This window comes from Myotis yumanensis, unplaced genomic scaffold (assembly GCF_028538775.1).
Source record: "Myotis yumanensis isolate MYYU_CA2020_CCGP unplaced genomic scaffold, mMyoYum1.0.hap1 SCAF_16, whole genome shotgun sequence".
Classification (NCBI taxonomy): Eukaryota; Metazoa; Chordata; class Mammalia; order Chiroptera; family Vespertilionidae; genus Myotis; species Myotis yumanensis.
In genome coordinates, this window is record NW_027223767.1 from 40994281 (window position 1) to 41221819 (window position 227539).

General features: G+C 46.7%; 6 protein-coding genes, 1 long non-coding RNA gene, 1 other non-coding gene and 1 pseudogene across 17 annotated transcripts; 2 read left to right on the forward strand and 7 right to left on the reverse strand.

Annotated features, from left to right (window-relative positions):
• Window positions 1–84638: 84638 nt before the first annotated feature.
• Window positions 84639–119398, reverse strand: LOC138994429 (uncharacterized). Its single transcript, XR_011468431.1, has 3 exons — window positions 119315–119398; window positions 108353–108520; window positions 84639–85505 (listed from the first exon to the last, which is right to left on the reverse strand). It is a non-coding gene; the product is annotated as an uncharacterized lncRNA (long non-coding RNA).
• CCL1 (C-C motif chemokine ligand 1) lies at window positions 110311–113835 on the forward strand. Its single transcript, XM_070394308.1, has 3 exons — window positions 110311–110729; window positions 111994–112108; window positions 113198–113835. The coding sequence occupies exons 1-3, from the start codon at window positions 110525–110527 to the stop codon at window positions 113298–113300; spliced, it is 423 nt and encodes a 140-aa protein (XP_070250409.1). The 5' UTR covers window positions 110311–110524; the 3' UTR covers window positions 113301–113835.
• A 2055-nt stretch (window positions 119399–121453) lies between the features above and the next one.
• UTP18 (UTP18 small subunit processome component) lies at window positions 121454–146030 on the reverse strand. 2 transcript variants are annotated; one of them, XM_070393409.1, is made up of 14 exons: window positions 145599–146026; window positions 143873–143985; window positions 141680–141778; window positions 139119–139186; window positions 136943–137031; window positions 135111–135236; window positions 134832–135006; window positions 133089–133189; window positions 132715–132805; window positions 130194–130317; window positions 128998–129172; window positions 124041–124183; window positions 122694–122732; window positions 121454–121690 (listed from the first exon to the last, which is right to left on the reverse strand). In XM_070393409.1, the coding sequence occupies exons 1-13, from the start codon at window positions 145935–145937 to the stop codon at window positions 122708–122710; spliced, it is 1668 nt and encodes a 555-aa protein (XP_070249510.1). In that variant the 5' UTR covers window positions 145938–146026; the 3' UTR covers window positions 121454–121690; window positions 122694–122707. The 2 variants fall into 2 exon arrangements, with proteins under 2 accessions (XP_070249510.1, XP_070249511.1); XM_070393410.1 differs by lacking the exons at window positions 121454–121690; window positions 122694–122732 and adding an exon at window positions 128650–128737 and having other exon boundaries at window positions 124097–124183; window positions 145599–146030.
• On the reverse strand, window positions 138915–139021 carry LOC138995299 (U6 spliceosomal RNA). The gene has a single exon (XR_011468608.1). It is a non-coding gene; the product is annotated as a U6 spliceosomal RNA (small nuclear RNA).
• MBTD1 (mbt domain containing 1) lies at window positions 145611–193675 on the forward strand. 9 transcript variants are annotated; one of them, XM_070393400.1, is made up of 19 exons: window positions 145611–146406; window positions 147347–147408; window positions 151275–151372; window positions 159242–159443; window positions 161666–161805; window positions 163092–163206; window positions 163954–164036; window positions 172556–172673; window positions 175329–175463; window positions 175727–175815; window positions 176019–176253; window positions 176854–176909; window positions 177252–177356; window positions 178175–178322; window positions 179184–179266; window positions 179726–179960; window positions 180461–180538; window positions 185077–185268; window positions 190240–193675. In XM_070393400.1, the coding sequence occupies exons 4-19, from the start codon at window positions 159290–159292 to the stop codon at window positions 190356–190358; spliced, it is 2085 nt and encodes a 694-aa protein (XP_070249501.1). In that variant the 5' UTR covers window positions 145611–146406; window positions 147347–147408; window positions 151275–151372; window positions 159242–159289; the 3' UTR covers window positions 190359–193675. The 9 variants fall into 9 exon arrangements, with proteins under 9 accessions (XP_070249501.1, XP_070249506.1, XP_070249509.1 ...); XM_070393399.1 differs by lacking the exon at window positions 145611–146406 and adding an exon at window positions 146476–146692; XM_070393402.1 differs by lacking the exon at window positions 145611–146406 and adding an exon at window positions 146476–146692 and having other exon boundaries at window positions 161666–161799.
• A 93-nt stretch (window positions 193676–193768) lies between these two features.
• On the reverse strand, window positions 193769–196548 carry LOC138995022 (large ribosomal subunit protein eL38 pseudogene; annotated as a pseudogene).
• A 207-nt stretch (window positions 196549–196755) lies between these two features.
• LOC138993920 (nucleoside diphosphate kinase B) lies at window positions 196756–199812 on the reverse strand. The gene is made up of 5 exons (XM_070393411.1): window positions 199711–199812; window positions 199216–199345; window positions 198235–198336; window positions 197507–197619; window positions 196756–197007 (listed from the first exon to the last, which is right to left on the reverse strand). Exons 2-5 carry the CDS (start codon window positions 199339–199341, stop codon window positions 196890–196892), a joined length of 459 nt encoding a protein of 152 aa, XP_070249512.1. The 5' UTR covers window positions 199342–199345; window positions 199711–199812; the 3' UTR covers window positions 196756–196889.
• Window positions 199813–202325: 2513 nt separating this feature from the next.
• NME1 (NME/NM23 nucleoside diphosphate kinase 1) lies at window positions 202326–207207 on the reverse strand. Its single transcript, XM_070393412.1, has 5 exons — window positions 207105–207207; window positions 205592–205721; window positions 204039–204140; window positions 203071–203183; window positions 202326–202628 (listed from the first exon to the last, which is right to left on the reverse strand). The coding sequence occupies exons 2-5, from the start codon at window positions 205715–205717 to the stop codon at window positions 202511–202513; spliced, it is 459 nt and encodes a 152-aa protein (XP_070249513.1). The 5' UTR covers window positions 205718–205721; window positions 207105–207207; the 3' UTR covers window positions 202326–202510.
• A 12023-nt stretch (window positions 207208–219230) lies between these two features.
• On the reverse strand, window positions 219231–219569 carry LOC138995023 (large ribosomal subunit protein eL29-like). The gene has a single exon (XM_070395389.1). The coding sequence runs from the start codon at window positions 219567–219569 to the stop codon at window positions 219231–219233; it is 339 nt and encodes a 112-aa protein (XP_070251490.1).
• Between the last annotated feature and the right edge of the window lie 7970 nt (window positions 219570–227539).

Below are 227539 nucleotides of genomic sequence, written 5' to 3' on the forward strand. Positions count from 1 at the left end.
ATTAGCTGACAGGGGCAGGGGCGGGGGTGGGGGCCTGGGCAGAGAGAGCGGAGGTCCCAGGGAGGCCTCAGCAGTGGAGGCCTCGGCAGTGGAGGTGGGACTGGGAGCCAGGGGGGACCCCAGTGAGGCCTCAGCCGTGTCCCTGGCCCAGCTGAGACTCCCCAGGCTGCTGCGAGCCGGAGGCACAGCCGGCTTCACCGACAGAATGAGTAGGAGGGGGAATGAGACTCCTTCCCAGCACCTGCCTGGGGACGTGTTTTCTCACTGCCACTGTCCCGTTCTAAATCTCCACGGAGGCGATCGATTTTCTCCTCAGCAGGACGGTGGAAAGCCGTCATTTACCCCAGAACACAGGCTTTGGTGAAACATATGAGGTCACCCTGGTGACATCCTCCCCTGACAGCCCGGGAAGGCTCCAGGCCTCAGAAGACTTCCGAAATGAGGAGGTTTTCCAAATTCAGCTCTCCTCTGCTCCCTTCACTCTGCGAGTCAGGGTGTTTCTCAGCGTTTTTCTACCTGGAAGGCAGGAGGCTGGTTTAGAGCCAGCTGTGGCACATTATGGAGAAGCAGCAAGCGCCAGTGGACAGAGCCGTGGGCTCAGGAGTCACGGAGACCTGAGTCAGTGTCCGGTCTTGCCGATTCCCAGTGTGTGTCTCTGGGCAGCAATTTAACCTCCCCCGAGCCTCAGTTTCCCCAAGAGTCCCTATAGGGAAGAATCGTTATCAGGATACAAGCCCATATACTTAAAGGATGAGGCATATAGATGGTGAGCATGACAAGGAACCAATTACCACTTTAGCACCTCAGTTTATCCTCTCTGTATAATGGGCTGAATAGTATTTGTTTCACAATAAATTAAAGACAGAGAAGGAGAAGGAGAAGGATGGGCTATCATGGCTCAGAAAAATAACAAGAAATGGTGGTATTGCGGGGGAGGGAGATTGGGGGAGGGGACCCTTCCATGGTCAAATGCTAGCAATCAGAAATAAACTCAACAGATAGGAGCAAGGTCTACAGGAAATGTGAAAGGCAAGTCTCATTGCCTCAGAAGGGTCCAGGCCTAGACTATTGGCTCTGAATTAGGACATATTACATGTTTACGGTGCCTCCTAGTATTACAGGCTGGGCATCCAAAACTCAGAGCGAGGCAGCGGGGTGCCGAGGTCAGCAGGCAGCGGGGCTTCCGGTCCCCGTCCCCAGCCTTTTCTCCCCTTTTCTCCGTCAGTGGGTGCCTGCTTCCACCTGCCTTTTTTTTTTTTTTTGTAATTGGCCTGAGTCCGAGAGGGGAGATGAAAGCCGAAGGGTGTTGATGAGGGAGGAGGAGGGAGCAGGGAGGAAGGAGGTATTTTTACCTTGAATTATTTTTATTAAATGTCACAACGGCTACACAGCTCTTGGGATCCGAGTAGACAAATCAATGAAAATAATTACAGCGAACATCCTGCCTTCCCACTTCCCTCCTCCTTCCACTCCCACTGCTCCGTGCACTACGAGCGGGGCTGGCAACTCAGCTCTGCACTCCAGCCTCGGGGGCGGGGGGGGGGTGGAGGGGGCAAGGGCAGCGCCCCTCTGCCCTCTGCCCTCTGCCCTCTGCCCTCTGAGCTTCGCTTCATTTGTAGGCAGCTGAGCCTGGCTCAAGGCTCAGCTCTTGAAGAGAAGGAGCAGCTCCGGCAGCAGCAGGGAAAATGAGCCAGAGGCCAGAGAGAAACAGCAGCTCCTGCAGGGACTGAGACTAGGAAGCAGGCTTTTATTCTCAGAACCCACTCGCGGCTCAGAAATAACCCTTCTAGCAAGCCTTCCGTTTCTAGTCAGGTGACGAGATTGGTTAAAGCCACATGAAGAAAGGCTGCAGGAGTTACCTATCCATCCATCCACCCATCCATCCTCCCACCTCATTCATCCAACCAACCATCCATCAACCCACCCATACATCTACCCACCCACCCACCCACCCACCCATCTCTCCTTACATCCATTCCATGAACAATGACTGAGGGTCCACAGAAAGTGCCATGGCAATAGGAAGGTGGCATCGCTCTGATTCCAGTTCGTGCTCTGCCAGCTCAGAGTCGGCTGTGTGTGCTGGGCATCGTTCCTTCGCCCCCCAGACCCGCTCTCCCTGCCTGTGCCCAGGGAGGGCAGCCCCCATGGACCGCATCAGCGGCTCCTAGCCCCCTGCTTTCCGCGGGTTCATGGCATGGAGAGCACCCGCAGAAGCTGAGAGGGAGGGAAGAGTAGGGTTGGAGTGCTTAACTTTTCATTTTCCTCCCCATGGGGTTCCTCAACGAAAGGTTCTGAAAGGGCCTTCTCCACACAGTCCTTCCCATCCTTGGGGTCTGGGACTCCCCCCTTCAGGTGAAGGCACCTGTAGGTACCTGCCCCGAGGTACTTCCACATCCCTGGCCGCTTTCCTATGTCCTGCCCATGCATTTTCAAACAACCCTTGTATTCAACTTTCCTGGGCTTATTTCGGTCAGCCATCAGCTTCCTGCTGGGACCCGGCCCGATAGGATGTCTGACCCTGAGAAAGTTATGTTATTTTACCTCTTTGAGTCTCCATTTGTTCTTGGGTGAAATGGGAGCGGAAGAGCTGCTTTGCGGGATTGGTGTGAGGCTCTGGGAAGATGAGGGACGTGCCCTTCTCCCAAGGTGGCACAGCTGGCTAAGAGGTGGAGCTGGGAGGTGAAGCAAGTGCTATCTCGGCCCAAGGCCAACCTCCTCGCTGTCTCCTAGGATCTGGGACCCTCGGGTGGTGGCCCTGCGCATTCTCGAGTCAGTGGCCATGGCGGCTCATGGCTGTGGGCTCAGTGCCCCTCTCCAGCCTCATGGGACCCTCCCGGCCAGGCTGGCCTTGGGCCCTGGCGGCCATCACTCAGTGGCTTGAGGCCCGGAGTAGGGGAGGCAGTGAGCGTCCTCCTCCCACTGTTGTTAGAGAGGCTGAGCTGTCGATTCCATTCAATCACAGCCTTTGAGGGAAGGATGCCTGGCCGTTGGCTGATGAGGTCAAGGAAGTATTGTCAGATTTCTTTCTTGACTGAGCCGACGGTAAAGAGAAGGGGAGCTGATATTTGATGAGAGACTCCTACGTGACAGGCATGTTACAAATGAATTCTCTCACCTACTCTCCCAGCAATATATGAGGCAGGACTTCTCATCCCCCTATTTCAGGTGAGGAGACGGAGACAGAGAAAGGCGAGACAGCCCACGTAGCATCCAGACAGGAAGGGGTGGGGTGGGTGAGGGACAACGCAAACCCAGCCTGTCTGCCCGCACGGCCTTTGTCCCTTCTACAATATCGGGATAAACCGAGGGAGACAATATCCTCTCTTATTGGCTCAGCAATGTGTTTTCCTTCCTGCTTCTTTGGGGACTCTGGGCCATCGATGATCCCTCCCCTCTCTCCTGCATCTTCAACCTGCTCTCTTCCTTGGCTCCTTCCCCTCACTCCCCTGTGTTCTCGAACATGTGCCTGCCCACCTCTACTTCCCCTCCCAGTCCCACTCTGTTCCGCCCTCCCCCACTTCCTCCCCTACAGCCAGGCTCTAGTCCCCATCAAATCCTGTCCAGCAAAGGTCACCATCACCTCCTGGTTCCCAGTTTTAACAGGAACTATCCAGTGTCATCTTCTTCTGCTTTATTCATTCATTCATTCATTCATTCATTCAACAATACTGTTGAGTCCCTACTATGTGCCAGGCATGATTCTAGGTAAAGCAATGAACAAAGCAGGAGGAAAAAAAAAAAGGCAAAGATAAAGCAATGAACAAAAAAGAAGAAAAAAATCCCTGCCATCATGGAGCTTACATTCTAGGGGATGGGGTGACAGACCATCAACAGGCACACAAATAGTGTGGCAGTGGCAGTGAGTGCCATGGAGGAGAGATAGAGCAGGACGAGGGAGACAGAGCGGTGGGGGGAGGTGTGCCTCTTAGGTGGTCAGGGAAGACGTCTCTGAAAAGGCGGGATTTGAGCTGAGAATTACAACAGGGAGGAGGGAGGGAGACATGTGGAGGCCGGCTGGAGGGCTGCAGGCAGGGGGAGCACGGTGTGCCCAGGCCTGTGGTGGAGCAGGCCTGATGTGTTCATGAGCAGCAGGGGGACCAGTGTGTCTGGAGGGAAGGGAGTCGGGGAGCAGTAGTTGGAAATGGGGTCGGAGTTCACGGGGGCCTGGTCATGTAGAGTCTTGCCGGCTGGATAAGGACTTTGGTTGTTACTTCGAGTGAGAAGGGAAGGAATTGAAGGGCTAGAGCGGAGAAATGAGTGGTCTCACTTATGGTTGAAAGCATCCTAGTGTCTGTTTGCTGTGCAGAGAATGGACAGGAGGGGACACGGGTGGAAGGGGTGACCGGGTCTCCTTTGCAACATTTGCCATTTGGGGCCACCTCTTTCTTGCAGTTCTGTCCCTCTCCCCTGATTGCGTGTCTCCCCGACCAATTCTTCCTCATCTTAAGCGGGACTCTCCCTCCCCTTCCCCATCTATGGAGCTAATCAGCCCCTTCCGCTCTGTCCATGGTCCTGATGTCCCTCGATCACTCCGAACCCACGTGGCTCTTGAGTCCTACTCCCAGCTCTGTGCTCCACATGTGTTCATCCAGCTGCCTTCTGGACCCCTCCACATGGGTGCCTCACCTCAAGCACCCTTGACCATGATAGATTCATAACTGAATATTCTCTTTCACCCCTACCCCCGATTCTGCTCCTTTCCCTGTATTTCCAGGCTCGGCTGGTCCCCTGATGTTCCCAGGCATGCATGCGGGACTCCTGCTCTTCGTCTCAGATATCTTCCTGCGTCCCCTCTTCCTAAGATCCAATATCCCCCAAGCCGGTTCCTCCCTTTCCATCCCCATCACCACTACCTTATTTTCTCACATAGTGGATCACCACGGCCACTGCTTTGTCTGCAATCTGCCTACTAGTATATACTCATCGCTGCTTCAGCCAGCTGCTCGGGGCTTGGTCTAGGATACGCATGTAGTTAGGAGAGTTGCCTGTCAACAGCCTCCAGTTCCTTTCCAGAAACCAACCCATATTCCCAGCTTCAGCCCCAGCTCCTCCCCAAACACCCTGGCACCCGGCAGTTCCAAACTGCTCACTGTCTCCCCAGCCCGCCGTGTTCCCATGACCCAGTGGCTTAGTTTCGGTGGCTTCTTTGCACCGGGGCCCCTCCTCTGTCTCTGCCTGGACAAGGTCTTCTTTTCCTCTCGGATCTCACACGAAGACCTCACGCACCTTTAACCAGCCTCCCTCAGGCTCCCGGGTGCCAGTATGAGCTCCCTCGTCCACAGTTCTAGAACCCCCTGTTTCTACCTTTCTCCACTAACCGAACCTCAATTTGTGTCAATCACTGTGCTGTGATACGTTTTGTAATTTCAGCCCTCCAACTGCTCTGGGGGTACCTCATCCTCTCCCCATTTCAGGTGAGACAACTGAGGCTGGGAGAGGGTAAGCAGTTTGCCCCTAGGGGGAGGAGGCAAAGTTGGCACCCAGGTGTTCAGGATCCAGAGCCTCTCTGCCAGGTAGCTTTCCCATGATCCTCCTCTTTTGCTCGTGTGTTTCTTCCCCCACTATATTCCTCAAGGACACCGGCCACTCCTTTCTCTCCTTTCTGTTCTCTCTCCCACTGCCTAGCGCCGTGCTTGGAGAGTCGCAGGAATCCACTCGGGTCCGCTGAGGGAATGCGTGCACAGATAAACTAAGGCATACAAAAGCCTTCTCCACAATCTCATGGAATCACAGCAACCTTATCAATGCCCTGAGCATCTTTCCTTCACAGCCCGGGAATGGGAGGCTTCGCCGCGTGAAAGCGTCCTGCGGGGAATGAGGGGGAAGCCAGGGCTGCTGCTGTCCCATCTCTGCGTTGAGAATCCCACACCTACGGCTTCAGGGTGGCCTGGGACGGTTCCAGGAGCCACGTGCCAAGAAACAAGTCCTCTGCGTGGGTGAAGTCATGTTTCCAGGGTGAGTAAAGCGAGGTTCTCACCGCATTCTCCTGGGGAGAGAACACAGCTGCAGTCCTCATTGCTCCCGGCGACTCTGGAGCCCAAGGCCAGTCCAGCCAGAGGGCGCACTTGCCCCCACAGACACCCACCGAGGCGCACAGCGCTGTTCCAGGCCCGGCGAGCGGCTGAATCAATGCCCCCGGCTGTTGGGAACACCATGGGAAATGAACTCTTCAGAAAGCAAGCAAAACACGGTGCCACGAGTAGGGGGAAAGGGATCAGGTGGATGCATGTGAAGTATATCTGCCACTCTGTATAATATATCTGCAATGCCAGGAAACGTGTTAGCTTCCTAATACACGTATTCTGGGATGTTTGCAGCATGTTACAGTGCTTGGCAAACAGCTCCGCAGGCATGCGGGACAGCCTGCTTCCACTTGGAGCTGATGTCACTGTGGCTTTTAAACTCTCTCCTGCCCCTGGGAACCCAGACCGGGTTGGTGGTCCCGAGAGCAGCTCATCTCACTGTCACCCTTCGTCACCCTTCCTATAGCCGAGAGGCCAAAAGTCCATGGATCCGTGGAGGGTGCAGCGCCCCCTTCAGGCTGCCCTGAAGTCCTGGTGTCAGCTAAGGAGACCTTTCTCCAGCAGGGAAAGTTGAGGCCTGGACAGAAGAGGCACTGGCCTAGAGTCATTGGTGCCGGGTGCCAGGGGACGGCAGAGGTAGGGCCAGATCCCGGCCACCCACAGCATTTCTGGACACTGAGCTCGGTGGGCAGAGCTCAGGGGAGAGGCTCCATCCGTCCCCAGAACCTTTACATTTGGGGCCGAGGCCAGAATCCGAAATCAAGGAACAGGAGGAAACAGCATCTCTCTCCCAGGCCTCTGGGCAGAACCAAAGGCCCGGTCCTTGTCCCCAGCCCCCTCCTGACACTTGCCTTCTGGAGCAAGAGGTGCAGGCGCCCCGCCGCTGACCACAGGGCCTGCTGGGTGAGAGTTGCTGCTCGGGGCGGGGGCTGGTACTGCCCTTGGCTCCCCTTCTCCGGCTGACTTGCTGTCCTTCTGCCTGAGGAACACGGGCTGGGAACTCAAGGAGCAAAGGAAATCCCCACTCGACTTGGTTTTCGTAATCTGCCTGCAGATCTTGCCTGGTTAACCCGGTGGGTCATTTTAATTTTCCAGAAGCTTTTTGACTTCCCTTGGATCCTTAATCAGATAAGGGGTCTGTATATGTGTTTGTGTGAGTGTGTGTGTGTGTGTGTGTGTGTGTGTGTGTGCCTGGGCCCTCTGCTCTCCCCTCTCTGCTTTCTCCCTCTGTCTTTCCCTCCCACAATCTCTCTCTCTCTCCCCACAATCACGTCCCATCTCCTGCAGGATGCTTCGTGGAGTCTGGAGATGAGAGGAGGCCGATTCCATCTCAAGGCAGAAGCCAGGCCTCACCCCTCCCTTCCCTGTGCCCGTCTCTCGTCCTGTCGTTCCTGAAGGGGGATTCACATTGAGAGCGAGTGGTTCTTGCAGGAGGGAGAGGGCCTCTCTCCCTGCCCCTCCCCCCTCGGGGAGCTGTGCTTGCTGCCCCTGCTCTGTTTTGCTGGGGTCCCTCCTAACGGCCGAACCCAGCGCTGCCTCTGTCACAAGCCAGTCCAGGCCGAGGGGACCACAGGGGGAACAGAATACGTGAAGTTGCATAATTGACGAGGAGGAAGCCGGGGGCTGGCCCGCACCACAGCAGTGCCCAGGGAGAGGGGGCCCAATGGGAGGCCTCTGATAGCTTATCTCCTAATACTTGTTGCTGGGAAGCTGTTGTCTTCCCTTGGAGCCTGCCTGCCAGCAAAGCACAGCACGGCTGGTGTCAGCAGCCTCCTCCTGCAGAGAGAACGCTCAGCTCCCTCTGCCACGGGGGCTCAGCACCCCTCCTGGTAGTGGCTGGGCATTCCTCCTGGGCCTAGAGGCCCTGCCCTCCCAGGGCTGGGGGGCCAGCTCAGCAGAGGAAAACAAAGAAAGCAAAAACAAACAATGCTTTCCTTGCAAACCCTGTGCCCCATTTGTCTTTGTCCCCCTGTGGCTGACGTGGTGCTTGGCACACAGTAGGCACTTGACGAAGGTGTGTGGTTCTGAACTGACTTATCTGTTGATGGCACCGGGCTGGGCCAGATCACTTGAGGTCTGCCCTGCCCTAAGGCTGCCGTTGCTGTGTCTTCCAGAGGCAGCGGATACTGACAGACTAAGGACACTGACTCCGCCTTGCCTGACCCCAGTATTCACAGTTACGTCCCAGAGGCTCTCTGATGATGGGCTCGGGGCCTCACATCCATCTGAAACAGCGAGGAGGCAAACTCAGGGAGGATGACTCCCAGGACAGCGCTCTCTCCATAATAGCAGGCTGCCAGCGGTGAAGGCCTGGACACGAGAACGGTAATTGTGGTACAAAGCTGACTCGCACACCGATGGATACCCGGGCCTGGTGAGGGAGTGCTCGAAGGATCCAAAAAAAGAAGGCACGGCCCAGCATGTGTACCTTTAATCTGCAATGGTCTGTCTGCTCCTTGGTCGTTCCTTGGTTCATTCATTCATTGGTTCAATGAATATTCCACCAGCACCTCTCTAGGCCAAGCACAGGAAGTGGACTAGACTGAGTCCTTGCCAAAGAGGAGCTTACAGTCTGGTTCTGATCCCAGGTCGGCCACCGTGGCTCCCCACCGTGGTTCTGCCTCCCTGGCCTTGCTCCTTGGGGATCCTGTCAGCCTCTGGGTCACGTTGTGCCTCTCTCAGCAAGTGGGAGACATACTACTGAGCCGACATCTCCTCCCCGGCCTGTCCTGCTTCACAGATGGAGCCCAGGCCCTTGCCCAGCTGCACTGTCAGAACGTGCACCCCCCTCCCCACAGCCAGGGAAGCCAGGGGTGTGGCCCTGGCTTGGTTGTCTGCCTGTCCCTGGATCATCTGGACCCCATAGAGTACTTTCTGTGGCCTCAGCCAGGATGAACTCTCTCTGCAGGGAGTGAGAAATGTGGGGGGAACTCAGCCACACTCCTGGTTAGGCTCTGACCTTTGACCCTGCCCCTTGCCAACTCTGTGATAAGGGACCTGCCTGCTGTCTCCGTTTGGGAAGCCACTTCTGGGACACAGGGTCTTCTCGGAAGGTTCCACGCTGTCTCCCCATTGCCCTATCCTCACCTCCCAGAACTCCTCGTTTGGCTGCTCCTGCTGGTTGACTTGGACCTCCTCCCATCAAGGCTTTGCTCCTGCTCTCTCTCTCTCTGATTGCAGCCAGCCATGGGCAGGCCTGCAAGTCTGACCCAGAGCCAGGGAGGCAAAGCCAGATCCCCAGGGATCTTCACGCATGTCTGCAATTCTAAGTCCCAGGCGAACAGGCAGGAAGACACGCACGGATGCTTAGGAGCTCAGGAATACTTTCCTGTCCCCTGACCTGGGACCGAGTCCCTGGTCACAATGGCCGATAGTTTGATCTCTCCCTGGGAGGGGGAGGGGGAACTGACAGAGCGTCCCAGGGTCTGGATTTGGCCTGGAGTCTCCGGGCTGCCTGTTTTGGGGCCACGAGCAAGGATGCCTGGAGGGTAATAGCACTCTTGGTCCTATTAACCTTGCCTCTTCCCCCCTTTATGCCCCGTGTTCACTCACTTCTGTCATCATCGGGTGAAGTGGAAAATCGCCTGGCTCTTAGGGGCATGCACGTCTCGGCTCCTTTCTCTGGCCGCTAATGCAACCAGCAGCTGACCCCAGCCATGCGCGGCTGCCCTGAGCCTCTGAGCTTGGGGGTGGAGACCGTCCAGGGGAAAGGACTTTGCTCAATTCTGTTTCCCACAGGGCACAGAGCTGACCTCATGCCGGGAGCGCTGGGAAACAGAGCGATTGATCTGGAGGTGGAGACATGAGCATAATGACCGCAGCTTCCATTTACGGAGCACCTCCTGTGACTCAGGCGAAATGCAAGTTGTTCTAGTCCACTATCTCACTTAAGCCTCTCCCCAACCCCGGGAGGTAGGGATAGCTATCATCTTCCTTTGTGGGGACTGAGGCTCAGAGAGGTTCAGTGACTTGCCAATAGACACACAGCTAGAACGCGGCAGAGCTGGGATCTCAACCAGGACTGCCTGACTCCACAGTCCTTTCCTGGTGCAGCAGGAGGGTTCAGAGAGGGCCCGATAGCACAGGGCCTCCTACCTGGTTCTGCCTTGGAAAACAAGCAGGAGGACTGCCCCCCTAGGGGGAGGGGTGGTCCTTGTTCCGGGGGGAGGGGTTTCCTGAGGCAGCCAGAGACTGCAGAGCCTGAGGGACATTGGACTCCTGGTTGAGGGGCAATGGTCCTGGGGCAGGGATGGGAAAGGGGAACTGGGCGGGGTGGCCGGCCGTGCTGCACCTTTGAGGTGCTGCAGGACCTGCAAGGCTGGGAGAGTTGCCTGTTTTCTTGTCCTGAGAGATGGACAGTCAGGACCGGATGACCGTTAAGGTCTGTTTCTACAGCAACATTCTTGGGTGCTCTGGCCCGATGACCCAAGTTTCCTGACACGCTCAATGTCCTCGCGTCCCCCCTCACCCCACGCCTCGCCACCCCCAGGGGCCTCAGCCTTGCAATTCAGTATCCCCTGCACACTCCGATACCGACCGCCCTGCGGTGAGCACACCAGACCAAGCCTGCAGATGTGTGGGTGGAGACACAGGGGCCAGGGCCTGCCGATCAGGACTGGCCGTACTGCACAGTGGGAGGGGCTCCCGACACAGCGCTGAGTCTGGCCCAACTCGCACTTTCGTTCCCTGGATGACTCAGGAGGAGCCACTGCCCCTCTCTGGGTCTCAGTTTCCTCATCTATGAAATGGGAGAGGAGGGCTATGACTCCTGATGGACTTCCAGCTCTATCTGTCTCTGAGATGTCTCAGAGGCCCCGGGCTACGGCCATGGTAGGGATGCCCAGGTTCCCCACTGCCTGCCTACCCCCTCCTCCCGGACCCCAGACCCTTCTCTGCCGAAGAGGAGCAGTGCCCTTTGCCCTCCCTCCCTGTCCTCTCCTCTCCCCACTTCCTCCCTTCCCGTTCTCTCATTTTTGAGAGCGCTTCACTGTGGAGGACTCTAGGAGTGTGGCGCTGAGTTAGACCCTGGGAGTGTGAGCTGTGGGTGTGAAGGGGGACACAGTTCTCCCCCAGGGGCACCCATTCTGGTTAAGGCAGATTAGCAACCACAGCCCAACTGGGGGGTGGGGTGTGTGCTGGAGATTGGAGGCCACGGAGGGAGGGGGAAGTTGGAGGGAGGATGAGGAGGCTGCAGCCGATCTGGAACTTGAAGGATGAGCAAGAAAACTCCCCATTAGCAAGGAAGAGAGAGGGCGCTGGCGTGCACCAGGCACAGAAGCCAAGGACATGAGGCGCGTTCAGGGAAGGAGGGTTAGGTGGTTGGTTGGAGGTTGTGTGCAGGTGGGGAAGTGTGGGAAGCTGGGCTACCACTGAGCAGAAAGGAGGATCTGGGCCAGATAAGGAGGACTTTCAACTTTATCTGTTCATTATAAACCGTGTCTATTAATAATGATATGCTAATAATAGCAAACACAGTGCCCTCTATTTCAGAGGCTGTGCTAAGCATTCGGTACATGTTCCATTCTATCCTCCCTCAGCCCCTACAGGGTATAGCCTATCAGCATCCCCATTTTCCAGATGAGGAAACCGAGGCATGGAGAAGTTAAATTGTCTGCCTAAGGGCTTGCAGCTGAAAGTGACCCGGATTCAAATCCAGGCAGTCTGCCTCCAGAGCCTGTGCTCCCAGCCACCAAGTGGGGGGTGGGGGGGACGCACCCCTGGGGGGTGCCAGCTGCCCAGGGCCGAGGTTTCCTCTCGAGGCTGGGTCCTCCTCCCTGCCGAGCCGCTGTGACTCAGGCGCTCTTCCAAGCAGAAAGGTGCGGGGCAGCCAGGAGCCGGGGTTTTGGGGGAGCATCTGTGCCCAGCTCTGAACAGCTGCCTCCATTTTGATCTGATTACTCCCATCCTCTCTCCACGGGCAGGAGGCAGCACCTGCTTTTCATGGTCTCAATTAAGCCCCATTTTGGTTTTTATTCACTTAGCACCAGGTTGGGAAGAATCGTCTCCAGAGCACAGATGAGGAGGTGGGGAGGTGAGGAGGTGGCTCTCTGTTTCCATTCTGTTACCATGAGTAGAAAGACTTGCCCAGGGCCCTGGGCTGAGAAACAGCTGAGCAGGGTGGCTGCACACCTAGATTCCAGGGCCCAGGCTGTCCGGGCTCGAATCCCAGCTCAGTATCCATGTGACCTTGACAAAGTTACCTACCTGACCTTTCTGTGCCTCCGTTTTCCACCTGTGACAGGGAGAATCTGGTAATTGATGCCTAACCCACAGTGTGGTTGTGAGGGTTCAATGAGATAATGCGTGTACAACAGCACAAACAATGCCTGGCACTTAGTAAGAGCACAGTAAGTACTGGTTGGGACAATATCTCAGGACTAGAGGCTCGGTGCACAAAATTAGTGCACAGGTAGGGTCCCTAGGCCTGGCCAGCAATCAGGGCCCATCAGGTTCCCTGCCTCCCCACCTCCCCGCCTCCTCCTTCCCTCACTCCTCAGTGCCCCACCACTGCCACTGGTTGCCTGCCATGTTCCACACTGCCCCCTGGTGGTCATCGCACATCATAGCAAGCAATCAAACTCCCCGTCTCCCAGTTGAACTCCCAAGGGGACAATTTGCATATTAGCCTTTTATTATATAGGATTGTTAGGGGATTACTTGAGAATGTGGAAGTAGCTTGTAAATTTCCAAGCTCTGGACCAACACAGGGAATCCATTCTCCTCTTCTGACTAGGACTTCTGCCATTTGTGCCTGGCCTCACCCCTCTGAAGAGGGTCAAGCCCATGATCTGTGTCACTGCGTTCAGTAGGCATGAATCAGGTGCCTTGGCAGGCAGCCCTGCGTCAGTTTCTCTGAGAGCCACAGTATGAGCCACACTGGGAGCTGAAGCGAGCAGATGACTTCCTGGCCGGGGCCCAGCCTGCTGCTTGGGGCTTTCTGGACAGGCCCATCCAGTCCCTGGGGCGCCTGCAGTGCACCACCCTGACCCAGGGTTCCCTGCAGGGCAGTGTCTGCTTGGAGGGGGCAGAGGAAGACCTCCCAAGCCCCCTCCTGCTCTGACTTGACAAGAATCCAGCTCTTCTGGGGGCCAGAGGCCTCCTGCACCCTGCCCCTCGGGCCTGGGGGCTCGGTGGGGGGACACCTCAGCAGGAGCCGGCGCTTTGCTGGAGAGGCAGGTGCAGGAGAGAATTTTTTCCCTTCTGCAGTTTGCATTTACTTTTCCAACAGGTCAGTGAGCGCAGAGCCAATTCAGAGAATTGCCGAGGCAGCAGCAGCAGCTGTGTGCTCAGCCCAGCCTATCAGTCAGCCATCAGGGCGCTAACCAGGAGAGGCAGCGCCGCCCAAAATCGCAGAGGCCTCGGGGTGTGGCGCCTCTCAGTGAAGCTGCTGCTGCCACTGCCGCTGCCCGGCACCTGGCCCAGCCTCCAGCTCCTGGAGGTGTCCAAGCCTCTGAGCACCCCAGCGAGCAGTGCAGGAGGTAACTGGGCTCACACAACACCTGCACACACGAGTTCAAATTCCAGCTCACATCCACCAGCTGGGAGACCTGGGGCAAGTTCCTTAACCCCTCTGAGCCTCAACTTTCTTATCTGTAAAATGGGCGCAGTAACAGTACTACTTACAAGGCTCCTGGAAAAACTTAGTAAGATTCACATGGAAAGCATCATGGTAGTCAGTATGTGGGCCAGAGCAAGTACTCCCTACGCCTGTAATTATGATCAAGAGATTATAGACATGAGTCTCTGATCCAAAGTGGTCCGCATTGGATGGTTCAGATTCCGTGGGACTTCGTTTTTCCATCTGGGTAGAGAACACAGAGACAACGGCAGGAATATTCTCACTTTGTTTTCACAAAGGTTTTTGAGCACCTATTGTGTGCCAGGCTGAGGGCTGGTTCTGAAACCAGGGTGAGACAACTTGAACAGGACACAGCCCCTTCCTCAAGGAGCTCACAGGTCCGGCTGGTGTGCAGATATGGAACCCCCAGGATTAACCGAGAAACTACAGGAGAAGGGGCATGGAAGCCTAGAGGAAGAGGAAGAGACTGGCTCTGCTGGGGACCTTGGCCACTTCTGAGGGGTGACCTGTGCGGGCACTGGATAGGGCCGGAGGATGCCCAGAGCAGATGGGGAGGGTAGAGGGAGTGGTCTGCAGTTTTCCTGGTGCCAGACCACGGAGGGCCTTCAATGTCAAACCTAAGACCCACATGTTATTTCCCCAGCAGTAGGTCCAGGGTATCCGCCGCCCCAGCCTCACACCGGGGGTAGGGTGCTGGCTCAAGGTAGGGTACAGCACTGTGTGGAGAGAATGTCCTGTTTGCAGAACCAGAGAGTCCCCAGCTGCCCCAGAGCTGCTGGGTGAGGGTGGGGTTCTCGCGCTCTGAGAGGGTTCTCCGTGTCACAAAAGGCTAGAACACAATTTCTTTACATAACAAGTCTCCTTGGTGTCTTTTTCTTTTTTTTTTAAAGGAAATATACTTGGTATGCAAGACGTGTCAGACCTCTGCATTCGGCTCCTGGCCATCGTTTCTTTCTTTCTTTAAAAATCTTCCAATTGTGGTACATACACATAACATAAAATTTAACCTCTTGGCCATTTTTAAGTGTATAAGTGCTCTTGTGTAACCAGTCTCCAGCACGTCTTCATCTTGCAAAACTGAAATGTTATGTCCATTCAAAAATAACCCCACGGTTCTCGCTTCTCCCAGCGCCTGGCAGCCCCCTTCTACTTCCTGTCTGTGTGACGGACTCCAGGTGGCTCACATTAGTGGAATCATGCGGTCTTAGTCTTTTCGTGATTGGCTTATTTCACTGAGCATGATGTTTTCCAGGTTCATCCACGTTGTCACACGTGTCAGCATTTCCTTTTCTAAGGTTGAATAATATTCCATTTCGTGGACATACCACAGCTTGTCACCGCTCATCTCTCGGCTGTTGTGCACGCTGCTATGAGCGTGAGTGTGCAAGGATCTGTTTGCCCTTGTGCCTCGCCTTTGGGGGTGTACACTCAGATGTGGGACTGCTGGAGCCTCTGGCAACTCTACGTTTAATTTTTTAAAGACCCACCTACGATTTCTGGCCTTGGCCTCTTAGCCACGGGAGGAACTTCAGAGACCACACCACTCCTCTTTTTCTGCTGCCATGTGAGTTAGTGGCACCTGGAATTTGGGGCGCTCAGTGCGGGACACCCCACTGCAGCGGGGCCATCCTCCCTTGTCGGTAGATGGGGCACAGGAGCCCAGAGGCAGAGGCCACCGAAGCCGCACGATGGCCAGGCGGGCGGGTAGGCGGCTCCCAGTGCGTTCCAGCCCCCAGGGCGCTGGGACCTTCCTCTTTCCACTTCAGGAGGCAGAGGAGGCAGAGGCCCCCTCTCCAAGCCCTGGGAGGCCCAGCAGGACGACGAGGGTGGGGCGGGCTGCTGTGAAAAGGGCGCCGCATGGGGCCCCGACCTCGCTGTGTGGCCCCAGGTGAGTCATTCTCTCCTTGTGGGCCTCAGTTTCCCCTCCTGTGCAGAGGGAAGGGACAGGTGTTCTCTCTCTGGGCCCTTGCACTTTGCTCTTCCCGGTCAGAGGAAGCCTCCGTTTCTGGGGTGTTTACCAGCTCCCCCTAGTGGACACACCAGTGGTCCTTGGTTTGGACCAAGGCTTCCCAAGCTCCAGGATGCTCTCTGTTTTGCAGGTGGGGAAACTGAGGCTGTGGGAACAAAAAGACTGAAAAGAGGGTGGATGAGAACCCAGGCATCCAGGCTCCCCAGACAAGGGCATCCAGCCCTCTCTTCCTCGCCAGGATGGAAGGGACGGTGCCCCAGCCCCTGCAGGCCCTCTGCTGTCTGCCTCCCAGGAGCCCCCCAGGGGTGACCATTGCTGGGGACCAAAGGGAACAGCTGTCCTAATGCCTTCACCCTCCAGCTCCGAGGAGGCTCAGTGCCCTCAGGGCCAGCCTGTCACCGGAGCTCATGAAGGATGCATGAGGTTCGATATGTGAGTGAGACCAAGAGGCAGCGGAGGCTGTGACACACTTCCCCTCCCGCCCTGGCGGCCGGCGCTGTGGAAGCATTAGGTGGTGGCCAATATCACTTATTTATTACCGAGCACTTAGCCAGCCGCACTGGGCTCCTGCTCAGAGCACCCTCCACCCTCCTGCCACCTACCAGGCCCCTCTCCTTACCCAGGCCTCCTCCTTTCTGCTTCAGCCAGTTCTGTCCTGAACTGCCCAGGCCACGCGGCGAGGGGGGGGGGGCACACACAGAGGGCAGCCAATCAGAGCCACACAGTGACATCTGGGGCGGGGTTAACATTGCAGGTGTAGACCCTCTCGGAGAGGGTAGGAGACTCACTCAAGGGCACACAGACTCACTCGACAGACCCCCGTCAAGTTCATGGGCTGTCCTGCTGAGCCCTCCAGCCTGGGTGGAGCGGCACGGGGTGTGGGCAGGAGGAATCTGGTCCCAGCAGCGTCAGTGACCGCACGGTGGCTCTGCTTCAGATCCCAGCCTCACTCCTGATGACAGACGGACGGAGGCTGCGGGGCTGGTCTGGGGTCCCAGCATGGGCTCTGCTCCTTCCTGGCTGGTGTGCCTGTGCCACACACCAGCTTCCCCGGGCGGCTGCTGCTGTTCTCATGGCGGGAGTCACACCCAGGGAACCGTCCTGCCTGGCCAGGCTGTGAGCCCGTGCGATGATGGCGTGGGTCTGAGGAGCTGGCTGCTCTGATACCCTGTGGTCAGAGCATGGTGCTCCCTGGGGAAGACGGAAGCTGGAATCTCCTGCAGGAAGACCTGACCCCCCCACCCCTCTGGATTCCAGAAAAGTTCAGCTCTGACCACCTCCAACCCCAGGAGGCCCAGCCAGGGGGGACAGCCAGCCAGGCCCTCTCTCCCCCTTCCATCTTGTTGTCATTGAGGTCAGAGCCACAGGGGTCTGAGGGGCCTTCTTTTCTAGACACTGAGGCCCAAAAAGGGAAAGGGGCTGGCCCTAGGTCACACAGCAATCAGCGGAGGAGTGTGGCCAGTTCCATGCCCCTGGCCCTGTGCTGCTTGCAGCGGGGGCGCCGGAGGAGGGGGGCGCCCTGGCTCAGCAGCAAACGTGAAGAATCTCAACCTTCTCCCTGAGGGAACGCTCACAGCAGGGGCCATGGGCAGAGCTCCCTCTCCCAGGATTCCCCTGGAAGTGAGGCGGGAAGACAGCGGGGAGCGAAAGAAAAGGCTTCTGAAGGCCCAGACCTCTGGCCTCGCTGGCCTGAGGGAAGAGGGAAGAGTCCTGCCGGTCACCGTGTGCCCAGGATTGGGTTTAGGGCTGGACCAGGAGTGCTGGATTCCGGTCACAGGGGAGCAGTCATCCTGGCCTCCTGGTAGCATTTGGGCCTCACCCTAACCACGCTCGTAGTGTCCACTTTCCAGCTGAGAAACTGAGACTCGGCCGGTTCATGGTTTCCCAGGCTGCACTGCTCTGATTCTGCTGTGACCAAGCCCAGCTGTCCCAGCCTTCAGCGTCCACCCTGTTACCTTCCTGTGCACCTTCGGGCACGTCCAGGACCGGGACGCAGGCTCTGTCTCTTTCGGGCCCTGCCCCCTCCTGGGAGGGGCTGTGCTGGGCCTTCTGCCTGCTTCCCCTTGTCCTCTGGGCTCTCAGGTCAGAGCCTGGCCACGGTGGGCACACAGGCTGCCCTGGTGCGTGGTGACTTCGGATTTAGCACACTCTCATGCCATCGCCACCCGCAGGCTGCATCAGCAGCTGCCTGGTGAATAATTCATCGAGCCTTGTTTATTCTTCCCTTCCTGGCTGTGAGTGGCACTCAAAACTCCACCACAGCCCTCTTCCTTCCCCCCCATCCCGTCCACCCCCTCTCCAGCCTTCCAGGTCCAGCTGCCCTGGCCCTTCCCCCTTCTCCAGCTTGGCCACCAGAAACCTGCTCCAGGATCGGGCCATGGGCATTGGCCATGAATTATTCAGGCCTCCTTTGGCTGCAGCCAGGATGACTATTGGGCTGGAGGAGAGGCTGGGCCATTCGGTCTATCCCACTTGGGGCACGTGGAAGGAGCGTGGGGGAGGCAGAGATGGAGACATCTCGGGGCTGCAGCTTCCATCGGTCAGCAAGGCGGGGACACGTCCATCAGAGGGGCCAAGACAGCCCCTCTGGAGTCAGGCAGCCCCGGTGTCAATCCTGGCCCTTCTACTTTGCCGTTGAGTAGCCTTGGGCCAGGCCCTTAGCCTCCCTGTGCTCAGTTTTTCCATCTGTAAAATGGGGACGGCCGTGGTTCCCACCTGGCAGGACTGTCGTGCAGAGTAGATGCGAGCGTACCCGTCCTGTTCCACCCACACACGGCGCTGTATTGCCGTTTCTGGGTTGTTTCCCTCTCCCATCGTCCTGCGAGCTTTCTGTAAGAAGGTATCGGGCTGTATTTCTCTTGGCATCTCCACTAACTGGTCCTGAGATGGCTCCTTGTAGTTGCTTGGTAAATGCTTGCTGAATGAGTGAATAAATGAATGAGTGAGAAATTGCTCCCCAGAGATGCAGGGGGCTGATTTATGAGGCAGCGAGAAAGCTCCTGATTGCTGGGAGTGCTCCACTGGGTCGTGATTCGTGGAGAGAGGAAGGTTGCCCTGTGAGAAAGAGGCTCTTCAAGGCCCCGCCCCCCTCGTTAAGCAGCTGTGGTTCTAGGTTTCAAGGAGGGCATGTGGGGGGTAGGAACAGGAGCTGGTGGCAGAGGATGGTGATGATGGTGATGATGATGATGATGATGGTATGATAATAAAGGGACACATCCTATGGCTTGAGGTGGGGTAAAAAGACAGAAGAAACAGCTGATCCACTGGTCCAGCCTATCAGATATTGTGCTCTTCATGGGCCAGGACGGTGGCTTCGCCTCTGTATTCTTGGTGCCCGGCACACAGGAGGCACGCGACAGCAGTTCGCTGAATGAATGAGCGCCCTTAGTCCTTAGATGATCCGGGAGCCGCAGGACATACCCGCTCCCAACCCAGTGTACGAACTCCTCAATCTGCCCTGAGCCAGCTTCCATGCTCTTTCCTCTTGTCCTTTGCCTCAGTTTCCCCAGCCCAAAAAAATGGGTCATGTGAGTTGCTTCCCTTCCCTTGCTAACCTCATCCGAACTGGCTGCTTCTGAACCCCTGACCATCAGGCTTCTAGCAACCACAGCCTTGGGGGGGGCGGGGGGAGGGTACTAGGCCCACACTGCGGAGCACTGATAAACTATTTTGATATTTCTGTTACTTTCAGAAAGACAGCTTTCAAGATTCAAGACCAGGTGGTGTTGGTCTTTTTTTGGAGGTGCTAATTAATAATTTAACTCCATGTAATGATAATTTTATCTTGTTGCCGTTTGTGGATTTGTGATTATCTCATCCATCCGGTGTCTGGTGCTCAGCACAGAGCAGCCCTCCCGCTGTTTCCCGGGACGTGCTGCTGGGAGAACCTCCCGCTGGAGAGGAGCCGGGAGAGGCACCTGCACGGAGGTCTTCCAACCAAAAGGCTTCCTGGAATCTCTCAGGGCTGATGCATCTGGGAACAGAGGATGGAGCCTGGACCACGGCTTCCATCATCTCCGCTTCTGTGGAAATGGACATCAAGAAGAAGCCAGTCTCAGCCCCTCATCGGCCTGGGAGAATGTGACAGCTGGCCCCACCCTGTCCTCTGCCGACAGGGGCACTGAGGCTAGACCCTGGGAGGGTAGTGTAGCAGCCAGTCACAGAGCCTGTCCTGGAGCCGGGGTCCCGCCTCCTAGCGAGGTCATTCTGCCCTCCAATGTACCCCTCCTCCATGCTAGCTGGGCATCCTTCATGCCCCTTTCCCTGAACTGAGCCCAGGAGCTGGGAGGGAGTGGTCCAGGAGCATTTGAATGGAGCTGAGGAATGAACTCAGCCCACTCCTCCCGTGAGGCCTGGGGCCAGGCCCCGGCTGCCCCTCCTCTCTTGGCTGGCAGCAAAGAGAGGAGGAGAAGCCCAAAGGAGATTGGCAGGCAGGGCTGGGAGCCTGAGCGTAGGCGAAACCCTTTGCTGGCCTGGCTTCGTGTTCTCCATCGCAGCGGTGATCCTGGCATCCCCTTGTCTAGAAGTGGATGGTTTAGTTCCCACTTTTGCTGAATCTAAACATGTGTGGCTTAGATTCAATTGACCAGGCAGAGATGGCTGTGGAACAGGGGCTGGGAATGTTCTGGGCTTAAACGCTGGGGCAGTAGAGACGAGCAATGCAGCTGGAGCAGGAGGCAGGGGCCAGGCTCTGAAGGGCTATGGTCAAGGCTGTTTTCAGCCTCTGAAGGATTGGAAGCCAGGAGGGACCTTTGCTTCCAGGGGTCTCGGGTATCTTTCCTGCGACAGGAGGGAGAGAGCTCAAGGGAGATGTTGGAGGCAGCGTCGGCGCCCCGGCTGGGCCCAAGTCCTGCTGCGTCTCCTGATAGCTGGATGGGACTGCGGAGTGGGTGACGCTGCCCGGCCCTCCTCACTGTCCATCGGGGTTCTCGGTTTCCTCTCCGCCCAAAGCTGGGCTAGAGACCAGGCCCCGGTCTGGCCTCCGCCCAAGCTAATGAGATGCTAATGTTGTCGACCAGATTGGCTGCGGCATCAAAGTGTTTGGGGACCCCCCTGACAGCCCGCCAGCCCTCTGGGCAGCTCCAGCTCCAAGCCAGGATGTTCTCCCAGCCACTGTACCTGTCACTTCTCGTTACAGCTGATGCCTGTGGTGCCTGCCGGGGGCCACAGGGCACACATGGCCACCTCCCCTGCCAGAGCTCCCGGGTCTGGTGGGTCCCTGGGGACCCGGAGGCTTCGGCGGTGCCTGGACCGGGTCTCGCTCATTCCAGATCTCACAAGGACCTCTCCTGCCCAGGTCAATACGGGACGTTTCTTTGTTTTGCCTTCTCCTACCCAGCGCTTGCCACAGTGTGTGTGCAGACAAATCTCCATTGTGACACAAGCTTTCTCCCCTGGATGCTTAGAACTCAAAAACCTGAGAAGGTCAGACCGAACCCTCATTAATGACCAGTGAATAGAGGTGTTTTTGGTTGGGGTTTTTTTTAAGCATTAGTTTTTGATCTGCTCTAAAAACTGTCCAAATAAGATATATGCAAATTGAAAAACATGTAAAATACCAAAAGGCTTATAATACAAAACCCATTCTTTCCCCGCCCCTCCTACCTCCACTCTTGCTCTCCTGGGGACGGCACATTTTAAATTCTTTCAGCTGCATCTTCTGCTGCCTGCTGTCTTATCTATGTATATAAAAGCCTAAGCAACCTTCCAACCATTTGACCATCCGACCGGTAGCTATGATGTGCTCTGACCACTAGGGGGTAGATGCTCAACACAGGAGCTGCCAAGCTGTGGTGACTTTGCAGCTGCAGTTCTTGGGTGACGCCCCAGAACCAGTGAGGAGGGAGACCGATTCCAGGATGTGTCGCCCGAGAACTGCCCTCTTGCAACCGGAACCCCTCAAGGGATGTTGGAGGGACCCCACTGGTGCACGAATCTGTGCACAGGCCTCTAATTTCTAAATAACATGCCGATGCCACTGTTTCTTGCTTTCTCCCTTTTAGACATCCTCTGTTGCCTCCCTATTCTGTGGACAAGGATTTCACTCTGATACCCTTAGATAGTCATATTGTTCTTTTTTGCCAAATCTAGAACATCATTATGGCCATGTAAACATGGCTCACTTCAGAATCAAGCAATGGACTATCATCGTTTCTTTCTCATGTATTTTTTTTTTTCCTGGTGTGGCAAAAACCGGACCCACCTCTTCCCCTACGTTTCTCAACTTTCCCTCCCTTTGGGTCGGGATGGGTGACTAGATTGTTCCTTTGGACTCAGAGCCTGCGTGCCTCTCCATCTCCTCTTCCCTCGCGAGGAGACTGTGTGGGCCATGGCTTCAATGTCCGCAAATACAAAAAGAGGGGCTGCCCGCTCCGTATGAAATGTGATGTGAGTGAGAAATAAACTGTCATCGTTTGTCCTGATACCCAGTATTATCTGGATAAATATCCCCAAAGGTAATGACCACCTCACATTGTCAATTGCATCATTTAAAAAAATGTTTCCAAATAGTGCACCAGATCTGCTACACCATTATTATTCACATTTGTTCACAAGTGATGTTTTACCTCAGCTCAGCTATCGCTCCCCGCTCTCTCCCTGGATTCTTTCCCCCGGGGCCCTGACCTCCTTGCTTTAACCGGACCTACCTGCTGCAAAGTTGTCCGTCCTGGGCACTTCCTCTGCCAGGCTCCCATGCTGAGTCTCCTGCTTCCTGGATTCTATGTTTTGGTTTCGTTCCCTCTTTTGCTGGAGCATATCCTCTGGTAGCTCTCTCAGAGAAAGCGTGTGCAAAGGGAATTTCCCGAATCCTTCCGTATCTAAAAGCCATTTATATTCTCAACTGATATTTATTGGCGTGTCCAGGTGTAGAATTCGATATGGAAAACAATTTCCCTGGAGCATTTAAACCATGTCACTGTTATCTAGTATCCGGTGTTGCTTTTGAGAAGTCTTACGGCTGTCCTGACTCCTGCTCCTTTGTAGGAAACCTTGCTGACGCATTCGGGGTCATCTCTTTGTATGTTCTGACTTTTTACAATAACATGCCTCAAGGGTGGATCTATCTATTGTCCGTAGGCCCTTTAGGCCCTGGCATCTGGAGGTTCATCTCTTTTAATGCTGGGAAATTCACTTGAACTATTTTTTTGATAATCCTCTTCCTTCTATTTTTCACTATTAATTGGGTACCAGTTCCTGGGTTGATCCTTGCATTAGCCATGGTTACAAAGAGCTACAAACCAACCCGAGACCTGGTGGCTTGCAACATGATTACTTACTCTCAGGAATCTGTGGCTGAGAGTCACTGACTTAGGCTGGACTCGGTCAAGTGGCTAATGGTGACTGGCCTTACGCGCCTCTCAGAGTTTGCTAGGGGGATGGTTGATCTAGGATGGGATTGTTGGAGCAGTTTAGCTCTGCTCCAAATGTTTCTCACCCTTATTGTGGAACCAGTGGGCTGGGAATGGTCTCAAGGGGATAGCTGAGAGGCAAGAGCCCGATGACATAAGAGTTTTGAAGCCTTTGATCAACCTCTCCCCGTTCCCCCCCCCCCCCCCAATATCAGACTGCAAGAGGCCTCTTTGGGGGGGGGGGGAGGACTGTAACATCATGTGGCAAAAGATTTGGTATTAGGATGAGTAAAGATCAGGGCAATCAACGCAATCTACCACAATCCTTTAAATGGTATATTTTTCTTTTTCCCCCTAGGTTTGTCACATTGATCTAATTTCAAGATTTCATTGACAGCCTTTTACAACCTGTGTTGTGTATTTTATTTCACATTTCGAAATGCTAGAGGTCTTTCTTATTCTCAAGTTTTTCTTTTTCATAACCTCCTATTTTTATTTTATGAATGCAATATATCTTCTCCCTCTTTTTTAATATTTGCTAGGGGTTTTCCATAAGGTCTTTTTTGCTTGTTTGTTCGCTTTTTAAAATTCTTTACATGATCTCTTGTCCCCCTGGCTTGTCCACCTCACTTCGCTCTGCCTGATCTCCTGGTGGGATAGCACAGGGCATGTGGGCTAGAGTGTGGCTGTGGAGGCTGACGGCCGAGGCCATAGCGCAAGTCTGTGGCTCACAAACTAGGTGACTGTACGTGGGCGTGGCCTCTTTCTTCCTCAGAGTCCTCGTCTGTTAAATGGGAACAGAAATAGTAGCCTACCCCACGGACCTGCTGGGAGCCTCGGAAAAGTCACAGGCGGAAAGCACCCGGAAGCATCTAGAACACAGCGAGAAGCCTTAGTTATTTGCTTTGCATGTTGGAACCAAAAGCTGATGGGCAGCTTCCTATCTAGTGGCAAAGCTCATGGAAAGTGCACTTTCATATAGCGTATGGGGCGGGAGCCTACACTTGTAATTGGACATCATATTGTATTTTAAGTTGTTTTTTCCCTACTCAGAGCAGTTCCCCGCAGTGAAGATGGCAGTGAGGAGCTCTGTGATGGGCGGGGATGAGGAGCCCAGGGCTCCCAGTGGCGTCTGTTTAGACTTCCACTCGATCCCAGTGTCCAGCTCCAGCCCCGCTCTCACCTTCACAGCGCTGGTGCCTGAGCCCCTCAGGCTTTGCCATCATTCTGGGGGGGTTCTAGGAGAGAAAGGCGACATAGAGGCCAAAGCTGTGCTTTCAGGGTGTGAGCTGCAGGAACCTCTTGTTCAAACGAACGTTCCATGGCAGCCAAAGTGTGGAGCAGAGGAACCCAGAACCGCCCTGGTGGGGCCTGGAAGCCCCACTTCCTCTTCCCCTACCTCCTCTCCCCCCACCAGCCTCCTCTGAGACTGGTTCTTTCTGTGTCTGAAAACCCTGAGACACAAACATCCCTGCCCTCATTTTACACGAGGCCAAGCCCAGCTGAGCGAGGAAAGGGTCTGGAACTTGACCTCTGACCTCCCACACTCCACTGCTTCTGAACAGAGGGGATGGTAGGCTGATTTCCATTGCACTGTTTTTTTTTTTTAAAGTTTATCTCAACTCCCTCCCTGCAAACTCCTTCTGGGTCTGGTTTCTCTGATTCTGTCTTGACATTCTATTTTCATCCCTGCCACCTCCGTGGATAATGACAAGGGCCTCATAATTGCTTGCTACTTGCTGGGTAAAGTAGCTCTACCTTTTATTTGTCCCAAAATGTTGTCATCCCATAATTTGGTTCCCACCAGCCTCTGTGGTCTGTGCTCCCACTCGTTCCGGTCCATGGAGTCTCTGCTCCCCTCACCTGCACCCCACACACGTTTTAAAGGCCTCCCAGGCCTTGGATTCTAGCAGGCAGCCAGGGTGGAGCCCACCCCAACCCATGGGTTTCTCTGTCTCTCCAGGGAAAGATTCTATCTTCTTTTAAGATTCAGCACAAATGCCACCTTTTGGGAGAATCTTGCCTTGAGTACATTATTTGATCTCTTGAGCTTAGTTTGTTCATCTGTAAAATGGGTGGTGTGGGGCCTGCCTTCCTGGGCTTTAGGGAAGATTAAATATGCTAACATGAGACTTGGCACAGTGCTGGTCACACACACAAAAAGAGGTTTGCTGAATCTTAGCTATTATTACTCTGTGTGAAAAGTGTCCCTTTCCATCTCCTGGGTGTCTGTCTAATTTCTCCAGGAGAGGAGTGGGTCTCAGCTCTGACTACACTTTAGAATCACCTGGGGAGCTTCTTAAAAACCTGGTTGCCTGGGCCCCATTTCAGATCAATTGACTGGCCCTCTGGAGCCCAGGTGCTAGTATTTTTTAAAATATATTTTTATTGATTTCAGAGAGAAAGAGAGAGGAAGCAAGAGATAGAAACATCAATGATGAGAGAGAATCGCTGATCGGCTGCCTCTTGCATGCCCCACACAGGGGATTGAGCCTGCAACCCGGGAATCAAACTGTGACCTCCTGGTTCATAGATCAACACTCAATCACCAAGCCACGCCGGCTGGGCCAGGCCCTGGTATTTTATTTTATTTTATTTTATATATTTTATTGATTTTTTACAGAGAGGAATGGAGAGGGATAGAGAGTTAGAAACATCGATGAGAGAGAAATATCGATCAGCTGTCTCCTACACACTCCCCACTGGGGATGTGCCCGCAACCAAAGTACATGCCCTTGACCGGAATCGAACCTGGGACCCTTGAGTCCGCAGGCCGATGCGCTATCCACTGAGCCAAACTGGTTAGGGCTAGACCCTGGTATTTTAAAAGCCTTCCAGGCCATGGATTCTGACAGATGACCAGCTGGTCTGTGAACTACCTGAGAGCCAACACCAGGTACTGCCAATTTTTATATCCTACATAGCACCTCGCAACCAGGATCCCGTTACTGTTGAACGGATGAATAGATGAACACGTGTTCAACAAAGTCAAGGTTGGCATGAGAGGGTCTTTGTAGACGTGGGCTTTTCATTGAGGTTAATCAAGCTCAGGCCTGGCTGGCTGATCGAGGGCCCAGCACAGGGCCCTAGGAAGTACGTGTGCCTGAGGGCGGGGCTCTGCACCCCAGCCGGGCAGTCACCTGTGACTCACAACGTGCTTTCCTTAGACCTCATTGCAATCCCACGAGTAGGTGTCTATTTTATGCTTATTCTTCCTGGTGACCCCATTGGATAGATGAGGACAGCATGGCCCCGGGACATCACGACCTGTGCATGGTCTCCTGGTCAGCGAGCTGCAGAGCGGCCGCGGACCTCTGTTTTCTGACCTGGTCAGTCTCTTTGGAGTGAGGCTCAGAGCCACTCACCCCATCTTCTGAAAGTGAGTCATGCAGAGGGAGGAAGAGGAGTGGGGAGGGGGCCTTCAAGAAGTTGGGTCCAGGGCTGTGGTTCCTCTTGGGGACACATACGAGGAGGCCTGGGGAAGCTTCATTGGTGGAACTCGTGTGTGTGTGTGTGTGTGTGTGTGTACTACTGAGTGACGCTACATGTATGACTGCTTGTATATTTCTTGCTGTGCTGTGTGGTGTGTGTGTCTGATTGTGTGTCCTGGTTGTGGCGCTGTGTGTCATGTGTGTTGATGTGTTGAGTATGTGCTGTGACTTCAGGAGCCCCTGGAGCTCCGTAGAGCCTGCTCCTGTGGCCACCAGAAGACCCCGTACCCATCTGGTGGCTTCTGGGAGTTCCGGGACTCAAGTGGCTGCCCCTGCCCAGCAGGGAACGTCCTCTCTCCCAGTCTGGGGTCCCATGCCCTTGTGGGGACCCCTCTCTGCCTAGCACCCACACTTCCCCACCCCACCCCCAGCCTTGCTTCCTTCCAGAGAAGAAAAAGCAGTCATGTGCAAAGGAGGAGGCTGCCTGTGGCTTTTCCTGTCCTGCCCGCTCACCACCCACCACCTTGCGCCTGCTGAGCCTTCCCTTCTGCCAGGCTCAGCTTCTGTGGGAAATCTCCCTGGGCACCTTTACTCCCGACTGTGTGTTAATTGCTTCATCTCCAGGCTCCCCATCCACCTCAGAACTCATGGCAGGGTCACCTTGACACATAACTTTACCCCCGTTCCAATAGGAGGGGGGAGGGACAGCCAGGGGCCAGGTGTGCAGGTTGAGGGGTGCCTACGCCAAGACTGTGGCCACCACAAGGAGGATGCTAGGTATGCGGAACCATATGCCCAAATCGGGCTCTTACCACCCCTTCCTTCCTCCGCTCCTGTACCGAAATGCAGAGGACCATCTCAGGGTTGAAGGTCCTTGCAAAGAGATGCCGCCCGACTGCCCGGGACCTGTAGGGAATGCGCCTTTTGAGCCTGTTTCAGGTCAGGGGAGGGGTCTTTTCCAGGGAACAGCAAGAAGTGGAGGGATGGGGGTCCGGAGTGTCATGGACTCATCTGCTTGGAGGCACAGGGATGGCTTCGTGGGCCACAGTCTGCGGCATGCTGCCTCTCGCTAGTGACAGCGAGGCATTCTATCCCCACTCTCAAATGAGACATCCCTCTTTCTGCAAATCCCCCTCCCAACCTCACACTCATCCTCCGCTCCCAACCCCAGCTGCTCACATCTTCAGTTCTTTTGTCCCTGGAGGAAAAGGGTTTCTTTCACCATCCTTGGCCGATGTCTTATTGAGCCAAGGGTGAACTGGTACCCAAGGCAGGAATTCTTTTTCCAAGGGCACATGGTCTTAATTCTGGTCTGACCCTGTGACCACCCCGCTGTGTGATGCTGGGCACAATCACTGCTCCCCTCTGTGTCCAGTTTCTTTACCAATAAAAAATCAAGGACTGTGCAGCCACCCCATGCTCCATCCTGGTGCATCACAGTGGGGTTCCAGGGTTCTCCTGTGCAGGGACCCAGCCCCTTGGACCATCCAACCTAACAGTAAAGGAACTTCTTCCAAGGGAGGCTCAGGGCCTCTCAGAGGCCCTGGTGGTGAGAGGAGGCCATGGGTGGGGGATAGGGGGGCAGCTTCCTGACCTCAATCTCCATCTCCAAGGACACCCCAGATGGTGGTGGTGGAAGCATCAGAGTAACTGAGACAGAACTTACCAGCAGTGGAGAGACTGCCCAGACCAGGGGAGGGCCCAACAGACTGTGAGCCCCTGAGGGCATCTCTGGTTCATCTGTCTTTTTAGTTCTTCACATTCTGTCTCCTTAAAGCTGATGCCCTGTGAGTATGTATTAAAGAACTGAATAACTAAACAGAGAAGAGATAATAGAGTTGGTTAGATAGTTGACCGAAGAAGAGGGGGATCTTGGGTTGCTGGGCCAAGTGGAACAAAGCAGGGGGGAAATGACAAGTTAGGATAGGTTAACTTATGCTATGGTAACAAACAAACCCCAAATCTCAGTGGCTGAGCAATAAAGATTTATTTCTCATTCACACCACATGTCTGCGTGGGTGGGCAGCTCCCATGTAGACACTTGTCATTGCAGCCACCCAAGCACCTAGGATAACGGAGCATTCCCCATCTTGGACATGTCCAATCACAGTGTTAGAAGAGAACGTTCAGGTCCTGCATTAGTAATTAACTAGACAGTATAAAAGTGACACTTGCACTCATACCCCATTGGCCAGAACTAGTCACATGGTATCTTTTGCTCATACCCAATTGGCCAGAACTAGTCACATGATACCACCAACAGCAGAGGACCAGGAAATACAATCCTAACATATGCCTGGAAGACAGAAATATCTGGTGAATAGTGATAAGGAGAGCAATTTAAGAATTAGCCATGGAGAGTTGGAAGGGGAGAGGTACAGCTGACATTTCAGATCTTCACTAACCCACATCCCAGAGCGCCAAGTCTGTGACCATGCTCCTTTAGAACCATGAAGCCATAAAACAAGTCCCTGGAAGAGGAAGGGAGAAGGCAGGCTACTGGTGAGTTGAACTGAGTGCCAGCTGTGTGCCAAGCTATGCTGAGTACTGGGAATATAAGATGGATACAGCTCCTACCCTGATAGATCCAACAATTATATTAGAAACAGTAAAGTATAAAATGCATGAAGATTTTATATCCTAGACCCAAGGTGGAAACTGACCAGTAGAGGAAAGAGGAGGCAGTATGGTCTGTCGCTGCACTTAGTGGTTGCTGTACTTTCTCCTGTTGCCTCAAGGTTGGGGTTGCCCAACAAAGTCACAGGCCAGTGCAATGACATGGTTTCTGATTCCTGCCTCTACCCTTACCAATGCCCCTCAAGGTTAGGAACCATTCCTGGGGGAGAACCAAAGACTCACCCCAAAGTCTTAAAAGTGCATTAATGTTGTCTCAGTAAGTTATATGTTCTTATTAAGGGAATCTTTCGTTTCTATTACATTTTTACGGACATTTTCCTGGTGACATTGTGCTATCCTTGTTCTGAGCTCTTCAATACAATCAGTACAAAGACCAAAATGAGAGAAAGAGCAAAAGAGAGGGAGAGAGAGGGAGTAAAAGAGAGAGAAAGAGGGAAAGAGAGAGAGTAGAAAAGGAGAGGAAGATCAGGAAGACTGGACCCCTTTGTTTAGGCAGGAAGTGTTTACTTTTCCAAAATCTGGAGGGTAATCCCTCCTTCACCAAATTTGACTTTGTGTAATTTGGCTTGAATTGGGAAAACCAAAGGGCTTGGAGTTAATACTAAATGTACAGTATCAGCAGAAGGAAGATGGAGGGGGGGGGGGGATGGCACATATATGTTCTCTGATGAGTGGCAGCTTCACTGAAGAATCATAGCTGCCAACAGTCTAATCCTTTTATGGTCCCCAGTGCCTCCAGAACAAAGTCGAAGGTCCTTAGCTCGACTGAAAGACCCTTCACGATATGTCTTCACCCTGTCTTTCCCTCGAGCTTTCTCTGCCCTCTGACACCCACCTGCACCCACACTCCAGTTCTAGGCTGCCTTTCCTACACTCACCCAAACATGGCTCTGCCTCAGTGCCTTTGCATGTCACTTGTTCCCTCTGCCTGGGTTGCCTTGCAGTCACCTTCTTGGGAAATTCCTCCTCCTCCTTGGGGCCCTGACTCAAGGGCCTCCTACTCCAACAGCATCTGTCTCCTTTATGCCACTTCTGTCTCTTGGACAAATGTCCACTACAGTCCTTGTTGTCCATGCTCGTCTCTGCAAATAGGCTGTGGAATCCTTGAGGGTGGTGATATTCCTTTTTCTATCTGTTGTATTGAATATAAGGCCTAGCACATAGCAGGGGCTCAGTATACATTTACATAATATACTGAGTGAATGAATGAGTAAATGAATGAATGAATTGGAGAACATATAAAGGGGCACCTAGTGTAAGCTCCCACTCAAAACCAGAATTCCTTCTACAGCAGGGGTCAACAAACTACAGTCTCTGGGCTGAATTCTATCAGGCGCTTGTTTTTGTGAGTAAAGTTTTATTGGAACCCAGCAGCATGCATTTGTTGGCATATTGCTCATGGCCACTTTGGTACTACAGCAAGAGTTGAGTAGTTGGAATCACATGGTCCTCCAAGTATCTCCTACCTGGCTCTGGACAGAAAAGTGTGCCTATCCCTGTTCTATAGCATTGGCTCCTAATCTGTTTTGGACTAGAGACACCTTTGAGAATGTGATAAAAAAAAAAAACTTTGAAATCAAATGCATGCACATACACAGAACATTTTGCGTTTAACTCCAGGAGGATCCATGACCCCTTGAATCCTGCCCATCAACCCCCTAGGGATCCACCTAGGATACCAGGCTAAAAATTCTCTGACTCAAGCTAGGAAGACTAGAGCTGAGAGAGTGATGGAGAGCGTATTACAAAGTGGCTGGGGCAGCAGACAAGGGTAAAAGTCATGCCTTCGAAAAATCAAAGCTTAAAAAAGTGACTGCATTGCCTTAGCAGTGGTTCTCAACCTTCTGGCCCTTTAAATAGAGTTCCTCATGTTGTGACCCAACCATAAAATTATTTTCGTTGCTACTTCATCACTGTAATGTTGCTACTGTTATGAATCATAATGTAAATATCTGATATGCAGGATGGTCTTAGGCGACCCCTGTGAAAGGGTCGTTTAACTCACAAAGGGGTCGCGACTCACAGGTTGACAACCGCTGCCTTAAGGCATCTCTGACATATAGCTGGTACCTCTGTTCCCAGGAAACTCACTACTGTGCAGCATGCTGTGCTGGTGCAAGACCCACAGCTTGTGAGGAAAGCCCATCATCTCAGCCGAGCTCTGTAATGGAGCCCACTGGTCCTTCGGGATGTGGAGGTCCTGGGCCCATGGGCCTGGGCTGGCTTTGTGAGCTGATGAAGAGGGACGAGGAGAAACCAAAGGCAGGGGAGAGGCCGCCCACTCTGGTCTTCCCGAGGCACAGAGGGAGGGGGAGGGACGAGGAGCCAGGGCCATTATCATTGCTCCAATGCAGCCCCCCTTTCTTAAACACAAGGGGTGGGGATAGAATGTGTGTGCCTGAAAGCTAATGAAGTTGTGAGCAATAAGAGGCGTGAGGCCTCCGGGAAGCAAATTGTGGGCCAAATGAGCTCGTTTTTTAGCAGAATTATTAAATTAGCAGATGAAGGAAACACATTAGACATTATGAGCCTTGCTTTTAGCAGAGCCCTTGATGGAGGGTTGCGCAGATGCTTGCTAAATTCATTGCACACAGGGTTGGAGAAAAGCTGGCGTCACTGGGATCCCCAGTAGGAGGGACTGGGGCCGGGAAGGGCGATGTTTAATGAACATCGGGGCCAGGCACTGGCGTGGGGGCCTTGGGTCCACCAGTCATTCAATCCCCACAGCCCCTGGCAGGGTAGGGGTGACTGTCCTCATTTCAGAAGGGAAGACGGGCTCGGAGGGGTGCAGTGCCTGGCCTCTGCTCCCTCAGAGTCTGTGGCTGAGGTCCTGGTTGAATCCTGGCCACCCTCAGTGCTCCTGACCCAGGGATCAGACATACTTCCCTGCCGGGAGCTCTTGGACATGGAGCAAAGGGACTTGAGAGACTAGTGAAGGGAGAGGGTGGAATAAGAGCTGGAGTCAGGCAGGGAGGACTGAAGCCTCAGGTGGGGTTGAGTCAGGATCAGGAGGGGAGGCTGGCCCCAGCTGCAGGGCTGATTCTGATCGCTGCCTTTAAGAAGGTGTGCTGAGCCCTAGCTGGTTTGGCTCAGTGGATAGAGTGGCAGCCTGCAGACTGAAGGATCCCAGGCTCGATTCGGTAAAGGACATGTACCTCGGTTGCAGGCTCCTCCCCAGCCCGAGCCCTGGTTGAGGCTCGTAGAAGAGGAAACCAATCGATGTGTTTCTCTCACATCGATATTTCTCCCTGTCTTTCCCTCTCTCTTCCACTTTCTCTAAAAATCAATGGAAAAATATCCTCAGGTGAGGATTAACCAAAAAAAAAAAGAAAAGAAGGTGTTCTGAAAGGACAGGTGTTCAGAGAAGGTCAAGCACGTGGAATCCACCTCACGTGGGGATGGCTGAGTGAGTAAATAGGATTGTGTCACTTGCTTGAAATCTTCAGGGGCCGGTCCTGCAGGATGCTGGACACTGCCGTGGCCTCCGAGGGTCAAACTGGGTCAGCGATGTCTCCCACAGAGGCCCAGCGAGCGACACCCCCTTGTCCAGGTGAAGCTGTCCCTGCAGGAGGATCTAGATCAGAATCACGTGGCTCCTGTGTGGGAGCTGCTGGGAGTGCATGAGACTGAAGGCTAGGAGGCCAGGAGGCCAGGAGGTCAAGAGGGCGTCAGTACAGAATCCGGGGATGTCGGCAGCCTCAGATGGGTTGTGCAGAGGAACTGGTTAAGGGGCAAAAGGTTCTCTGTGCACGTGCATGTGTGAGCACGCCTTCAAGTGGATGTTGATTTCTCTGCGCGTGCACATCCAAGGTGGATGTGTCTGTCTGTTTACCAGTGTGCCTGAGGGCGCCTGATGGTTGTCTTGCTGCGGAGGGATGTGCATACCTGCCCCTGGAAGCATCGGGCTTTGACGGGACACTGGTGGATGTGTGTGTGATTGTGTGCGCACACGTACACGCATGCGCAGACTACAGAGGGAGGCAATACAGATAAATCCTATTCTCAGGCTGCAGGAACAGGTCAGGCAGACAAATCTTGCCACAGCCCCCCGACCAGGCTCTCAGCCACCAGAATTCCCTCTCTGGCCGCCACCCCTTATAATGGCATGGACACTCCATAGGGGGCGCCGTGGGGTGGGCTGCGTCCATCTCATGCGGGCCTCTCTATCTCCACGCTGCATCCATTACCATCTCCACTCCTGCCTTTGGGCTCCTAGATTACACAGTAACTGCTTAGTGCAAATCCCTCCTAATTGTTTCCTAACAGAGGGGGAGGCGGGTGCTGTGGTGAAGCCCCTAATACTGGTTGCAGGACAGAAGAGGAGCCCTTCCCACCTTACCAGGCCCACCCTATGCCGTTCCAGCCAGATCTCCTGGGTGTTCTCACATGGGTCAGAGCTGCAGTGACCTTGCCATTCCTGAGACCTCATCCAAGAGACATGCCCCACTTGCTCTGTAGGCAGCCTGGAGAGGGCATGAGAGGCCTCTCTCAACCACAGAGCCCCGATCCTGGCCCTGTTCCTGACCCACTAGATGACCTTGGGTTGAACCCTCTTTAGCCTCAGTTTTTCCCTGTACGAAATGGGGCCAGGCTGTCTTATCTGGATCCCAGTCATGGAGTTGGGGTGAATACAGTAGGGCTGTTATCTACTATGATGAAGGGCAGAGTCCTGTGACCCATCTTGTTTGGGCAAGTCCTTTATCCAGAGGTATGCTGGTAAGTGTTTAACAACTGGCTCCCTGTGAGAAGAAAGCCCATATTTGCAGTGTTTGCCAATTTCTCTGGTGTAAATGCTCCTACCATGACTGATTTCAATCCGCTGGCATGAAACCATTGAACAAGGAGGTAGAAGGAGATGTGCACAGCGGCTCCTGTGAGCTGGTGGGAGCCGGTCCAGCCCATCACTGCCTTTCTCCTAAACAACCAATAACAGCCCAGCCAGAGGAAGAAGCTAAGTCAAGGTCAGGCAGGAAGCAAAAAGGTCCAGCCGGAGTGCCGAGCATTGGGTCTGAGTTAGAGGTGAGGCTACAGAATAGAGCGGAAAGACTCAGGAATGCAGACACTGGGAGGACGAGGAACAGGTGGGAAGTGTGATGTGCAAGGAGGCCCAGGGTGAGTGGTTCAGGATGGAAACCACGTTTTGCTAGGCGATGCTCAGACGACCCAATGCGGCTGGAATACAATATTGCCTCCTGCTGTTCCCAGGCCTGGGAGAGGGAGGAGGCTGTACGTGAGGATGAGGAGCTGGGCAAAGAGACAGGTGTTCCCTGAGCACAGGGATGACGTCTGAGCAGGCCATGCCAGGAAAGGGCAAATCCAATTCTGTAATTGTTGCTGCATCAATTCTGGTGACAGTCCCACAAGGGTGATGCCAAGGGCCCGGGGAGGGGGGATGCCCTGACTGACATCATCTGCTATTTCTGGGCTAATTCGCAGCCTCTTGCAGTGGGAACTTCCTTTAAGGCATAAATTACCCGAGCCTTCTTGTGATTGCCTCATTCTCCTGAGAACACGAGGGGAATCCACGCACGTGGGCGTCCTCAGGAGATGCACTGGGAATGGAGAGAAGAGTGTATCCTGAACTCACGGGGACCTGGGTTCAAATCTCTCCTCTGCCCCTTATTAGCTGAAGGGCTTTGGGGAGTCATTCCTCTGACACACCATCCCCTCCAATGGGCTGACAATACCTGTGGGGGGTCCGGTGTGATGAAGGGGTGAGGTAAGTGTGACGGGTCGGGCACAGGGCCTGCTCATTGCAGGGAACATCCAGTCTCTCCCATTTCCTTTCTTCGTTGTCCTCTCGAGGAGAGTAGACTCACTGTGGACAATCTGTGGAAGCTTCCAGAAGGAGATGCAGACTCCCTTTCTGACCCCTTCCCTGGCTTTGGGGTGAGGGGTTCCCAGGGTGAGGGTAGAGAGCTGCCTCTAAAAGGTTGGAGAGGGTGGGAGGAGGGGGAAGGGAACTGAGGTTGTTCACCTGGATGGGGAACTGGCCCTGTTGAAATGTGGGAACTTCTTGGCCAAGCAGGAGACAGCCTGGGCCCTCACCATGCTCCCAAGCAGAGGTGCCTACCTTTCGGGCCCCTGTCCACATGTCTGCTTAGCGCCTTTCCTGCAGATGCCCGGCTCTCTGTCCTCCTGCCCCCTCTGCCCACCAGTCCGAAGGGAAAGACTGTTAGACTTGTTTCTGCCTGCTGCACGGATTTCCCCAGAAGCCGGCCCGACTTCTGGTCTGTCTGTCAGTCTGCCTGTGATCTGCCCCTGATTGCAGCTGACTCTCTTGCACCGAAGCTCCCCTGTCTGATGCCTGAGTGACAGGGAGTGATACGTGAGAGAGAGTGACAGACAGGCGCACACGTATGGCGGAGGGAACACGTGCCCACGCGGTGAATTGATAGTTGGGTTGTCCTCTTTGAGACAAGGCCACTCAAAGTGTCCCCAGCCCCAAAGGGCTGCCCAGAGCACCATCTATCCCACCTCCAAGCACCATCCGTCTGCCCCCCTGACCACAGTCAGAGGTGCCCCCAATGGAGGCTGCAGGAGAAGGAGGGACAGTACCCATGGCAACAGATGGAGAGGCACGGTTCAGCTGAAGAGCCTTTGTAACCACGGCGCTGTCCAAACCACCAAATGGGCTGTTTGCAAGGTAGATCTCCCTGGCAGTGACGTTGTTCACGTGTGGGCTGGGCACCACCTCCCAGGCTGCTTTGGTGTGGACTCCTGGATGAGGAATGGGGGAGGGAAGACTGGGTGGTCGAAATGGGCTGCCTTCAAAATAACGACTTGTGTCAGTAATCCATGTCAAGCACTTTTCTCAGTTCCTGGCAGGCGGTGGGTGCTCAAAAACAGAACGATTATCAGGAGGGAGGCTGGACGGAGTGACCTTAAGGCCAATCCTCCGCCTCTGGGCTGGAGAGAGATGAAAGGCCGATCCATGGCAACAGGTTATGAATAAACAGGAGCTGGGAACGTGGGATGGAAAGGGCTTCCCAGAACAGGAGTGTCTCCATCTCCCTCGCCCTGATCTGCATGGCTCCTGCAGGCCTCCCTCCCCTCTCCGAACTCCATTTCAATTTCAATTTCAATGTCAATAACTTTGCTGGCACGACAAGCAGACAGGTTGCCAAAGTGAATGGGAACATTGAGTCTCAGAGTCTGGGACCGGCTCATGCAGCCAGCGCCATCCCTCTCAGACCTTCCAGGCCCTCCCTGTGCCCAGGCCTCCTCCTCGGTGCCTTTGGGGACACTTATTTTCACTCTCCCCAGCTGTCTGTGAGGCGATTTGAAAAAAGATACACTCTCTTGTGTGATCAAGAGCTTCAAACAACAGCATCACAGGGGACGCAGGGCCCCTGTCTGCGCTCAGCAGGCACAGTGCTGGGCATGTGAGGACGAAGGCTTAGCCTCTCTCTCCTGAGACCCCGGCCTGGTGGGGGAGACAGAGGAGAATCAACAATCAGGTAACGTGGCAACTGCTTTGATGGAGGGGACGGAGGGCTCTGGGAGCACAGAGAGGGTTCTCTGAGCCCGGGTGGGGCAGAGGGAGGGGCAGGGGCAGGGGCAGGGGCAAGGGCAGCCTCCTGGAGGAAGCAGGATGGGAGGACTTCTGGGGGCACTTGGATGGCAGGCCAAGGCCGCTGAGTTCTTTCCCTCCTGGGTCAGTGACAGCGGGAATGTCACCATCACAGACCCCTTTCATTGAAGCCAGAACTGGCTGTGCACAGTGGGACAGTGGCCATGTCCTCTGGAGAGGAGGGTTTGATGTGGAGGAGTGAGAAGTGGATAAAAGGCACCCGGGAGGATAATGCCTGAGGGAGACGGGGCCTGAGGTCCTGGAGGTGGGAATGGGGGTGCCTGGGCAGCCCGCGGCCCTGGCTGTGCTCGCTCTTCCCCCCCACCCCCCTCCACAGTGGTGTGGGTGTGACGCCGTCCTGGAGGCAGCAGAGAGAGGGTGTGGGGAGGCCGGCAGGTGCAGGGGCACCGCCTGATAATGCCTGGGCTCAGAGACGGGAACAGAGGGGCCCTGGCAGGAGGAGCCCTGCATGCGGAGATGACCCGGTGATGGGGCAACACTGGCTTTGCCGGCCTGACGTCCCGGCCAGCACCCACGTGGGGTCACCTGTGGCTGCCCCCGTGGGGGCCACAGTTCAGGGAGTCAGACAGACAGGTGCCGGGGCAGCTTTGCCATGAGCAGGACCTTAACCAGCCTCCTCCTCTGCCCAACCAGAATGCCAAGAGCGCTGCCGGAAACAGACAGCCCCTCCACACCACCCCGGACCAGGGCTGCCAGGGCAAAATATTCCCACAATGGGGAGAGCACGCAGGCGCGGGCTTCCGCTGTCTATGGCAGAGAGGAGCCCAGAGATAGACCGCCCTGGGCAAGACGGACCCTTGCTCAGAGGCCCAAGGGCATCTGCTTACGAGCCGCTGGGTCCATGGGGCTAGGCTGAACCACTGGAAGCAAACGCCCCTCCAGCGGTGCCCCGACCTCTTGGCTCCTGGGGTGCCTCAGCCCTGGGTCCTGAGCATTTGCAGAGGCTACTTGGGCAGTAGCCCCGCCATCCCCTTGGGCCCTCTGGTCCTCCTCTTTGCACATCTCCAGGGTCTGGTGAGGCTGGGGGCTGAGAGGCCTTGGGAGCTAGACAGACCGGGGTTCCAATCCCGTCCCAGGGAACCTCTCTTAGCCACCCCTGTACCTGGCATCGAGGTTAACTGACCTCTCTGCTTCCCGTAAAACCTGCCAGTGGTGGCCGGGGCTGCTTGGCCATGAGACAACTCCTGTCTCGTTTGCCCGTGTTCTGTGTGTTCCCAAGCCCGTTTATGTCAGTTGTACCTGTCATTGTAAATAGATGCGGTAATTTAATCAAGAGCAACACAAGCCAATTAGATGTGAGTGCAGGAAAGAGTTGTGTTTCTATGGTAATTAATTTAATGCTTTGGGAAGGCTGCTAAAAAATTGCGGCCGAATTCGGTGTGGGCAAGACTCAGAAAGATCTGAGGGAAAGTAAACCCCATACAAGGAGGTGTGTGTGCACTGATGGCCTTGCCAGGACTCAGAACCTGAAGTCTCTTAGCTGGTGCTCATGGTCTCCAGTACGTGTCATCTCGGAAAACCAGTTCACCTTTCTGGATTTTCTTTTTCTTGGCTCTAACGGGAGTGAAAGACCTTCCACCTTGCAGAGTTGTCATGAGGACAGATGACGCCGCGTGCAGCCCTGTTCCTGTTCGTGTTGGTCTCTCTATGGTTGTAATTCCTCTCTCTCCTCCCTGCCCGGCGGCCTTCCCCCATCAGTGTTTCCAGAGCCTCCCCAGTTTGCGGTTCAGCTACTCTGCTGGTGACTAGGGATTAGGCAAGGACATTCCCTGAGAATGGCTTCGGCCGCGAGGAAAGCCTTTGCGAGGAGTGTGACTCCTGGTAGTGGGTCAGAGTAGCGGGGGTCAGTGTGGGCTGGAGCGTCTCTGTGGCAGTCCTCCAATCCCAAGTCCGACGGCTGGTCCAGGTGAGGGTGTGGTTTTCCCTGATGTGTGGCCTGGCTATCCCTATATGCTCGCTGTGACATGCCATCTTCCCTGGCCGGTCTACCTAGGGGTCAACTCAGCCTCAAACTGCGGAGCAACCTTATCCCAAGCCTGGGGCCCCTGAGGAAGATGAAGCTAGACAGAGGAGCTCAGCCTTGCCCAGCTCCAGCCTCTGGAGCCCCGTGCCTCAGAGATAAGAGAGGGGTGGCTGTCACACCGGCACCCCTGGCGGACTCTGCCTGTCTTCCCAGGGATGGAAATCCGGCCCTTGGCTGGGTCAGGCTGCTTGCTGCCTGTCAAATCTCTCCCAGGCCTGTCACTTGACACCTCAAGCTCCCAAATCCACAGGGATCAGTGTGTGTACCCATCCCCACCCCGAGGGCCCGGCCCTGCCTTCGCTGCTGCCACAGCTGGCTTCCCGGCGCTCCGGCCATGGGCCTCGAGGCTCCAGCAATGGGTTCGCCCTCCCATCTCAGCAGGATGGGCCCCAGTGGAGCCCTCAGCCCCGCGTGTGGCCCCGGAAGCCTGGAGCCCAATAGAGGCATCCATGACGCCTGTGTGTGGGTGGGCGGGCAGGGGTGGAGGGAGCAAAGGAGGGGACGAGAGGGTAGACAGCCGACTTCTCTCTGGTGCTGGTTTCTGTGTGTGGATAGAGGCAGGCAGACGGGGGTCATCACTGACAGGTGTGAACACCTGGGGCATCCTCTGAGCCCCTGAGCCTTTGTTCCTCCATCTGTGAAGTGGAGGTGATGATGGGGCCTCAACTGTTTCTTGAGAATATTGTCCCTGAGATACTGTCAATAAATACAAAAACAAACCAAAAAAGCAGAAAGACAAAGATAATGTCTGTACAGACACCACACACACACACACACACACACACACACGTGACCTGTTCTCATCAAGGAAGCAGGAGAAACCCCAGGAAAACACACGCTCTGCCGTAGCTGACGGGTCTAAGGACGGACCACAGGGCTGAGCACCAGGCTGTCCGTCCGACAGGCACTGAACTCCCCGTCCGCCCTGGGCAGCCAAGCTGGAGGTCGGCCTCCTTGGCTTCCGGCTTGTTGATCTGGACAGATTTTTGAGGGTTGGAGCAGAGAACCCGTTTTCCACTTGGCAAGACTGACGCCCAGAGAGCAAATGACTTACTCCAGGCCGCACGGCAGGCCAGGGTCAGAGTCAGAGGCCCTGAGTGCCGATTCCCCTGTGAAGGGCTGGGCGGCACGCACGCTGCTCCCAGCCCTCCGGCCCGCTGTGGGCTGACACTGGGCACGGGGACAGGTGGTGGTGAAGCCGCTAGGGCTCCGTGGGGCAGCCTGACAGTGGTGCTGGTGGGTCGTCCCGGCTTTTCTCTCGAGCTGTGCCAAGGGCGGGCTGCCTGCCTGAGCCCTGGCTGCACGGCCGGGCTGACTACCTCGTTCTGCTGACTCCCGGAGCAGCACCTCGGGGCTTTTCTCAGGGAAATAACCCTCCCACCCCCTCATGGAAGGGAAGCGAGGCAGAGGGAGGCAGGGCAGACAGAGGCAGCCCCAGACTCACTCACTCATTCATCCACTCAGGTCTGATGTTGGGCCAGGATGCATGTCTTCTGTTAAAAGGCTGAAATCCCTTCAGAGCTCCGTGAGCATCTCCTACAGCCAAGGACCCTCCTTCAGGTTCTCTTGGGTCCCCATCAGGTAAAAAATAAAAGGTTGATGCCCGGCCCACAGAGACCTCAGGGCACCTGCTCCAGGGCTGGTTGTTAAACATTTTGACTATCACCCCTGGTCACAGATGCCAGCAAACACTTTAATTGGAACTGTTGGATGCAATCGGAAGTACTCATCTGTAAAGTGCCATTATCCATCCACCATCCATCCATCCATCCATCCAGCAAATGTTTACTGAGCACCTAGTAACTGCCAAGAAAGGGCAGGGGATGGGGCTGTGGAGCTGAGTAACGGGAGGTCCCAGCTCACGCTCTTGCTGTGGAATGGCAGGGGGAGGGGACTGTGCAGCTGTGAACAGTGGCCGAGAGGGAGAGGATGTGGCGGGAGGAAATGACACGGGCTGGCACCTTGGCTTGGAGAAACGGGATGGAGGCTGTTAGGCCCATGGGGCGGGGTCTTGGAGTCCAGCTTGAAGCTGTCAAGGTTCTTCAGTTCTGTCCAATTATCCACTAATGACTCACAATGAATAGATTAGGAAGGGGACTGAGGACAAGGATGCTTAATTATCAAGCAGATGAGTGAGGAACACCGAGCGTCTCCTGACAGTTCCGAGGGAAGGAGGAGGAGGAGGGGGGAGGGAGGAGGGCAGGAGGGGAGGAGGCGCAGCACTTCCTCTCCTGACAGCTCCATGGCCATTGTTGGGGCTGAGCCAGGCTACTGAGCCTGGGACCTCCCAGGACCACAAGTGGAGCTCAGTGTGTGTGGGGGGGGGGGGGGGGAGGGGAGGGGGGTGAAGGTGGAAGTGGGGGGTATATGGGGACGGGCAGATGGCTGATGCAGGAGGTCTCTGCATGCCATTTCCTCTCGCCCCTGTCAGCGTGGGTGCCCCGGAGCAGGGAATCGGGGCTGTGGACTTGGTCTGCTGAAACCTTGGCTCTGGCTGTGACTTGAGGCTGCTTTGTCCCAGTCTGGGAAGGACACTGGCCCTGTTGCCCCTCCAGCCACACCTGCTCCTCGGTATCTGGGTCCCCGCCTTCCTCTGGTCTCCTGTGGGAGGAGGAATTCCACGCAGTCTCTTTTACGACAACCATAACCAGCATCTTCGCCCCGCACACAAAGGCTCACGGTCTCGTTGTGGCTCCCAGCATCCTCTCCCGTGAGACTCCCAGGATTGTCCCACTCGAGCCTCCCAGCAGCCCTGGGAGCCAGGGGATCAGCATTCATTCCCGGCCCAGGAGGAAAGTGGGGCTCAGAGAGGTGACTTGGTTGGCCAGGCATCTCACAGTGATGTGTGGAGGTAGGGCTTGAACCCACGTCTGTCTGGAGACGCTCTCCATGCCTGATGCTGACTTGTCCCGCAGACCTGAGCTGCAGATGAGGAGAGCTGAGCTGTGGCTCTTGGCAAGCAAGATCTGCTCGGCCTGAGGTCATGTCCACCCCGGGTTCTCCTCCAGCCTCATTACACTCCACCTGTGAGGCACCTCCTAGCCCCCGGCTGGTTCTGGGCTCCCATGAGGCCATGGGTGATGTTCTCCAGCCCTCAGGGAACTCTCTCCTCTAATACCCGAGCATTCCCTGCCTCTCACACACCTGCTACCCAGCGGAGGCACAGGGATCCGGGCAGCTCCATGTGCTCGAGTCTCTGCCCACAGAGACTTTCAGTTCCTTGAGTCCAGTCTGTCCGACAGCTGTCTCCTCGACATCCCCACATTCGGTCTTACTCACATCTTGGGGTCACTAAGCATGTGCTGATTGGTCAGACAACCAGGGGACATGAGCGAGGGGTGCGAGCGGTGGGAGTAGGGGAGTTCGTGTTTGCTGAATCCTGGGTTGAGTTTGATTCCTGCTCGGGCTGTGCTTTCTCAAGGAGACTATATGTTTCTAACTGTTGTCCTGGGGAATGAATGAACATGTCTGTTGCGTGCCAGATGCTTTGAGGACAGTCTCTCGTTTATATTCTCTCAAAGATCTCAGAAGTGGGTCTCTCAAGTTTGCAAATGAGAAAACTAAAACTTGGGAAGGTCAACTGACTTTTCCAAACCAAGGTCAACTAGATAGCATGACAGCTGGGATTCTAACAGAGGGTTCTAGGCTCCAAAGTCCATGTTCTTTCCTCCATTGACCAAAGGTCATGGGAAATAACCTGGGAATCCAGGGACCAGGGCGAGGCTGCCTTGAGCCAAATGCACCATTGGGCCCATCGGTAGATGTAGAAACTGAGTACAGAGTAACTTCTTGTTAGGGACCAAACATGTGTGTCCCCCACAAACTCATATGTGGAAGCCCTGTTGTGACCCCCAATGAGATGGTATTAGGAGGTGGGGCTTTTAGGAGGAAATTGGGCCGTGAGGGTGGAGCCCTCATGATGGGATTAGTGCCCTTATAAGAAGACACACATGAGCATCCTCCTGGTACTCTGCTCCCCGCCATGGGAGGGTACGAGGAGAAAAGAGCCAACGTAGACCAGAAAGAAGGTCCTCACCGGGCCTTCTTGTGGGCATCTTGATCTTGAACTTCCCAGCCCTCAGAACCGTGAGAAATAAATGTTTGTAGTGTAAGCCACCCAGGTCCATGTTATTTTGTTGCATCAGCTCAGGCTGACTGGGACACTTGCCCAAGGTCACTGAGTAACAAGCTGGAGTTTGCACGTCAGCCTGACTACTTCCAGCAGGAGGAGCGAAGGGAGAGGAGGGAGCCGAGAAGGGATGTGCTTTGCAAGGCCTTGCTGGGCCAGGCCCAGGGATTAGCTCACTTCAGGATGGAACTGAAACCTGTTTCCATCTGAAGAAAAGGTGGGGGAGGGACTTTGGGTGGAGGCCCGAGCGGGTTTGATTTGTGGCTGAAATCCCAGCTTCCACTCTGGGGCCTCGGGCTCCCTCAGCCTGGCCAGGGTTTGCTCTGTGTTTTTTTTGGTGGTGCCCTCTTCTCTTCCGAGTAGGAAATCTATCCCTCCTCTGGGGCGTTCCTGCGGCCCACACCACGGGCCACATTTCCTGGGCTCAGCACAGTCTGGACGCCTTCCCGTCCCTGCAGGCATCGGCCCGGGGCAGGGCCTGAGTTTGCCAAGCTTCCCTTCTTCCCTGCATCTCTTGCCTTGTCCAGAGGGGCTAGAAGCTGCTCATCCACAGACTGTGGAACCCGGAGGACAGTCTAATCCAACCCCTTCATGTTTCAGACAAGGCGCTGAGGTCCAGAGGTAAGAACAACTTTCCCAAGGTCACAGGTGACATGGCAGGTCGTGGACAGCACGGGCACAGAAGCACAGCCTGCTACTTCCATTGCACCAGGCAGCCTGCTCCGAGCTCTGTAGGGAAATGCCCCCACAGGTGATCATTTTTATTATCAGCTATTATTTGTGGAATATTTACCATCTGTCTGACATCGTGCAAAGCACTTAGAATATATAATCACATTTAAGCTTCATACTAACCTTATTCTTTATTTACTATCCCTACCATTATCATCATCATCATCTTTCAGATAAGGAAACGGAGGTTCAGAGAAGCGAATTAACTTGCCCCAAGGTACACAGCTAAGGACCTGGAGGGGCAAGGATTTTAGACCAGGATTGTGGCTAAGCTTCCTCTTGAGTGGGTTCACCTCAAACACTTGGACCTAAATCAGCATGTGGAAGTGAGGGAGGAGTCCTATGTCCCCGGGCACTGGATCTGTGGGCACCTTGATCTTGAACTTCCCAGTCCTCAGAGCGGCTGGGGATTGAAGGGTCATGTTCAGACCCATCAGGGCATGATCCCCACAGTCTGCAGAACTTTCACATCTGGGGTGTGGCTAGGCTCAGGAAGACATATCCCATATACCCCCCATCCGTCCCCCCCGCAGGATTCCTCTGTAAACAAGGGACTGGGGTGAGGTGGAGATAAAGCCTTGCCCCAACCAGTCCACGTTGCATGCTGTTTGCTCATCCTCACAGCCAACAGGTGTCGGCGGAGGGAGACATAGCAACTATGGGGACTGGTCCAGCCTTTGCCACTGATTAACGAGGTGGCTGAGGGGTAGTCCCATAATTCCTCCTCTGAGCCTTCGTTTTCTCACTCATCAAGAGGGGGAGTAATATCCACCCTGAAGTTCCCTTGGAGAGTTTGTGAAGGTAGAAAAACACACTGTGGATGAAGGGCTTCAAGAAGAACAAAGCTCTGTGTATTTGTGGAATGAGGATCCCAGGCGTGCAGATTGAGGCTTGGGGATTGCACGGTGGGGAGGCAACATTTACTGAGCATCTACTTTGAGGACTTTATAGCCATTATCTCATACAGCCCTCAACTCAGCTCTTCAGAGCGGCATTAAAGGATTTGCCGCTTCTGCCCCTGGCTAAGTGGTTCTTAAAAACAGACCAACCACCCACAGATAACGACTGTACACTATGAGCAAAATATTTTTAAAAAATAGTTATCAGAAGGAGAGCCATTCAAAAGAAGGCAGATTCCAGAATCGGGGAGTGGAAGAGGCTATGGACACGTGGAAGCAAACAAAGAGCCTTGTTTTTACAAGTTGAGCCCGAGGGCACACCCCAGTCCTCTCATGCTGAATGGCTAACACCTGGATAGAGACCTGCGGTCAGACGGCTCTGAAGGATGAGAAGAGGTTTCAAGGCCACCATGGCAGCTGGAAAGTGAAGGAGGAAACTCAGAAAAGAGTAAACCAGAGAGGGGAGCTCCAGATTCTGGGTATAAACTCTGCCCAAATATCTGGTCAACCCCTGAAACAATGCATGTGTAGGACAGATGCCAAGTTGCCCAGTTAAGCCTAAAGGAACTGGATGGAAATTTCAGTTGCAATTCACTGAAGGAGTGACAGATTTGCAGTGAGACCATCAGTCAAGTTATCTACTAAATTAAATTAAAAATGAGCAAACAAACAAACCCAGTACTCTTCATAGCAACATAAAGGGTCCAACATCTCTACAATTTATCATGCAAAGTATTCAGGATGCAATCCAAAATTATTGACACAGACAGACACAGGAAAAGGTGACCCATAGCAGATAATCAATGGAGACTACCTATAAGATAGCTCAGAGTGCAACTAGCAAAGATTTTTTAAAGGAAGTATGCTCACAATGAATGTAAAGATAGAACCAATCTCAGCAAAAAAAAAAAGCTACAAAGGAGAACCAAATGCAAATTTTAAACCTGAAAAACATATCTGAAACAAGCAAAAAAGTAGTATAATCACCATTTATAGGTAAAAGAAATTCGGGTTCAGAGAGATTAAGTAATTTTCCCCAAATTACACTAACAAGTAATAGAGTTGGAATTTGAATCCCAGGTCTATCTAGCTCTAAAGACTTTATTTTTCAACCTCACTAGACAGGATTTAAAGATTAGTGGGAGTCTGTGGGGGAGTGGATGTGGACTGTGAACTCTTCTGCAACTCCAGTGAGGCCAGGGAGCCTTGCTGTAAATTAGCTGTATTTCCCTGACAGCAGCCAATGGGTTGTCTATCCATGGTGCTGAAATTTGCCCACTCTCCAAAACTTCTCGACCAAACCATTTCTGATTATTCCCACTAACGAGTGGAAAGAGTAGGGAAGGTAAACCATAGCAACTCATGCTCTAGAATCTATTTATTGCCCCACCCACTGCTGTCCATGGGTTTTGGTCATGTGCTGCGTAAGTTTTTCCTATGTTTTGCAAAAATCCTATCCTCAGGGGTGTGAGCAGAGAGTGAGCAACTTCAAGGATTTGTACTATAGCTGAGATCTAGTTAAATTGAATTCCTCTTTAGTAAGTTTAGTGATGTGCCTAATGCTAACATCATATTGTAAAAGGCAGAGAAACTTGAGACCCAGGGCCTGCCCTCAGGGACACCCCCTTGAAAATGAGCCCAGAGAAGGAGCCAGAGCAAGGCCAGCTGTGTGGGCTCCATGTCTCCCGTGTGTCCTTGGAAGACCTGCCTCCTGACTTCAGAGCAGGGTGGTGTCCCTGTGAGTTGGGAGCAATCGCAAAAGGCTTTCTGTAAGAGGTGGGATGCCAGCTGGTCTGTAAAGGAAGAGGAAAGATCATTCTAGGACACAGTAGGTGCTTAGTAGATATTTATTAAATAATGGAATGAGTGCACAGTTTTCTTCCTGGTTATTTTTAAGTATCTGTTTTCTGAAATGATTTTTTTAAATATTAAAAAGAGGCTTTTAGCACTATATTTAATAGCTCTAAACTGGAAACTGCCCAAATGCCATCCACAGTGGAACGGAAAAATAAATTATGATGTCTTCCCACCATGACACACTGCATAACAATGAGAAGGAGCGCTCTGTAATGACATGCAACATTGTGGGTGAATCTCAGAAGCACACTGTTGTAAAAAGGAAGGCAGCACCGAAGAGGACATATTGGAGGATCCCACTTACATACAGTATGAAGAGGAGCAGAGCTAGTCTATGGCGTTTGAAGTCAGCCTGGTGGACTTGGGCAGCAGCGAGCGGAGGAGCAGAGGGGGAGCTTTTCAGGGACCAGGAAGGGTCTGCTTTTTGATCTGGATATTAGTTACACAGATGGTTCCGTTTTTGAACATTTCACCGGGCTGCACATTTATGATAACGGCATTTTCCTGTAGGTATGTTGTGTTTCAACAAAAACTTAACAAAGACAGGCTATGTTCCCCAGCCTGACTTCCCAGACCCGGTGCTCTCTGGTCTTTACTCACTGATATCCGATGGCATGACCTTCTGAAGGTGGTTCTCAGAGAATGGCAGGTGTCACCTCTCCTAAGACCAGAGGACTTTTTCCTCTATTTTAATCACTGGGAAACTGAGGCCTGTAGATGGGAAGAAGTTTGTCCTTGTGTCACATAGTGAGTGAGGGTAAGAAAGAACTTTGGTCTTTTTAAAAATATATATTTTTATTGAGTTCAGAGAGGAAGGGGAGGGAGAGAGATGGAAACGTCAATGATGAGAGGGAACCATTGAGCAGCTGCCCGCTGCACACCTCACACCAGGGATCGAGTTTGCAATCTGGGCATGTGCCCTGACTGGGAATCGAACCAAGACCTCCTGGTTCATAGGTCAATGCTCAAGCACTGAGCGACTCCAGCTGGGCAGAACTTTGGTCTCCTGAGAACCTACTTCCTGTGGCCCAGGTAATAGACACCTGCTCATCCACACCGGCCTGGAGAGACAAAGAATGTCATCGGAAGTCAGAGTGATGGATGGGAATGCCTGGAGGCGTTCGGAGGGCTTCGGGGCGCCCACCCACGCACACGCCAGGTCCATAGAAAGCAGCATCTGGAGGGCCCTGGGCTGCCGCCTGCTTTTGTGAGATTTGAGTGAGCCAGCTCCTCCCCCTGGACCTGTGACCTCAACTGTAAAATGGGAGATTGGACTTGATGACAATAAGGCATAAATTTTCTTCCAGTTCCAACATTTCAAGGTCAAAATCTGAACCAGGGTCATCCAAGCTTGATTAGGCACAGTCTCTACTATTGCCTACCCTCGGGGGGCTGTGCTGGGTCAGGGATAAAGAAGGAAGTTTTTAGGACATTTTAAAGCATTCATTCATTGATTCATTAATTTGTTCAGCATTCATTTCAGAACCCTTTACTGAGTATCTGCTCTATGCTAGGTACTGTGCTTGAGGGACACAGATGAAAGGCAAGGCCGCTGTCCTTAAGGAACATACATTCTGGGGGGAGAGATTCAGTGAATATTTGTAAAAACTGTTAAGTGTTGCACATACAGATTAGCATTGAATGCGGTGGGTGGACAGAAGAAGACTTGATTCTTCCTTTTTAAAATATATTTGTATTGATTTCAGAGAGGAAGGGAGGGAGAGAGGTAGAAACATCAATGATGAGAGCGAATCAGTGATTGGCTGCCTCCTGCACGCCCCCTAATGGGGATGGAGCCCGAAACCTGGGCAAGTGCCCTGACCGGGAATCAAACGGTGACCTCCTGGTTCACAGGTCACTGCTCAACACCTGAGCCACACTGGTGAGCAGAAAACTTGACTCTTGCTTTGGGGGTGAGGTTAGGCCAGAGAAGGCTTCTAAGGAGAAGTGAATATTTGAAAGAAGGAGTAAATCAGAGAGGGAAATCGGTGTAGGGAACGACATCCTTGACAGAGAGGACACCATTTCCAGAGCCAAAGGAGAGGGGGATAAAAGACATTTCTGTGTGGCTGGATCCTGGAGAGGGATTAAGAAACAAAGGTGAGGCTGAAGGTGTGAACGCCATGACAGCCGGCTTGGAGTGGGGTGGGGTGGGTGGAGATACCTATCCAGAATGAGTGTGAGATGGGGAGAGGTGGCGGGGGCCTGGGAGGGGCCCCTCTCCCCACATTTTTCTTCCTTCCCTCCGTCCCACATTGGATGAGACTCGGGGTTTCTGCCGCACGTCCCAGCCCCCTGAGGCTCTCCAGTCAATAAGCTCTTTAAGGAGCCAGAGAGAGGCAAGATCAATACAGTTGCCATCGATTCCGCCTCCATGGCCGATTAGTACCAGGGACTCTGCTGGCCCAGAGAGCCTCTCACTAATGCACCATGGACGTCAGATTAAACTGGGAGCACCGGTGGCCCGGGAAGAGCTTCTGCCCCGCGTGCAGGAGTTCCTGAACTCCCTGCCGGGAGCTCTATGACCCCCAGAGGAGCCCCATGCATTCCCTAGGCAGGCAGCAGCCCCGGTCATGGCATTCCCTTGCTCAAAACCTTCTGATGTACCCCATGGCCTTCGGGGGTGAGCAGACCCTTGGGGATCTGGCCTCCCGGCTGCCTCTTCCAGCCTGATCTCAGGGACTTCCCGCACCCTCTGACCTCGGTCCCGAAGAGCTGCCTTCGGTTCTCCCAACCTGACTTCCTGTGGCCTGCGGTCATCCGCCATTTCTTCCCAAGAGTCTTCCCTCACCCTCCCCTTGCCACCAGCACCACCAGCCCCTGACCTAGGCACCCCTCCCAGGTTCTGCCTGAGCTTCCCATGCAGAGCGAGGATGGAGTGCACTGTAATTGCTTCTTTTCTTGTCTCATCCTGGCTGCATATTAGAATCACCTGGGAGCTTTAAAAACTACAGATTCGGATTCAATTGGTCTGGAATGAGGCCTGGGAGGTGATGTTTTTACCTCCTCCCTCAATCCAGGGGATTCTGAAGCATCTATGGCGGCAAATCCTGGGTCAGAGTCTACACTTCCACTAGGCAGGGGCCACACTGATCACATTAACACCCCCATCACCGGCACCCGGCACAGTGCCGGGCACGTGGGGGTCCTCGGGGCATATTCATGGAAGCACCTGGCCTGGACACTCCCACCAGCTGGGACCTCCCTCTCTTCCCGGCATCCCTTCCTCCGATGGGTAGCCATCCTTGGAGTTGAATAGCGCCAGTCATTTAACGTCATAGGGCAATTTTTTTAAATTGAAAATTAATTTCTTTTTCTTGTGATGTTCAGGACACTAAGGTAGCCAGGCTGGGTCCTGCTTTAAGAAGAGAAAATTTCTGCCCTAGCCAGTTTGGCTCAGTGGATACAGCATTGGCCCGTGGACTGATGGGTCCCGGGTTCGATTCCGAGTCAAGGGCAGGTACACTGGTTGCAGGCTCGATGCCAGACCCTGGTTGGGGCACGTGCAGGAGGCAACCAATCGATGTGTCTCTCTCACATCGATGTTTCATCTATGTTTCTCCCTCTCCCTTCCACTCTCCCTGAAATTCAATGGAAAAATATCCTCCGGTGAGAACTAACAACAACAAAAAAAGAAGAAGAAGGAGAAGAAGATAAAATTTCTGTATGACTTGGGCCTCAAGACTCTGCTTGGAAAGACAGGTAGGCTCAGGGCCCAGGTGCCCAGGAAGCCAGGTGGTGTGTCCAGTCTTAGAATGTATGTTTTCCTGTGATATTTTCCCCAATGTGTTGAAGTTCAGAAATACATAATTTGAATAATTATAGTCTTTGTTACACTCTCCTCATTGATCATGCTTGTTCCTATTTGTCATTCATTCATGTTAAAAATATAACAGGTTCCCTCAAACCCACCACCTACCATAACAGTGCAGACCTTGCCAAGGATTGCTGCGTGATTGTGTGACCTCCTCCTGCCCATCCCACCTCCCTGTCTCCCTCCACCCACGGCAGTCATCCTTCATCTGTCATTTATCTGCTTTATTTTTCACATCCTTCTCTTTCTCTAAATGTTTTTCAGTTCCCTTGCATTTGGGCTGGTTTCCCTCCCCCTTTTGGTGTGCTGGTGGATACAGAACAGAGGAAGTGGGATGTGCGTTGCTCCATTATTTTTAGCTACAATAACAATCTGAGTAAAACCACCTTGGCCTCCAGTGTTCTCAGAAGGGGGGGAGCGGGGGAGGGGAGCGGAGGTGGAGGGAAATTCCTCATCCGGAGAGGCCGCTGTTTAAGGGAACGACATGAAAGGTGTGCCCTGTTGGGCAGAGTTTAAAAGAGTGGGCTTGCCCTAGCCAGTTTGCTCAGTGGATAGAGCATCAGCCTGGGGATTGAAGGGTCCCAGGTTTGATTCCAGTCAGGGGCACATGCCCAGGTTGTGGGCTCGATCCCCAGTAAGGGGCGTGCAGGAGACAGCTGATCAATGATTCTCTCTCATCATTGATGTTTCTCTCTCTCTCTCTCCCTCTCCCTTCCTCTCTGAAATCAATAAAAAAAAATACATTTTAAAAGAGTGGGCTTTCTGAAGCCTCCCCTACTCCATCCTTGTCCACAGCCCGGAGCCTTGTAAAACTAACATACCCTCCACAAATGGCCAGCCATGGCAGAGCTGGTCCCAGATGCCTCGGGTCTGCGTGGGCCAACCTTACTCTCGGGGATTCCCTCTGGAGGGCACAGCAGGTGCCAACCTGAGACTGGACTCTGCCTGAGATGTAACTATTGGGATGGGAGGGTAACCCCAATGTCACACCCTGGACTGGCCCCAGTCCCCAGCCCACACCCAGACCATCTTGCTGCCAGTGTTCAGACCTTGGACCCTCTATGATCCCCCCCCTTATCTCCTCAGGCTGAGGACCAATTATATCCCTGAGCGAGTCTGCGTAATCCCTGCCCACGGCTTGGGGATGCTTCCATGGGGATGGGAGGAAGCTGCCTGGGCTGAGCCACACCTGGGCACAGAGAGAACCTGTGAGGGACGAGTCTGGCCTCCCTTCCCGTTGGAAGATGTGCAGGCACATCCCTGGCTGACCCGTCCATGCCCCCCATCTCCAGCGGGAGGACTCAGAGACATCCGTGAAACCAAGGAGCCAGTCAGGATCCCTTCGCCATCACATTTCTGCTCTGAGTGGGTGTGGGGTGGGGCTCTGGTGGGGAGTATCCTCCTGTGCGCTCTTCTCCCCCTTAAGTCTGAGTGTTGGGGGAGGGAGGGGGAGGGCACTCTGCCCAGATCTTGAACTGCAGCATCCGTGGGCCCAGGAAGCTGAAGACACCACACACACACACACACACACACACACACACACACACACACCTGCTCTGAGCCAGAAGGGTTTTGAGAGAGAGCCCCACCCTAGATTTACTGATGGGGAAACTAAGGCCCGCAGAGGAAAGTCACTCAGTCACTCAAAGCTGATCTGGCAGGACAATGCCTACCCCTTGCTCCTGTCTGCCATCGTCCAAGCTGCTGCCCCCCCCCCCCCCCATGCTGAACCCTGGAGCCCTTGCACCTATGCCCTCGGAGGAGAAAGTACCCTCCCCAGCAGACTGTTATCCTAGAGGACCCGCTACCTACTGGCTAAACCAGGGTTGGCATCGATGGTTTGGGGTTCAAGGCCTACCTCTGCCTCCTATTTATTTCGTGACCTCAAGCGCATGATGCAGCCTCTCCAAGTCTCTTTCTTTACCTAGAAAACAATAGGGGTGATAACAAGGAAGTTTCTCTTTCCTGCTGGTTGTGAAGTTTGAATGAGATACTACAACAGCCCGGCACAGTGCCTGGTACATAGTAAACAGTCAAGACATCCTGTGATGATTGTCATTGAGCGGGTGGCTCCTGTGAATCCCTCACTACCCTGCTCAGGCGTCACCTCCTCTGTGAGGCCCTCCCTGATACGCGCTCCCTCCCCGCTGCAGCTTCACCTTCTGTCTGGTGTCTGTTATGGCTGGTTTACCATCTGTGTGGGAATGTGTTCCTAGGGAAGAGGTGTGTCTCGTTCTCCCGGTGTCTCCTCTGGGCTGTGATGGACCAGAGCTGGCCCGATGCAGTCTCAGTGGTAGGCAGGGTGCGGGGTTCTCTTGTCTTGCTGATGCCCAGCCTTTCCAAGCCGGCTCCTCTCCTGTCCTTTACGTCCCACCCTTGAGGCCATGCTTCAGGTCTGCATTTGGTGGCTTTCGCTGCCCTCTCCTGACCACAGAGGGCAGGACAGGGCCCGAGGAGGGGGTAAGGGGGGCCGAGTGAGAGCTGTTTCTCACTGCACAGCCTTTACACGTCCCTCTGTGTCGTGGCCTTGACCTCTCTGCGCCCACAGGAAAGCCAGACAAAGACTGTGTGCCAGGCGGGCAGGGCTTCGGAAGAGCCAGTCTCTCGCGGGAAGCCAGCCCTGCAGGGCACCCAGGGGACCAGTCCCAAAGCTGGTGCCTGCCTGCTCACCCCCGAGCCCACCTTCCCTGCGCAGCCTCTGAGAGAGCCCCCGGGTCACCCCGTATCACACACAGGTACCAGCACTTGCTCACTCGCTCACAGTCGTCTTCAGCCACCCTCAGGGAGTGTGACAGATTGAAAAAAGATGGTTCCAGCTAAGAGAGTCCCATAATTATCAACTGTGGATTATTTTAATTAAAATTCTTTGCATCCGCAGCTCTTAATTTCTAAAATGATTATAAATGTTATTATTAAAGAAAAATCCTTGAAGTGAGATCCATAAATCTCAGCCTGGGCTGTGCTGACAGGGCGAGCTGGTGCGGAGGAGGAGGCCCTGCTGGGGCCGAGACTCCCGGGGGGGAAAAGGAGAAGGGAGGTGAGACGGGGTGGGGGAGGGGGGGCGGGAGAGAAGAATGTAGGAAGGCTGGATTGCGCGTGCACCCCTCCGGCTTCACCGACTGAGTCACTAAGCCACTGGGACTGAGAAATCAGGGCAGGTCTGGTTGGGCACCTGCCTCTGCTGTTTGCTGTGTGACTTTGGGCAAGTCAGGTCACCTCTCTGAGCTTCCAGTTTCTCATAAAGATGTTTTCCTCTTTCAAGGTTCTCATACACAGAATGAGAATAACTGCCGTCTGGGAGGGCTATTTGGAGGCACGCTGATAATGTGGGTGCGTGAAGCATGTGTCCCAGAGTAGCCACAGTGCGGCCATTTTAGTTACTATAGATAGCCCGTCCCCAGGGGGGCTCCTGGGACCGCTCTGTTGCTGCCTGGCTCCATCCCCTGCCCTCACAGGCTCACCACAGGTGGCCGTCCCTCCCCCTCCAGACCACTGAGGAGAGGGTCTTAGGGCACCAAGCTGGGCCCTGCAGCAGTCTCCGTCTCCAAGGGCAGGAGGCCAAGAGGTCAGCCCCTCACGGGGCCCACAGGCAATGGACGCCCAGAGAGGAAATGTCTCGCCAAAGGTCCCTCAGCCAGTTGCTGGCAGGTCGTTTTACCTATTTTAGCAGGTGGCTAAAGCCTGCTTTTAAAAATGTATTTTTAAGCCTGTGTTTCGAATGGCTGAGAACTGCCCACCTGAAGCGGGAGGAGATGATGCTGACAATGACATTACCAGGCAGCCGAAGGGGCTGGCAGCAGCGGGGTGGGGAGGGTGCACGCCGGGGTCAGGACACCTGGCCTCTGTGCCCATCTCTCTCCAGGCTGCCTGCCCTGCGCAGCCTCGGGCAGATCCCTCCTCTCGCAGCCCTTCGTCTCTCCTCAGTAGGACGGGCATGGTCATCGCTGTCCTGTCCGGCCGACCTCCGGGCTGGTGGTGAGGATCGGAGGAGGTGATGGATCTGAAAGTGCTCTGTAAGCAGGAAAGCGTGGAACAAATGCAGGAGATTATTAACATGAATATTAATGAACTTGTTCAGTGTTGGCGACCGGCCACAGACAAGACGGAATGCCGGGCGTCTGGGGAAGATGAACTTCTCCAAGCCACTGACGGGTTTCCCGAGAGGCCGGGCACGCAGCTCTCTGCTGGGCCATTTCCCAAAGTCCTGCAGATGCACGTACTTGAGGGAGGGAAACCTGGGGGGCCTTCAGCCAAGGAAGCTGGTAGTGGGTGCAGGCGGCACTGGGAGGGTACAGGGGACCCCTCTTCCCTGGCAGGTGCAGCGACAGAGAAGACTGATTCTCATCTCTTCTTGGGACCCAGGAGGCACGCAGGGCTGAGGGCTGGGTCTCCTGCTATGGACCCCCACACCCAGCCTGAAGGCAGGAGGCTGCCTTCCCTATTCGACTCCCCTTTACCATCCGGAAGACTCCCCCTCCCTCCTTGGGAAACTGCCAGGTTCAAGAGCTGAGGTGGAGTCAGGCCCCCACACCCCTTCTCCAGCGCATTCCTCCTCCTTCCTCTCCCCAGACACTCACATGTGGCGGGCCTTGCTTCTTGCTGTAAGTGTGCAGAGTCCCTCTGTGTCCATTCATTCATTCACCCATTCACTGATTCATTCTCCCATTCCTTCATTCATTCACTCACCCATTCATTCATTCATTCACCCATTCATTCATTCATTCACCCGTTCCTTCATTCATTCACTCATTCATTCATTCATTCATTCATTCACTCATATGCTCAGGAAAGGTTTGGTAAATGTCTAAGGTAAATATCCAGGTACTGTGCCAGGCTCTGGGATGCAGAGGTGAAGGAGACCCTGTCCCTGTCTTCAAGGTTCAAAGGTTGCTGCAGGAGACAGATGACAGAAGTGCAAACAGGCCCTTGTGCCACCTGCCAAGGTTTGGAGCGATGGGAACATACCGGAGCCTGGGAGTGGGGGGAGGCTTCCAGAGGTTTCCTGGAGGAGGTTGTCCTGAACTGAGCCTTGAGGGAGAACGGGTGATGTTCATAACCTCCACTACTTAACCCACATGGAACCTTCCAGTGTCTTGTCTCACTGAAGAGGGAGGCCCAGACCCCCAGGCTTGGAGGAGCTCAGCTTCCAGCCATGACCCCACCAGCCGCAGTTCCGGAAGACCAGAGCCTCCCACAGCTCCTGCCTCAGACCGTGCCTGCTGGCCCCACACCTGGAGGACGGGACCAGGTTGTGAGGGCTCCATGAGACAGGGATTGTGAATCGCGCTCTGGAAAGGGAAGCGCCCGTTGTCATCGCATATTATTTTATTATTCAGTTGCTGGAAGTGTTTTGATCTGCCCAGCATGACGGCGGCTGGGAGAGCACAGCTGAAATTTCATTTCAATATTTGTTGAATAATTTGTACCACTCATAGGGCTTAAGAATGTGAAGATTTATGTGTGCAGTGTGTGTGAAGGGAGAGAGAGAGAGAGGAAGAGAGAGAGAGAGAGAGAGAGAGAGAGAGAGAGAGAGAGAGAGAGAGGCGGGGCAGGGGGTCTGTGTCGTGCTGGCTTTGGCACAGGAAGCCCTGTGCATTGAGGACTGTGACTGGTACACGTGCACACGCCTTCGTCCCCTCGGCACCATCACAGGATGGACAGCTCACACCAAGCATCCATCCCATGAGTGCCCTGGAGGCGGCGCTCACTGTGTTCCCGGGTATCTCTCTCTTGGCAGCTCAGGCAGAGCTCCCGTCCTGGTCCATGTGCAAACCTAAGGGCAGACTTAGAAAGTTACCCACTGGTGCAAATGACCCCATTATAAGCAGGCTCTGCTGAGCGCTAGGACAGAGTCCAAATTCTGCACAGTGGGAAGGAGAGAAGGTTCTGGCTGGTGGGATGCTGGAAGAAGAAAGCATTCCAGCTGACACTGCAGGACCACGGGCCTTCCAGGTGGAAGGGGGGGCGTGAGCAGCATCAAAGGGGCCGGCTAGGGTAGGCAGGGTGTTGGGAATGGCAGCGTTGCTGAATGAGGGGAGGAGGGAGTGAGGGGTGTTACCTTTGTCCGTGGAGGGCCAGCTTTGTACCAGGTGCTATGCTGGTCATTGCTGGCGTGAGAGCCCAGATGTGCAGCTTGACCCTGAGTCACCGGGAAGATGCTCCTGGGGGTGGGGGAGAGAGGACAGACAGCTTGGTGGGCTGGGGGACAAGGCAGGCTTGGTGTTCGAACACCTGAGCCCACTCCACTCTCCTCTTTGCCTGTAGAGAGAGGAGAATGGATGACATGCACCATTCAAGGAGTTCCTACTGTGTGCTGCACAAGTGGCCTGCCAGGTGGCTGTTGTCTACCCATTCCACAGGTGAAACAATCGAGGCTTAAGAATGTGTGTGAGTGGCTGGAATCATAGGAAGAGAACGAAGATCTGACGGCACAACCAATGCTGGTCTTAAGCCGCCTCCCTTCCTCTAGTCTGCAGCTGGCAGTGACCACCCTCCCCTCCCACCAGTTCAATGCCCAGCCTGGGCCCCTGTGAGCCCAGGAGGAGGCGAGTGCCCCTTCCTGGCCTCCCCCCCTCAAAGGGCCTGTGCTCTCCTGTACTTGCCACTGATCCCTGCAGCCTTGGATCTGCAGGAGGGATTGGTGGCAGGGCCTTCTCTGGCCACCAGCAGAATGAGAGGTCTGGCTTCAGGTGCAGAAAAGCTCATTCCTCTCTCTCCTCTCCTTTTTCCTTTCCTGCCTTCTCTTCTGGCTTTTCTGTAGCTTAATTTTAACAAGGGATTTGAAACTTCGATGTGGGAAAGCTCTGGGATAATGGAAGATGGAGGGTGGATGCTGATTGGCTGGAGAGGGGAGTGGCCTGGGAGCCATGGCAGTGCGGTTGCGCTACTTAGCGAGTATTGAACACGTATCAGCACGTCAGTGCAGGCCTTGGGCTGGGTGCTAACAGTTCTCCATCCCCCCCTGCCCTGAGGAGGGAGGTCCATTCGTTTTCCTGGAGCGGGACAAGGGTGGAGAGAGGTGCCAAAGCTCACTCCAGGTCGCACAGCTGGTGGGAGGTGGAGTCGCCTGCATCCACACCCTGGGCTGGTGGGCCCGAGACGGGGGTCCTTCCAGACCCTGTCCCACGGTGAGATCACAAGTGAAGGGGCTCAGATCTGTCTCTGCCCTCCCATGACCAGCCTAGGCCCACCATGACCAGCCTAGGCCCACCCCGAGTCCCTGTTGACAAATCATTGACTTTCACCTCCTTGCATCCTCAGTTTCTTCATTTGTAAAATGGGTAGAGCAACATCTACTTCCTAAGATTGCTGGGAGGGCAACACGAAGGTGTCCATTCATGGTAAGTACTCCCTCAACACCAGCCACAGTTCCTATTCATATCCATTCTTGGGTCCAACTGGGCATGGCTGGCACACACGCATAGCTTGGCATGAGGAAGCTGAGGCTCTGGGAGGGGATCAGAGACTAGCTTGTAGGCAGCTGGCGGTCGGGGGCCTGGGGCTCCTGCCTGCTCTGGCCACTGGGGATGGGCCTCGCCTAAATGTTTCTAACGTGGCTGCCAGGACGAGCGCTGGAAGTCCTCAGAGGAGCAAGATGCTTCCCACGGGACACAGAGAACCAAGTACCAGCCCAGCAGGCCCCATAATTGGCCACTCAGGCCCCATGTTTTCCCTCCAGCTCACCCACCCCAGGTGCCCTTCAGCCTCCTTCCCTCCCTGACTGAGGACATTTGCATGAGTGCAGCGTCTCCGCGTCTCCAGCGCCTGCTTCCTCGCCACCTGCTCCTGCGGCTCTCTCCCCACCTGAAGCCATCAATACATATGCAAAGGCCAGTATATTAATTTGTGTTTGAGCAGAAGCCGGGGACACGGCCGAGAAAGGGGATTAGGCGGTGGCAGTGGGTGGGAGATAACAGATGGCTTGATTGCTTTACCTGTTGCTTATTTGTTAGACGACAATTCCTGTCTGTGTTTCATTGTCCCCAGGTCCCAGGGTGGCGAGGCATCGGGCCCTGGAGGGCTGTCTGGGGGGGGGGGGGGGGGGGGGGGGGGGTCGGGGGCTGGCCTAGGAATTAAATGCCAGAATCTGGAAATGAATAACTCTCCCAGGGTGTCTCTTGATCAGACTCCGGTCCCTCCCCTGGCTGGACACTCAGGGCCCAACAAGCATACAAAGCCAGGAGGGGGCTGAGTCAGGGACAGCAGGCCTGGCCCTTCTATGAAAAGGCTGTGCAGCCCGGGGTGGCTCACTTAGCATCTCTGGGTCCCCATTGCACCATCGCACCCGCCCCGTCTCCCGTGTGGGGTTGCTGCGGGTGTGAACGGAGGTCGTGGGTGTGAGAGCACTTCGACATGCGTGATGCTCGGGAATGGGAGGCGTTCGTTGCCAGCAGAGCGGTTAAGAGCTGGGATTCAGGAGGCAGCCAGGCCTGGCCTGAGTTCTGACTCTGCCTTATCACTGCGAGGCCTTGGGTAAGAATTCACAGATTTCTGTGCCTCCGTTTCCTCGCTGTGCGGTGCGGTGGGGGGGGCAGCAGGGCATTAATGCAGCGCAGGCTCAGCTCAGCCTCCCAGGAGCACAGGCACACCCCACGGGCTGCTGGCGGGTTGTGTGCCTTCCCTGCAGCCTCAGGAAGCCCACTGCACTGTGCCCCCGACCCTGCTGTCATCAATAGCCCCCATCAATAACCTGGGGCCTGTGATCCTATCACCGAAGGACAACCCCTGAGCAAGCACGGCCACCTGAGAGCAACTTCTGGAGCTGGACAAGAGGCTCCCAGCCCCCGAACACAGAGGGAGCCATGCACCCAGGAGCAGGGCCCACAACAGTGGGGCCCTGCTGCCCCTCCGTCCACACCTGCCCTCCAAGCGCCTGGCCCGCCCACATCCTCGCCGACCCTCCAGGTCTCCGGCTTCCTGCTGGTCCTCTGCGCCCCAGATGCGTTTCCAGGGAAGTTCCTTTTGCTTAAGTGAGATAGACTTATGTTTCCGTTGCTTACATTTCAAGAATCTGGCTGACACACCCTTATGCCTCATGTACACAGCTCAATGACACAGAAAGTGTAGGAACTCCCTTTTACTAAGCTTTCTCTACGTTGGTCTCCATCACTTGCTTGTTTTGTGACTGTGGGCAAAGGCCTTCCACTCTCTGAGCCTCAGTTTCTTTTTCTGTAAAGTGACGGGGAGGGCGTGGGACTCCCCTGATTATTGTGAGGATTAAATGCCGTCCTGTAGGTAAGCGCCTTGCTCAGGATCGAGCGCTCGATGGCGCTCAGTGTGACTGATTGGTTAATTCCCTATCAGTGACATTGCTTCCATTCAAAAGAAATCACGGAGAAAACAAGGCCTGCAGGTTTGTCAAGAAAGCATCCTCCAGAAAGTTGCTTAGGGGCTTATTGATTGAGAAGTCATCTTATCTCTCAGGGAAACGTGCAATTGTTAGAAGACAGAAGAGGACAGAAGGAATGGAAGGAGGCAGAAGACTCCTGGGCCAAGCTGCTAGGAGGAGGAGCCAGGGTCATGGTTGGGGGAGGCTGGGTTCCTTGATGCTCCTGAGGGAGAGAGGGGAGGGGGGAAGCAGAGCAGGTAGGGAGAGAGGGAGGAGGGGGAGAGAGGGGCAGGGGGAGGCTGGTGAAAGGAAGCCCTGGGGGTGCAGGAGAGGGAGGGGTGGTGATAAAGATCCAACTGTCCTTTGCACCCCTCATCTCCATTTTGTATCTACAGAGCACTCTCCCCAAATAGTGCTGTGCCCCCTATGGGAGGGGAGCACGCATCACATGGTCAGGATTTCCTCTGCTTGAGCTGCAGCCTTGGGGAGAGGGCTCCCCCCTGATTTCTCTCTGGCAGTTTTCCCTTCCCTGGGCAAGGGCGACTCCAGCGTGCACAGAACAAGGGCAAACCTGGTTGGAATGTGGAGTCTCTTGGCACCATCTGGCGTCTTTTGGCACATGACCAACCCCTCCGCTCCTCTCGCTACGCACCGTGCAGACGATACCAGATGCTAACACCTGCCCCCGGAGCAGCGCCCAGCCGGAGGGACGGACTCAGGCGCTGTGTGAGGATGACTGCAGGCCCCCCCCGGCCCGACCAGGTGCAGGCCCTTGGTGTAGGGACCTCAATGCATCACGAAGCATCACCCCGTTGAGGCAGGTTTGCAAAACCAACTCAGGGCTGGGTTGTTTGTGGTATTAACCGAATCTGTCCCTTGTTGACCTAGATCCTTCCCTTGACCTTTTGACGCGTCTATCTTCTCCAGGTCTGCCTGCCTGGGTACTTTCCCTACAATCAAGGAAACAGGGAAGGGCAGGAGGCTACTCTGGGCCAGGCACTGTATTAGAGGCTCCGAGTACTTTATTTCCTCTAACCCTCCCCACAGCTCACTGAAGCTGGTAGGATTGTGGGGTTTTTTAATGTTTAATTTTTCAATTACAGTTGATGTACAATATTATATTAGTTTCAGGTATACAATCGAGTGATGAGACATTTATATGACTTGCAAAGTGTTCCCCTGCTGTCTCCAGTACACACCTGGCACCGTACAGAATTATTACGGTATTATTGACCGTATTCCCTAAGCTGCACTGTATAACCCCCTGACTGCTGTGTAACTGCCAATTTGTACTTCCTAATCCCTTCACCTTTCCACCCAGTGCTCCTACCCCCCTCCTCCCCTCTGGCAAACATCGGTCTCTTCTCCGTATCTACGAGTCTGTTCCAATTTTGTTTGTTCGTTTATTTTGTTCATGAGATTCCACATATAAGTGAAATCGCGTGGCATTTGTCTTGCTCTGTCTGACTTATTGCACTCAGCACAATAGCCTCCAGGGCCACCCATGTTGGTGCAGATGGCAACATTTCACTCTTTTTTATGGCTGAGTACACCATTGTGTTACATGCACTACTTCTCCTTGACTCATCCATGTATTGATGGGCACTTACGTTGCTTCCAAATCTTGGCTATTATAAATGATGCTGAAATGCACATATGGATGCATATGTTTTTTCAAATTAGTGTTTTGGGTTTCTTCGGGTAAACACCCAGAAGTGAAATGGGGATCCTTCTTTGTCTCTGTTGCAGCCTTTTTTTTTAGGGTCTTTAAACATTTTTATTGAATTTATTGTGGTGACATTGGTTAATAGGATTATATAGGTTTCAAGTGTACACTTCTATAACACATCATCTGCATATTGCATTGTGTGTTCACACCCCAAGTCAAGTCTCCTTCCATCCCCATTTGTCTCCTCTTTACCCTCTCCTATCTTCTCCCACCCCCTTTCTCTCTGGTAACCACGATACTGTTGTCTGTGTCTATGAGGGGTTTTCTTTGCTTGATCCTTTCACTTTTTTCACCCAGCCCCCAACACCCCACCCCTCTGGCAGCTGTCAGTTTGTTCTCTGTGTCTATGAATCTGTTTCTATTTTGTTTGTTAGTTTATTTTGTTCACTAGATTCCACATATATATAAAATCATATGCTATTTGTCTTTCTCTGACCGGCTTATTTCCCTTAGCCTAACACTCTACAGATCCAACCATGCTGTTACAAAAGGTAAGATTTCCTTCTTTTTTTCTGGCCGAGTCGTATTCCATTGTGTAAATGTACCACAGCTTTTTTATCCACTCATCTACTGATGGGCACTTGGGCTGCTTCCAAATCTTGGCTATTTTAAATCATGCTGCATTGAACATAGAGGTGCACAAATTCTTTTGAATTAGTGTTTTGGGTTTCTTTAGATATATTCCCAGAAGTGGAATTGCTGGGTGATAAGGCAGTTGCATTTTTAATTTTTGAGGTAACTCCGTACTGCCTTCCAGAGTGGCTACACCAGTCTGCATTCCCACCAATCGTGCATGAGGGTTCCCTTTTCTCCACATCCTCACCAACACTTCTTGTTTGCTGATTTATTGATGATAACCATTCTGACAGGTGTAAGGTGATATCTCACTGTGGTTTTAATTTGCATCTCTCTGATGATTACTGATGTTGAACATCTTTTCATATGTCTATTGGCCATCTGTATATCCTCTTTGTAGAAGTGTCTATTCAGACCCTTTGCCCATTTTTCAATTAGATTATTTGTTTTCTGGGTGTTGAGTTTTATAAGTTCTTTATAAATTTTGGATATTAACCCCTTACCAGATGTATCATTGGCAAATATGTTCTCCCATTCACTGGGTCATCATTTTATTTTGCTGGCTACCTTTGCTGTGCAAAACCTTTTTAGTTTGATATAGTCGCATTTGATTATTTTTTCTTTTGTTTCCCTTGCCTAAGGAGATATATCAGAAAGCATATTGCTATGAGAAATGTCTGAGATTGTATTGCCTAGGTTTTCTTCTAGGATTTTAATGGTTTTGAGTCTTAACATTTAAGTCTTTAGTCCATTTTGAGTTTATTCTTATATATGGTGTGGTCTAGTTTCATTTTTATTTGCATGTATCTGTCTGTTTTTCCAACATCATTTATTGGATAGACTTTTTACCCCATGGTATGTTCTTGCCTCATATGTCAAATATAATTGACCAGAAAGGCATGGGTTTACTTCTGGGCTCTCTATTCTGTTCCACTGATCTATCTGTCTGATTTTATGCCAGCACCATGCTGTTTTGATTACTATGGCCTTGTAGTATAGTCTGATATCAGGTAGCCCGATTCCTCCAACGTTGTTCTTCTTTCTCAAGACTGCTGTGGCTATTTGGGGGTCTTTTGTAGTTCTGTATAAATTTTTGGAATAATTGTCCTAGTTCTGTGAAATATGCTATTGGTATCTTTTTTATATAAATATATTTTTATTGATTTCAGAGAGGAAGGAAGAGGGAGAAGGAGAGAGAGATAAAAACATCAATGATGAGAGAGAATCATTGATCGGCTGCCTCCCGCACACCCCACACTGGGGATCCAGCCTGCAACCTGGGCATATGTCCTGACCAGGAATCAAACTGTGACCTCCTGGTTCATAGGTTGACCCCCAACCACTGAACCACACCAGCTGGACCGCCATTGGTATCTTGACAGGAATTGCGTTGAATCTATAGGTTGCTTTGGCTCCGCTCTCCGTCTCTCAGCTCGTGTGCTTTTTCACTGCCCCGGCAGTAGCTCTAGATTTTCCCATGTTTTCCTGAGTCAGATACCATAGAATTCTATGACATCTGGACTTGTGCAGACTCTAAAGCAACTTTCTTCCTCGTGCCATCTACTCCCACTATGACTCATGTTCCTGGGAGGTACCCTGACCACATATATTAACAGTCACCTGGATAGTGGTGAAAGAACCGACCAGACCAATAAGAAACATTGCAGGAACGGAGAGGTTTGGGTGTGGCTCTTCCTGTGCATGACCAGGGATGGCTGCAGAACCAGCAGGGAGCAGCCTTACCCTTGATCCCAAGCTCAGCGGATGTCTACTGAGAAACTGCAGTTCTTGGAAACCCACCAATCAGTTTCTGAGTATGAAGGATTGGATTTTATCGGAAACCTGGGGGAAACGCTGGTGATGGGAAAACAAAGATGAGAAGCTTGGGAAGGCCACGAATGACAATGAACTACTTGAAGTCAGCAGACTAAAGGGAGCTGCTCTCCAAGGAAGGAAGACCCCGGGGCAAGACAGGACTGCTCTCCTCCACCCCCCTCGGTTCAGGGCCTCTCTCATTTGCATGTAGATTAGAAAAGGCCACGTCTGGGTGAGGGTGAAGCAATTTTGGGACTGCGCATGTTCTGTGGGAATGAATAAGTGTTTAATTTAGGCATTCCAGCGCTCCATGCCAACGTTTGCATCAGCTTATGAAGAGGTGAAAAAAACACGAGTGAGTTTTTCATAGAACTAAATGTATTCATTCTCAATAGCATTGTCCTTTTTGGGGGGATTATATCTTTCCTACACTCTTGGTGTTAAAACATCCTTTCATCTATGAAACGACATGTGATGGCCGACTACAGTTGATTTCTTGAGTTGCCGTACTTGGCAGGATATAAAGCTGGCAACTCCACGTTAAATCCTCCAATGTTCTCGTTAACATTTTTGCTGAACGACAAAATTCTAAAGCCTGAGGACCACTGGGTTGTACTTTGTCAGTTATCATTATATCAACTCTCTTCTCAATCTTGGGATATTTTTTTTATGCTTAACATAGACAGTCTTTGAAATTCAAATACCTCAACCCTGGTGCTTAAATTTAATCGCCTTCTTTTGGTCTGCAGGGGAACAGTTATTATACTCCCCATACTCCATAATTTAGGGAAGGAGATAGTTCTTTTACAAGATTGTGTTTCTTTGCTTTTCTATACCTGTTACTAGGACTTGGTTTGAAGAGTGTTCGGTCTAATAAAAAGCCCCCACTGGCTGGAATGAGGTGGTGGGGGTGAAGGGAAGGAGCAGAAGGGTGGAAGGAACAGATGATAAGTCCTCAAGGTATCTTGAACCCATTTAGATAGAGCAAAAGCTCAAATCATAGGTAAGAGGCTGCTACGTTCCTAGGCCTGCGAAGCTTGGTGCCTAGAATCAAGTTCAAGGGGCCAGGTCAGGAGAACACGTTAGGGAGATCAGGAGTGTCACATGCTCAGAGAATCTACTAGCGAATGTGGTAGAGAATGAGGAGCCCAAGGAGTTCTCAACCTTGATGACCAAGTGAGAGCTGGAGCTCCGTGCATTTCTTGGCGGATGGGGCGAGGTGAAGAGCCCGGAGAGACTGTGCAAGTCCCTGGAGCAGGGGGTAGGGCCTGTGTGTTAGTCACGCTGCTGCGGTAGAGAAAGCAGGAGGTGCCCTGCAACTGGTGACCCCCGCGTTGTCATAATCACTGCCAGCTGTGTCGAGTAAAGGGCTTGCCCCCTTCTTCCTGTTGAGAGAGTTTTGCTGGGGAGCCACTGCAGCCTCTCTGCTCATGCTCCACTTCTTCTTCCCACCCTGCTGATGCCCCAACAAGGGAAGAGGAGATGGGATGTGATGGCTCAAGCTCTGGACTCTCGTGGAAACATTAGAAAGTGGGCAGGACCCTGCACCCTGGGGCACCATCCCCTCTGGTGCTCCCTGCGTCCTCGTGGGCATCCCAGGCCGGCCCCCTTTCTGCGTCTCCTATGGAGATGGTAAGCAGACAAGGCAGGTCCCAAGTATCAGGCCTTGTCTTCTGGACCCCACGTTGGGTGGATAGGTTAGACCTGCTTTCAGATTCAGGGGAAGGAAATAAGAAGCCACGTTAGAACTCTAGGCCTCAGCCCTGTTCTCCAACTCAGAAATACCTACCTTGAGGCTCTCAAGTAGTTTAATCCTCACCTGAGGATATTTGTTCCATTGATCTTTGAAAGAGAGAGGGAGAGGGAGAGAGGGAGAGAGAGAAACATTGATGTGAGAGAGACACATCGATTGGTTGCCTCCTGCACGTGCCCCAACTGGGGCTGGGGATTGAACCTGCAACTGAGGTATATGCCCTTGACTGGGAATCGAACCTGGGACTCCTCCGTCTGAGAGCCGACACTCTAACCACGGAGCAAAATCGGCCAGGGCTGGCTTATATGTTAATAAAATAGCCCTTTGGTTTCCATTCTGCTCATGTCCCGTGGCTTTAAACACCAGCTGTTTGCTGATGACTCCGAACCCCTCTCTGAGCTCTGCATCGACAGTCCACTCGGCATCTCTTGTCTAGAGGGCATGTCACGCGTTGCATGGCCCCAACTGAGCTGCTGATCTTTTTTTGCAGTAGGTCCTGTCTCAGTTCACGGAAGGTCCATCCTTCCTGTTTCCCAGGCTGAAAACCTTAGTGTCGTTCATGCCTTTCCTCTTTTTCTCTCAGCCTCCATGAAACCAGCTGGCGAATTCTGCTCCCTCTGCCTCTAAAATGTATCCAGAGTCCAGCCACTTCTTTCCATCCCTCCTCCCTGACCCTCGCCTGGACCATCAGCTCATGTCCTGGCTCATTGAGGAGCTGTGGGCCTTACGACGGAGACAGCATCAGAGGCCAGGCCTGGCCCACAGGCGGGAGGGGGCGTGAAGGCCATAGGAGGCCTGGGGGGGGGGGGGGGGAGGGGACAGGAAGGGGGCCCAAGGAGGAAGACCTGGAATCAGCAAAGGCTTCAGAGAAACAGGGGCAAGAAATAAAAGGGAAGAAATAAAAGCTGCAGAGAGTCTTGGGACTGCCAAAGGGAATAAGAAGGGCGTTTTACAAATCTATCAGGGAAAAGAGATCTGTGAGAGCTGCCTGGCCCATTAATAAATGAGAAGGGAAATAAAATTAATGATGATGATAAAAATGGCTGAGCCACTGAAGTGCTTTGTAAAATTGGTCTTTAACAAGGAAAGAGGGGGGGGGATCCAAGGGATGGGCAATTAGAAGGGGACAAAAGGCTTGTCAGGGGAGTTGATGAAAGGTAGCAAAGAGGATACTTAGGAGAATTGGATCATGCCTTCCCGGTCCAAATCCCCACGTCTGGACGCAGGCCTCCGGGTCGGAAGGGAATTAGCTGAAGAAATTATTAAACCCTTGGCAGGTATTTTAATAATAATAATTTATATCTGTATATATTTGAAGAGGATGGCCGAATCGATGAAGATTTGAGAGCTTGGGATAAAGGAGGGAAGACAGTACCACCTGTTGAGCTCTTCAATAGCCAGGCACCATGCATCTCAAATGTTCTGTCACTGAATCCCCCAGCAGCGGGGTGGTTCTGTGATCACCCATTTTACAGGCAAGCAAACTGAGGCCCAGGGAGTTCAGGTGACTCTCCGAGGTTACTCAGCCAGCAAGCAGGGGTGGCCCAACTGGAACCCACCTTGTTCTGATTCCAAAGAGGATTCCTTTCCAGGTTCCCAGCCGCTCATTCTAACTCTCAATGGATGAGTCTGCGTGTTGGAGACGATGACGCCCACCTGCCAGGGACCCGCTGCAGTGACCTTCCTCTGCCCTGCAGCCTTGGGACTCTGACCACATCGGCAGAGGGCTGTCGGGTTTGAGCTGTTCGGAGAGGATTTTAGACTTTGTGGTAAGGAGAAGGAAGTGGGGCCGAGGTGGAGGCACGTGGACCCAGGGGCACAGGACGTCAGAGTCACCAGGGTTGTGTGGGTTCCTAGTGTCCAATGTCGTGGGAAACAGGCCTGAGGAGGGCGGGGGGAGAGGGGGAGCAGGACTAGCCCAGGACCCAGAAGTTGAAGCCATAGCCAGGCTGGCCAGCTGGAGGTCCAAGGCCATGTTTTCTGTACTACTTGGCCTTTGCCTGTTATTCACACTTGTCCCTGCTTGTGTCCTTTGGCATCCAGAGACTGGCCTTGACTTTGATTCTTGGCTTTGCATCTGTCCCCTTCTCCCTGCTTTTGTGCTGTCACCTGTGGCATCTCACATCTCCTCTCTGTTGCTGTTTTGTTAACTGTGATGGCCGAGGTGGGGGGAGGGCAAAAGGTGAGGATGAAAGAGGGAGGGGCCCTGAGACTCATCGGGCTCCTGTCCCCCTGGGAGCCTGTCATTCCTGGGTCCTGTGCACAGTGAGATGGGAACCCACCTGTGACTGATTAAAATACTGGCCCCAATTCTTTTTTTTAATATATTATTATTGATTTTAGAGATGGAAGGAGAGGGAGAGAGAGACAGAAACATCAATGATGAAAGAGAATCATTGATCGGCTGCCTTCTTCACTCCCCCTACTGGGGATCAAGCCCACAACCCAGGCATGTGCCCTTGACCAGAATCGAACCCAGGACCCTTCAGTCTGCAGGCTGATGCTCTATCCATTGAGCCAAACCAGCTAGGACAGGCCCCAATTCTTTACTCCCCTCCACCAACTTGTTCCATAGCTTCATCTCATGTAGCATTTACTTTCCGTTTTCTTGACTCTGGGCTTTACCATGTGACTTGCTTTGGTCAACGAGATGGTGGCAATGTGCCAAAAGCCAGGATGTGGCATGTACGTGTGTGGTTGGGCACTTCCTCTTGCACCTCTGCCACTGTTGTGAGATGAGCATATCCCAGCTAGCCCACTCGTCCAGTGTGGATGAGGGACACCTGGAGGGGGGCCATTCCAGCCAGCCCTACTCTTGCTGTGGCTTGAAGCAAATTCCCAACTGGACTTAGACCAGCCGAATTTCAGCTGCCCTAACTACCCCTGAGAACAAATGCTAATTATTGGTTACCACGGAGAGTTGGTGGTAGTTTGTTATGCAGCAATGACTAACTGATACACAGCCATCTACATAACGTGCTTTGAGAGACCCAAATTTCTATCGAAAATCTCTGTTTAACCTCAATTTATTAAAAGTAAAAACAAATCACTAAGCACCCACTGTGTGCCCATTCCCAAGTTAGGCATGATGTGTTCAGAAGTTTTGTTTACTGTCTTTCAGGAGCTCAGCCTAGGGAAGTCGGGAAGGTAAACAGATGATGTCAATGAAAGCTTCCTGGAGGAGAAAGACCCCTGAGCTGAGTCTTGGAGAGAAAGAGAGGGGAGGATGCTCAAGGCAGGAAGTACAGCACAGCCACGGGCACGAGGGTCTGAGCACGCCGGCACATCCGTGGAACCCAGGCCCCTCTCTGTGCTGGACCAGCTGGGCCCTGGCCTGACGGACACTCTGCAAGTCTCTGACCAAATGGTATAAAACATGATATCTACAACGGCAACTTACTCCCAGATGGGGAGGTCCGGGGACGCTCCATTAAATGAAAAAGTGCCACACGATGCGGTAAAACTCGAAGAAACTCAAAGGGCATAGAAGACTCCGGGTCCTGTTGCGGATGCAGTAAACAAACAGCAGAATGCAGGCCCGCCAAAGGCGCAGAGGTAATCACACACAGACACCTGCTCCCGGAAGTCGGCTGGGTCCCCGCGGCCCAGCCCAGGGCTGCTGACGGGAAGAATGCCCAGCAGTGCCCTCACCCACTGGCACCCAGATCCCTCCCGAGAGGCAGACCCTTCCCCTTGGCTCCTGGGGGGGGCGGGGTCTGAGGGTAGAGGGAGGGGACAGTGAGCAGCCTCCTGCTCCTTCTAACACTCCCCCTCTGCTTCCAGGGTGGGAGCCCAGCCCAAGTGTGTGATTTCAGAGTTAATCTGTCTGCACTAATTAAATATTGACAGCTGTTAAATATGCGCGGGGCGTTTCAGCCGGCAGGCTTGATGTCCCAGGCTCCACTGGCTTGGGCTCTGCTGATGGGCTGCTTTGTACTCCTGGCTGCCTCTCCCTCATCCAGATGCTCCCAGCTGCTGCGGTGGCCTCACAGACAGGACTCGCAGCCCCTGGGTCTTAGGTGACCTCTGCCCAGGCCTGGGACGTCCCCTGAGCTTGCTGTGTGGGATTGGGGGGGCCTGCAGCTTGGGGTCTGGGGGCTTGGTGGGGAAGAGCTTCCAAAGTAAACACGGTCCACGGAGGGGATCTGGCCTCAGGGGTGGGAAAGAGAGGCTGAGCCGGGGGTGGCCGAGGGCCAGGCTTGGTGACCTCCGGTGGGGACTCCTGGAGCCTCCTTCCTTCCGTCTTCTGCAGGAGGGGCCCAGTCTGTGTGGGGAAACAGCCTGCAAAGGCAGTCATGACCCTCAGGCTTCGCAGAACGTGGCTTCAGGCCGAATCCTGAGAGACAGGCAGGAACGGGGCAGGCGGTACAGGAGGGTTTGTGGGAAGGCCTCCTGTCGGGAAGGGCATGAGTGAAGGCTGCGATTAGAGCGAGAGGATGGCTCAGAGTGAATGGCAGGCTTCGGAGGCTGAAGGGCAGAGGAGGACAGGGCTGGTGGGGGGAAGGGGAGCAGTCAGTGGCCTGAGGTGTACGGGGTCCTCCACACTCTGCACCTTCCCTCCAGGCCATGGGGCTCTCGGCTGGCCTCAGGCACCTCTACGGACTTTCCCACCAGTTCAGGGCCGGGGTGTCTGAGAGGGCACCCTCCCTCCTGCGGTCAGTTCTGGTGTGGGGTCCATGTGGTCCAGGGAGGCTTGACATGAGTGACAATGTGTATCAGCTCTCCCTGTGAGATACCTGAGTCTCAACATTCCTACCTGCAAAATGGGCGAATAATAGCACTGACCGAACAGTGTTGTCACAGCATCAAGTGAGATACGTGACGCACACACACCAGCAGGAGCTACCTCTTATGTGGCCGTTCGTACGTGTCAATCGCTGTTCTGTGTACTTGACATACATTTACTCGTTTAATCCCCACAACAGCCCGACGGGCTGGCATTACTACCGGCCCGTTTCCAGCCGTAGACCTGAGGCACAGGGACACTAATCCTCTTGCTTGGGTCCCACGGGCAGTAAGTGGTGAAGCTGAGCCCACCCCGTTGGCTCCAGAGTTTGTCCCCTTCGCCCATCAGTGGGGTCCAATAAGTGGTCTCCTCCCAGCCTCCGTTTTCCCCAAACATCGGGACAGTCTGTGTTCTGTTTGGATGAAGGCACTTCTCCCATGGACACTCCTGCCCTCAGAAAAGCCCACCGGGAGACTAGCTTCTCCCGGGTCCACACTCAGGGCTCGTTCCCTCCCTCACTCACCTCCTTCATCCACTCACCATCCCACAACTATTTACTGAGCACATACACGTGTCTGTGCTGGGGACACAACAGCAACTGTAGCTGTGACCGACGTGAGACCACAACTGGGGAGCAAAGATCAGCCATAAACAAAAATCTAGGCAAACTATGCAGGGCCTCAGTGTATGGGAGCTGCATTGGGGAAGAATAAAGCCGAGCAGGAGGATGGGTAGCGGGGCGGGGGGCGGGGGCGGGGGGAGTCAGGGCAGGTGCATTTGAACGATCAACCGAGGGGGTGAGGGGTGAGCCACTGCATGTGAGGGGACAGTGAGCCAGGCAGACGGAGCACCAGGGACAAAGCCAGGAAACAGGAGGAGGCCGGGGAGACCGGTGTGACTGGGGGTGGAGGTGGGGGCTCGGGGTCGGGGGAGATGAAGTCAGAGAGAGAATGGTGGAGGGAGCCGGTTGTGGAGGGCTCCTTCGGCCAGTGCAAGGCCTTTGACTTGTGTCTGGGAGACAGGGGGGCCCTCAGTGGACAAGAGCCGACTCTTTGTGGTTTAACGGGCTGCCCCGGCCGTTGAGAGAGAAAACTGCAGGGCCTGGTGGGTGCAGGGGCCCGAGCGGGAGGTCGGGGGGCCAGGTGATGGCCTGTGCCCAGGTCTTAGGGTCAAGCGGGTAAGGAGTGCTTGGATGCTGACAGGCGGTGTTTTGAAGGTGGAACCAACAGCGTTTATTGACACATTGGATGAAGGATGGGGAGAGAGTGAGTCGAGGGAACCGGGAGGCCAGGGCACCACTTACTGAGATGGAGGGAGTGGGGTTTGGTGTGGAGCCGGGGGACCCTCAGGGCCTTGGGTTTGGCTATATTAAGCCCAGATGCCTGTTAACGAGATCCCCAAGTGCAGGTTCAGGTAGGCGATTGGAATACAATTCTGAATGTGAGGAGATGCCGGACTGGAGATATAAACTTGGGTGCTATCAGTGTGCGGATGGCATTTAGAACTCTGACACTGGATGGGGTTGCCCAGGGAGGAGGAGAATCGATAGGAACGAGCAGAGGTCTGAGGACCAAGCAGGAATATGCATAGGGCAGGAGCCTGCCGCCTTGTGGCCACAAGCCCAAAGCTGGATGTGGAGCCCCAGCTCCGCGCTTTTGGCGGGCCTTTTCTGCCCTCTAGTGGTTAGGCTTGGGAATGACCCAACATAGCATGAGTACCAGATAACCTTTCTGGGTTTCTTCTGAGTCGCTTCATTCATTTATTCCGCAGTTTCCCAACAGCAGTTAGTAGAAAGTCTGGCAATTTCTACCAAGCATCTGCTTACGGGCGGGGCACTGACCAGTGCAGCAGATGAAATGCGCTCTGGAGAGCCACTGCATCGTGGAAGAGAAGACACACAAACACAACAGGACACAGTGGTGCTCAGCTCAGGGCGGTTTGGTCACTGGAGACAGTTTTTTTTCTGTTGTCACAACGGGGTGGAGGTGGGTGGGTTGCTCCTGGCACCTAGTGCGCAGGGGCCAGAGATGCTGCAAAAGGTTCTGTAGCACACAGGACATCCTCCTGCAACCAAGAATGATCCGGCCCCCAATGGCAGTGAGTGCCCAGCGGGGGAAGACCTGCGTCAAGGGCTGTAAGTGGGTGTTCCCCCAGCCGTTTGGCTGCGAGGAGAAACTAAGCTGCCTCCGGGGGAGGCGTAAGGAAGGCTTCCCTTCACAGAGAACGTGTGTCTTAACTTGTCTTGAAAGATGCGTAGAGCTTTGCCAAGTAGATAGGGGAGAGATTAGAAAACAGATGATGGGAATGTGTTCAAATCATGTCACAAAAAATACCTGGCTTAGCGAGGGTGACCACGGGCCCAGGTGTGTCTGAGGCGGCCCCGGCTCTGCTGTTGGCAGGCCCTTCCTCACTCCCGGTGCCCAGGCAGGGGTGCTAATTGGGTGAGCGCAGGAGCAGGGGGTAAGGAGAGTTGGGACTTATCCTCAGCTCTGCTGCTGACAAGCCGTGAGGCCTGGGGCGGGTCACGGCTCCTTCCGCCTTTGGTTTCCCCATCTGTGCCAGGAGCAGGCGGACCAGCTCATCTTTGAGGAATTTTCTGGTTCTCACCTCCTCTGTTCTGGCACATTCTCCTGCTGACACCCTCTGAGATCTGCAGCCTCGCCTTCTGATCAGCCGGCGGGGACCACGTCCCCTTTACAGGACTCGGGTCTTTAAAGAAACAGGAGCAATTCTACCCACTTGGAAAAGGCAGCCTTTTGGGATGTGTATCAGCCGGCGCTCTTCTGCGAGACGCTATGGCTGTGAACCCTTCTGGGGCCTGAGTCCAGTGGAGTTTGAGGCGTGTTTCTGGAGAGAGGATAAGCACGCTTTGCTAGGGGAAACTAAATAAGGGCACAGCCTGGAGAGCCATCGGAGAGATGCTGTGCTGCTATTTACAGGTGGCTTAGCTCGAGTGGGCAGAGATGACGGCAGATGGGGCCAAGGCAGGACCGAGCGGGAGAGGGCTTTCTAAGAAGACAGCCTCCCACATGCACAGCCAGGCACAGCCAGGCACAGCCCACGGGCAGGCCGAGTGGGTGGACCGTCCCCATCAATGGAACTGAGGTTGGGAGGGGAGCTCATTCAGCAAGTGTACGGCTCAGCCTGTGGGTGGAGAGCGACCACCTGACTCCTGCTTCATGCTGCTTCCGGGACATCTATTCTGAGGCCTTTTCTCTTTCTTTCCTTCTTTTTGTCTTCCTTCTTCTTTTTTTAATACATTTTTATTGATTTCAGAGAAGACTGGAGAAGGAGAGAGAGATAGAAACATCAATGATGAGAGAGAACCATTGATTGGCCACCTCCTGCCTGTCCCCTGCCGAGAACTGAGCCCATCACCGGAGCAGGTGGCCTTGACCAGAATTGAACCTGGGACCCTTCAGACCACAAATCGATGCTGTATCCACTGAGCCAAACCGACTAGGGCCTGAGGCCTTTTCTTTGGTGGAGGAGGATGCTGGGGTCAGAGAGGAAAATGGAGTTGCCACAGTCATCCAGCTGCCAAGTAAAGCATCTGGGACCAGATGTCCGCCTCCTCGGGGTCTCCCACCTGTAGCTGGGAAAGGGGTAGTGATGTCCCTCATCTTGCCTTTATTTCAGACACTGTGTGTCTCTGTGTGTCCCTCTCTCCGTGTACAACATCACATGAAACTGTCTTCCATTATAAAAACACAAAGAGAATTTAGAAGAGAAAGCCAGGCTGAAAGAATGACCCTCCTACCCAAGCATGAACTTGGAGGTACATTTACTTCTGTTTTTCCTGTACGTAATTTTTTTTCCCCTTTTCACATAGTGGAGTTCCTATTGACCGTATAATTCCGTGCCCCGATTTCACTCTCACTATCATAAATATTTTCCATGTTATTACACACACTCCGCAGATGGCATTTTGAAGGCAGCGGGCTCACTGGACCAAGCCCTGATGGTTGGACATTTAGACTGCTTGCCATTCTTAACTGTTACCATAATGCTTCAGAGAGCAGCTTCCTGTAGGGTGCCTTTGAGTCCTCAGGGTGATTTTTCTTGGGCTGCACTTTCAGGGAGAATGCTAACAGGCACGCCAGGCGCCGCGTGGGTGGCCCAGCCTTGGGCGTCCCAGGCAGAAGCTGACAGGCCCCTCTCCTCTTTCTGCAGCCTTCCCTGGAGATGACGTTGAGTTCTTGTTCTCATTATTCCCTCGGGACCTAGAAGTTCTTCCCAAGACCCCGCCATTGAAACCCATCACCTTAGCTAGGACACGCTTTCTGTTGTAAGTGAAGAAAAAATTGGGATGTGCTGAGAGATGTGCTAATATACGCATTGAATTTTGAAGACTCGGTCCAAAAAAACTGTGAAATAGCTGATTAATAATTTTATATTGATTACCTGTTGACATAATAATTTTTTTTTACTATATTGAGTTAAATAAAAATTGCTGTCACAGCCTTCCTGGGCCTTTCCCTCTCTCAGCTAAACGGCCCCTGGACCTGTTGGCTATGACTCGGTTTCCTGTCTCTTTGCCATTGGCTGGCTTCCCTGGGTGTGTTCCTGTTGGTTTGTAAAAGTCAAGAACCGCCCGTGAGGCTGGGTCTGAGGCAAGTCCATGAATCCCTGGGTTTTGGAGAAGTCTCTAGTCACTACCCAAGCGTCCCCTCTACTACGCTGCCCAGCTGTGGAGAGAGTTGGTTCCAGTCCAGGTATCCGAGTCACCCCTTCCCTGGTGGCTCCTATGAATCGCTCTTTTAGCCAACTTCAGGGCCTGAAAGCCAGAGGAACAAGCCCAACTGTGTGTTACTGAAAAGGAGATTAATTACATTTAACCGAAGGGATCGTTTGGAAAGACGAGAGCTCTGTGCGCCAGCAACCACAGGCAAATGGCACCTGCTTTTGGGTGGCTGCCCTGCTTCCCCCGGAGCTCCCTTCTCTGCCATTGCCGCCCTGAGGCTCAGAGCGGGCCTCTGCCCACAGGGCACACCCGGCACGTCACAGGCCCGGCAGGTCATGGCCCAGGTAGCACATGCATGGGTCATCCTGGCTTGTGACTCCACAAAACTTTGTGTGACTCTGGTCTTTTGGGTTTGTTTGTTTGTTGTTGTTTTTTAATATATTTTTATTGATTTCAGAGAGGGAGAGAGAGATAGAAACATCAATAATGAGAGAATCATTGATTGGCTGCCTCCTACACGCCTCCTATTGGGGATCAAGCCCGCAACCCCGGCATGTGCCCAGACCCAGAATCGAACCCTGACCTCCTGGTTCATAGGTCGATACTCAACCACTAAGTCATGCCGGCTGGGCATGTGTGACTCTGTTTTCCTTTCTGTAAACCTAGGGCCGTGGTCGGCAAACTGCAGCTCACGAGCCACATGCGGATCTTGGCCCTTTGAGTGTGGCTCTTCCACAAAATACCGACTTCTGCGCATGGGCCACGAAGTTTCAATCGCACTGTATGTGCGTGCCCGCACATGGTATTTTGTGGTATTTTGTGAAAGAGCCACACTCAAGGGGTCAAAGAGCCGCGTGTGGCTCGAGAGTCGCAGTTTGCCGACCATGGACCTAGGTAACTGCCATTCAAGACAGCCACCAGCCCTCCCTTTTTGGCCAGCCTTGAGCTGATGGCAGCATTCCTCCAATTGTCAAATGAAAGGAAGGGGTCAGTGAAATCATCCATTGGCAGCTATGGTTTTCACTCTGTTGGCCATCTGAGTGGGTTAGGATAATGCTTGCTGCTCTAACAAATAAACCCCACATTGTAGCATGGCCCGGAAGTGACAGCAGCTACTTCTTCCCTTGGTTCCAGGACTGGTGCGTGGTCAGGGGAGCAGGAGGCTGTCCTTCCTGTGGTCTCTGGGGCCCAGACTGCTGGATGCTCTGCCGCCTTTAACCAAGGGCTCCCAAGGGGATCCAAGGCTGGCCACCATTTCAGCCAACCAGAGAGGAGGAACAGCAAGAGGAGGTGATGGGAATTGTGTCTGGAACAGTCCCAGGAGTGGCACATGTTTCTGCTCATCACCCATTGGCCAGAGCAGACGTGGGCATAAGGCCACACATGACTGCAAGAGGGACTGGGAAATACAGTCCAGTTATGAACGAAAAGGAGAATATAGATTTTGGTGAGCAGAGAGCAGTCTTTGGCACACAATCCCTGTCCAAATTGCAAGCGTGGACCCTTTGAAGAGGAAGCCAAGGAAATGGGTGGAGAGCGTGGAGGAAGGGCGTGGCTGCAGGGTGGTCCACCAGTCATCTCCACCGAGACTCCCCTCGGCCATCCCTCAAGCTGGTTCCACCTGGTGCCCTTGACTAGTTACCATGACCGTTTCCAGGGCAAAGGCAGAGGTCCTGCATTCCAAGGGCCCACACACACACTGTGCATGCTTTAAACACACCCTGATAGAATCATCTGGGCAGATTGTGAAATTTAACTACATTGCCCAGGATAGCTGGAGACTTGTGGGACAAGTGAGACTGTGATTTGTAGCTCTGAGACACACCGGAACTTGGGAATGGGTTTCGGTTAACAAAGGGTGATTGATGGACAGTGTCTCGGGACTTCTGTTGACAAGACTTCAGTGGCCATTGCTCCATTGTGTCGGCTCCGTTCACGTTACCATTCCTTGGCAGAGGATCACCGCAGACTCCAGTAACTTTCAGACTCTCCGGCTGCCCAATGGGCTGTGATTATCACGTGATGCTCAAGTTGAAGCCCTACTGTTTGCTGTAGGACAGCTTCCATGAGAGGGTCCCTCCTCTCAGGCAGGCCCCTGCTCACCCCACCATGGCCCAGAATGCCCCCCACTCAACGTCATTGCTCTCCAACTGCTAGAGGCTCCTGCCCCAGCTTTCCTCCCTACATCTATCCCTGGAAAGGCCGCTTCTTCAGGGAGCCCCAGTCTCCTGAGAATGACAGCAGGGAAGAATTGCATTCTGGGCTGTGACTGCATCGATGCCACTTTGCAAGCTTCCTGGTTACATGCAAGGCACTGCCACCAGCAGTTCAGGCCTCTTTGCAGAGAGAGGACATTTTTTCAAAATCACGAGTTCATGCTGATGTGATGGTGATCATATTCCACGAAGCCTCCTCTTTTGTTTTTAATCCTCACCTGAGGATGTGTTTTTATTGATTTATTTGAGAGAGAGAGAGAGAGAAACATTGATGTGAGTAACATTGATCAGTTGCCTCCCATATGCTCACCGACTGGACTTTGAACCTGAAATCTACGTATATGTGTCCTGATCAGGAATCGAACCTGTGACCTTTTGATGTACAGGACAATGTTCTAACCAACAGAGCCGCTCGCCAGGGCCAAAGCCCCTCCTTTTATTATTCTCCTATAAGAACATCTTGATTTATGTCCTTGTTTCCTTTTCACAGCTCCCAGCTTTTCCTCTCACACACAACACTAGTTTCTAAATGCCATGCTGTGCGTTGTTAAACCAGACTGCGTGTTGCATGAGAATAATGCCCACAGCTCTCAAAACAGCAACATCCAAATGCCACCTTGTGGCTCCTTGCGCTCAGGATTTCTCCTGTATGACATTCTACACACCACGCGTAATTTTTAGTTATTAGAAATCTGTTACTATTTCTCTGAGCCAGGGGGCTTGCCTTCCTGATTTATTGTCCCCACTTACTCCATTTATTAACAATGGTTCACGTGTCCAACTCCTTCAGGAATCTGGTAACTGGCTAAGTTCACCTGCGGTCTCCCTTTAAGGAAGAACACAGTGAGTATGATGTGACCTAGATAAAATAAGTATCCTTTCCTATTTACACTGGCCATCGGGGTACAGGTACACCCCTGTGCCATTCACCACCCACACCTATTGGCACAGCACGAAACACAATAAAAGCATCTTTCCCAGGCAAATCTCCTTGGATGATCTCAGGGTGTGGTGGAGATGAAACGGGGCAGGGGGAGCTTCAGGGCTGTACGTAGTGACTGGAGATGACAGAGTTGAGTTGGCCCTGGGACAGCAATCCTGGGTCCCAAGAAAGGCTCTTCAGGCCTTGAAGATCTATTGGGATAGAGAACACACACACACACACACACACACACACACACGCACACACACGCACACACGCACACACACACACACACACACACCTGTAGGGCCACTGTCTGTGCAATGCTGTTCCTTCTGCCCAGAACACTGTCTTCTCCCCCATCTGCCCCACCTGTGAGTTATCCTAATCCCGTGTGTGAAGATCCCTGAGGCCATCCCCACCCCTCCCACTCTGGTACCATTTGCCACACTTGATTGTAGTGTGTGTGTGTGTGTGTGTGTGTGTGTGTGTGCGCGCACACGCTTGTGGGTCTGTCTGCCTGTCTTCTCTTCTGACCCTAGGCTCTTGGGGCTCGGAAGCACTTCTTCCTCATCTTCATATCCTCAGGTTCAACAATAAATGTTGAATGACTAAAGTTAGCATCCAACGCACCATAAAACCTTAATGAACCTTAAACTCGAAATGAATCCCATCCCATGCAGAGCCTCTTCCTTGTCAATATGCAGGAGACATTGATATGCATGCTAATGACGACCATGCGTATTTCATGGGAACGTTTCCAGAAGCTACGGGCCCCGTGCCGTCATTTGCGATGGCATTGCGCTGTTCTACTGTGTTAACACGCTTCACTTTGCTGGGTCAGCCCCGTTTCTTCGGCCTTTGGGTCGTTGACAGTTTTTAGTTATTATGGGTAAGGCCGCAATAAACATGTTTTTCTTTCTTTGGGGCTAATGCCACGGGGTTTGTTATGGACGAGGAAATTACTGGGTCAGAGAGTCGAAACATCGGCGCCTCTCTCAATCATGATGCTGATTGCTTATGCAAATTGGTCCAGTCTCTCCAGAAAGGGATGCTGAAGGGCACGCATGCACTGGCTGCCAATCTTGGATTGTATCATATTTATTTCTGTGGCTTTAATGGGCATGTAATGGGACCTGAAAGTTGCTTGCATCTAAATTTGATGTTATAGCTGGCAAGATGGCACAGGTGTCCACGCTGTGACTTACCATCTCCAGTTCCTGGTGTGCTTCTGTTTAATCTCCTGGGACCTCTTATCAGGGGACTCACACTGCAGTCCATCTATTATCTATTTGGGGCAGAAATCAGGCCTGGGGAGGAGCATGTGACCGACGTAATGAATGCCTCCGCCTTCCTTTTGACATTTATTTATATTACATTGTGGTGCAAAAATCTTCAGTCTTATACAGCTGAACCCATACATCAGAGCTCCGATGGCATCTGTTTCTTCAACAGCAGGGAATTTATCTTATCGGCAGGTTGGCGATGCTGGTCTCTTGTCTCCCGGTCTGTCACAGATGAACCGACCGATAGGGCTGAACTTGACCGGCATGCGTTGTGAATTTAAATGAACTCTCCCCTGGCCCATTAGCCAATGGTCCTGGAGATGTTTATTAAATAACAATCTCTTTACCCAATCTGCCCCTGGGCGGGCCTACCGTGAGTTTTATCAGAGTTCAAATTCATCTCGGGAATCTCTCTTCTAGTGACCTTTGCTGCTTGTAATTCATCAAAGGGTAATTTCAGCAATCAACACTTCACGTCTTAATCGCTCAGGAGGGATGGGCTCTCGGTGCCATTAAAAGACAAATCCTTGGATGCTCTTCACCTGGAAGGGTAAGCGTCCTGCGCCCAGAGCCGTCAGATTCTATTAGGGGACTTAAGGGATTCACACCGGCATCGCATTAACTCCATCTATTGACTTTGGGATGTAGAACATGTACTTAGGGATTACAATTAGACCAGAGCCGGAAAGCCTCCCAAAGACCTCAGAGCTTTAGACAAAGGAGAGGCTCATGTTTCCTTCACATGGGCCTGGCCTGGGGAGTGTCCCACTGGGTCCGGCTGTCCCGAGGCTAATTGTTTCAAGAATGTAATGTGTCTGTGGCCTCTCCTCGCCCCGCCCCAGGAGAGTGACCTGAAATCCCGGTGAGAAGATGGAGAATCGTGACTATAATACCCCGTGAGTCCTGCAGCAAAGGCGCTGGTGGGTGGGGGGTGGTTTGGGGAGGGGATGGCAATAGAGGATTCACAGCCCCTCCAATCAGTCCAGAGTCCACAGAATATGACTCCCACCCCTTCAATGCCAATATTTCCAATCCCTCTGCCCCACTGCCTTCCAGTTGCACTCTCCAACTTGACTTCGTTTAGCTGGACACCTTCTCCTCAGTCCGCCCTGGGCTGGTGAGAACTCCTGAAGCAAGAACACACCCCGTGCACCTAGGTGCTGGGAAAGTTCACGTCTCCGAGCTCACCGATGCTCGCGGTCCTCCTCTGCTTCCGTGGTCTGCTTCCCCTCCAGCCTGTCTTTCCCTCCTGCATCCTGCTTCCCTGGGAGCAGTGTCCTTGTCATGCAGGGACCGACTCCTCCAGACCCCGCCCGTTTGCCTTATCCTGGGCCTCCTTGTCACACCCTCTGCACCCTCAAACTCGCCTTCTCCACTGGCTGCTTCCCTTCCACACCCACAGATTCCCTACTGTCTTCATTGTTGAAAAGCTCTTCTTCAGATGTTTCAGGACTTGCATGTTCTTCACATACTGAACACAGAACAGTGACAATGGATAAGCCGTTGGGGAGGGTGCTCCTCAGCAAAGCCCTGCATTCCCTCTGGCCGAGGCCCGCCTGCATCCCCCTGCATCCTCCCTCTATCCCCTCTGCATCCCGCCTGCATCCCCCTGCATACTCCCTCTATCCCCCCTGCATCCCCCTGCATCCTCCCTCTATCCCCCCTGCATCCCCCTGCATCCTCCCTCTATCCCCCCTGCATCCCCCCTCTATCCCCCCTGCATCCTCCCTCTATCCCCCCTGCATCCTCCCTCTATCCCCCCTGCATCCCGCCTGCATACCCCCTTCTATCCCCCCTGCATCCCACCTGCATCCCCCCTCTATCCCCCCTGCATCCCACCTGCATCCCCCCTCTATCCCCCCTGCATCCTCCCTCTATCCCCCCTGCATCCCGCCTGCATCCCCCCTCTGTCCCCCCTGCATCCCCCTGCATCCTCCCTCTATCCCCCCTGCATCCCCCTGCAATAACACATTCAAAAGCTTGTCCGCTCTTGCTGTCACATCCCTTCCATTGCAGCTAACCTCTCAACTCACTATCCTAAGGACTTTGGCCTACCCCTCCACAGAAACTGCTTTTACCAATGTCACGTATGGTTTCCTCCTTTCTAAGCCCCACAGGCACTTCTGAGTTCTCATCTTCTTGACTTCCCAGCAGCGTGTGACAATGCTATTCCCTCCTAGTCTCTCCTTGAAACACTTTTTCCTCTGACTTGGGGATGGCCTCCTCTCTTGCCCCCCTCCCACCTCCCTCCCTCCTTTCTCAATCTCATTTTTTTTTTTTTTGGCTTCCCTTCCTCTGCCCAGTCCCCCATGGTGGTGTTCCTCAGGGTGCTGTTGGTGGCCCCTGGGTCTCCCCACTGGACACTGTTACTGGGCAGTTACTTCCATTCTCATGGCTTCAATGTCTCTCTATGTGTGCATGACTTTCCAGTTACATCTCCAGGCCGAGGGCGTCTCTCTCCTGAGTTTTAGAGCCTTGCGATGATCTCTGGAACCCAATTTCTGCATTTGAACTTGCCCCTGCCTCTGAGTAGCTATGTGACCTTGGGTAAGTTACTTGACATCTCTGCGCCTCAGTTTCCTTCCTCCAAAAGCTATACTGAGAGCTGAATTGGGTTATTGCCATCATTATTACAAGCAGCCAACTGCCTGTTGAACCTCATCTCCTTCAGGTGACCCAGCGACATATTGAATGTGACCTGCCCCAAAGTAACTCACTGTCTTCTCCATCTGTCCTCCAAAGCCTTCATCTCCCATGTGTTCCTTTCCTTTTGGTGGGTGACACCACTGAAGTCCCCAAACATCCTGGGCATGACCTTCTACCCTCACCCCTGTGGCCTATCAATCACCAAGTCCATGCATCTAGCTGCTAAACTTCTCCCTTCACCCCCTCTTCCCCGCCTCCCCTGTCCAAACCCTCACTCAGGTCACCATCATCTCTCCCTTAGGTTTGCTGCACACGCTCTGTAGTGGGTCCCTCTTACTTTAAAGTTCAAATCCCTTAGCAAGGTTCACAAGTTCCTGTCTGGTCTGGGGCTGCTCATTTCTCTCGTCACTCCTTCCCCACCCTCGGACATCCAGCCGCTCTAAACAGGACTCCTCTTCTCACACTCACTGTGTCCTCCGGCGTTTGCCTCTGCTTCCCCTTTGCCTTGAGCAGTCTTTCCCCCGTTTCCTTTCTCTGCATCACTAACTCCTAATCTTTGGAGCCTCGTGATAAAAGCCATATCCAGGCAGCTTCTCTGACCTCTTATTGCATGCTCTCATAGCACCATGAGCTTCACCCATGCTTGGACCCCCTGCACATCAGCCTGTTTAGAAGTCCATATCCCCCAGCAGAGAGAGGAGTCATGACACTCGTGTTCATTGCAGTTTGTCGGGTGCTTGGCGCATAGTAAGTGCTCCATAAATATCTGCTGAATGAATATTCCATTCCACCGCCGTGGGACAATATGCATGCTCTTCAATACATTATTCTACTCAACACCTACTACTGGTTATCAGCTATCCTTCCCCCACTTGTCACTCTCTTCTAAGTAATTCCCAGACCTTGCCATTGAGAAGCTCCAAGTGTAGGGGTGGAGAGGCACAAGGAAGCAGGCAGTGACAGTGGGATAACACGAGGTGAGCTGTGTGTACCAGAATCAATGGTGTGAGGATGGGGGCAGAGGGTGGATGGGCAAGGCTGCCTGGAGGATTTAACTCTGAACCAAGTTTTAAAAAATAAGGAAGAACTGGATAGGGGACAAAGGAGAGGAAAAATGCTCATGTAGTTGCCCTGACCAGTTTGGCTCAGTGAATAGAGTGCTGGCATGCGGACTGAAGGGTCCCGGGTTCGAGTCTGGTCAAGGGCATGTACCTTGGCTGTGGGCACATCCCCAGTGGGGGGGGTGCAGGAGGCAGCTGATTGATGTTTCTCTCTCATCGATGTTTCTAACTCTCTATCCCTCTCCCTTCCTCTCTGTAAAAAAATCAATAAAATATATTTTTTAAAATGCTCGTGTATTAATGTTCCTGTTCTTCTATGTGCCAAATAGCAGCCACGTAGCGACAACCCTGTGTCTACCTCCACCTCCCATCAGCTCCATTTCATTAAAAGACTGTGCTGCACACTTGGGGTGCTAGGCACTGCATCCCCTTCTCAAAACTCCTCCCATGTCTTTGCTCACCTAAACAAGCCCGGCTGGTCCTGCATGGCAATCCCTGATGCTGCTAGTGTTCAGTGCACACCTGTCTTCATTCATTATTTCTCCAGCCGAGGGCATTGAACTCAGAGGAGGCGAGTCATTTGCCCAGCGTTGCACAAGGATAATTGGAAGCTCAGTGAGGAGGCAACTCCAAGGACCTGCTCTTTTCCCCACAACCTGGTGCCAGCTGCATACTTCACCTGCCTGTGCTGAAGGGTGACGTGAAGGCTGGCTGTTTGGTGGGGATGAGGTATGGTGTAGCAACCCCCAAATTTTGAACTTGAACATGAAGAATCTTGGGGAGACTCTTCATGGAATGTATCGTTTACCAGGAGACAAAGACACTTACTCAATAGGAACAAACAGAAACAGTTTGCCTTCCATACCCTGAGGCTGTGGTTCAATGAAATGAGAAATAAATCACACAAAAAAGGAGTTACCCAGTCGCAGAGTTAGCATTCCTGAATGAAGTCACGGAGAGGGAAGCGGTTCAGAGCGGAGTACTTAAAGAACAGAGATAGAAATACGGCATATCAAGTGGCTGTAGGAGATGCTGCCATGCTGGTACTGACAGGGGAAAATATGGCTCTTTCTGCGAGACAGCAAGAGTGACAGACCAGACTTGCACTTCCAGTGAGGTCCCTGCCGCTCTGCCAGGAAGGGGTCAGGACGTGAAGCAGGGAGCCTCAGCAAGAGGATCTTGTCTTACGTCAGGTGGGAGGTGGCCTGCTTGCCCACTTCACTCTCCTAGTGATCCTCCTAGGTGGGTACTATGATTCCCTCCATTTTACAGGTGAGAAAACTGAGGCTCCAGAGGCTGAGGTTGCCCAAAGGGCACCAAGCTGGCATGTGCTGGCAGCCCAGCCTATGATCTCGTCATCATGCTGCCTCCTAACCAAGACGGTGGCCTCCAGGGGCAGGAAGAGACAGGGATTTCATGGTACTTGAGAGAGAGAATTGCCAGGATTTGGTGACTGGTGAGATGGTGCTGGTGAGGAAGGAGCTAAGGGTGACAGCTAGGTTCTGGTTGGGTAACCAGTGGACCAAGCCTCCTTAGCCTATGAGACAGAATATAGTCAGGATGGGGAGATGATTTGAGGAGAAAGGGGAGGTGATGAATTTGGTTTAGGTCAGTGATGGCGAATCTATGACACGCGTGTCAGAGGTGACACGCGAACTCATTTTTTTGGTTGATTTTTCTTTGTTAAATGGCATTTAAGTATATAAAATAAATATCAAAAATATAAATCTTTGTTTTACTATGGTTGTAAATATCAAAAAATTTCTGTATGTGACACGGCACCAGAGGTAAGTTAGGGTTTTTCAAAATGCTGACACGCCGAGCTCAAAAGGTTCACCATCACTGGTTTAGGCCATATTCATTCTGATACGCTGGTAGGATTACAGGAAATAACCATAATTCATCCATCCCCTTCGCAAATATTTATTCATTGCTTAATTTGAAAATGTTGTGTGCCCAGCACAATTTCCAGGCTAAAGCCCACTCCTGAGGAAGAGACCCTATTTGCCATGTTTACTTTCGATATCTTCTCTGGTATGACCTCATTCCTCCCTTCAACTTGTTTGCTCACATCGATCATCAGTTCTCAATCACAAATGACAGAGTCTGTGGCTAAAATGGCATTTCCACCACCCAAAGCCACAGATGTGTGATTGCCTGGTGTGGCAGGGTCCTTGCGTGCTAACTCAGATTCTCCACGTCACAGGAGAGCGGTCAAGAAAGATGTGGAAATTCTTGTCTTTTTGCTCATCTCTTCCTAAGTGCCTCCTCCCCAGCAGAAAAGCTCCAGGCAGGGAAAGTCAGGGAGCCACACCTTTCACACGGGAGGAGCTGTGGCTGACGGAGAAACCTGCAAACCCACTCACCTGGTTTCCACTTGTGCCAGCCGCTCAGGGCTATCACTTTGTGGTGAACCGCAGGTCAGCAAGCCGTGCATCTCACTTTACCTCTCTGAGCCTCAGTCTCCGATCTGTGAATGGGACTATGGTACCTGCTTTGCAGGGACAGTGTGGGAATTCCATAGGAAACTGTTGCAAAGTACTCGGCACATAGCTGGTCCTTCTGTCAATCATGTAGGGGTCTTGATTAGCAACCGCTTCCCATTTCAGAGATGCTTATAAATCCACTTGACCGTCTGTAAGTTCCTCTGGGTGTGCCCATAAGTGACTTTTTGTATTTTACATGGTATGATAAATCTCTATGACTATGGGTCAGGTTAATTTCCTGCAAAAGAGAGATGAATTAGATTCACATGGGTGTGATTTTTAATATAAATGTACAACATAGCTTGATTCCTCAATATTTTACATTCTATTGAAAGGACTATAAACTTCAATGAAAGTTTCTAAATATTACCCATATTTGCTAGACATGAACACACCTCATTGTATCTTCCTGTCATTGTCTGCCCACCGTTTTTGTTGTGTGCTTTTTGCACTGAATAATTTCACAGATGCCTGTGTGTGTGTGTGTGTGTGTGTGTGTGTGTGTGTGTGGTGTGTCTTTTAATGTCTTTGTATCAGGAAGTTCTGAGGGTTTCGTAATATTCCATTGCATTGATATTCATTTGTTAAAAAAGAACTCTTCAATGCTTAATATGTCAGTCTTTGCCTGTGATCTTTTCGGGATAAAGTAAGACCCTTTCTGTGATCATGTCTGTGTCCTGGACACTGGGTGGATCTCTTTTCCTAAGTGAGGGCTACGCTCTCATTTAGATTCTCCTGCTAAAGAATTAGAGTTTGGTTTTAGAACTCAGTCTGTTTTATCCCTTCTAGACCGTGTGGGTAGCCTTGTCCCATTTAAGAGGCAAAGGTAGGTCTTCCTTGTGTTCGGTCTTTCCTTTCTCATTCCTTCTGGTTCCTTTGGAGATGGTCTCGGGTGGAATTAGCAGCTGTGCTTGTTCTGAATCTTGATTGAAACCGAGACCTGAAAAGAAACCTCTATTTCCCATCCAGTTTTGCTTTGACATCTCATATAACCAGTGCCCCCCGGGACACCCCTCCGGCATTGTCGGGGTGTGGGAGAGGGATGGCTGGAGGCACTGGCACACCCAGGCTTTGCCATTACTCTGCCATGATTCCTGATTTTCCCAGGCTCTGATGTCCATCCAGGTTCATCTCTGATGCTATGAGATGCCCAGTGTCCTTCTGATACACTCTCTACTTTCTTATGATACTGATTCCTTCATTTAACACATCTGTATGGAGCACCAACTATTTGCCAAGCACTGTGCTAAGTGAAAAGTTGAATTGACTTCTCTTTCTGTCACAACCAAATGTCTTAACTAAGACACCCAGGTATTACTGTGCTTATTTTACAGGTATGAGTGAGGGGGACAAGGGGACACAGGTGAGCCTAAACTGAGGGCCCTTCGCCAGTAAGGGAAGAGCTAGGAAATATACCCTTGTCTGAGCTCTTCCCACTGCAAATCATTGCATCTCTGTGAATGGTCAGCAAGTTAGAACTCTCTGGTCTAGGTGTCCTCAGGAGTGAAATCAGGCCACCTCAGGAGTCCTGCACTCAGTGGAGGTGAAAGCAGACTGAGTGCCCTTTGTCTCCTGCTCTGTCTGAACCTCCAGGGCTGGGAAGTTACAATGGAAGGAGTGGTCCCTCTGCCTGGACCCCAAAGCAGCAGGAACTCCATCTAGGGGAACTACAAAGGGAATTTTCAAAATCTCATGTTTCCTGTAGAACTTAACAATTTAATACCTGGTACAATAAACATAATTATATATTACTTAGTACTCTCTCTTCCAGTATCTGGGGGAGATAGAAAGAGAGACAACAACAAACACAGAGACAGAAGCAGAGAGAGCGAACTTTCAAATATCATTTGATGCCTAAATGTCACAGGCTTAAAAAATTCATCAGAATTCTCATGCATTCTTTCCCATAGGGGACTACCCTTTAAACAATGACCTTTAAAAAAAAAAAAAAAAAAAACAACCAAGCAAACAACAGCCCTGATACTGAGACATGTTTTTTTTTTTTTTTCTTTCTAATTCTTCTTTTTTAAAAAAAAAAAAATCAGCCTGCACATCCTACTACTGACAGGATAGATTTTGTCAGCCCAAAGTGTCACTATTTGGGGCAGTCTATCTTGGAATCTAACAGATTCTTTTGGACCACATCTATCTGGTGTGATTCAGTCCCTGGCTTTTCCAAGAGGAGATGGTTTAAGTAATGATGATTTCCTGTGGTTGTAAAAATTCCATTTCACCTTCTAGCTGCCATGATTTATCTGAAGACTCAGGGCAGGAAGGTGGGGAGCACAGAGTAATCTGTAGGAAAGTATATCAATTACACTGCAGGTGCTACTTCCCTAAGATCTCAAAGAATGGTTCAAAGCCAGTGCTTCATAGTGGAAAGGGCATGGGTACTTGAAGTCGGTAGGAGTTCATGTCTTGGTGTTTTTACAAGCTCCCAGTGGGAGCTATAGGGCCAGACACAGCAGTCTTTCCAGATAACAGCAGGTGTTTTTGCAAGTCTTGATAAATACAAGACTTGGTAGTGTTGAACTACCAAGACTGCCAAGTCTTGAACGGCCTAGTTCTTACTAGGTAGTAAGAACTCTGCTTAAAATTGGAACTTTGCACAGGTAATCTGCTAGATTATCTCTCTGCCTGTCTGTCATACACCATCTTTGTAATTAATATGAAGCATGTTGATACATAGAAGTGACCTTCCCAGCTCAGACTGGTATGTAATCAGACAAGCCTGGGCTTAGTGTCAGCAGATCTGGGTGACAGAGAAGAAGGATCCAGGTGAGTTTTACACATAGACATGATTGTCTTAGTAAGGGATTCACTAATTGCCAGTGAGAAGGAATTAGAAGTTAATTATCGGAATTTTGCTCTGTGTAGTTTTATTACAAATATTCTATTCTCAGCTTTTTGCCTCTCGTCAAAAACTCAAATATAGCAGCCCTTTCTGGTATTAAGGAAAAAGTAAACTCTGTAAGTAGTTGTCCATACTTGCTGTCTCCAATTCCTTCCTTCCATTCTCTCTGGAATCCATTCTCTCTGGAATCCATTCTAATAACTCTTGTCAAGGTCCCCAATGGTAAAGCCTCCATTCTCATTCACCTTGAACTCTCAAAAGCATTTGGCTTAGTTACTCCTTCCTTCCAGAAACACGTTGTCTCCTTGGCTTCCGGGACACTATATTCTCCTGGTCTCTCGTGGACCTGCTCCCACCCACCATTTCTGCTTGGTGTTCTTTCTTGGTGTCTCCTCATCTTCTTGGTACTAAACAGTGGAGGATGCCAGGGCTGTCAAAGGACCTTGTTTCTTCTAGGCCTACATCCAGTCTTTGGTGATCTGATCCAATGCTATGGCTTTAACAATCATCTCTAGGCTACACCATAAAAAAATCACCATTTTGTAGATCAAAATAGTTGAATATTGGCATTTTCACATGACTTGGACGTAATGAGTGTTCAGTAAGTATTTGTCGAATAGATGACCTGTGGGTGTAGACATGTTATGACTCAAGACAGAATAGAATCTGAAGCCTAGAGAAAGGTCTGTGTGCGGTTCTGCTTACCCTGGTCTGGCTGGTCTGACATTACTGGCCTGATATACTGTTGGGTGCAGCACCTTCAACTCTATCCTCTTTGAGTTCACTCCTTTACCATAATCTTGCACTTCAGCACAACAGCAGACTGAAGAAGCAGAGTTTAAGGCAACTTGGGTTCAAGATCATAGACATGAATGAAGTTCATTCTGGGTCATCTACTTCCTCCTGCTAGATTATCTCTCTGGGTATCTGTCACTGGTGTGGGAGAGTGGGGCCAGATTGAGGCACCACTAGCCAGCAGCAGGTGTGGTCAAGAGTAAATAGATCGCCCTAACCAGTTTGGCTCAGTGGATAGAGCATCAGCCTGTGGACTGAAGGATCCCAGGTTCGATTCCGGTCAAGGGCATGTACCTTGGTTGCGGGCACATCCCCAGTAGGGGGTGTGCAGGAGGCAGCTGATTGATGTTTTTAATTCTCTATCCCTCCCCCTTCCTCTCTGTAAAAAACCAATAAAGTATATTTTTTTTTAAAAAAATAGTAAATAGATCACAGTCCTAGATTTCTTCATTGGCCACCAAGGCCAAGGAGTAAACCCAGCAGTGGCAGTGGGGTAGCCACTGGGGATGGAGTAGGAACCAAGGGAGGGATTTTGGAGGGGAGAATGAATCACTATGTCTCAGGCTCTAAAGCATGAATAGAGCCCCATAGATCAGGGGTCTCACACCCAGCTTGTTATTTACCAGCTGTGTGACTTGGGCAAGTCCCTTAACCTCTCTAAGCTGTTTCCTTCTCTGTAAATGGAGCTGGAAGCATGACAGGGCTGTGGTGAAGATTAATGAGATAGCATACACTTTGATATATACCCGTAGGTATTAATCTTATAGTTGTATTTTCTCCTCCCAACTACTCAGTGACGTAGGTATCATCATCCCATTTCAGAGACAAGAAAATAGAGACTCAGGAAGGTTAAGTCTTGCCTATAGCCACACAGCTGGAAAGATACACTGTTGGAATATTATCCCAGATCTTTCATCCCCCTACCACCCCCAGCTCATGCTGGCTCCACTTGGACCTGGTGGGAGCTGGGAGAGAGGAGGGGGCCGAGGAGCAGCCATCCACACCCACCTTTTTCTGCAGCAGCTCAGCTCCCTCTGTGCTGTTAGGTGGAAAGGCAGAGCAGTGCCCACAAAGGGTTTCCCTGCCCGACCTTGTTGCTAATTTTGGTTTCTGTGGCTTGGTCCTCCTTCTCAGTCACACCTACCTTGTGAAGCCCTCCTACCCCAACCACAAGCCAGGGAGACACCATTGAATGCCCCACTGGGTGGTTCTTTGCTGAGGTTTTCTATCTCTTTCCTTTCCAGTAGTTAATATCGCCTTTTCATCCCTCCCACCCGGGGCTTGGTGAACTTCGCTTTCTCTTAATGTGGACACGAGAAAGAGAAGAAACAGAGTGGGTGGGTGACTTCCACCCGGGTTACACAGCAAAAAGTTCTCTGTGGGCAGTCAACTCCTTGGTGGCCACCTTGAGCAAAAGATGACAGAAAGACCTGGTAAAGGTCTGATAAAGACCCCAACCCCATAATGTTCCATTCATCTTTGCTCCATGCATGTCAGAATCTCTCTCCGTGGCTGGGGAAAGGCCCACCTTTGGTTTCACAATAGAAGTTTGGATCTTTCTGGGTATCAGAACTGTCCTCCACATCCCTTCTCCTCTCCCTCACACTGCCCACAGCTGATGAGAACCCTCCACCACAGGGGAATTCCAGCCCCTGCCTCCTCTGCTCTGCTCACTCTGAACCATGGTGGGTGCTGTCATAAACTGATGTCCCACCTGCACCCTCACAGTCAGTATTATTCTCATTCTAGAGGTGAGAACACTAAGGCTCAGAGAGGTCTAGTGAGTTGTCTAAGGTCACAACCCTGGTAACTCTAAGGGCCCCAACCCCTTCTCTCTGGAATCCATTCTAATAACTCATGTCAAGATCCCCAGTGATAAAACCAACTGCAGCCTGCATCAGGGTGGGGCATCCATGCTTTCTCCCACTCTCCAGAGGAGTGGCTCCACAGCTGACATAAACCAAGTGCCGACACTGGGTCAGGTCATGGAAGTATGAACTTGAGCCTGGTCCTGACAGCCCCAGTGCCTATGGACAGCGCTACCTGCCTAGAAAGAAAGCATGGGTGCGAGAGTGCAGAAGGTCTGGGTTTGAATCCCTGCTCTGCCACTGTCTAGCCGGTGAGGTCTCTCTCTCTCTCTCCACGGGGTCCTCAGCCATGCAATGCGGGGGTTACCTTCTTCATGGTTGGGTTGTGTTGAGACCCGAGAAGCATCCAGAGATAAAGCTTAATATAGTCTGGCCCTGGGCACGGAGTAGGGGCTCAATCGACGGGAGTTCCTTTCTTTTCTAGGCTTCAGCAAAGTCTTGTTTTCCTGGCTATAAACCAAGAGAGTAGCAGAACCTATTGCATCTCGTGTCGTGAGGATTGAAGGAGCTCGTGCCAAGCCTGGCACAGGGTCAACACCCTTGATTTAGGTCAGCTGCGAAGCCACTTTCTTGGGAGAGTGGAAGAAGAGATGGCTGTCCCCACTCATGCAGACCATGGAAGGCCCTGGGGTTAGAGCTCAGAGCACATTTTGCTGCAGTTGAGCCAGGTCCTTTCTGGGTCCCAGACAGCTTGCTCTTTCCAGCCTTCTTGTTTTTTCACCTTTAAAAATGTGTAAGTTACAGTTGACATACAATAGTATTTTAGTTTCAGGTGTACAACCCCATGATCAGACATTTATGTAGCTTATGAAGTGATCACCCCGATAAATCTAGTACCCCTCTGACACCTTACACAGTTACTACAATATTATTGACTGTATTCCCTAAGCTGTACTTTACATCCCCACGGTTATCCTGTAACTACCAATTTGTACTTCTCAATCCCTTCACCTTTTCACCCATCCCCCCAACCCCTCTCCTATCCAGCAACCCTGTGAAAATGTTCTCTGTAGCTCTGAGTCTGTTTCTGTTCTGCTTGTTCGTTTCTTTTGTTTTTTAGATTCCACATATAAGTGAAATCAACTGACATTTGTCTTTGTCTGTCTGACTTATGTCACTTAGCCATAATACCCTCTAGGTCAGTGATGGCGAACCTATGACACGCGTGTCAGAGGTGACACGCGAACTGATTTTTTTGGTTGATTTTTCTTTGTTAAATGGCATTTAAATATATAAAATAAATATCAAAAATATAAGTCTTTGTTTTACTATGGTTGCAAATATCAAAAATTTTTTATATGTGACACGGCACCAGAGTTAAGTTAGGGTTTTTCAAAATGCTGACATGCCGAGCTCAAAAGGTTCGCCATCACTGCTCTAGGTCCATCCATGTTGTTGCAGATGGCAAGATTTTATTCTTTTTCTGTGGCTCAGTCACAATCCATTATATATATGCACCACTTCTTTATCCATTTATCTATTGATGGACACTTAGGCTGCTTCCATAAGTAATGGCTATTTTAAGTAATGCTGCAATGAACATATGGATGCATGTATCTTTTTTATTTAGTATTTTGGGTTTCTTTGGATAAATAACTAGAAGTGGAATTGAATTTCTGGATCCTTCTTTATCTCTTGTCATAGCCTTTGTATTAAAGTCTATTTTGTCTGGTATAAGTATTGCGTTTTTAAAAAAAAAAATCTTGTTCACTGGGGCTTTGGGAGATACTGGGTCCTATGGTTCCATCTCTGTTTTCCAGCCTTAATTTTTTTTAAATATATCTCTTTATTTATTTCAGAGAGGAAGGGGGAAGGAGAGAGAGATAGAAACATGAGTGATAAGAGAGAATCATTGATTGGCTGCCTCCTGCACTTCCCCTACTGGGGATTGAGCCCGCAACCCAGGCATGTGCCCTTGGCTGAAATCGAACCGGGGACCCTTCAGTCCACAGACCGATGCTCTATCCACTGAGCCAAGCCGGCCAGGGCCAGCCTTAATTTTAATCTTCTTCTTCCCTACCCGCCCTGGCTTCCCCCACCCCACCCACCTTCTCCCTAGCACACTGTCCATGGGTTTCCACTATGGGAAGGTCCTTCTGCCTAAACTCCTATCTGCTTCCTGTGGTTAATATTTGCCAGATCTTTTGAGGGGGCTCATCTGTCTGAGTCACTGTCCCCTCCCCAGCTTCCACTGACACAGCATTGGGCTTCTCTTGGTCTCCTTCCTGCCCCCATCCCCCACCTAGGTGATCTGATTCTTGCTCCATTCTAATCGCCTGACAACTGCCCCCCACCACCACCCCCTCAGAGCCTCAGAGAGAGGGCAGGGTTCCATTTCAAGCCCCCTCTTTCTCTTTCTCTGAGCACCTACACTGAGCCAAGACCCTGCCCTAAGCACTTTCCATGCATTATCTTACTGGACTCTTACAACATCACTGTGTGGTCATGGTTAGTTAGCAACTGTTTCCTTTCAGCGGCTCAGGGAGGTTGAGAAATTTGTTCCCAGTCAGATAACCTATGTCTGACTGACTCCAGTTCCCAGGCTTTTAAACACAGTCTTCCGTGTGTTATTTGGTCGGGAAGCAGAGGGAAGGACAGACAAGAGTCCTTACAGCTGTGAGAATTTGAATGCTCACTCATTCAACTTTTGGGGGAACATTTGGTTTGTGAGCACCCACTTTGAGCACAAAAGGTGCCCTGGGATTTCCCAGAGACCAAGAGGGCCACTGCATGTGGGAGGGAGGAAGTGTGACTCTGCAGGGCCTAAGGGGTTCTCAGAACCCAGGGCTCAGTGCCTGGAGTCGGGTGGCTTGGGGAGGGCTTCCCAGTGTTAGGGGGAAAAATAGAATAATGGGGACTGGCTATGGTTATGGGAAATATTAATCATGCTGTTAACCATGATTGCCTTGTGTTGGTTAAAGAAAGGACCTTCTAACCTGGCCGGGGTTTGCACGTCCCCGGGACCTGGGAGTCTAGTTGGACCTGGTAGTCCAACTTGTAGTGTGGTCCAGTCTTATTCAAGAATTGTCTAATATCATGGGAAGATTAACAACCTCATCGCCCAAACAATGGAGTCCCACCCCAGCCTGCATTGCCTACTTCCCCATGCCTGTAATCCCTACTTCCCCTTGAAATCTTTGTCCTGGCAGCTGGCTTATGGGGTCTACAGAGCAGATGTTTGTGGATGACCTGCTGCTCTCCCATACTGCCGGCAGTATTGGAATAAATGCTCATATGTGATTCAACCCTGTCCCTGCTTAATTGGCTCAAGTAGTGACAGGCAGCCTGGACCCATTGGTTGTCCGGTTTCACCAGCTCCCCCCGAGGTCTGGGCTGGACCCTTTGACAACAGCACATGGGTTCAGAGAGGGCCCCCCGAAAGGGGACGAGGGGCCCATCAAGGGTGAGGAGCACCAGAATCACCCAGGTAAAGGCTTAAGGGACCATAATCATCTGGGTATGGGTTGGGTTGTTAATGAATGCAGAGATTACTAAAACTCAGTTGGTCAGGGTGGGGCCCAAGCTCCCAGGTATGTGCTGGCCTAATAACCAGGATGGGGACATTGAAGCGTTTAATGTGCCAGTGAAGTACTTTTCTTACTCCCACTGTCTAAGGCAGCCGTGGGCAAACTACGGCCCGTTTGAAATGAATAAAACTAAAAAAAAAAAAAAAAAAGACCGTACCCTTTTATCTAATGATGTTTACTTTGAATTTATATTAGTTCACACAAACACTCCATCCATGCTTTTGTTCCGGCCCTCCGGTCCAGTTTAAGAACCCATTGTGGCCCTCGAGTCAAAAAGTTTGCCCACCCCTGGTCTAAGAGATGGAGAACTTGAGTGACTTGGCAACTCATTTAACCCTTTGCTGCACTGACTCTAAGAGAGAGTAGTCAGATTGCCTTCTCTTTCAAGGACTAAGAATAGAATGGGTAAAAAGTGTCAATCCACAGACTAGTCAAGTTTGCTCAGATGTGGTTAGCAGCACACACACACTTCTCTATGGTTGAGACCAAATGCCTGAATTCTCTAAATATGAACCATCTCCAGGTGTCGGGCTCGCTTATTTTTGTTTTTTGGAGTTGTTGTTGTTTTGGGGTTTGTTTTCAGTGAGAATGAGCTGGCTCAGATATAGCCTGCCTGCATGGTTCTTGCTGTCACCAGGAATCCTCAGCAAAGTGACAGCATGCACTTGCTGGTGACTCTGCAAAAGAGCCAGGCTGTGTGGCCTCAGGCTTGTCATCCATCCCCTGCCCGGCCTGGGTGAGCTGGGTGCTGAGAGCATGCAGGAGAATGAGAGGAAACGCCAGGTGTTTGATGAGGCCTTTGCAACACTTATGGTTGAAAAACAAGCAATAAACAACAAGCAAAAACACAGAGAAGGGGGACTTACTTGACCAGATACCATGACTTGTTCGGAGTTCTGCATGAGACAATAGAAAAGGTGACCAATGGAAAAGGTGACCAATGGAAAGAAACAAGAAAGTCCAGGAACAGAACCACATATGGATGAAGCCGGGGTATGTAATTATCTGTCATGTCAATGGGGAGATGAGACTTCAAAAATTAGGCCTGTGAAAATGGCAATCCATAGGGCAGAAAAGATTTCATTGGATCCTTACATTACACCATATAACTCCAGATGGTGGTGAAAGATTAAAAATAAGTTTTAAAAAATTTAATAGAAAATCTTAATAGAAATATTTAATAAGACACAAAAACATTGCCTATAAAAGACTGATAAAAAATTTTTCTATATTAAATTTATGAGTTTGCTTTCTTAAAAAAACAACTTGAAAATAAGCTATGAATTGGAGAATATATTACATACACATACTAACAAAGGATTAGTATAAGAATGTGTCAAGAGCTTCTTCTGTGGGAGACTATAGTCTTTTTCTTAAAATATTTTTATATTGATTTCAGAGAGAAAGAGAAGAGAGTGATAGAAACATCAATGATGAGAGAGAATCATCGATCGGCTGCCTCCTGCACACCCCCTACTGGGGATCGAGCCTGCAACCCGCAGGCATATGCCCTGACTGGGAATTGAACTGGTGACCTCTTGGTTCCTGGGTCGATGCTCAACCACTGAGCCACACCGGCCAGGCCTATAGTCTTATTTAAAATGATTCAGAATACATTTCTCTAAATCATTGGCTTTGGGCATGGCCATATAACTTTCTTGAGCCAATAGAATGTGAGCAGATATGACATGTGCCCGGCAGAAGTTTTAAAAGCACTGCCAATCCTCTTACTCCTGGACCCTCGGCCTGAAGAATGACATGTCTCCTAAGTGAGAGCCATTCTGTTAGTCTGGGCCCGGGAGGGGAAGACATGGAGCCAGGACTTGACCCACAGCTTGAGGCAGAAATGCAGTTGACCTGCAGACTTGAGAGCAAAAAAGAAATGTTTCTTTCATGCGCCACTGATATTTTGGATTTGCTTGTTATTGCAGCAAGAGCTGACCAATATGGAAACTAGGACCTTGAAGTGGGGTGCTGTGCTAACCAACGAATAAAATGTGTGGTTTGGCTTTGGAGCTAAGTGGCAGACAGCAAGGAAGCTATCACAGGGGCTGGGAAAAATGGCAGCCTGTGCTACACAGTCATGAAACAATTGGTAAACAGTCATGTGATCATTGAGAAGGCAGAAAATATACCTACTGAACTTATGGCTTTGGGAGAAGTAGTTTTGAAACAGAATATTGTTAGTGTAAGTTAGTTGTTACTATTTCATAAGAGACAAAAAAGTGATGACAGGTAAAAACTGGTTCCTTTGCAAGCATAGAAACTGGAAGGGAACATAGAAAGTCTAGAAATCCTGGGGTTTACTGTATTGAAAGGAACAATCATCTCTCATTTTCAACCTCTATGGGCTCTAAAATAGTCTTAAAATAGGGCATAGCTTTAGGGGCAAAGCTCAAAACAAGGCATGGCTATGAACACTCAGCCTTAAGGTCAAGACAAAATCAAGGGCATGGCCATCACTCCCTTTGTTAAGATCTCCAAGGAGATTAAGACAGTCCCGGGAATCCTGTTCATTGAACAAAATGACTCATGGGAAGGAAACTGGATGTCATAAAGCCTAGCAGTGCGCAAGTACTTGAAATTATGTGGAGAGAGAGGAGGGCAGGAGCCATGTCTCAAAGCCAACTGTGAGTTTAGCTACTGACACTTCAAAAAAGTTTTTGAGAGAGTGTATTGCCCAAAGTGCTCCAGTCTAGATTAAATAAGGCTGACTTTTCAGAACATAAAATGATCTTGAGCCTCAACAGCTACAGGCAGGAAGCAGGCTGATGATGTTGATAAAAAAACAAAAATACACAGAAGAAAAATGGCAAAAAACAGGAACAGATATTTCAGAGAAGAGGAGGCCCCTGTGGCTGGTAGACCAGTGAAGAAATACTTAGCCTCATTACTGGTCAGGGAAAGCCAAATCCAGATGAGGAAGATATCTTAATTCAAAATGATTTGGTTAGAAAAAAAGGAAACTTGGACAATACCAAGTGTTGGAGGGACTGTGGTCGACAGGTCTTGTAGGCATTGCTGGTATTTTTATGTAGCTACTTTGGAAAATAAATGGAACTATCTCGTAACAGTGAATTTCTTAAACCAGCAATTTCACAGGTTTCTATACACCTAATAGAAGTCTTGCTTATACAGAAGTGGTCATAGCTGCACTGTTTATGATGACAGGAATCTGGAGAAAAACTCAAATGCCACCAAGAGGGAGCGGATAAATAAACTAGTAGTATACTAACCCGATGGAATATCACACAGCCGTTAAAACAATGAATTGCAGTGACACTCAGTCATATGGATGTTCGTTAACAAAATACTATTGGGTAAAACAACAAGTCACTACAGTTATAAACAGCATGATCCCCTTTTAATAAAGTAAAAATATATACATTTTAGAAATACATGAATTCAGGGTGTTGGTTACATTGGGTTGGAGGAGTCGGAGAATGGTGTGGAGGGAAACTACATTAGAAGTAGTTATGGGAGAAAGCAAGATGGCGGCATAGGTAAACACCGGAGATTGCTGCCTCACACAACCACTTCAAAAATACAACTAAAAGACAGAACGGACACCATCCAGAACCACAGGAAGGCTGCCTGAGTGGAAATTCTACAACTAGAAGGAAAGAGAAAAGCATACCGAGACTCCGAGGAGGTGCGGTGCGGAAGTAAAATACAAAGGTGCGGAGGTACATGCGGAGCGGGCTGGCAGCTGAGGACACGATTGTCTTTTTTAATTGGGAGGGAGTCTCAAGCTCTGAGCTCCAGTTCTGGGCGAGTCTCTGGGGACCCAGACACATACGGGAGAAACGGGACTGTCTGGCATCAGTCGGAACTCGAGGGCAGCTTTCTCTCGGAGGTGCTCGCAGCATTGCTTGGACACTGAGAAGCGGGGCTTTTGAGGGCAAGACTGAGAGCAGCCATAACTGCTTGCTCCGCCCTGTTGATCCCCTGGGACCCCGCCCCACCCAAGCCGTGCAGGGATGCTTTTGCATATGAAAGGCCCAGCCCTTTGCAATCTGAAAATTACTTAACAAACTGCAGCTGGCCCAAGGCCCCACGGCAACTTGCATTCCTTCACAGCTGGCTTCTGCTGGGTAGCCTCAGGCAGAGGTTAGATTAGCACCTCCTTAGAGATCCATTCTCCCACTGCAGAAACAGCTGATTCTCACAGCCAATTGGCCTGGAGGTCAACCCCTCCCAGTGTTACCTACAACAATGAAGGCTTAACTACAACAAGACTGTGCACAAAGCCCACAAGGGGGTGCACCAAGAGTGTCCACCTCAGGTAATTGGGGAGGCTGAGCCACTGGGCCCTATAGGACACCTAGCACAGAAAGCCACTCTATTGACACAGGGAAGCATAAAAAATGCGGAGACAAAGAAACAGGACACAAATGACAGAAATGGAGGAAAGCCAACTACTGGATATAGAGTTCAAAACCACACTTTTAAGGTTTTTCAAGAATTTTCTAGAAACTGCCGATAAACTTAATGAGACCCTCAAAAAGTCTGGTGAGACTGCCGATAAATGTAGTGAGACCCTCAAGAAATCTAGTGAGACCCTCGAGGTTATGATAAAGGACCAACTAGAAATTAAGCATACACTGACTGAAATAAAGAATATTATACAGACTCCCAACAGCAGACCAGAGGATCGCAAGAATCAAGTCAAAGATTTGAAATACTTATAAACTTTTGAACAATAATAGATACAGAGGCAGAGCTGCCTCAAACAGATTGTCAAACTGCAGCGGGAAGGCCAGGGAGGGTTGGGGGGCAGGAGGGAGGGGGATAAGAGATCAACCGAAGGACTTGTATGCATGCATATAAGCATAACCAATGGACATAAGACACTGGGGGGTAGGGGAGGCCAGGAAATTGTCAAGGGCGGGGGAAAAAAAAGGACACATATGTAATACCCTTTGTAATACTTTAAGCAATAAAAAAATTTAAAAAAAAAAGATTTGAAATACGAAGAAGCAAAAAACACCCAACTGGAAAAGCAAAATGAAAAAAAAAATCCAAAAATACGAAGATAGTGTAAGGAGCCTCTGGGACAGCTTCAAGGGTACTAACATCCGAATTATAGGGGTGCCAGAAGAAGAGAGAGAGCAAGATATTGAAAACCGATTTGAAGAAATAATGACAGAAAACTTCCCCTACCTGGTGAAAGAAATAGACTTACAAGTCCAGGAAGCGCAGAGAACCCCAAACAAAAGGAATCCAAAGAGGACCACACCAAGACACATAATTAAAATGCCAAGAGCAAAAGACAAAGAGAGAATCTTAAAAGCAGCAAGAGAAAGACAGTCAATTACCTACAAGGGAGTACCCATACGACTGTCAGCTGATTTCTCAACAGAAACTTTGCAGGCCAGAAGGGAGTGGCAAGAAATATTCAAAGTGATGAATGCCAAGAACCTACAACCAAGATTACTTTATCCAGCAAAGCTATCATTCAGAATTGAAGGTCAGAGAAAGAGCTTCACAGATAAGGAAAAGCTAAAGGAGTTCATCACCACCAAATCAGTATTATATGAAATGCTGAAAGGTATCCTTTAAGAAGAGGAAGAAGAAGAAAAAGGTAAAGATACAAATTATGAACAACAAATACACATCTATCAACAAGTGAATAAATAATCTGATGAACAGAATAAACTGGTGAATATAATAGAATCAGGGGCATAGAAAGGGAGTGGACTGACTATTCTTGGAGGGGAAAGGGGTGTGGAAGATGCGGGAAGAGACTGGACAAAAATCAGGAACAGATATTTCAGAGAAGAGGAGGCCCTTGTGGCTGGTAGACCAGTGAAGAAATACTTAGCCTCATTACTGGTCAGGGAAACCTAACGGGTAAGGGCAGAGGGCGTGGGGGTAAAGGCGGAGGGTGGGAGGGGAACCGGGTGGAGGGGAGCTATGGGGGGAAAAAAGAGGAACAACTGTAATAATCTGAACAATAAAGATTTAATTTTAAAGAAAAAAAAAAGAAGTAGTTATTGTCCAGGTGCTAGCTTTTGTTTTGAGTGATTGGTTCACATGCGTTTATGGCATTATTAAAAAGAACTGGAACTTTTAAAAACAGATTGTTTTGATTGCTTTTTTAAAATATTTTTTATTTTGTTTTATTGCTTAACGTATTACAAAGAGTATTACATATGTATTTTTTTAATATTTTTTTAATTTTGTGATTGCTTTTTTTTTAAAAAAGTCATAGACTATGAGAGCTATGGATTCTTAGAAGTTGGTTAGTTCTATTCCCTGTTTCCCCAAATAGAGAAAACTGAGGCCCAGATCAGACCCAAGTTACACAGTTCTTGAGTGGCTCAATCCAGCTGCTCTTGTCTCAGTGCAACATAGGCCAACCACGGCGTCACACTTCCTCTTCTCTCCCCCACACCTAACCCATGTCAGTCCTGTGGCAACACACCAGTGTCTGTCCCTTTTGCACACCCCGTGCCAGTGGAAACCACCCTCTTTCCCGCCTGCCCTTCTGCTACGGACGCCTCCATTCTCTGTTGCTCTGTTTCTCAGCTGTCTTCCCAACGCCCTTAGATTAAAATGTAAGCTCATCATGGCCTGCCAGGCTTCACGTGAGCTGGTCCCTGCCTTCCTCACAGACGTCCTGTCCTACACGCATGCCCCACAGGCTTCATATGCCATTCTCACGGACTCCTTCTGGAATGTAGCAGATGCTGCCAGTGCCCAGCTCACGTCCCTCAGCCAGGCCTTCCACCAACTGGCTTCAGCCATGGCAGACGCCCTGCCCATGAGCAGTGGGCAGAGGTGCCAGGGAGAGCCCTCACCAAGGACTGACGGGCTTTGGAGTATAAAGACCCCCTATTCCTGCGCTTCTCAGTGGGATAACTCAGGGGTGGGCTCTGCACTGTCTCCCAGTGTCACTGGGAGATGCCGTTGCAGTCACCTACAATGGAGCTGACTCGATTATTTTTTAAATCCTTCCCCATCTTGCTTTTGCTCCCCCACTGCTCCTTTCCTGCACCTCCCAAGTAAACCATTTTCACTGAAATCTTGGCCTTGCGTCTTGTTCAGGGGGCGGTATAGACTGAATTAGCTTTTGCACTCACCATCCTCTCTGCCGGGCGTATTCCATCCTGTCATTCAGGTCTCAGCTCAGGTGCCATCTCTTGAATCCCACCCCAACCCCAACTAATCAGACCCTTTGTTATCTCTCTTCATTGACTTATCCTATTTGAAATGATATTGTTTATATAATTAGCTTGAAAATGGTGTCTCTCCCCGGGGGTGTTAGCTCTACAGGGTAAGTGCCTTGTGTATTGTGGCTCCCAACACATTGGAATGTGCCTGGCCCATAGTAGGCATCCTTTAAACATCTATTTACTTCGTGAACGAGAGGTTTTTTGCTGGGAGGGATGTCTGATACTGCATCAGGACTAAGATTTACAGCAGCTGCTTGAGTCCACGCGTTTGTAATTGGCACAGCAATTGCTGGCGTGTGCATGGAGACTGCTATTGTGTTTTGGAGCAGTTGATTCTCTTCCATGGGTTTAATCTGCTTCGAGTGACTTTGAAATGATCGCAATTGCTCTGCTAATTACAATCCCGATAAACTCCATGAAAGCCTATCTTGGAAGTGCTTCCAGCCCAATAACACTGTTAGAAAGAATTACCTACAGCTGAAAGTAAGAAAACCACGTTTATTTAATAACAGTCTTCAATTCAACTTGCCTTTCCATTGATGTACCTGAATTAGTAAAGCCAGACTGCATTTAGTGTATGTGCTGCCGAAGCGAGCACAGCCAGACTGCATTTAGCTGTGTACTTACTGTACTTACAGGGGTGAGACGTTGACAAGGCTTGCCCTCGGGCATGCAGATGTGGAGGCCAGAAAGAAAGGCTCCGTGTGCAGTCCTTTGGCAAAAGCTCTTTTCTTAGGTGGCCTGGTCCATCCCCTGTTCACCTGGCATGGACCTGCTTCAGCAAGGGACTAGCGGTCTTTTAGACTCAGGGTCCTGCAGACCAGAAAGATGGCCCCAGGGGCTGGGACTGCCTAGGGCAGTGGTCGGCAGACTCATTAGTCAACAGAGCCAAATATCAACAGTACAACAATTGAAATTTCTTTTGAGAGCCAAATTTTTTAAACTTAAACTATATAGGTAGGTACATTGTTATTAACTTAATTAGGGTACTCCTAAGGCTTAGGAGGAGCCACACTCAAGGGGCCAAAGAGTCAGCTAATCTGAGTTCTTGGACACATTCTCTGCGCTTCAGTTTCCTCATTTATAAAGTGGGACTGTAAGAGATCAGACAGGCCAGCACATGTGAAGGGCTGTGAGCCATGCCTAGCGCACAGGAATGTCAGCTATTAGCTACTGTTACTCCAGCAGGATTAAGGGATGCATGGAGGACAAGGAGCCTCTAACCAAATCGCAGAAGTAGCGGACATACAGGTTGAAAGCGAACCAGGAGGGGCACCGGTTATAGAAGTCACAGCAAGAGGATGTTTCCAGGGGCGTCAACAGGGTCAGTGGTGCTGAGCGGTCAAGCAAGACCGTAGCCAAGAGTACCTTGGATTTAGGCACAAGGAGGTCACCGGTGACTGTAGCCACTGCCGTTTTGGTGATGTGATAGAGAGACCAGTTTTCAGTACATTGAAAATGTGGACCAGGAGGAAAGGAAGAGAATGGCCTGAAATATTTCAGTTTGGCTGGGAAGGGAGACAAGCGAGAGGAGGCGGTGGTACAGCCATGGTAAGGTTAGTAGCAATCTTCTTTGCCGGATACACATTCCATCCAGCTGTGCTATCTCCTGTGAGGCTCATCAGGGGGACAGGTTAGGACCCATAACTTACAGATGAGGCCACTTATGTAGACAGAGTTGGGACCAAACCATTTCTTCTCCCTCCACCCCACGCTGGCGTGATTATGTGCAAGAGGGAAGGAGGCAAGGGTGTGATTAGTGCATTTAGCTGCTTTATCACACCTGGATACCAAAGGACACATCCGGTGAAGAGGAATTGAGCCGTTGGCAGAGGAGGGTGGTGATCGATTCCTTTAATTCCTTTAACCCATCCTAGTATCCCAACATCTCCCATCTTGCTGCATGACATCCTATCAGTGTGGGAAGAGAAATCTTTGGTTGCAGGAAGTTTCAGCTACAAACAGTGGGGCAGGCTAGACTCCAGGCCCACAGAAAGGACACTGTCTCTTTTTCATATTTCCCCTTCTCCACAATCCCTTCTCTGCCACCTGAGATGTGTCTGGCTGGCAGGTGCGCTGGCCTTTGACCCTGCTGTTGCAGAGTTGGGTGGGGGGTGACTTGAAGGTCGATGTGTCACTTGGAGCAATGCTGGTGAGGAGTGAAATACATTTGGGGAGTAAGTTTATGTCAAGGACTTTGGAATAACACCGTAGTGGCAGGACTTTGGAAAGTCACCTTCCAAACCAGGGCTGGGAGACCCAGAGTGGATGGAGGGAGATTCCAGGGAGTAAACTGATGGGTGTCCGTCTAACACAGTGGTTCTCAACCTGCCTAATGCCGCGACCCTTTAATACAGTTCCTCATGTTGTGGTGACCCCCAACCATAAAATTGTTTTCGTTGCTACTTCATCACTGTAATTTTGCTACTGTTATGAATCGTCATGTAAATATCTGATATGCAGGATGTATTTTCATTGTTACAAATTAAACGTAATTAAAGCATAGTGATTAATCACAAAAACAATATGTAATTATATATGTGTTTTTCGATGGTCTTAGGCGACCCCTGTGAAAGGGTCGTTCGACCCCCAAAGGGGTCACGACCCACAGGTTGAGAACCGCTGGTCTAACATGAAGCAGACACGTGGCAGGAGGGCTGACGGCCAGGACAGCCCACAGGGTACATGGTCCCTGCGGTCTCTGCTGTCGCGCTCTGGAAAGTCTTAGTCTTTGAACAAGGGACCCCTCATTTTCATTTTGCTCTAGACCCAGACAGCTATGTGAGCCATTCTTATCAGGGGCACAGGGTTGGTGGAACACACAAACTGCAGGCGCTGTCTAGGTCTGGCCAACAGCAGCCTGACTTCATATGCCAACTTGGTCCTGAAACTCCCCAGTTCAGAGAAAGCTAGACCACCAGCCACAGTTGAGCCACAGGACCTGGCCAATTTAGATCACTTCTTGGAGCAGCTGTAACGCTGCCTCGGATACACCACCTGGGCAGGAGGAGCACATACCACTCTCAGACACCATAATTAAAGAGCCAGGCATGTGCTGGACTCCTTTCCGCATAGTTCCGTATTATTTCCCAATAATCCGGAGATTCAGAGATAATGACTCAGAGGTTCAGGAAGGCGATCGGTGTTGGCCAGGTGCTAGTAAGTGGTGCTGTGGATTAAAATGCAGGCGCCTGGACCCCAAGTCCAGTGCTTGCCCCACTAGCAGGGGTGGGAACCTTTTTTTTTCCAAGGTCCATTTGGATATTTATAACATCATTTGCAGACCATACAAAATTATCAACTTAAAAATTAGCCTGCTCTATTTGGTCAAACATTTAATTAATTTACCCCTTAATGCCTTGTCAGACCAAATGATTTTTTGGGCCTTATATGGCCAGCGGGATGGACATTTCCCACCCCTGCACCAGAGGACAGAGGTGATGGCCAGGATACCTGAATGTCAACGTATCCAAGGCCTGGCCCCAGTTCTGAGGGGTGAGCCCAGCTCCAGTTCTGAGAGGTGAGCTGTGTAAGCTCAGTGCACTCTCTATGGTCTGATCAGCTCACTCCACAGCCCAGGACACATATGGCAATGGTGGCATCTCTCGGTGTAGGCCAACTCTGAGCTGAGCCTGGGAACAGGGCTGTGGGTACAGGGTGTACTGGGAAATGTGCTGTGGGTTGTGGTGGGACCCAGGCTGTCCACCTGCCTCCCCAGAGAGAGAAGGCTCCTCGGGGGACTTTCCCAACAGGCTGTGGGTGTGACTGAATCATGGTGGCCTTGTTGGGTTTGGTGGGCATATTTTGGAGTCAGATTGCTGCCACTTCCTGCCCCTGCTCTGTAAGGTGGAAAGGCTGGGGTGCTTTTCCCACCATTTCCTGCAAAGTTGGCACCGTGCCCTGACCTCCAGATGGGCTGTGGGAATCCTCCAGGGCTTCCCGGCATCCTCGGGGCCCGGTCATGCCCACCTTCTCCTTCTGGCTTCAGCCCAGCTCTCCGGACCTGAGCACAAAGCCAGGAAATCACAGAGGCAGAGCCCAGTGATTTATCTTCAGGGTGCCGTCACTGGGGCCCCATGTGGCAACTCACTTTTCCTTTCTGGGCCTCCTGCTCCTCATCTCTCAAGTGAGATGACCCACCCCGATTCTTCCTAGGGGCTCTTCCTGCTCCGTGGGGAATGGGGCCCGGCTGGTGTGGCTCAGAGATTGAGTATCAACCTATGAACCAGGAGGTCATGCTTTGATCCCTGGTCAGGGCACATGCCTGGGTTGCAGGCTCGATCCCAAGTAGGGGGTGTACAGGAAGCAACACTGATGTTTATCTCTCTCCTTCTCTCTCTCTCTCTCTCTCCATATATATATATTATATATGAAAATGGGCCCTCTGGGCCCTGCTGCTCATTTTCTTTGGGACCTCTGGCAGGTAACTTTCTGTCTCTGTGCCTCAGTTTCTTCACCTGAAATGCAGGAGAGTTGGCCCAACTCAGTGACTCTTTTCCCTGGAAGTGGGATGCATGTTAGGATTATTCGGGAACCTTTTATCAAAAGACATGTGCTTGAGCCCCACTCTAGAACTTCATATACTGAGTCTAGGGCAGTGATGGCGAACCTATGACACGCGTGTCAGAGGTGACACACGAACTCATTTTTTTGGTTGATTTTTCTTTGTTAAATGGCATTTAAATATATAAAATAAATATCAAAAATATAAATCTTTGTTTTACTATGGTTGCAAATATCAAAAAATTTCTATATGTGACACGGCACCAGAGTTAAGTTAGGGTTTTTCAAAATGCTGACACGCCGAGCTCAAAAGGTTCGCTATCACTGGTCTAGGGCAATAGGAGTGCATTGAAAAGCCTCCCCAGGGCGTCCCATCCCACCACTTCACTCCATCCGCAGTCCCCGGCCTGGGCGCCCTGGGACCCTCCGCAGTTTGGCACAGTGACTCTGGGTCTCCAGGTGTGGGCAGACCCCTGCCCACCAGCCACCCTGGTGGGACTGGCCTTCGGGTCAGGCCTGTGATGCGGAGGGAGCCTCCCGGGAGTCACCTTCCCTTCCTGGTGAGGGTCCAGGCCATCGAGCCTGACGGGCTGATCCCAGCCCCTGAGGCGTTTAGATCCCAGCAACCCCAGGAGCCGCGGGCCCAGCAAAATGCTTCCAGCTGAAACTTAGAAAGCACCAGGAAGTCGGGAGCTCAGAGAAGCCCAGTAGGTGGGACAGGGGTTCGGATTCAAAAAGCTTTTGTGATTCTGAGCTGTTTGACCCTGAATCAAAACTATGCACCTTGTGAAGGCAGGGGAGGGTGGGCGGGAAGCATGTTTTTATGCTCCTTCACTGAAGAACCTCACTTGCCACTTCTCCTGGACTCTTTCACATCTAAATGTGACTTCATTCCTTGTCTTGCACAAGCCTTCAGTCCAAATCACAAATCTGACCACACCCCTATTCTGAATAAAAAATTGTTCATGGCCTTCCGCTGCCAAGAGAGTGCAAAAAGGCCTGCCAAGAAAGTCCGGTCCCAAGGCCCGCGCTTGGTGATCAGGATCTTGTGAAGCCTGGCCCACAGCCGTGTCCCTGGGCTCCATGTTGAGCCACTCTGTACAGGCCTACAGACGAGTGAGGGGTGTGGCCCATCAGGCAATACAACGGCTAAAGGAGCAAGTCCCATTCACGGGGGGCCGGAGGGGAGAAAGGGGGGAGCCCAGGTGGGCTGGCCTGCAGCTAGTCAGCCCGATGAGGCTGGAAGGAGCATCGCAGGCGGAAGGGAGAGTGAAGTTCCCATGTGTGGCCGCATTGTGTCGGACTGTGTAAGCGGGGGCATTTGTCCTTCCTCTCGGACACAGGGGCCTGAGTTGTTGTCAGCTCAGTAGCTCAGAGGCTGTGTCCACACACTGAAGAGCTGATGACTTTCTCTGGGCACCTGAAGGTTTGCTGTTGCTACAAAAGATGCTTGATGCCCCCTTCACGGTGTCGCTGAGAGCCAGACAAGAGAGGCCTCCTCCAAAAACAAAAGTGCTGAATGTGAGAGAGAAAATAGGGGGCAAAGGAACCCCAGCGGAGTGTAAGAGGCCCTGGAAAATGCGAGAGAGGGTTTTGAATCCCAAGGCGTTTGCACGCTGGGGGGCCTGACTGGGAGCTGGGCTTGTATTTGCAGGAGGCAGCTGGGGCCTGGTCCAGAGGTGGGAACCTATTTCATAAAAGATGACTACGAAAACCTTTCTATGGGCACTTCCTGGTTCTCAAACATCTAAGAAAAGCGTTGTTCGTAGAAACAACTGGCTCAGGGTTGCCTCTCGATCCATCCTAGGCCATTGTGACCCGCTGCATTCAAGTCCACGCATTTTATTGATGTACTGACTATTTGGCCCTCACCTTTCCGCCAGGGGCTAGAGAGGAAGAGGCCAGGCTGGGCTTGGGCAGACCGGTGTGTGGAGCACTAGGTCCTGCGTGAGAGGGTCTCAGCCAGTTCCCCCGGGGCCGGTGCTGAGGAGCCCGGAAGGGGAAGCATGACTAAGCTTTCTGTTCTCTCCTTGCCAGTCCTGGCTCCCAGTGACGGGGGAGGAGAAGTGAGTTTCTGGAGGGGCAGCCCCGTCCCCTTTTCGAGTGGGTCGGCTGTGTCCCCAAGAGAAGGGAAGAATTTCCTGGGTGACCACATCTGTCCTCTCCATGTCCCAAGTGAGTCTAAAGGACCTACGGTTACAATAGTCAGCAGATTGGTCACATACCTTTGTCTCTTTTCTCTCCCAAACCCCCCCCCCCCCCCCGCCCCAAATTGACAGTAAAGGAATTTTAAAAAGTACAATCTGCAAAGACAAAGAGACTAGACTAGGAGAGTGACAACACCTAGTCATGTCTACTACCTCAAGTACTTTGTGGGCGGCAGGCCGCAGCTGGCGGGAGCATGGGAACCAATGGAGGTGGAGGTCAGATGTCCAAGTGGCCTGAGTGTCCATAGTCCCATCTCTGCAATACTTTTCAGTGTGACCTTGGGAAGTCAGTTTCCTCTTTCTGAGATGCCTTTTTTCCATCTGTAATATGAAGAGAATGTGCTGGATACATGATTCTTATCTTCTGGGGCCTGAATTACAAGTATAGGTACATAAGTTGTTGTTTTTTTTAGTTTGTTATTTTTAATATATTTGTATTGATTTCAGAGAGTAAGAGAGAGATAGAAACATCAATGATGAGAGAGAATTATCATTCGGCTGCCTCCTGCATGTCCCCCACTGGGGATCAAGCCTGCAACCTGGGCATGTGCCCTGACCAGGAATCGAACTGACTTTCTGTTTCATAGGATGACACTCAACCACTGAGCCATGCCAGCCCAGAGCGGTACTTAGGTTTTTTGTTTGTTTTTTGGTTTTTGTAAAAAATATATATTTTTATTGATTTCAGAGAGGAAGGAAGAGGAAGAGAGAGATAGAAACATCAATGATGAGAAGGAATCACTGATTGGCTGTCTCCTGCACATCGGACCAAGCCCGCAACCCAGGCATGTGCCCTTGACCGGAATCAAACCCAGGACCCTTCAGTCTGCAGGCTGACGCTCTATCCACTGAGCCAAACCGGCTAGGACGGTACTTAGGTTTTGATTCTGGTTCTGAAACAAGGCCAAGACATCTTTCAAAAGCTCACCCAGGACACTTTCAGAGCCACTGTTGGCATATGGTCTTCCAGGCCCGTTCAACTCTGACACGCCAGGACGCCCACCCAGGTGTTTCTCTGAAGAATGCACAGAGCAGAGGGGTGGCAGAGATCTGAGACCTTCATGGGGGAGATCCAGGCTTGGGGGTGGGGGCTCTTCAAAGGAGGCTGGATGGGAATAGCAGAAGGGTCTTCAAGGAGACAAAGGCATTGGAAATGGGCAGAAAGTTCACAGAGGGAGACAGTGAGGAGGGCCCTGAGGGTGAAGGTTACAGCAGAAGCAAAGTCCTGGACACAGAAAAGCATGTGGCAAGCTCAGGAATCGCAAATATTGAGACATGCAGGAACCCAGGGAGACATTCCATGAGGAGCCACGAATGAGCAGCTTGAGCTTCGTGCACTTGACGATGGGAAGCCACTGCTGCTTGGTGAGCTAGAGAGTGCACGGCCGCGCAGATCAGCCCGGCCCACACTCGATGAGCACAGAGTGCACGCTGGCCTCATGGTTTTAACCCTCAGATTCGGCCCAGCTCCTCTTTCTTGAGCATCTACTACGTGCTACTTATTGTAAGCACTGCGCACAGTGGCTTCACCACCTGGCCACTCCGTAGCTGTACAGTCGCATCTCTCCCAGCCATTTCCTCACTCCTGTCACTCCCCTATGCCCCACCCCCTACTCCAGCTCCACCTGGCATCTCTGAATGAATGTTCTCCATCTTGCCTCACAGCCCCTTCCTCTGTTGGCATGCCCCTTCCCATTCAGCCCTCCGTGGGAGACTGCTTGGTGAACATTCCCTGGGAGGTCTCTCTGATGCCTTCATCTCCCACTGTCCCGACACTGGGTGCCTTTTACTGTTTATCTGTGAGTCAAAGGGCAGCAGCTGGAGGTCAGGTGTGCATCTCAGTGGCTTTCCTGGTCTAACTGATGGACTGCTGGAACAGGGCAAGCTGTCCGGTGATGAGATCATTGAAATGGGTAATATACAGGCAGGGCACAAACACTGAGTCATATGCACAACAATGAGTCATATGCAACCATTCGCACATAGCACTGGATAGGTGACTGGGGCGAGTTAACGCAACTGCTGATTGGCAGAACTGGGGACCAAATGCACATGTGTCTTAGTCCTGGCCCAGAGCCCTTTAGCTGGGGACAGCGGCTGCATCCCTGGATGAAAAGATGTGGGATCAGAGAAGCCACAAGCAGGCCACTTCCTCTCACTCACTCTTCACAGCTTCTCAGGGGGCAGCTCCTACTCACTTTGTCAAGATCCCTATCTGCTCCTGCACGTGGGAAGTTTCCGGGCACTTGCGCGTTGCATCCCTCAGAGGGTTGGGGAGGGCGTGGTCAACGCGGCCCTGGACCTGTGTGCCCACCTCTTCTCCCCATGACTTCCCCACCTGGGAGCACCCATTTTAGCTCTATAAAAACCCTGGCCACTGCGGGATGGGGCACGGACAGCACTTGCTTCACCAGACTCGTGAGACCTCTCCAGAGAGACCCGAGCCAGCCCGCGATGAAGCTCACCACCACGGCCCTGGTGTGCCTGCTGCTGGTGGGGACGTGGCTGCAGGATGGGGACAGCTGGAGCCGTGAGTGGGGCTGGCATCCCTTAGCTTCACCTTGGGGAGGGCAGCAATGTGGGCAGCACCCTGGGGTTGCAGACAGAGCTCACCCTACACTCCCTGCCTCCATCTCCCCTGCTCCGGGAAGAATTCTTCTGGAAGAGGGGGAATGGGTGGGGCACAGGGCCCGTAGGAGAACCAGGAGTTTGGGCAACCACAGACAGCCGAGCCACTCGCTCCTGCAAAAGGAGGCCCTGCCTCGTCTAGCCCCTGCAGACAGATGGAGGGGGCTGTGAGGTTATTAGCTGGAGGCCTGAGGTCCAGAGGGGCCCTGGGTCTTGCCTCTACAAGGTAACAGATACAGGGCAGAGGTCAGGACCCGGGGCTGTAAGAGTTGGCTAGCCTTCGGCAGGTCACTTTACTTCTCAAACTCTGGTTTCCCCATCATTAACGTGGGACTGAGAATGTCTAACATCCAAGGCTGTTTAGAGAATGATAGATACACCAAAGGGGCTTTGTAAACAGTAAGACCAGGAGGAAGGAGCCAGGAGGGTGGGGTGTGGGCCGGGTTGTAGAAACAGGCAGGGTCGGGTGAGGGGTCAGGACAGAGCTGAGGACAGGGGGCAGGGCATTCTGAGAGCCAGTGGGGGAGCTGACTTCCCTTGTCACTCTCTCAGTTTGAGCTCCTTGAACAGTGTCTAATTCTGCCCCAAGACCATAGTTGTCCTGCATGGGCCAGACTCACCAGGCCCCCAGGGCATGAGATTCTTGAACCCCAATATTGGGGCAGAACCTCACACGAGTGGTGGGATGTCAGAGGTGGAAGAGCCTTTAGACACCAGTCTAGAGACTGGTTTATCTTACAGATGGGAGGTCTGGGGCCCAGGAGATCTTGCTCAAGGCCACCCTCTGGTTTGTGGGGAGCTAAGATCTGAACCCCAGTGTCCTGACTCTGCCTAAACACAGAACTAGGTGGCTGGTGGGACTGTGCTGCCCCAGGGCCCTCCCAAAGCCTGAGCCTGTCCTGGAAGGGTTTTTTGTTTGTTGTTTTGATTTTTTTTTTTTTTTAGAGAGAGAGTGGAAGGGAGAGGGAAAGGCAGAGAGAAAAATCAATGTGAGAGAACACATGGATTGGTTACACCCTTGACAGGGATTGAACCAGGGACCCTTTGGTCTGCAGGCTGACGCCCTATCCACGGAGCTAAACCGGCCAGGGTGGTTTTTGTTGTTGAAAGAGAGAAAAGAAAGCCAGGTTGACGAAATGTGAACCATTTTTGTGTCTCTCTTCTAGTGCACGTGTCGTCTTCCAATTGTTGCTTCACATCTGTAAGGAAAGCAATTTCCCCGAAGAGCATCCTGTGTTACAGAAACTCCAGTTCCTCCTGCTCCCACCAGGATCGTCTAATGTGAGTGCCATTCCCTGTTCAATTCCTGACTTCCTCCTCCAGAGAACAGAAACCGCTACTGGAATTAGAAAAGCGGTCGCTAGATGGCGATGTCCCACCAGAGTAAGGTTTCTAAGCCCTGGGAGCAAGGCCTTCAAAACCTGGGTGCAGAGCTGAGTGTGGGCGCCAGGGGGTGCTCCGCGCGTCCTCGCCTGCACCTGTGTGTTCCTGCAGTGACTAGCTTCTTGGCGCCCCGAGGAGCCAAGTGTTCTATCCTAAAAGTATTTTATGCCCAGAGGAGGGAGTTGCCTACACGCTCCCGGTATTACTGCACAGCAAGAAGAGTGAGGGGGTCACGATTAGTGCCTGACTCCAGATTTGCCAGCCTCTAGTCTTGGGTGGCCTTGGGCAGGTGACTCTGCCCTGCATTCTCCTGGTGCTCCTGTGCAGTCCTGCCTGTGAGGTGGAGTACACACCATAGCTGCATCCAGGTCGTTATCACCTTGTCGCTTGGTGTCTAGAAGGCACTTTCGTGTCTATTGTCTTGATTAATCATCTTGGGGTCACATATTTTCATTATCATGAAAACTGAGGTTCAGGGAGGTAGAGAGAGTTGTCTGAGATCACCCAGATAATAAAGGGCAGAACTGGTCTACTTGGTCCATGGCCAAGCTTAGGAGCCAGGAGGGTGGGGTGTGGGAGGGGGCATATCAGAAAAGACACACACACACACACACACACACACCCTGAGAATGACTGAGCGTCCCTAACGTACACAGACATGGGAAAAGATAGCGCAGAGAAGCCCTCCAAGGTTCCCAGGAGGGGAATTTTCCATGCCTGTCAATCCTCAGGATGTTGACAGCCTTCAGCTCCACTCTGACGCACTGGGGAAAATCTCAGGGAAAGGGGCGCAGGAAAGGCTGTTTAATAAGCTCCCCTGAAGCATGGGTGTGTCCCCGGTAAGCCCGCCACGGGTCTGACGCAGTGACTGCACCTGTTAGAGAGACAGCAGCGTAGGGGCACCCAGCAGTAAGCAAGCAGGGGCAAGGGGACTCGTGTGTGGTGCCTGGTGGGTGACTCGATGCCTTTTCGGTTCTCTGCCCATAGATTCAAATTGAAAGGAGGCAAGAAGAGCTGTGCCTTGAAGACAGACAAATGGGTTACCGCTGTCTTACGGAAGATAAAACCCTGCTTGCCTACGGAAATGTGATCCGGCTCCTTTCTACCCTGGACTCCGGAGGCCTCCTGGCTTCACCTGCCCCACCCCCACCCCTCCACCCTCCACCTGTTCTGCGCCAACATTGCTAGGCCACGGAGGGTCTGGTGGGTTGTCACACTTCACATATTTAAACTACAGAATCCTTGATTTCTACCTCCCTGTGCCTCTCAGACCCCACAGGGATCTCAGGTTGCAAAGGTGATTGGCACTGAGGGTCTGGGGCCAGCGACTGGAGGGTGGGGGAGCAGGGGAGACATGTTGCACCTGATGCCAAGGGAACTGACTTCTTGTCAATAAGAGTCAATAAGTCAGAGGTGGGGAATATCCGGCCTGTAGGCCTTATAAGGCCCCTGAAATCATTGGGTCTGGCCCTGCCAACGCATTAGGGGTGAGTTAATTAAATGTTTGACCAAATATAGCAAGCTAATTTATTGATAATTTTGTATGGCCTGAAAATGATGTTACAAATATACAAATGGCCCTTGGCAGAAAAAAATCTCCCCTCCCATCCCCCAACCCCCCATCCTGCAATAAATGATTGACTCCTCTCTGCTGACTGTCTTTGTCCTGGGGGTAGGCGCTGACTCAAGCTGTGATGTAGCTTCCCTCTTTCCAGGTTGGTGGTGGGGGAAGGCACCGTGAAGCAGCAAGTGGGGCCCAGGGCTGCGTCCACATGTGGGTGCAGGACATCCTCCCTCCTGATAAGTGACTGCCTGACACAGCCTGGCACAGGCACAGGAGCCCTCTCTCCCCAGACAGACCCTGCCACGTGGGTTAGCAGGGCCTTCTCCTTGGGGAGGACCTGGGTAAGTGTCCAGCATGGGAGGGTCCAGGTCTGAGAGATGCCAACACAACTCACTTAGAGGAGGAGGCAGTGTTGGGGAGAGCAGGAGGCCCTTGGTGCCCTGGAAGGAGGGCAAGCACAGCTCCACCTTGTGTAACATGGGACTCGGGAGGATAGCAAGGGAGGGAGTACCGTCCATTCTGGGTCTCGGGATTGGCACCCTTTAAAGACCAGCTCGGTGGCTGTAGGGGAGAAGGTCTCAGGTCCTGGGTCTCAGGGCTTCTCCCTCTTTCTCGAGCATTCAGCATGTCACAAGGCCGGCCCACTCTTCTTAAACAGCCCCCTTCCCTTTGCCCCCATGACTGCCCTGCCTAGGCCATTCCCTCTCTCCTGGACCAGGCTGTTCTCCATTCTCCCTTGCCAGCTCCACCCTGCCCCGGCCACAGGCTACTCTTCCTGACATCCCCCTGGCCTCCCATGGCTCCAAAGCCTTGGGCATCACCCGCCTGCCTTCAGATCTAACTCCAAACTCCCCGCCTTCACATTGTGATTCCTCTCTAACCACACCGCAACCTTCCCCTTGGAAATACCTAATGTTTCCATCTGGAACCAAACTCTGACCTTATGGGGATAGTCCTCCCAGGCCCTCTTCCCTCTTTTCCGTCCTGCACCTTCTCTATAGGAATCTCGCAATGACTGTGCTACATCCTCCAAGGTTGAACTTGTCCCATCTTCTTGGCAAGTCCAATGCTAACTAGGACTGGTCAGCTGGTTTTCCCCTGGAGGTGGGGGGGTCAGGTGCACACAATGTGTATGACTCCAGGATGGAGGACTGCTCCCAGCAGGAAGGCACGGGTTCAGGGAGACCAGTTAGAAGCTGCTGCTGGGACTGGAGCCATTGTTCTAGGCTAGTCTGGGCTGGTAAGCCAGGGCTCCCCTGACTTAGGTTAGCCATGACCAGGGCCCACTACATTCACATTCCTCTAGTGCCCTCTGCCATCCACCTGCACTTCAGAGTGGCCCCTGCTGATTGGAAGTTACCCTCAAAGAAAACACCACTGTTAGAGATTTTAAATAAAATGTATTTTCTGCAAAATATCAGCAGTCCCACGATTGCATTTCCTCCACAATAACATATTTAGTTAACAATACTGGCATTTACCAGGCACTTTCCTCCCTAGTTGCTCTGGTCCTTCACCCCCGTGGTTCTTACAGGCATGGCCACAAACCCTGGGTCTTTAGGCAGGAGAGAGACCCTGCCTGCAGCTGACAGCAGGAGGAATGGGGGCCCGTGACAAGAACCAATGGGCTCAAGGCCTTCCTTTAAAAAAGAAATGTCAAGCAAAAACAAACAAAACTCATAGACCCAGACAACAGCATGGTGATTACAGTGCGGGGAAGCAGAAGAGGGTAAAGGGGTTATAAATGAGATGGAAGGAGTCTTGACTTGGAGTGGTGAACACACAATACAACATATAAATGATATATTATAGAACTGTACACCTGGAACCTATATAATTTTATTAACTATTGTCACCCCAATGAATCCAGTCCTATATAATAAAAGGCTAATATGCAAATAGAACAAACGGCAGAACGACCAGTCGCTATGATGCGCACTGACCACCAGGGGGCAGATGCTCAATACAGGAGCTGCTCCCTAGTAGTGCACTCCCACAGGGGGAGCGCCAGGCTCATGGCTGGTGAGCACAGCGGTGGTGGCAGGAGCCTCTCCCACCTTCACGGAAGCGCTAAGCCATCAGTAGGACACCCCCCGAGGGCTCCTGGACTGCAAGAGAGCACAGGCCGGGCTGAGGGACCCCCACCAAGTGCACGAATCTTGTGCACTGGACCTCTAGTCCTATATAATCCTATATAATAAAAGGGCAATATGCAAATTGACCCTAACGGTGGAACAACCAGAACTACCACTTGACCAGTCACTATGAGGTACACCGACCATCTCTTGGTCCCTTTCACCGGCCAGCATGATGGTGAACAGAGAACCGGGGATGGGTGGCAGGGGACACAGGCGGCGCCAGGCCAAGGCCCCCGCCCTGCCAGTCACCCAACACACAGAGGGTGACCTGCGGTGGGGGTAGGGCTGGTGAGCAGGTAGGAATGGCCAACTTATCGGTCCCTCCCCCGGGCATCAGGCACTGATTGCCCAATGGCAAACGGGGAACCTGGGATGAGTGGCGGCAGGGGGCAGGGCCAGCGAGCTGGCAGAATAGCCGACCTCTTGGTTCTTCCCCCCAGCCAGCAGGCTCTGATCACCTGATGGTGAACGGGGTACTGGGGCTGGGTGGCGTGGAACATGGGCAGTGACAGGCCAAGGCCCCTGCCCCATTGAAGGGAAAAGGATAGAGAGGTAGACTCAATGATGAGAGAGAATCATTGACCAGCTCCCTCCTGCACACCCAACTCTAGGTGATTGGGCCCACAACTTGGGCATGCGCCCAGACCAGGAATCGAACCGTGACCTCCTGGCTCATAGGTCAACGCTCAACCACTGAGTCACATCAGATTTTTTTAAGCTCATAAAATTTTATATATTGTATGTGGAGCAAGCATTAAACTAGATGCTGGAGATATAAAGATGAATAAAATAGCCGAAACCGGTTTGGCTCAGTGGATAGAGCATCGGCCTGCGGACTGAAAGGTCCCGGGTTCGATTCCGGTCAAGGGCATGTACCTGGGTTGCGGGCACATCCCCAGTGGGAGATGTGCAGGAGGCAGCTGATCGATGTTTCTCTCTCATCGATGTTTCTAACTCTCTATCTCTCTCCCTTCCTCTCTGTAAAAAATCAATAAAATATATTTAAAAAAATAAAAAATAAAGATGAATAAAATACTAGCAAGAAAAGAAAATGTCAACAAATACTGTCAAGATTGGGAGGTGGAGGGTGATGGGAAGCTGCTTTCCCAGGAGAACAAGTATTAACTTCTCTTATGGAAAATGTGAATCATATAACTTTTGTTGTCCTTTTTTCAATGGAAGGAATAAAACTCAAAGTACAACCAACTAAAAAGTAATAGATATCATTTTTCACTCACCCTATATAATAAAAAGCTAATATCCAAATCAACCGAAGGGCGGAATGACCAGTCACCATGATGTGCACTGACTACCGGGGGGCAGATGCTCAATGCAGAAGCTGCCCCCTGGTGGTCAGTGCTCGATAGGAGGAGCACTGCTCAGCCAGAAGCTGGGCTCATGGCTGGCTAGCACAGCAGCAGTGGCAGGAGCCTCTCCTGCCTCCGCGGCAGCACTAAGAATGTCCAACTGATGAGGAGCAGGCCTAAACCATCAGTCGGACCTCCCCCAAGGGCTCCCGAGAGGGTGCAGGACTGCGAGAGGGTGCAGGCCGGACCCTCCCCCCCCCCCCCCCCCGCCCCGCTCCCACGTGCACGAATTTCATTTCATGCACCGGGCCTCTAGTTAGGTTATAAATAGTGGTATCTAGCAGTGACATTTTATCACTGCTTAGCTGGCATGGCCTCTTTGGAGAACAATTTTTATCAAGTATTTTAATCAAATTTTTCAATTTGTTTATCCAGCAACTCTACGTCCAGATATCTCCCCTGGAGAATGCACATGTGCACAAAGAGACCTGTATAAGAAAATTAATGGCCACATCCTCAAAAGACAGGAAACCACCACATACTATGCAATAGTAACAAAGAATGAGATAAATCCATATGTACTGCTCTATCTGCTAGATATGTGCAATTAAGTGAAAATACTGAGTTGAATAATAATACAATTCCAACCCATTACTGTTAAAAAATAAGACCAAGATAAATCTTTTCAATGCACTCATGCACCTGTGGTAAGCACAGCTGGTTTTTCCCCACAGCCATCCACCCCACCCCCCCCTCACCCCCGCCCTCCGACCTGTTCCTCCTTGCAAACAGAATGCCCAGAGTTTTTCAATCAACAGCCAGATAGCTATGGGCTCAGGGCAAGCAGGCCCCTGGGATGAAGAGTAATTGGTTTTATGAAAAATTGGTTCTTTTTGCCAAAGAAACATGAGGGAAAGTTTGCAGGATGACTTCTAGGACAGACTTTCTCCTTTGATCAAAAGGAAAAGCCGCGCTTAGCAGGGGTGGCTCAGTGGTTGAGCATCAACCCATGAACCAAAAGGTCACCGGTTCGATTCCCAGTCAGGGCACATTCCCTGGTTTGGGGCTTGATCCCCAGTAGGGGGTCGTGCAAGAGGCAGCCAACTCATGTCTCTCTCATGGATGTTTCTTTCTCTCTTTCCCTCTTCCTTCCTCTCTCTGAAATCAATAAAAACATTTTAAAAAGAAAATTCAATATTTTAAAAAAAAAGGAAAAGCCTTGCCAGGAAAGAAGCTGCTTTTCCCCAGCCCCTTCCTTCCACGAGGAATGTCCCGTGATGTGTGAGGATGTGGGATTGAGGTGCAGCAGCCATCGGTAGCCATGAGGCACCGGCAAAGAGAACCACAGACGCACAGACCAGAGTGGTGCATTGTTGAGCCACCAAATGGATTCTGAAGCCAGTCAGCTACCTCTAGACTTCTTAAGCAATAAATGTCCTTAAGATTTAAGTCACTTTTTTTCAGGTTCTGTTTCTTGCATCTGAACACATAATTGACAACAATGGGAGAGAAAAAAACTACTAGCAAGATATACATCAAACTGTTAACAGAGGTCCCATGGGGAAGGAGGGAAAAGAGGACTTTCACTTTCTAAAACATACATTTTCCCAAATGCTATATTTGAGTATTGCTAATGCCAAAAATGGGGCGGCGGGGGGGGGGGGGGGGGGCAGTAATATACAGCTCAACTTTAGCAACCATGTATATGGCCTACGTATCTGGGTTCTAATTTCCCATTTTCCCCAGGCCCTGGTTCACATGTATTTTCCCTTTTTACTGTGTTTTGGAAAGCCACTTCAAATCTTACATGGAAAGATGGTAGAAGCAAACAATGCAACAAAGGGTATCAGCCCTATCACAGAAGTCCATCTCGGGCTTGCTAGATGTGCAGAGTTTGAGAGGCACAAAAACCAAGGCAAGGAGGAAGCATCAGAAAAACAAAGGCGCGGGGGAGAAAAGCAGCCGGGGAACCTTCACGTAGCTCACTTTGTACAGTATATGGTCACCTAACCACTCTGCCGTACACCTAAAACTAATACCAAATGACACTGAATGTAAGCTGCAATTGAAAAATAAAGTTAAAGAGTATACACACCCTTTTTTGAGGACCACTCGTCTTCATAAGGATGATGGCTTTAACGTTAGGATGTTCCACCTCTCTGAAATTCAATTTACTTTTCTGTAAAAAGGGAAAAAGAACAATGAGAATTTCCTGAAATATGTATACTGGTATCATGATATCAGCACACGTAAGGCACCAGGGGCTCAGAAATGCTGTCTCAACCCCAAATTCTCCCTCCTCTCCATACCTCTGACCCCAGCCCCCACTTCCTCCAGATAAGAAAAACAGGACAACTTTTTGTTGTGTGGAACGAATTTGGAAATCTTAAGGGCTGACTGCAGGTGTAAGGAAGCACATCATTTGCATAGGCATTTGCCTGCCTCCACCCCATTCCCAAGCTCAAGTGTAAAAATGCTGGTCACAAGCCCTCCAGCAGGTCACCTCACCCCGTGCAGGCTTAGAAAGGCTAACGTATCCTCACCAGAAACACACACGCAGGAGGACAAGAGACGTCTCACCTGTAATTTGTTCAAAGAAAGTCCATAGACTAATAATCCTTTAGTTTAATATTTTTGGGGATGGGAGGAGATATGAGTGGGATACGCCAGACCTCAACTTGCCAATTCACCACTCCAAATAAACCCGAGTATAGCCTGTGTAGCTCTGGATGGCAAAATATCACCTCACAGCTCAAGGCAGTCCTTCTTTCCTCCCACCCCACTACCCCCCCAAAGATATGAGCTACAATCATGTTAACTTAGCAACTGCCAACAGAGAATTGTGTAAAGGAGTTCATGATTGTGGCTCTCACCTCTTTGAAGTTAACTGAGCACTGGCTACCAAGAGAAGTATTAAGAACCTGACTCAAAACTCCAACTTCCCCAGAGTGAAAAAAAACACTAAAAGTCAAGACATGGGATTGGTAGCATGTCTGTAGAACAAACAGCACATTTATCATCTATCCAGATTAGAACTGGGGGTTCTTGGCTCTGCCCCTAGGAGAGTATAAAAATGGCCCAGAGATGTTAGAGTTAAAACTTAAATTCTGCTTCCATTGTTCTCTCTAGAATAACTCCCTGTGAATCTTTCAGCCTGAAAACCATATGCAGAATAAGCACATACAAGGTTTGGTATCCGTTTCTGAAACAATGGTTTGGCAGAAGCTAAAGACAAGGTGGTAAAAATCTACAAAAAGCCTTCCTTCAATTACTTCATAATCCAATGCTGCCCTCTAGCAACTCAAGAGAGGAATAACACTAACAAGCCAACGGGTCAGGAATCTGAAATGCTCAGGATTAACTTTTAAAAATGTTGCTACAAGAGAAAGGGTCTCCACAATTGTACAATAGCCCATCTTAACAGAAAATTTCCTTTTAGAAAGATGCTGGGATGTTAACACAATCCACGCCTACTGGGCTACTCTACAGACTGAAAAGGCCTGAAGACACTGAAGACACCCGCCACTGACCCGTCTGTGTGAAGGAAGTTACGTGGGATTACTTTCCCGGGCAGAGTCGTTTTATGTCCCTGGAAAAACTTCATTCTCTCCCCTGACATTTCCATGTTTCAGAAAGGAGGTGGATTGAAAGCTCTTAGACCTACTTGATACTTCTCACAACCAATACTTCATAAATACATGGTTATCGTGTCAGTTTTTCTTAAGAAATGTAGGGACTAGTCTAAAGCAAAGTTATATTACAATTATAGAATTATGGAATCAACTGCCAACCTTGGAACTCAAAGGAAACATTTTCGTCTTGGTAAGGAGTATTTCCAGGAAGGGGAATGGCTAATAATTAGTAGGACAAGAGTAACAGGTTTAGTCACAACCACTTGAAGTACTACGTCCAGAAAAGGCTTTTCATTTCCACAATCACTTTTCCAGGACGACTTGGAAGTTTGAAATTCATTCTATGAGATGTCATCGCTCTCATGTCAAGCCGATCAGAGCCTGTCAGTTGTTACCCTGAAACATGGAGAGACCTACGCTGGGAAAGGAGGGCCTACTAATCAGGGCTGAGTGTGAAATAGGAGAACACCCCCTATGTGACTTCTGGCTGCAGACAGGTGTTTCCAATTTCTCAGGTTTCCTCTTAAAAGAAATGCATCCACGTTAGTGCGTCTGTGTGCAGGTGGGGAGGGAAGAACCACATATATATTTTTTTTCCATCTTTATTGTTAAAAGTATTACATATGTCCACTTTTTCCCCCCCTCATTGACCCCTTCTATCCCACCCGTTCTCCCACATACATTTATTTTCACACAAAAGTTGCCATGTATTTATTATACATTTCTATTAACTTAATTATGTACAGTTGGCTCAAAAAATCATGATCCGTACATTATCACACATTCTGGAAAGCTTCTCATATCTATCAGGATGGGCTTCTCTTGTGACTCAACTGAATCTGAGGAAAGAACAGAAGAAATCACATACCTGATTTATAACTGCTGATCATCAACAAACATGTAAAAAACAAACAAACAACATGTGCTGACAATGTAATTTTCAGTGGCAAAACAGCTGGAGTGCTTTCCCCCACAGCTAATGTTTTGCTCAATATTATTCTACTTTCAAAAATTCTTTCCTCTATTTAAATTCTATATGCACTCCCAGTCTCTCCTCAACATGTATGAATCCCAAAGATCAAATCAGTCAATTGTAATGAATAGGCCCACTGCAAAGCTCAGCCTCTTGTCTACCATGTCTCATTTCAAAGGTCAAACCCTGGGAGAAGCAGCATGTCCTCCTGTTTTAAATTTTGGGCAGCAAAACTAACGACCAGACATTAACTAGGTCTATGACAATCTACTATTAACTAGCTACAGGGCAAGCACTTATAATCTCTCAAGAAACTTATAGTATAAAGTAAGAGGATTTGAAGCTCCGGGAAGCTTTAATTCTATCTGAAGATACTTCTCACTGTTCAGTCTCCTTTGTGGATTAAATGTTTAGTAATTACATTAGAGAGCTGACCTCAGAAGAAAAGGGCCAGATTACTGTTGAAATTCCCAAGGACGCTCTGCCGGTGTGGCTCAGTGGTTGAGCATCAACCTATGAACTGAGATCATGGTTCAATTCCCAGTCAAGGCACATACCTGGGTTTTGGGCTCAATCCCCAGTGTGGGGCATGCAGAAGGCAGCTGATCAATGACTCTCATCATGTATGAGAATCTCCCTCTCCCTTCCTTTCTGAAATTTATTGATTTAAAGAAAAGAAAAAGAAATTCCCAAGGAAGATTCACATCCAACCAGGCTCTTCCTGATCTACCTTCCGTCCCACTCCCCTAAAGGAATACATAGCAACACAGGGGCAAAGAAACAAAGATCAGCTAATGTGGTCCTTTTGCCACCGACAGCAATGGGCGTAACCTTAAAACCTGAAGAAGCAATTTAAAGGATTTTCTTACTTCAAATGATCTCTTTAGAAGTCTGAGTAATGGTGCAACCTGCAAAAGTAAAAGACAAATCATCTAAACAACGTTGTGATAACCCAGAGTACTGTCAATCAGATCACAGAAGGGCACTTAGGGATATTTTAAGGGGGTAGGAGGGTGGAGTATAATCAGTCATTCTCACCAGGCAGCTAGGCTGACTTCTCAATCGGACATTCTGAAGGAGTCTAATGCTAACACCTCAGATTTTAGATGAAAGTCTTAAGCTTGTCCCAAAGCATCAAATTGGGGTCTAAGAAATACCTGACCAGCCATACCCCACAGAAATGTTGTCAGTCCAACCTACTTGTCAGAAACTCTCACTAGAGAGCAACGCTCTGGTGAAAACGCTAATGGCCTGTGGGGCTTACTTAAACAAAAGAAAATTTCAGTTATAATAAACCAAAGGAAGAGAATTTCTAAGTGCAACAAGACTATATTCTTTCATATAATCCAAACTGAAAGAATCACCAAAAATGATCTGAAATGAGGATGGAAAATATCAATTTTCCAGATATAACTCATTTTCCTTTCAAAGTAAGTTGAACTTGAAACCATATTATTGTTCGCTATATTCTTCTCACAGCTATATCCTCAAACTCAATTTACATGCCTCCTTTTCTTCACTCCAGATTTCATTTTATTTCGAAAACAGACCTTCCCCAAAGCATATAAACATAAACGCAGGCTTCTATGCAGCACCCACTACCAACAGAAGGGAGCAAGGCGGTGGGGCTGTGATAGAAGTCACAGGTCTCCAGCTCTTCGGTTCTCCCTGAAGCCACCTGTCACAGAAATCTCCTGGCAACAATGCTACTAGATTTCACTTGTTCCTGCTCTATAGCCAAATATATTGAGTGCAGAAAAGACCCTGGACAAAGCATAACTTTTGGATATCTTTGTGGTTAACGTCCTTATTTACAGCTTACAGCTGCAGGAAAAGAATTTTTTTTTAAAATGTAAATCTAATGAGTAAATAGCAAATTGCCAAATCAACATAAGGCACAAGAAAATGGCAATATTATTAAAGTGGCTACTTTTCCTCAATTTGACATTCTCAAAATACAGCTTACTCAACAAATAACAAATAAAATTAAAACATCCCCAGGTGAACCTTTCTGCTAGTGCCATTTTATGGTTTTATGGTAGAAAAATGCATATTTTGTTAGATAACAGAGATGAGATGTCAAACTCTGTAATTAACTTATTGTAACTGATTACAGAATTAACAAATTATATATAATGTGTTAACAATAGCATCTCTTCACACTTTCAAAGGAAGATTATAGATATTTCTGACTTTTACACATAAATAATACCTACCTATACAGTAGGGCCCTGCCCTTTTCATTCCCCAAAGCAAAGTATCCACTTCTTGGAGAAAAATCCATGGTATGCACAAGAGAAAGATTCTTCTGCTTAACGACTGGGAAGTTTGAAAATACTGTACAGGAAGGAAGGTGAACCTGCAGGAAATAATGAAAAGCTTTACATTTCAACAACTGGGAACTCAACTTTCTTAAATTTTAATCTTCACTCTTATCTTTTAGCTGGAACAAAAAGCTCATTTTGACTGTAGTACACATTAATGTAGCAAAATATTCCAAAATTAAAATTTGATTTTCAAATTTGAGAGGGAAGGGAAGGAAGAGAAAAAAGCATTTTCTTGATGTTTTTAAAGCTGCATCTAGCATGGTGCCTGGGAGATTCAAATGCTTGCCAAATAAATGAATAAACTAAGTCAATAGAAATACCCATTAATGCTCTCACTTAATGACCACAGTAAAGAATACTAAAATCTGTCACAGGGAACGGATACTTTAAACATTATGAAGAGTCTGATTTTACATGACTGAAGCCTCGGCAAAGTCATGCCATGTATTCCAATAGCATGTAACTTATTTTCTCGCTTTTACTTTTCAACTATGCAACACATCCTTTGCCTTTGGCAATCTCTCCTCAAGGAGGACTGGATCATGAAAACCTGGTTTCTCAAGTGAAACTGTGTTCTGATTTAGAGCTAAAAGCTCCCATCAAGGCCAGGCCTAAGCACATAGGCACACAGCCTCTTTCTCCATGAGTCTCTGGAGAAACATGAGCCCAAGTCCAGGACAGGCAAGACAAGCCCTCACCCAGTTTGCAGATAAGTAAAACTCAAGCATGGAATCTGTTACCTTAAGCAGAATAGGACTTTTACAGCCCTCACTTTCAAATGTTCTCTAGCTCTTCCAAGAAACACAGCACCCTCACATTCATACACACAGTTATCATTCAGCTGGCTATCTTGGTAGTCTGCCATCCTCCACATTTCTAGACGAGACTTTAAACCATCCAATCAGGTGGTTTTCATAGACAAGTACCATTAATATATGCATTTGTCTATTAAACAGGTTTTAGTCAGTCACTTACCAGTATTAGACCCTACTCCCTGATATATACCTATGGACCATTATATGTCAAGAAAGGATGTAGTGAATCCCCGAGTCATTTTCAATTATTCTCGACTTCTCCAGAAGACAGGCCTCACTGCATAGCATGGCATCAATGCAAAGGCATTAGTGCCAATGAGAAGTGGTCTTGACCCATTAAAGCTAAGAAGTTGGCAGTACCCAATTTGAACTTAACCTTTAAGCTTCTTAAATACCACTCTGTATAGGGTCTTTGAAAAATTTAAATATATATATTAAAGTACATAATAAAGCACATTAGTATTTTAGGAGAGAAGCCACAGTATGGATATTGCAGAAGGTTTTACGCCTAGTTTGGGAATGCAGGAATTATGTGTTTTGGCAAGTGGCCTGGCTTCTTAATTATTTTGTTTAGTTAGTATAAGTTTGCACCTCCAAGCATGCACCAACTTTGAAGAGGTGATCCAAGGCGTCAGGGGAGCAGACAATCAGGAAATAACCACTTGCTGCAAGGGCCAAGGACAGAATTGCCCCAAGCCTTACTTTTACTTCCATCCTATATGTAACCTGGTCTTCAAACTATGCCCATATATTTGCTCATTAACTCTTCTGTCATGACTCAGAAGTTTGGGGACTGCTTTTCTGACTCTTCCAAAACAAAATATACCGGAACCAACCTATCTACTTTAATAACTGCTTAAAGAGAAGTGTATTAAACTACCTTTTTATTTTCTAACTGAAATTGGAAAAAACAGCCTCCTAATTTGGATTCATGTTACTTTATACTTAAGTCAACTGCTTATTACAAATAGGAACTCCCTACAGGGCAAAAGTTGGGGTACAAGATGTATAGTAATATTTTTAAAGCTAATTTGTAACAGAAGTTAGCTGTGTATTTTAATAGCTAAATCAACAGAACAGAGTACCAAAATACTGTGGTAAATACACACACAACGCCTTACATATGGTGCCTTCATGCAACAAATAACCTACACACCGGTACAGAGTGGCCATGTACTGATCTTCCTATTGGAGAATGAACATCAGCTTATCAACAACTCATTTTATCTCCTCTACTGACTTGGCTATTGGGGGCAAAAACTAACAAACTGTTCACAATGTCCTCCCAAGAGACTCAATTCTATCTATGTGCAACTCCCCATTGTAATCTCTCACTGCATTAGCACATCTTTCCTCAGACCTATGACCTACCTGGTTAGAAGGTGGCAGTGCTCTAACCTCTATGGTTATCGTCATTTTAAGGTATAATTGAACAATTAAAACCAAACTTCTTTACTTTAGAAAGTTCCCTTTATCTCCAAACACACATCTGTCATTACATTTAAGGGCCCAGATATCAAAATTCAACAAGTAAAGCTCGCTCATCCTTAATTTAATAGATAAGAAGTTCTCCAACTTTCTACTACATCCAAGATTACAGATGTAATAACAATTTAACTTCCTGGTCTCTTAATGTCACAATGCTTTAGATTTATATTCACTGTGCTGTGCTGAGATAACAGAGCTGTTTGGATCATTATGAGAATGCATTTAACGATGCTAACATTGTTTCACTGAGATATTCTGAAGTTGCTAGGCCCAGCTTCTTTCCATTAGATATTATGGTTGACTAACATTTAAAAAATGGGATTTGGCTGTTACTAATGAATTCCTTGTGTGATTTTACCACAATAAAACACCATAAATGCTGTCCTCATCACTGAAGCAAACTAGGCAGAATTTACTAGGCATCTTGCAGAATATATTATGTCTGCATGAGATAGATCCCATGGTTTTATAAAACAATTTACTACCACTGAAATGATCAATGATTAATATGTCCTAGTCCACCACCCCTATTAAAGGAATGGAGATTTTAAAGCTGACTTGAATTAGAACCTTCTCGTTTACCAAATGACTCATTCAACAGAGGCAATAAAACAATGCTGTATTTTTCAAACACTTTATTCTAGCAGAATCCTTTCCCTCCTCAAAGAAAGCGTTACGCAGAATGCCATATGTACCAGGTAACAGTGAAGCTGCTCTATGTGATACAGGTGGGAGCTGGGCCTCCTCCTTGACCTACGTGCCATCTGAAGTCCTGTACACATTCTAGGGCTCCGAGGAATTCAGTCAAAAAAGTAAAGTGCTAGAAAAAATATGGAATCAGGACGTACAGTACTGCCCTTCACTAGCTGTGACTTTGAGTAAGTTAATCCTGAGAATTGTTATTTGACTCAAGTTTTTTTGTAGAATTCTCTGTAAATCTTTGTAAACTATACACTATTATACAAAGCTGATGAAGCATGCCAGACTCTTTGCTGAATGAAAGATAAAAATAAGTCTGTGAAGCGCCTTCCACCTGGTAGTATACACATAATAATATACATAATATACAGTATTGCAAAATGCAATACTGCCATTCAAAGTTCTATGCCATCTGTATACCTAGTGCCTAGAGCAAATAACCATTAAATGAGTGAAGAAACTGATTCTGCTTAAGGGGAAAGAAACTTACAGAGATGCAGTGACTTGTAAGCTGAGCTCTGAGACTGGGCAGAGAAGAGTAACAGAGGCCTGAGGCTGCTCTCCTTAGAAAGGCCCACTACCCACAAGGGGGGCCCTGAGATGGTGTCTGGGAACTTGACTGGTACACAGTCCCCTACACTGATCTGAAACTTCCTCTAAGTGACCAGGGTGGCGCACTGTGCCTAACCCATGGATACAATGTGGTCTACGCTGAACACCTGCCTGTATTCCTGGGAGCCTAGAATTTTGGTACATGCTGGGCAGAGGGTCCCTACATATGATCAACCCCAATAAAAACGTTGGCACTGAGTCTCTAATGAGCTTCACTAGAAAACACTTAACATATGCTGTCACATCTCACTGGAGGAGTTACACCTGTCCGGTGATTCCACTGGGAGGGGACTGTTGAAGTCTGTGCCTGGTTTCCCCCGGACTTTGCCCCAGGCCGATTTTACTCTGTATCCTTTCCCTGTTAACAACTCTTAGCCATAAGTGTGACTATATACTGAGTCCTGTGGTTCCTTCTACAAAATCACCAAACCTGGGAGGGGTCCTGGGGACTCCTAGTACAAAGGTATATTCACAAGCACTACCTAGCTATTTAAACTGCAATCTTTTGTAAAAAATATATTTCTCTTCACTTCAGACAGAGAGAGAGAGAGGGAGAGGGGGAGAGAGGGAGGAAAAGAGAGAAACATCAATGATGAGAGATAATCATTTAAAAAAAATATTTCTATTGATTTCAGAGAGGAAGGGAGAGGGAGAGAGAGAGAAACATCAATGATAAGAGAGAATCATTGATCGGCCACCTCCTGCACACCCCACATTGGGATCGAGCCCTTAACCCTGGCGTGTGTCCTGACTGGGAATTGAACCTCATGGTTCCTAGATCAGAGCTCAATCACTGAGCCACAATGGCCGGGCTAAACTGCAATCTTTTTACACAATTTATTTTCAAATCTAAAACTTGCCTCCACTCCACTAAGACAACATACCTCAGAAGGTAGATGAGGAAAGAAAACTGAAGAGGAAAGAAGTGTTTGCCTTAAACATATTCCTTAATAATATGCTGAAGAAAGAAACCTGTGAAAATGAAGAATAGCCACTTATGAAATTTAATAAAACAGCACAGCTTTCCCAAAACAACTGACATAATACAAATGTGGTGGCTACTGTGCATCTTTCCTACAACCACACCCAAAAGCGACAATACTAGTAATTTCTACATCAAAAGAAGCTACTCTTTAAAATAATCCACACTCTCCTTTCCTGTTATTTTTCCATGTCTTCAACTTAAATTTTAAAATTATCAATGATAAAAGGAAAAGGTAAAGAAATATTACCAATCTGACTGCTTCTTTCATTTTTTCTGAAGCAATTGCCAAGATTTCTGTGGTAGGATTGAAGGCCAAAGAAGAAACACCAGTAACCAAGTTCATTATAGCTTTTATCGGCTTTGGGTTTGTTTCTTGGAGACAAGAATCTTGACTGTAAATGTTTACCACTCCACAGTTAGAACTGCAAAGAAAAAAGGGAATATGACAGGTTAAAACAAGCAAAGGGAAAAGCAAAGCCAAAGGGGCCAAGACGGTCCCAGGCCTATCTGAACATCTAGCCCCACCACCTTCTGCTTCTGGACAGCGAGACCCACTGGACCTCCCACCCAGGGAGGATTTAACCAAAATCTCTTTAGGGATCAACTGTGTTTAGGCTAAGAAAGTCATAAAAATCCAATCCTCCAAATTCTAAAACTACAGGTGCTGGTTGGTGGTTTGGTGGGTACGAATTACAGGTATTTAATGCCTCCTCCTCCCACCTTGGATCCTTAGAATCAAGCAGAGGACTGAAGCCATTGTTTTCTAGTGATCACACAAGAACGTCCTAGATCAGTGGTCGGCAAACTGCGGCTCTGCAAACCGCGGCTCGCGAGCCACATGTGGCTCTTTGGCCCCTTCAGTGTGGCTCTTCCACAAAATACCGGCTCTTCCACAAAACACCAACTTCTGCACATGGGCCACGAAGTTTCAATCGCACTGTACGTGCACGCCCACATGTGGTATTTTGTGGAAGAGCCACACTCAAGGGGCCAAAGAGCCGCATGTGGCTCTCGAGCCACGATTTGCCAACCACAGTCCTAGATAATACTTTCAAAATTTCTACAGTTCTAACAAACAGTATTTCCAAAGAACATGTGTTTTGGTTTATACCACCTAGCCAGATGAAGGCAAAAATGCTTTAAGTGCCTTTAAGGCCAAAACAAGTAACTAAAATAGTAACAGGAAAATTTGACGTGATCAAATAGATATTTCAAATATAAGAAAAATACAATGAAACAAGGCAGTCCAGTGTTTTCTTTGCTAAAGAACAGATAAACCACCAATAATATTATAAGGCACTGCACTAAGACAACAAAATGTAAACAACCTGGGTTTACTGATCTCCTATTACTCAACAGTTTATGAACAGTACTTAAGCACCATTTAGAATATCCAATTCTTGAGTATTTTCTCATTACCACAATGTGATTCTCTTTACTCACCCACAAGCCACATACTGTCCATTCCTAGATGCTGCAATGCTCAATCCATATAAACTGCCTTCATCAACAAACCTGTTCAGGCACTTCCTAGAGTTCACATCCCAAACGTAAACTTCCCCGTCCGCTGAAAGAGAGAGCCAAAGAAGGTTTGGTTAATTTTGTTTTAAACTTGAAAAGCAAGTGAACTGACTGATCTTAGTCCCTCTTGAACAGTACAAGGGACTACAAATAAATACCTACTACCAATAACCTAGATCTACAAAACTGGCCTAAAAATATTTCTTGCATACGTTCCCATGTATAGAAAACTGCATTCTCAATTAGTCACTAATAGTATCTTTAGATTTAGAGTGAACATCACAAACTCTTGAGTTGAGCTTTTAGAAAAAGGTTCTACATTTCACAGATTACTGGAGCAAATTTGAAAAAAAGAATAAAATAAAAGAATAAAATACCCACCAGCCCAGGTTTTCAAACATCTATCAACAAGTATTAGAGCACCTAGTATGTGAGGCTAGGTGATTTAGATGTCAGATTGATGATAATGTTGATGGTGAAGCAAAGGAAGTGAACTGATCCAGACCACAAGGAATTTATAATTTATTTAAGAAACTACACAATTTACCTATTACCAAATAATTTAAATAACAAGGAATGCTAAATATAAACAACCATAAATAGTTTTGAGAAGGGAGAATTTGTACAAGGAAGAATATTAAATCTGAAGAGAACACAAACATTTTCATAACAGAAATGGCCATCTAATTGCCAAAATCAGTCCTTAATTTTTTTTCTCACACCTATAGCTATCAGTATTGATGATCACCCTCTTCTCCACACCCAGTATCAATTTATTTCTATAATAACCCTACAAGTATCTCAAAAATGGCTCTTCGCTCACCTATTTCAGCTCTTCCTTTTTTGTGTATATTGCTCTCAAGTTCACTATTCTATATACTTTTATCCTCCCCATGGAATTGAATAAATCTCACTGTTTCTACTCTTTACTTAACAAATAAAATCTCCCAGGCTGGCATACAGATTTAGGGTAGGTAGCAGGGAAATATAATTGGAAAATTTTAATAGGATCGTATTTCAAAACTTTTTCTGCAGGGTAATGGTACAATAAAGAAAGGTGTTTAAAGATTAGCTAGCAATCAACTAAAATGGAAAAGAAGGGATCAAGGGCAGAAAGGTCACCCAGAGAGCAAGTCTATTTAAATGATCACAAGTTGATGAAGACTTAAAGCAAAAGAGGCAACAATGAATCCATGAGGAAAAAGAAAAAAACTGATAAAGTTGAAAAGAGAAAAGGTAAATTATTTTTTCAATTATCCTTCTATCTCAAAACATTCTTTATAGGTAACAATATGAACAATATGATGTCAACCACATAAATGACTTCTTTCAGAAGAGAAAAGGAAGAGAAAAGAGAACAGGGGAGAATAACAAGTAAAATATAGGCAACCCCCCATTACCAAGACTCAACCTGTGATTACACCTTCCCTCCTTTTAGGGCCTTTCTTATGCTAAATTTGACCTCCTCCATGGTGACCAAATTTGTAAGTATTTTACATCCACATCCAATTCATATACTCCTGCTGACTCTCCACCTCTTCTCCCCAACTCTGACTCTCCAATGGTCCAAGGGCCATTTCACTAGGATTATTACTCTGAACCAATATTTGTTCTGTACCTCTCAGAAAACCTAGAATAGGGACTATAGATACTGCTGACCTTCTTATATTAATTGGTTAAAAAAAAAAATCTAACTCGGTTTTGTGAAAGTTTGATTCTAGGCCAAAACAAAACTTAAATAAAAGTTAAAGCTTACGTTAATCTTTTTAAAACTTTAAATAATGTTATAGTATCAAATGCTCCTTGCTGAGGTAAAATAAAAATTATGCTAAAAAGCCCTGCAGAGATTATGAGATGCCACTCCTGGGCAGAACCACTCAAACACCCCCACTACCAAACAGCATGGACTACACTGAGATTGGGATGGCCCTCAAAATCCTTCAGGAAAGGGAGCAGGAGGCAAAGATGACACTGGTCAGACAGGCAGAAGAGCAGGAAAGCACAAGATACGGGAACATCAGGGATGATAAAGAGCTGGTCAATAGTGCTGCAGAATATCAGGAAAGAGGAGGTCTGAATTGCTTTGAGTCAACAATAAAGAAAATTCCAAACATTATCCAAGTCACCAGGAGCTAAAAGAAAAGGGGTGATGATTCTACGTAACTTTCAAAAAGAAAGTCTTAGAATGACACATCTTTTAAATAAGCATTTACTTTCCCTCTTTTCCTCAAACATGTTAGTGGTGTATGTTAAATGGTTAGCTCTTCACTATCATTAGCTAATAAATGAGAAGGCCAATGGCAACAAAAAATGCATGCTAAAAACAAAACCGATTTGCTTACTAAGACAAGAAAGTCTAAAATAAAACACAATTTTTGATTAAACTTGAAATGTAAACACCTTCAAAGCTTCAAAGAAGCTTCTGATCATGTCATTAACTTACCCGAAGAGGCGTACACTTTCTTACTATCTGAAGAGAACGTGGATGCTGCAATCCTTCCATTTACTTTCATGCTACTAATCAATTCTTTAGTCTAAAAAAGTAATAAATATTGCTTATCAAATCGCTGCAGGAGGGGCACCGAAGAATCACACCTTGTAGCATAGGAACAACCAGTTCTCCATTTTGTAGCACCTCCTCGGCGTTGTTTTTCCCTGTACCCCAAAGTTCTCCCCCAACTGCCCACAGCTTCTCCCCAAGAGCCACTCTGCTCCTCTACTTGGGATGCAGACTTACGGACACCATGAGTTATGGTTCAAGACCATCCCTGCACTAATGTCTTATCCTAGAAGAAGCAACGACTAATAACGCTTCACCTTCATTGACAGCAAATGAAAATATCCAGCAACGCCATTTATGAGCAAGAAGGACCCATCTGAGGAGACTTCGAAGCTCCTTACTATCTTCTCTTTCAAACCTTAGGAAGAAAGGGGAATCAATTAAATAAGGATTAATATGGTTTTCCATAAACCTATCTTTCATTGACATTTGAGAGTTTCTGATCTTTTAAAATATCCAAGTACCTCAAATTAAACAAAACCTAGCCTCAGCCACTGAATAAGTCTGACCCTCCTTCCACTCTCTCTGAAAAGCAATGGAAAAAAGTATCTTCAGGTGAGGATTAACCAAAAAAAATTTTTTTAAAAAAAGGATAACTGTATTTTCATCCAAAGCTTACAGTATATTATACTAGTTATATAGCGTTTTGCGTTTAACCTCACAAAAAATAGTGATAATTGCTAGTATCAGTATTATAATTGCTCTTTACAAATTGCTGGACCTTTCAAAATAAAAGCCAGATAAAATTTACAATGTGGCCTAAGGAAAGAAGATACAACGCTTTAAAGATGTCAAATACAAACCCTTTTATAGATTTGTGAAGATTTTTAGGTCAACTGCTGACAATTGATAAGAAAAGGGGCGGCCAATTTCCATAGCATAGTAAGTGGGTTTGTGACAGGCAGTTAGATGGACATTTGGCCAGGTACAGAAGGTCACTAGGGCGGAAGGCCTCGGGTGCCTACCAACAGGCAAAACTGGAAAAACAAGGACCTCGCCCCAGAGTAACCTCTCCTCCCTTAGCATATAGCTGGTCATGCAGTTTAGACCCCTTGACCTTTCTTATCACTGATCACGTGGCTCCAACTCTCTCCTGGCACGTCACTAGTCATGCATAGACACAGACCCCCTTGGAGAAGGAACAAGGGGCTGAAGAAGACTCCCAGGCAGGCCCTTGCATGACCACTCCCTTAAGCATTAACCCCTAGGGATAACATGGAAGCCTCAGTTTTGTTTCAGCTCCAGGACCAGAAAAGCAGCAAAGCCAGACAGAGATACCATGGCTGACATTAGGACCAGATAAACTGACTAATGACCCTCCTCTGCCTGGCACCAACCAATCACTGGAGACCACAACCCTGATTGAAAGAACACACCTGGAAAGCTGATGTATATTCTATTGAGACCCTCCCGAGATTTCCCAATAAATACCCTCGAGACAAGGATCTAGTGCATGCCTTAAAATATATTCCAACCTCTAAATGCAGTACTTTATTTCCTTTAAATGTAAACCAAAATTCTACCATAACAAACGCTAGAACTAGAGGTTACCAAAATTTCCTCAAGAGCAGAGAGGTGAAATAATTTGTCGAACCAAGTGAAACACACATCTTCTACCTCCCAGGCTCATGCTCTTTCCTCTGCATTAATTGCTAATTTTACAGACAAGTATTTGCAACTGCTTTTCTGGTCTAGGGGGATATATATTTCCAAATTATGATTTTCCCATAATAAGTGTTCAATGCAAAGCCAGTTCACTGTTTTCATTCAAACATATTGTTTCACCAATGCACTGACATTTTCTAAACAATACTATAACTAAAGAAACTTATTTTTAAGAATCCTATAGGGAGGGAGCATTTGATCTTGCTCCCCAGCATAAGTCATCATTTTGGCTCAAATAAATCCTTATAAAAATTCTCTTAAAATTATGAGGAGGAAACTAAGGGGCTGTAAATACTGTTAAATGAACTCAGCTATGGGTTCAACAGAAACCTTACCTCTCACTTGATGTACTGGAATTAACTTTCCGGCCAGCATATCATAGACATAAAGCACCTTACTGTGGGTACTTGTGGCTAAAACCTCTTCTCCATTAGCACTAAAACGAGCCTTAAAGATTGGAAACTTTTCCAAATAGATGCTCTGAATTTTAGGATTTGTTTTCCCATCAACCTGTAAGGAAGTACAAAATATTCCTTTTGGTTATTTCCATAGACCCTGTATCCTGGTGGCAAACTTTTCACTTCAAGTCGTCATTTAAAAATGCAATGACATACCTGAAACAGTGATACGGAGTTATCTAGTGCAGCAACCATCACCACCTGAGCACCAGGATGGAACTGCACAGACGAGATCCGAGCAGTCGTAGGACGTTCAGCATTGGCATGTAGGCAGTTCTTCATCTATGGAAAAATAAAGCTGGAATTTTAACAATTCGAATGGGTTAACATTTTCTTTAGAGCATGAAGGAAAGACATTATAAAATAGTTTATTTGCAGAACAAAGCCCACTGGAATGGTACCAAAAGACCACAGCTCTGCTACCAACTAGCAGGTCATTTTACCATACAATAATCCATTTTTACTGTCTATCAAATAAGGATTAGATTAAGCTCGTGGAGCACCAGGATACAGTCACTTCTCCAAGATCCACCCTACTGGTTTGGTTTTTTGTTTTTTTTTAATCTTCATCTGAAGACATGTTTTTATTGATTTTTGAAAGAGGAAGGGGGAGAAACATCAATGTGAGAAACATTGATTGGTTGCCTCCCATGTGCACCCCAATGGGGCATTGAACCTGCAACCTAGGTATGTGTCCTGACCAGGGAATCCAACCCACAACCTTTTGGGATACACCCTATTTGGCTTAAAAGACTGACTTCCAGGGAAATTTTACCTAAAACTATGCAGCATCTTTGCATTCATGGCACAAAATAAGAGGTTCTATGATTAGCATGACGTACTTATGTTCTGCAGGGTGTGTGGTTGTTAGTTTAAAGTAATGACTATCTCATGCATCATTCGAACTATTTTCAATTATTTGTTTTTATAGGGTTTTCCTTCTATATTAAAATTTTAACTACATAAAAAACAAGGTATTATGTGTATGCTTTATAACCACTGAAGTTAAATTTTTATGGTGACTCCATTTTCAATGGAGGTGAATTCACCCTATGAGCTCAATGAATTGTCTTAAGGTGGGGGGAGATAGAATCACTTTTTCCTAATAATTTATCACAATAGGGTCCCCTTCCCCATCCAAATATACATGCCACGGCTTTACAGTGGGGAAAAATATCCATGTCAAAGAGAGATCTGTCCATGTGACAGATATTTAACTGAAGCACGGTGCTGGGTAGGCACTCGGTTACTGCAATGAACAAGCTAAACACAGTGACGAGTTAGAAAGTAATGAGTGTAGACCACTTTAGATACAGAGGCCAGGAGAGACCTTTCTAAAGTGTCATTTGAGCAGAAGGGGAATAATGAGCTGGCTATTAGCAGCGCCTGAAGAACAGACAGGCAGAAAGAAGAGCAAGAGCACAAGTTCTGAGGCAAGAAAGGACTAAGCTCATTCAAGAAACAGAAAGAAGGCCTGCAGAGCTTGACTAGGAAACACGGAGAAAGGTCTGAGATGAAGTTTTGGATGTAGGCAGAAGCCAGACCATGAAGGGCAGCATAGACCATGAAAAGGAATATAGACGTTTTCAAAACACAATGAAAAGTGACATAATGCTTTATTTTAAAAATATCTATATGAAGAGTAGTTCAGGAGGAAGTAAAGTGGACGGGGGAAACGAGTTACAAAGCTACTGCAGTAACCGGGGTGACAGAGGACAGCGGAATGAACTAGGCTGGTGCCAAGAGAAATAAAGAGAAATGCAAGAGGAGAAATCAAATGGGATTCCTAAAAGATTCCTAGGGACATCATTTAACTTTCTTGATCATTTTTGTAACAGATGAAAAACTAGCATAAGTATTTACCAAGGCAAAATGACAGCAAACACATTTAGTCCCACAGATAAAAGGAATCCATACTGTTGTAACTGGGAAGCATACTGAATTTCAGAGGTAATTAGCTGGGGAGGCCCAACTTCACTGACTCTCACCTTTAAGATTCCTTTAGGAAGAGAAGTCGATGTGGATATGAAATTCCCAGTCCTTTGCAATAAATCATCTTCATCCTCTTCACTTTCATCTAAGTCAAACAAACCCACAAGGCTGATCTTTAGAGTAATTGAGATGAGCATTACCTACCCCAGATGTCTATAGTTGAAACCTCAACTCCCTTACCAGCCTCCCAACCTTAACTACTCTATTTAAGCTGCAATTGGTAAAAGTAAAACAGCAAAATACATTTGAAACAGTGGAAAAGGATGACACAGAGCTCAATATATATGATCAAAATCAAGCCTGACTCTAGAATGAAAGACACACATTCAGACAGTGACTAGAACAAGATGAAATGAAGTTGAAATAAACTCAGCATTTAATTTGAGAAGAATTCATATTGAGTTCTTTGGCAATAGGGTGGACAGCAGAGCTAGCTTAACAACTCTCGTGAAAAAGAAGTAGAACTGAAAGACCAATGTCAGCAAACTGTGTATTAGAACTTCAAAGAGAGCTAAGAGCGCCCTGCTGTGGCTCAGTGGTTGAGCATTGACCGCTGAACCAGGAGGTCACGGTTCAATTCCCAGTCAGGGCACATGCTCAGGTTGCAGGCTGTCCCCAGTGGGGTAGGGGGGAGGAGGGGAGGTGCTGATGGATGATCCTCTCTCATTATTAATGTTTCTATTTCTCTCTCGCTCTTCCTTCCTCTCTGAAATCAATAAAAATATGCATTAAAAAAAAAGAGGGAGAAGAAAGAGTACATTATGTGATGTATTTAAGCGGAGGCTAAATTATCATCTAACAGATGTTGTAGAAAAGGTTCTTGCAGTGAATAAAGTAAGCTACAACACTAAGATTCCCTCAACCTCTACAAGTATCTGGCTGGAAACCAGAAGATACACTTCTATTTAATAACAGGCTGAGTTTTCCACAGCATTATATAAAACAAGTAGCTCCCTGTATGGGGGCTCCCTGTCCTTTAATACTATGAGGACTGATGGGTGTGGTGAAGGTGTACTTTACTACCATGAGGACTGACAGGTGGAGGGAGGGAGGAGAGGTGGTAATCAAACAGAAACTCATCAGATATCAAGGATGCTAAGGAAGGACTCCTGAATTATGTGGGAGGACTTATCTGGGACTCCCTAAAGGATTTCAAAGGTCAATTCCAAGTATAAAATTTATAACTCCAAGCACATAAATCAGATCTTGGCTTTGCCATTCATAGTTACATCTAAACTCAAGTATCTAAAAAGCAGGAAACAGTGATAGTACAAACCAAACTTAAAACCTGGAACTGAAAAATAAGTTTTTATAAAGTGACTAATCATCTGGGCTTGACCTGACATGTGCTCCTTAGGCAGACATCCCATTTTCTACTGGTCAGCTGAATTAGCTGCCAATGTCTTCAGAAGGGACTATGAATCAAGAAGGAACAGTACTACTCATTTTTCCTTAACCCTATGCCATAAGGCAACACAGTTCTGTTGAGGAAAAAAATCATAAAATCCATCCATTATGTCTTTACAGTGGAGAATATGCTGTTAAGCAAGCCTTACATTATTGCAAAAGGGCTTCCCTCAGAGAAATGGTGGACTTCAAAACCAGATTTTTTTTTTAAAAAGACATATTTGAAACACCAAGTTTTTACAGAAGCAGAGCAACATTGAACAGAATGTTGAACTACAGTGGGAAGCCTGGGGAGGGTTGGGGGGGGGGGGGGGGGATTAAGAGACCAACTGAAGGACTTATATGCATGCATATAAGATTAACCAATGGACACAAGACACGGGGCCGGGGGGGCGGGGGTAGGGGCCGGGGGAATGTCAAGGGGGGGAAACAAGGAGACATATGTAATACTCTTTGTAATACTTTAAGAAATAAAAATTATTAAAAAAAAAAAGATATTCTATTAAATATTAACTTTTAATTCAAAAAAAAAAAAAAGAAACACCAAGTTTTGTTTGTTTTTTAAATATGGAACGCTTCAGGAATTTGCGTGTCATCCTTGCACAGGGGCCATGCTAATCTTCTCTGTATCGTTCCAATTTTAGTATATGTGCTGCCGAAGTGAGCACGAAACACCAGGTTTTAATGAGCCTCCTGAGAAAGCTCAAATAATAACAGAACAGGAATAGAACTTCTTTACTAATAAACAAAGGAATCAACACTTACCATCTGAAGATGCTTTCCGCTTATTAGTCTCTACCCAGGCAGGTACTCCCCCCATGGCATGCTGAAATCTAAGCAAAAAACATGAAAAATGTGTATGGTAACCACTGTATGTTCATAGAGCATGATACATTTAAAGAATACAGGTAAGACCATCCTTGAGAACATGTTTATATTCTCTTCCAAAGAAGAGAACAAAAAGAACAAAATACTCCCAAAGAACTTAATTTGGAAACTTTCATGAATCTCTATCTAAACTAGTCCTGGATACAGGACACCTGGATACATATTTGCTGTTAATTATTTACATCTAGTTATATGGTTGTCTTATTTGCTCATTTCAACACATCCGAGATCTTGGGGCTCATCCCAGATGGTGAGCCCTACCATCACCAGGATTTTCCCTTGAAGGAATTATTTAAAACCCCGGCACAGAGAAAAAGATCAGACCTGAAAGAGGCTGAAACAACTAGAATTGGAGGGGCAGTAGACCGTAGATGAGAAAGAGTTCCAGAAACCTGCACAGTAGTTGGCAGACACTTCTGCTGAATACTAAGCTGCACACTCATAGGATGAAAACTCCATGAGGTGAGGCCAACAACTACTAAGGAGCTGTAAGTTGCACAATACCAAAGCTCAGGCACTGGAGTTCCAACCAGTTAGAGAAGGTCCTTACTGAACACTGGGCATTCAGTAAGAGATGCCAGGAAGGGCATACCTTAGTAATGGAGCTAAACCAGCCTGGAGTATAATATACTACTCTAGAACAAAGCCAAAAAGAAACCTTTTAAAGGATCAAACTGATCTCTGAGCCAATTAACAGCCCACCAACACAAAGTTTAACAGTCATTAAAAGAAAACAAAACAAAAAACAGCCCGGCAGGTATGGCTCAGTGGTTGAGTGTCGACCCATGCACCAAGAGGTCACCGGGTCCATTCCTGGTCAGAGTTCCAGGCTCGATCCCCAGCAGGGGGTGTGCAAGAGGCAGCCAATAGATGTTGATGTTTCTCTCTCCTTGATGTTTCTATCTCTATCTCTGTCTCTCCCTCTCCCTCTCTCTCTAAAATCAATACAATTTTTTTAAAAAGCAAAAAGCAAAACCCAGACACTGAAGTTAACACACACTTCTCAGAATCCAAAATTACTAGACATGCATAGAAGCAGAAAAATGTGACCCATAACCAGAAAAGTCAGTCAATAGAAACAGACACATGAACAGGGGTGGGCAAACTTTTTGACTCGAGGGCCACAATGGGTTCTTAAACTGGACCGGAGGACCGGAACAAAAGCATGGATGGAGTGTTTGTGTGAACTAATATAAATTCAAAGTAAACATCATTACATAAAAGGGTACCGTCTTTTTTTTTTTTTTTTAGTTTTATTCATTTCAAACGAGGCCCGCCTAGTTTGCCCAGGGCTGCACAAGAATGACAGAATAACAGGATTAGCACACCAGGACTTTAAAATAGCTAATACAAACATATTCAAGTATTTAAAGGAAGTTTAACATAACAAAAGGGAAACAGAAACTAAACAAAATACAACAGTCTCAAGCTGAAAAGATCTTCTAAAGCTGAAAAAAATATAAAAATACAAAAATAAATAATAATAAAGCTGAAAAAATGTAACACCTGAAATACTGTAATAGAGTCACTAAATGGGCTTAACAGAGTCAAAAAAAGTACATACTGTATATGTCATTAATGACACTCTGAAAAAAAACAAATCTGTAAGAACAGAAAATATCAGTGGTTGTCAGGGACAAGAGGGGTTAGAAGTTGAGGCAAGAGGGTAGACTACCAAGGGTAATATAAGAGAACTTTTGGGGGTGATGGCAATGGCCTATATTTTGATTCCTTATCTTAATTATTGTGGTGCTTACATGACTAGTTGTTTAACAAAATTCATAAAGATACTTTGAAAGAGTGAATTTTACTGTAAATTATACTTCAATAAACCTACTTTTTAAAAAAGTAATAATGCAATAAACCTCTAGAAATGCTTTTTAAATGTCGGTACAAACAAAAATAAAACATTTTCTTTCAACAACAAAGATAATAATAAAATAAAAAACATAAATATTTTTAATATTTTTCAATGTTTTGCCCTGGCCACACGGTGTGGTTCAGTTGGTTGGACTGTTGGTCCATACACCAAAAAAAAAAAAAAAAAAAGATCTGTAAGTTTGAACTGGAAGAATCAATATGAAATCATTATGATAAAATATACACAAATTTCCTAGCTCTGTCCAACTAAAAGAGCTTGGAAAGTGTGAAAAAGAGATGGCTTACCATATACAAAGGAACAAGCAAGTAAGCAACATTATCATTGACTATGATATTTGGATGATAAGATTACAAGTTTTTTCTAAAATTTTTTTGTGCTTGTATTTCATCCTCCCTCAAAATACTGAAATTTAATGTCTTCCAATAGCAATGTTCGTACTGTTTCAAAATGGAAATCATATTACCCAAGAAGCTATTACAACCAAAGACTGAGCGATCAAAATAAACTACTGGTTATAAAGACCTTCTCATTAAGTCATATGAAAAAGGATACTTACTCTTCCTTAAGTCTCTTTTGAAGCTCATTTTTTGAAAGTTTATTTTCACTGGCATTTTTCATCATATCTTTCCGGAAACGATTGTTCATCATATCAACCCTATAAAAAACAGAACAGCATGGTTTAAGTGACTTTTAAAGAACTAATATAAAAAACAACTGTTGTCTTTAGTAGTTTGAGAAAACTAACTTAATTGAACAGTATGTCAAAACTTGTAAGATATGGAACATCTGAGACGCACATTCTCTATTTTCCCCAAAACAAACAAAAAGAAGTCTCCAACATTTTACACTATACAACTTACCCTTTGAAGAGCTAATATTTCAAATACATAATGACTTTAGACACAGCTTATGCCATTCACCTAAATAAAATCTAGGTAAAATAAAAAATTAAATTATTTTTTTTAAAAACTTGAAATACTATGAAGGAAAAATATAGGCACCCATTTATCTCTCTCTGATGGACTTTTTACTTTTTAACAACAACAAAAAAAAGAAAAAGATTCCTAGACTTGACCATATAAAAACCTAAATATTCTATCAGATATTTTTAAAAGCATTAAAAGGCAAACAGAAAGCTCAGAGAAAAACCTACAATAAATTTGACATATAAAGGTTTGAAATTCTCAACGTGTAAGGAGCTGATAAAGCAAGATCATTAAGAAACAGTCTCATCTGCCATTTGTGACGTGAATGAACCTGGAGACATTATGCTAAGTGAAATAAGACAGACGGAGCCTGGCGGTGTTGCTCAGTGGTTGAGTGTCGACCTATGAACCAGAACATCCCATTTGGAGGCCCAGACAGGGCAAATGCCTGGGCTGTGGGCTCAATTCCCAGTGTGAGGCATGCAGGAGGCAGCAGATCAATAATTCTCTCTAGATGTTTCTCTCTCTCTCCCCCTCTCCCTTCCTCTCTGAAAGCAATAAAAATATATTTACAGGGGAAAAAAATACTGAATGATCTCTTTGTATGTGGAATCTAAAAGGCAGACCACAAAGAAGCAGAAAGTAAATGGTAGTTACCAGGGATGGGGAGGTAAGGAAAATGGGAGAGATGTTGGTCAAAACTGCAATTATATAGAATGAATAAGTCTAGAGAGCAAATGTACAGCATAATGACTACAATTAATATTACTGTGTTGTATAGTGGAAATTTACTGAGAGTAGATTTCAGGGACTCTCACCACACACACAAAAAATGCAAAGTATATGAGAAGGATATGTTACTTAGCTTGACTAGTAATCATTTTACTACAAAATATCATGTTGTACCCTTAAATACATATAATTTCTACTAAATAAAGTCTCTACAGTAAACAAATAAACAAAGCCATAAGAGGACATTTTAAGAAACACCAATGAAAAATGTTTTCTCAGCACTAAGTATATATTTTCCACCCATTAAACTCACAAAGTCTGAAAAAAGCATTGCTTGTAAGAATGAAATGCAATGGGCACCTTTTAATGGAACGATAAATTGGTAGGACCTCATGCTCAGTCTAACAGTGTTCATCAAGAGTCTTAAAAAATGCCTGTGCTCGTTAATTCTATCATAATCTTTCTTAAATAATTAGAAAAGTGAGTCAATGTTTATGCTTAAATGTGTATCTCAACATTAATTTTTTTAAAGGGGGAAAAAAAACTATCCATCCATTAACAGCTATTGAAATTACAGTAAATTCATACAATGGACTATAATACAACCCTTTTTAAATGTTTATGAAGGCATTTCTTTTTCAAGTGGGGAAAAATACTTGTGTCATTTCATCTACTAAAGTACATATTGTGTATACAGATTTTTTAGTCTTTTCTCAGTTTTAGGCATTGTGCTAAGAGCTCTACATATACTACTTCATTAAATCTCAAGAGTCTTTTGATATAGTTACCATCATTATCTCCATTTTACAAAGGAGAAAAGGTAGTTCCAAACTTGCCCAATGATCAGTTAGGAACTGGCCAAATTAGGAGGCAAAATCAGGTCTAGACAACACAGAAGAGAAAGGGAGGGTAGTACGCCAACATGTTAACCTCGGTGGCAAGATTATGAATGACCTTTTCTCTCCTATGCTTTCCAATATTTTTCAAATCTTCACATAATCACATATTCGTAAAAAGAACTTTTTTCAAACCTTCGATATAACTTTTAAAGTATTCAGAGAGATTGCGGAAGAAAACATTCGGCAACTTACATTTCCTCATCTTCATCTTCTTCATCCACCCAAACTGGCTTCTTTTGAGGTGGAAAATTATCTTTTGCTTCATTCTCCACTTCTGAGTCACCCGAGTCTTCCTGTACTTGAACCTAGAGAAGAAAAAAGGCCCTCAAGCACTAAGGTTTTCATGTCCCACGGTGACAGACACGTAAACCTTGGAAGTTAGATGGCTTGTAGAATGTTTTGCTTTTACGGCCCTCTGATAAAATAGTAAGACAGAATGCTATCACAGCAAAGGCTGGAGGGAAAAATAGGAAATGAGGAAGTTCGAGAACGGTACCGCACACTGGACAGGCGGGGTAAGATGGAACAGTCAAGGAGAGAACATCAACATGCTCAAAGGAAAAGACCAAGCAAGACAAGAACAACAAAAGGTAAATTGACAGATGAAGAAAGGAGCAGGAAAAACCCCAGAACTACAGAAATTACGGGACCAGAGGCCAACTAGCATCCAAGATAAAATCACATGACTGAATGTCTTAATTAGTTCGTATTTCATATTCTTAGACATACCTCTTCTCCATTTCTTCTGTCACTCCTGACCCCATCCCTTTTTCAGAAATGCTATACTGCACTAACAAGTCTAAATCTAGACCACACACTACCTGAAGTGAGCTTGAGCTTTCCCCAAACCATAGGGTAGAAATAAACAAATTACTCCTACTGGCTGTTACCCACCTACGACCGACCCTTCAAAGCCCAATAAATCCCACCTCACATGGACAGTTTCTTTTCCTGACTAGGAAAGAGTCACACGGTTCAGCACTTTTCCAATAGTAGCTCCTTATCTCTCTACTAGATTAGGCACCCAAAGGGGTTTCTGGCCATCAGCTGTTACTTGTTGGGTCCACGCTCCTTTAGCAAACCGCCATCATCAGTGAGGTCCTGCGTGGCCACCCTTCTCTCCGCACACTTATCTCCCTTTTCCCGAATGCTTTTTTTTTCTCTCTTCAGCACTTGTCATTGAGAACTTTACAGTACTTCTCTCCTTTATCTTATGCCTCTGCCACAATACATAATAAGCTCCAGGAGGGCAGGGATTTTTGTCATTTTTTCCCCATTGCTGTTTCTGCTCCGGTGCCCAGAACAATGCCTGGGGCTCCTTATCTTCGAATAAAAAGCCAAATATATAATAAAAGATGATTTTTTTAAGTGTGCAAAAACAGGATTTTCATTGCTAGGAAAAAAATACCTGGCACCTAACAGGCTCCCAAATATTTGCTGAACAGACGAATACGTGATCATTCTCAACGTTGGAGAGAAAATCATTTGGAGAAATGTTAACACGCAGATTCCCAGGCCCGTGCCCACGAATTCTAATTCCACAAACCCAAGTGGAACTCCTGAATCACCGCCAGGTACGGAGGCAGGCGATCGGACGACCCCGAGGGAGGAACACGGAGTATGAGGACGCGCGGGGCTGAACCACGAAAGATGCTCCCAACTACAGCCGCCAAACACATAGGTGTTGCGCGCCCGCTGGGTACCAGGCGCAGCAGCTCCCACGCCGGCGGGGAAGGCTCGGTCTCCGCCCTCCCGAGACCTTCCGCCAGGCCCCCCTCGGCGCCCGCGTTCTCCCGCTCCCTCCCACCTGGGTCTCCCCGGCGCCGCAGGTCGCCCAGGCTCCGCCTCCGGAGGTTCGCCGCCCACCGCGCGCCCCGCCCGAGCGCGCCCAGCCGCCGCGCGCCGCGGCCTCTCTCACCCGCGGGCCTCGCAAACGCCGCAGCAGCGCGTCCTCGTTGTCCGCGGCGTCGCCGAAAACCAGCTCCTCCAGGCACCGCTCCACGGCCGGCTTGTCCTCCTCCAGCGTCAGGCGGTGCAGCTCCCGGAGCCGGCTCTCCTCCGCCGCCGCGATCGTGATCGCAGCGGCCGCTGCTCTCGGCCCGGCCGGCGGTTTCCGCTGGGATGAATAAGCAGCCTTTCGGGGCGGCCCGCCCGGCCCCGCTCCGGCTTTCCTGTCCGGCTTCATTGGGGTCTTCCGGTTCGGCCTCGATCCGGTTCTCCGCTCCGGTTTCGTTCGGCTCCTCCGTTCGGGTGGCATCGTTGGCTTGGAGAAGAAACGCAGGCGCTCACGTGGAGCCTCAGTGCGCGTGCGCCGAGGCGCGGAGCGGTCCGCGGCGGCCGAGGCCCCCGGGGGCCGGAAGGAGCATGCGCAGCCGGCTAGCACGTGACCACCACTCTCGCCCGACGTAACGCCCACTCCCCGCACGAGCCCCTCCCGTGTGGGAGTTCCTCGGGGAGGAACAATCTTCCGGGTGGAGGGGGAGGCGGCGTGACTGGAGTGGAAAATTTTTTTCCGACACAACTTAGCAGCGGCCACTGATTGAAAGGAGCACGAGGAAGCCAGAGTGTGAACTCAGATGACGGCATGAAACGTTTCCTCTTCCTCCTGACTTTTTAGCCGCGCCACTTAACGCGAGCCCCTACTGTATTGTCCACCCCTCCGTCTTGGTACGGCCCTTGGAGTACGGAGCCTGCCGAGGGTCCCACGCTGGACGCGAGCGAGGAGGGTATGTAGGGAAGTGGGCCAATCGGGGCGCGGGTCACGGCGCAGGCGCGCTGGGGAGGGAGGGCTATGCTAATGTTGTTGATATCCTGGGGCCACCCTAGTTAAAGGGGGGAAATCCGGGGGCTGCCGCAGCCGCCACGGGTCTGGGCCCAGCCGGGGCACCCCTGGAGTCGCCGTTGCCCCGGGGAGAGGTGCCTGCCCCCCAGCTCGGGGAGGGGGCGCCGCGGGCCTGGGGAGCACGGACCACCCCGACCCATGAGGCCCTGATGGAAAACACAAAGGATCTGGTGAGAGCCGAGCGCGGCAGCCGCTTTGTGTGCCAGGCGAGGGGGGGACGCCTGCAGCTCCCCGACCCCAGGAGCCCCCGCAGCTCTTTGACCCCGCTCCCAGGCCTGCTCCTTCATCCCACGCCCCCTCCGCCCCCGGAGCTCCCCTCCCCCTACCGGCCGTTAAACGATTCGGGGGGGGTTCCCCTCCCCCCACCTCCCCAGCCCCGGATCCGTCGGGGTTCTCTCTCTATACGCTCTCTCTGCACTCTCTGGAGGAAAACATTGGGGAGAAAGTTTTCTCCGCGTCCCGTCCCCTCCCCCTTCGGCTCCGGCTGGTGGAGGGGGGAGGCGAGACGTGTGACTTCCACTTTGTTGAGCCGCCCCGGGTGGGCGAGAGGCGTCCTCGCTTCCCCGAGGGGGCCGGGGCGGCGGGGCTGCGCCCGGGACGGAGCCTCCCGCCGCCTCGGGGCCGGTGCCGCGAGGCATTTTGCACGTGGAGGTGGATGTTGAAAGGGGGCGGGGTGGGCACGTGTGGGAGGGCGAGGTGGGAGTGGTGTCGGGGAAGCAGCCGCCCCGGCTGCGTTAGTTTAGAATAAAAAGGGTTCTGAGTGGTGGGCTGGCCTCTAGGACCCTTGCGTTCTCTTTTGTGAAATGAAAATCCTCACGTTTCAGAGTCGGAAGGGACGTTAGAGGTCACCCCAAGCCGCCGCCCCCTCTGCAGCCTCTGACAAGTGGTAGGTAGTCTGCCCTCGGCTTCAGCCCCTGCACACGCGGTCCCTGCTGCCCAGGAAAGCCCGCTCCGGGTTTGTGTGTGTGTGTGTGTGTGTAGTTCTACTTATTTTCCTGCCCTTAACAGACCCTAAAGTCTCATGCATGTCCTTGTTAGGTTGCTCCCTTTTTTTACTTCTCAAATTTCCTCTCACATCCTCCCCACCCACCCACCCACCGCTCCCTGGCCTGTGTTTGTGCGCCAGGAAGGAGCGGCAGGGAAGTGGAGAGAGGAGGGCTGGGGGCATGGGGAGGGCCCGCTGAAGAGTTTTGCTGGGTCGGTTTCAAAGGTGCTGGTCTGTCTGTCCGAGAATGATGGGTGCTTTTCTACGGGGAGCTTGGGGATTGCGGCCTCGGGGGTTCGGGCTGTTGTCCCTCAATGGCGTATCCTTTTGAAGTTAGAAAGTTTAGCATCATCTGTATAAGCACCTTTGCTTTGTTACCTAAACCACTTCCCTTAAGGATGCCTGAGATTGCCTCCTGGGGACAGGAGTGGGGCTGTCAAGCTCCTCTTGGCGGAGGCATCAGAAGACCCCCATCCCTCGCCCTTGTTGGCCTGTGTGTTCCTTTCCAGCTGGTCTTCCTTCTCAGGGCCGCTCCCACACAACGCTTTCATGGCCCTCTCTGCTTTTTCCCCCCAACTCTTTTATGAGATTTGAGACTTTTGCAACACTTTCATATTTGCTTGGAGTTTGCAGTGTGTTTCATGCTCCTTGCAGTGTTAGGAGCCAGGATTGAGCACTTGCTAGTAGAGAGTTCAGTTCCTACTATGGTCTGTCCCTGAGCCTCTTTCTAATGTTCTCCTTCACTTGGTGAGCTATATGCTGCCACCAAAAGTAGTTTTGTTGGCTTCAGAATCTTCCTAATATGGTGAAGTGGGAGTTAAGACATAGCAGATAAACTGTAGAAGTCATGAATCTGGTCTAAAAGCCATCTTAAACTCCCAGGCCCGTTTAAAATGGTAGAACACCGTGTTTTCTCTCCCCCTTTTAAAATGACTTTGAGACTGTTGCTCTGCTCTGGTGTGCTTAGACTGTGGGGTGTTTTTTTCATGTGTTTACCTCAACACCAAAGAGTGTTTAGAAAGAAAATAGCTGTCTTTTTCACCACCTCCTCGGAATAACAAATTGCTTCTATTTATATAGAACCCCATCCCAGGCTTCTGGACGCCTTGTAAATTATGGCAAAAACTGTCTTAAGTATGGGTTCATAAGTATCTTATTTGGGTCATGTTTTTTAACCATTTAATTTTTAATTTTCTACAAACTTCCACATATGGTATTTCTAAATTTAGTCACTGGAATTTAACATGGCAATGAATACTAGATACTAAAAAAAATTAATAGAGCTGTATAATTCTGTCTTTAACGTTTCAAACACTGTAATATGGAGCTCCAAGTTATTTCCTACTTGCTTTAAACATGAACTGTCATGACTTAAGTTGACTAACTTTGGAGACATTTGCATTCTAAACATACTAGACAGGAACAACTGGTTTTATTTTAAAGGAGGCATTGCTGTATTTTATGGCTGGTTATATGTTCACTTAATTAGTGTCCAAACCTTCCTAGATGTTCAGGTGCTTCTAGTTCCTCAGTTACATTGGAAGCTAAAACAATTTAACTTGTTAAAACACGACATAGTAGTCAAAAGGTAAAATTATGCTCAGAAGTGAAAACAATGTTTTAAGGCATAAATACTAAACCACTGAATTACTATAAGCCACAGGAGTTCAGTGGTTTGAGTGGCCACATTCTAAAATTAGACAGGTTTTTTGGTTGCCACTTGTTTCTCAGTCTTTCATCTTTAAACTGTTTGCTAAATAAGATTTAACCATTTCACATTTATAATTTTAAGGTAAGTCGTGAAATGTATCATTAGTTAAAGATAAAAACATCATGACACTAGAAGAGGAAAGACTTAAAATAGTTCAAACAGGCTAGGATATGCCTCCTAACACTAGGATATTCTTAACTAAGATTACTTTTAATTTAATACAGTAATTGCAGCTGGTTTAGATTTAATTTTTTGATTTTTTTTAAATGAACCTTTTATTTAGAACTTTACCCCCACAAATTTAGAGTTTTCTTGCTTTGCTGGATCCACAAGAGTGGAAAGAAAATAATTATAATTGAATAAATCCTGAATTTGAGGTGAGATGAAATTATATAATAAAGAGGGGAATTGGCAGAGTAGGTTAGAATTTCAATTCTGCCACTAACTAGCTTCATGTGCCTGTTTTCTTATCCTCACAGTTGAAGGGTTGGTCTAGAACCCCCATCATCCCATAGAACTTTCTGCAGTAATAGAAATGCCCTTGTCCAGTATAGTAGTCACTGGCCACATGTGGCTATTGAGCACTTAGGGTAGGTAATGCTACTGAGGAACCCGATTGTTTTTCCCCCCACTTCATTGATGTGATCGGTGTACATTTAAATAGCTGCATCTATGCCATATTGGACATAAAGATATGCAACAGTATTTCCCAAGCTCAGCTAGTCTCTAGAATTACCTCTTACTGTAGATTTCTTGTAAAAATACAAAACCTCTCTTCTGGAGGTTATCATCCAGTAGGCTTGTAGTGGGGTCTGGGAATATATGTTTTTAATGCATGTCCCACAAAGTTTATCACATTGGCTAGGGAAACACTGCATTAGAAGATTTCTGAGCTCCCTTGTAGTTCTCACTTTAATATTGATAACTTGGCAAAGTAGAAATGAGCTCTGAGCAGAGTTGGCAAACTGGCCTGGTTTTAGCTCTGCCACCTCCTGCCCTGTGATCTTAGGCAAGTTCCCTAATCTCTTGAGCTTCATTTTTCTCATCTAAAATATGGGCTGAAATCTGCCTCCCTCCCTCCTAAGGTTTCTGTAAATTTCTAATCAGATGTGACCATTGTATAAGAAAATTAAGCTGCTATAAATGATCATTTAAGTGTTATCTTTCCAGGATTCCTTTTTCTTTGTCCCTTTTCACTGTGTTACCCAATTCCTACTTCATTCTTAAAGAACCGGTTGTATACAGTATTTCTTAATTTATACAGTAATTTCTTGTCTTCCCCACTGTTTGGCCATAGTTTTGCCGTCTAGTCCTAGGACATACTAAACCTAACACTTTTTTGTATTTCTGGTGCTTAGCATAATAATTTGTATCTACTGCTCAATAAGTATTGGTTAATACCACCTATTACTTTAATTTTAGGTTTCAAAACTTTAATTAGTTAGTTTCAGATTATTTTATACACCAGAAAAATAACCTCCTGTGTCCCCATAGGTGTTTAACCTTTTTTTTTTTCTAGAGAGAGGAAAAGTGAGGGAGGGAGAGAAACAAACATCGATGTGAAAACAAGAAACATCGATCTGTTGCCTCCTGTATTCGCCCCGATCCGGGATTGAACCCTCCAACCTGGTTATGTGCCCTGACCGGGAATCAAACAGGTGACCCTTTGGTGCACAGGACAATGCTCAACCAACTGAGCCAGGGTGATTGTTTCATTACTAATTACCCATAGTTATTATTGCTTAGTGATTATATATCTTTTGAGCAACTAGCTCCAAATATGTTTTTAAAAGATAAGCACCAAGAGAATACCATCAATTTACGTTAGTATTTTTAGGTTATATCTAGCCAACATGTTGCTGAATAACCTGTTTAACTTGTTTTCGCTATATTAACATATTAATAAATGATACCGTTCGATCACTCAGACTGCATTTGCACTACAGCTTTAGTATGAATTCTGTAATTTGGGTAAATTAATAGCTAATAATGATCTTTAAGACCCTCTAGGCTACTTTTAGACGTAATTTTGACATGGTTGTCTTATTTTTAATAGCTTTTCAGGTTCATACTTAAGGATTCATAGCTTTCTTCTGAAGAACTGAAAGTCCATTCATGTGAATTATTTATTTTATCATACATCCTTTCTGTGTGGTAAGTGGTATTTTCCTTATTTTGAAGAGACGCAAACTGAGACCCAAGTTATTGTTAATATCCAAAGTCATAAGTGATAGAACTGGAACCCAAAGTAGAAATTTGTATTTCTTATAGATCAAGGAGTAGCTTCCTTTTGCTCACTGTTACTTTAAATCTTAGAGTATAGTTATGTAATATATTGACCTCTCCTGTCATTCCCTGGGTACTTTTCACTTTCTCTAGGTAGGTTATTCAGGATATTAATTTCCATTTCCTCCTGATAATATCATTAACCTGAGTTTATTTCACATTGAACTTGTGGGAAACAAAAACTCAATAATCCCAAATCCTTACCATTTATTTTCCTGCTACTAGTAAGCTTAGAAAGAATGAAGACATATCTGTTTAGTCAGGTGAATTGTATCACTATGCTGGACTATGCTTTTCATCTTATGGTGGAATGGGGAAGAGACCATAAGAGCTAAATAGCTCTTTAATCTTCTACTGAGTCCTGTCATTATAGCATATCTATTAATTTTTATTTTGAATTTTGTAAGTTCACACATAAAATTTTCAAATTTAACGACTTAGGACAAAATATAAAACTTTGAAAATTATGTGGGCCATGCTACTAGTTTGGGTAATAGATGTTAACTGTTAATGAGTTTATTCATATCAAAATTACACTATTATTGTTTGCATATTTATACATTTAGAATCTCAAATCTTTTCTGTAAAATTTCTCCTAGAAACCTTTAGACTTTCATTGGAACTTTTGTTTGATTATCCAACAAGTTAGTGGCTGTATCTTTTAATTACTTTGTAGATTTTATAGGGAGGAAGGTTCATCAGGGTGACGGTTATAGTAGGAAAATGAAATTCTACTGATTTGTGACTCCTCACATTTTGCCACTATAAAAGCTTGTGTTTACTTTTTGCTGTTTAAAAAAAGAAAATGAAAAATATAAAAATGTTTAAATCATTCTCCCATCCTATTCTCACCCTGTTAAGAGTTTAGCTTTTCCTTCTAGTGTCTTTCTAAAATCCATGTATAAACAAGCAATCTCTGCATACACCAGCACATATAAAGTGAGTTGTGCTATTCATCACTTACAGTTTATGTTTTTCACTTTTACCTATTGCTAATCGTTCTCCTAACGATGGTGAGTTTTTTAATTATTACAGTATTGCTGCAAGAAACCTTTCCACATAGATTCTTGTGTCCTCGAGGCAGATTTGTAAAAGTGGAATTACATGGTCAAAAGGTTTTCATAAATAATGTCAAGTTGCATTCCAAAAAGATGGCATAAATTTGCCTTCCTACATAAATTTGCCAATGCCAGATGTCTCTCAAATTTTATTAGTTTCATGAATTTTCAAAATGTAGTTTATACTTTATTAAATTAGCATTTATTTTTGTAAAAGACATGCATTTGATAGTACAATATTAAACAGTGATAAAAGTACTGCCAAAAAAATATCAATTGCAGCAATCCTTTTCCCAGTTCAGCTCTCTTGAGACCAACTACTTTTAATTCATTTAGCTTTTTTATCTAGTATTTACCTCCATTATTCTAAATATTAGGTTTATATTACTCAGTGCATGAATTTTAGATATTCTCTTTTTACTTCCACTGTGTTAGGTGAAGAGTCACCATATATGCTCAAAAGTAGGTGAGGTTTCCCCACCTGCAGTCATCCCATCACCTTCTATTCAAGGACTTAGTCACTTAACACAAGTTTTCACATAGAAATCAAACACTACCTGTGCCTTCAGTATTATTAAGAAACAGTTTAACACAACCTTCAGATTACCTATAACATTAGCATGCAGATGTTAAATAACAGAACCATAATTAAGAAAAAAGAGAAGAGCAGTTAAAATTTAACCCAGATTTAAGATCATTCCTCTGACTCATATTATTAGTGTTCATTTTAGCTGTATGGCCTTGGCCAAATTGCTTAGTCTATTTGAGCCTCTACTTCCTCATCTATAAAATGGGAGTAATAGTACTTATAAAGGTTAAATATATCACTACACATTAAGTGCTTAGACTGTGCCTAACACTAAGTGTCCTATAAATGTTAACTGTATTAATAATTATGAGACCTTTGCAAATCACCATAAAAAGTAATCCTGTAAGATGTTATTATGAAATTTACAAATAAACCCCTATAGGGCATACTATGTTTCTGAACCAAATGAGATAAAAATGAAGAAGACTTACTCTGGAAAACTGTTAGATGATACAAAAAGTGAATCTAATGACAGTTGAAGTATTTCAGAAAGTGACAAAAGCAGTATTTCTAAAATAATATATTCTAATATACTACTTAAATATGCATGTGTAGACTTCTAGGTCTAGCCTGGTCCAATTTTCCCACCCACTTTTCTACAAACCTATAAAAACAACAAAGAGCACATATAAATCAAACACTACCTGTGCCTTCAGTATTATTAAGAAACAGTTTAACACAACCTTCAGATTACCTATAAGTAGAGAAGTAAATCAGATTCTAAGAGCTCCTTCTGCTCTTTACTGTGGATGTGAAGAGTGGGTGAGGGAAAGCGTAACAGGTTCACTGAAAAAGTTTAGGGGCATGGAAGATTTAGATGAAGCACAAATATCACTTCCAAGAGAAAAATTCCAACACTAAGTTCCAAAATACTGAATACAGGTTTGAAATTTGATAGTTTTTAGCTCTAACCACAGAGAAGAACTTGAAAATAATCTACCGAAATGGATAGCCTTAAATTATAAGCATTGCTTCATAGGGAAGGGGTGAAGATATGGAGACTTGGAGAAATGGTAGTGAAGAGAAAGAAAAGAGGAAAAAAATTAATGATGCTTCAGAAAAAGAAAGAGAAAGTAAACTTAAGATGTATTCATGGAGCCCTGACTGGTTTGGCTCAGTGGATAGAGCGTCAGCCTGCAGACTGAAGGGTCCCAGGTTCGATTCCAGTCAAGGGCATGTACCTTGGTTGCAGGCACATCCCCAGGGGGGAGTGTGCAGGAGGCAGCTGATCGATGTTTCTCTCTCATCGATGCTTCTAACTCTCTATTCCTCTCCCTTCCTCTCTGTAAAAAATCAATAAAATATATTAAAAAAAAAAAAAAAAGATGTATTCATGGACTAGGAACTCTGACCATGAAATGAATCGAAAGAGAAAAGAGTGGACCATCTCCTTACAGAACTGCTCTAAGAAAGAAACAGTGTGAATCAAAGCATTTCAATTGATGGGGGAAGTGGGAAGGGGGAGCAACACCTTGAATCAGAAATATAAAAGTATAAAGAAAGGAACGAACAATAGGAAGAAATCAAGTGAAAGTAGATCAAACTCAGAAAAGTGAAGGAAAAAAGATGAAAAAAGTCAGAAATGAAGACTTCAGTTATAATAAAGTTCCCACTGAACAATAGGTTCCAATGTGAATATAATAAAATACATTGAAGAAAAGCAGGAAAACAATCCAGAATATGAGATTCATTTTTTTGTTATTTGACAATTTAAATGGAAGATGGGTCTAAAAAAACCTAATGTGGCCTGGCCAGTGTGATTTGGTAGTTGGGCGTCAACCTATAAATTAGGAGGTCACAGTTCAATTCCCAGTCAGGGCGCATGCCTGGGTTGTGGGCTCGATCCCCAGTGTAGGGCATGCAGGAGGCAACCGTTCAATGATTCACCCTCATCATTGATGTTTCTATCTCTCTCTCCCTCTCCCTTCCTCTCTGAAATCAATAAAAATATTTTAAATCTAATGTGTGTAATTATTGTCCCTAATAAGGAAAAAAAAGTATAATATTTAAAACTATCATCGAAGAAAACTCTGGAAATAAAAGATCTGAATCTGAACATCAAAAGTTCGTATCAGAAGATAAACTCAACAGTAGAGCAACATGAGGAAAGAAAATGCTAACCAATGATTTTATATTCAGTCAACTGTCCTTCAAATGTCAAGACTGTAGAAAAACAATTTTGACTATGCCAAGAACTCGGGGAATACTGTACTCACTAGCCCTTCCTGAAGAAATTTAAGGGCTCAATTTCATTAGGAGGAGGTGTTTGGGAAATTTTCTGCAAAAAAGAGTGACAGTTGCCAAAACCGGTTTGGCTCAGTGGATAGAGCGTCGGCCTGCAGACTGAAAGGTCCCAGGTTCGATTCCAGTCAAGGGCATGTACCTTTGTTGCGGGCACATCCCCAGTAGGGGGTGTGCAGGAGGCAGCTGATTGATGTTTCTCTCTCATCGATGTTTCTAACTCTCTCCCTTCCTCTCTGTAAAAAATCAATAAAATATATTTAAAAATAAAAAAGATTGACAGTGAATACTTCATGTATTTTGTTTTGTTTTTTTTAGCCCAAGAAATTTTGGGTTTCAACAAAGAACCATTTGCCTGAATATTTACATTGATGGGGAAGTGAGCGTACACAGACCTCATCTTGTAACACCTATGTAACATCCTTGATCATCACATTCTGTACATGACTACAGATAGTGTGAACAGGAGCCAGTTCATTTCTAGTTCCCCACTACTGGTCAACCCTCTTTTTTCTTCCAAGGAGACCGAGTTCTACATTGACCTTCACAATAACTGCATCCCTGAATTCAGAGTGAGGTCAACATTTTCTGGAATGTTGACAGTCTGGTTGCTGAGAATGGTCTTATCCTCACTATAGATGCAGTAAAAAAGGAGTTTTGTTTATCTTTTTGAACTAAGATTAAAATCAAGAGTAGGGACATAACTAGAAGAATAGTACCTAAATGTTACCTGTTCTGACAAAAGAGTGCAATCAATAAATTACCTGAGAAAGGGAACAGAACAGGAAAAACTAGAATGAGGTTAATGCATATAGTTTATTAGGAGTGATTCAGGATTTCATCTGAAACAAAGAAAAGGTTAGGTAACAAAAGGATACCTAATGTACTGCAAAAGATACAGGTGTACCCTGTTATTGCACTCTGCTCTATTGTGCTTCATAGATACTGCATTTTGAGTGTTTGGGGCAACCCTACACTGAGCAAGCTTATTAGAACCATTTTTTCCAATAGAATTTGATCATTTTGTGTCTTTGTGTCACATTTTGGTAATTCTTGTAACATTTCAAACTTGTTCATTTTTTAAATACATATTTTTATTGAATTCAGAGAGGAAGAGAGAGGGAGAAACATCAATGATGAGAGATAATCATTGATTGGCTGCCACCTGCATGCCCTCTACTGGGGATCAAGCCCACAACCCGGGCATGTGCCTCAACTTGAATGGAACCTGGGTCCCTTCAGTCTGCAGGCCGATGCTCTATCCACTAAGCCAAACCAGCTAGGGCAAACTTTTTCATTATTTATTGTGATCGTTGACATTACTATTGTAATTGCTTTAGGGAGCCAGCAACCACACCTATGCCAGATAGCAAACTTAATTGATAAATATTGTGTGTGTTCTGATGGTCATTCCCCATCTTCCTGCCCTGGGCCTCCTTAGTCTGAGACAACAATATTGAAATTAGGCCAATTAATAACTATAATGGCCTCTAAGTATTCAAGTGAAAGGAAGAGTTGCATACCTCTCACTCAAAATCTAGAAATGATTAAGCTTACTGAGAAGGCATGTCAAAAGCTAGGCCTCTTGCCCAGCTGGCATGGCTCAGTGGTTGAACATCGATCTATGAACCAGGAGGTTAAGGTTTGATTCCCCATCAGGGCACATGCCTGAGTTGTGGGATCGATCCCCAGTGTGGAGCACGCTGGAGCCAGCTGACCAATGATTCTCATCATTGATGTTTCTATCTCTATCCCTCTCCCTTCCTCTCTGAAATCAATAAAAATATATTTTTGTAAAAAGCTAGGCCTCTTGTGCCATAGAGCCAAGTTGTGAATGCATAGGAAAAAGTCTTAAAATTTAAAAGTGCTGCCGAAACCGGTTTGGCTCAGTGGATAGAGCGTCAGCCTGCGGACTGAAAGGTCCCGGGTTCGATTCCGGTCAAGGGCATGTACGTTGGTTGCGGGCACACTCCCAGTAGGAGATGTGCAGGAGGCAGCTGGTCGATGTTTCTCTCTCATCGATGTTTCTAACTCTCTATCCCTCTCCCTTCCTCTCTCTAAAAAAATCAATAAAATATATTTAAAAAAAAAAAATTTAAAAGTGCTATTCCAGTGAACATACAAATGTTATGAAAGTGAAACAGCCTTGTTATGGAGCAAATTTTAGTGGTCTGGATAGAAGATCAAACCAAGGACAACATTCCTTTAAGCCAAAACCTAATCTAAAGCACGGCCCTAACTCTCTTGCAGTGTAGGAAGGCTGAGAGTGATGGGGAAACTGCAGAAGTTAGAAGCTAGTAAATGTTGGTTCATAAGGTTTAAGGAAAGAAGCCGTCTCCAGAACAGAAGCGCAAGATGAAACAGCAAAGTGCTGATGTGAAAGCTGCAACAAGCTGTGCAGAAAACCTAGCTTCGACAGTGAAGATGGCTACACTAAACAACAGATTTTCAGTGGAAACAGCCTTATATTGGAAGGAGATGCCATTTAGGACTTCCACAGCTAGAGAAGAGAGTCACTGCCTAGCTTCAAAGGCAGGCTGACTCTCTTGTTAGGGTCTAATTCAGATGGTGAAAATTGAAGCCAGTGCTCACTTACCATTCTGAAAATCCTAGGGCCCTTAAGAATTATGTGAAACCTATTCTGACTATAAGTGGAACAACAAAGCCTGGATGACTGCACATCTATTTACAACATGGTTTACTGAGTATTTTAAACCTGTTGAGACCTGCTCAGGAAAAAAATAGTAATTACCTACCCTTTTTGCTCCAAAGTGACATTTTATGTATTAATTTGAGAGAGAGAAATATCAATTTGTTGTTCTTATTTATGCATTCATTGGTTGATTCTTGTACGTTCCCTGACTGGGGATTGAACCCACAACCTTGGCATATTGAGATGACGCTCTAACCAACTCTGCTACCCAGGCAGGGCTCCAAAGTGGCTTTTAAAAGAATCAGGTGCCTATACTTCTATATAAGAATTTCTGGTGCCAAGAATTAACCAGTCAGATGCACCCTTATTATGTAATGTTACCAATAAGATGCTACTCTATTATATCACAAATACTTATGGTTCAAGACACACTGGGCAATTACTGTTGTGTTGACTGTTGTCATTTTTTAATTTGGCAGTCTGAGGAAAAAGAGGTCAATGACTAAATAGTTAGATATTGCATGTTTTAAAAATTCTTGCAGCACACTGGTTGAAATTGCTTGTCTAGACCAGTGGTCGGCAAACTGCGGCTTGCAAGCCACATGCTGCTCTTTGGCCCCTTGAGTGTGGCTCTTCCTAAGCCTTGGGAGTACCCTAATTAAGTTAATAACAATGCACCTACCTATATAGTTTAAGTTTAAAAAATTTGGCTCTCAAAAGAAATTTCAATTGTTGTACTGTTGATATTTGGCTCTGTTGACTAATGAGTTTGCCGACCACTGGTCTAGACGTTAGCAGTTTTAGAGATGAAATGCAAATTAAGAAATCATCTGTTGTGTGTATTTTAGCACAAATTTTTTTAAATCAACTGATGTAATCTCTTTTATAGAGAAGTGACACACCCAGTTTATGGCAAAACTTGAATTACAGGATGAGCTTCTGATTCAGTCAGTGTTCTTACCATCATTATTGTTATTCTTGTTAGCTAACATTGTAGCTAATAAATTTGTGTCTCAGATAAGTGGAGGACTCCATTTTGACACAAACGTTTAGCTTTTCATTATAAAATAAAATTACCATTTCTCAGGGCTAGGTTTTCATTTTTCAAATTCCATTTGCCAAATTTTGAACTAAGGTCTTTTAGGGGGTGTATATAAGTGCTGTTTCATGTATTACTAATTTCTTGTACTTTTAAGATTGAACATTATTCACGATCCCAAAGGAAAAGAAGAGACTCATTCGGGATGTTTGACGGTTATGATAGCTGCAGTGAGGACACAAGTAGCAGCTCCAGCTCTGAGGAGAGTGAAGAGGAAGTTGCTCCTTTACCTTCTAATCTCCCAATTATCAAAAACAATGGACAAGTCTACACGTACCCAGATGGCAAATCTGGCATGGGTGAGTATGAATGCCTCAGCCTTCACCTGCTATACAACTTTATTTTTTAAGGTTATGTTTTGATTCCATATCTTCTGTCATTTCCCTCCCTTAGAATTTTTAAAGGGCAGTTTGAAGAAACTTATAGTTCTAGAGTAGATCTTTGGGTTTGTGCTTGATCTCTTTATTTTGTCTACCAACCACCTTCCAGTGGAAAGCAAGTAAAACAAAATGAAAAGAGAAGGCTGTTGAGAAACTTAATGTGGACTTAAATTTTAAGATTAGATAATGAAATCTTATGTGATTGAAAGTGTGTAGGATAATACGTATAGATTTGAAAGAGACTTTTCCTCTATGACAATTTCTTGTAAGTTTTCTGTTTTAATACTTCCAGTGATTGGGTAGCTAGTGAATATTCTTTATATTAAACCAAAAGTATCTATGCTCTAACTTCTGTCTTTTGGTCTTAATGTTGCTTTTTATTTTTTTTTCTATTTTTCTTAATTGATTTCAGAGAGGGAGAGAGAGAGAGAGAATCATTGATCAGCTGTCTCCTGCACACCCCCTACTGGGGATCAAGCCCAGAACTCAGGCATATGCCCTGATAAGAATCGATCTGTGACCTCCTAGTTTATGGTTCGACACTCAACCACTGAGCAACACCAGCCAGGCTTAATGTTGCTTTTTAAAGGTACACAGATAATTCTAATTTTTGTACGGTGACGTAGTTCTAGCATGTCTCGGGCACACTAAGTAACCCTAGTTGCCCTAGCCATTTCTCATAGTAGCACAGGGATTTAATTCTTCAGTATCCTGCTTACTTGTTTCTGGGGATACTTTAGATTATACAGTAATAGGGTAACAATTTGTCCAAGACTGCCCTGGATTTAGGATTGAAAGATCCACATCCTGGAAAATACCTCAGGCAAATGGTTGGTCACACGGTGTGATTAGGGCAGAAGGGGGTTCAGTCTTTTCTCTCCCTTCTTTTCAGGACAGTATGTTTCCATTCATGCCAACAAAATTGCTTTAACATTTTTTTAAACTAATACTGAATTTACAAATAACTAAAACCCTTTGATCTGTACCACATGAAATAAACCAATTAAACCAGTCATGTGCTTTTGTGGTTGATCTTTTTTTTAAACCAAGGTATAAGACTTTGAAGCTCTTCAGTAACCTTTTACATACTAAATTCAGCCATCTTGTGCCCTGGCCTAAAGGCTCAGTTGGTTGGAGTGTCGGTCCTTACACCTAAAAGGTTATGGGTTCAATTCTAGGTCAGGCACATGCCTAGGTTGTGGGTTCAATCCCCAGTCAGGGTGCTTACAGGAGGCAACTGATCAATGTTTCTCTCTCGCCCTCTCCCTCTTCTTTTCTCTCCTCGTCCATCCCTCCCTGTCTTCCCTCTCCCTTTGTCTCCCTCTCCTTCTTTCTCTAAAATCAATTAAAAATAAACTTGTAAAAGGAAAAAAAGAAACACAGTATGACAAATTCTCCAAAAAAAAAATTAAAAATTGAAAAGTACAACCATATAACTGAGCAGTTCCACTCCTAGGTATATTCCTGTTTATCTTTTTTGAACTTCAGTTCTTGTGACCCTTCTTCTTTCTGTTCTGCCTTTCACATTATTGTCCGTTAAGCTAATTTACAAAAGATGCACAATAGTAGAGTTTTGTTGCCCTTTTTAGTAATAATAGAGCATATACCTCAAGCTCGGGCCCTATCCCTTTGTCTTGTCCCTGAACATATCTGGAGAGATTCGTTCTTTTGCCCTTTGCGTTTTTCCAGGAATTGGTTTTTTAGGTATCAATCTCTGCAATATTTTAAAGGCTTACACGAGACGTTGTATTATTCCTCAGTTGTGTTACACCTTTCATCTTTTGTTTCTAATCCTTTCAAGCACTGCAGCTCATAATGTAGATGAAAATGCCTGGCACCTGGTGAGCACTAAGGAAATGTTAGTTGAATCTGACTTATATTTGTTTGTGTCTTTGGACCCTTTTTAGAGCCTGTCAGACCTTCAGTACTCCTAGCTATGGCATCTTACCAATCTTTTCTCTTAACTTTTGTCTAGGCTTTTCTACCATTTGTATAGCAACAGATAGACGAAATTTTCTATCCTTGAGAAGGAAAATTTTTAAATTAAAACTTTTAGGTAATTGGAGAAATTATTAAACTGTTATATTAAAATTGATTTTATTATATGATCATGACACCAGTCTTTTTATTTTGTCTATTAGCTACCTGTGAAATGTGTGGGATGGTTGGTGTGCGAGATGCTTTTTACTCCAAAACAAAGCGTTTCTGCAGTGTTTCGTGTTCAAGAAGTTATTCGTCTAATTCCAAGAAGGCAAGCATTTTGGCCAGACTTCAGGTAACGGTACAGAAACCTTCTTATTCTTTATATCTGTTATTTCTATGGCTTTCACTGTTTATCTGTCATTTGATGTGATCCACCGCACTCCACTCTGCCCCATTGGTCAGTTATCATTTTACACCCCACATTTTTAGGAAATAGCTCCCATGTTTGTTCCACCTGTAGAATTGACAACTAATATAAATAGACAAGGCATATTATCCAGAATAAACTGAATTGTATAAGTGGTTTAAAAAAACCCTTTTTCTAAATAATTATAAATATAATAAATACCTTTCTATATGCAGAAATCGAAGCCATTTTCCCTCTTGTTTTCTTTTGAGTTAACATTAAGGTAGAATCTTTCAGCATTTGAGGGGATATGATTTCCCTTTGGTTTTATTTTCCCATCATTTTTGCTTTGTACTTTTGATAACAACCCATTTGATACCTTGCCCAAATGTATTTGGTTAATCCAACTAACCTTTTTGAAAACATTCATGATATAGAAGGAAAATCATATTTCTCTGTATATCAATACCTACAGAATAACTGGAGAGTTGACCATTTGTCTAAGATTTACTATTGTAGTATATAAACAGTGTTTTAAAGGCATTGCATATCTGATTTTTGTAATATATTTTATTTTTGTGATCACATTTTTCTTATTCTCCTTTAATTTATTACTGTGATCATTACATAGCACTGAAAGGATTATTTAAGTCCCCCAAATTAAGGAAATACATCACTTAGATGTATTTCTATATTTCAGAAAGACAGTGCCTAAAGATCCTGAGCATTGGTCTGTACCCAAATGGATGGCAGTTTGTCACACTGTGAATTTGGCCCATGATCATTTTGTCATTGATCTTTTGCGTTAGCGCTAAAGGTATAAACCTCAGTCACTTACTCTTTAAACGTTAAATTATCTTTTCTTACCATATAAATAGCAATGCTTGGCAACCTGCATGAGTGAATAACCACTGGTTTTATCTAGTAAAAGAAAGAATCAAGTATCCACCACAGCCTATATTTTAACATCTTATGGGATGTAATTTTTTATTAACATATTAATTTGCATATTGCTATTTTTGTCTATGCCAGCTCTGCTACCCATATTAGATATCTACATTGTGCCAGAACTCAAGAATACATTTCTCATGTTAAAATTCCTTGTATGTTCCTTCTGCTTTAATAATTTTCTAAACCCTCGATGTTTACTTAAGCAGAATGAGTAGTATGCAATCAAATTAGTTTTTGATGGGGGGGAGGTGAAAAGAATCCTATTTACTTAACTCTTCTTGTTTTAGGGTAAGCCTCCAACAAAGAAAGCAAAAGTTCTTCAGAAACAACCTTTAGTTGCTAAACTAGCCGCATATGCTCAGTATCAAGCTACCTTGCAAAATCAAGCAAAGACTAAAGCAGGTAATGTGAGTGAATGTAATAGAGGTGAAATAATTTGATAGATTCATCTAGTTTTAATTAGTGACATTCTAATTTGGTTTCTAGTAAACTAAGCTATTTCTATGCCCTGTTAGCACATGACACTAGGCTTCCTGATGACGGTTTTATCCCATACTTGTGACAGCGTCCTTTATATTAATGGTTTTTATCTGGTTTGGTATTTTTTATGTACTGTTTGTCAGTGCTTTGGGTGGTAGGGAGCGTTGTGAAGGTAATTGGCAAAGAAATAGGACATTCAGCAGGCTTCAGGGGGTAGAAGCGAGTCAAAAGAGGAAAGGACCATCCTAATGGGATATTCTCTGGCCGGGAAGTAAATAAGGAGTAAAGTAATGAAAGCCCTACTTTTAGGTGGTAGATACTGGATAGACTTAGCCCTGAGGTTCACGTAAGAACTGTGTGGGAATAAAAACAAAAGTAGCCATAGCCATGTTAGTTATGAACACCTGCTCAGCTGTTCTTTGCTTCTCATAACTGGAGAGCTCTTAAGTATTTGTTGTATGTAAAAGAGTTTAACTGCTATTTGTTTGCAAATGTGACTGATGCCAAAATTCATGTTCATCTAGAGAAGTTCTTTAATCTTTACATAAAAACACAACTTTAAAGGTGCTAAGTTAATTTTATATCATTTCACATTTTAAAATAATAGCCTTTTTAAAGATAAAAGATTTGAGAATTGAAATATATCTAAATTTCTTTTTATTTCAACAGTAGTCTCCATGGAAGGTTTCAGCTGGGGTAACTACATCAATAGCAATAGCTTTATAGCAGCTCCAGTTACCTGCTTTAAACATGTGAGTATGGAATTTCTCACCTCAAATTGAAACGCTTATTTATTGCTAAATCTGGAGGTACAATAACACCTACGCATCTTATCCTTAGATCTTTATTTTATACCTTGTAATGGAAATGTTTTTTATTATACCTATCAATAGCTAAAAAATAACTTCTATAAGTTTTATAAGTAAAAGCTTTTGATAAAGAAATTGCAATCTGAAATTATTTTAAACAAGGAAAAATACTAATCTCATCCAATTTTTATATTAAGATGCTGGTTTTGTATAAAAAATAGTTATACAGTGGCAATGTCATGTGATTCAACAATAGAAATCATCTATCGTGTATGTTACCTAAATCTTTGTGATCTGACCTGATAATTCAGAAAAGAAAGGGTCTGTCTTCCAGTTTTATTTTTGTCTCCAAATGTAAAAGCACCAAAGCACAGAAGGAACTATTAGTAATACAGTATTGTGGGCTGAAATATGTGGTATATATATCATGCATAACCCATTCCTAGATTTTTTTTTAGCAATTAGATTGTTACAAAGCATCAGAAATTATTCAGTTATGTTTAAATGTATCTGATGATAAGTTCTTTCCTTTTGATTCTATTTCTTTTTGATTCAAGAGCCTGTGATAAACTATCTGCATTTTTTTTTCTACAATGCTTTTGTAACCTGACTACAAGTTCAATTTATATATAAAGGTTCTCTCTGCTACTGACCATGTATAAAAAAGAGAATTTAGAAAAATAATGAATGAAATTTTGTTGACACTTAACATTTTATTAAGTTAGGGCTATACTTTTAAATAATAGCATGTAAACAAAACTGAGTTTGAGCTCTTGCTGTGGAAATCCAAATGAATTTTCATTCATTCATGGCTAATACAAGATCTTGATCAAGGCCAAGCATATTAATTTAGTGGTAGAAATGTAAATTAAAGCAAGTTCATTCATTTGCTGGTTTTCTTTCTTGAAAGTACAAGTGTTAAGCCCTTAGTCCTGGTGGCACAGTAACTATCTGAACCAACTTAAGTGGAATCTTAGATACTTATCACAGTGGAACTTGGGTGATTTATTTTGCTGTAATGTTGATAGTGGTGTCACATTTGTGAGCGCTATTAAATACATGGCAACAGCAGCTTTAAAGAGAATTGCTAAACAAATCTTTAACTGTCTCTTGGGATAGTTCCTTCTGGTACTAAGAAGCTCAGAATTAGTTTGCTTTCAGTTGTAATAAGTCTTTCATCCCAGATTCCTGGAACACTTGTCTGTTGTCTCCTGAATAGCCTTTATTCTTTACTATCTTTATTTTAATATTGGTTTTTATGTTTCAATATCATAAGCCATGTCTAGCTATTTTATGTAAGTAGTCAAGAATATTTTTTAAATAGCATATCAAAGTCCCAATTTCATGTTTTATTTCACATCCATATCTTTGAATAATAAAACTATATTAAAATTCTTTGCAAGAAAAATCTCAATTATAATAATGAAATTGATTTTCTTTTCAACTTTGCTTTATTAAGATTAAAGTATTATCCTATATAATAAAAGGGTAATATGCAAATTGTCCATTCGACCAGAGTTCAACCAGGGGCGGGGCCGGTCCACCAACCTCCTGTGTCTCTCCCTCCCCACCCCCCCGGCCCTTCCCAGCCCAGGGCGGGCCAGCCAGACCCCACCATGCACCGGGCCTCTAGTTATATAAATAGAGCATCTAGCTTTAATCGTGTTATCAATAATGAATGCTGTGGCCCTGGCAGGTGTGGCTCAGTTGGTTGGAGCATACACCAGAATGTGGTGGGTTCGATTCCTGGTCAGGGCACATATCCAGGTTGCAGGTTCAGTCCCCGGTTGGGGCACTTAGGGAGGCAACCGATCAGTGTTTCTCTGTTATCTGTCTATCTCTATCTCAGTTTCCCCCCTTACCCTCCCTCTCTCTAAAATCATTTTTTTCCTTTTTTCTAAAATCAACTTTAAAATAATAATAATACAGTGGAGACTCCTCTTTTGCACGCAGAGGCGAGGAATCTGTTACCGAGTGCCTTTCTGCTCCACTCATCTTTCTTTACTGCCTTCTCCTTATCAAATAGGAAAAAACTTGGATTGGTAATTTCTAAGTATAAGTACTAATGAGTTTGCTTTGTGGCTTAACCAGCATCTTCATCTGAAACCATTTGGTTTAGATCACACCTCATGCTACACTTGATTTTGTTGTTTAGAGTTGACTCTTCATGGTTCTCCCCCTGAGATAGGTTTTTAGGTCTCCAGGGAGGGTTACTAGCTTTGGCTTTAGAAAACCTACTGTCGGCATCAGTTGGAAACACGAGATCTGCCTAACACTGGTTCATCAGTAGGGCGTGCTTCCTCCAGACTCTATATACGCCTTGTCTTCAACGTGAGCACAGGTTGGGAGCCTTTCCCTGCTAGGGGATTCTTTATTCAAACATAACTTTTAAAAAATCCAATGTGGCCCTAGCTGGTTTGGCTCAGTGGCTAGAACGTCAGCCTATGGGCTGAAGGGTCCCAGGTTCGATTCCAGTCAAGGGCACATGCCTGGGTTGCAGGCTTGATCCCCACTAGGGAGTGTGCAGGAGGCAGCCGATCAATGATTCTCTCTCCTCATTGATGTTTCTTTCTCTCCATCTCTCTAAAAAGAAATCAATAAAAACATACTTAAAAAACAACAACATCCAGTGTGTGACATGGAAGCAGAGTTGTTCTGATTGAACCAGGAATTTGGGGGTGGGGTGTGATAACTGCAGTGTTTATGCATAGTGGTTTATACTCAATTACAACAGCATGTGATGTTTTTTATAATTTAGCAATGGAAATGAAGCTCAGTTGTCATTAAATGTATCTACTTAGAAATCTGTATATTATGGTTGCCACATTTCTTTTTTTTTTTTCTTTTTTTAAAATATATTTTATTGATTTTTCACAGAGAGGAATAGAGAGTTGGAAACATCGATGAGAGAGAAACATTGATCAGCTGCCTCTTGCACACTCCCTACTGGGGATGTGCCCGCAACCAAGGTACATGCCCTTGACCGGAATCAAACCTGAGACCCTTGAGTCCGCAGGCTGACGCTCTATCCACTGAGCCAAACCGGTTAGGGCGGTTGCCACATTTCTGGTGTATCTTTTATTTTATCTAAGTGGTAGTTTTCAGACTTCTTTTTTTTTTTTTTAAGCATCAGCATTCCCCTTTTCCCTAATAAACATAGCTAGGATAAGAGGAAGCTGTTCTGATTGTCTGAAAGACGTGTGAGGGTCAATTGGGGAAAAAGGAGACATATGTAAAACTTTAGACAATAAAAAAATAGAAGGAATAAGGACACATGTAATACCTTAATCAATAAAGAAAAAAATTAAAAATAAGTTAATTAATTTTTAAAAAAGAAGTGGAAACAGCGATCAGACTATCAATCCCCAGAGGGGAAAGTAGGGGAGGGTGGGGGTAAGGGGAAGAGATCAACCGAAGGACTTGTATGCATGCATATAAGCCAAACCAATGGACATGGACAACAGGGGGATGAGAACATGAGTGGGGGTTGGGGGGAGGTTGGGGGTTAATGGGGGGATGAGGACACATTTGTAATACCTTAACCAATAAAGAAATTAAAAAAAAAAGGTGGGATGGAATGGCTAGAGCCTTGGCCCTTGGCTCCCCCTTCCTTGGCAGTCCCTTAGGTTGGAAACCACTGAGTTAGACAATATCATTTTTCATTCTAAGTCATATGGCACAAAACTGTGAGTCATCTTTAAAATCATCTAGTTCAGCCCTGCCCCAGTAATTCGGTTGGTTAGAGCATTGTTGCCATAAAGACTGTAGTCTTTTAAGTTGAAATGCTCCTATTTCCCATGATTTGCCTTATAAAATCAAGTAAAACATTCCCTAGGTATTATAGCAGGGGGCAAAATGCATCAATATCAAATGTACATGAGCCACACAAAAGCTAAAATCATCCTCCTTCAGTTATGTGTTTGCAGGTTTCATATTTCTTTTGTTTGGTCCCTGGACTATATACTCTAGTGTCTTGTCATTGTGATCACTAAAGCCAGAAATGCTAACAGCCTCCTTTTTTTCCACCTTGAAAATAGTTTTAGTTTTCTATTTTTTTTTAAAAAGTTCTTTTTACATGTGTGCCATAACTTTAAAGCTGAGTTTACTACACTTTTTCATCCTGCCTCCACAAATAGTAGCTGATATCTTTCTTGATATTTTCTAATCCTTTCTTTGCAGCATGTATCACAATTATATTTTTAAATTTTAAGAATAAAAGAAAAGCCCTTTTGTATGTATATGTACAGTAACAGTAGTTTACAGTAATACTTATCTGTTTCTCAGATATGTGCTTATTAAAATAATCTCTTTCAATTAAAAAAATATTTTTCCCTAACCTTGACCACACATAGGCACTTACTCATTGAAAGTTGAAAATAAATATGACTTCGCATTCATTTTAACTATGTTAGACTCTTCACTATGTCATCCTAGATGGCAGAATTTCTTTCTAATGGAAATAAAACTTAAATTTCTGGCACTTAGTAGCGCCCCATCTGAGTTAGCTATTGTCTTGCCACAAATGATTCTTTCCAGGAAAGCAGTGAACTGTAATACAATAAAAATCACCAGTTTTAAAGAAATCCTAAGTAATCTAGATTATTTTCTTTTTTTTAATTTTTTTCTTTATTGATTAAGGTATTACATATGTGTCCTTATCCCCCTATTGCCCCCACCCCCTAGATTATTTTCTTAAATAATATTGGTTTAATGTGTTTTTTTTTTTAGTTATGTACTGTTTTATGTCATTCAAACTGGTAACCACTGCTTTCTCTTTTTATGTGCACATGGCATTCTCTCGTTTGTAATCCTTTCACCCCAAACATCCCATTTTCCTTTTGTACTTGCCTTGCAATTCCCATCTCCCAGCTGCCACCACCCCAAAAAATAGATTCTAGTATCAAAGGTGAATGGGAGTGATTTTTTTTTTCTGTTTCTGCTTCCTGTTAATTCTAGCAAGTAGTATTTAGGAGCTCTAATTTCTTTCTAGTTAATTTCCTATAGTGTTTTCTTCCTTTTTTTAGCCAAATATTTCATCTTTTTCTACTTGATGCACTTTAGTAATCATATGCCTATTAGTCTTAAAATATTCTAATGATGGCTTTTTCTGCATTTGCCATATCATCATTGGGGTTGATTTTTTTTATCACCTATATGCAATTTCAAGTCTAACCTCTGCCCACTTAAATTCTATTAATATTGAAGATTGTGTGTGATTAGCAAAAGTTACAAGTTGGCCCTGGCCAGTGTTCTCAGTGGTTGGAGCGTCTGTCCCAAGACTGAATGGTTGCAGGTTCGATACCTAGTCCAGGACAGGAACCTCGATCGCAGGTTCCCCAGCCCTGGTAGAAGCGAGTGCAGGGGCGAGTGTAGTAGGCAACCAATTGATGTGTCTCTTCACGTCGATGTTTCTCCCTCTCTCTCTTTCTGTCTCTCTCTTTCTCTCCCACTCTCTCTAGAGATCAATGGAAAAAATATCCTCAGGTGAGGATTAAAAAAAAATTATAGGTTGGCAGCTCTATGGAAGGAAATCTGTATTTCTGCCGTGAATCAGCCCTCTGAGAGTCTAAATGCCAGCCACCCGGGCTGCTGGACTGTCTGGGAGCGGTCTTGAAGTGCAGAAAATAAGGCTTCCCATCGAATTACTTCCTTGCAGACAGTCAGGTGGAGGTTATGCATTTGTGCTGGGGAGCCCTCAGCATTTGGACGTGGCCGTGTCCGCAGGACCTGATGATAGCTTACCTTGCAGGGAAGGACAGTCGCTCCCAGATAGCCTCACGAGCGGCCTGGAGCAGGAAGTGGTGAAGCAGATCTTCCTGGTTTGGGAGGAGCCTGAGGTGGACCTCTCGCCCTGAGTCTGGAAGGTAAATTTGTTGTTACCTGTAAATTATGGTTCTGCTAGTTCATGCTATGCCAATCCAGACTTTCAGAGGTATCCCTCCTGCCAGCAAGAGAAGACAGATGACTTGGATGAAGATGGCTGTCAAGCCCTGGGTCATTTAGTCTTCCACACTTAAGAATATTCATTTTAAACAAAAGGGCATTATCTATAAAATTACCTTATTTCAACACATCGAGCACATACTATTCAGTGACTGTTGTGCTCTTTTTTGTTGTTTTTTTCTACTTTTTTTTCTCAGAGTAAACCATATGGATTGGTTTAAGAGGGCCTAGCAGAACCACAAACTTACAGGCAAGAACAAATGTCACTTTCTGCTACTTTCTCCTATACCAATCCAGACTGTAGGGACCAGAACATAATATCCCCTGCTAAAGTCAACATGAACTTAATTTTTTAAGTGAGCATATTGATACTTTGTTTTCTTTAATGTGACTAAAAGTTATTTTCTCCAAATAATTGTTAAGGCTTTTTTAAAAAAAATCAGTATGACATTGTCATATCTAGTTCAAAAAGGAGTCCTGTCTGCCAAATGTACTTAGCAATGTGCCAACATAAACTCCAGCTACTCAGCAATACCATGCCTCTTTCTTCTCAATGAAAAATAAACCCATTCCATAAGATTTGGCAGCCAAACACAGAGGGATGAATAAATACCCTACCTTAATTCAATACATACATTTAACTACATCTGTTGACTCTAATTGGTCCGTCCTCACAGAATTGAATAGATGGTCTTTGTGTTAATTTATCTTAGCTTAATCTGTGTTACTATCTTCCTCCCAGCCTCTCCTTTTCTGGTCATATCTGCTGGCAATAGGGATGGCCCTACAGTCTAGAGTGATACAGGGGGAGATAGCAGAACCCGAAGAGTCCAGTATTTCCGTTTTTTAAAAAAGCAGGAAGAGGTCATCATGACAGAGGTATTACTTTTTTTTTTTGCACAGCGCAGGGAGGTAGTTACATGTACCCTTCCAGAATCACACATAGTTGAGATAGGCCACTGTCTTCAAGTTTGTTTGCTACTTCAAGCAATAGCCATAAATTGATTCTGTGTTTGGTGCCAGACTTATCCTAGCTCGGTATTATTTGACATTTTCTTCCTCTCCTTCAGAAGTTCCATGTAAAGTATTCAGAGGATAGGGTTCGAGTACTGTTTTAGGCTAATCCTCCTGTTGGGTTAGCATTTGCCAATGTATGGAAGGCTTTGCATGGACAACATTGCCCAGTGTTCAAATTGGCTAGATCAGGGGTCCTCAAACTACGGCCTGCGGGCCACATGCGGCCCACCGAAAACATTTATCCGGCCCGCCGGGTGTTTTTGCCGCCGCTGCCTGTCCTGCTTAGCAGCTGACTCGTCCCGGGCCCGTAGTGCGCATGTGTGGAATGTCTAAGGGACAGTGAACTGGCCCCGTTTAAAAAGTTTGAGGACCTCTGGGCTAGATCCTGTGACTCCTAGATGTCTTTGTGTTTACTCATCTTTGAGCCTTGAAGCTATTTTGTCTTTTCCTGATTTGCTCGTATTATCAGGTCTTTTATAATCTCACCTAATCATGATCAAGGTTCTGAATTATATTTTCTGGAGCTGATATCAAAGGCCATAGAGACTGTTTAGTATTATCAGCATTTATATTCCTGAATTCACTCATTTGATTTAATTTACCATTGCATACACTCCAGATAATTGTAAATGGCCTCAAGTTATAAGGATTAAAATGTAATGGAAATTGTAATTTAGGAACATATGTGAATTTTGGAAAATCCCTTCATGATAGTCGTTTAGTTGGTTTTCTGAATCCTCATTTTAACCTTTTGTTAAAGGTTAAAATAACCTTTTGTTAAAGTAGTCTGGAGGCTACTGATTACTGGTTCTAACATTGAAAGTTTTCTTTTTGTTTACAGTAACTCCTGCATGAGAAATTTAGAAATAACAAATTATTTAACAAGTTACTATGGTATGCATCTTCAAAAACTCTTCAACTCCCACTTTTAAATAACTTTACCCAGTGCTTTTGCCACATGTCTGTTTATCAGGCTATATTTCTGGTCTATGAATTTAACTAAGTTGAAAATACAGATATTTAAGTTTTGTTTCTCCTTTGTTATTGGAAACCACATTGCTGATGGGAATTTTTTTCTTTCTGCTCTTTGGTGAGATCTTTTAAAATTAGAGATTAAACTAAAGTATATTTATTCAGTGCATATTAAAAATAATGAGTTTCTTAAGTCAACTTTATCCTGTGAAGTCCCTCAAGTTGTGATTCAGTTTTTATAAAAATTGCTTCTCAAGTTTTGTATTAGGACAGTATTGAATTTTGGTCAACATGGATCTATTCTAATATATGTGAATCCTCTTCATCTTGAGCTTGACCTTGTCACTGGATTTTTACAAATAGAATTCTGTGAAAAGGGGAATAACAATTATATTTGTAAAGAAAAGTGAATGAATTAAATGGCATTTTTAGTTTAATATTTTTATTATTGATAGTAATGCTTAATATTGAATGGTATGTTTTCGGTTTTATGTTAATAAGATGATAATTTAGTAATTTTTATATGACAGGCACCTATGGGGACCTGCTGGGGTGATATCTCAGAAAATGTGAGAGTAGAAGTTCCCAATACAGACTGCAGCCTACCTACCAAAGTCTTCTGGATTGCTGGAATTGTAAAATTAGCAGGTGAAAAGCACGCATCTTGTTCTAGAAAATGCCGATTATGTGTGTAACTTTTAAGGAAACATATTTGTAAATTTTGCAAATGTTGCCAAATAAATAAATATGGTATTAGGGCAGGGGTTGGCAAACTTTTTCTGTTAAAAGCCAGACATAAGTATTTTCAGCTTCTTGGGCAAAACAATCTGTCACAACTATTCAGCTCAAGCATTGTAGCATGAAAACAGCTATAGCAATACACAAATGAATAGTCATGGCTGTGTTTCAGTAAAACTTTATAGCCACTGAATTTGGGTTTTATATAAATGTCACCTATTATGAAATACTATTCTTTGTTGTTTTTTCAATCATTGAAAATGTAAAAACCACTCTTAGATGGCAGACTATAACACATCAGGCCAGCCCTGACCAGTGTGGCTCAGTTAGTTGGGCATCATCCCGCGCACCAAAAGGTTGTGGGTTTGACTCCAGGTCAGGGCACATGCCTAGGTTGTAGACTCGATCCCCCGGTGGGGGGTGTGCAGGAGGCAGCCAATTGATGTTCTCCTTTCACCTTGAGGTTTCTCTCTGTCCCTCTCCCTTCCTCTCTCTCTCAAAATCATTAAAAATATATTTAAAAACAACAACAAATCAGACCAGATCTGTGAGCCATAGTAGAGTTTGCCAACCCCTGGAATAGGAAAATACTTTGCAAAGTAACACACAGTAGAGGTATTAAAAAAAAAAGTGATAAGAGTCACAATAGTAAAAGTAAACTAGTATTGATAATTTCATGTATCTTGAATTCTTCCTTTTTCTTCATGTCCACTACTTTTGTGTACCCTGATCCTTTATTACCTTATTGCTCATGAAGTAAATGCATTAGGTATTTACTCTGTTAGACACTGTAGGCAGGTGATGTGCAAAAGTGTAAGACTTGGTTTTTTTCTGTGAGCTTACATCTGCCAAACGTTGAAAAAGTTTATGACAAGGTGCTCAGTGAGTGGTGGTGTCACAGGGCACTGTAGTGCTTTAGGGGAGGGACAGCCACTCAAATAAGAAAAGTTGCCCTTAGATTACTGGAAGAGGTGTCTTATCCTGCTCTTTCTAGTCCTATCCAGAAATTCTCCCCCAGTCATCGATAGACTTAACTTACCTAAAAATGATCTTAATTCCATTTTTCCAAATGAAATGTCTTTAATGCACAAATGAATAGGCATTTCTCTATTTTTGTTGCTCTTCTTCAAGACCTTTCTGGCTTCTTTGTCCTTAAAGGGTGAAGACGTCAGCATTTACAGCCATTTGAGGTGCACCGTATACCAATGACCAAATCTTTTGTTGCTCCCAGTATAAGTCACCTGTTCTAAAGAGATTAATCTTCCTCCGCCCTCACACAGTGCGTTCTCTGTCATCTCCGTGCCTTTGCTTATTCTCACAAGAATGTCCCATGTTTTGTACTTGGCGTATAACCCAGTTCATTTCCTATCTTTTCCTTGAAATGCTTCCCCTGCTATGTAAGCATTCTCTAAATGCTACTCTTATCCTCTACACCATAATTTAAAGCAGCAATGTATTGTTTCTGTCCTAGGTGTTTAAATCCGTTGCATTTAATATCCGAGAATTATTTCTACCTTCCGTCTCTGATTTTACATTTCTGTTTTATCTAATTGCCTCATATATCTTATTCTAAGCCACTTTAGTGATGTTTTAGAAGTGAGCCTGGTGTTAATCATGAACTAGAGCTCAGCAACAACAAACTCATGAATTATTCTGTGACTTACTGCATTTTAAAACTAAAGGTGTAATGCTATAAATTTTTATCATAGATATTAACATACAAAGGCTGACTAAATGTAGCTCCCGGCCTGAAATAAAACTTTAATTTTTATTATTAAAAATTTATTTTACTAAACACCTTAAATTAAACATTAATCTATTTCAATATAAGATTTTATTAAATCATAAATAGGTTATATCTTATACTTTGTTATTTCTATAAAATACATCTTCCTATTTGCTTAGTACATATAGTTTTTTAAGTGATTTCACAGACTTTATCTGTGTTTATTGAATTTCTTTACTTAGCATTTTCAAGTCTTATTTCCAAATAAACAGGACAGAAAAATTTAGACTCTTGAAGTAGCTAAATCCAAATTATCCAAGAATAATTGGTCGCCAGTTGAGCTGAGTAAAATAATTTCTTTGAAATGTATTTTAACTGTGTTTCTCTGACTTGAAAAGATTTTGTTAACTAACCATACACAATCTTCTTTCTTTTATTTCAAAACTACACATTCTAATAGAACTTTCCCAACCCTGTTTTCATTGTGAATTTCTGTTTTAAAATGTAAGAAACCATGGGTAAAATTGAAATATATTCTAAGGAGGAAGCCATGCTTTGCAAACAGTAAAACTAGTTGTACTGTACAAATGGTTCTCAAAGTCTGATCCATAGCCCAGGGGCAGCAGCACCACCGGGGACTTGCTAGAAATGCACATTCTCAGACTGACCCAAGATCTGCTAAACCAAGATCTCAGGGCTGGGCCTAGCCATCTGTTCTCAGCCCTGCAAGTGTTTCTGTTGCAGATACACACTGACGTTTTCCAACCATCACCAGCAGCTAGATCCTATTCTATTTCACTTATTCTCTCCTTATGTGGTGATTAATTTGCTGGTTTCAGGTTACAACGCCCTTTTAAGATATGAAGGATTTGAAAACGACTCTGCTCTGGACTTCTGGTGCAATATATGTAGCTCTGATATCCGTCCGGTTGGCTGGTGTGCAGCCAGTGGGAAGCCTCTTGTCCCTCCTAGAAGTAAGTAGTTCACCTGCCCTTACTGTAATATAAATGCACTTTCACTCAGAGTAACATTAAGATGATGCAGAAATTAAGAATATATTTTTGGTTTCAATTAACTTAATTGCTGGCAAGACACATTTGTTTTCTCTATTTTTGTTGTTCTTCAGGATCTTAATATTCTAAATTGCAAGGAAATTTGTTACTTTTTTTTTAAACAAATACTTTATGCAGCAATTCACTCTTCACTAAGGTGTAACTGGTTATTTCTTTTGTTTTAGCTATTCATCATAAGTATACGAACTGGAAAGCTTTTCTAGTGAAACGACTTACTGGTGCCAAAACACTTCCTCCCGACTTCTCACAAAAGGTAAAGATGGAATCTTAGAAAAGGATTGAAGTGTCCAATGAGAGCTCTGTAAAAAAGAGTAACTTTCAAGTTTTTAAGGAATTGTTTTAATTTAGTGAGCCAGAGCTGTAGTAAATATCATTATTTTTAATAGTGCAATAGTAAAATAATTTGCAGACTTCTGTCATGAATCCCAAAGAGTTTTTGTCTGCTTTTGTTTCAAGGTTTCAGAAAGCATGCAGTACCCTTTCAAACCTTGCATGAGAGTGGAAGTGGTTGACAAGAGACATCTGTGTCGGACACGAGTAGCAGTGGTGGAAAGTGTGATTGGAGGACGACTAAGACTAGTGTATGAAGACAGTGAGGATAAAACAGATGACTTCTGGTGCCATATGCACAGCCCACTAATCCATCATATTGGCTGGTCTCGAAGCATAGGCCATCGATTCAAAAGATCTGGTAAGCACCTGTCATGAGAACTCCTATTGACAATGTCATTGAGGCTGAAGTCTGCTACTTGGTTATTTTTCTCTACAGAATAGCATAGGTCAAAGATAGCATTCTGGTTGTCTGGGCAGCTTATTCTACCGTAATCGAGAAGCTTCACACAGAATATTTGTGTCCTAATTCCTTCTTCCACTCGTCCTCAATGAAAAAATAATGCACTTCTGGTCACAACTACATTTGTTTTCTTACATTTTTCTTATCCACCCCATTTGAAAGATCTAAATCTTTATCCTTTCTCTTTCCATTCAATTTTAATCAAAAGAGCAGAATTACATGTGGTTAAACTTAATACTAAACACATTAAAATACACTTAAAGTTATAATTCCCTCATTAGGGAATTATCAGCATTCTAATTGGCTGAGTGTACTTAATGGCACATGTACTCTGAAGAGAGAAAGACTATTAAAGGTTATTAATCATAAATGTAGAAGGCATATGTTTTTGCCATGTTTTAGAGTATATATACCTTGTGAGTTTGAAACCTTCAAAGAAACGTGGTTTTTGGTCTTCTCACAAATGCTGACAGATTAGTATGTAACTTTTCCTTGTAGATATTACAAAGAAACAGGATGGACATTTTGATACACCACCACATTTATTTGCTAAGGTAAGAAGTTTTTATAAGAACCCTCATTTGTAAATTATGTTTAAAAGAGGGTTGTGGGTTTTTTTCCCTAAAATTATAGAAATCACAATTACATATGTTCACTTAAAAGGATTAAGACCTTATAATTCATTGGTGTCACAACTATTGATTATAATTATTTTTAAATTCTGTCTGTTTGCCTGAATTCTCTCTGTTCCCTAATGAAAGTTTGCATTAAAATATTAGGTAGGTAGGAGAAGGCATTTGGTATTTCCATCTGGTAAACCTTTTCAAATTGGTAACACTTTCATTATTAAAATGATAATATTTGTAACAGTGATGTGCTTTCCTGTAATTCTTTAGGTAAAAGAAGTGGACCAGAGTGGAGAATGGTTCAAGGAAGGAATGAAATTGGAAGCTATAGATCCATTAAATCTTTCCACAATATGTGTGGCAACCATTAGAAAGGTACAAGAATGGATTTTAAAATACAGGAATGCAGTTATAAGAACTGTTTTTAAAGTTACAGGAGAAGGAGGCCCCTAATAGAATTCTTTTTGACATAAAATGTGTGAGTGTGTATCTTCACTGGGGAGACGAGACCGTTACAAGTATTTAAAGTGACTTTGAATTCTCTTATCAGAGGTTCTCCTCTTGTATAGCTTGTTAAGATTGTCCTCTTGAGTCGCTGCCTTTATTTATTGAAGTATATCCTAAATTAGAGGAAGAATATTTAAGTTACTTCTTGGTCCAAACTAGTCCAACACAGAATTGTAACAAGGCCAAGTTTATCTTCAGTTTCCTGTGTTAACTTTTTGTGCCTTTTCTTCCTTTTGGTAGGTAGTACTTTCTTTTTTTCTTTTTTTTATTCTTTTTCCTCTTTTCTGAAACTGCTTATAAGAAAAGATTTAAAAGAGTGGTTCTCAGTTCTCAGGCCTAAGAATCCCCTGGCAAGCATTTTTTACTTTTAAGAAATCTTTTATGTCATAGATTTTCCTTTCTTTTAGTATGTTACTTAAACTTAAAGGGTCATTTTTGTAATAGTGGTGTCTAGCCCTAACTGGTCTGGCTCAGTGGATAGAGCCTCGGCCTGCAGACTGAAGGGTTCTGGGTTCGATTTCGGTCAAGGGCATGTGCCTTGGTTGTGGGCTGGATCCCCAGTAGGGGGCGTGCAGGGGGCAGCTGATTGATGTTTCTAACTCTCTATCCCTCTGTAAAAATCAATATGTTTTTTAAAAAATAGTGGTGTCTAATTTCAAATACTTGGAATTCTTTTCATTTAAAAGGTGCTGGCTGACGGATTCCTAATGATTGGGATCGACGGCTCAGAAGCAGCAGATGGATCTGACTGGTTCTGTTATCATGCAACCTCCCCTTCTATTTTCCCTGTTGGTTTCTGTGAAATTAACATGATTGAACTTACTCCACCTAGAGGTACTTCATCCTAATACACATACTGGGTTTTCATTCTTGCTTTCCTTTTATGTGATATCTGTTTACAACATTTAACACAGCCCTAGGCTTCTTGCTGTGTGAATATCTGTGTATATATTGCATATATGAATATATGCACACACAACAAGAGCTGTGAGGTGGTCTAAAATCAAAGCCCTGTATTCCAGGTAGCTTTAATAAATTGTTAGTATAGGATTTTTTCTGAGCATCCATATACTTTATAATATGAATTTGTATTCTCAAGCCCTGTTGAAATGGTGATTAAGCTCAATAGGTTATTGCATACATTTAACTGGTTTTTTAAATAGATACTTTAGTGTTGAGGGGGCAAGTTTCCATTTTTAGAGTCATGTGGCTTTTTAAAAGAAGGTAGAACCTTAAATAGCTCTCATGGTTTAACTAACAACTTCTCTGATTTTAATATCTGAGCCTATGGTTTTTCTTTTAAGAAAAGAAGGGGCGGGGTGGGGGGAACAAACCCAGATGTCTATAAAAAATAGTATTAGTTCAGTGAGTTTTCTTTCTTGCAAAGAAAAAAATGTCACTGGAAGGTGTTAAATGCTAGACTGTTCTAAGCCTGGGGTTGAGAAAGCTGAAGTCTGTAGTTCCTGTGGTGACAGAGGAAAGGAGAGTCACGTTTGCATTAGGATAAGTGGGTATACCAGTGTCTGTCTAGAAAAGAAGGAAAATCCTTATAACATGGAGGAGCTGTGAGACTCAACAGTATTAGAGCGTGAATTATAACCTCAAACCTGAGCCTGTGCTGAGTTGCTTGTTACCTGCTTTTAGTATTATGCTAATTTTAAATGAACTGCTACTTAAACCAATTGTGTCCTACAGGTTACACTAAACTTCCTTTTAAATGGTTTGACTACCTCAGGGAAACTGGCTCCATTGCAGCACCAGTAAAACTATTTAATAAGGTAAATTTCACTGATGGCATGATTATGTGGAATTGTACACAAAAATGTACATCATTATTGAGAAACTATCTGCTTTTATTAGAATTTCTTAGTGGACATTTATATATGTATTTTTTTATTTTTGTTATTTTTTTCTTTCCTTTTTTTTTTTGGAGATTTATATTTTAAAAAATAGAGAGTAATAAAACAATATAAATACTTCCTTTATCTAGGAGATGAAGCTTGTTTCCAAACAGGGTTTCATTTTTTAATCTGAGTAACATAAAAATGAATACGTTGCCTATCTAGTTCTTAAATGCTTCACCTTCACACGTTTCAGTGACTAAAGAATTATTGGGGAGTTTTTGGTTTAAATTACATTATGTGGTTATGTTGCTTCCTTTCTTTCCCTCTCATAGTGATACTGGAGTTATGCATTCGTCTTCTCACCAATATTAATGTTTTGCTTCTCCATGTCAGGATGTTCCAAATCACGGATTTCGTGTCGGAATGAAGTTAGAAGCAGTAGATCTCATGGAGCCACGTTTAATATGTGTAGCCACAGTAACTCGAATCATTCATCGCCTCTTGAGGATACACTTTGATGGATGGGAAGAAGAATATGACCAGTGGGTAGACTGTGAGTCTCCTGACCTCTATCCTGTAGGGTGGTGTCAATTAACTGGATATCAACTACAGCCTCCAGCATCACAGTGTAAGTTGGTATACAAAAAGGTGTCCTTTTGTAAAAGTCAGCAGTTCTTCAGTGGACTGTCTCACAATGATCATCTTGTGAGCTCACAGGACAAGAATATACCTATGTCTGATTGGTTGCCAGGTAAGATCTTAAGACTCAAAAACAGTATCACAGAATTAGACCATGTGTACCATGGCCATGCAAACTCAATAGTGAGTTTCCTAATGACTATAGAAACACAATAGTAAGAGCACTTACCACATTAAAGTCGGCCTATTTTAATGAGTTTAAAATGATAGGCCAATAATTTACTGGAACATGATAAGTGCTTATTGAGTAGATAGTGGAATCTGTCTGGTATTGAGGTTTATGGTTTTATCAGAACAAGCACTCTTATTTTCAAAGCATCATATAATTTTACAAGTATAACAGTTCTTGGTAAAGATAGTTCATTTAAGTTGTACCTATGGTTAGTGGTAAGCAATTATCTTGTACCAATTTTCCCTTTTATCTTTCAGCGACAAGAGAAAGCCAATCAGGTTCATCAAAACAGAAGAAAAAGGCTAAGTCCCAGCAATACAAAGGACATAAGAAAAGTGGGTCACCACATGGTGTTTATATACATTTCCTAAATTGTTAACCAATTGGGGCCACGGTATTTTTGCACAGAAAGTGATATCCCTTGTGAGAGCTGATGACTGTGCGCTGTGTATTACACTTAAAGGTGCAGTATGCCATAAAAGGCAAACATTTGCAATAATGAGAACCACATATTTTAATTGACAGGAAAAATGATTATAACATGTATGGTAAAGAATAGAATCTACAAATGATTCTTGAAATAATATGTTAACCTACTGGAAATTAATTTTTAAAAAAGCATTTTTATTTAAAAATTTTAAAAGCAGATGCTTGATGCTTATAGTAGACTTGGAGCCTAATAAACCCGAAACTCTTATAAAACTAAACTCTAGAACAGTACTTATAAGAAATTCAAGTGGGTGGCTAGCAAAGTCAAACTTAAGAAAATTTTTTAAAATATGCTTTTTATATTTTACCTTACAATGAATGGTTACTGGGGTTAATAGCCAAATATATTGATAGCTCTGATTCTTTTTTCTTTTCTTTTTTTATTGATTTTTTACAGAGAGGAAGGGAGAGAGATAAAGAATTAGAAACATATATGAGAGAGAAACATCAATCAGCTGCCTCCTGCACACCCCTTACTGGGGTTGTGCCCGCAACCAAGGTACATGCCCTTGACCAGAATCGAACCTGGGACCCTTCACTCCACAGACCAATGCTCTATCAACCGGTCAAATTTTTTTTCTCCACCATAGAGAGCCACAGATTCTCTTCATGAAGATGGTCGTGGAATATTTCATTCTAAGATACAATTTTTTTCATGTAAAGATATTTTTAAAAGTAAAAAGTACATTTGAAGGTTAAGACTAAATCAGTTTTTTCCCAGCTGACTTGCCGTAAGTTCAAATAAGTGCTAATCTGTCTCATTACCATCCGGGAGACTGAAGAAGCATAAGAAAAAAAAAAAAATATGTCCTAACCTTCCCGGTCATAATTGTTGGTTTGTAATTCTTCCTGTGGGAACATGAAAACTTCCACCAACCACTGCACTGGTGCTTTGGTTTCCTTCCAGCACAGAACCCAGACCTGCCTCACAGGAGCGATAACTTCTAGGCCTGTCTCTTACCCTCTCTTTGTATTGGAGGCATGAGTTTCCCATAGGCCCAGAGTTATTTTGCCCACTAGCTGCTTGCCGTTTGATATTCAGACTGCAGAGAGCATTGCCAGACCAGGCCGGCCACAGTGATTTCCTATTTATCTGGAAATGACGAGGGAGAAGTCACCGGGAACTTGGTCAGTGGACCAGCCTGGTAGATGTGAGCACTAAGCTTTCTGTACGGTTGATGAGCACGGCTGCTTGAGCTGTCTTTTCTTTCTATTGGACAAGACGTTGAGATTCCAGAAATTTCTTTCCAAGATGTTGAATGTCAGAATGTTTTTTATTACTCAGTGGTTATATGACGATATTTTTCACAACTAGTTTCTGACTATTATATACACAGTTCACACGCCTCTCTAGTGTGGCACTTGCAGGGTTTGTTTCTGGCTTATGGAGCTTAATGTGGTAGGAACATAGGAAGAAATATGAAGTGATAATATCAGTACCCCAGTTTTTAGTGACATTTAACATCAGATTGCTGGATTAGCTGGGAAAAAAGAATTGAGCTATAAATGTACGTGTTCTTTAACCTTTTAATTGCTCGTGTTATGGCATCATCTCTAATGTCTTTTTTTTCTATCTAATGTCTTTAAATTGTCCTTTGGACATAGAAGGAAAGAACTATGGACTCAGATTCTCTTATTAGTAAACCCGTGGGGCCAGATGTATTTTGGAATTCAGAATTTTTTGGATTTTAAAAAAGTATAGTGTGCGTAGTATACATTAATGTAGCACCCATTGCAGACTCTGGAGCATTTTATGAAACAAAATATATATAAATATTTACATTAAATGGGCCAAATAAAGATTATAAAGAGGATCACCACATGAGGTCTGATTTTGTTTCCAAGGTTTTATAGAAACTTGGAATTTTGGAATTGAGGATAAGGAATTGTGCCATATGAATGAAGAAGAAGCAGTCTTCATTATAAAGGAACTATTTGCTCCTTTTGTTTTTTTATATTAGTCAACAAATTATTTGTTAGAAATTTTCCCCACAAAACTTTACTTACCAAATAAGAAAGAATGTGGGGTCCAGGAACCTAAGTCACCCATTGCATTCAGATGTATATCAATAGCAGATAGGCCACAAAACCTTTCATTTGTTTGAACTTTGCCCACAGATTATTATATTCTGGCTCTGTTGTTTTCTTATAACTATTTGGTCTTTGTGTATCCAAAATCATCCATCAGTATATGGGTTGGTAGTGCTTATGTCTTACAGAAATAGACAGTTGCTTGGCTTCGTTATTCTAGCTTGTTTTGTAATGAGCTGTGTTCATGCTATAAAAGGATAACTGGTAACCAGTGCTTTGGAAAATAAGTCATACTCTGCCAAGAGGGTCCTGTAGACTGTTGTGTGCATGTGCTCCGTTCAGTCTGAAAAGCCTTTTTTTCCTCAAGGCTTAGTCATTTAAGAGCCAGAAAACCAGCACTGTTTCTATGTCATCTTCAGGGGCTAGTAGTAGTAGTAGAGTTGGAGATTCTCCTGGCATTTTTACCTCTAGGTGTGTAGTATATTAGGAAAAGTCTAAATGATTGCTGTACATGATTTCAGTTTGGCAATTGAGGTGAATGTGTGCTCACTAATAGCTTAGTTTCCAGATCATTTTACATAGGAATACAGTCTGACTTAGATTTATCTTTTAGTCTTGATTTTATGAAGCATAATTTCTGATTGCCCTTGCCTGGGTCATTTGTATACTCTGGAAGAAAACAAATACAATTTATATTCACAGGTATATGTAAGTATTCTTCAGCTTTCAACCTGACTAATGAAGTATGCTTGGTTCAGTATTTGCAAAGTTTAGAATACCTTCTTTTTTATTAATTAAAACATTGTATAAATTTTTGAAGGCTTATGTTCCCTTATGAAACTATAACCAAAGGATATTTCAAAAAAAAAATTAGATTGCTTAAGAACTTGGCAACATGCTTTAAATTTTAGAACTGCTCTTCAGAATAAGAAATACAAGTGTTTTCCACAAACAATAGGGTGGTGAAGGCCTGGGTCTGGGGTCAGGGCGGGCTAGAAGGGGTCAATGGGGGTAGAAGGGAGGGTATATGTAATACTTTCAACAATAAAGATGTTAAAAATAATAATTTAAAAAGGGCGCTATTGCAAGTAATCCCTTACTGGGGTGCTGTTCTCAGATTGCCCACAAGAGGGCACTATTTCAACTAATCCCTAACTACGGTGTTGTTCTCAAAATGTCCACAAGAGGGCGCCAGGAAATATTCGTGTTTTCTAAAATTGTGTATTATAAACCAAAAATTAGGGGAGCACATATCATATCAGCAAAACCTTGCCATCCAGATAATATATTAAACTGTTTCTCTCCGAAGGTCAGTGTTTGGTCATATATGGGTAGTGAAATGCTACCCCATGAAAACAATTGAAAACTTAATAAGTTTTTATTGATTTTATTTTTTAATATATTTTTATTTCAGAGAGGAAGGGAGAGGGAGGGAGAGAGAGAGATAGAAACATCTATGATGAGAGAGAATCATCGATCAGCTGCCTCCTGCACGCCCTCTACTGGGGATGGAGCCCACAACCTGGGCATGTGCCCTTGACTGGAATCGAACCCAGGACCCTTCAGTCCACAGGCCAACACTCTATCCACTGAGCCAAACCAGCTAGAGCGAGTTTTATTGATTTTAGAAAGAGGGAGGGAGAGATAGAAACATTGATGAGAGAGAAACATCAACATCAATCAGCTGCCTTTTGTGCACCCCTTGCTGGAGATCCAGCCCACACCCTGGCATGTTCCCTGACCAGGAATCAAACCTGTGGCCTCCTGTGCATGGGTCAACACACTCAACCACTGAGCCATGCTAGTCGGGCTTATAAAACTTTGTTTATTGATTTTTAGAGAGGAAAGAAAGAGAAACAAACATCAATTTCTTGTTCCACTTATTTATGCATTCATTGGTTGATTCTTGTATGTGCCCTGACCGGGGATCAAATCCACAAACTTGGTATATCGGGACTACGACACTAACCAACTGAGCTACTCAGCCAGGCTAAACCCTCTCTCTCTCTTGCATAGAATTTTCAACTCCTCTCAAGCTAACATTTTTGTGAAGGAAATTAGCCAGCCATTTTCCATGCTAGTAATGCTCTCTCTAGTTCATTTTGCTTTCTTCCGTTTTAAATTTATTTGAGAGACAGGAACCAGGATCACCAGACTCTCAAAGTCTAGATATACCCTCCCCCATTATCTACCCCCAACACACACACTCTCCTTGTTTTCAGAAATACAAATCTTGCATAGTTGGTTCTCTTTTCAGAGTATCCTATGCAGCAAGACTTTTCCTAGTTATATAATGCACTTTCCTTGCCCGGCGTGTAAGTAAAAGCTTACTGTAGTCTGACTTGATATTTAGAGAGGAAGATGCCAATTGGGAAGAAGCCTGTCAGTTTGTCGAGCCTGCCCATGACAGGTGGGGTGCGGAGGAGCTTCTCTGGTGACGAAGAGTTGACTCCTCCTCCATATCGAACCCTGCCAGCACAGACAGCCCTGGAGGCCTTCCCACCTCCCAGCACTAGCCAAGAGTTCAGTCCCAGCCTCAAAACAGGTAACTAGTGGCCTCACACCTCAGCTACTGCAGAGGGCCAAGTCTGGGCAGGGTGGTGGGAGACGAGGTCTGGCATGCCAGGTGCGGACTCATTAAGTTTTTCGTTTCTTTCCACTGAAAACTTCATTTTCACTAGTCCTCCTCGATAGTCACTTCACTCCTAGTGAAAGATGAGTCATCAGGGAAGGAAGGTTTTTTTATCTTGTTATAAACCATTTCTGAGCTTTAAATTAGGGTAAAGTTATACTTTCAGTTTATGCAATTGTGAGGCAACTTGGATTAGTTCATGGTTTCATTGAAATAGTTGAACATTTGCCTTACAGAGTTTTATTTGACTTGACAGGGGGGGCGGGGGCGGGGGGAGAGAAATGTGCCATTAGGGATCTATCTGATTTATCAAATCCAAAGATGAAGCTTTGATCATAGCATTCCATAGCATCTCATTCATTAGAAAGGATGTGTTTTGTGTTTCAGTGTAATCTTGGTTCTGGTGATAACATTTACCACAATCTTTAGTTGAAGTAGCATGGACTTGGAAATACAGTACGCAGCTAATTTTGGTGTTGAATTTTAGTGAAATTTGTTTCCATAATTTCATGTTTACTTTTGTATAATGATTGAGTTGTATTTCATTTGAGTTTAATTGGTTAGGCCGAGCTGGTAGGTTGTTCGGAAGACTACAGAAGGTTTTGCACTCCGACAGACTGCGTTTGCGTGGGATGAACTATAGTGGGTGTGAGCACAGGTCAGATGGCTGAGAACCACAGCTGTGTCCGCCTTGGCGTATCTTCTGCCACATCCTAACTGTTGCTTTAAACCAGGTGGTTTTATCTGGCCAGCATTGTTTAAAACGCCTTTTGTACATTGAAAACTAAGGTGGGACTGATACCTGCTTTCTTCTCATTCCTCTGTTTGCTAGTTTATTTATGTGATTGGTTGATTGGTAATATTTTTGCACCTCAAGTTATCAGCCTTTTTTTTTTTTTTTTTTTTTTTTTTTTTTTTTTTTTTTGCCATTTTAAGATGTGTTCTTTAGTTTTTGCCTAACGGTGTTATTAGGTCATCTTGATCCTTCCCAGTCTGTTTTCTCTGATGTCCTTATAGCGAGAGGAAATTACACACATATATGTATATATATGTAATAGGTTAGGACTGCAAACCCAAGTTTGTCTGCTCTTTAACGGAAGGAACTTCAAAGTCTGTCTAAAGAACATTACCCTTTTCGTTCTTGTTTGTCTCTTTAATTGTATCTTTTTGTACTTGTTGCATATGAAATCGTCTTCTTCAACGTATGTAATTAACTATCGATATTGTGAGCTCTGGATGTATTTGAGTTTTTATTGGGTTTTAGTTGTATTGTCTTTAGGCATTAGACTGATTTTTGAAGATGGGCGTCACGTTTTGTGAGCGGTGACTGGTTCGTGTAAAATGAAACTTGACTTCTGGGATTGGCGAAACCCAGGAACTTAGCTAGATGCCTGTGGTGGGAACCCAGGCCTCGGTGGTTTCCTTCTCCCACCAGGGTCTGCAGTGTCCTCTGAGCAGGAGCACATCTGTGGGACCCATGTGGTCTTACTCGGGTGAAACAGGACTACAGTGTCTAAACTATGTCATAGCTGCTGTTGATTAGCTGTTGAGTTTATCATATTTACGGGCTTCTTGTTAGGAAAATGTGGTTCCCATTAGCGTGTCTCCTGAAATGTTAATGACTAGAGTCATCAAAGTGACTCCTTTTAAAAATAGAGCTAAGGAAAAGTGCATTTGTGTAGAACGTGAAATGTAGCCACAGGACCTATTCTATTTCATCCATCCTTCATTGAGAATAAGACCTGGAAAGGAGAAGTGATTAGTGTGAAGATACCAGGCAGGCTTTATTTTAGGTTCCATTAAAACAAAAACTGCATTAGAACATTCCACATCTGAGTGAATGTTTCACCTTTATCTTGAGTTTCTTTTTTTTTAAGCATATTGTTTCCATATTTTAACATGAGTAGAAGCATAATCCAGAAATTTGGTGTTAATAATAAATGCACATAGTTTCAGGATGTGCTTTAGAATCTCAATTTGCCTTTCTTGCATTTAAAAAATCAACATCTGTTTGAATGGAACATGTTTGGTCTTGAAGCACGTTAATTCTTTTTCATTCATTTAGCCATCTGATCATCATATAACAAGATACTGTTTTAATCAACCTTTTATTGTGGGTACTGCACCTTTAATGAAACTTGGGGTTGTTGTTGTTTTTTTTCTTTTTGTGTGTTTACTTTCATGGTATTGTTCAGATGTCCTTAACAATTAATGCATGTTGGTTAGATTTAAAGGATATATACTTGCTATTTTTCATAAAAGCATTTTTATTAAGTACTTTTTTAAAGAAAGGAAAACTGCATAGTCTTGTTTGCTTTACCTTTCAACAGTCTAATTGGTATTTGTTTTGCTATTATTAAGGTATAGTGTATTCACTTTTCTGTCTTTGGGCTATTGAGTTTTTTTAACATCATTACCAAAACAAGTAACAAAGTAAAATAAGATGAATTGGCATCTCTGTAACAATTATTCTTTTAATTATTAAATAAGATATCAAAGACCATTATTTTTGAAACTAATTTTTTGTAACTAAAATCAAGACATGGTATTTTTCTATGCATACACTATTGACTTTAAAAGTGTAGCCACTTGAATATTGTTCATAGAGTTACACCTCTATGAAAACTTCGTTGGCTTCCTACTCATCTAAATAGAGCCCTCATTCTCCTCACAAATCAACTGGTTTTTTTCCTGTATAAGCAGTTCCCACTTTACAGTCTATATATACGCATCCCCTCCAATTGTGATGAGAAGATCCATAATGAAGGATACAGAGCACGTTTTTCCTTTTCTGTGAGCCTGTGCCTGCAGAAAGCAAGCAGGTTTCCTCCGTGAGCGAGACATGGTGACGCGGGTGTGGGAGCCCTGTACTGCCGCTGCCGCCAAGATAGCAGCAGCCAGCCGCTCCCACTGCACAGAGCCCTTCCCAGTGCTGGTCTCATGTTGCCAGGGTTTTGTGTGAAATCTCTTGGTTTCAAAGTAATCAAATTTAAAATGAACCAAGGGACACAGGTAAGATGGGGAAAGCACAGTTTGTTGCCTGATTTAGCAGATCTGGGTGAAGAAACTTAGCATTGCTCACCATGGATTAGGTTCCAGTGAGTATGTTATACAAGATCACCTGTTCTTGAAATTCTTTGAAACTTGACCAACTCAATTTTGGTTCAACAATAACTTTTTAAGAAACCTGAACACAACTTTTTTTTTTTTAATGTATTTTATTGATTTCTTAAAGAGAGGAAGGGAGAGGGATAGAGAGTTAGAAACATCAATGAGAGAGAAACATCGATCAGCTGCCTTCTGCACGCCCCCTACAGGGGATGTGCCCGCAACCAAGGTACATGCCCTTGACCGGAATCAAACCTGGGACCTTTCAGTTCGCAGGCCGACGCTCTATCCAAACCGGTCAGGGCCTGAATACAACTCTTGAAGGTTGGCTGTTATTAAGACTTATTTTTAACACCTAGCTGAGATCTTTTTTTCTTTTTAGAGAGAGGAAGGGAAAGAGAGAAAGACATCATCTGGCCTGCCTCCCATACGAACCCTAACCGGGAATCGAATTCCCAACCTGGGTATGTGCCCTGACCAGGAACTGAACCTTCACCTTTGGATGTGTGGGACGGTGCTTCAGCCAGCTGAGCCACCCGGCCAGGACTGGGGTCATTTTAATTTAAAAAGTGGGAAAGTGATTTTTTGGAAGGGATGAGTTCTGTAGGAAGTAGGGGTAGCTCTCGGGGAAAGGAATTAGGACAGTCAGAAGTTACTGAGTAATTATGCCAAGGGACAGCCTTTAAGTTGAGGGGCTTATAAAAAGAGTTAGCAAAATCCCATAATTAAACAGCTAATTTTTGCATAAGACCAGTGCTGGGCCCTGGCCGGTGTGGTTCAGTTGGATGGGCATCGGCACGTGCACCAAAAGTTTGCTGGTTCATTCCCGTCCGGGCACATAAAAAATATTTTCATGACCCAGGACTGGGTCTGTAAAAAATGTTTTTATTTTAAAAAAAGGATCAGTGCTGGACCCAGCAAGGAAAAATTTTTTTTGTCTTCATCCTTGCCCATGTAATAGAAAGAGCCTTTCTGTCACTAGAAATTCTGACTAGCATGATTTGAGTGACTATCCAGAAATCTAAACTCCACTGAAAATACTGGAAACTGAAAAATAATTCTCCATAAAAATAAAGACTAATTAGAAGGTGACCTATTTGTAAATTGAGGACTGCCTATACAGTTGGTTGTTTTGTTTTTGGTTTTGTTTTCCATTAAAAAGCAAATCATCCGATGAGAACTCAGGTAGGCAATACTGCTAGTAAGTGATCCCATTGGTAATGTTAGCCATTTTGCACCAATTATTTTCAAATTGCTGATGTCAATAAATTTTTTATTTTACCTAATAATCAGCTTATTATTTATTTTATTAGTATGTTATATACTTTATATTCTATTTATATTATAGGTAATACTTTGTATTTGTATATCAGATTTATATCTCCTTTCCACCGGGAGTCTTTTTAATAAGATTATATTAAAGTCATATTTATTGTGTTGTTAGTTTTTAAATATAGCTCAGGACCGTGCAAGATAATACAGCATTGTTTGTATAGACATTGACATAAAAGTGAATACTTAACCATAAGAAAAATTTTAATTATTCTAGTCAAATTAGGGATCTCTCTTATCTTGACTATTTTGTTGAAGATATCTATTGTGCAGTGTCCACTATGCAGTATTCTATTTTGGAACTTTCCTTAACTGCTGATACATTTTGAAAACTAAAATGTTTGTACTTCACCATAAAGCTGGTGGAACCTGAAGATTAAAAGCAGTCTGAATATTCCAGAAAGGCTTAGTAACATCCCGTACCTTTGTCTCTCTCTCATGCAGTGACTACATTGCAGCTGAAGGAGGAGTTGATAGATGGTGAGGACTACAGTTTCCTGCAAGGAGCATCTGACCCGGAAAGCAATGGCTCTGCCAACTTCTACATCAAGCAGGAGCCCTGAGGGGGCTCAGAAACGGAGGGTGGGAGGGAAGTTTCACACGGGACTGATTTGTAGTCCACCCAGCTGTACGCGGGGCTGTTCTACTGGGACATTTTGCTAAACAAAAATTTCAGTTCCAGATTTTTCAGGTGGGTGGGGAAACTATTTTAGTCGTGGGGGGAAATTTTTCAATTTATAAAGATGGACAATTTTTGTGTTGTATTTGAAGCTTTTGAAAGAATTTTGTAATATTTTACACGTTTGGATTTATGTGCATTGTTAACAAGAACTGAAATTCTAACTTTTTTGGTAAGATTAAAGTTTAGGTAGCAGGACTGAAAGAAATGATTTAAGAAGGATATAGTTGTAAATGCAAGTGAACTGTCAATACAAATGAACCTTTTTGGTACCTGTTGGGAGATTTGGGGATTTTAGAAGTTCGGCCAGTCACATCTCCAGCTTCCTTTGCTGCAGAAATATGCAACTGAACCCCCTCCTGGAGGGGTTGTCACCAAATGGATCATGGAAGGGGTGATTAATTCTGCTTGTCTGCATTTTTATTGCAGGCCATTTTAAATGTTTGTACAGAAATGTTTTTCATTCTGTGAACATTTATTTGGAGTTCTATATGAAACTGGAAGAACTCTGGATACTTTTCTATGTTCTCCTTTAATTAAAAAATGATAAAAATGATCCTAACACTAAAGTGTTAAACTGGAATGGTTGACCAGATACACAGGATGTCATTCTACAAGTTGAGGGGTAGGGAAAAATGCAATATTGTTCTAAGTTTATTTTATTTTCCTTACTAAAAAGTACCCCACAAAAGGGATTTTGATTAGTTCTCCGCCACTTCCCTCCATCTGTGAGATAATTACTTGATATAACCACACCCCAAAACAGATGTTCTGTGAGAATCAAATTCAAAGTTGTTTAAAGCCAAAATAAGTTTAGATTTCAAAATCATTCCAGCTCTGCTTTTAATTATCCTGGATTTGTTAGAAAACTAATTTGAAAGAGAATTTAATTTTCTTAAAATTCCATATATATCTATTTAGTATGAGCTGTCTTTACTTGTGTTCAGAATTAGTTTTAACAATAATAACTGATTTGGACCATTTTGAACATTCCCTATTTTAAAATTCGTATGGCTTCCTTTCAAAAAAGGATCTAAGGGTAAATTGGTGAAAGGTTTGCTCTCTGCATTTTCTAATGTTGAGTTGTGACTGAATGAGAGCTCTAGCGTTTACCAGTGAGGTTCATAAACTAAACTCTCAGGAATTATTGCATCTGTTCTAGAAGTGCTTCTGGGTCTTAGCCTGGCCTCTTCAGAGTGGTGATAGTGACCATCTCCTCTGGAATATAGGTAGGGCTAATTAGAAATTAATCAAAATGATTAAACTCTACAGTCCTTCAACCTATGGAATGCTTTAAAAAATGTTAATGGAAAGCCCCAGGAGACATTTAGGTAAGATTTTTGTTTGAATTTTAAAATGCATAGAACATTAAAAACCAGCAATTTATTTTCTAAAATAATGCTCTACTTTTGGGAATAATAGCATTGGTAATACGCACAGGTTTACCTCATTCTATGCAAGAGGGGTTAATAACATAAGGTTTTGTAGTTGCTACTGGAAGTAAAATTCGTTGCTTTATTAATGTAAGAATGTATGGAATCGCATGTCAACATTTCTTAATACTGACTCTTTAGGGGCATAAATGCAGATCATATCAACGCCAAGTTGATCCTCATGTGTCAAATATATGTGAAATTTTGCTGTTAAATTACTGGATGTTTATCTTAAACAACATTACTGAGAGGGACCTACTGTAAATGTGACATCCTCACACTTCCCAAATCTTTAACTTTTAAGGATCTTCCCATAAACTTAAAGCCTAGACGACTTCCAAAGCAGGCGTTACAACCATCTTTGTTCTCAGACTCAGTGAGTTAAACCCAGGACTCTGATTTCATGAGATGGGCACGAGAAGCCTGTTGGATGGCTCGCTCTTCCAGTTCCTTGGGCTCAAAGGCTCAGTAGGGAACTGAGTTAGTCAGGAGGGATTTGATTTGGAGCCTGGTAATTAGTTCTGTGAAATGCTCATTTGTTTATAAGCTTCCGGTTCTAGAGCAAAGCCAGGCTCCGAGTGCTTTTTAATTTCCCGCCTATTCGTGAAGGTGGTTCTTGTCTTGATCCCATGGCCACAGTTAAAGGTTGGTAGGACTTCCTACATCTCAATACAATCTGAAGCCCTCTTTGTTGTTCAGACTCTTTAACTCCTGCTGCCAGTGAGCAGAGAGTAAGTTCATGCAGAGGAGATTCCTGTATTAGCCATAACTCCAGTTGTACAACTCAGCCCCATTATCTTTTACGGTTCAAAATGTACTGCTGACCTTGGGTTTGTTTTTGTTTTTTTCCTGTTAGGATTATTTGGGGCTTTTGGTAGTTTAAATTCTTTAACCTTTTCTTTGCTGTGTATGAGGAAAGCTAAAGCTGTTATCAACTTCTTTTTCTACGGATACTAACACGGGTTTTCAGTGTTTGTTTGTTGTTGTTATTAATTTTGCGTGATGTGAATACCCTCTCCCATCAATATTTGTATTATGGTGCTATATATTTGGTAATGATCCTTTACTATTGGGAAGGGATTTTAAAAATACTGTGATTAAACTGGGTTTCTTCCTTTGATTTTCATATTTTAAATAAAGCCACAGTCATTTATACAAAAGAAAAGCGTCTGTCCCTGGGCAAGTCTTTTGAGGACAGAGGTCAAAGTAAACTGCATAAGGTTTTTACATCATTTCTGTATGTATTTGATATATAGACCAATATCTGTACAAATTTAATCTTTTATTTTCTTGGTAACTTGTGATCATTGAGAAAGTATTTGAAACTTTCTCAGGAAGTGTATATAATGGCGTGAAAAATTCTTCGGAGAAATTTATGTTCCTTTCATTTTTACCAAATTGCAAATTTCCAGCATGAATGTGAAAGCATTAAAATTATAACTTTGTGTACAAGATGAAAATAATTCACTAAATTTGCCCTTTTTTACACAAAATAAAATGTTAAAGTTAAGTTGTATTTGAGCAATTCTTTAATACTCTTTGGTCTTTGAGAGGTTTTTCTCTTTATTAAAAATATTGAGTGCCTTCTGTAAGCAATCAGAGGCCCCTGTGGAAGTAAGACCAGCTTCTTCCTCACGGCCCCTGCAGTTGAGTGAGGTGAAGGAAGTCCGTGAGTGAGAGAGAATGTACTCCTGGCCGACAATGAAGGAAGAGAATACGGGTGGATAGATGGACAAGGATGCATCCGACCACAGCGGAAGCAGAGGTGAGTGTGGACCACTTAGGGATTTACTGTATTCATTTGTGTGTGTTGTTTTGTTTTTTAATGTTTAACATCTTAATACAGATCAGGGAGTCTGGTTCATTTCAGCTCCTTCACTGCCAAACCTGGGGGCAGGGGCTACTTCAGTTTCTTGCCTTCTCTTTGTGATGACCAAGGTTATAAAAGTATCTGCAGCTTCAGACTTTAAACTTCACATTATCTTTCTTTTTCTTGATCTTGACATATTCGGCATCCTTTCACCTGGCTGTGAGCAGGAAGTTCCTGATGGCCTCGATTTTGCGATGCCTGTCTCCACGGTGCGAACGCAAGACAGGCACCTCAGATGACCCCCCTGTTCCCTGGGTACCATCCAAGAGGCCAGAGGGGACTTACATAACATTAGCTGGCACGTGGTATTTCAGGGGTGACTTGCTTGCTAGGGGGCTTTTGTTTCAAGCTCTGTTAACCGCTTAAGCAAAGTTTATAGGATGTAAATAAATTGTCCCAGCCAGCTGGTGCTGTTTACATTGAGAGAGAATACAAGGACCTCTTCCTTACCAACGACTGACTCTTTGGAAAATTCATCAACTTCTGCCAAAGCAGTTTGTAGAGGATTTTCTGGATGTAAGATAGTAATGAGATGGCTTGGGTCTCTTTCGGAGTTTATTTAATCACACTTTAGAAAAATAGAAGGCATTCCAAGAAAACAGATGTGGAACCTAATTTCTGCCGTTTCCTACCTTAAATGGCTTGAACAGTTGCCCTAGAAAGTTGGAATTCCCAGATTGGGACACATTTACTATCCCACAAGCTTTGGTATATATGTTCTTTTAAAGTTTTTATATGTATATATTCTTTAAACCATTATAGCCTCTTGGGAAACTATTTTCCTGATGTGCTTTATGCCCAGGATTGTGTTTTAAGAGCATCCAGTGCTTCCCCCTAACAAGTCAATGTTGAGCTCTGTGTTATTTATCCAGCCCCTGGGATTGGGAGAACAGTGACTCTATTTCCTCTCTATAGACTGTTACTGAGGCTGGAGTAACGCTTGTGGGCCTGTTAAAAGTGTCCGGCCTCTCAAGCAGGCAAAAATAAGGATTGCCTACTGCCAACAAATAGATGAGAGTGTAAAATAAGTATCTTAAATACAGGGGTGGGTGACAGGTTTACAGTTGTGAGTACGTGAAACAGTTTATTATTTATTATTGTATTTTCCATCTGAAGAACTGTAAGCCTACTTTTGCCCACCCATCATGCATTTACTGTATTCAAACAAAAGCTTTATGGAAAACATGCATGAGTGATCCACTTCACACACCAGCTGGTATATAGGATTATGTCCCAAACCCAACCTTCCTCCCAAAGCAGTACTTTTTTAAATTTATTTTTCAGTTACAGTTTACATTCAATTTTTTTTTCATTGACTCTAGACAGGAAGAAAGAGAAACAGGATGTGAGAGAGACATCGATAGGCCACCTCCCCCGACACGCCCAGACCAGGATCGGACCTGCAACCCAGGTATGTGCCCTGACCAGGAATCAAACCCACAGCCTTCCAGTGCATGGGACGGTGCTCCACCAACCAAGCCACACAGGCCAGGACTACATTCAATATTCTGTCTTAGTTTCTAGTGTACAGCTTAGTGGTTAGGCAATCATATACTTTACAAAGCGGTCTGCCCAATGTTTCCAGCACACCCTGGCACCATACATAGTTATTATTGTTGATTATATTCCCTCAGAGGCAGTACTTTCAACCTCATCACAGTCTACCCTTCCTTGCACTTCTACCAAAATGAAGTCCTAGCATCCACTCCTTCCTCTCAGCTCTCACCGCTGCAAATTTGACTTCACTTAACCCTGCAAACTCGGGACTGCCTCACGTCACTTGGATAACTGTAAAGGCAGTAAAGCGCAGAGGCCAAGGACGTGGAATCCGAAGCCAGCTGCTCGGATTGGATCTGACACCTCCCCTTCTTAGTCGCGTTTAAGGTGTCTCAGTTGTAAAATGGGGACCTTAGTACCAACCTCTTGAGAGCTGTAAAGATTAAAATGAATTCATGTGTGAAGTTCTTAGACAGCCCTGGCCCAGAGTAAGCTTGCACTTAACCACTGCTGTGGATCCAGGTGCCTCCGCAGTGTGCGTGAGGGTCCCCAGGCCGCCCCGGAATATGGAACCTTAACCACCAAACTTCACCACTTAATGTGGTGAAAGCATGTACCATACATGAACACGAGATTACATTTAAATGGAAAAATAATTTAGAAAATGTTCAACTTCTCCTGACATTTTTTTACACCAAGCTGTCAGTGTATTTGCCAGTCGTGTGTAGCAGTATGCAGTAAAACACCGAAGTCAAAAAACAAAAAGTAAAGAAAAACCAAATAAAGAAAAAAGTGTAACACTGAGTCTTGCATAGGGAAGTGGCATTTAGCTTCACCAGTTTCCTAACAGAACAGTTATTCAGAGACCCATGTATTTCTGTAATCTCCCGTTTTTAAGCCCGACTCTGGGTGATCAGTGCCATTTGGCATCAGAGGATGAATTTTGTAACCACTCTGCTGTGATGCAGGAAGCAGACGTGGTAAGTACTTTACCCCGGGGAGGAGAGAGCCATAGGGTTGCCGAACACGTGTACCAGCAGTGGGCCAGGCACTGGGTTAACTTCTTTATATATTCATGCCTTACTTCACCCTGCCTTGCAGTGATATCATTTTACAGATGCCTTGAGGCTCCCATTTCCTCATGTATAACTTGCCCAATTTGCAATCGATAAAATGTATGTCTGGATGATAGCACGTTTTACTCTATCAAGTTTCAACAAACTCTGTACAGAAACATACATTTCTACATCAGCGAAAGAGGTTGGGACATTCATTATGCTGTTTCCTTACTGGGATTCTTAGATGCACTAGTGCCGCATGTGGCCCCTCGTTAGCCTCACTACCTTCCCGCTAGAGTCCTGAGATGCACTGAGGTGCTGAGGAGGATTAATTAGTTCCGGATAATGCTAACCTAATGTGTTCTAGCCAGGAAACCAAGTCACTTCTTCCAACTTAGGGCCGAGGAAGCACAGCAGGCTGCACCCGTTTCCAAAGGCTTTATTGGTAAATATGCTTTAGAAAAGATGGATCCTTTTGCTTCCAGGTCAGTGGAATGAAGAGCTGTGTCCCGGGACACATCAAGTGGAGCCAAGGGGACTGATGCTTGGTCCACCTCTTATTCATAGATCCAGTCAAAAGCACAAGACTTGTAGTCGACCAGTTCTTCAGGCTTAAACCACAGGCTGATTTCTCTCTCAGCACTTTTTACTGAATCACTGCCATGAATGATGTTCCTAAGAAAGAACAAAGATTAGTTATAGTTACCACATTTCAAAGTGCAAAGGGCTGTGTGATGGATACAGCACAGGACAACCACTGCAGACCTTTTCAGCCAAATGGCCACTTGAATCGGGGAAACTCTCCCAAAGTATTTCCTCTTTAAAAGCAACTATAAAAGCACTTAACCCAGCCCTAGCTGGTTTGGCTTGTAGCGGATAGAGCGTCAGCCTATGGACTAAAGGGTCCCAGGTTCTATTCCAGCCAAGGGCACGTGCCCTGGTTGTGGGCTCAATCCCCCCACCCCCGGGAGGGGGCGTGCAGGAGGCAGCTAATCAATGATTCTCATTGTTGATTTTTCTCTCCCTCTCCCTTCCTCTCTGAAATCAATAAAAATATATTTAAAAACAAAACACTTGCATCCGATGATAATTACCATCTAATTTAGAACCTCAAATTCTTCTAAAATTGGGCTATGCCAAATAATGATTTTTATAAGTGACCCTCAGGACTTACCTGCCAACTTGAATGCAAAAGTCTCCACGAATGGTGCCTGGCTTAGAATCTGCTGGATTGGTCTCCCCAAGCATCATTCTCCCTGTCTTCACCACATTCAGCCCCTCCCAGACCTTGACAGTAGGGAAAAGGAACATCAGGTCTGCCATTCAGGACCATTAAGAACAAACACCCCCACCAGCACACATCCATCAGACCCATCAGTGAATGAGTATCAGCTAACCTCAGTAGACAGTAGGGGGCCTGCCTACAGTGTTCCATCTAGGATACAGAGAAAAGGTCTACGCAACTGGGCAACTTTCTAGCCTAGCTGAGGTAGAAACAATACTGAGGAACCCGTATGCAGCCACAAACACGAAGAAGGTAACAGTGGGAAGAGCATCCCAGAAAACTGTTAGAGCAACAGATGGCAAGGATTGGCACGAAAGGGGACAGTGTATTCCCGGGAAGAACAAACGGTCATCCTCAAGGAACAGGAAGGGGATCTACTTTCTCAATCATTTCAGTGGCTCCCTATTGTACCCTCTACTTTCACTCCCAACCGGACGTTAATGCCACAGGAAGGACTAGCCTGCTTTCTAGCTCGGGAGTACACAGAACGTTCCCTACGCCGATTCCCCTTCCTTTTTCCTCCCAAGCTCCTAGCTGCTCCGTGAACTGACCTCCAGCAGGCTCCATCTGTAAAGCAAGGAGACTGGAGGAGGTCTAGGAAAGCGACAGTCACTTACCATGGCCACCACAGGCCCCGAGTTCATGTACTTCACCAGCCCCGGGTAGAAGGGCCGGTCTTTCAGGTCAATGTAGTGCTGCTTCAGGAGGTCCTCAGAGGCCTGCCACCCAAGAGAGGGTACCAGTTACTGACTAAACTGGGGAGGCTCGAATATGGCTCCATCCCCGTCTCAGGACCTAGTAACATGGTAGCCAATTTAGTATTTCAGCCCATATTCATAAGGTGTGTATATTTTTTTAAAAAATGCCATCCAAACCATGAAACCATTTTACCAAAAGGCCGTTCTGCTTATGATGGCACCCTCAACGTCAATGACGTATGGATGTTATAATCCTCAAAGTAGATGGTCTGAAGGCCAAGGTGTCGGGAGAGAGCGGATGCAACTGAAATATGCCGACTGGTGGCCCTTCACAGTGCCCGTCTGAACATTCCAGATGTGAATGGGGAACATGCTCCTGTTCACTGAGGAGCTCGGTGAACATTTCAGGACTCAGACACTTAGCCCTTAGGGTCCCGATCTGCGAGCCCCAAACTTAACGTGGGAAACCATGACTGCCCCCCACCAAGGGAGCCTGGGGAAAGGGCAGAGGAAGGAACACCCGCCGGAAACCTCACTCATCGCAGGTGCAGGCTAAACACAAAAGGACGCCACGCCTCCCCTCTGGGCACAGGCAGAGCCACGTGGGCAGGGGCAGGGGCGCCGGCTGGCTTCGCTCTCTGCTGCCCCCCAGCGACGACGGGCAGGCGACGGCCCAGGCAGCGGCGGGTAGAAAGCCGGTTCCGGGCAGGAGTCACGTTACCTCCCGTAACCTTCCCAAGGGCGTCAGTGCTCCCGGCCTCGGGAAAGGCTCGGGGGCCGGGAGCTCCCGCGGGGCGGAGGCAGCAGAGCGCGCCTCCGGGCGGGAGAGCCGCGGAGCCGGGGCGCACAACCCCCGGCGGCCGAGCTCCGGAGCGCAAAGGGGGGGTGGGGGGCGCGTACCCGCAGGAACTTCATGGCCACGAGGCGGAACCCCTTCTGCTCGAAGCGCTTGATGATGTCGCCCACCAGGCCGCGCTGCACGCCGTCCGGCTTGATGGCGATGAAGGTGCGCTCCGTGTTGGCCATGGTCCTGCGGCGAGCGGTCGGTCAGGGTCCGGGGTCCACGCCGACACGGACCGCGCCCCGGGCCCGGGAGCCCACGTGGGCGCCGCCCGCCCGGCCGCCCCGCCTGCCCTCCCCCCCGCCCTCCCGCCCTCCCGCCCTCCGCGGTGCACCAGCCCCCGCCGCCGCCGCAGCTGCGACACGTGGCTGCCCGGACGCCTCCACCCGTTCGGCCGCTGCCCCTCCCGTCCCCGCGGAGGGCGCGCCGGGCTCCCGGGGGCGCAGAGCCTGGAGGGCCGACTCGGATCCACGCCCCGGGATCGCGCTACGCGGCGCAGCGGGTGGGGGACCCGGGGCCGGGGGGCGGGAGGAAAAGCGCCCTCGTCGCCTTACCGAGAAGCGGGCGGGCGGGCGGCGGTGCGCTGCGGGGCCGGAGCGGAGACCAGTGGCGACCAGGGAGCCGGAGCCGCCCGCGGAGGAGGGGCCCGCGGCGGCCACACCCCGGAGGGCCCGCCACCCAACCCGCGGGCCGGACGCAGCCCAGGCCTCTGTCCACGCCCCGGGTTTGCCAGTGAGGCTCGGGGGCAGGAAGCGATGGCTCACACTGGCACGTCCAAGTCCATCTTTCTCTCTCTCTCTCTCTCTCTCTCTCTCTCTCTCTCTCTCTCTCTCTCTCTCCCTCTCTCCCTCTCTCTCTCTCCTTCCTCCCTCGCATGCACCCACCAGTCCACTCCTTCCTACCCGTGAAACCCCGTTCTCCCCTCTCCTCCGCTGGAGCCCTGGTTCGAGCCCCGCGCCTTCCTCGTTCCCAGCCGCAGCCTCCCGGCGGCCTCCACCCGAACCCTCCCCGCACGGGCCTCCCTCCCAACGCCCTCCGAGTCCGTCCCGCTTGGAGGATGGTGTGCCAACCGCTGAGCAGACAGCCAGCCCATGCTCTCCACAGTGTGGCGGGCCCCTCTGCCTGTCTCCCCCACCCCCCACCCCACCTTCCCAGCCCCGGCAGCTGCTCTGCTCCCCCCCGGAGATGAAGATCTGCCCCTGCCTCCGTGAGTGTTTGGTCAGCTGCCCACTTCAGCGGGGACACGCCCTCGACCAGACTCCAGACTCCTGGGAATCAGGCCTGTCCTCCACCTGCAGACAGTCCGCTCCTCTCCCCGCCCTTTGGGGGTGGGTGTGTGTGTGTGTGTACACCCCTCTCACCAGTTCCTGACACCCGCCCAGCAGTGACCACACCTGAAATGGTCAGAGCCCTGTGTCCTGTCCGCAGGCTGGTGAGTGACGCTGACCAGGGACTGGGTTATCACCCTGTGGCCTTGGCGCTGTTCTGTTAGGTGAGCTGTTTGCCCTGGTCCAGGCACTAACACCTCCTTTGCGACAGTCAGTAGCAACCTCTTCCCACCACTCCTTTCCTTCCTGAAACCGAGTCCCTGGACAACCCCAGGGCCATAGCCTTAGCACCATCACTGGCCCCACTCACCCACTTGAACTTTTTTTCAGCTTTATTGAGGCATATTTGATAAGTAAAAATTGTATGATATTTAAGACATACAATTAGATGTTCTGATATACACACAAGGGTGGGAAAATGTAGGTTTACAGTTGTTCGTATGGAAAAAGACATGCAGGTTATAATCACTCCAATAATTATTACAAAAATTAACTTTTGTGTACTCACAACTGCAAACCTGCTTTTGCCCATCCCTGTGTATCTTGTGAAATGATCACCGCCAACATAACCATCATTTCAGTTACCATTTTTTTTCTTTTTTTGGTGTGTAGTGAGAACATGTAAGATCTACTCTCTTAGCAAATTACAGCATACAGTATTATTAACTACTAGAGGCCTGGTGCATGAATTCGTGCAAGGAGTGGGGGTCCTCCCACCAGCCCCCATGGGGCTGATCTGGGGAGGGGCTGGTTGGGGGAGGGGCCGTGAGCGGTTGACCAGCCAGCCCCACCCCCTGGTTGAACTCCCTGTGGAGGGGCCAATTTGCATATTAGCCTTTTATTATATAGGATAATCACAGCACTGTACATGAGATCTCCAGTGTGGATTTTCAAATAAAAGATAAGTAAACTTCCATCTTATCTCTGTTAAAGAGTCAAATCAGTGTTCTAACAAATCAAAGCTACTTACAAGACTTCTGCTTCTTTTGAGGCCATCCCAGGGACCCAGGCCCACCATCTGCCTAGCTTTTCTGTTTTGGTGTAGTTTCAACTTCTGCCACTCCTCATCCAATCTCTGAGAGCCTCTCAAAGGCAGAAAGGATGCCTTTTATTTCCAATGAGTCCGCTGCCCCCAGGAGAGTCTTGACAACTGTGGGGTTCAAAGTGAGTTACCTAGGATGTGCTTCTGAGATATGTGGATAGTTTTGAGCCAAAGGCAACTTTACCTACGGGCTCCAGAGAAATCTCTGCCTCTCCCTTAACTGCCTAGCACTAAGTTAAAGGCCTTGTCCATAAGAAGACATCAGCGATAACCTCATTGGACCTACCTGTTCGGCAGGACAAACTACTGATTGCTGAACATGTTCTCCCTGCAGTGACCTGAAGCCCCAAGGTGCCTTACCTTAGCCCTAGCTAAGAAGGTGGTATACGCCTATTTTCCTTCCTGTCTTTGAACCTCATACATGTGGGCTCTCTGACTCTGTCATACGGATGTAATTACATTTGGTTATTTCCTCTTCGTAAACTGTCTCACGTCTATTTGATTAGAGCACCCAAAAGAACCTTGAGGGTAGAGGGAAGTTCCTTCCTCCCCCTCACAACCTAGCAGATCCTCCGCACCTGCCCGCTGACTGGCTCAGTGACAAGAGTGGATGGGATGCAGGGGGGAAAGGGACAGGCAAAGATCATGTGTGTGTATGTGTGACCTCTCAGGCCAATATAAATAATTTATGTAGTATTTATACTCTCTATTAGCTCAGGGTAGCCAGAGGATGTGAAAAGAAAAAAAAAGATTACAAAGCAATACAGCAACACAAAGTAACCAACGCGATGAATCCTAGTTAGGGTGAAACATTTTAATCTGAAGGTAGCATATAACACTGTACAGGGAACACTCGCAGCTCCAAGAGTGTCCCTCCAGATTAGAAGGAGGTTCTCAGAGATAAGTAGATCAGCTACAGTCTGGTCCCCTGCCTTGGGAGGGAGAGGAAATGGAGTGGGGAAAGCACTGTCGGCGGCTTTCACGTCACTCGTAGATCCAGTTCTGAGCACAGCTCTTGTAATCTACCAGTTCCTCGGGCCGAAACCACAAGCCAATCTCCTTCTCCGCACTCTCCACGGAATCACTGCCATGGATAATGTTCCTGGAGGGGAAGAGATGGCCACATTACCAAGACCACAAGGCTGAGCTGCCCAGAAGCCCCTCATTCCCAGTGCCAGAAAGCCCACCGCAGCAGAAAAAGCCAACGCTCATGTCACTAGTTCACGTTAAAAGAAAAAGCCCATGACTACCATTAATGTAGGGTGAAGACTGCCCCCCTAGCAACATGGATGCTAGCAGCGAGAGCCTTCGGGAAGGACTTTAGCCAGCCAAGTGTTGTACCAGGTTTTACCCTCCCATCAGAGGCACAACCACAGTGATGTTGACATAGAGAGAGCCTATAAAGCCAAACACCAACTTAAGAGAGAGAAAAACAACTGATTTTAAATGTTCTGCGTAGGGTATCATGTACATCGCTAGCTACAAGAACCCAAATTATATGGCAACTCAGATTTTGGAAAAGGATAAAAAGCACCAACTCCCACCTGCCAACTTGGATACAAAAGTCCCCTCGGATGGTCCCAGGTTTGGAGTCCGCTGGGTTGGTCTCCCCAAGCATCACTCGGCCTGTCTTCACAACATTCAGCCCCTCCCAGACCTTCAAAGACAAAAGAACATATGGTCAAGGAAGAAAACCCATCTCAGCAGGAAATCAGCAAACTATTACTTCAAAAGAAAGGTAAAATGCCCCCGTAATCTGACATTCATTCATTAAGCAAATTACAGTGGGGCTTGACTTACGAGTGTCCCGACTAACGAGTTTTTCGAGATACGAGCCATCTCTCGGTCGATTTTTTGCTTTGAGTTGCGAGCTAAAATTCGGGTTACGAGCCAGCTTCAGATACCCCACCACTGGCCCCGAGTGCATGTATTTCACTAGTTGGTGCAGCGAACATCACAGTGAACGCCACAACATCACGTGTCTCATTCGTTCACTTTATGATTTGACATACGAGTAATTTGAATTACGAGCTCCATCACAGAATGAATTAAACTCGTAAGTCAAGGCCCCACTGTATATATATATGGAGAGAGAGAGAGGTTTCTTCATTACCTGCCCATCCCCTTTCAAGTTGTGTAGGCAAGGAAAGCTATGAAAACACTCCTACTTTCTCTCATTCATGACTGCATCCCCAGGGTCTGGGAAAGAGCCTGGCAGAATGATGACTACCAATACATATTTGGAGAATTTCTGTGTTAAGTCCTGCCCTCCAGAAGCCTATAACCAGGCAGCCCCCTCTCGATCTCTCCCACAATGAGTCTTCAGTTCAGCAAGCAAATGTGTCTTGTCTTTAGTGGATCAGAGAGCTGACTCATATCTTAACTGTCAGTCCTCCCAACCCCAGTTTCCTCTGCATCAATGAGGACCTGGCATCAGAAGCAAGAATCACGGCACTCACTCTTCACTCTCAACTGAGTCATTCATATCAACACCCCACACGTGCACACTCACCATGGCAACCACTGGCCCTGAGTGCATGTATTTCACCAGGCCCGTGAAGAAGGGGCGGTCCTTCAGGTCGATGTAGTGTTCCTTGAGAAGGTCTTCCGAAGCCTATTCCGCAAGACAGAGAATGAGAATTGGCCCCCAAAACTACGAACCAGTGGCTACTTCCCACTCACCCATCCTGCAGTTTCAAACATGAGCTCTCAGCTCATTAATTCTGTTATAACCCAATTCATTCTCAGCAATACCAGAGGGGAGCAGTGACCAGGACTAAAAGTGCTTCAGCGTTGTTCAATTCTCCCCCTATTGTCCTTGACAGATCAGAATAAAACTACAGAATATTAGATTCATATCCAGCCATCTCATTTTAGACAAAATCTGACAATGCGAATTTTCCCTCACCTCCCTTCTCCACATCAGATTCAGATAACCCAGGAGACGCATGGCAGCTACGCCTCCTCCTACTCTTCACCAAGCCCGTACCCTTATTAGGAAACTGGACAGGAGAAAATATATGCATTTAGGAGTCAGAGAAGCCCGAGTTAAATTCCAGCTGCATCACTGACTGTGCTTTCAGCCGCATGACTTAACCTTCAAGTCTCAGGTTCCTCATCACTAACAACCACAGGCACAGGAGTAAGTACCTCTCAGGTTGTCACGAGGGCTGGGTGAGAACACCCATGTGCCCAGCACGTGGTAAATGTCCGACCAACAATACTTTGATTTCATTTGACCTTCAAACCTAACATAATATGCAAACTCTCTGGAAAGCACTGTTTGTCCAGTGCTTGGCTCTCATCATTGCATCAAGCTCTCCCCTCAGCATTAACACCAGTCTATTCCCTCTAATACTAAAGCAGTTTCTCTAAACATCACATAGGAACTAAATTGCAAATCAAACTAAAATTAAGATGCACTACAGAGTCCAAAGTGGACTCTTTAATAGAAAAAAAGATTGTCCCCTAACACTTTTTTTGAGAATGTGAAGTCTCCTTTCCCAGGTTTGTTTGAGGAAGGGTTCTTGGCCAATCAATCCTGTGCATTTTTTGAAATATTGCTTTGCAGGTGTTTTGAAATATTGCCATTTCAGGTGGGCATCCCCAATGGCAAAACCTACCCCCCCACACATGTCCCAGTGGTGGATGATGCCTAATATATGGGAGACGCTAAGTGTGTGGTAAATGATGGAATGATTTCCTTGGTGAAAACTACTTCCCTCAAAAGAGAGAAAAAAAAATCTCTAAACTTATCTGCTCAGGAAACTCAAGAGCAGAGCTCCATCATGCCCAGAGCTTTGAGCCAGAAATCACAGTCCTGCAGTAAAGATGGAACTCTGCTTCGCTAAGGAAAGTGGGGGCGATTCTCTAAAGTCCCAAATAACTCGGTTTGTTTCAAAACCCAAGGTGCTAGGTCACCGAAGAGTTCCCAGGTTCCAGAACATTTGTGTTGACCTTACATGGAGGAGCCTACGAAGAGGGGGAGGGGAGAAAGAGAGACTAAGCCACCATGCTCCCCTCTCCCACAAAAGCACAGAAATGGGAAGAAGGAAGTCCACTCACCTGCATGAATTTCATAGCAACAAGGCGGAATCCCTTCTGCTCAAAACGCTTGATGATCTCTCCCACAAGCTGGCGCTGGACGCCATCAGGCTTGATGGCAATGAAGGTGCGCTCACTGTTGGCCATGGTCCTGGGGACAGACAAGTGGAACAGCGCTGGACAGTGAAGCAGCAGTGACTATCCTGCCTACAGCATTCTCCTCCTCAAGCAGATCACCCCATAAATCTGGCTTACATCTGGCATGTCGACTCCAAGTCTCTCTAGTAAAAACCCAGTTCCTCCTCAGTCCTCTCATGTATGAGCTAATATTCCAGAGTGCAAACACAGGAGCTATCATTGCTACCCCATTTTATTTAATACACTTATATTGAGCGTCTACCGTGTCCCCATACTGTGGCAGAACTAAGGTAGGAGATGTAAAAAAAAAAAAAAAGACACTATCTTCCTCAATTATCCTGATGAGGCAAAATGACACTGATCATGTGAAAGTGACATCTGGTACAGGGCATATGAGATACGGTTTGACCTACTTAACACATCATGGCATTAGAACTGGAAGGAGTTTTAGAGATTATTTTCATTTCAATCCCCTTCACTTTACAGACGAGGGAACAGATCCAGAACACCAGAAAGAGGGCTAAATCCAGATTTCCCCATCCCCATGCAATTTATGCTACATCCTAAGATGTGATGAATACTCTGATTAACCAACAAACTGGATTGTGGGAGAACTTGAACCATTAGTAATACTATCTGATATGAGGCATCTGCTGGAAGGAAGCCTAGAAAGCACCTATTCCAGATCTTTCCTTTTACAGAGAAGATTCGAGACCGACTCTGCCTCCGCAAGATGAGGAAAGAGGCCCCTCACCTTGGCAGACAATCCCTAATGCGGATAACAGCCACCTCCTGGCTCTACCTTCCTGCACCTGAGTTAACCTCCTATTACAGCACCTTAACAATACACTTGAATCTTATGTTTGTGTGTCTGTCTTCCCCGGTGGTCTGTGGTCTGTTCCTGGCACCTAGCCAGGGCCTAGCACTAAATAAATGAAAAAAAAATGTCTTAAATGATAATCACCTTGCCCCTCCAAGAAAAAGAGGCAAAGTACAATGATTGGAGAACGCTCGAGACAAGCATGGATTCACCGGGAGAAAATGAGGCTGAAGAGCCAGAAATAGTCCCTATAGAAATCCCTCCACGCCCACCCGGACACACCCCTGCCATTCATTCTGCAATCGCGTACTAGAGCGCCAGTTCCGAGACCAGAGACAAGGCACAGCTGCTGTAGTCGCGGCCTGATGGGAAAGGCAGCCACGAGCCACCGACAAAGGCGAGTCCACGTGGCGTGGGACGTGCGCTGACAGGTTTGCACCTGCCCACCGGCGCGGCCCCACCCTTCTTCCCAGTCCGATCCCCTAGCCACCTCTCAGATCTCATCGGACCCCTGCACCTCCCCGCTCCCCCGCCCCATTGCTCTCCCTTCCTCTCAGGACCCTGAACCCTTCTCACCCTTCCAGCTGTTGGAGCTCCTACTCCGCCTCCGGTCCTCCGCACCGGAAACGCGCGCCCGGCCCCACGTGGTTGCCGGCACGCGCACGCGCACGCGCACGCGCGGAACCCTTCTGCTCAAATCTGCTACCGGGGAGCCCATTTTACGGAACACCACTTGCCCGCGGTTCTTCCGGTGAGTCGGTTGTCATTCTAGGGAGAACTTTCCGATCTTTAACTTCCGGCACTGCTTTTTCATGCTCTTCCGGCAGACCGCCGCCATCTTTTTTTTTTTCTTTCTTTTTTTTTTTTTTTAAGATTCTGTGACTCGCTTCCTGCTTTCTGGAGCGAATTGGCTTCCCGCGAGGTGGCGCTCATACTTTGCGTGAAGTCGACGCGCGCCTGACTCGGAGGTAGACTCGCTTTCTTGCTTTAGTTTACTCAACTTTTCCGGTCTGTCAAACAATAACTTCTTTATTGAATACCTACTGTGTGCCAGGCACTGTTCTAGAGCCTGCGGGGGATAGCAGTAACTCTCCTGCTACTGCTGGTGGCGTTGGGAATGGAGGCAAACAATAAAGAAATGGATATGGCATTATGTAAATTCTTTAAAAAAAAAACAACAACAACCAACGGAGGGGACGGTGGGCGACTGAAGGATTTAACTACATATTTTAAAAGGTTGGTTGAGGAAATCTCTCTCTCTGAGGAGAAGAGATGTGCATAGATGAGGGGGCAAGTTGGGTGGTTATCTGAGAGATGCGTTTTGTTTGTTTTGAATTGATTTTAGGGAGGAAGGGAGAGGGAGACAGAAACATTAACGATGCGAGTGAGTCGCTGACCGGCTGCCGCCTGCACGCCCCGCACTGGGACCGAGCCCGCAACCCCGGATCGAACCCGGGACCCTTTGGGCCACAGGCCGAGGCTCTATCCACTGAGCCAGACCGGCTAAGGCAGTTTGCTGCTTTCAGTACTGCTGATTGATAGACTACAAGACCTGGTCCTAGAGCCAGGTTCTTTTTTTCCCTTTTTTAAAGAATAGTTTATTGATTTTTAGAGAGAGAGGTTAGCGTGGACCCCGGGATGGAGCCAGAAGCCTTTTGGAACACAGGCCGCGCCCAACCCCCTGGGCCTCACCCACCTGCGGAGCCAGGTTCTTTTTATTTTTTATTATTATTATTTTTTTATATTGTTCCAGGTTCTTTTAAATGCTGATCCGGGTGAGGGAGGGCTTGCCCAGGCAGGTGCAGGAGAAGGGGGGTGAGCTGTAGATACGGGAAGGTCTCCTCTCTTCCTGGAAGCCATCCTAATTAGACAACTCCACCCTAACCTTCCTTTCCCAGCCCAGCCCGCCAGGCTGCCCCTGGTAAATGTTTCTGCAAACTAAATCAGACAACATTAAGAATTTAGAGCTAAAAGTCACCTTCTTAAACACTTTTTATTGATTGATTTGAGAGAGAGAGAGAGAGAGAGAGAGGGGAGGGGAGGGGAGAGAGAGAGAGAGAGAGAGAGAGAGGGAGAGATAGAGAGGGGAGGGGAGAGAGAGAGAGAGAGAGAAACATCAATTTGTTCCTCTTAGTTATGCATTCATTGGTTGACCCCTGACCTGGGATCGAATCCACAACCCTGGCTTATAGGAACGACACTGTAACCAACTGAACTGCTCAGCCAGGGCTACAACTAAAAGTAATCTTAATGGGCATATGGACCAGGCCCCTCTCCAGAAATCCTAGGAAGGGGTTTCCACCTCTGCTTGGAAGCTCCTCAAACATCAGATCACTGGCCTTCCACCCATCCTTTGCTAAAAAACAATTAAGCAAACTGCTAGTCAAATGTATTCATCTTCAAAAATAATAATGAGTACTGGCCCTAACCGGTTTGGCTCAGTGGATAGAGCGTCGGCCTGCGGACTGAAGGGTCCCGGGTTCGATTCCGGTCAGGGGCATGTACCTTGGTTGCGGGCACATCCCCAGTAGGGGGTGTGCAAGAGGCAGCTGATCGATGTTTCTAACTCTCTATCCCTCTCCCTTCCTCTCTGTAAAAAATCAATAAAATATATTTTAAAAAATAATGAGTACTGTTTAAATTCTTTTTTTTTTTTTTTTTTGAGAGAGAGAGAGAGAGAGAGAGAGGAAGGGAAAGAGAAAGGAACGTGGATTTGTTGTTCCGCTTATTTATGCATTCATTGGTTGCTTCTTGTATGTGCCCGGCTGGGGATCGAACTTCCTAGCTTGGCGTATTGGGACGATGCTGTAACCGAGCGACCCAGCCAAGGCCAATAATGAGAAATGTTTAGTGAACCGCTCTAAGATATCAACTATTTAAAGAGAGGAAGAGTGGTCACTGGGCTGTGTGGATAGAGTATGAAGAAGATTTTACTAGTATAGAAGAGTAGGATTTCGACATACAAAAATAAGATGGTAAATAGATAAGTCCGTAGGTATCACGAGACCAGAAAAATAGCTAAGAGCAAAAAATGGAAAGCAAGCAGGGAAAGGTAGGGAATGTCTGAGAAACTGATTAGACGCTCTTACAAGAGTACTGCTAACCCGTGAGGGATGAACCACCAGATTAGTGACAAACTTCGAATGCTAGTCTAAAAAGTTGAGACCCTGGGCTGTAGTTAATGGCAAGTCACTGGAGTTTGGGGGATAGGACAGTGACATGAGAAACATCTCAAAATTCTAGAACTCAAAAAAACTGTTGAAACTATTTACCAACTGCTTCCTCGCTGGGCGCTGGCCCTGTCTACTCAGGGTCTAAGACAGCGGTTCTCAACCTGTGGGTCGCGACCCCTTTGGGGGTCGAACGACCCTTTCACAGGGGTTGCCTAAGACCATCGGAAAACACATATATAACTACATATTGTTTTTGTGATTAATCATTATGCTTTAATTATGTTCAATTTGTAACAATGAAATTGGGGGTCACCACAACATGAGGAACTGTATTAAAGGGTCACGGCATTAGGAAGGTTGAGAACCACTGGTCTAGGACCTTTCTGTATGAGGTGACCGCCAGGTCCTTGACTCACCCAGGAAAGATTTAAGGAAGAATTGGAGTAAGAATAAAGCAGGTTTTATTCAGGTAGAGAAAAACAAAGAGGGCAGGGCTCAGCGCGGGCGCCCCTGTGAAAGAAGCTGAAAGTACAAAAGTACATGTCCCAGTGAACTAGGGCCAACGCCAGGGAAAGGTGTAGGCGTGGTCAGTTAGTCCTTGGGATTTTATGTATTTCCAAGGGTAAGGGGGGCTGTCTCCTCGCTTTGTGGCACCAAATTCTGACCCCGCCTTCTGATTGGGAGGGGGCCTGGTTGTGACTTTCCTTCCATTAACTGTTTTATCTTTGATCCTGCTGGGAGGTGGGGGCTCTGGTGGCAGGCTGTCAGCTCCTACTTCCTCATTCTACTTGTCGGGATTTTCCCCTAACTTCTTTCTCTCCTGCCTCAAAGCCATTTAATTCCCTCACTTTACAGAGATACAAACAGACCAAAAGATATGACCCAGTTTATTCAAGGTAATACTGCTATGGAGAGCTTTGTTTTAGACAGTAGAAAATCAAGTTATATTCCAGAGGGCAGATAGATTGCACAAGGAGAGGCTGGAAGCAGACACCCATTAGGAGGATGCTGACATCATCAATAATCAAGGTATGAAGATAACAGCTCTTCTGGATTAAAGTGGTCAAAGGAGTGTTTATAATAGAACTAGAGGCCCGGTGCATGCATTTGTGCAGGGGGAGGGGACCCTCAGCCTGGCCTGCGTCCTCTCACAATCCGGGACTGCTCAGGGGATGTAGCAGTGTGCGAAGTGGCAGGTGGCCAGGGAGGAGCCTGAGCCAGGTTGGGCACCACCCAGCTCAGCTGGGGGGGAGGGGAGGGGACGCGGGCTCTCACCGCTCTCGCCTGTCTTGCCGAGCTCTCACTGTTCTCTCACCATTCTCGCTGCTCCTTAGCATTGCTGGGGAGGCAGAGAGGTTCCTGCCACCACTCCTGCGCTCTCCAGCCATGAGCCCAGCTTCTGGCTGAGCAGTGCTCCTGCTGTGAGAGCGCAGTGACCACCAGGGGGCAGCTCCTGCATTGAGCATCTGCCCCCTGGTGGTCAGTGCATGTTATAGCGCCCGGTCGTTCCAGTTGTTCTGTCGTAATGGTCGCTTAGGCTTTTATATATATAGATTACTAGGATGAATGACAAGATTTGGGAGTTGATTAGATATAATGAACAAGGGATAGAGTGGACCTATATCATAGCAATAGTTAGAGTATGGCTCTGTTTTCAAAGGATGGGGGTTGATTCTGGGCTCAGTTACTTATTAATTATGTAACCTTGAACAAGTTACTCAGCCATCACTAAGCCCGAGTTTCTATATTTGCTAAATGGGAGTAATATTGTCACCATGATTGTTGTGGATTGGCCAGCTGGCTCAGTGGTTGAGCGTTGACCTATGAACGAGGAGGTCATAGTTCTATTCCCAGTCAGGGCAACATGCCCAGGTTTTGGGCTCGATCCCCATCACGGCACATGCGGAGGCAGCCAATCAATGATTATCATCATTTTCTGGGGTGTTATCCTGCATCTACTAGGGTTCAGGAATCTGGAGAAGGGGCTGTGAGTAAATCAAATAAACTAGACATGAAATTTGGAAGGCATTAGTTGGGGGGAGCCAGATGGAGCTCAGTTTTAATAACTAAGTTCCCCGAATCTCTGGACCCCTAGCTTTTTAGTAACACATTTTGCCCTATAGCAAAGCAGATATACATATCAAAGGTAAGGTTTGGTCAGGTTTGGGGAACTGCCTTTGGCTGTTCCAGCAGCAGGTAATAACATGCAGATTTTCAGCCCTGCAGAAGCCTCAAGGTTCATCAACCTTTTGATGAACTTATTGCATAATTATGACATGCTGGAATTCGCCTCCAGCAATCATTGATGTTTCTATATCTCTCTTCCCCTCTAAAATTAATAAAAATATATTTTTAAAAAATTATTGTGGAGATTATATAAAGTAATCCAATAAAAATTGTTTTAATTTTTTTAAATATGTTTTTATTGATTTCAGAAAGGAAGGGAGAGGGAGAGAAATAGAAACATCAATGATGAGAGAGAATCACTGATCGGCTGCCTGTGCATGCCCCCTACTGGGGATTGAGCCCACAACCCAGGCATGTGCCCTTAACTGGAATTGAACCCAGGGCCCTTCAGTCCGCAGGCCGATGCTCTATCCACTGAGCCAAACCAGCTAGGGCTGTTTTAATTTCTTACTTATTGATTTGAGAGAGAGAGGAAGGATAAGAGAAACATCAGTTGTTATTCCACTTATGTATGCATTCATTGGTTGCTTCTTGTATGTGCCCTGACTAAGGATCCAACCACAATCTGGGCATGTCAGGATGATGCTCTAACCAACTGAGCTACCAAGCCAGGGAATCCAATAAAAATTTAACAGTGTCTGGCACACAGTAAACAATAAGTGTCAGCTCTTTGGGTGTTTTTTTTTAGATTTTGGTAACCAAATTTTATACCTAATAAACTGTAACAATAACGATATTAACAGAAATAAGGAGACCAGAGGGTGCCGCCAGAAGAAGATGAATTTGGTGTCATGTTGAATCTGATGGTGGGTGATACAAGAGAGAAAATGTATAGTAATCAATTGAAAATACTTATTTTGGGGTCAGATGATACGCTAGGCCTATGTACAGAGAAGTGGGAATTATCTGCATAAAGGTGATCTGTAGGTCATCTAAACAGTATTTTAAAAGGAGCAATAATTACCATTCATTTGTTACACATAAATTAATAATAATAGCTAAAGTTTATTGCAAGATTGGTTTGTGCCAGGCAAAAAGTACTTTACTTAGCCCTGGCCGGGAAGCTCAGTTGGTTAGAGCGTCATCCAATATACCAAGGTTGCGGGTTCGATCTCTGGTCAGGGTACATACAAGACGCCACCAATGAATGCATAACTAAGTAGAACAATAGATCAATTTTTCTCCCTTTCTCCCTAACTTTCTCTAAAATCAATTTTTTAAAATGTAAGTCCTTTACCTGTAATAACTTACTTAATCTGCACAACTACTTAATGAGGTAAATCCCACTATAATCCACATTTTTAGTTGGGGAAACTGAGATTCATGCAGAGTGAGTGACTTGCTGAAGTTCAGACACCTGGAAGAGGTAGAAAGCCAATCCCTGCAATGCCAGAGCCTGAGCTCTAAACCCCGTGTGCTGCTTGACGGTGTGAGTGCTTTATTCTTAGGGCTCACTTCTGTGAGGGAATCACCGTGAGTGCAAGGAAATTATAATGGGAGACCTGCAAGACAGCTAGCTCAAATACCCTGCAAAGAATAGAATTGATTCAGGTCATGACTGTCCTGTTATTAATTATTTAAGGAATCAGAGCAACTAATGCAATATGCCCACATGTGAGAAACAGAAAGGCACCTTGGGATGCAGGGCAAAGAGAGAACATTCATAACAGTAATTAGGAATGAGCCCCCAGGGAATCGTCATGGCCCGTAATCAAGAATGAAGTATGAACCCTCCCACCTTTGACTCCAGAGTCAAACAACAAATCAAACAGCAGGATCTTTTGGTGAAGGACTTGCCTCTGTTTCACAAAAACTACACACAGCTCATCAGTCTGCTTCTGGCTCTAGACTATGCCCATGGAGACTGCCTCTTCAGTCTCCTGGGTAAGGCTCTCATCCCTGAGGAGGGAAGGAAGAGAGAGTGTTTGTGGAAACCTGCATTATTTGCTAATTGGAGAAGGAAGCCCTGAGACACTCACATAGTCTGGTGCAACAGCCATATCACCTGGGCACTATCCTAATTCCTACTTTATAGGTGGGAAAACCGAGACGCAGAAAGATTAAGCAATTTAGCCAAGGCCCCAAGACTAGTAAGTGGCAGAGCCTGACTGTGAATCCATCAGGTTTGTGCTTAAGGGTTACATGCTTAACTACCATACTCTGCACCATAGACTCTGATACCCCCAGAAATCATAGATTTCCTTGGCCCAGTGAGACCTTAAGGGTCACAATCCAACCCAGATCATATCACTCATCTTTTTCTTCCTTTTCAACTATGTTGCCTTCCTTTGACTCCCCTGCATTTTCTGGCCTAAGAACAATGACACTAATACCATTTACCTTTTCTCCTTAAACTCCTCAGTCCCATTTATTTTTACATTCTCTTACAAGCCTCCTCTTGTTTCCACTTTCTAAGCTTAAATATAATAAAGCCTTTAGCAAAAACATGGGCTCTTTGCCTGTAACCGAATCTCCACTTGCCTTGACCCTGGTCTAGTCTTTCAGACTAGAACTCTCAGGGGGGAAGGATTATGTGACTGAAGAGGCACAGAGCAGTGATTTAGCATTAATCTCCCTCTTGCTTTCATGTGGTCTGACTCTCCAGACCCAGGACCGCTACTGGGTCTTTGACATGGGCCTGGTATCTTTTGTCTTTACTGATGATGATTATGATACTAGACTGGTTCAGCAAGTTTCTCCTTCCTCCTTTCAGCCTCTCCAAATTGGGGCTGAATGTGTGCCCTGACTGGGAATCAGGCGACCTCCTGGTGCACGGGAGGAGGCTCACCCAACTGAGTCACACTGGCCTGGGCAAATCCCCCTCCCCCCTTTTTTAATCCTCACCCTAGAATATGTTTAGGGAAATGAAGGGGGAGAGAGGGAAGGGAGAGGGATGGCTGGAGGGAAGGAGAGAGAGAGAGAAAGAGAGAAACAAGGATCGGTTGCCTCCAGTACCTGCGTCCACCAGGGATCAAACCTGCAACCTAGGTTTGTGCCCCGACCCGGAACTTTTGGTGTATGACACGCAAACCAACTGGGCCACCCTGCCAGGGCTAGAACCCCTTTTTTGTCTACATAAAAAACAGACATTGATTTCTCACAGTCTGGAAAAGTCCAAGGTCATGGTGATGACAGCTTTGGTGTCTGGTGAGAATCTCCTTCCTCATTCATATAGTCTTCTCATTGGAATTTCCCAGTTTTTTTTTTTTTTTTTTGGTTTTTTTTTTTTTTTTTTAGCAGCACACTAATCCCATTCATGAGAGCTCCACTCTAGTGACCTAATCATCTCCCCACAGCCCTGCTTCCTAATACCATCACCTGGGGAGTTAGGGTTTCTTTCTCTTTTTTTTTCTACATTTAAAATTTTTTTTTTTGTTTAATTTTATTCCATCACCATTTATCCTCCCTATACCCTCTACCATCTCCACCCACCTCCCTTCCCTCTACCCCGGGGAGATAAGATTTCAACATATGAGCCCTGGCCAGTGTGGCTCAGTGGGTTGAAACTTTGTCCCTACACCAAAGGTTTTGGGTTTGATCCCTGGTTGGGGCATGTAGAAGAGGCAACGCATTGATCGATGTTTCTCTCCCCCCCCCCCCCCTTCTCTTTAAAATTAATAAGCATATCCTTGAGTATTTTAAAAATATTTCAATATATGAATGGGGGGGGGGGTGGTAGACAATCCATTGCACTAAATAAAAGCACACTTACCCCAAATCTGCTACAGGGTCAACACCTGTGGTTGGCTCCCCCCTGCCCTGATTCTGGGAGCCCAGTTCCTCCCAATGTATGGCTCTGGCATCTCGGTCTAAAGCCTGTGTGTACCACCACAGGGCAGAGAGCTGAGGGCCACAAAGCTCTTAAATAGTTGGTTTGACCTGTGGATGACACCTGTCTGTGCTCCCTCCAGCCCATTGACCAGAACTATTCAAATGGCCTTGTAACTCTAAGGGACCTAGGAAGTATGGAGGATCAGGTGGCATTCTGCGAGCAGGAGTTTCTTTGCCTTCTTCTCATGAGTGTATTCTACCCTGTACTCTTTCTTCCTTTCCCAGTCTAGTCCCAGCTCATCCACTTTTTTCTTGGACTTTAACCTTCTACCTCTAATCCACAAATTATAGTTTAATCTGATTCGTGTTTGGAATGTTTAATCTCCTGCCAGATGACCCTGCCTCTGCCCTTTCACGGGCATGCCTCACGGTGGAATGTTTTCTTCCTCAGCCCCATGCTTCGTTTTGCATCTAGTCATTTTCCAAGAGTTGCCCAGTTGAGAGTGGTCTGGAAAGACCCCCTAAAACTGGAGTTATTAAGAGCAAGAAACAGTCTTTCACAGGAGTGAGATGAAAAAAGGGGAACTACTGAAGGGAGAAAAGCAGGTTGAACTAATCCTCTGGAAGCCAGGTCCGGGGCCACTGCTGGTCCGCTCTCTCCCCAGGACAATGTCATACAGCTCAGACAAGAAGACTCTCAGAAAGGGCCCAAGCCCTCTGGTAGAAGTGGGTCTTCCTCTGCCACAGTTTACTCTTGTTCTGGTCAGAATGAATGTTAGTGTCATGGTTTTGTTTTTATTAAACACATGACAAGAGCAGTATTTGAGGAAACTTAAAAGTGAGAAAAATGAATACTATCAACCTAAAAATTACTGTTGTTTGTATATTTCTTTCCAGTTGTAGAAAAAAATATTTTCCCATCTATCCATCTTCAGTTCTGTAGCTGGGACTCTATAAATTAGACTAGCCAATAATAGATTCACAAAAGAAAAACAAATGGAAGTTTATTACGTGCATGGCACATATACACATGGAAGCACCAGTGATGAGCCACCCAAAGGAGTGGCTTCAGAATTTGGGCTAAAAAAAGGAAAAGGGGTTTGAGGTTTCTGGGTAGGAGAAGCAAGTTATGGGAATGTGACTAGGAAAAATATGGTCAATATGTGTTATTTAGTAAGTTGTGTTATGCAAATATGAATGGGTGCCCCCTCCATTCATAAGAGTTCTCAAGAATCCTCCTCTTCCTGGTTAGGGGAAAGGGAGACACCTTTAACAAATGGAAATTTCCTTTACAAAAAGAAAACTTGCGCCATTTTTTAATTGATTGATTGATTGATTTTATATTTTTTTTATTTTTTAAAAATATATTTTATTGATTTTTTACAGAGAGGAAGGGAGAGGGATAGAGAGTTAGAAACATCCATGAGAGAGAAACATCCATCAGCTGCCTCCTGCACACCCCCTATTGGGGATGTGCCTGCAACCAAGGCACATGCCCTTGTCCGGAATCGAACCTGGGACTCTTCAGTCTACAGGCTGACGCTCTAGCTACCAAGCCAAACTGGTCAGGGCATATTTATTTTTATTTTATTTTATTATTTTAAATCTTCTCCTGAGGATATGTTTTTATTGATATTTAGAAAGAGAGAAAGGGGGAGCGAGAGAAATATCGATCAGTTGCCTCCTGTATGCACCCCGACTGGGGATCCAACCCACAACCAGGGCATGTGCCCTGACCGGGAATCAAACCGGCGACCTTTCAGTGCATGGACGACTCTCAACCAACTGAGCCACGATGGCCAGGACTAAAAAAATACTTCTTACATTGAGAAAAAATATACCTCTTCATACCTTTGGTTGTAATTCTCCCTTTAGTCCCCCCCCCCAATATGACATGCTAATTTGAAGACAGTTAACTAATCTTTTTTTTTTTTTTTTTTTTTCACTAATCTTCTCGAAGGCTGCTCTTCAATAGGGTAATCATGTCCAGTGACTTCATGCGTTCTTCTCACGTCAGGGCTTCCAGTACCAACTGGGCCATTTCCCCCTGAACTTACTGGTACATAGCCTCTGTAGTTTTCAAGGAACAAAATCATCCCTGCATAAACCTTGAGAAGAAAATTCAGACTCCATACGGACATGGTGGATGTGATTTTGAAACTGACTTGTAGTAAGAAGAGATGCCCATAGGAAAGGAGTTGGGCGGTGGCCCCTTGCTAATAATTCTACAACAATTAATCACCTTCCCTTACTTTTATTAAACATGTATGTGCCAGGCACTTCCTAAGTGCTTTATGTGTATTAATTCTCTGAACCTTCAGAACAACCCCATGAAATGTGAACTCTTATTCTCAACCTCATTTTACAGATGAGGACACTGAGGCACGGAGAGTAACTTGCTGGAGACATCACAGCAAGTAAGGGGCGGAAGCACAATTCAGGCCCCAGCAGCTAACTACAGACCCCTTGTACTTTCTCACTGTTATTTATTGCTTCCTGCTTGGCTGAGATTTTGAATTTTAACATTTTTACCAAGCAGTCAAGAATACTTCCCTTCGAATCCTGATTTCTGGTCATCTGATAGTGGACAACAGAATGTTATTCCTCTGTATGCAACATTTACATTACATTAGAATGGGATATCATTACATTAGAAGGATATGTCTTCTTCTTCCAGACTCATAGCCTTATGTCAGATGTGTCATTGGCTTCTGACTGAATAATTTGAAAAAAGGGAGGTCGAATGGGACACTGAGCTCAGAGTTCACAGCTCTAGATACTTGTTCCAACACAGGCATAACTTGACACGTAACTGCGGAGGATTCCTCAGTTAGAAAATGTGGGAATTGGACTCGATTCCACACTGAGTAAGGGGCCTCCTGATGCTGAAATCTCATAGCCAGACAAGAAACTCTCCTGCCAGGGATTTCTAGCGCTGTGGCAGAAGGAAAGAGCAAATATACATCTTGAAAGAGGCAGGCTCTCTGGTTCCCTTTAAGTCACACATATAAAATTGAAATGAACACACTAGTGTCTGTTCCCTGCTTCTGATGTGTGAGGCTGTTGATTGGCAATGGTTACTATGCTTAAGTTTTCAACTGGCTCTATTGCCCCTTCTAAAAATAAGCCACTAGTGTTCTGGCTGAGTCATTTTCATGCATGAATATGTGGAGGAAAGAAGTGGCAAAGGTCATAGAGGCTCTGTGGATTATTTACCTTCTGACCAGACACCACAACTTGCTCTCAACCAGCCCCTCTCTTTCTGTTTTATGTTACGTAAGCTGTATATCTTAAATAGAAAACAACTAAAAACAAAACAAAACATATTCAACAGTATGTTATTATGTTTTAATTTGTTTATATCCTTTTCTCTGCGGGTGGATTGGCCTTGTCCTTAGAACTGGGTTTTGTATTTTTCTGAGGAATAGAAGTTGAAATGGGTTTTTTTTTTGGTCTGTTTCTTTGTTTATTGTTGTTTTGATAGATTCTGCCTCAGGTTTATTTATACAAATAGCATAGGAGGACACCAGCCCAGGGGTCACACCAGTCATCACATCAGCAGACAGAGCCTCTACCGTAGAGCCTTTGTGGGGGCCTGGGCACCTTTGGGAGCCAGAGCCTGAGTCTGAGCTGCAGCCACAGCTACAGCCTGGGGCTTGGTTTGAGCCTTTGCCTTGAATTTTGGCTGGCAGAGCCCAAGATCCTTAGTGATGCGCACCAGCATGCTTCCCAAACGTGGGTGAGCTATGTAGGCAAGTTGACTGCTGCCCTTTGGGATCTTGGGCTTGACCTCCTTGGGTTTAACGAGGGCCTCGATAGCCATGGCACGTGTATCATGGCCTTGGTGTTGTTGGCCTGTATCTTCTTGGTGGTGTTTAGCCTTCTTGTTGTGCTTCTTGGCAAAGCGCATGTTCCTCAGGAACTTGGGGTCTACCCCCTTAAGAGATTCATATCTTAGTAATCAGGATTTTTGTTTGTTTGTTAATCCTCACCAGAGGACATTCCCCCCCCACTAAGTGCTTTATGTGTATTAATTCTCTGAACCTTCAGAACAACCCTATTGATTATTTTTAGAGAGAATGGAAGAGAGGGAAGGAGGGAGGGAGAAAGAGAAAGAGAAGCATTGACGTGAGACACATTGATTGGTTGCCTCCCACATGCCCCAACTGGGGGGTCGAACCTGCAACCCAGGTACATACATGCCCTTGACTAAGACTGGAACCCATGACCCTTCTGTGTGTAGGCTGATGCTCTATCCACTGAGACACACCAGCCAGGGCTGTGATTGGGATTGCTTGAGGCCATTTCTGTGTCCTTTTCAGGATAGGTTGTGCGTGGTGTGGTTCTTGGACTTGACCATATCTGCACTGAAGCTCCCATCCTAGATAGAATTGTAAAGTGATTCCGACCAGTTTTCAGACGGTTTTTCTATTTAGTTTTCGGAGATTACTTCCCACCTTCTGGGACCTCCATCCCCTCTCCCATCTGTGTGGTCAGTGCCCCATTCTGCTTTCTATTCAAAGCTTCTCAATCTTTTTTTTCCCCATACATAGGATTTTATTTTGCACTGCTGCAGTAACTTCATTATAGACCAAGGGAGAAAAGGAAAAAAAAAAAAGGATAAAACCACCACAATGAGAAAATTACAAAAGCTTTTCTACTTTTTAACAGGATTTTCCATCTGGGAGATTTATTGTCATATTCCCTTCAAAATAGATAAAATGCTTACCATATTTTAAAGATTATAGGTTGCCAATGAAAGGAAAATTTTACACAGTCACTGTACATCAAGGTTGAAAAACTGTCCTGCATGAAAAATGTACTGAGAAATCTTGTGAATAAAAGAAAAAATTATTGTATGTAAGGAAAAGTTAGAGTCCTCATAATGTGCCAACTGAAAGTGGACATTCATTCTTCTTGGAGTTGCTTAGGTGGAGGAGTGCTTGCTTCTGCCCATTTCACTCATTATGCTGTGTTTTTACCCAACAGTATTCATTAAGGCAAACAAATCCTTTTCTGGAAAGTTCTTAAATAAATTGTGGGCAAATAGCAAAATTTTGGCATTAAAATAGGTTAACATGCTTGCTAACAACATCAAAAAATTTAAAACCCAGCATTAAAGCAATTCCTAACAATGCTTCAGTAGCTGTAAACTCCAGTTTAGATTTTTTTTCTTAATATTTCACTGAAAACATTTTATTAGCCTTTTGGATAGAAATGGGAATTTATTTGCCGGGAAGGATGATCCCATCACACTTATGCTGGAACCAGCACGTGGCTTCCTCTTCGCTGATTCTGAGTTTGGCCCCTGTGCAGCCTGTCCTGCATTTCTTGTCTGTGAAGCTAAAACCTGGCCTACCCAGCACCACACAGAAGTCCAGGCCATAGATACCAATGCTTGGGACATATCTGATGATCTCCAGATCAATGTATTTCCTGGATCCCAAAACCAAGGTTTCCAGTATCTGAGAAGTTATTTTTTGGTAAATCGTACTGTTGCACCTTCAGAACTTGCGCCAAGATTTCTTCTGCCTCAGCCCCATGGACAGTGCAATAGACAGGAGTCTTTTCATTTCTCCTAATGCCAAAGGATCTGACAGTGTATCTAGCTCTGGAGAACACAGGATTCTGTCCAGTGAGGTCTAGTCAGCATCCAGTAGTCTTAGAAACGAGGTCCTGGGTCTATTGCCTATTGAAACAGAGTTTTTAATCAAACAAAACATAATATCTTGGCCTCAGTTGTGTTTTAGCTCCTGAGCCAGGAAAGTGGAATGATCCCACAGAGCAAATCCTTGCGAAATTGAACGATTCAACTCCATGGCTAACATCAAGACCAAATGCTGTGATCAATTACCACTACACCTACCACCAATCAGTAGTGACCACAACTTTAACTCTATTAGTTACCATGATTAATGATTTTCCCCTCTATATATCCATCCTCTGGAAGCTATTGGGAAGCCATCGGGGAGACGGGTCTTTGAGTGTGAGCTACCAATGACTCCAGGCATGGCACCATGTTCTTAATAAATCCTTACTTTCTTGGCTGCAAACTCCTATTCATGTTTTATTGGGCTTTGATGCAGACCAATGGACCCCTTCAGTCAGGTACACAAGCTTAGCCTGATAATTTATTTTTAAAAATATATTTTTATTGATTTCAGAGAGGAAGGGCGAGGGAGAGAGATAGAAACATTAATGATGAAAAAGAACCATTGATGGGCTGCCTCCTGCATGCCCCCTACTGGGGATCAAGCCCAAAACCCAGGCATGTGCCCTGACCAGGAATCAAACTGTGACCTCCTGGTTCATAGGTCACCGTGGCTGGGCTAGCCTGGGAATTTAGAGTGGGGGTGTTGATAGTGGAAAAAGGGCTCTTCCACAAAGTCATGAGAAAAGAATTTGAGTGACCCAGCATAGGAGGATGAAGTGTAGTGTAAGATTTATTAGAGTAGAAATAAAAGACTGCCCCAGGTTCCTGGTGTCTCATCCATGGCAGGTGGCTCAGCTCAGTCCCACTGTGGAAGAAGTTCAGCCTTGTCTTCACCAAGCCCAAAAGAAGGGGCAGGGTCCAAAAATTCTGTGCCATTGGCTCAGCATCTACAGGGTATAATGCAGTTCAGTCCATGCCAAAGCTTAGTCCAGCTCAGTCTCTGTCCCCACCTGGTTAGCTCAGTCTCCATTCCTGGCTGCCCTCCAGCCAGTGCTGCATTGCCATACCCAACCCCACACTTGGGCCCATGTCTGCCAGCCCCTTAGCAGCTGGACCCACAGGGTGCTACGGAGATTGAAGGCAAGGGAACAGAGGAAGAAAAGGGGCAAATGCATGCTCCCCAGAGAGGCCTTGATTATGCTTGGATTATCATCTTGGGCTTGGGACAGAGCCCACCCTCTTTCAAATTAAACAATCTCTTTCCTAATTCTTTGTGGGCTTGTGTTGGGTCCTCCCCCTAACCAATCCCCTTTCTAGAGCTTCCAGGGTTCTTTATCCAATTCGATCCTTTTCCCAGGCTAGGCACCTCCCCTTTGTGGTTGCCATCTTGGCTCCTACTACACATGCACCCAGCAGAGGAATTTCCCCTTTATTGTTTTTATCTCTTCCTCAGTAATCCTGGTTAATGGCCTGTTGTCCCCCGGGGAACCCACTTTGGGGATTAAGTCTCCTTGGTGGAGGATGAAGGATGGGTGGTCCCCTGGGGTGTCTGAAGCTGTAACTGCCAGACTTAAGTCTGATTAAGTGTAACTTCCAGACTCAATCAGGCCCAGCCAGTCTAGCTCCCTTCTCTCTTGTTGACTCCTTCCTGCCTGTGCTAACAGGGGTGGATGGTAGGCAGCAGGTAACTCTGAAGTGAGAACTGTAGGGAAGGCTACCATCATAGCCAGGCTTCAGAGATGTCTCATATAACAGAGTCAAAGGAGGACAAGTTGACAGGGAGTGATACCAAAAGAATGGACTGTGAGTTCCAGTAGCTCAAAATTTCAACACCAGCTGGATATACAGAGACCAGGAGAGCAAGGAACACTGCCTAGAAACCAGAAGACAGAGAGCAAAGATCACTGCATGGATCCAAAGACCCCATTCACCTTATCCACCTCAATCAAATGGCAGACACACATTTCTCTCCCACATGCTGAATACTCTTCAGGGAGCAGCAGGAGGGGGAGAAGCAAGCTCAAACACTCAGCATTCTAGAGACTGCTCCTGTGGCCCAAGGGAACTGTTTCAATATCCCCTTTAGTCCAAGCTTTCCTTTCAATTAGGTCTGCTCTGTGACTGTCTCGAAAAGTAGGCCAGATTAGGTTTAGACAAATTAAATAAAAATTCTCTGTTTTGCCCTTGCCAATTTGGTTCAGTGGTTAGAGTGTTGCCATGTGGACCTAAGGGTCTTGGGTTTGATTCCTGGTCAAGGGCATGCACCTTGGTTGCAGGTGCGGGAGGCAACCAATCGATGTGTCTCTCTCACCTCGCTATTTCTCTCCCCTCCCCCCCATCCTTCTCCTCCCCTTCCACTCTGTCTGAAAATCAATGGAAAAAATATCCATGGGTGAAGATTTGTAAAAAATATTCTCCGTTTTTCTGAATCTGTGAGTTAACCTCTAAGTCAAGCCTCTGCCTAGATTACTTTCCGCTTGGCAAAATCCTTCAGGAGGCGCTCAGCTAAATGACCTCCAGAGTTAACCATTCTTTCCTCTTTATCATCGTTGCACCCTATACATATTTATTTATTGTTATTATTTAAATGTTTTTATTGATTTCAGAGAGAGGAAGAGCAACATCAGTGATGAGAGAGAATCATTGATTGGCTGCCTCCTTGTACCCCCGCCCCCCCCACAGGGGATGGAGCCCACAATTCGGGCATGTGCCCTGACTGAGAATCTAACTGTGATCTCCTGGTTTACAGGTTGACACTAAATTACTGAGCCACATGAGCTGGGCATCCTTGTACATATTTACATGCACTTGCACTTGCACACAATTTATACTTCCCAGGTCTGCCTCCCTTACTAGACTGCTCATCTTGAGGGAAAATATGGTGCCTGATTCATCATGACCTTGGGCTAGCACCTTCATCTTGAACCTAGCACAAGACATAGCACTTAATAAGTAACAAGTGGCCCTGGCCGGTATGGCTCAGTTGGTCGGAGAGTCGTCCTATGTATGCAACAGAAGGTCTTGGGTTCGATTCCTAGTCAGGACACGTATCCAGGTTGTAGGTTCAATCCCTGGTGGGGGTGCATACAGGAGACAACCAATCATTGTTTCTTCCTCACACTGACGTTTTCTCTCTCACTCTTCCTTCCTCTCTCTATAAAATCAATAAAAATGTATTTTTAAAAATAGGAAAAAAAGAAGTGACAAGTGTTGGCTGAATTACAGAGTTCTTAAAGATGGTGGATTTCAGCCCTAACCAGTTTTGCTCAGTGGATAGAGTTGAGCCTGCGGACTCAAGGGTCCCAGGTTCAATTCTGGTCAAGGGCATGTACCTTGGTTGCAGGCACATCCCCAGTAGGGAGTGTTCAGGCGGCAGCTGATCCATATTTCTCTCTCATCGATGTTTCTAACTCTATCCCTCTCCCTTCCTCTCTGTAAAAAATCAATAAAATATATTTAAAAAATAAAAATCATTCTCCCCTTTAAAAAAAAAAAAAGATGGTGGATTTCAGAAGTGATGCTTTGGGTCATTGAGACCATCCCCCAAAATCACATACACAAACTAATTGGCATTTAGGAAAATCAGTTTCTTCTTATCTCCATTCCTTTCCCAGAGTGACTGTTATTAAGTGTGTCAAATTAATTTCTAAATTAGAGTGAATTTGCAATGTCATCCACAATGAAATCTATTTAAAGATTTTTTTAGAAATGGGCTCCAGGTTGTCTGATGTTTCCTAAAATTCAAATCTACATCTTTCTTATCTATTTACTTAGAAGACTCAAGTGGAGGGACAAATTCAGTTTTGTGGGGGTTTTTTTGTTTTGTTTTTGTTTTGCTGGGGCGTCTCACTGGATGCTTACGCTCCAGGCTCCAGAGAAAGCAAGTCCCCTTGCATTTGAAATTTCTCCCACAAGGACAATGAAGACTTCTTGGATCACCTTACAGATTGTTAAATGTTAACCATGTGATATCTGGGAGATAGGATTATGTCAGTGATTTTAATTATTTTCTCCGTGTTTTTCTATATTTACCAAATTTTCTTTTTTTTAATTGATTTTTTTAAAAGAGAGAATGGGAGAGAAACATTGATGTTTCTCAATCAGCTGCCTCCTGCACGCCACCTACCCAGAGATCGGGCCCATAACCCGGGGATGAACTTCAGCTTTGTGTGTAACAGTATTCTGAGGTGGGAGATGGGCATCCTCCTCTTCCACTCAATGCAAGTCTAAAGGAGGTGGGACTTGAGGACAGAGTGGGATGTTAAGGCTTATATGCCATCTTGAACTAAGGAGAAGGGGGAGTTGTGTTTTGGGACTACAAAGGGCAGGGGAGCAATTTACATAGAAATGGAAAAGCAAAAGTTTGGTAAATAAATGCTTGCTGGGCTATTTTTAACAATGGGACACAGACAAGACTTTGAACAAAAGAGCCTGTGTAGCCCTGGCCAGTGTGGCTCAGTTGGTTGAGCGCCGTAGTCCCTTGCACCAAATGGTCGATTTCTGCTCAGGGATCATACCCAGGTTTGGATTCAATCTCTGGTCAGGGCATGTGCAGGAGGCAACCGATCGATGATGTTTCTAGTTCTCGCTCTTAAAATCAATAAAAATTAAAAAAGGGGGGGGCCTGGCTAGGTCCCTCTCTGTCTATCACACACTAAAGATTAAAAACTATAGTTATCTATGATGATAACTCCCTTCCTAGCACAGGTCCTCGATCTAAATTCTTTTAGGCAGGAAGGGGTAAGGTCAAAGATTGAGTCTTTTGTTACTTGAAAATAATCAGTGTAAGCCCTGGCTGGTGTGGCTCAGTTGGTTGGAGCATTGTTCCGTGTTCCTAAAGGTCTTGGGGTTCGATTTCCGGTCAGGACACGTACCCAGGTTTGGTTCAACCCCCAGTCAGGGCACATACGGAAGACAACTGATCTGTTTCTCTCTCACATTGATGTTCCCCTCTCTCTAAAATTAATGAAAAACATATCCTCAGGTGAAGATTTAAAAAAATAATCAGCTTAAAAGAGGCATATTTTGGGGTGGATAACTCTGCCTTCTCCTTAATACCAAACACATTCTAGTTTGTAAGAGTGAATCAATGATCATTTTGCACTTAGGTGGATGGCCTTGTACACTAGGAGTCTTTCTCTTCCTCTTTCAGCAGTGACCCTCTCTTCTCATGTGGGAAACTGTAGTTTGTGAAGCCAGAGAAACTGATTCACATTGAAATAACTGTAAAAGCTCCAGAAGGCTAGACAAACAGGACTAGTAATTTCAGTCTTCCAGTGATTATAGTTATTGTGTTTAGGCAAACTCCTCCCTTCCTGCCCTCAACAACTCCTCCCCTCTGCTGCTCCATTACTGTCCTCACAATTTCTGCAAGGCCAAAGAATATCTTAAAATGGAATTTCCTTCCTTTTAGGAATCAAGTGTAAACATTGACTCTGAAGTCCATAACATGACCTTTTTTCCTGAATAACTATCAGTCTCAAACAATAATCTCAGCCCTTGCAGCTAGAGGTGGGTGCTGGGAATTTATCCAGGCTGCTGAGTAAAGGAGGTAATATTGCCACCTACATAATCAGGAGTTGACTAACGGGACTCTACCCCAAGGCCTTGTCTCATGCCTTTCACTCCCACCTACAAAGGAGAATCATAGGATTATAGAATCACAAGAAGTCTTTAAGGATTCTGTAACCCACCTCACCATTATGCAGATGAAGCTGAGGCTCACAGTACCTTTCTGACCTAAGTTGTTTAAAATGATCAGTACATTAGAATATGGGGTTACCAATTTAAAAACTGTTTTTTTACCACTCTATCACACTGAGTTATGTATTTTTACTTGGTTTACTATAAAGTCATTAGAGCCATAAATTTAATTTTAAAACCTTTATTGAGATATAATTTACATACCATACAGTTCACCTATTTAAAGTGTACAATTCCATGGCTTTTAGTTTATTCAGAGCCATGTATCCATCACCACAATCAATTTTAGAACATTTTCATTACCCACAAAAGAAATCCCATACCCATTAACCGTCACTCTTATTTTCTCTCATTCCCCTGGCCCTAGGCAACCACTACTCTTTTTTTTTTAAATATATATTTTATTGATTTTTTACAGAGAGGAAGGGAGAGGGATAGTTAGAAACATCGATGAGAGAGACACATCGATCAGCTGCCTCCTGCACGCCCCTTACTGGGGATGTGCCGGGAACCAAGGTACATGC

Coding starts and splice junctions, on each gene's coding strand:
- CCL1 (XM_070394308.1), top strand. CDS start 110,525: ATGACTTCCCCACCTGGGAGCACCCATTTTAGCTCTATAAAAACCCTG. Junction 110,730..111,993: donor GGATGGGGACAGCTGGAGCC/GTGAGTGGGGCT, acceptor TCTCTCTTCTAG/TGCACGTGTCGTCTTCCAAT. Junction 112,109..113,197: donor TCCCACCAGGATCGTCTAAT/GTGAGTGCCATT, acceptor CTCTGCCCATAG/ATTCAAATTGAAAGGAGGCA.
- UTP18 (XM_070393409.1), bottom strand. CDS start 145,937: ATGCCACCCGAACGGAGGAGCCGAACGAAACCGGAGCGGAGAACCGGA. Junction 143,986..145,598: donor GGCGTTTGCGAGGCCCGCGG/GTGAGAGAGGCC, acceptor TTTCTTCTCTAG/GTTCAAGTACAGGAAGACTC. Junction 135,237..136,942: donor TTCCTAAAGGAATCTTAAAG/GTGAGAGTCAGT, acceptor ATTTTTCCATAG/ATGAAGAACTGCCTACATGC.
- MBTD1 (XM_070393400.1), top strand. CDS start 159,290: ATGTTTGACGGTTATGATAGCTGCAGTGAGGACACAAGTAGCAGCTCC. Junction 159,444..161,665: donor AGATGGCAAATCTGGCATGG/GTGAGTATGAAT, acceptor TTTGTCTATTAG/CTACCTGTGAAATGTGTGGG. Junction 185,269..190,239: donor CAGTCCCAGCCTCAAAACAG/GTAACTAGTGGC, acceptor TCTCTCATGCAG/TGACTACATTGCAGCTGAAG.
- LOC138993920 (XM_070393411.1), bottom strand. CDS start 199,341: ATGGCCAACACGGAGCGCACCTTCATCGCCATCAAGCCGGACGGCGTG. Junction 198,337..199,215: donor TGGCCATGAAGTTCCTGCGG/GTACGCGCCCCC, acceptor CTTGGGTGGCAG/GCCTCTGAGGACCTCCTGAA. Junction 197,620..198,234: donor CGGGGCCTGTGGTGGCCATG/GTAAGTGACTGT, acceptor CCTACTGTCAAG/GTCTGGGAGGGGCTGAATGT.
- NME1 (XM_070393412.1), bottom strand. CDS start 205,717: ATGGCCAACAGTGAGCGCACCTTCATTGCCATCAAGCCTGATGGCGTC. Junction 204,141..205,591: donor TTGCTATGAAATTCATGCAG/GTGAGTGGACTT, acceptor CTTGCGGAATAG/GCTTCGGAAGACCTTCTCAA. Junction 203,184..204,038: donor CAGGGCCAGTGGTTGCCATG/GTGAGTGTGCAC, acceptor TTGTCTTTGAAG/GTCTGGGAGGGGCTGAATGT.
- LOC138995023 (XM_070395389.1), bottom strand. CDS start 219,569: ATGCGCTTTGCCAAGAAGCACAACAAGAAGGCTAAACACCACCAAGAA.